The sequence below is a fragment of the Drosophila tropicalis genome, unplaced genomic scaffold (assembly GCF_018151085.1).
Source record: "Drosophila tropicalis isolate 14030-0801.00 unplaced genomic scaffold, ASM1815108v1 contig_952, whole genome shotgun sequence".
Taxonomy (NCBI): Eukaryota; Metazoa; Arthropoda; class Insecta; order Diptera; family Drosophilidae; genus Drosophila; species Drosophila tropicalis.
Window position 1 is genome coordinate 370,891 of NW_027173453.1, and position 217,582 is coordinate 588,472.

The following is a 217,582-nucleotide window of genomic DNA, read 5'->3' on the forward strand; positions in this document are numbered from 1 at the left end:
CAAAGAAGTTTTTGTAGTAATTTGGAATTACAAATCATTGGTATATTCCGGTTTTTGTCGATTGAGATAAAAGCTAAAATAGAGCAAACACTCAAGCGACTTCAAAAGGACATGTCCTTAGACATCATGTTAACGTTATGCTTCAGGTAAGTTTTCGATAAATAAGAAACATCAAGCCCTATTATTATATATTTTTCCACTAAATTACAGTCATTTCATTAGTGTTTAAGCTTAATTTACAAGCCAAACTAATTACGAGACAACTAAGACATTCAAAAGACAAAATTACGAAGAGCAGCTCGATGTTGAAGGACCTTAGAGTGGTAAATAGGGCGATAAAAGAACCTCACAGAACTCATCTTAACTCTATTTCTACACTTTAATATAAAATTTAAAACTAAATAATGAAAACAAAACAATATTTTGGGTTTTTTCTTGGTTTTGTGGTTGACCTCTTCGTGGAAAATCCTATAAAGAACCTTTCATTCAAAAGTGTTCAAACAAATATGTGCCAAAGTTTCCATTATCTTGGTTAATAAAACACTTTGAATACTTTTCTCTTATACATTTAGATCGAGTTCCTTTTTCGCCATTACTTTAGGCAAAACGAAGATATGCAAGGACAAATGTTTTGAAATTCGGCCGACTATTGCTCTTATGACAGGGCCACCTTAACAACCCATCTACCTCATAATAGAGAATATGAAACATATACAACAAGTGACACAGGGATATCTTGCAGTAAGTCGAACAAGAAATCCGTATCGAATTTTATTGTATCTTTCGGCCTCTTCTAGTTTGGCTCTAACTCGTCCCGAGTCCCATGTAGCAAAGTGCCAAAGGGAAAAGTTTCCTCTGAGAGTTTAAAAAGTCATTTGCCGTGGAGGAAAGTAAATTACAAAGCCAATTGAAGGCAGCTGTCACTTTGGTATATGAGAACAAACTATTCGAATAATCAGAGCCCAATCGGAGATCGGTTTGGGCCCTGTGATTCACCCACTGTGTGTGTTTATCTGTGTCTGTTTCGATTGCATTGTTTTTGTTTTGTATTTGTATCGTTGCTGGTTTTTGTTAGGTTTTTTTGTACATGTGCATGGATATATATTTTGGGTTTTTATCGGAACCCATCATCTCTGGGTCCATGCATTTGAAATCGACGACTCTGCCTCAGCCTCTTCCTCGGCATCCGCAACAGACGAACAATTGTTTCGATTACGCAAAACGTGCAGTTCGCATCGTGTTTTTTTATCTTTTTTGAAAACGCCGAATCGATGATTCGAAAAATTTAGCGATCCTTCAGGATAATAGCTCAAGGCTCTATGGCTCTATTGTGTTTTGTGTGTGTGTGTGTGCGTGTGCTTCGAGATCTAATTCTGCTCAAGGCTTGAATAAATAGAAAGCAACACAAAACAAAACACAAATAACAAGAGAAAACCAACCGAAACGAAATGCTGGAAACCAAAAATAGTATTGAAACTGAGCGCCGGCTAAGCAAACATTAAAAGAGAGGGAGAGAGAGAGACAATTGGATTGCCGAATATTATGAGATCCTCAAGAGATGGCCTGGGATAAGAAGAAGGCACCCACCAGGCATTCGAAAAGGTGCACACATCCTTTAAGGCGGAAACAGACAATTGAAAAATGCTTGGCAAAGTGAGTGATAGGCGCACTTAGATTATGCCAAAAAAGGAACGAAAGAAAAGACAGACAGAGAGGCAGACAGACAGGCAGTCAGACAGCAAAAGAGTTGCCTAGTTGCCTCTAGTTGATCAGGATTACACAGATTGAGATACCCGGGATCAATCCCTGTGGCATTGTTGTTGCCTCAAATTGTGCAAGGGTCGAGAGCAAGGTGTTCGTTGAGTGAGGCAAGGCAGCTGCTGCTCCTGCCGTCGCCTGCTATCAAGGAGTCCGAGGAAACTTTACAAAAGCTTCTATGCGGCGCGGCTTTTGAAGTAACCGCCATGACATTAGACCATACCAACAAATATCTACGTATATACATATGTATATATAGGGGGGACGCCTGTCATAACTGCACAATGGGCACACTCATACACACATCGAACTTCCTCTTTGGCTGTCCTGACAGAAGTCTCTGCCATCTCATGGATGTAGTCCTTCCCATTATACATATGTGCATGTGTATGTATGTTTGTATGTATGTATATGTGGGCACGTAAGTAAGTATATGGATTTCATTTCATTTTCTAACTAATTGTTAGCCTGGTAAGCGATATGGATGCTTGTTCTTTTAATTGCTCGAGCTGACGAAAACGATAGGCAATCAGCATCTGAATCAGCAACAACAACAGACGGTCCTCATCATGATAATCACGATGATGCCCATGATGATGATGATGATGACGATGATTCGGCGGCAGCCGTCCAGTTGGCGGTTGGCGCGGCATTTTGATTGTCGGCTTTTGCGGACAACACAAAACTATATCAAATTACACTTCACAATGAAAACAAACATAGCCAAACGAAGCAAAAAAAAACTAAAAACAAAAATTATAACCCAAATGATGGCACTGCAAAACGGACAAAGGACAAACCCATGAAGCCAAAAAGTGGAATGTGAGGCCAAGAGCCACAATTTCACATTTGATGGCATTAAAGTACATACATACAGATTTATCTATCCCTTGGCTTTTGAAAGAGTGAAGAGTCTTTGGAAAAACTAAACGAGTCTATATACTTACAGTGGTGGTCAGCGTGTAAGCCCCTTTTTTTTTTTTTTTTGATTTTAAATTTGATTTTCTCGGCTCCTAAGAAACTTAATGAAGAAATTTTTTCAGTTATTTGTTGGTTATTGTATTTAGAATCTGACACGTAATTATTGTCATTCCAGCATTCGACGTTTTTTTTACAGGTGCGTTTGAAAAAAAAGCTCCCCCAAAATGTTTGACAATAGTTTAGCCCGGTCATTTCAAAATCTTTAATATTATAGTTAGACATGTGTATTCTTTGAAAAAGTTGTAGATCTAGATAATCTAAGATAAACTGCATACCAAAAATTTTCATTTTAGCCCCAATATTTGTTTTGGGACCCATCGAAATTTCGGGATTTTGTATGTAATTCTTGTGGTCTCTTTGTTTGACGACATTTTACGATACCAATTTAAACTTAAGTATTATTTTCTTATTCTAAGTATGAAAGTGAATTGAATTTCCCGTCAAATGATACATGTTTCATAAAAATCCGACAAAAATTAGATTGATTTCATCGCCCATACTTTCAAAAAACTAGGTAAGGAAAATTTCCCATACATGCGTGCAAAGAAAGAGACGGAGAATGTGTGGGAAATTTTGCTAGTTCTAGTCTTTTTTTTTTTTTAAGTATGGGCGATGAAATCAATCTAATTTTTATCGGATTTTTATGAAACATGTATATGGCTAAATGGCGAATCTATTCCAAATTAAAAAGAGTATAAAAAGTTACCACATTCATTTTCCATATTCTTGAATTAAACAAAACGTATTCGATCCGATAAACATCTTCCAACAGCTGATTTATCTTTCAACTATAAAAGTTGTTATCACAAAGTGTCATATCTAGACTCCTACGAACTTGTCCTCATTTTAATGGTTCAGACTTTACTGTGTTTAGATGCTAGCTTAGGGAATGAATTCCATAAGTTCCATGTGATATGAACTTGTCTTCAATGAATCGTGTCTAAATGTTCATTAGCCAAAAATTCATTACCAATTATCTGATCTTCGAATCATTCACCATTCATTTAAGGTTATAGGCAAAGGTTATCACATCATGAAGTTCGCGATTATGTCAAGGAGCGGGAATTGTGGAAAGGGTAATGCCATTAACTAAATGGACGGACACCCATAACCACTTGAAAATTTGTTCCTAACAAAATTGTTTGCATCGTGTAAGTCATTTGAATTGTATTTCTCTAATGTCAAAAGTTGTGAAATGTTTAAGAATTTAAATAATGAATTTCCTTTCGTAGGTCAGTCACCTCTTTCGGCGGGAAAAGAATTTTATATTCTCATATTGTTTACAGGAAAGTGTTTTGCTTCCAGAAGGATATTTAGGATCAATTTCGAGCAAACAGTTTTTCTTATTTTGATAGTAGTTTTCGAGCCAATTGGAAGAATCTCGAAAATTTTGTCTTACTGGATAATTGATAAGGTTTAGTTAGTTAAACACACTAAATCTCTGCCGAGTTAAGCCAGCTAGAAATTGGAAATTTGACAATTTCTATTCGATTCAGTTTTGGAGACTTTAATGCAGAACGAAAAGAATTATTCCAACTTGAAAATAAAGGCATGCAGGTTTCAAGTACTCTCAGAGTTATAGTTGATTGAAGCTTGGTTCATTTGGAATACTTTGCTGTTTCTAATAAATAGGGTGACTAACTTAAATACAACTTTTAAAAATCGATTTATATCTGGCAAAGTTACGAGGTTTTGCGTATTTTTCAGAATATTTTAAACTAATTTTCAGACTGTGATAACTTAAAAAACGAATGATGCAGTTCGATTCGCAGGACTCGAAATAGGTCGAAATCATCGAGTTTTGCCCAGTCCTTCGACTATCACAGTGTAATGAGTCAACTTTTCAATGGTCAAAAATCTTTTCTGAAGCCGCGAGGACAAGGGCATTTGCTAGTCCTGCTTTATATCTTATACGGCACTGATTGTGAGTTAAGTAAAGCAAATAGTTTTTAAAACAAAATTATTGCTTCTTAAGTTTCTTTTTTATATCATATCCAGTTCCATATTAATATCTGAATCTTAATATAAAAAAAAATGTACCGAAATTTAATCAGTGGCCGACTAAGCCAACGCGGGCAATTCATTAAAAAACGATCTTTTCCAAATACTAAGTTTTATTAGTGACAATAAATGTAGAACTTAGAAAACTTAGAAATATCAACTGGCAAACGACATATTCAGAATTTTATTTTTCTTACTCATTATACCATACACCCATAGGGTGAAATGGCATATTAAAGACGCAAAAATGTAACAGGCAGAAGGAAGCATTTGCGACCCCATCAAGTTTAAATGGATGTTCTTCATTACCATCAATCTAGCCTGTCCGTCCATCACCACTAAAAATAGCTCCTTTATTAGTATGAACGTTTATCACTAGTTGGCCCCTGTAGTTAGTTACAATAAGTGAGAAACAAGAACGAAGAAGTTATTCTGAATTTAGTAAAAAAAATAATACTAATACTAATAACCGAATGATTAGAGTCCTTGGGGTCAAAAAACGATCTTAAACCACTTTCAAACTTTAAATGGGCAAAAAGTTAACTTTCCTGATGTGGGGATTCGATATATGTTTTTGTATCGGCCCACTATACCTCCAACTGTCGTTCTCATACGAACAATGAGTCTAAAAGTCATAAAGAACGTCTAAATGACAAACTTTTTTGGTTTTCTACTCTATTGAAACTTGGCAGATAAGTTCTTTATATAAATTTGAAATTTTTTACTTGATTTGGTTCGGACCAAATATGGCTTATATGAAGTAATGTGATAGAAGTTAAGTTCTTATAAAAACCACCTTTTTATTTGTTTTAATCAAACCTTTCGATCCCAATATCATATCCACGCAACAACAACAAACATGTTACTCTTTTTGTTGATGGTTCAGTAAGCGTTTTCTATATCATATTTAATATGTTGAGGATATTACACAAACAAAATCTGCGTTCTTACCAAGCGTTCTTTCTAGCTGGAATTGCGGGGACGGTAAGGGGCGTGGCATAACTTTACATACTACAGTCGAGTCTACATACCAAATTTGATGTCTCTAAAGTCCAAGTGTTCATGTGGACAGACGGATAAAGCTAGGTCGACTCGGCAGTTGATGCTAATTAAGAAAAAATCCGAAAGGATTCTTTGAGGCTCGTTTTTTAAGTTTCTTTTTATTATTTCCCATATGTTCTCGACTGGACTTAGGTCCGGACTATTTAATGGCCAATCTAAAACCCCGATTTCTTTATCCTGCAGCCATTTATCCTGTATAAGATGATGCTCCACCCTGTTTTTTTCATTGATGACAGCAAACTCTCTTCTTGGATGTTTATTTGACCATCCTATGAATAAAGTGCAGTTGGCCTATCCCGTGCAGAGTATGACCATTATGATTGCTGGGAACTTAACTGTTCGTATAAGGCAGTCTTTATTGTAGGCTTCGGGTTGGGCTAAAAGCAGTTTAAAAAGTTGAGTATTTTATATTGAAAGTCCATATGCATACATATGTACATACATACATATTATTATTATTATTATAAGTATAGGATATAGTTGTAAATTATCAACCTAACTATATTTAACAGACACTGGCAACTAAGGCCTTCGGCTTATTGTTAGACGAAAACTATATCCATACACTAGCCTGGAATTCGAACCCGGGTCCTCGTTGTTCAGTTGCCTAAATGACTGGGTCACTTAGACAACTCATCTACCGAGGACTGCACATACATACATATACATATGTATATGTACATACATACTTTATGGAAGTTATACTCACGCTTAACCCTTTTTCGGATTTTGCAGACCATTCTATGCTGAATTCCTGAGACTTTGGCGACGATCAGCCTTCACAATTCTGTCCTCTTTTATCACGAGCTGTTATGGCCGATGTTCCTCTATTTGGGACATTGTTTTGTTTCCTGAAATTGAAAATATTCCTTGAACAGACTTAATTGGTTGGCCATGGCAAATGGTTTTCCACATTTGAAATAATCTAAAACTAAACTTCTTGGCTAACTTTGACTAATCTGAAGCAGAAACACCTGTCCTACATTCCACGTTCCACAAAACTGTTTCTAGATCATGGCTAGATCCTGATTATGTTGCACTGTTTGCCTTTGTTTTGATCTTCTTTCAATCATACGCTAATCTGTCAGCCTATTCGAATAAATACTGGTCAAGTTATTGCTTTTGTTGTTGTTGTTGTTGTTAAAGTATAAAGTATAAAGTATAAAGTATAAAGTATAAAGTATAAAGTATAAAGTATAAAGTATAAAGTATAAAGTATAAAGTATAAAGTATAAAGTATAAAGTATAAAGTATAAAGTTATAAAGTATAAAGTATAAAGTATAAAGTATAAAGTATAAAGTATAAAGTATAAAGTATAAAGTATAAAGTATAAAGTATAAAGTATAAAGTATAAAGTATAAAGTATAAAGTATAAAGTATAAAGTATAAAGTATAAAGTATAAAGTATAAAGTATAAAGTATAAAGTATAAAGTATAAAGTATAAAGTATAAAGTATAAAGTATAAAGTATAAAGTATAAAGTATAAAGTATAAAGTATAAAGTATAAAGTATAAAGTATAAAGTATAAAGTATAAAGTATAAATAAAGTATAAAGTATAAAGTATAAAGTATAAAGTATAAAGTATAAAGTATAAAGTATAAAGTATAAAGTATAAAGTATAAAGTATAAAGTATAAAGTATAAAGTATAAAGTATAAAGTATAAAGTATAAAGTATAAAGTATAAAGTATAAAGTATAAAGATAAAGTATAAAGTATAAAGTATAAAGTATAAAGTATAAAGTATAAAGTATAAAGTATAAAGTATAAAGTATAAAGTATAAAGTATAAAGTATAAAGTATAAAGTATAAAGTATAAAGTATAAAGTATAAAGTATAAAGTATAAAGTATAAAGTATAAAGTATAAAGTATAAAGTATAAAGTATAAAGTATAAAGTATAAAGTATAAAGTATAAAGTATAAAGTATAAAGTATAAAGTATAAAGTATAAAGTATAAAGTATAAAGTATAAAGTATAAAGTATAAAGTATAAAGTATAAAGTATAAAGTATAAAGTATAAAGTATAAAGTATAAAGTATAAAGTATAAAGTATAAAGTGATCTTTCAGAAAGAATATTTGTTTGTCTGCTATCTATTTAATATTCAAAATATCGTGTTTTCAATATTGCATTCGGGAAAAAGGTTTGCCGTACGAATAAATGGTGGTCGGGACTCGAAAACTCAGTTTTATCCATTAGCAAGGAAAAGATCTATGGTTAATTTCTAGCCTCAAATGGTTTCAAAGTCATTTTTCCGATTTTCTATTTTGTTTTTTGACTTTCTCCAATTTTTCACACAACTTTTGTTAGTTTGAAATCCTAAAAGTTCTTTTTATTGTTTGATACTACATAGCTTGATGTCCATTCCATTAATAAGTTCGAAAAGTGGCTTTAAGTCTATCTGTTCATGTCTCTTTTTTATGATTGGGAGTCGTATTGAGTGGCAATGCTTATGGGTTTCTTCCAAGCTTTCCATACCCTTGCAGAGGGTGTTACAAAATTGATCAGATTGATGTTTGTAACGCAGAGAATGAGATGTTTCCGACCCTATAAAGTATCAGAATATAGATAATATCATATAGACACGTCCGTCTGTCCGTCCGCCAATTTACAAGCTAATGCTATTTAGGCTTTTTTTATCCTGGTTGGGATTAAGTATAAAAATAATCCGAATCGTACGTAAAATCGGTAACGGAGTGGAGAAGGAGGAGTTTGCTCGAGATCAGCACACACATACAGGCGCAACGGTATGCATGATCCCATGTTAAGGTGGGGAAGGGCGGGCCAAAGACTGCAAGGCATTTTCACTTCGGCATGGTAAAGGACTCCTTATGCAGCTTGGAGTCCGTTGGATTTGCTAGTCTATATTGCTATATGGCTAATTCGGCTCTGAATTTGTGCTTTTCCCACTTAACTATAGGAGTTCTGCGAAAGTCCTTTTGTTTCATGATTTCAAATTTAGATATTTTCCCTGTTGAAGGGAGCTTTAAAGCTCGTGTGTATCTGAAGGACTTTAAAGGATATTTTGCCATCTGTTGTATTTGCGACAGCAAATGAGCAATTTCAGCTAGATGGTGCCAATGGGCAATGGTGATGCCACATGGTGGGCATATCCTTTACCCTCGTCCAAAAAGGTGGCAACGTCAATTGGCAGAGTCACGTTTTCCTGCTGGCGATTTGTCGTCTCCAAGAAATTACAACAAAGCAAGCAGAAATCCAACTCAATAAATATAATTAGTATCCTGGTGCTGAAGGACTAAAAATCAAGTACGAATCATCGACCATAAACTGATCCACATACATAATCAAGTTACTACTACTAACTTTCAACGACAGCTGGGCAGATAAGAGAAAGGAACAGAAAGAGAGAGGTAGGGAGAACGAGAGAGAGAGCAAAAGCGAGAGAGAGTGTGAAAAAATAGGATAAAAAACAGCCTGTGCCACCGACAACAACAAGCAACAAAAAACAAAAAAGTGCACAAAACAAAGTGATTAATTAACTGACTATGTGGCACATCGAAGGATTATTTTGAGCCTTTAACTTGATTTTACTTCAAACTCAATTGCAAGTTGATAAGAGTCATAGTTCTTGTTGTTGTCGTTGTTGTTATTATTGCTACTGCTGTCCTTGTCCGAGTTTTGCATTGTTGTTATTGAATTATTATGTAAGCATCCTTAATTAAGTTTTATTGTTAAAGGCAAAATGGAAAAAGGTCTCCTCCCTTCGCCCATATCATAAAAAGGAAGAAAAAAACGAAAAGCAAATACATAGACCAAGTGAGAGGAAGAGAGAGAGATAGAGAGAGAGAGAGAGCGAAATAGAGGTAACCCCACCCAATTGCTTTCTTCTTTGTATCCTTCTGCCTACCCCACCAACAACCACTTTGCCTAGGTAGTGCCAACGTGTGTGTGTGTGTGTGTGTGCGCGTCTGTGTGTCTCTGTATGGGTTTTATTGTTGTTGTGGTTTTTAGGTATTCCATTTTGATGACTAATTGACAGTGACAGGCATGTAAGGCACAAGGAGGTGGGTGGTGAAGGGAGGGTTGACATATCGATCGCAGGACATTGTAACTATCGGCAAATCTAGTTCAAGGCTCAAAGCTTATCATGGCGATGGCAGCTTATCAGCTGATCAGCTGATAAAAACAAAAGTTGTTTTCAGACTTTTCTCTCTTTTTCGTAGACATTCTTGAAGATGTTGTCGCTGCCCCCGATGCCGCCGTTGATGGTTTTGCTTTTCATGTTGGGTCTGAACTTGCCGCAGGTCCTGACGCTCACAGAGAATGCGACATTGGCGCCAGCCTCGCCTGTGGCTCCGTTGGCCGTCACGATCAGTCCAAGCACCATATCGTCGCCGCTGACCACGGACTCAGTGAATATCACAACGAGCGATGGCAGCTTGGAACAAAATCCAAGCAGTACCAGCAGCAGCACCAGCGGGAGCAGTAACAGCACAAGCAGCAGTAGCAGTGGCAATAGTTCGATTTCCCTGCCCATTGGCGGGGTGACAAGCACAGCCACTTCTGCCAATTTGGAACAGTTGGAGATGGCCCCATCCGTTCCGGCAGTACACACATCAGTGGGCAATGGCAGCGTTGAGTCGCTGGTGCCGCCGCCACCACCTCATGAGATAATTGGTTCGGCCAGCCCAACAAAAGTGGAGCAAGAGGCGATCTTGCGGGCTCTTGATTGGCTGAAGGAGAAACGTGCCTCCGACTACGGCTGGGGCAATGACACGCATGTGGTTATACTGGCCAAGGAGTTGTCCGGCGGTCGGGATCCGAACGATAGTGCCGATGCCCATATGCAGGTTATCCAGGAACTGGAGGATACGCTATCGGTCAAGGAAATGGAAATCGAGATACTTTCCATGCTCGATCGTCATCATACTCTCCCAAAACCCCTCAACCTGGACAAACTGGCCCGCTATGTCTTGGCCTTGGGTTCGTTGTGCAAGGATCCCAAGCATTTTCATGGACACGATCTGGTGGCCACACTGCAACACCACGAGCCAGTGCAGGACATTGAGTTTGCCCTTACAACGCTCTCGGCCTGCAGCTCGGCGGCCCACGTACGCAAGCGTCAAATCCGCCGTCTGCTCGATATTGCCAGCGGAGTGACAGATCAGAGTGTAGATGCCATCGCCATGGTCATTTTGGCACTGCGTTGCATTGTCACCGATCATCGTCATCGCCATCTGCAGCACTTTGTGCGCCGTCCAGCCAGAGGACTGGCCAGCCTGCAGGATCAACGCGGCAGCTTTGGCTCCCTGCGTAGCACGGCATTAGCCATGCAGGCTCTTCAGGACTTGGAATACGACCCTGCCGGACATTGGAATCGCACAGCAGCCTCTCGGTACATACTTAGTCGGCAGCGTGCCGATGGCGGTTGGAGTGAAGAGCCCCTGCAAGATGGCCAGGAGCCTGATATTGGTGTGGGTCTGACGGCCGACATTGTTCTGGCTCTGGGCTGGAAGGGCCTTGGTGCTGTGCGTGCTCTGCAATGCGACCACGTGATTCGGGAGAGCAGTGACCCAACGGGTGAGTGACCAAATCGAAAGTCCTAATTCCTCCGAAACTCATTCCTGCTCCAATTGGTATTCAATCTTTAGAGAATGGCGAACCCAAACTGGCTGTGCCGTTTGGCCTGAGCTCATCGGCTGAGGAATCGGACGCCAAGAACATATCCTACACATACACCTTGTGGGTCGGATCCAATGTCACTGAGGACATCTCTCTGTCACTTGTATCGCCCAAGAACACGAGTTTCTTCAAGGCCATGACACAAGCAGCCGAAATGGATCCCAGGTGAGTAGATACTTAGCGGAAACGGGATCAAGTTTCGATTTTCCATGTCTCTAAAGCATTTGCAATGCGTGTGCAAAGTCGAATTTCAATTTCCACCCAAATGTAATAACTGCCTAAAAGTATGCCACAAAAATTTTAACTTGCAACCTCACCTGCTTTCCCCATATTCAGATTCATTTTTGAGGCTCGTGAGTGGCCAAATGGTCACTATGTACACACACTCTACGGCAAAAAAGAGGAGCCACAAAGGTAAGTGGTATGAACAACATATTTTTAAATGTATTTATGAATTTGTTTTGGAATAGGTACCATTATTGGCTGCTCTATCGGTTGCCTGAATTACCCGATGCCAACAACACGCCCGGAAATCAACTTATTGCGCCAGTTGGTAAGTTGAAAAGGATATTCTTTCTTGTCATTTCATTGAGAAAGGATGCCATAAGAGATTTGAGCCCTCTCTCATTTCATCAATATACTTCTAGGTGTCGATGAGCTGATGGTCGAAGATGGTGAACATTATCTCTACTGGTATAAGAAACTCTAAGCACATGGCAGCGTAACCTAATACGGGCCTTAGTTAAAAGAAACAACAAAAACCAAACAAAACAAAAGAAAGGAAACACAAAACACATACACTAAAGTAAACCCACTAAGCAAAATGCTATCGCTAGGGCCACCTACTAGCTACTAACTAAGACAAAAACAAAAACAAAAAAACCAGCATGCATACATATACTATATAAATATACATATATACATACATGCTATATATGTGTGCTATACTTATATAAATGTGTGTGTATATACCGTGAAAAATAATCAAAAAGCAAAGGAGAAGAAACAAAAGTACATGAAAACACCGACACACACACACACACACACACACACACATAAATTGCACGCAATAGCGCAAAGGACGATATAACCGAAAATCGGAATATAGGAATGATAGAACTATAAAATTTAAAAGAAGCATCGAACATCAAATCGAATCCGGGGGCATTTCAAGATGAGATTTCGAGCTCTCAAAGAGCCAGAAATTTTCACAATGGAAATTTGTGTTTTCTTTTTTGTTTTTCCTTTTGGGTTGTTATGTTAAATTAGGTTCGATTTTTGAAAAGACGTAAAAGCAAACTCCGTCCGTTTTTCGGCCCGTTCTACTTACATACGTGAAAGGATAAACAACAGCAAAAACAAAAGAGTCAAAAATTTCGAATGCAGAAGGAGTAATAAGCTGCTAAATCAAGAAATGCTTTATATGTTACTGTACCATAAATAACTAAGTATGTGGGAAAACCTAAGAATAATAATAACAACAAAAAACAAAACAAATATGAATTAAGAGAATTGATAATTGAATTGAAATGATAAAGAAGGGAGAGCGTTCAGTCCAAGCAAAGTGAAGCTAACTAACGGGAGAGCATGTTATACCAAACACCGTACGTAACAATAAGTGATTGAAAATCATCCTTAGACATACATACATTAAACGAAAAACCAAAAACCAAAAAAACAAAGAAATATATATACATACAGAAAATCGATATATACATATGTACATGCATATTATATATACATATATACAGCAACTAGTTTTATATGAAGTTAAAAACAAAACAAAAAAACCAAAAACCAAAAAAAAGGGGGATAAACCAAATCGAAGGCCGTGGCGTATTATACATGATGCATTAATCGATAAAAACAAAAAAAAAAAAGTGACACAAAACTGTATGCCTACTTACATATACACTCAATACATACATACATACATTCATACCTAAGTACGGCTAATACTACTCTTACTACTATTACTACTACTATTCACTACTCACACTACTCATTACGGCACTATCCACTATTCTATTATCCATTCACACAGCTCATAACGATCCCCAACTTAACTAACTGCTAACTGTACTATCTAGCTAATCATCATACTTACACAAGATCGCCTGATCGAGTCACGCTCCGTTCACTCCACTCCACTCCACTCACTTTCATCCTTTGCACTTTCATTTTCATATTCATTTGTTATGCTTAACTTAATGTAAACCTAACCTTACCTAACCTAACCACTTACCACTTACTTAGAATGAAACAAGAACAACCACAACAACAAAAACAACAAGAAAAAACCTAGCGATCTACCAAATACTAAAATGGTCTATGTGATAAGCATACCAAAAATTGAGCTTTTTAATTGTGCAAAAACTATGATAAATTAGAACCGACAAGGATACACCACCCACACGGAGACACACACACACACACACACACTGACAAATTTATGTATGTGCCCTTCTCTACTCTCTTGTCTTTTGTTCGGGAAATTGCAAAAAACAGTTTAAAAATTTAGCTGAAAATTATATTTAAACTTTACATTTTTTTTCTCTCTGTTTTGTGAGTGAAGAAGTAAGCAAACGAGGAACAAACAAAAAAAAAAAACCAAAAACAAAAGCGTGAATAAACATCAAACTAATGCAAATACATAAAACTAGTATTCAACTAAATTCTGTTAATCACAAACTTGTCAAAGTAAGTATTTCCAGTTGGATTGATTTAAATATCCTTGAAGAAGAACAGAGATCATTATACATAGATTTTAAAACTTATACAATTTGATTTTTATTTGTTTAGCATTAGCATTGGCTCGCATAATTTTAGTTAGTTCTCTTAAAAAGAGCACAATAAATATAATTAAATTGCATTTTACGTTTAACAATAATTGCGCAAAAACATTTAGTTCTGTGTGTTTATTTAATTATCTTTGTTATCTTCTTATTTTGAGTTCGAGTCTGTTGAAAACATTTAAATAGTCGTATTGGTTTATAAGTATAACATTTATTAGCTTAATTCGGTTGGCTGGACAAAATACATCGAAAATTGTTAGAATTGTTGATTTATTTAGAGCTTGTCACAGGTTTCAGTTAATGCGATTAAGAAGAGAGCTATGCTCTCTCCCATAGCTTTATACTTATGTGTAAGTATGTGTATTAACAAAAGCAGTAAAATCAAACAAGCAAGGATAAGCATTTTGTATATATAAAGGACAAAGTTTGTTTCCTGTTTGCTAAAAAGCCATTTTCGATGAACCGAAACTATTAACTAAACAATCCTGCAGATGAATACAAAATAAAAGATCTGACAATCTGATTCTTTCAATTTGAGAATTTAGACATTCAATGGATATATATATGGAATAACGATTATCATTTACATGACAAATGCAGACTTTACATTAACTAGATCATTATTTTCCTGTATTTGGATAAAACCTTTTCCAAATATAACTAAGTGATTTACATTTGTTTATTAACTTTCAGTTGCTTTTGGTTTTATATTAATTAGGTAATTTTAACTTGGTTAAAGATTATTTTTCTGCAAGAATATTTAGGCATTAACATATATGTATGTATGTATGTATGTATGTGTGTAGTAGTAGTAGTGTATGTATGTATAAGTATTTTAAAGTAAACATTTCTGGGTTTATCATTTTTTAACAATGTTTTTGTTTTTTGTGTTTAGAGCCAACTTTATATATACATATGTATGTATGTAGTATGAATATAGATATTTTGCTTATTATTTTGTTGTTTTTGTTTTTTTGTTCATTTCTTGTTTATGTGAAGAAGGCCGCATAGAGCACAAAGGCAACAGATTTACAACATCAAACACTTTACAAATTTACTCACGATTATTACAAATTCTATAGATAAAGTAGACACACACACACACACTCACACAGACACAGAATTGCACTCGCTCACACAAACACACAGGCATACTATATATATAGATATAGAAGCAAAAGTTATTTCTTAAAATGCATTTAAATATTTGTTTAACAAAAGAATTTCCATTTGATTCGATGAGAGATTGGCGTAATTTAAAAGAGAAAGAGTCAGCGAGAGAGACAGAGTGTGTGTGAGAGAGGAAACCATATTACACAGCAATAGATATTGAAACTATATATTATATATATGTATGTTATAAATTGTAAATATGTATGTAAATATGTGTACGTATGTACGTCATCTCGCACCCAATCTCATGCTGCTCACATGGAGAAGCTCAACTGAAGAGCATTACGTAATTCATTGAGCACCATGGAACCGATAACCATCTTCTCGCAATTGACCAACAGGGTGAGGGCCTCATCGGACTGCCATTGGAGAGTGAGCAGGACGAGACTCTTGGAACTTAATGTCTGGCCGGCAAAGCAATGCAACTGCCCTGTGGTAGAGCTGTGCGTATGGGCCACATTGAGGCACTCGAAGATCTTCTGTTTGAGTGAAGTGACATCAATTAAGTCCCGTCTCAGGCCACGCAATTCGCACTGATGCTCATTCATGCCCCTCAGCTTTGCCCGTTCGTCGCGATGGTGGCTCTCGGGTATTTGGATGGCCCGAACCAGCTCGCCCACTGGTGGCTTCAATTGGACTCGCGAGTTGCCTGCACTGGACACCAGTTCTAGGTCAATGGCATGGGTGGAGTCATTGAAATCAATGCCCAGCACTCCACTGGCCAGTTGCTGCGGCTGCAGTTGGGCAACAGGTGAAAATTCGTTCAGTTGCATCCCGGCTGGCAGTGTCCTTTGGCCCAAGTGGATGTTGGTGATCTCGTTGGGACCACAGTTCTGGAATTGTAGCTCAATGGAACACATGCTGGAAGAGTAGAGGTGTGGGGCGCGGGTGAAGCGATAGGCCAGCTGGAGACCATGCCCGCTGACTTTATTGAGGAGCTGCTTGTGCTTGAATTCAATGTACGATGGTCCCACTAGTTCAAGTCCACCAGTCGCTTGACCGGCCTGGGTTTGGGCCACTAGGGGAGTGCCTGGCGTAAGGAAGCCTCCTAAGGAGGGTGTCATCACAGGGCCAATGGGCGGAATATCGTCTAGATCAAGTAAAAGATCGAGGTTGCTTTTAGCTGTTGGTGTTGGCTTGGCGGCCACCGGTTTCTCCGTTTGTTTCTTTGCTTCTTGCTGCTGTTCCTCTGGCTCATCGCTGCTGCTGCTGCTACTGCTGCCACTATATTCAGATGACTCCTCGCTATCGGATGTTCCAGATTCGTTTCCATCTCTGGATTGATTGTTGACTGCAACTGCCTTTTCGACGACGTCATTGTCGTTAATCAGTTTTGGCGTTGATTCTTTAGGTTTCGGCTTCTGTCTCGCAACCTCAACAGGATTGTCCTCATTGCTGCTCTCGTCAGTGCTGTTCGAATCGGAGCTGGTGCTGGAACTGCTACTGCTAGACTCGGAGTAGGCCGACGATTTGTCGTCCTCGTCGTCGGACAGGAAATTTCTCTCCTTTTACGCTGCTCCTTAGAACTGGAGTTCTCGCCACTACCAGCACCTGTCGCACCTGCTCCAGTACCACTGCCCTTCAGAGGACTCTCGCTGTTGATGGACAGCTTCTCCTGCATGAAGCCTGGTATATTTCTGACAGTCGGATCCGGGGCTACAGCTGGGAATGTGGGCAATTCTTTGTAGCCAGTTGCCGGCATGTTCAGATAATGCGAGAGGGAGCCCAATTGAAAGTTGTTGCTATCCCTGTATTTGCTTTCCGGCAACGGAGCCGGCTTGGTGGCCAGAAACACCTGCCGGGCATGCTGACTCAACATCGTCTGTCCGCCGCCGTTTGATGGAAAGATGAACTGACGCAAGAATCGCGCCCGATCCCTGACATCGTAGTTACAGTCATATCGGGCCAAGGTAAACACATATTGGCAAAGCAGCGAAGTCTGCTGAGGATTGGTCAAATAGAGTTTAACGCCAAGATTTAGCACCTGCAGCTTAACCACATCCTGCTCGTCCACAAACGATTTGGCCATCTTCCGAAGGACATCTGGTGCTATTAGCGGCACTTTTTCATTGTATTCACCAATTAGCCAAATGATGGCCGCCCGAGCAGCTGGCACATTGATGAAATCAATCAGCTTGGCCATTTGCGTAATAATCTCGTAGTGCTCGGCTGCCTTGGTCTGGAATAGCTTTTTAATAACCACAACACTTTCGGCCACCACATGCTCTGCAATGGAGGAAAAAGTATCGTAATGAAAACAGTGTTCAGTCGCCACACAACTCATACATACCATCATGATTGGATAGAAGATGGACAAGACCACTAAGACAGGTCTCGGTGACCTCTTTGATGCTTGCCGCGCACCGCCCAATTGCCTGAATGGTGGCAGCTACAAAGGAACGATCATTGCTGGAAATGTAGGTCTGGAATTCACGCAGGATTAGCGAGATACTTGAGGCCGAGGCCAAATTGGTTAGTATGTTCAGTTTGAGAAGCTTCAGATGCGTCGGATCACTGGTCCGTACAAAGAAAGACTTTAGATGGGGCTCAAAAATGGTTTTGCGCTTGGTTGACATCGAGGCAATGCAATTGAGGACAACACTCTGGACTTCTTTGTGGGAGCGCAGCAGCCGAATCAAGGCCTTGGCTATCAGTTGCACCTCGTGCCGAGGAGCCACATGGTGATACAGTTGGGCAACGGCCATTACGACGCTGGCATTGCGGGATTGGAGAAGCGGCTTCGTCTGCCGCAGCAAGAGGCGATGATCCACATCGATGTGATAGCTAGTCGATGGGGAATTGGATGTAACGCCATTGTTTTGCACCGACTCATGCGATTTTTCATCATCTTCATCCTTCTCATGGTCTTGCTGGTCATCGGCCTCGTCGGGTGACGACTCATCATAGAAACGCTCGTGATTGGCTCCTCCCTGAGAGCCCGCATCCGCAGCCATATCGGCATCCTCGTCACCATTGGGATTTACGAACTGAGTGCGAGCATAGCGTGTTAACATATTTATGATAATCACTTGACCCCATTCATCTACATCCACCAGCAGATTGCACAGTTTGCGATAGTTTTTATGGATGAGATCCACTCGTTCGGGGCACACCTCATCGAAGGCCATCACCGCGGAGCCCACCACCAATGTGGTTCTATCAGACAGAAGCTTTTCAATGACCATAACAAGTTCATCTTTTTGCTCGGCATCCAACGAATACAACTTTGGTATCGCATGGGCAGCCGTTTTGCGTACATACGCACTTAGATCCGCCGAACTGTCCCGAATGGCCAACATCACAATGGGCACAATCATATTAACCCGTATGGAAGACAGCACTCTCAGCGCCGAGGCGCGAATCAGCTGGTTTGGATCTTTCAGGGCTCGCTGGAATGTTGATATCGATAGCAGGGCCAAATCCTGCTGTTCCTCTGCATAACGCACCAAATACACATAGACCAGCTTTTTGACCTCAATGTTCTTCGAAACAACATTCTTGACAACAGCTGGAAAGAGGTCACTAGCATCTCGGCCTCGGGCTATCATACCAATTATTCGCTTCATGGCCTCCAGTTTGAGCCCATCCTTGTTGCTATCAAGCATCTGCTTGAGGTCATCATGCTTGCGCCCATCACTTTGGAAGAATGCCGCTCCGCTGGCAGGATCCGAGCCGAACTCAACATCGAGGCCCATTTGGGGGCGATCCCCATATGCGGCCACCATTGAGAATGGATTACTGGCAGCGTTCTGTTGCATCTCGCTCGCTCGCCCACTCGCTCTCTTACCGTATGTATATATATCTATCTCTCTGTTTCTCGCTCTCTTTGTGTTACTATTGGGAGAAAGTGTCGTGGTAGCGAACTTCTTATATGTTTTTAGTTCGGTGAAACCACTATGTTTAGCTACGGCTTAGTTTCTCTGTCTAATGCTTAGCTGGCACTTGTGTAAGTTAGAATTTAAGCTTAGTATGAGAATTTGTTAGTGCAAAAAATCTGGCTAAAAAACTAAATGGCGTTGCCACACCCATCGGGTTTTAGTGTTGCAAAACGCTGGTAATGACGTTGCCAGAATACATAAATACTGGGTGCCGAAACAAATAGTGGCGCCAAATACTGACCGACGAAAAAATAGTGACAATAAATACTGGGAGCCGGATAAAATCGATGCTGTTATCGACCGTATTGTCAGCTCTATTTTCTACCTCTGACCAGCACTAGCAAGGAAGCACGGAAGCAAATTCTCTAGGCAAAATGTTCAAGAAGTATGTAGGCAAAATGTAAGAGTAATGCTAAATCAAACCAACTTATATTTCTGGCCACCAGATTCGAGGAGAAAGACAGTATCTCATCGATACAGCAGCTCAAATCGTCCGTACAAAAAGGCATACGTGCAAAACTTCTTGATGCCTATCCCAAGCTGGAGACACACATTGATCTGATACTGCCAAAAAAGGATTCGTATCGCATTGCCAAGTGGTAAGTGTGCTGTCATCAAAATGGTATGCACGCTCATCACGGTTTTCTTCTTGTCTTCTATTGCCAGCCATGACCACATTGAGCTGCTGCTGAACGGAGCCGGCGAGCAGGTTTTCTTCCGGCATCGCGACGGCCCTTGGATGCCCACACTGCGTCTGTTGCACAAATTCCCCTATTTTGTGACCATGCAGCAGGTGGACAAGGGTGCCATTCGCTTTGTGCTGAGTGGGGCCAATGTCATGTGCCCAGGTTTGACATCGCCGGGTGCCTGTATGACGCCGTCCGAGAAAAATACAGTGGTGGCCATTATGGCCGAAGGCAAGCAGCATGCTCTGGCCATTGGTCTGCTTACCCTCTCCACAGATGATATGTAAGTGGCGTTTAGCAGTTTCCACCACCGACAATTATTCAACTAATTAAATCACTTTTCATTTCATATCGTTGCAGTCTGAAAGTAAATAAGGGCATTGGCATTGAGACTTATCATTTTCTCAACGATGGCCTATGGAAATCGAAACCTGTCAAGTAGACAGATCTCTTTAGTCTGCAGAACCTCGCTTTCTCTTAGTCTTCTTCACAATTTAGTAATGAGAGCAAAGAATGGATTTTCTATACGCAAAAGTCCCAAATTTGCGAATTTATCTAAACTTAAATAATATTCCCGATTTCCTCGTTTTTTTATTTATACTTTTTTTATTTTAATTGTCAGTTTCACTATTTTAAAGTAATCGAAATATAAACAATGGCATTTAAAATCAACTCCTGCGCACTTGTCAATGCACGAGAGAAACCACCTGTGGAGAGATTCAGTTAAACTAAACCTTCCAAAAGAGCGTTTTCCCAAAACCAAGCTGTGTGTGTTTATACTTAGCTTAAGAACTGGTGATAAATAAATTCGTTGTGGAATTCTATCTATTGCATTTGCATATCTTTGACAAATTGATTATAAACAGAGTTGCTGAACTGGCATAGAAATTGAGGCATCAATATCCGTGGAATCCGTGCTGAAACAAATTCAAAATGTATGCACAATATAAGAACTGTTATACTGCTTTTGTTTCAATATTAAAAAAGTTAAAGGGTTTCATTTGAGCCCGTGTGAATCTACCATTGAGGACAGTTCGTTTATAAAGGATACGATTTCAAAGTCCATACATAGTATATGCATAAACTACGAAGATTATACATGTTTTTCTCTTCATATGTTGTTTTGAACTTGGGGGAAACGAAAAATTCAAGTCAATGATAGTAACAACTTCAAATTGTATGTATGTATATAGAAACTGAAGCACTTTCTATTTCTGTTTTCGTTTATTTTGAAACATTTTCGACCAATGCAGATGAAAGGACTAGTTAATTTTTGTTTCATTCATGCAGCGGAAGAGCAGTTTCTTTGGGACTTTGAAAGGTAGATCATAAATTTGTTAACTATAAAAGCCGCAAAGTCACACATATTTTTAGATTTAAGAATTTAACACTGCTTATCCTTAATGCCATGTGTTTGAGAAGGAAGTTTTCATTTCCATTACAAAATATTATCGATAAGATTTTTGTTTGGCTATATGTATGTATTATGGTTCGGTGTATTGTGGCGCATACATTTATAATTTGCAACAGCTGTGCTCTGGGCATGCGCTTCAGCCGTATCGATAGACCACGGTTAACCTGCCTTATACATCAATGGAAAATCTTTAGTTTAGTTGTTGCCAGCATTTGTCGGATCCGAAACGGCAATTTGCTGCTTTGATTCAACAGCCATCATTCAATCAGGCAGGCAGGCAGGCGAAGGCACCAACTAAAACCCAAAAGGCAGAGATAGTAGATAAAGTGATGAAAACCACAAGTGTCAGTGCGTTTCAAAATATGAGATATTGAAATAAATCAACGAATTCGCAAATTAATGTAAATCTATTTTAAAATAGAGGAAAAAAAAGCATAAAAATTAAACATGGTAATAATATAAAGCATACTTATAAGGGCAATTCCCTTGGCATATGGGGAACCTGATTGCAAAAGGATTGAAAATATTTAAAAATTTACCGTTGCAATGACTAGTGCAATTGTATTGGTGGTGTGTGTGAGTGTGCGCTGGTACGTGTTAAAAAAAGTTTTCAAAAGGAAAACGGATACACACTGTTTAAACTTTGTTGAAGGTACAACGAAAATGCATGGAAGAAAAAATGAAAATGAAAAAAACAAAGAGGAACTTTAACCAGAGTGCAAAACAGTGACATGTTGAGCGGGAAGGAGGGAAGAAGGTTACACCGAGTCTGGTCGGTTTGTGATGTGTGTGCGTGTCGGCTAGTAGTCAACAGCAACACCTCCACCTCCAGCTCCAGCTGCACCTCCTACTTCTTCTTCTTCCCTGGCAAGCACCTTAACATACATAAACAATATGTCACGCATTGGACTCCAACTTGAACTCTAGAACTATGTATGCAAAGCATCTGTTTCATTCTTTATTGATTTTACTCCAAAAAGATGAAATAAAACAATATTTTTTGTTCCTTTTTAATGATCTTTTTTTGTTGTTTTGGACAGGCAACTTCTGTGTTGGCGCTAATTGAGTTGTTATTGATGGCATGCCAGGTTAAAGAGCTTGAGCTCTAGCAAACCAATTCCTATCCAACATCTCTTCACACACACACACACACGAATTGGAACCCAACAAGAACAAAGAACAACAATAACGCCAAGAAGTCAACCTAGCCTAAAGAGAGAGAGAGATAGAGAGAGAGAGGGAGAGTGGCGGACAGCAATTCAATTGCCGCACAGTAAAAAAAGGAAAAAAAAGAAGGCGTGCAATATGGAAGACCTATTTCTACTGATTATCAAGGAGTCAACGGGCACCAAGCACAATGCTCTGCGTCAAACGGCTCAAATTGCTTACGGTACGTAGTTTAACCAGTTGAAAGTGTACATACATACATACATATGTATGTATATATTGCATGTATGTATGTATGTAGCACATTGAAAACATGCAAGAGCGCAATTTCCTTCCTTCCGTCCGTCCATTCGCCCTTCCTTCCTTCCTTCCTACGCTTCATTCTTCTTCGCTTTTTGGCTTCCTTGTCCTTGTCTTTTGTTGTTGCGCTTCGACTATAACAAGTATCGAGCGTTTATTGTATGTAAGTATACGCCCCCAGTATATCCGGTGGTATTTCCTTTGAGTATACTCTCTGAACATCTTGTGAAGTTATTCAACACTCATGCTGCATTTGCTAGCTGTTTGGGTGAAAGAGTAATGCAAAGTCGGCCAGGCATCAAGAGAGTGACTCTCTTCAAATGAAAGGACTTCTTTCTGCGTTCTTAATTTTCCAGACATTGTTGTCACTTTGTTTCACAACGCATTGTATCCTGTATCACTTCCGACCCAGCCTATACACCGACCGACCAGCCGACCAAGCAAGCTATCTCCCATCGCTTAATTGTCTTATGCCTTATGGCCTTATCCGGGCAATTTCATTGTTTTTGCTTTTTGCGTTTTTATGACAATGGGATTTAACGTTAATTCCGAGAGATTCTCTCTCTTTTTCTGTCTCTCTCTCTCTTTCTCTCTTTTTGGTTGTCGTTTGCAGATAAACTATATCGACAACATGGCATACATCGGGATCCATCGCACGAATTGCGCTCCGTTTGTTTCACGGCACTGCAAATGGCCTTGGACACGAAGCGGCCAAAGTTCATCACAATGGGCCTAAACGGTCTGCATGTAAGTGGTGGGGAAGGGCTCTAGCTAATTGCTAACCCCATTTTATATTCCATTTTGTGGGAATAATAATTATCTTTCGTTTCCATCTGCAAATTTTTTTGTTTTTCTTTTTGTTTTCCTCGATTTCCTTGAACGGAGTGCAGCGCGTTATCAAGGACGAACGTTTCTATATTGGCCTCGAACCGGAAGATGATTCCGTGTGGCTACCCTCGCAGCTGTTACGTGCCACCAATGGCATCCTGCCATCATCGAGCAGCGAGGACACAGTGGTGAATGTGCTCCGACTGTTCCTGGCCATGGCCTGCTCCCCGGCCTGCACTCTGAATGGCCGTCTGCTCATTGAGATACTATCGCGTTGCGGGGAGTGCTGGGAAATGGGTTCGAGGGCAACAAAGGCCGCTTCTCTGGCGGCAGCCTCCCAATGTCTCCGCACCTTTTGCGCCTTTCTCATCGAGGAGGCCGAGGAGGTTAAGAAGACGGCACCAGCCGGTCTGATGACACAAACCCAGGCATCGGCGGTCTACAATGAGGTGATACCGGTGATGCAATGGCTCTGCAGTCGCCTGGTCGAGCCCAATGTGAACGCCTCACCCAATAAGAAGAGCGAGAATCCCAGTTCGCTCTATCTAACAGAGTGCATACTGACCCTGAGCTCGGCCTTGCCCAGGAACGTTCATGCCAATCCGCATTTCACATCGTTTTTGTGGCAAAAGTTCTGTCCCACATTGGCAGCTGCCTTAGGATCGCCAGGCAGAATCAATTTGGACAAGAAGTTCACCTACAAGTGAGTGAAGTCACTTCCTTGAGAATACCATCTACTACGTCTCTAACTTTCGATTTGATTTCAGAGATGCCCTCCACATGATTGAAAACGAGGCGAGGGGGTTTTTCACAGGTCCAGGCCTGGATGGGCCGCAGGCGCGTTGTGTCTACTTGACGGCAATTCAACTGCTGCGCATTGCCGGAGCTCATGGATCATTGCGACCAATGCTGGAGGCTTTATTCCATCGAATGCTTCTACTTCCAGCACCACAGAATCGCACAGAGCCGCTGAAGTGCGTGCGCGAGATTTTCAAGAGTCCAGAACGACTGATAGATCTCGCCGTCATCCTCTATGTGGACAAGAACACAGCTCAGGGATGCAGCGATGAGATGGCCCTGTTTCGCCTGTAAGTACTTTGAGACTTGCGTCTTTGCTTCGTTTAGCTGTCATCCTCTCTGCCTTTGTCTTTCCCTAGCCTGGTGGATGCTATGGAGGAGTGTGCCTATGGAGCCAGCGCTGGCAGTGCCACCGAGGCGAGCCTTCAAGCGAGTGTAGAGTGCATGGTTGCTTTGCTGGATAGTCTACAGGTTCTTTGCAGCGGCGAACTGACAGAGTCAATGATAAGTGATCAGATTGTCCAGGTGGTGAATGGGCGTCATGATCTGCTCAAGGATGCCGATTATTCGGGTCCCCTGACCTATCAGAGTATGGCCCGTTTGCCGGCACCCTATCGGGATGCCATTGTGGAGTTCAGGCAAAATGTATTCGAGACTTCCTCGGGTTCGGAAAGTGAAGGTGAGCCGCCGCATGAGCAGGATGTAGCCTCAAATGGATCAGGCGACACAGAGGGTCCCGAGGACGATGATCCCAGCAGCTCAAGCGATGAAACTTCGCGGGTGGAAAACCGTTGGCCCTACTCCCATCTGGAGGCGCCCGTGATGCCCATTCGGACGGACAGCGACAATGATCGCCAGCATGCCAGGGATTTCGCCAGGGCTTTGCGTCAGGATCTGGTGCCCAAGCTGCTCCGACTGCGCAGTTGTGTGGAGTTGGACGAGGCCATGCAGGAGTTCGCCTCGGCCGTGTGCCAGGAGAACAGCATGAATTTCTCAGATTTCGACTACAATCTGACGGCCATCAATGCGGATGGCATCTATTTGGCCATTTACTCCTCGCTGCTGCTCAGTCTGCAGCTCATGAAGGCCGGCTACTACGAAGAAGCCCTGTCCAATAAGGATATTCTAGTGCCCATGTCGGAGCAGCAATTTGTCACCTCGGTACAGAACACTGGAGTGCTCGTCTACCTGTCATCGCCCTGGCTCTGTGAGCTCTATCAATCGGTGATCGTTTACAACATCCTCGAGTCGATGACGCGGGCCCAACTGGAAGGCACAGGTCCGCGTTGTGCCCTGGTGGACATGCTCTGCGATGCCGGGGGTCTGGGTGCTACCCAAATGCTGTCCGAGTGGCAGCGACTCCAGACGGCGACGGTCAAGCACAGCGACGAGCTTAACGACAAGAGACGCGAAGCGGCCAAGAAACTGTGTCGAAGATTGCTCACCTGCTGCTGGGACTCCATGGTGATTGTCCTGAGCTCTGGCTTGGGCGATCTACAGACAACAGCCTCAAACAAACTGGTGGCCCTCTCCAAACGTACTCTGAGAGTCAAGGCCAAGTCAAACAAATCGAATGGTGAAGCCTTGTATGCCATGTGTCTCGACGGATTGCATTCGGTGAGTATTTACCCCATTGTGCGTGAACTATCCAATAGGTAACCTCTTTCTTTTCCTCCCCTGTTGGTGCAGGCCGCCACCCTGAGCAATAGTTTGAATCTGCAACATTTGGCTGGAAAGATATTGAATCTGCTGGCCTCCAATGTGTGCCAGACAACCGGGCCACGCATCTCGGCCAGTCAAGCCATGTCGATGGATGTCGTCCTCACCGGTGGCCTCAACTTGGGTAGTTACAGCGCCGACTGCTGGCAGAGTATCTTTGCCGTCTGTCGTCATGTTAGCCAGTTGGAGCATGAGATCTTCAGCATGCAAAATCCACCAATATCCGCCTCACCCGGTAGCAGTCGTCGCGATCTTGAGACGGGAGAGAAGCTAAGCAATGGCAATAATGCCCAGGATAAGCTAAATCTATCTTCCATACCCATAGATGATGATGAGACTTGGTAAGTGGTTTAAACCCAACTCATTTATGCCCCTTTGACTTAAAACCTTCCCGTTTTCTGCTTCCTCTACTTCTTCTAGTGTGGATGTCTACAGCTTCCTGCAGGCTCCCATGCAGAGTCCCAATACGAATATCACTTCCATTCTGAAAGTCTATTCAGGGACCAATGAGACGGTGCTATTGAGTCAGTGCGATACTTCCAAAGTCTTGTGTGCGTTGTCCCATCAGGCAGAGAATCTGTTCAGTGATGCCGCCGAACGTCTGAGTTTGCCCTCACTGTGTCAGTTCCTCAAGCATCTGTGCCGCGCCTCCAGAGAGCAATTGTACAAAAAGTCAGGTGGCCCGCAAAGGCGGGCGCATCTGGTGGCCTAGCAAGGGATGGAAGAAACTGGATTCGTTGCCCATGTCGCTACTGCTACATAGGATCGGAGACGTCACCCTGAAAGTATTTCGCAGTTCCAGGCCCTTGCTGCATGTGCTCAAGGTGTGGGCCATTACAGGGCCCCACCTGATGGATGTGAGTTGGTTTTTCCACTTTGGCTTTTCTCCATCTTATCTGATCTGTCTCTCCTTAGGCTGCCTGCCATCGGGACCGGATGATATCAAAACGAGCCATTGAGTATATTCACGACATCATCACCGCTCTGCTGGTGGAGCAATCGGAGTTACCGTATTTCCATTTCAACGAAGCATTACTAAAGCCCTTCGAGAATCTGCTAAGCATGGACACCGATGTCGACGTCCAGGATCAGATTGTCGCCTGCCTTTATGAGGTTGTGGAGGCGCATCGCACCGAAATTCGTTCTGGTTGGAGGCCCCTCTTCGGCACGTTGCGCAATGCCCGAAGTCGCATGTTAAATATGAGCAACATCATTGACATCTTCCGGGTATTCCTTGATTCGGACAATACGCTGGTATTCGCCAATGCCGGCCTGGATTGCATATTGTGCCTGTTATCGTACCTAGAGATTTCAGGCGGAGCCCTTAGTAATAATAATAACAATGCCTGCGGCGGCGGCGGGGGCGGTAGCGATAATCCGCCAGAGAGTGCTCCAGACAATGCAGCTTTTCGTCCTACAGACTTCCTGCACGAGACGTTGCGCTTCCTGGAACGCTGCTCGAGCATCCTTGGGTTCATGTACAGCATGCCCAAGTGTCCCAATTTCCATTCGACCTACAAGATCAAGGGCATCTCCTACACGCATATCATTGACGCCAATATACCCAGCTCCATGGAGAACTTCACCTATTTTGGCAACGACTATCTGCAGACCAAGAACGAGCAATATATGATATCGTATCGATCGCTGCACATCGACAAGGACACAATTGTGAAGATCGATGAGATGGACAAGCCATCGGGAGTGCTGAAAGTGTGGTTCCTGCTCCTCGATGGACTGACCAATTCCCTAATCGTCTGCCCCTATTCGCATCAGGCGCCCATTTTGCAAACCATATTCAAGCTGTTCAAGAATCTTCTGTCCACGCCGGGCATAGATTTCGGATTCTACTGCATTAACCATCTCCTGATACCCATGATTCAGGATTGGTTGCGCTACATCAACAAAACGGGAGCCTCCTGGCAGCTAATCGAAAAGAATTTCAAACATTGCTGCTGCATGACCACGGATCTAGTCGTGGAGTTTATTGAGAAATCCGTGCCAGAGCAGCGAAGATTGGGGGCCATTACAAAAACGCGTTTGACACAGATAGTTCATCCCGCCGATAATCTAATCTACTCCAAGTTAAAGTTCGTCACCGAGAGAATAGAGCAACCCCAGCAGAAGGCTTCGGAGGGTGGTTTTACCAATCATCAGTATGACAGCAGTTCCAGTTCAGCCAGTGATGAGCAGGCCACAGGATTGGGCAATGCAGGGGCGGCAACGGGCACAGGGGCATGTCCAGGGTCAGGTGGTAATCTAGGTATTGAATCACCAACCAAAATCTCGGGATCAGCCACATTGGCTCTCAAGCAATTGCTTCTTGTGCTTATTGAATGCGCTGCCCAATCTCAGGAGGCGATAGCCCGCATTTCGGTATCTTGTCTGAAGCACGTCATACTGTCCACGGGCATGCTCTTCAATGAGTCCCAATGGATGATTGCCTGTTCGGCAATCCATCGAGCCTGCACGGTGACCATTGCCCCGCTGCGTCAACTGTCGTTCGCTTTCCACGAGAAGTCAAATAGCTTCTATGGCGACTGTGCCAATGTCAAGGTGGCCGCTCGTCGAGATAGCACTCTGGAGGAATTGGCCCGCATCTATTCTCTGGCCCAGCAGGTCTTCCTTTCGGACAATCAACGCGAACCAATGCAAGGACAGAGTCAGGTTCAGGGCCAGAGTATGAGCTCAACCACAGCCAAGACTGCATCTGGCCAATTGTCGGACGATAGGAGCTATTCCTTTTTGCTATACCCCCTGAACAATGGCTTCAATTCCAATCTGGATAACTTTGTGATCAGAATTCCGTTCAAGAATCTTGTCGTTGGACTTCTCGCCAATCAAATGCTGCTCCAGTTGGTGGCCAAGCTGCTGCTCTCGCGTCTTAAGTGTGTGCCCCAGGCGGTGTCCACCTGCATCTTTGATAACTACGCCTCCTCAGCGGCCACGCCCACTCATGACTACGATCTGGACTTTCGCTCCAAGGAGATTCTCCTGCGTTGTGTGAAGCAATATCTCATGTCCGCTCTAGAGTTCGACTCGCGCCCGGGCCTGAAGTTTCTCATGCAAAAGGTTTCGAATATCGAGTATGCGGCGAATCTGTACAAACAGATGACCTCATCCTGGATGATCTACTACATAGCCCTGGTGGACTCGCATCTCAACGACATTGTGGTATACAATCTGGGTCCCGAGGACTTGAACTTCATCCTGGAGTCCTGTTCCCGCCTCAACACGACAACCGTCAAGAAGAAGGAGAACTTTGTGCGTTACTTGTTCTGCCTTCAGGATGCCTGGAATCTGGTGTGTGAGCTCTATCTAAGCAACTCGGCTCTCCATGACATTGAAAACGGAAAATTGCGCAATTGCCCGGATCAGGGTAGAGCAGGGCAGAAGTTGCCATTGCATTCCAAGCACATGGGAATGTGCATTGGCATGTCTCTCAACGGCAACGGACCGCCCACTGGAGATGCGGGCAGCAATGGATCTAGCACGGACTCAAACACCTCGCCATCGCCCACCAAGTGTGTGCAACTGGAGGAGGAAAATGTGACCATGACCACACTGATTAGTGAATTCCAGCCCAAGTGTCGCAATAATCCGTTTGACACAAACCGACAGGCCAAATCGGAGGCGGAATCAATTTCACCGGAAATCGAACAACAGCGAGCTAGCAGCATTCTTAAGGATTCCAACTACAAGAGAGCTGCTTTGGCCCAACTGGTGGTCGCCTCGATGGAGCTGCTGCGCTCTTTGCCCACCGAGGCTGAGGAGAATTTGAAGTTACTGATGACACCAACCATACGGGAGGCGTTTCGTCTGGTCCAGTTGCAGGGAAATGAACTAAAGGTTAATCAATTTTAGGCTATGCTTGTTGAGTTTTATTTTGATCTGTAGGTGCATCACCAACAGGCTCCTACTCCAAATCCAATTACTACTCCCTACCTCCCTACCTCCCCCTCTCTCTCTCTCTCTCTCTCTCTGTCTTTGACTTTCTATCTACTCTTCACATGCACATTCCCTCACTACCTCCCTCTGTCTCTGTCTCTCTAATTATATTTTTCTCTCTGTGTGTGTCCTTGTCGTCCTCGGCCCGCCAGGCAATACCATTTCAAAGTAAAAGCTCAACATGTTCAGCACAAAGTAAAACTGAAAGTACAAGCGAATCTCTCGATGAAGATTTCAAAAAGAATTAGCCCTGTACATTATTGAATTAGTAGATACTTTGTCCTAGCTCCATTCCGCACTCAAACACCCACCCACTCACTCAGCCAGTCACCTATTGAGACAATTGTAAATCAAAATCAAATTAAATCGCAATAATGTGTGTTGTGCCTCTCTCTTTCCACTCTCTCTCTCTCTCTCTCTATCTCAATAGATAAAGTAAAACTAGGAACTAGAAACGAGAAAAGTTTGGCCACATATGTAACTAGGAGAAGAAGAAGGAAAATGAGAAAATATATGATAGAAGATATTTATTTTTGATGGCATTTAAACGAGTTCTAGCAGCAAGGAGTAGCACCTTGGGATCCCATAGATCTCATAGTCCAGAGAGAATTAACTCTGATGGGAATTTTAATATAGTTTTGTAGTGTGTGGCCCACATTCTCCTCAAAGTAGACTATACTTAATTAAATCGTAAAGAAACTTCCCCATTTCGCTTTTCTTCTTGGTTTTTCTCATTTGCAATCTAAAGGAAAGTATAATCGACATATCTTAAACGCTTTACCCCATCTTTCCACAATTTCTTATGATTTTCTCAGTAAATGGGTAAAGGGGTTTCAGCTCCAGTTTAAGTATCCGCCCCCGAACTAAGTTCGGCTGTGCCGAAATTTTTTTACCCTCCATTGGACCTTTCTCTTGAGTTAGTTATACCTACGTATATATATGAAGGCATCCATAATTAACGAACAATAGTTCCTATGGGAGCTATATAATATATAGTCGTCCGTTATGCATATGAACTCAGTTCATTAGGCTGGTCAAAAAATGTATATTTACATATATTTATTGGATATATACCCTTCTAGCAAGGGTTTTATGGAAATACTGTATTAAAGATGCTAAAGAAACTCTTCTCCTTTGGCTCAATGTTATGTAAACAAAGGCGGAACTAAGAATGTGAAATTAATGAAATTGCCCCCTAAAGTATGCAATCCAAAAATGCTCCATAAACAATGTGTACAATGGGCATCATTCCAAAGATCAAAATTTTAACTACTTAAACATACTTTAAGGGGCCAATTGGCCCCGTTTCATATCCTTGGATCCGACACTATATGTGAACAAAATATAAACTGTATTATAGTTATTAATTTGGCATAATTATTATTATATATATATATATATATAAATATATACATACATACAATACCAATACATATACATATATATATTGCAAATGTTAACTAACACAAAATCATTGCCGCCCATTAATCCACGATTACCACCATTAACGTTTAGACACTCACACACTAGACATACCCACAGATACACACACACACACACACACACACGCACACACAAATACAAGTCAGATACATTTATGTATAAAGCCTAAGCCAAAGTAGTCCCGCGCTGCCTTTACAAAAACAAAAACAAAAACAAAAAAAAAGAAAGAAACTAGCTTACTTTTGTACCAATATGCGTACCTAAAGATACAAAACAAAAAGAAAAACAAAAATAAACCATAATCAAAGTTGCAAAACTTTATCCACAATTTGCACTTTGCTTACTTTTTGGAGAAATCCTATCAGAAAATCCACTGCATCACGCCCCTCGAAGCCCCGACCCCCTTGCCGACAACTTGCCCCCTCACATAGTCACAAATACTTACATACAAATTAGTAATATGCCTATATACATACATTTATATATATATACCTATATATAAAAGAGCTAAAGAGTTATACATACATATATATATATAAAACAAAAAAAGATATACATTTATATTGGAAATATTTCTTCTTATACAAATTGAAGCTATCACACATACATACAGAGGGTTCCAGCTTCGGTCCCTTCGCTTCGCTATGTTTGATAGAACCAATCTATGTATTTAACTGTACTTATGTGTATTATAGTAACCATTTTGGTATATATTCTATTTGCTATACATATTCATCTACGAGGATTGATTGATCATTAAAAACACACAAACTAACTAAATCATAAACTCGATTCACTTATTTGGTGGCACAAAGGATGGCTCATGGAAGATAGAACTAAGTTTGGCCACATCTCATAGCGGTCTACTGCCTAAGGCTCGCTCTATTGAGAATTCTTTTTCCCTATACCAATATTTTTGATGAAGCCTTTCCATCGATGACTGTTACCATGGACGGATCCAGGGAGAGACCGACGGCTCTGTACCAAAACACAAAGCAAACATCTTCGCAATGGTTCCTTGGAATTTGTTTTGTTTGAAAACTTCATTGAAGTGAATGATTTGCGAGTTTTATTGACTGCTTGGATAATCCCATTTAAGCCCTCGAAGTCCACTTGCCAGTCCGTGTCCATTGTGGTGCTGGTTCCCACAAGTTATTCCTTAAAGGGTTTATCATTTCAATCACGTGACTCGTCTGGCGTAGACCACAACTTATCAAGCACAGATTGCGACTTCTTCCGGATGCTAGACTCTACATGTAGTTGCTGGGTCTCAGCTTCATACCTGCAGATTCCATAAAAAATTAAAAAACAGAAAAATAATAAACAAGAATTTGTCAAGGATTTGATAATAATGCGTTAGCATCGATCGTGCTCACTTGTCGTATGAGCAATGCCGCGACAAGTGCTACACATAAAATTGAGGTCTGACTTATTTATGTAACATACTTTTGCGCGCTTTTTCTCAATTTACTTCGAATGCAGACCTCATCGCAGCAACTTGATGCGAGCACTAGAAAAATAGATCTAAAATAAATAAATTTATATTTTATTAATTATATTACCATAATCCGTACCCAAATGGACACGTTCCACTGTGGGCGATTTTGACGATCTAGCGTAACTAAATTTACATTTTCAATGTCTTAAAAGTTCCAAAATTATGCTTCCCGCCGATTACTGAAACCTTGTTTAGTATATTAATATTATTATACATATATTATTTATATTATGATCTTGTACTTATATGTCGTAGAAATTAACCATCATGGTAATTGAGTTTGTGTAACTTAATGTGAATTTCTGTAGGCTCGGATCAAAATTTCATTCCAGTGTTAAAATGTTTCGTCCTCATTTTGAATTAAGCAAACTTTGCTGCTCCGAAGTGCTCCTGCTCATAATATTTGACTTTTTAGGCACCATGTCGGTACGCAAACGTACTCTGTTTGATGTATGGCACAAGGAAAACAAACCTTCGCAGAAAGTTAAAGCAGTCAACAACTTTGTTTTTTCAAATATAGTAGATAGGTCCAAACTTTCAAAACTTTCAGTACAACGCTACATTAAATAGGCTGAAAAATTTTTGCAAAAAAGTGGCAAAAAAATGGCGAGAATGTTATAGGGGTTATGAGCGATTTGAACAGAAAAACCAGAGGGCCGGGGCTAACTTCGACCGCGTCAAAGTTTGTACACCCTTGCAACTTTTTTGGTAACTCTTTCCTTACCTATTAGCCATCAATGTGGAAGAACGTTTTATATAAAAAGGCTTATGTTTGCGAAAGAATGGCCTACAATCATAGGAAATAACGAAGATATTGATCAAAGTCACTGTTTTCCACCGATCGTTCCTATTGGAGCTATGATATAGTCACGCGCTCTTTATCAAATTCGGCACAGTCATTAACAGATATATGTATTATTTTTTTTACATTGCTCAAGTGTGATTAATAATTTTGAATGGATTCCAAATGTGTGGGGTAGTAAAATGAAAATTACACAATTACATACATAATTTACATTAAATAATTTCAAAAGAAAAGAAAAATAATAATGATGATGATGGCTTCTGGTAAATTCTTAATAGAAACGTTTGATCTTCTTCGTCAATTTTATTTTGGGGTAAGTAGCCTCACGAACCATGACTGGAATACGCGAGTTCTGATCGTCGCTGGAGTTGCTCGACTTGCCCTTCGCATCAAAGAAATCAAAATCAGTCTTCATTTTAGCAAAGGTCGGCTTGGTTGTGGGATCCGACAAAGTCTCCCATTCGGTGTCGTCCAGCTGCTCCTCCGACTGTGGAGCATCGTTGTGGACGCACATGGAAAAGTGCTTCTCCTTCAATGAGACTGAAGTCTGGACCGAAATCGTGCGTTGATTTCCGGCCGATACGGCATCCTGGTTCTGGTCAAGTTCCACTACGGACATACGGTTCATCTGGAACCAGAAGCTCCTCCTTATGTTGATTTGCTTCCCTGTCTGCAACAAATAGGAAATTTGTGTCATCCCTCTTGTCTCTCTCGCTCGCTCTCTCTCTCTCTCTCTTTGCACTTACCCACTGCTTATATATCTCAAAGACGATCCAGGCAAATACGAATCCGAGTACGAAAATGTATCCGAATACATACCGAGTCGTCTCGCTATCACAGTGTGCTAGTTTGAACCAGCATTTCTCCAGGATATCCTCAGCTTCTTCAATAAAGGACTGCCACCGCGGTTTCGGTTCTGAGTCCACAGCGCTTTGAAAAACTGAGAAAAGGTTAAACATTTTATAAAATATATATTTTAGTTTGTGTTTTTCAGATTTTTCTCTGCTGGTTCCTTGACTATGAATGAATATTTTTCTGGCATGCCTTGGGTACACTTTTTGGTCATAAACCAGCCTACTTGGATGATGTTTGGTTTTTTATCGGTTTTAGAATTGTTTTTCCCTCTAGTCATCCGCCTACTTGAAATCCGATGGAACAAAATTATACAGAGTTGGTCTTATGATCCATGAGGTGGTCCATGCAGGGAAGGGCAACTCCTGGCCCAATCCTGTCTATTAAGGGTTGAATCCGTATGTACTTATTGGACAAGATGAATAATCGCACCAAAGATAACTGAGAAAAATCAAAAATATCGACAGACAAACACATCGTTTAATAATTTACTTAGCTTTGCTTTTGTTTATATTATATATATTAATATATTAATTTTGGTCAGAAGTGTGCAACGCATAGAAGGAAGCATTCCCGACCACATAAAGTATATATATTCTTGATCAGAGTCACCGTTTTTCGCCGTAATCCTATGGGTGCTATAAGATATTGTCACCCAATCTTGATCAAATTTGGCACAGTCGTTTATAGGCGTAATAAACTGTATAATATTAAGTTTCACAATAATAGCACAGAAACTGACGAAGTTATTGAGAAAAGTCACTGTTTGTGACTTTGGCGTTTGTATGGGAGCTATATGATATAGTCGTCCGATCCGGCCGAATCCGAGATATACAACCCCTGCAGTATATACAAGCCTACATACAAAATTTCAGCTCTGCAGCTTTGCGGTCTAGAAGAAGTTTGCGATGATCCAGACGAAAGGACGGATAAAGAACGCACAGACGGACGGACAGACAAGACTATATGAACTCGTCGCGTATTGCTGATAAATATATACTTTTACACTTCAATTCGTTGCACATTTCTGATCAAAATTAATATATTCATTTCGATACGGCAAAAAACGGTCAGATGCGTGTCTTAAGGGATGCTGGTGTTTTAAAGCTCCGCCCCCTTTCAAATTAGTATTGAATGTGCCTCTGGTTTTCCGTTAGAACAATAGTATCAATTACCAATCGCTGTATCGGTTGCCAAATTATTTACAATTTACTTGTGTTTAAGTGCGACAGTAAGAAGTGAAAGAAAAAATAATGGGTCGTAAGCGTGAAAGTGTCGCAAGAAATTTGTTCGAATTTTCTGTGGATGGCAAGAGTTCGAAGTGTAAAATAAGGTCAAAATAAGCGATATCACTTCAATCAAATCTGTCGCTCACACTTTGCAGTTGGCGGTTAACGACTTCCTCAAGCAACTTGCTTGCAAAAAAACAATTGACAGGGCTCGTAAGTTGGCGAAGTCCTTAAGAACGACAGCATTCAGGTATGTAATCATAGGTTAACCATTTGTCAATTTGGAGAAAATAACAAAAAATTATATTTGTTTTTCCTGTAGACATTTAATAAAAGCAGAGAGTCTAGTTGTACCAGAACTAGATGTTCCAACCCGATGGAGTTCGACTTACTCAATGTTGACCCAACTCTTAAGCCTAACAGACTTTATTGAAGTGCACTTTTAAAACGCAGACGCACTTACGCATGAAGAGTGGAGTACAGTTTAGACCTTGAAGAAGACTCTGGAACCTGCTTTTGTGGCAACAAAAAAAGTTGGAGCAGCTTTATTCGGTCGATTTTTACAAACTCTTTGATATATTTTTTACATAAAATTAATATTTAATTAATTAATCGGAGTCAGAGCTGGAGTCTGTTTTCAATTTTTTCTAAAAGAAGAGCTTTTACCTCCTTATCTACCCTACCGTATATTTTTTTATGAATTGTGTTGAGCTTCTACATAAAGTACTTATTAAAGGATTCGAGGATATTAATAACGTGTTCATTAGGTCCTGCATTGAATTTGTTCTTGAGTTTTGGCGTGTATGCTTCAGTCGAAAGTTTCTAAAATCCTTATTTTTTGCTTCCAAGGCTTCTTCCGACATCATACCAATTGAAAGAGGTACAGCATTTATAATGTCGGCTCCATGAATTCAAATTTTATGAACTGAGTTATGCATATAAAACCAGGGATATTCTTCAATAAAAATCTTTGCCGTGTCCAAGGCAAACTCACGGAAATCGGCTCACGTTTAGGGCATATCCTGATGCCATAGAACGTAAAATGTTTCCAAGATTTTTTATAAGGATTCCATTAACCACAGTTATTTGAGCAGAAAGGTCGTGGTACTCGAAAAATCTTCTAGCGGTATTGCCACTATTTGTATTTCCTGTTCCCTGCATTGGAATATCAACCAATAAAGCCATCTCCTTCATAAATTTATTTTGAATTTTGCTTTTCCTTTGTTCTACAATGCGTTTGTCTAGTCCGTAATCACGCTAAAGACTTTGCCGTCAATCATAATCAATTGCAATAAATTGTTGAGCCCTTAACATACATATAAAGACTAGTGGGCCTAATGTTTGAAATTTGTAATTTAATATTTTCGATTTCGTCTCGAATTAATTCCACAGATTCTTTTGCAAACATAATTTTTAGGGGTCTGCAATATCGGATTGATGATGGCCATGGATTTTTCCATAGTATCCTGCTCTCGAATTGCATTTGTAAAGATATGTTGAATGTCCCGAGCTTCCATCGCATCCCCACTTATAAAATACTGATACATCAATTTATTCATCAGCCTTAACGAACACAGAACTAAGAACCTCTGGGTGTGATCCAACATTTCTTGTAACGGAATTTCAGCACAGAATTCGCTGACTATTATGTCATCTGGTTAACATCTTCTAGCGGAGCGAAATACATCATATGTTGGATAAATGTTAGCATTTATTGCTTTTGCACCAGCTTGCTTTAGTTTATATGTTTTTTTTTGTGAAGTCGCCATCAATATACAGGGTTAACGCTTCGTCTGGAGTGTATTTTTTAATAATTTGATCAGGTTGAGGATTTTTATACCCTTGCAAAAAGGGTATATTAATTTTGGTCAGAAGTGTGCAACGCATAGAACGAAGCATCTCCGACCATACAAAGTATATAAATTAAACACTTCCTTCACTCACGGTATAAAAAAATACAATTTTTATTTAAAGTCACTTTACAATTACAACTTAATGATAACTGAAAGATTCTGACTGAGTGAATTCCGCGGAGCTAAAGCGAAGTTTTACCGGATGGTTTCGACTAAGGCTTAAGACTGATTTTCTATGATTTGATTATGTTGGATGAAGGCTTGGATAATTGACGTCGTCGCAGGCGGCGGCGTTGGCTGAGTCCAATAGTCCACTAAGAGCGTGGGACCATTCTTTGTTTACACAAGTGTTCAGGACCATTCTTTGTTTATTGCCGAAATTTGTGGGGTGATTCTGGGTATCAGGTTTGTTGTTTATCCTAACGATCGGACTGTTGCTGGGGATAGGCGATCATGCGACAAATTGGCATCTGACGATTGAGTGGGGTGACTTGTTGTTTATCCTAGCTATCGGACTGTTATTTGCGACAAATGGGCATGTGACGACTGGGTGGGGTTGACCAATGGGAATTGCTTGTGATGATGAAATAGGATCGGCCAATGGGCATGTGTTGACGGACTTGGGTTTTATGGTATAAGTACTTGACTCCTTGTTATGATAGAAGTGCTTAACTCCTCCCCCTTTAAGTGCGGACGTCCTCGGTCGCAACAACATATTGAACTGGCGCGATTGAGACTTCCATTGGTGGACCATGGTTGCCTGTTTCGTGGCTGCAGAATTTTTTGATGATGTAATATGTTATCACTGCGGCTGCCAGAAGGGTTCGAATAATCCAGCTTGACGAAGACATAATCAAGTTGTTTCTTTGGATTCTCTCCAGATTATTAGTATTATTGATGTGTAGTTCCTTGATCATTTCCTGAGATAACCTTTCACCTCTTTGCTGCTTATTTGATAGTAATTGCAACAGCGGCGGTTGAACCTCGACTTCAAAGCGTGTCTTCACAATATACCAGGAGTCTTCTATGACGACTGTCGCGTTTTCCGCTTGAATTATGAAGGTGCCTTCTAGGGTAATATTTTCTCCATTGATGTTGATGTCTCCTTGAAATTGGTTCAGCAGCAAGGTACCGGGCATTATTTCCGAATGGGATTTTACGTGCTGGTTGTTGATGACCTTACATTGTGGATTCCTTCTTTGCAAGTAGGCTCCTACACATTTACTGTTTTCTAAATTAGTCAGATCTTCCAGTTTACAGATTGTCTTACCATTATGAATATTACATTTACTCTTATTGATTAACCCGAAGTATTTCTTGTTACATTTCATGATATTCTCATAGTCTATTTCTTCTATAAATTTTTGATATTTAATTGGTATTGCAAGGATTTGTTTACAAATTTCATTAATTACTCTGGGTAGGCTAACAATATAAAGGAGTGATTTACCGTCTGAGGCTATGCTGACCTCGGCAAACTCTATTAGTTCTTCAATGTTTACAAATGTTAGACTCTCTTCTTTAATTGTGTCAATAAAATCTATTTCATCAGAGGACAGTATTAATGAGTTTACGGTATTGGCCTTAGCCCAATCAATTGCGTAAATAATATTTGTTATTTCTTCTCTTAAAAGACTCAATTTAAATTTGGTTATTTCGATTTCTTCTGTCTTATTATTATATTCGGGTTTACCTCTAATTAATATGGTATTAGTTATCTTAATTAAATCGTTTATTTTATTTTCTATTAGATTATTAATAATGACCTGCCGATTATTGTTTTCCAATTGTTCATTGATCTTATCTACCACAATCTTATGATCCTCGTGATCAGGTGTGCCCGCTAACCATTTCCAAGCCGTGCCAAGTATATCAAGCGATCTTTTGTTTCTGAATTTCATCGGCTGAAGCCTCCTTAATTCGTTCTGTATCCGAGTTATCTCGTAGGCCAAAAAAGGTTGATACGGACTAAGGTTTGATGAATTCTTAACGACTTCTTTTAGAACGGATATGGCCATTTGATATTTTTCTAATTCGATGACGTGAATGATTTTAAACGTTCCGTTCTGGCGCGCGGCTAACCCGGTTTCCAACATGACCACTCTTGACTTAGTATAGTCTAATATGGTTGTGTGACCCCAGCAAAGTGGTAACATGAGCAATCTGTCGGAAGAGGATGTTTATCAATACTTCAAGTGGTTTTTATGAACTATCCTTCCTGACCTGGTTTTAATCTTGGTATTAAGATCTTCGGCTACTATTTCTTTTTTATATCTAGACGTTAGTTTCGAGCCTAGCCGTTTATTAATCCTAACGTAGATGATTTCACCTGGATCGTAGATTTTGACGGGTTTTTTTGTTTTATTATGGTACTCTAGGTCCTTATTTTGCTTCTTTAAAATGGTTTCTGCAATCTTTTCCCTTTCAAGTGCTAATTTTTCTGGATTATGGATTAAATTTGTTACAAAAAATGCTTCTATTGGCTTTTTGTTGGTGGTACTATGGATGGTTTTATTGTATTCGTCAACGGCTTTGAATATTAGATCCTCAAATTCCATTTCGGGGTGCTCTAGCTTCAAGCATCTCATTATTTCTGTATATGTTGAATGAAATCTTTCTACTTGGCCGTTGCTAGACGAGGTATATGGTGGAGTAGTGTGGACTTGTATACCTAACTGATTATTCAAAAGAAATTTTATTGATGCAGAATTTAAAGCCTTTTCGTTATCCATCACCACGGTTTTTGTCATACCGAAGGCTATTAACAACTCACGTAAGGGTACTTTAAGATGTTCTGCTGCTTTTGAGTTTACGAGTTTAACTTGCGCGTATTTAGAAAATTTGTCTATTGCGGTTAAAATAATCTTATTTTGGGTGGAATATAAATCTATATGAATAATTTCACCTGGATATTTCGGAATAGGGGTTGGTTGTATTTCTTGGTTCGGAGGGTGTCTTTGGTATTTAGAGAGTTTGCACGTTTGGCAAGAGTTTACTATTGCTTCTATCTTTTTCTTCATACCGGGGAAAAAAATATTCAGATAAAATTTGTTTTTTATTTTCAACGGAATTTCTATGTGCTCTGAGGTGTTCTTTTATTATGATATCTTGTTGTTGGATCTGATCATGGACATCTATAGTTTGAATATGCGTGAACCTTGCCTTGTAATTCCTAAAATGCTCTGGAAATATTTCTTGGATTTTTCCCATGATACTTTCAGAAGTAAAAATACCATTAACTATTCTAGGATCCATTTTTTCTTTCAAGATGGTTACAAGATCTTCTTCGGAATAATTGCTTCTCACTATTGTATGTCTATGATATGTAGGGAACGGTATTTCAAAAGTAGTGGATTCGTTATCACCAGTGAGGATAAACAATTGGTTTTTAAAGACATTGATGGGAACTTCCATTGCTGGAATGAGTTCATGACCTGAGCTTTCATCACTATGGGCTGTAGCTGACGTACTGCTAGCATTTATGCTGGTAGGGTTTCTAGAGAGTGCGTCTGCTACCACATTTGAGCTACCCGGCTTATATTTCAACTCGTAGTTATATTCCTCCAGGTAACTTTTCCATTTCTTCAGCTTTGTGTTGTTATTTTTCGGGCTGAGAGCATAAGTGAGAGTCTGGTGGTCAGTGTAAATGATCACTTTGGATTTGCCGTATACATACATCCTTAACTTATCCAATGCCCATACTATTGCTAGCATTTCTCTTTCATTTGTAGCATAATTTTCTTCGGCCTTGGATAACGCACGGGAAAGGAATGTAATGGGTCTACCGTTCTGTTCTAGAGAAGCTCCTAATGCAAAGTTTGAAGCATCAGTGGTTAGATGGAACTCTTGTTTAAAATCAGGGTATGCTAACATCACATCTTGTGATACTAGTGCATTTTTTACTTTCTCAAAGGCATCGAGTTCGGCTTCACCGAATCGGATTTCAATCTTGCTTGAGACATTCTTTTTAGCTCTGCCATGTTCTCCTCTCAATAACGCCGTCAAGGGTCTAGCTAACTTAGCAAAATCTTTGATAAATCTTCTGTAATAACTAGCTAATCCCAGGAAGGACCTTAGTTGTTTTAGGTTCTTTGGTATGGGGAACTTTTTAATGGCTTGAATTTTCTCTGGATTGGTTTTAACTCCTTCCCTTGAGATAACTACGCCTAGGAAGTCAACACTGTGTCTTAGGAATTTGCATTTATCTACTTGGACCTTCATATTCGCTTTGGACAAGGTAGAAAATACTAGAGCTAGATGTCGGAAATGCTCTTCCTCAGATTTACTGAATATTATAATATCATCAATGTAGACATAGCAAATTTTTCCGATGAGGTCTCTCAAGATGTCATCGAGAGCTCTTTGGAATATTGATGGGGAATTTTTTAGACCAAAGGGGAGTCTTGTGAACTCATATTTCCCTCCATTTACAGAAAATGCTGTTTTTTCAATATCAGATTCCTTAAGGGAAATCTGATGAAATCCGCTCTTTAGATCAAGAACAGAGAAATACTTATTGTTGCCCAACTGCGCAACCATTTCTCCGATTTCAGGGATAGGATACTTATCCGAAACTGTAACTGCATTGAGCTTTCTGTAATCAATGACCATCCTATATTTCTTATTCCCACGGCTATCGCTCTTTTTAGGGACTATCCATACAGGGGAATTATAGGGCGACCGTGAGGGTCGTATTATACCATCTCGTAGTAATTCTTGTAGCTGGTCTTCTACTACTTCTTTGAGAGAAGCTGGGTACGGATAATGTTTGGTGTAGACTGGAGTGTCTGTTGTCGTTCGGATTTCTCCTTGGACATTAGTAGCATAAGTCAACTTCTTATTTGGGTCTGCGAAAAGCGATTCGTACTCCTCTTGGAGTGCCTTTAACCCTAGTTTCTGCTGATTGGTGAGCTCCTCTGATTCGATCGTATGGACCTGATGAGCTCGCATCTGCTTTACTTTAACAACGTGAGAGTTGTTGACAAATAATAGATCTTTCCCTATATCAATAATGGCGTTTAATTCTCTTAGTGTGTCATTACCTAGAATCCCATGGAACGGATTCAAATTAGGTAATAAGAAGAAAGTTATAGGTTTGTTGGGCTCGTTAAATAAACCCAAATGGATATGGCTGGTGATTAGAATGCTACCACTTACGGTGTTCGCGTAAAACTTGTGTTCATTTGTTTTGACGTTTTTGGCTATTTCTGGTTGGACATAGTTTTTGTTGGAGCCGGTGTCTATTAAGAAATTGTATGCGGTTCCGTCTTTGTCCCGGACAACAAAGTACGGCAAAGAGGAACACTTTAACCTAAAAAATTAACGGTGTCCTCAATTTGTGGCTGTTGAGATTCCTGTGATTGTGATTTGGTTTCCTCTTTATTCTGCGGGACTAACTCTGAGTTGTCACCTTGTGAGGTAAAATATTCCTCCTGCTGTTGATATTCACGAACCTCAGAATATGGGACTAATTCGTAAAGGTCTTCTTGGCCTTGGTAAGCAGACTGATAATCGGACATATCGGAGTAATGCTCTTCTTGAGGCGGTATGGTGATATATTGTTCACCTGACATACCGGTTTCGATATGGAATTGCCTCTGAACTTTATTTCCGGTGGACTGGTTGACTCTTTTGAGAGCAAATTGTTGTGGTGAATTAGCGTTTGGCTTGTTCATGTAGTCAACTTTTTTTGTTAGAATAGAGCCGTCGACATCCATAGGAGTTGGTGCCGGCTGAGGCTTCGGAGCAAATGGCCTCGGTGGTGCATTGAAAAACATGGGGTTTTTCGTTTGAGGAAATTTATTTTGGGGAATGAACACGTTTTGCATTGGTTTTTGATTATAAAAGTTGTTGTTATTATAAGGTTTTGGTGGAATTGCCGGTATGTATGATTGTTGAGGTTGCAAGTAATTTTTTGCATAATGCGGGGGTTTTGGTCCTACTGGTGGACGAGTGTCACGATGGCTGATATTGTTCCTAGCCCTTTTATTGTCCAACATCTCGCACAGTTGCAATGCATGCCTCAGATCTCTGGGTTGAGCTAAGCTCATTCTGTCTGATAGATCTCCGTTAAGACCTCTGATGAAGGTATCTAGAGCCCTATCTCTGACCTGTTTTGCCATGGCTTCCATAGTCTCGGGAGTGTAACCCAGTGTTTCGATTTGGTCTAGTATTAAAGACATCTGTTGGTAAACGGCGAAGTAAAATTGATGAATGGATGCGCCTTTCTGGGTCATGGTGAATAGCTGATATTCTAGAGTGCTTAAATCCCGTTTGTCTGAGTACTCAGATAACAGACATTGAGAGATTGCACCCCAATGTAAAGCAGTGCGATATACTTTCAACAGTGTCTTCGCATGGCCTGTAATTTTGCCTCGAATGGTTACCAGAATTGCAAAGTATTTGGGTGTTCCCTGAATGGGAGCATACAATTCCATCAAACGTGTGGCGGAAGCAAACCATGTTGAGAATTCTTCACGACTACCTGAGAATTTGTCAAGATTTTTTACGATATCTGGCACTTTGTCTAATTCATGCCAGTTATCCTGGACGCTAGCTGTCTGGTCCCTAAAGGGAATGTGTCCTGGCTGGGAAAAATTTAATTGTTTCACTATTTCCTGTAGCTGAGATGACAAAATTGTTTGGATAGCTACATCTAATCCTTGTATCGACAGTGCCTCTATTCTATTTACGGCTGCTGCACCTGAGGTGGATGCTGTCGGAGCATCGGAAGCTGCTGCCTGACTACCACCCTGCTGGAGGACTGCTGCTTTAACCCAGTTGTCATTAGTCATTTTGGAAAAAATATTTCGAACCAGGTTTCTTTCAAGGAAATAAGTGTTACGATATCGCGAATATTATGACGTCACGAACGATATAATGCCGCGAAAATTGGATTTTAGTTTATATTGACAAAGGTATAGCGGTATGTCCGCTAATCTTGGTGGAAATGGTTTTTTTTTTGTTTGGTACTTAAATACTTAGTTTGTGGTATTATGCAAATTTTTCAATATTAGATGATTATTCTCTTTTTTTTCAAAATTATTTCTTAAATCTTAATTTGTGGTATTATGCAAAATTTTTCAATATTAAATGATTATTCTCTTTTTTTCCAAAATTATTTCTTAAATCTTAATTTGTGGTATTATGCAAAATTTTTCAACATTAAATGATTATTCTCTTTTTTTACAAAAAAAAATTTTTTTTTAAATTTTGAATTATTTCTTTCCCTTTTTTTTTGGGATTACTTATTACTAGTTTCTTTTTCAATTTTTGATTCTTTTTTTCTTGAGTGAGAAAAAAATTTAATTAAGGATTTTATAAATATTTTAGCTTGTGTTTTTCTTTTTTTCTTTTTAAATTTAAACTTTTGGTTTTGGTTCACAAAATTTTTTCTCACTGTGTTTACACAAATTCTTTTTTCTTTTCTTGATTTTCTTTCACTTAGAATTATTTTGCTTAACTTACATTATTAATAACATCTTCGGTGCTTGTACTGATCGGCTTGTAGGAGGGCTCGATTTTCCAACGTTGAAGGTACTAACGCTCCTGGTCAAACACGTTTGGGTTATCAGTTTTCCTCTGAACGGATCTTGGAGGAAATTGCAGCGATAAATTTGACCCTGTCTGATTCTTAGTGTAGTTCAATATAGTGTTTTTATTTCGTTGACACTTTAAGGCATTTAACGCGTTTTCTCGGTCACGACCACTGATATCTTTCACTAACACTCGATCAAGTTTTATTTAGCAGGGTCCCTGCTCGGGCGCCAATTAAACACTTCCTTCACTCACGGTATAAAAAAATACAATTTTTATTTAAAGTCACTTTACAATTACAACTTAATGATAACTGAAAGATTCTGACTGAGTGAATTCCGCGGAGCTAAAGCGAAGTTTTACCGGATGGTTTCGACTAAGGCTTAAGACTGATTTTCTATGATTTGATTATGTTGGATGAAGGCTTGGATAATTGACGTCGTCGCAGGCGGCGGCGTTGGCTGAGTCCAATAGTCCACTAAGAGCGTGGGACCATTCTTTGTTTACACAAGTGTTCAGGACCATTCTTTGTTTATTGCCGAAATTTGTGGGGTGATTCTGGGTATCAGGTTTGTTGTTTATCCTAACGATCGGACTGTTGCTGGGGATAGGCGATCATGCGACAAATTGGCATCTGACGATTGAGTGGGGTGACTTGTTGTTTATCCTAGCTATCGGACTGTTATTTGAGACAGGCGATCATGCGACAAATGGGCATGTGACGACTGGGTGGGGTTGACCAATGGGAATTGCTTGTGATGATGAAATAGGATCGGCCAATGGGCATGTGTTGACGGACTTGGGTTTTATGGTATAAGTACTTGACTCCTTGTTATGATAGAAGTGCTTAACTTATATAAGACCAACTCTGTATAATTTTGTTCCTTCGGATTTCAAGTAGGCAGATGACTAGAGGGAAAAATAATTTTAAAACCGAAAAAAAAACCAAACATCATCCAAGTAGGCTGGTGTATGACCAAAAAGTGTTTACCCCAAGGCATGCCAGAAAAAAATATTAATTTAAAGTCAAGGAACCAGCAGAGAAAAATCTGAAAAACACAAACTAAAATATATATTTTCTAAAATGTTTAACCTTTTCTCAGTTTTCCGAAGCGCTGTGGAGTCAGAACCGAAACCGCGGTGGGAGTCCTTTATTGAAAAAGCTGAGGATATCCTGGAGAAATGCTGGTTCAAACTAGCACATTTTGATGGCGAGACGACTCGGTACGTATTCGGATACATATTCGTATTCGGATTCGTATTTGCCTGGATCGTCTTTGAGATATATAAGCAGTGGGTAAGTGCAAAGAGAGAGAGAGCGAGCGAGAGAGACAAGAGGGATGACACAAATTTGTTATTTGTTGCAGACAGGGAAACAAATCAACATAAGGAGGAGCTTCTGGTTCCAGATGAACCGTATGTCCGTAGTAGAACTTGACCAGAACCAGGATGCCGTATCGGCCGGAAATCAACGCACGATTTCGGCCCAGACTTCAGTGTCATTGAAGGAGAAGCACTTTTCAATGTGCGTCCACAACGATGCGCCACAGTCGGAGGAGCAGCTGGACGACACCGAATGGGAGACTTTGTCGGATCCCACAACCAAGCCGACCTTTGCTAAAATGAAGACTGATTTTGATTTCTTTGATGCGAAGGGCAAGTCGAGCAACTCCAACGACGATCAGAACTCGCGTATTCCAGTCATGGTTCGTGAGGCTACTTGCCCCAAAATAAAATTGACGAAGAAGATTAAACGTCGTTTCTATTAAGAATTCACCAGAAGCCATCATCAACATTATTATTATACCATACACCCATAGGGTGAAATGGTATATTAAAGTCGCCAAAATGTATGTAACAGGCAGAAGGAAGCTTCTCCGACCCTATAAAGTATATATATTCTTGATCAGGATGAACAGCCGAGTCGATCTAGCCATGTCCGTCTGTCCGTCCGTCCGTCCGTCCGTCCGTCCGTCCGTATGAACACGCAGATCTCGGAGACTATAAGAGCTAGAGCCACCAAATTTGGTATGTATACTCGTGTATTATGCACGCGTACAGAGTTAATTGGAATTTCGGCCACGCCCCCTTACGCCCCCAGGAATCACATAAAACTATTTTTCTTAAAAAGTATAACAGCTAGAGACATCAAATTTATTTTGTATACCCGTTTAGTTAGCGCGCAAAAACTGATTGTTCAAACTTTTTGCCACGCCCCCTTACGCCCCCAGGAATCACATAAAACTGTTTTTCTTAAAAAGTATAACAGCTAGAGACATCAAATTTGGTATGCAGATTAGCTTGATAGACGCGCAGATATTGGCTATTTAAAAATTTTGCCACGCCCACTTCCGCCCCCGCAAATTAAACAAAACTGATTTTCTCAAAAACTAACAAAGCTAAAGTCACCAAATTTAGTATGTACACTGGCTTAGTATGCGCGCAGGGTACATCTATTTTCATATTTTGCCACGCCCACTTCCGCCTCCATATTTAAGAAAAAACCGATTTTCTCCTGTAGATTTTTGACTATCGCATTCAAATTCGGCAGACTAATTATTCTTATCTATTTCTACAAAACTACCGAATTTTATTGAAATCGGACTAGAAACATGCAAAATATGCGTATGAACGTATTTTACAAAGCAGTCCACAAGGCCAGAATTGGCCGTTGGCTAGTGGCGGCGCTAGAGTGCTCGTATGTTCGTAGAGTGAGCGAGATAGCACATACTATGAAACATGTAAAAACAATTTAATAGACATACATTTGGTTTTCGAAATTTGAAATATTTGTTTCGCCTGGTGTATGGTATACCCAAGTCGACGAGTCGACTTACTTGCTTCATTTTTCTTTTCTTTTGAAATTATTTAACGTAAATTATGTATGTAATTGTGTAATTTTCATTTTACTACCCCACACATTTGGAATCCATTCAAAATTATTAATCACACTTAAGCAATGTAAAAAAATCGTAAAAAAAAAAAATGGTTAACTGAAATTAACTTGACTAACTTCAGATTTGGGTCGGAAGGAGAGAGGAGTGTGTCTACGATCGTAAGGAGTTTGATTTACTCCGAGATGACTCGAAAGATGCTCACTTCTAAGGGTTAATGTAAACAAAGGCGAAGCTAAGTAAATTATTAATCGATGTGTTAGTCTGTCGATATTTTTATACCCTTGCAAAAAGGGTATATTAATTTTGGTCAGAAGTGTGCAACGCTTGATCAGCACGACGAGACGAGTTCATATAGCCATGTCCGTCCGTCCTTTCGTCTGAATCATCGCAAACTCCCTTTAGACCGCAAGAGCTACAGAGCTGAAATTTTGTATGTGAACTTCTATATTCCCAAAAACTTAGCTATTATCATAGATAATAAGCTTAACAAAGCTGAAAAAAAAAACATAACTCCAATAGATTTGATCAAAATTGGATTACTATATCAAAAGCGATCATAAACCAACTTACGCTCATAATAATCTAAAATTCTGACAATTCTGTTAAAAAACTGGAAAAATAGCATGCTAAATGTCCCGCACTGTTGTAGCTTAAATTTAAAGGACGTTTTTTTAATGGTAACTCGACTTTTTAGTTAAATTTTTTTTTCGTTTTGACGCCTGTTTGTAAGGTAAGATTATAAGGGTATACAAACTTCGGCACGGCCGAAGTAAGCCCAGGCCGAAGTTGTTTGCTGCATTAATTGAAACACAACTGTAACATGTTTACTCAAATATATTGGTTTGTTCTCAAGCTAAAAACGGAAAACATTTGGAATTGGAAATTTTAAAATTTTTTTTCAGATTGGATGTGTATTTTTGCAAAAAAAAAAATATTAATAATTCAAATTGAGTCAGCAATAATTTTTATTTTTGAGAAAAAAAAAAAAAAAAAACGTAAGTTTTAAAATTGGCGCTCTCTGGGTAAGCCGCACTTCAGAAATAGGGGGTGAGAAATACTGGGCTAATCTTACTCTTCCCTTAGGACTATTACTCGCACCCTTAGGACTATTACTCGCACCCTTAGGACTATTACTCGCACCCTTAGGACTATTACTCGCACCCTTAGGACTATTACTCGCACCCTAAATCAGCCTTTGAAAAAAGCTAGAAATAGCTAGAAATGTTTCTTCGTAACATTTTTTTTTGTTTATTTCTCCGTGTAAACACTTTGATTGGAACCAACCATAACACTTGCGTTGTCCGTGCCGATTCCGATAAAATTCGCAAGATTTAATTTAAAGTTGTTAAGTTCATCGCAGAGGCTTTTCACGATCGTTTTTGAGTCGCCTGCCTCGAGCGGGACTAAGGATAAAAATGTGGAAACCATGACGCTGCCGATGTCTTCGCTCAGTAGCTCTATGAAGTGGGGAGGTAAAACGTGTTTGATTATGCTCGTGCACTTTGTCCTATGGAGCTTTAAAAGATTGGCATCCTGAATCTTCTCTTTGCACAGCAATCCTAAATGGTCCACAGGTTTGATCGAACAATGTGTTGCAATATACAAACACAGTCCTGCTTCTTGATCGCAAGTTTTCAATGAGATTGAAGAAACAAATGGTAGTTTGTTAGGCTGTGCAAAAGCCGCTGAAGTTGACTTGTGTTTAGCAGTCTTGGCATGTGCGTCTGAAAGTCTGAAAGCTTGGCATTAATGCTGGATTTGCAGTATTTGCAATAACATTTGCACTCATCAGCTGCATCTAAAGTCAACCAATCTTGAATAGCAGGATCTTGCAGCCATACAACACGCGGTTTTTGCTTATAAATTTTTGGCATTATTAACTTCCGCTCGCGCTTTAAAACATGTAAAATACCCTCTTAGTGATGGCATAAAACACGATTCGGTAAACTTCACACACATCGATAAGTTTGAATGCTCGTTTGGCTTATCGATGTTTTTTGCCATTCAAATGAAAAAATACTATTCCTATGAAAATGTGGCATCATAGAATAAAAATACACCAAGTTACCAGATGTTTCAAAAATATAAAGTAAAGCTAGTTTTTCTTGAAAAATAGCTATAATTCCCGCTAGCCGCTATTTCACAATTTATCCCGCATTTCCTTGTTGCAACTAGCTAAATTGGCAGCACTGCTAACGGCTTGTTTTTAATTCGTTGTTGGAGTTCAAAACTTGCGGTCGGTTGCTACGCTTCGCTACTGCTGCATAGCAAAAAAAAAAAAAAACATCAAGAATAACAAACTAAAAAAGAATAAAAAGCAAGCAAAAAAACGCTTAGCCGGCTAATACTAGTTAAATTCTTGCTTCAATTTTTTTTCTCTCTTGTGTGTGTTTGTGTGCAAGGAAAGTGCTGAAAATGTTTTAATTGCAAATTGCACCTGTGTTGCGGTATTTCGGTAACTTTTTTTTGTTTTGTTTCTTGTTGCGATGTGCAGTGAGGCCTGAAGCTAAAAAAGCCAAGCCAGAAAAGTGTAAAGTGCAAGCGACAGCAGAGCCAACGGCAAGAATTTCGCGATTTTTTTTTTTTTTCTCGTTTTTTGTTTATGTTTTTCTTTTTTATTTGACTGCCGCGCTCCAATTGCAAAATTTGTAAAACTTCTTCATTTTGGACTAACAATCCGACGAACATCGCCCGCTAAGACCGCCTCCACACCACAAATGAGGTAAAGAAAACAATAAAAGAAGGAAAACACAAAAATACATACCTACGTATGTATGTATGTGTGTATGTACATATACATATATGTTTGTGCATTATTACAAAAAAAGTCGAGAATGTAATTCGATGCTTTTGTTTAGTTATTTGTAACCAGAAGTTGCCCCTGACAGCCCCCCAAACAAAAAATGAAGTAAGTAAGTCGACTTGCCGACTTGGGTATACCATACCACCAGGTGAAACAAATATTTCAAATTTCGAAAATTAAATGTAAACAAGTATATAAACCAAATTTGATGTCTTTACCTGTTATACTTTTTAAGAAAAACAGCTTTATGTAAAATTCCAATTAACTCTATATATGTATTTACATAATACAGGAGTATACATACCAAATTTGGTGGCTCTAGCTCTTATAGCCTCCGAGATCTGCGTGTTCATACAGACGGACGGACGGACAGACGGACATGGCTAGATCGACTCGGCTGTTGATCCTGATCAAGAATAGATATACTTTATAGGGTCGGAAAAGCTTCCTTCTGCTTGTTACATACATTTTAGCGACTTTAATATACCATTTTACCCTATGGGTGTATGGTATAAAAACTAAGCCGCTTAACGGGCGACACAAATTTGAAAATTCGAAATTGAATCGATATTTTCAAAATAACGCCGTTAATTGCGGCCTTCACGTAAAGAAAAAAATTAAATGGGTTGTCATCATGTCAGAGGAGAGCGAGAGAGGGGGTTCTGTTTAGCTGTGGGTTAATAAGTTCAGCAAAAGGAATTTATCAAATCTGAAATCACTTGGAGAACGATTATTGGAAAGTATCTCAGTCTCAATCACCCACCCAGAAGAAAGTTCTGTCAGACAGCAGCAGCCGCCAGATGAGAGTCGCTTGCATACTTTCCCCACAACTGACTGATCAACTGATTGATTGACTGATTGATCAGCGAACAAAACGGGAACGGGACATCTCATAGATGAGAAAGGGGAAAGAGAAGTGAAGAGAAGGCTTATGCAATCCCAGCTATGCCAACATTCCCCACAAGCAATTTGGACATTCGAGATACTCACACACCTGGCCAGCGGCTGCAGCAACAGCAGCAAACGGAGACTTTCGAATACGGCTGCTTGGCTTGGGTAGGCTTGTGGGCCAATCGGTTAATTGCATTTCCTGGCCAAAAGACCAGGCCAAGCCAAGCCAGCCAATCCAGCCTCGTCATTGTCATTATAATCATCAGTATTATCGTCATCATCATCATCATTGCCAGCATCTTTTTGGCGTTAATTGTGTTTTAATTACCTTTGGACAGTAACAACAACAACAAATGCACATGCAAATTGCAAATTACGATTGGCGAATTGCAAAATGCAAAATGCCAATTCACCTAGCGCGTATCTCGTAGATACACAAAAATTGAATTTATAAGACTGCCCCCTGAGGCTCATAGGCATAGGCTCCGGCACAGTCACAGACACGGGCACTGGTTCCTTTTTATTGTTGTTGTTGTTGTTGTTCTTTTTTTTTTTTTTTTTTTTTTTTTTTACTTGCTGTAATTCAAAACGGTCGAAGCTAAAGTCGAGTTACTTCGCCACCTCAGATGGCATTTTTATTTGCATCTCTCTTCCACTCATCAGACGGAGACTGGTTGGCATTTGTAGGGAATAAACGAACCGAACCGATCGACCGACCAAACAACCAACCAGCGAGCTAGTTTTCATGCAACAACAACAAACGATATTTGCCGCCAAACGACTAGGCAAATTAAAATATAGGATATCAATTTGGGTAGCATCAGCCATCCAATCCTTTGATCCATTCAAGATGTGTGGAGACACGGCATGAATGAAATCTCATCGAATGCAGAACGCATCAAGGCAGATAAGTAAATTATGTATTTAGAAATGTGAGCTCAATCAATCTGTGTAAAAATTGTACAGGGTATACACTCGATTCGTTGTTTTTTGATTAGTGCTTTGTTTACTTTTGATTTTTAGTTTTTTGATCTAGAATTAAGAAATCGCATTTCGTAGGATTCGAGTGATTCAAACTTGCAGACTGTCTCTTCTTTTTCTTTTCCGTGTCGGAGGGGGATGGAAGAGTCAGGAGGATAGTTGCAGATGAGAAGGATGTGTATAACTTTCGCTGTATAAGAAGCGAACGAATAAAAGAAGATTTCTCATGTTGCAGCTGGTCACCGACCGCGCCCAAGCAGCAACAGCAACGGCAACGGCAATCCAGTTTGGTCATGCGCAGCCATTGTGCGCCCCAGACCGCGTGCCACCAACTCTCCGCTTTGCCACAAGTTGCAAGTTGCAAGTTGCCAGTTGGTTGCCTGCGGTATGGCAGCTGCGCCGCCAGCTGTGCCAGCTGCTAATGCTAATGTTGTTGTTGCTGCTGGAGCTTGGGGACAAGGCAAAAGACTTAAGCAAGAAACTTACACTTGGCCATTGCCGCATATAATGGGGAATTGAAGGGTTTTTTCAGGTTGGTTTGGTTTTCGGTTATGGGAGTGCAGGGCACTTCAATTAAAAAACTAACAGCAAACATCAATTTATGCAAAACAATTCAATTCGGTCATTTACCTTGCTGGGCCAAAACCAACAGCAACAACAACAGACAGAAACAAAAAAAATTGTTTTGTGTCACGCCTCGAATCCAGCAACAGCAACCACAATAAAAATCGTTGAGCGTTTCACACGGCACTGCGGCAAACTATGCGGCATGCCGCAGTGCTTTGTTGGCGGGTGGAAGCAGCAGCAGCATCATCATCATCAGCAGCAGCAGCAGCTGCTTCAGCAGGTGTGTGGGAATCTTTTGCAAATAGCAAAAGTTCAATAGCAGCCACACAGTAGTGTGGCAAGTATCTAAAGTATTGAGAAAATACTAGAAAGAAACGAATTCATATTACTATAAATTATACGACAAAGACTTCTAACGTATCTTCTTGAACACATATTGTTATTATTACTTGCTGGAGCACTGAGAGTGGGCGGCAGTGACTGTGTTTATGTCTTTGTTGCTGTCAATTTGGATAACTTACGCAATCTGCGGGCAACCATCAGCCGTCATCATGTGTGCTCAGAGGAGCATCTTCCCCATTTCATCTCATTTGATTGCATAAGTCAGCAACTCTAATTGGATGGGAAGGTGAAAGCGACGTTATCCATCCAACCAACCAACATTCACATCCCCAGGCTTCTCAATTGCAGTCGCAGGCTCATCCTTTGACCAAACATTGTTAATGTTCTGCAATTAAAATGAGGCAGAAGTAAAAGTGCAGACGATGCCACCGCCACCGCAGCATCAGCTTTCTCCAGACAGACAAGGAAAGGAGCAGCCAGCTGCAGCCGCATCTTCTCTCTTCCTTGCGACAGGCGACAGCCAACATCGTTGGGCGCTTTGGCTCATTGGCATTTGGTATTTTATGGAGTTTGCCTGCACATAATCGTGATGTGCTTTGCTGTGAGCGCGCATCCTCCTCTATCTATCTGTACAATGTTGCCAATGCCGTTACCGATGCCGATGCCTCTGTCTGGGCTGCTGTCTAGTAGTGGTGCTGCTGGTGGTGGCATAACCCACGTTGACATTGAATGCAAGGAAAAAAAAAAAAACAAATACAGACAGCAGACAGTAGAAATTTCACCAGAAAAATGCTTTTTGCCGGCAAAGATTATCGACAATTTGTCACGTTAGTTTGCCTGTCTGCCTGCCAGTTGGATCGGTTCGACTGGATCGTTTCGCTGGTTGCCATTGCTTACCGTTTGCCGTTTGCCAGGCCATTCAACGGAAGTAAGCGCATCATTTTCAGTTTGCAGGTGCGGATCCTCGTGGCCACGTGTCTCCTTCAGCAACGCCACCACCCGCCACCCCCACGCCAATCTCCGACTTATACCCACTCCACTACAATCCACTCCATCCCATTTCATTGCATTTGGCAAATTTTCTCTTTTCTCATTCACTTATTTATTGTAATTTCCTTTACATGCACAGATGAAATTCAAATATTTAAATTAACCAACAATACGTGCAAATATTTCATGTTCAGTTGTGCTTGTTGTTGTTGTTGCTGCTGCTGCTGATGTTTGTATTTAATGTCTTTACACGTGAGCTGCTTGTTTCGCTTCTTCTTTGTCGTCTGTTGTTTTTTTGTTACTCATAATTAAAACAAGAAATCGCATTAAAACTGGGCTAAGAGGCGAAGGCAAGGGACTGAGGCAGGAGGATCAGCAAATGAAAAACAAAAGACTTAGGCAACGAACTGGCAAACTGACTCTGCAGCTTGGATAGATGGTATATATACAACGTATATAAACATACAAATCTAAACTGCGAAAAAGAATTAAAAATAATACCACGGCAAATAATTTAGATTTTTAATATTTTTCCTTAGTTCTTATTTCTATTATTAGATCCGGCTGAGAAGGTAAAGATTCCGATATAAGCTTTTCAGTTTCGAATGCAGTTACCAAGTACAATTCTTTAAATAAAAGGAAAACGGACTTATTAAACGGACTTTACAAGACTTCAACTTGATTCATTTCTGTGCGATTTCAAAGCGAGAAATCTTGATTTCATGCCTGAGAATTTTTACACCCAGAATGTATATTTTTCAAAGCTTTTTTAGCATTTTGAAATATGACAAATTGTGTAAATTTACTCAAATATTGCAGAATGGTTATCCCCCAACGTTTGATGGCAATTTTGTCCGGGTCCTTCTTTTAAGACATATATGCTGAATAGTTATTTCTCAAGCGACAACAAAGAGTGAGGACAATTCAAATTGCATTAATTATAATTGATAATTATCAATAATTAATCATTGATCGATTGCATAAAAGTTACACATATTGGCACTTAATTAAAAAGAACCATAAATAAAGAGATTCGTAATAAATTCAATGCAATGTGGATATAAATTCAATTATGAGTACTTATTGTTAGATAAGAGCCTGAAAGGATTCCTTGGGGGAGTCCGACTTTTTAGCTCTATTTAGAAAGTCTTCGAAATTTGATAGATCCAATCTCTGATTGACAGCAAAGTTATACAGTCGACACTCGTTAATTCGAAATTCAAGAAAATTATCGAGTGTTTTCATAATTTGAATTAATGAATCTTTGAAAGGAATTCATTTATACGGGCTTGTTTTCAGTAACTTTTAGGCTAAAGTGCCTGAAATTGTGTTTCATTAGTTTCATTTTGTAGCCAAAGACTTGGTAAGTTAGGTTTTTGTTACCTTAAATGTCCTGACATATCGTAATCTTTATCGTTGCTCTTTCCATTCGTATCTGATCCTGAATACTTGAATATGGTCAGAAAAGCTAACACAGCTAATGTCGATTACTAGCAACATTAATGGTTCTTCATCAACCAAAATTATTTGCGAATTGTCCTCATCGATTTGGTTCGTCTTCAAAATTTAAACAGAGAGTCGACTGCACTTTGATGCAGCCCCTCCAATAAATATTTATGCCTCACTACGTCCATGTCCAACAGCGACAAACTCCTTCATCATCCATCATGGGCATTAGCTGTATCACGATGAAGGACACAGAAAGCAATTACAAAATCAAATGATAGATGATGTCTGATCTATCTGTATGAGTGAGTGTATTTCACTCGCCATGTGTGTGTGTGTGTGTGTGACTACTTTCTTCTTAGACCAGTTAATAATAACAATAACAATAATCATGATAATTCGGGTTTTTCTTTTATACTTTGGCAGTTACAATTAAGTTTCGAAAACACAAAAATAAAAGATACCCGCAAAACGAAAGCCAAAATCTTTGACGGCCTTTCACCTGCAACAGCCACAACTGCTCTCCATTGCGGCCTGACCCGGCAATTAGTTCTAATGAGTTGACTGTGGCAGAGTTACTTCCTGTCACGCCCAGTTTCCTCCTCCTCCCGCCTCCCCCCGTTTACAAATCACTCTTCTTGCTGTTGACACTTCGGTTGGTCGGTTTCCGTTTGGACTCGACTCAAAAGCTGCTTGCGCACTCTTTTAATTGAAAAAAGCACACACACACAGTGGGAAGAATAGACTTGGAGCATACCCAGTGAATTGGCTTAACTGCATGGCCAACTTGTTTCTCGCTTTCGACCAAATCATGGGTACATATATGCCCAACTTCAAAACCATGTTCGTCCAAGGGGTAACAACAATTGCTGCTGCCGCTGGACTTGGATTTGCCTTGGCCTAGCCATGGCTGATGATTTTAATTTACATCTACAACAAACAAACCAAAACAACAACAACAGCAACGAAATTTCCATAGAAGTCGTTAAAAACAATTTGGCAAAAAAAAACACACACACACAACAGAAAGAAATTGCAAGAAGAAAACCAACAAGAAAAAAACACAGTGGAAAAATGTTGTTCAAGAAGAGTATCTTAAAGATGGAACTCTCGAGTATGACTAGAGGAAGTCTCCACAATAATTCTCAACCTAAAGCACAGATTGTCTATAGAGTATCAGCTTAGTCGGTTTCAACAATTTTAACTACTATCTTCTTACTGCAAGTGTTGGTCATCTTAGACTTTCTCTGACTGTTGCTGCGTATGATAATTTTTATTTGTCTGTTTGAATCTTGTCCAGCATCATCAGACATCCAGTTCAATCCCCCCTCCTCACACCTCCCACTACCACCACTTTTTTTCGTATGCAGCGAGATTATGTTTACAAGCATCAATCAACAAGATCACGTAGCTTTTTTATACATACATGTAGATGTATATATATATTTTTTTGTTTCTTTTCTGTCTGTTGTTTCACTACTACTTCATGTGCGTGACATGAGCATTAAGTGTATACATATTAACACCGATTCTGTTGCTGTTTCTTAAGCTTTAAATTGATAAGCACGCAGCATTTTGTATTTCTGGGTTGGGCCAAGAAGTTTCACTTACATTGAACTGGTCATGTCTGTCTATATGCATGTGGGTAGGTAGAAATTAGATCAACATCGCGGCGAAAGTACACATTAACGAAACGAATTTCAAGAAACTTCCTAATCTAATTAAAGACATCTGCTCCAAGAAATCTCATTCTAAAGACATCTTAGGAAATTAATTTAAAAGTGTGTTTTGTTTTGGCATTGAGGATACTGTCTAGAGCTTGCATATCGTCTTGTCTATTCATTTGGCTCGTAACGAAATCACCTCCCAAGTTTCCCCTCTCAAATGCTAAGCTCTTTGAATGGATGCTGTGATGGGTAAGGACCTCAAGGACTCGCCAGCAATCATTACCAACAAAAAGACGCATACATATTGGGCGAAAGCTCTACAGAAAGTGTAAAACTGTTGCTGACAGTGCACTCTGACAGATTTTACAATAAAGACTGACTTAGTATATATGATCGTGGTATGATAGACAGAAAATATTTGCTTTTTTTTTTGCGATCCATCCTAAAAGGACTATAAGCAAAGAAGACTCTGGTCTAAATGACAGGTCAAGTGGGTGACTTCTTTTCAGACGTCCGTTTCTAGCCTGGAGAGGTACCAGTCGGAACATCTCCGGATCTCGCACTTAATTGCCGGGATGTTAAGGTCTCTGTGGATAACTGAGTTGTATGCCATAAGTCCATACAGAATGGACTTGTAGAGCAGAAATTTGTTCCACGTGCTGAGCTTAGATCTCCTGCAGAGTAACCACTGCATTTTGTGGACTTTTAAGTTTAGCTGACTTCTCTTGACCTTGATGTGAGCTTTCCAAGTTAGGCGCCTGTCAAGGGTAAGGCCTAGGTATATACTTTACCTTATCCACAATCAGGAGAAGCGTAAGGCTGACGGATATATGCTGCGCTGCGACCTTTCCGTATTGACTAAGACATTCCATCTGAGTGTAACCAAAACAAATCCCTTTTTGAAGGACAAAACAAGTTTTATTTGAGTTCTCATATGTTCAAACTTAACGCATTGAATTGATTATATTTTTGAATATTCAGAATATAAATTTGAATCTAATGCATGTTTAGGGTATTCCAAGTGATTTCATTCCAATTCCATTTCGATTGCAAAATAATTCTTATAAGTTGATGTTTGGACTGATATTATCCACTAATAAATGGAATTCTTCGTAACACATTACAGATTAATACAAAAATATTAAACAGCCGCAAATTGGAAATTACATTTGATTACACAAAATCAAAGGCAAATAGAGAAATGGTGTCAAATCCGAAAACGAAAATTTGAAATCGGAAACGAGAACAAGTCTAAAACACAAAAATCTATTTGATGTTTTCGTTAACTATGTAGTACCTTATTTTGAGTATATTTATCTTTAAAAACATTTAATATTTAGTCGGAATTGGTTCAATGTTTGAATTGCTTGATATGTTATAAATATGATGAGAAGACATTATTGAACTAGGTAAGCAGATTTTTACTAAATTCATGCGCACTGTAATAATATTTATTATAGAATTTATATTTTTGGACTTTTCGAATGTACCCCGAAACTCTAAAACGAGCTTCAGTGAGGTTCTCTTGTGCACCTCCCTTCCTCACCGACCGAAGCTCATGTCATTTTTTTGTTTGTCATATTCCGCATCGTTTGATTATAAATGATGCTTTTGATTATGGATTAATCAAATGGATAAATCATTTCCAATTCTTTCGCCATCATTCGCTCAATCAGTTAGTCGGTTAGTCAATCTTTTGCAATCTGAACTCCAACACAAAAAAAGGTAATTGCTACCTTTTTGTTTTGGGGCAGACACAAATTACATGAATGCCCCATGTTCGCTTATATCTTTCCATTTTGTGACCCAAAAGTCATGTTGAACTTTTCTCTTCTGCCCTTCCTCTCTCTCTCTCTCTCTCACTCTTCGCGAACGCAAAGAAAAACAAAAACAAATTATGAAATATTTTCGTTTTAATCTTTTTTTATTTTTTTGCTATTGCCGCTGTCAATTGGCCCCGCTTTTGGGGCCAATTCAAATACAATAAATGATTTATGCGGCAACATGAACAGTTAATAATAAATTGATGTTGGCTCAGCTAGTTGAATCAAAGTGCATAATGAGCATGCAGATAGATGTTGGGCTTTGAAAAGCAAAACGAAGAAAAAAAACATAATTTCAATAATAAATTTCTATAATTAACTTCTTTTGCTGTTTTGTTGTTGTTGTTGTTGTTGTTACTGTTAGTGTTGTTGCTGCTGGTGCAAGTGAAGCGTAGAATTACGTGAAAAAGTGAAATTATGCGGCATCAAGAGTAACAATTTGATGTTGCAGGTTGCCAGTTGATCGCTGATTGCTGCTGCTGTTGTTTTTGTTGTTGGTTGTTGTTGGCTGATGGCTGGCAGTGGTGCGTGAAAGCAGCAAAAAGCGACAACGAAGACGATAGCAACAACTGTTGCTGGTAGGCAATGCGTGTGACCCAATTTCAAAATTCAATTGCAAGTTCAAGTTGGGCTTTTGTTTTTGTTTTCGTTTTCGATTTCGATTTCTTCCATGAATTCTTTCACAGACTGACACGCCCCTTGGCTGACTACAGTTCGAAAGTGGACACTTATGAATCATTTTCTTCTTTTCAGTCTCGCCTGAACTGTTCCCTGGCCATCTTCATTATGATGATGATGATGATGACGACAGCAACAACTTCGGCATCCGCATCTCAAATGGCATCAGGGCACTTGACCGACTGCAGCAGCATGCAGGGCTCGAGCACAAGCTCGGCATCCAGCGATGTAATGACCCTGACCACAACAGCGGCCTCCTCTTGGTGTGCCATTCCAGCCAGCTCTCGTCTGCGGGTGCTGCGCCTGGTGCGTCCGCATCAACGGCGATTGCTGGTGGTCCCGGAGCATAATGCCACCTTTGGCTTTGCTGTACGCGGCGGAAAAGAGCACGGCACTGGATTCTTTGTCTCTCATGTGGAGCATGGAGGCGAAGCTCAATTGAAAGGTCTAAGGGTAAGAGGCTAAGTGCATTATGTGCTGGAAAAACGGAGTTAAAAAGGTTTTCCTTTCCTTTACCAGATTGGCGATCAAATTCTGCGCATCAATGGCTTTCGACTTGATGATGCCGTCCATAAGGAGTTTATTCAATTGGTTGCCAGTCAGGATCGCGTCACATTGAAAGTGCGAGGTGTGGGAATGCTGCCAGTCAAAGAGTAAGTAAAACCCCATTCCCACCTGAATTCCATTCCAACGAATACGAATCCTAATTTTTTCAAAAGTCAACCTGAGGAGCGGCTATCGTGGAGCGTGGTCAAGTTGGGCAGCGTTAGTGGAACGCCCTCGGAAAGCTCCTTTAAAACGGAACGACGCACAGCGAGCCGAGACATCAGTGTAGTCCTCCATGTGGCTCCGCGAACAAAACTTGGCCTGGGCATTTGCAAGGGTCCCGAATGGAAGCCGGGCATCTTTGTCCAGTTCACCAAAGAGCGAAGTGTGGCCCGAGAGGCTGGCCTCAGGCCAGGCGATCAGATCCTCAGCGTGAACAGCATAGATTTCTCCGATGTGCTCTTTAGCGAGGCGGTGGCCGTAATGAAGAGTTCCAGCAAGTTGGATATGGTTGTAAGGACAGCGGCTGGCTGTGATCTATTTCCAGGCGAGTCGAGTGGTTACAACAGTTCGGCCAGCTCAGTTACAGGAGATCAGAGCCCATGCTGGGCGGATGCCAAGTCGAAGCGTCTAACAGCCGTGCACGAGGAACCCACACACACCGGCTCTTCTCGGCACTGGGCGGCGTCCAATAACAACAACAACAGCAACAACAAAGGCGTTGAGGTGCACAAGCAAATGAACAAGACGATTATCAAATTGTCGGAGAATGGAACGTCCATCAACAACACCTACATAGCCAGCTCCAAAGCGAACTCAATAGTCGAACAATCGGCCCCATCGTCAAGAAGTGGTGGCCCAACGAAATGCCATCAGCAGAAGCTAGGGGCTCCTCCACCAGCACCACCTCCAGCAATGTATAAAACCGAGGCCGAGTCATCTTCAATGGGAGGTGGTGCTGATGGTGGTTGTGGTGCTGGTGGTGGTGTCGGAAGCAGCAGCAGCCTTTCTAGTGCCATAAACGAAGAGCTCAAGAAACGCAAAGAGGTAAGAAAAGAAAAGAACACACGCACACACTACTAATTGGCCTCTCTTACAGAAGCAACAATATCAGCAACAACATCTGCGCAATCGAGATGAAGATCGTCAGCAACAGCAGAGACCGCAACCGCACAATGGTAACCACCGGAGCAATGGCAACAGCAACGCGGCTAGTATTGCTCAAGTGTCGCCCAAGCAGAGAACGACAATTGCTGGCGTCGCTACCAACAATTCCACTGGCAGCGAACGCATCAGCAATGGACCAATCGGTGGCGGTGGAGGCGGGGGGTGGGGATCAGCATAGCGCTCTGATGGATGAATTCAAGCGAGCACACCAGCGTATGTTCAGGAACGGGTTCCATGAGAGCGAGCACAAGGTGAGCAGCCAGCAATTGTTGCATCTAAAGTTGCAACACTTCAACAGCAACGGCAGCAACAACACAAACAACAACAACTTGTCCGTCTCGACGGCTACTTGCAAAGGTCAAGAGAGTTGTTGTGGACTACACTTGTTGTTGCTGCCGTCGATGTCGTTGTCGTTGTCGATGTCGATGTTGTTACTTAACGAACTCTAGAGTGCCTTATGGTCACATATTAGAGAGGGAAACCCATTCGATATCGGCGCCTTTTGCAGTCCCTATCTTGAGAGAGAATTGCACGAGATAAGCCATTAATTATTATTAGTATAATTCGCAAGAAATTAATCTGTTAGTGTTTGTTTTTTTTTTTGTCTTGAACCCTAATTTCCGAGAATCGCATCGTATAGTCAAAAGAGTAGAACTAATCGTAGATCCCCTGATAGCCAGCCAGCAGATGGAAATATCCGTCTCGCTATTGGGCAATCTTATGCGATGACTCACTCATTCACTCTCCACTTTAACATTTCTAGTCCAGAACATAGAAGGCGGGGAGAGAATTGACAAAAAACAATAGCATTAACCGGAGCGGGGGGAAATTCATATAATAATAAAAGTAAAGCAAATAGAGGCGAGTGCGAATACAAGTACGACGCGTACTCCTCAATGGCCCTTATCTAATCACTGTGCAGCGGGCGAATTGTGTGCGACCGACAAACCGAGAGTGTGTTGAGTGGCGTCCAGTCTTGTTAGCAGCCTGCCTTTGAACAGATTGATTTGATTTTGGGTGTGAACTCACGGGGAAACGTTATGAGTTTGCTGCGTACCAAGAATGGACATGATATGCCCACCATGCGACCAGTTACCATTGGTCGTCCATTGGTGACCATGTCCACATATGAGGTATCGACGAGGACACTTCTCACAGCGATGATTGAATACTAATCTCCCTCTCTCTCTCCCTCTCTTTCACTTGTATAGGAGCGTGGGGAGACACTAAAGCGGACCTCAATTATGCCTGATGATACCTGCTATCGGAATAGCACCAACAATGGCACCACAAACAATAACAATGGCAACAATAATCGCATATCGCTGATGAATGGTGGCAACAGCAACAACAACAACAGCAACAAGAAAAATGCAATTGAAATTGGAAATGGTATCAATGGAAGCAATATCAATGGAACGCCAGAGCTACCACCACCGGTAAGCAAACAATGATTGGATGAACTAATCAACATTGCTTACGGATCGGAAATTAATCCACACAACTATGTAAAATCTATAAATTTGATGGAGCACTCATCCAACTCCCACACGCACCCCCCAAAAGAATGCACAATTTATTAAAAGTATTTATTTTCGTATATTTATTTGCAGCCGCCACAATTTGCCAATCCCCAGCAGTCATTATATAAGCAATTACCTACACAAAAGCAGCAGCAGCCGCAGCAGCAGCAACAGCAACAGAAACAGCTGCAACTCAAACTAAATGGTAACATCGCCGCCGCCTCCAACACTTCTACAAGTGGCCAGCCCACAAAAATTAAACAGCCATCCTCGCCCATGCGTAGTGCTAGCATAAATGTTGGTGGTTTTCGACCTCCAGCAACGCCTCAGCCCGACTACGATGCCGTGCAACTGCGTGGCAACACAAATCAGCCTCAACATCAGCAGCAGCAGCAACAACGTCGCACCCTTCGACTGGGCACAGTTACCATTGGAGAATATGGAGATCAGCGTGCCAAGCGCAACACTCTTCGTAAAATGAACTCCATCAATGGGAATAGTTCAAATGCCACCACGCCCACAAGTCCATCTGCCTCAGCATCAGCCTCAGCCTCATCGAATGGCATATTAAAGAATGGGAATCGTAGCAGTGCCAGCTTTAGCAGCACTCGTCAACCGCATACAGAAAAATCCATCAAGTTTGGCAACTGAGAAAAGAATCAAAAATAAAATCCTTGTGCAATAAGAGGGGACCTGCTGCAGGAGCAGAATCAGGTGGTGCAGATCGATGCCTCCCACTTCTGATAGTTAGTACAAAACGCGGGCAGCAGCAGATTCACACATACATACATATTTTCACTCTCTTCCTCCACTTGTTTCTGTTTTCCCCTTTTTTTTGTGTTTTTTTTTTTTTGTTTCTGCAAATTTATTAATTCATTAGTTGCTATTATTTAATATATATATTATATAATTGTATACTGTAAATTACTTTATTACATAAATATACATACAAATACATATACAAACAAACGAGCCAACATACTTGTCTATGTACCTACTTCTATCTACTTATATCTATGTTCTTGTATGGCAAATATCTGAGCAACACACTAATAAAAACAAACCAAAAAAAACGAAAATACAAAAAAAGCGAAAACAAAAGGCAGCTAACATCATCAACTGATAAGGCCAAATAAATGAAAAATATTTAGCCGCTTGCGTCAGCTGCCTTTGCCTTTGCCATTTCCGATGCCTTTTGCTTTTGCCTTTGTCTATGCCTTTTACCCACAATTAGTTAGACAGGCCGCAAATCCCAATTACATTTCAACCATAAAGATATCACTCACACGTGTATCTCTGTGTGTGTGTGTGCCTTATATTGATATTGATTGATCTTTTTTTATAAAAACAGAATCTATAAATTTTAAGCAAATTTGCGACAGTTTTAATTAGACGCAAACGCCTAGCCAAGAATCGTAAATCTATACAAATCACTTTCAATGAATGAATGGATGGGCGGGCGGGTGCCTCGGTGGGTGAGCGTACTAGTGGACGTGGGTGTGGTTAGTATTTGAGTAATTATATCAACTAGAGGGTCAGTCATGTCTACACCAGGACACAAACATACATTGCTCGTACTCATTATCTGTTTTTTAGTAGGTACATATTATATCTAAGCAAATATATATTAATGGCTAATTGAGACATCAAAATTGAGTAATATACCCATTTTAGAACCGATAAGCCATATTATTTGCAGTGATATTTTCTTTAACTTTGCCCTGTGAGAGTACTTAACATTTCAAATATCAAATATGCGAGGTGTATTCGAAAAGCTTTTGAATTTAAAAAACCCAGAAACCTGTTTTACCAATCTGAGTGTGTTATTTTAGTAACAAGTGAGAGTAACTAGCCTTCTAAATTTTTCACTAATAAACTACAATTCTTATTCGGATTCAGGACCTTTGGGTTATTCGAAAAGGGCTCTACTAGTTTTGGGCATAACATTTGGCTTTAGAGGATTTTAAGGATATTCTAAATATCCGATTGCGACCAAATACAGCTTAGCTTTTTTGGAAATTTTAACAAGTCAAAGAACTATTTTACAAATTTCTTGTCAAAGATTGGCAGAATTACAGATTAACTAACTTTTTGAGAATTTATAAGAATTCTTTAAAATAATCTCTGCTTATTTTATGTTGATTCTTGCTACCTTATTTCAAAATGTTATTTCTCAGTTGAATCGCATTTAGCACATTTTGAAACAAGATCAAAGGGCTAACTTCGACCGCGTCAAACTTGCAACTTTTTTGGTAACTCTTTCCTTACCTATTAGCCATCAATGTGGAAGAACGTTTTATCTAAAAAGGCTTATGTTTGCGAAAGAGTGGCCTACAATCTTAGCGTAGAAAATAATAAAGATATATATCAAAGTCCCTGTTTTCCACCGATCGTTCCTATGGGAGCTATATGATATAGTCACGCGCTCTTTATCAAATTCGGCACAGTCGTTTATAGGCGTAAGAAACTGTATAATAGCACAGATAATAACGAAGTTATTGAGGAAAGTCACTGTTCGTGACTTTGGCGTTTGTATGGGAGCTATATGATATAGTCGTCCGATCCGGCTGAATCCGAGATACACAAGCTTACATGCAAAATTTCAGCTCTGTAGCTCTTAGGGTCTAGGAGGAGTTTGCGTTGATCCAGACGGACGGACAGACATGGCTATTTGAACTCGTCTCGTCGTGCTGATCAAGCGTTGCACACTTGTGACCAAAATTAATATACCCTTTTTGCAAAGGTATAAAAATATCGACAGACTAACACATCGATTAATAATTTACTTAGCTTTGCTTTTGTTTTTATAAATATACATATATTTTCATACCCTTGCAAAAAGGGTATATTAATTTTGGTCAGAAATGTGCAACGCATAGAAGAAAGCATTTCCGACCATACAAAGTATATATATTCTTGATCAGAGTCACCGTTTTTCGCCGTAATCCTATGGGTGCTATAAGATATAGTCACCCAATCTTGATCAAATTTGGCACAGTCGTTTATAGGCGTAATAAACTGTATAATATTAAGTTTCACGATAATAGCACAGAAAATAACAAAGTTATTGAGGAAAGTCACTGTTCGTGACTTTGGCGTTTGTATGGGAGCTATATGATATAGTCGTCCGATCCGATACAAGCCTACGTGCAAAATTTCAGCTCTGTAGCTCTTACGGTCTAGGAGGAGTTTGCGTTGATCCAGATGGACGGACGGACGGACATTGCTATTTGAATTCGTCTCATCGTCCTGATCAAGAATATATATACTTTGTTTGGTCGGAGATGCTTCGTTCTATGCGTTGCACACTTCTGACCAAAATTAATATACAATTTTTGCAAGGGTATAAAAATATGAAGCCGGTTTTTGGAAAAATTAACAAGCATATACGAAAGTAAGACACGCATTTTAAACCTTTTTTTAATAAGGCAAGACTAAGAATTCAGAAAGTTAAGCGGTTCAAAGGATATATTGACAAATTCAAGAGTATAACCGACTTTAGGAAAAAGGTGAACTTTGTAAGGAATGAAAATGTATTTTGATGGTTCTATATTTTAGCCTAATTGTAAGACTGTATTCCTGCAAATATTCTTCCGACTTCAACATTTTTGAAACATTTGAACTTTATTTCAAGTTGACCTTAATTGAGATTTGAATGCAAGCTATAAGCCCCCATTTCAATAAATAAGGTAAAACATGAATTTCGAAGACTTTATGTTATAGACTTAGATATTGTCATAATTTTTCTAGATAATTGTTTATGTATTTAAACATTTGAACATTTCTTTAAAAGCTTGATTCACACGCTTATTTTTTGAAAAATGATTTCAGATATATTTTCACATCAGCTAACAAGGCGATTTGGTCAGTAGATTTTCAATGGATTTTTAGTGTTTTCTGGTTGATTTGACTGGCGAAATAGTTGACAATTTGTGTTTTTTGGAATAGTATTATTGCAGTAGGCTCTTTTTCCAGCATTCAAAAATTTAAAAATACTCTACTGATTTGAAATCCTAGTTAGCTGCGACTTTTATTTCACTCATCAAAGATTTGCCCTTCAAGCAATCGACTAAAACTTCTCATAAGATTTCTAGCAGTTGCCGGAGAAAGATCCTAGTGAGACAAAAATAAATAAAAATTATTTAACAAGAAAAAAAAAAAGGAAACTAAAACCAAACCCGGAAAACTGTAAAGAAAGTTGAAAATGAGCAATCGTATTGTTAATGTGGTCAATCTGTCTCTAGGTAAGTAAGAACAAATGGTAAGAAACTCTTCCACACATGATTTGACCGATAATGCATCGCAGACGAATATTACGAGCGCCATGTAAGACCGATGAACAAACGCAGGAGGGCTGGACATGGACCCTATCCCACGCATGAACAATTGGTTCGTCACTATCATCGAACGCATTTTTTCGGAGCTGCTTATCCGGAGCAGCGCCAGCGTCTGCTGAATCAGCGGGCTCTGGTGGGCATGGACAACTGGTACGAACATGCTGAGCCGCTAGAGGAGCAACGGGCCAAGTTGATCAAGCTGGAGGAGCGCAAAAGGAAGTTCGCTAAGTTCGAGGAAGACCAGAAGGCCAAGGTGATGAAGAGTGAGAAGAAGCAGACGACCGTAAAGCCAAAAGACGTCCAAGCCAAGGAACGGTTGGTCATTCGCACCTGTGAGATGAAGAGAAACGATCAGTTCAGACCTAAGTCCAAGGAGACGGCCCGCGAGAAGGAGCCGATAACTAACGATGGCAAGGCGACGGACACTAAAGCCGAAGTTCCCGAACCCTTAATTTTAAAAATCGGAGATGAAATTCTCTACGACGAAGCCTACAAGAATGATCCTCTGTGGATGCAGCATGTCGATTTCAATTATACCTATTAAAAAGGCAGTTGATTTTATAATCCAACACTAACAACAACAATAACAAACAGAGGAATTAATTATTGGAGTGCAAAAGTAAAAGTGGGCGGCGTTGGCGGCGGCTAAGCTAAAAGATTGCACAATCTTCGCTGGTCGCTAAGAGAGGGGGAGTTATGGAGTGTGTGGGGTAAATGAGGTGCATGGAGTGGGGAGTTAGGGAAGTTCAAAACAAGCAAATCTTGTTGGGAATTGACCAACTGACTGAGTAAACTGAGTACACACACACACACACACACAACAGGCAGACAAACGGGTGATGTCAGAGACATCTGATTTTGGTTTCCTTCCTCATTGTTGCGACAGCTGTCGCGATGGCAACATTTGTTGAGAGCAACAAGTTGCCAAGACACTGAGATAGCTAACGGCATTTGTCATGGTAAGTGGTAACAGAAGATACATAGGCCCAAGCAAAGTTAATGCTGTTGCACATATGTATGTACATATGTATGTATTTGGCAGGCATCGCATTGCTGACGTCACGGGGGTATGCTCACCCGAATGGTATCTTTTTGCTATTGTGCCATGCCTTACATATTATCTGCCAATACTTATGACGTTGAAGTTGGCCCAAGGGGGTGGCGGAATTAATAGGAATGGACCCCTGTCCATATGCGGTAAGGGGCTGGTGTAGTGGGTCAGGTTTGGGAAACTGGCTGATTGCGTTTTTCTCTCTTGTTGTTCTTGTTGTTGTTATTGTCATTAATGAATGTGCGAGTGTGTGTGTGTGTGTGTGTGAGTGTGTGGCTATGTGCAATGCATATTAGAGGAGAAGGCACTGGCAAATTGTCGGCAACTTAAAATACATACATACATATATGAGGTTAGGTTAGTTAACTTAACTACATATATTCATTTCGTTAATTGTCACATTTGAGTGACAAACGAAATTTAGGTTGAAAGATTAGGTTAGGGCCTTTTCAACTAAAACAAATAATGAAAATCAGTTGAAATACTTTTATTTGTTTCCCACCTAAACTAATTTTAGCCAGCTCTAGGCAGAGCATTCGTCCGTCGTTTTCAGTTGCCAAATAAATACATAAATACATATGTATGCACATACCTACATATGTATACCACACCGTGGCTAAGTAATGGCAAAAATAAAACATACAACGAATACACGCTCCATAGTCCATATAACCAAAACCCCAAACCTTTTCCCCGTCTGCGGTCTCGAGTCTCCAGGCCAAGCACTGGCAGTGAGAGTATGTGTCAATGGCCACAATGGCGAGCTGACGGGTTAAACCAATAAAATCGTTGCGCAGACGCGGCATTCAGTTGAAATTCGGACTTGGTAGCGCACAGACTAGTTCGGACCTAGTTGGTAGGAGTCAGTCAGAGAGTCAGACACTGGTAAAAAGTTTGGTTTCATAAGCGGCAATCAAGATCAAGATGATGATGATGATGAGCATTTGCCCCGGCTTTCTGCTAATGTTGCTGATGCAGTCCTCGGGCATTGGAGGCCTGCCCATAGCACCCACAACCCTTGATGGAGCCACTCCCATCGATGCCCAGGTATCGGCTGCCGATTTTGGAGCACTCGACGCATTTGCCGAAGATGCTGCTGAAAGTGAATCGGCATCACAAACGGAAACAGCTGCCGCCAGTCAATCTGGCTTCAAGGTGACAAAAAACAATCAAAACAAGTAATCGAACGGAGTGAAAATAATCATAAGTTTAACCACTTTGTAGATCTCTTTGTTGCCCGCCCCGGACAAGACGGCGGAATCGGTGAATCTGGAACATGAGGCCATACCCTCCAAAGTGCTTAGTCTCTATGATAATAGCCAGAAGAAGTTGACGGATGTTGTGCAAGTGAGTTCTCTTTGTTTCCCCATCCAATTAATGTTGCTCATTCGATTGTCCGTATCCGTTCCGTTTTTCGTGCCGGAAACTAAAGCCGGCTCCCATTTTGGATAGCATCAGTGAGCATGAGAAATATGGCAACAATGGCGACATGTTCGATGGCATTTCCCGTACAATTGTCAATGGTTACGAGGCATTTTCCAATATTCTCAACACATTCATACAGGTGAGTTGCAAGAGCTTCGATATGAGCTAGACACTTGGTAAACTCACCCATACCAGACGGTTGTGCTCATCTTGAGTTTTGTGTAATTGTTGTTCGATCCAAAGTCAATATTTTGGCTTTTATTGCACCATTAAGCCAAGTTTTGTTACCTTGCGATGAGGTGACAATTAAAATCTCTCTCTTATGCAATTTGCCGTGTCTCTCGGCAAGGTCGATCTCCAATTTAAACATCTCTCGCTCTCTCCTCATTACTTGCTCTCTATTTCTCTCTTCATTTCTCTCTTTCTCTACCCTCTTTCTCTCTCTCTCTCTCTCTCTCTCTCTCTCTCTGGTTGGCAGAAACCCAAAGAGTTGGCTCGCAGCTTTTCGAAGGGCATTACGGCCCAATTGGACATTATAGGCGGCAAACTGGTGGGGCTTTAAATGTGGCAACATGAAATAACGGTATTTGTGTTCGCTTTTTTGTTTACTTTTCCGTCTTCTTTTTTCTCTCACTCTCTGTCCCTTTGTAATCATTTTTTATTGTTTTCTTTTCTATTTCATTTGTATTTTTAATAAATAATTTAATTTATTGTTTGTAACTTAAAACGAAATGTTTTGTAATTTGTTTATTTTCTTGTTGCTGTTTAGGAATGTGATAAGTTAGCAATAAAATAATAATAATAATAATAATTATAATAATAATGATAATATTTTTAACTACATCTTCTCTTTTTGCTTTGCGGGCAGTTGCTGTTATAATTTTTGTTTTTTGAATACTAAATTGCAGACATATAAATAAATATAGTAAATATATCTTATATAATAGATAGATAATATTATGTCTGAGTTACATGAAAGAGAACTCGATGCTTCAGAAGGAGCGGTGACATATGGGAGAACGTTGACCTTTCACGTTGTTTTCTATATCCTTGCAGGGGATATCAATATCGATGGACCCATTGTCCGTCTGTTTAAATCAGTTCCATGAACTCGGTTTAAGAGTAATTGGAATCAAACCTTGTATTTGTGCTATTTATTATCATAGATAGGTTGAGTTTTCGAATTAGCCCGATCATACGACTATAACATACAGTTGCCAGTAGAACAATCGATAGACAAAGTGTTCTGGGTTGCGTTTTCATAGCAAACTTCGTGCAGATTGGACTACATACAGAAAGAGAACATTAATTTTAAATGAGAATACTAAAATCATCAATGTCAAGACATAAAACCACAATCTGGTTGGTTGAGAACTGCATGGATATAGAATCTTTGGCATAGCCAAAGTTTGTCTGATTATTTGTTTTCTCTTTCGATATAAATATATATTTGTAATTGATTCTTCAAGGCCCCCCAAACCCATTCACACGGGTTAATTGAGTATTATTTTGGGTGGTGGGAAAGAGGGCGGGGGCCTTCTCTAGTCACTAATAGGAGCACATCACAATATGGACAATACACCACTAACTAAGAGTTTAGCCTTAGGTTAGCCTCCGTTCGTTTCTGAAGCTGACCTAAGTTTTTGTATATGTTTTTTAGATATTTTTTTCTTAATTTTCCTCCTACCACAAACAAATAAACAAAACACAAAAAAAAAAAAAAAAAATTAAATATTTTCCATTAAATTAATTTTTGGCACATTTCGCAGAGACAGAGAAAGAAAGGCGGAAGACCCGGGTAAACAATTGTTTTTGTTTTTGTGGTTGCTTTGAGATTCCTGAGATCTCTAGAGTCTCGTTCAGTCCTCCCAACTGCTGGTACGTGTCTGCGGATCAATTGATGGCGAATACGATTTGTATGTATCGGAGGCTCGTTTATGCTTCACCGTGCAGAAGAGCAGCATGGAGGTGATTAGTCCGAAAAGCTGTACAAATGCAATACCAAGGCCAATGGCTCCGACCACATTCAGTTGACCGTTAAACCAGTTTTGCAACGAATGGGCACATCCCTTGTCCCACCACAACGATGGATTCTCCGATCTATAGATGGAAAGTACCATTTAAGAGAGAGGGAGAGTAAAAGAGCTCAAAGAGATTCAAGAGCTTACCTGCCACAGTCCATACGCAACAGACCATCGCCTGAGCCTTCGGTCAAGAGCTGACGCTGATCGTACAATGTGCGGCAACACGATTCGGGCACCCAACGTTTGCCACTCCACGATTGTATGTCATACCAGTCCTCATAGGAGGAGACACCACAGCACTCGAACTGATTTTTCCAAAAAACATGCAGAGATGATAGAAGGTACACACAGATTTGGTGCAATCCGCAATTTCACTTACCGACTGCTGAACGTTATCCCAAATCGCTGCCACTGAGGGTGCCACCAGCGAGCCACGATCACTGGCATTGTAATGCCTCTCAATGCCAAAGCGCAGCTCATTGGCCAAAGTGCGTCCCAAGCCGCCGCGGAAGAGAAAGGCAATGGAACCAACGAGAAACTCGCTCATGAATAGCATCACAATCAGCATAAAGTACTGCAGAAGAAGAAAAAGAGAGTCGGGGACAGTAACGGTAACGGGGACGGTGGGATGTAAGTAGACAGGAAACTCCATCATCCATCAGAGTACACTTACCAACACAAGCAGGCAACGAGATTGAACCCAGGCGCCACAGCAACCAAAGAAACTCACCACAAAGCCAATGCCGCCGATGCACATGAAAATCGTGTCCGCACTGAGGCCGGCATGTTGGGGCAGGAGTGTGGCATAGCCCTCGTAGCTAAGGCGCAGCCAGAGACCGGCTCCAAGGAAGGCGCAGCTGCACAGCTGTGGAATGAGAAGCAGAGTTATCCCACGTGTCAAAATCTCTCCACCAATTCAAATATATTCACAACTGCTAGAAAATTGACCCCGAAATTCGACTGTCAGCATGTAAAATGATGAAAAAAATACTCCTAAAAGTATGCTATTCATTTTTTCAGCCTTTACTGATTGTGAAGTAGGTGAAAATTTTGCAGATCGTACCTTGCTTCTGTCCTTAAGTCTAGTGTGGGGCATTTCACAGACGAATTTAAGGTCGTTTTGTTAGCTTACTTGGTTCATGAATAATTCAAGCTACTCTAACATCATTCTGTCCTGACCAGGCGACGAAGCAACAGCAACAACAGCAATGGCAAAAGGGTTCCAGGGGAAAACGGAGAATGGAGTATGGAGGAAATGACAATGGGTTAGTGTTGGGATGCGTTGTCATTGCTTGTTGCTTCCGCTGCAGACAGAGGAGATGGGAATGGAGACGAGGGTGGAGACGAAGACAAAGCGACAAAAGTCTGTCGGCAAAGTTCTTGATGTTTGCATTGATTGGCTGTTGCTGCATATCCGCCGTTGGTTTGGTATCTGAGATCCAGGTATCTTCAGTCTCCCTTCCCTAACCCACCGCTTCTCCGTTTTGGTGGCAACTTACCCAGAGTATAATGTTGAGCCAGCAAAAGGTGCGACGTATGCATGTATAGCCGGCGTTGCCCATTTCGTATTTTGTGTTTGGTGGTGTCCGTCCGTAAGGGGTCCGTATCGGGTGGAGGGAGGGGTGGCGTAGTAGGTTGAGCTGCAAAGAAATGGGAAACAGACTGAGCATAAATCAAGAGCACGCAGCGCTGCATTCATTAGATACATTTGTATCTATTAAATGAGCGACCTCATTGTGTGTGTGTGTGTGTGTGTGTGTGTGTGAATTTGTATATGAATAAAACTAAAAATTCATAAATTTTTAACATAAATTTCGCTGTTCCATTTGGCATTTCCCTTTTGTAACTAAAGTGCCCATCCATCCATCCATCCATCCACCCACTCAATGGATACCCCAGCAGGGGTTGTTTTTGTTTGTTTGATATCTGTATATATATATGTATATGTATATATGCAAAGCAATTGCAGCTGTTGCATATAATATCATATATACGATATATGTACATACATACATATCTGCAAATTATATAGAAACAAACAAACCATCTAGTAATGAAATGTAAAATTGTATTACATATTGTGAAATTCCCTTGCCACTCAAATTACACAAATAGCATCAATTTGGCAAATGTTTCTCTTGATCCAGTTTCAGCTGGTATAGGTCTGACAATGAGTGTGCGAGTGTGTGTGTATATATCTTGGTAGGTCATTCTAAAATGACCTTACTTGGCCTGTCAGAAAACAAGATTGAAATTTATAATGGTAGCAAGAGGAAAAACTCTCTTCTTAAGACCAACAAGTCTTGAACAATCTTATGAAACTTGTGAAATTTACATACACAACTTTCATAGCACATAACTGAGTACCCACATAACTGATGTATGTACATACACATGTATATACATACATAAAAAGAGTATATATATGTATATGCTAATTATGACATGTTGTCTAAACAATCAACATCAACAGGTTTTTCCATCCATGCTGCATCCCATACAATACAATTTTTGTTGTTGTTTTTTTCGGATGGGAACATATTTTATGGTCATACGAATACGAAAAGTCAAACAATACTCTGAGCTCAGTCAGACAAAAGAACAGATTTCAATATATTATTTATGAGGAAACCTAAGACGTCAAAACGTAGCGTAACGTAAGCCCAGACTTCAAATGATATAAGTTTGGACAAGTCCAACGTTAGACGTAAATATCAATGCAGACGAACATACGACTTTCAATGCCTAATAAGCCTGATATCTAGGACTTGAAGATCCTTGAGATTAAATAGGTTGCAAGTTCTATCTTGATTTCGATCGAGATTCCTCGATTTCAAACTCAGTTTCCTTAGAGATTAGGGGAATAGAAGAACTAGAAGTGAACTTGAGAATCCACGCGACAAACACATGCTGGAACATCATCTTGACGATCCTCTCATAATCCAAGCCGTAGTTCATTTAGTCAGCATATTAAATCTCATTTTGTAGGAATGTGGAAAGAGTTAAATTGAAAAAAAAGCAAAACTATTATAATGAAATAGTGCAAATAATAAGCGAGCTTAGCTCTTGGGCATGGGGGTGAATGGGGGCATATTCTGGGCCACCATAAGGGGGAGGCACTTGCTCGGCACTCGCTCGCGTTGCCGTCGCGATCGTTCCAAGTGCGAACAATTGCAAAGTACAGCAAAGCGTAGCAAGCGCAACTATAGTCCGCTTATTTTCCAATTTAACTCAATAACGCGGCTGGGCTTAATGCCATTTGACGCTGCAAATTTTGCGATTAACCCCCCCCCGTGTGCCCCCCACCCCAGGCATCAGGCATCACCACATACATATGTATGTATGTATGTAGATATACTCCCTTTCCCTGCTGGGCATTTATCATAATTCGAGTCACTGGGCTCTGACTTTGCTGTTGGGCCTGGGCGGATGTTTGGCGAGAGTGATTTATGCCATGGAAATTGTCCACATTTTTTTCATTTCGTCTGTTTTTATGGCATTCCCATTTCATAATGGAGCTCTGGCTCCGGAGATCATTTTACAGCAGAAAAACAAATCCAACTACAACAAAAAAGATAAGTACTAATGGCAGAGGCAGAAGAAAAGATATCAAAACAATTTTCATTGCCACATTTTGCGGACCAGCAAACCAGCTCCAACTCCAGCTTGAGTCCGGCTTTGCCAAGTCGACGACATTTGGCCAAAAACAAAACACAAAAAACTGCTTCAAAGATTTTCACTATCGACTCTCGAGTAGAAGAGATGGCAACGTGAAAATGATGGTGAAAATAAAACTACAGATAAACTAGGCTCTAAAACGGGTTCTTAGAATGTAATCAAGATTCGGCCAACAAGTTCCTCTCAACTAGCAAGAGTTTTTCGATCCTTTTAAGAATGATAAAAGTATACATAAAATACATAGAGTTAAATTTCATGTGTTCATTTGTTTGATGAAACCTCTAATTAATACTAATTAATCGGATCTTTTCGAATAGTTCGAATAGGTTGCCTAGGTCAAAAAGTGCTATAAATCAGAGTTGCCAGATTGTGGAAATCGAAAGTTTCCGGGAATCTTCCATTATCCTCTTATTCAGTTAAAGGAAACTAGGTTTAGTTGTTTGTTTTCGATAATAACTGTGCAAGTTCTGGGTTTAGTTAGTTACGTGAATAAATTCAAACGATATTTGGTCAATCATTTGGTTCGTGACTCACGTTCTCATACAATTGGAATAGTTGATATTGAGACTCTTTACCATTTGACTAGCCAACCTCTTAAGTTTATTTGCTGAAAACTGTCCAAAGTTTTTCTCTTTTTTTTTCATTGTTGGCTTTTCCTTTGCCTCCCCACAGGCCCCCCTCCTAGCCAAAAGGTGCAACAGACTCGAGCCAATCTGTAATCTGTGGTGTTCCCCGTTGGTGTTCCTTTCGTGGCCCATTGCCGTCTTGTCGTTTTTGTTTGCGAATTACTTTGGATTGTTTGTTGTTGTTGTTGGATCTTAGAATAGGACTTTGTTTAGTTTTTCAATATTTACTTTTGCTGGTATTTGATCTCGTTAAATCTCACTCAATCCGCACTCTTTACTGGACTGGACACGGTCAAACAAAAACAAAACAAAAACAAATCAGAGGATATAGTTTCGTAATGCCGCCTATAGATATCTATAGGTTTCGATATGAACACTACACCACATATGTATGTCTGTGCATATGTACATACATACATATGTTTGGGTGTATATATTTTATTTAATTTTTCTTTTTTGTGGTTTTCCACATTTATTTTTACAACAAATTGGTTGGTTGGTTTTTTCTTCAGTTCAGTTCGTTCGGTTTTTATTTGTTTTCTGGTGTGTGCTTGATTCTAATTTCTAATTTATTGTCTCGTCGCGTGATTCTATGCGCTCGTTGCGGCTGTTCAAAATCAACTGACAATTCTTCGCACTGCCGTTTTAAAAATAGTCAAGAAGACGCGACGCGGGAGCCAGCGCCAATCCGAACGAAGCCCCAAAAAACCCGAACTACCAAACGAACGCACTCACGAAGAGCTTTGTGGGGTAAATGCAATGGAACTGAACGGTTGTTCAGTGGCCATAGACTAAGTCGGTGTGTGGGGAGGGTGGAGGATGTTGGTTGGGGGGGGAACGGAGGTTCTGAAGACGAAATGGTGACAATTGCAACCTCCATTCCTCTCTCTCTCCCTGTTTCCATCGCTCACTCTGCTTCATGAATGAGATTTATATGTTTAGATTTCAGTGTCACGTTTTGATCCACATTTAACACAACAAGAAAAAAATAAATAAAACGAAAAGTCTAAAAGAATAAATAACAACAACAAGAACAACACGATCAGCTGGCTGCTTGTCTGGAATGGGGGGAAAAATGAACGTGTATAAAAACCATCACTCATACGCAATGTTGTCTGCAATGTCACACACACACACACACAGTCTATCTGCATTAAATTGCACTAAAGGTGGCTCAATGATAAATGTTTAAATAAATAAACAGTTTCTTATAGTCAATGGTGGCTTGAAGGCTCCATGTCCTTCAAAGGTCCAAAAGCTAATAATTTCTTGACCATTTTAGTAAATCTTCTGAAATTCACATTATCCTTTAAGTCATATATTTCTAAACATCGTGCACAACTACCAACAACTAACTGATTCGACAGAAGATTGGTATTAACATCTTAAACAATTGTGAATTTGTTCATTGATTTTCCACACCGATCATCAACCTTTTAAATAATTGGCCTTAAGATGACTGCTCCGACTGTTCTTCCGGCATGTCTTCAGCAATTTTCTTCTTTCCAAATGATTTCTTGCATTTTCGTACAGGCAGAAAAACCGACCCCATACAATATGTCTATGGGCAATTCCGGGGTCACTCACACGACTTTTGCAAACAGAACATATAGTTTTGTTTGTGAAATAAATCGAAGAAAATCGAAATCTTTCCAGTTCATCACAAATAACTTTTTAAAGTATTTTTAGAGAACTAGCTATCGGAAAAACAAATTTAGGGCCTCCTGTTTTCTGTTATCTTCACAAAAGATCTTTAGACATGGCTTCAGACATCATCAGCAAACTCTGCAAATCCATATGGGCCTTATCCTTTTTTTAAAAAGGATTCTTCTGGGTCCACGTAAGCTTCCATATGTCAAGTTCTCGCGTTGAGTTGGTCATTCTATTGAGATGATGTACAGTAAATATGGTGGGCATCTGTAACGGTTAAGTATATATGTATGTACATATGTTCTCTATCGGCACGACGAGATAAGTTCAAATAGCCATGTTTGTCTGTCCGTCCATCCGACCGTCCGTAAAGCTAAAGGGTTGAAATTTTGCATGAAGGCTTGTATATACTGCACAGTTTATATATCTCGGTTCAGCCGGATCGGATTACTGTATCATATAGATCCCAACTGTGACTTTTCTCAATAACTTTGTTAATTTCTGAGGCATTTTCATAGCAATTGATGTTTGTTTTTTCGTATCCCTATTAGGATATAACTAAATCATTTGGCTCCCATAGGATCGATCGGTCGAAAACAGTGACTTTTATTAATAACTGATTGTATACCTTTGTATTGTAAGAAAAAGTTTTAGGTCTACTAAAACTAAGATAAACTGTATACTACAAATTTTCGCCACAGGATCCAATTTTGAATCGAACAACTTAATTTTGTATGTATTTTTTGTTCTTCCTGGTTGGCCTTTTTCGACGATTTTCGTCGTTATATCCGAAAGACGTACTAATCGGAGGCCCTTTCATATAAGTTTGCATTGGGACCAATCAATCACTCTTTGAACTTTAGTCACTATAACCGGACGGACGTTATAAGCGGAGTCGCTATGGCCGGATTCAAGTGTATATCCATATTGTAAAATCTATTTATCAAGTGTTTTGTTTGAATTCATCTATTACACAGGCCGACATGATTTTTGCTGACGTTAACTTGAGAGGTGTTTCTAACTAATTCAGGTGCATTCGGTGCATACTTGGTTTTTGTTCATCACGTCCAGATTTTGTGAAATCTGAAGATCTGAGGTTGGAAAATAGGCATTAAACAAAAATTTTCTACTTTCTTAACAGATTTTAAAATCTGTGTAAGAAAACTAGTTCTTGTTTGCACATATAACTAATAAACAATATGTTACACGCAACAGAGTTTCATAATTCTAAAATTAAAAAGCAGACAATACTTGGAATCCCTATAGCATACTTTTTGGTTGAAATTTTACTCATTATAGAACTATATCCAGAGTGTAAGATATTATCCATTATAACAATGAATTAACTCTTTGATATTTTGTAAATTTCTGTTAATTCAAGCCTAATATATTAATAGGATAAAATAATAATGTTTTTAGTACAATATTATGCCTATATCATGCAATAATATATTGCAAATCCTGACGTGATGGAGAAAAACTAAGTACAGGGCCGTGATCAGCACCCCCCAATTACTATTACCTATTGAACTTCAAACACTTTTTCATGACCTCAAAAATGGCTTGTGTTATTATCTCCCCCTTCTTACCTTTCGGGTTCAACATCTCTATTGGGGATTTTATGCATTACAAAGCTCGAGATTTCGTTTTTTTATCGAAACCAATGCAAATAATTGAGTCATCAAAAATGAAAGCGATTTAACATTGACGAATTTGTACTGGAAACAACAAGTGCAAAAGAATTGATCCCGATTGTATGCGGGAATCATGAAAAAGTAACCCGCCTGGAAATTGTGATTCAACTGTAAGCCACACAAATGTATAGGAAATGAGAATGGGAGAGAATGGGAGAATAGCTTTTCTTTCACTCCTTTGGATACATTGCTTGATCTCGTCTAGACTCTAGAGTTGTGAGTGCTGTTCGCATGCAGAGCTTCATAATGGATAGTCATTGGAGAGTCAGCGGAGAGCTCATGTCTTACTCAGCCATAATTTGTCGCATGTCGTTGCATAAAAGAAAGTGAAAACCAGGTAAAAGAGTCGTTGCCCTTTGACTACTTTTATATTAAAGAAAAAAAAAATCCATTTCTTTATTTAACTTAAAACAAACTATAAAAAACACAAACATACATACATATGAATGCAAAGCGAAAAGAAAAAACAGAAGAGAGGTAGCGACTTAATCACTAATATCATTCGATATAATGCAAATGATATCGAACTTAGTCTGCATCAGTTTCATTTCTCCTTACGCAACTTCTGGCTAGACAATTCGATGGCATCCAGCCAGAGTTTTAGCTCGGTGGGCATCTCTGGCATTTGCTTGGCCTCTGGATACTTATTAAGAATATCGAGGACATTGCAATTGGTGATCGATTGCTTTGACATGGCGATGGCGCGCACGAAACCATCCGAGAGGGTAACAAATTGTTGTTCCAAATAGATGGCCTTTTCGTCCCACCAAATGAGCTTCGTCTGAATCTTATACGGATGGAAAATGGGTATGGTGCGACGGTACCGGACACTGCTGGCCCCTTGGACGGCACCTCCGCGTTGCTCCCGTATACGCTCATAGAGACCGGTCAGAGCGTAGAAGTGGAAACGGGCAAAGTCCAGTTCACGCAAGTAGCGGGCATTGTTCATATGCCGGATGAATATGTCCACATCCTGGGAAGTGCACAGGCCATAGATGGTGGTGGTGTCGGTGACTTTGCGTTTTCGCTGAAACAGCTTGCCGGCAAACACGGTGAATACACAGCGAATGAAGTAGTTTACATCCCAGATCACATAGAGGATCAGTAAAAGCACCAGCCACGACATTATCTCACTGCTCTCTCTTCCTCGCTCGCTCTGTCTGTCTCTCTAGCAAGTCTGTAATGATTAGTTACTACATATGTTAACTGTGTGTCTGAGGTGAAAAAGAAAGACTCTTCGCGCATAGAGAAAGTCGATGTTTCATGATTTATGAACCATGATCACTCCCCATGAGTGCCAAGTCCAATCTTAAGTTTTGGATGTCAATATATGCATTGAACCCGGCTGCTTAGCCCCCACCAGACTATACAACTTTAGTGATACTTACTTCAGTATTGGGATTCTGATGAAGCACTCTACGCAGTGGGAGCAACCGATCGCCAGGCCGGACAAGTTACAACTGAAACAAAGGCCGATACCGAAAGAAAGCTGCAGCCACTTTTGAAACTCACCAGACAACAACAGCGCGAGAGCGAGAGCGAGAGAGTGAAAAGTGAGATAGAGAGAGGGAGTGCGATCGAGAGCGATTATCCACATTCGATTTCGATTTCGTTTGCTATTCGTTTTCGTTAATTATTAACAAATTCCCCTATTTCGCACCATTACCTTTTGTAATATAAGTTTGCCTCTTGCCAAACAAATATTAGTAACTAAAACAAAACAAAGACTACAGTATAAAGGTAGGCAAATTGATTTGAGCTCTGATCCAGTCATAAAAACTGCAATCATACGCTTAAAATTCTATTGAATGGCATCAAAGTCGTCAGGGGTCACATACATGTGAATTCAGCAGACAGAAAGAGGTAGAGAATGAGAGAGAGGGTTGAGACTGACGGAAGTGCCAACAGATTTGTAGGCAAATTTTCCCAGCAGCTGGCAAATGGCCCAAGTCCGAATCGCCGTTGTAGAGTGCAATTATTAGAACATGACAATGGAATTTTTAATAAGACGAAGTCTAAATGAAAAATATTCTTATCAAGTAAAAGGGTAAGCCAATTAAACAGAGCTCCTATCTAAAGTGATTACCATAGATTCTAAAAATAACCAATTAGAGCAAAATTGATACCATATTGGTGGTCATAAGCCCCTTAAAGTATGCAATGTGAATTAAACTTTTTTAAATCAATAAACAAATTTTTGGAAAGCCCATAAAATGTGTATACATTATTTTCAATCTAATGGATATTTCAAAACTTATTGTGCTAAAAAAAGGTCATTGATTGTCTATTGCATATTTTAGGGGGCAAATTTCACCCATTTTACATTCACTTGAGTACTGATTAGATTTTATCAAACGACCGAATAAATAAATATTCTAACGAATGCATAGCATACTTTTAGGCACCTGCCCGCCCTTAATTGTAAATTCAAACACATTTCCATTGATCATCATTGCCATTTTCTATACATACAGAAGACTAAGCACAAGTTTTTATCTTTTTTGTTTTTAGTATTATGACTAAGCTTCTTGTAATCCTATATACACAAACATTGGACTACCATATGACGGGGAATGTGAAAGGATCTGGGGAAGGGGGTTTGGAGGGCTGACGAGTAGACGAGGAACTTGGAACTTGCCTAGGGCCATTTTACATACATAGGTAGATATCTTACAGTTAGTTAAACACTTGACACAGACACACACACTTACACACAGATAAACAACTTTGCACATTTCACACACACAGACTCACACAAAAACTGAAATGAGTAAGAAATAGTAACAAAAATATCAAGAGTAGGATTAAGTGGTGGGTCCCCAGGTCAGCAGCCGCTGCGTAGATTCTTGCTGGACATATCATTGTATTCAATCCACTTGCCCAGCTCTGGAGGCAGTGGCGGCTTCAGCTTTACTGTGGAAAAGACCTGTTGCGGCTGTTGCAGCTGCTGACTGTGGGCATGACCATTTTCGGCATGAGAGGGTTCCATGGCGGGATTAGTAATCCCACCTGGCTGTTGACTAGTCGGTGAACTTAAAGGCACCGGCAGAGGCGTTGTTACTGATGCCCGAGAGGATGTAGCAGCATTCAAGAGGGCGGACATGACCGTCTCCATGGAGACGTCGATTACACGTTGCCGGCAAATGGCTATGCAATGGACAAACTTATCCGAGGGCCGAACAAAACGATGTTCCATGAACAGGGACTGCTCGTCCCAGTAGATAATCTACGGAAGTAGAGAAGTAATTAGCTAAATAACTGGGCATGGCAGGATATTATGATGACTCACTCTCGATACTATATTGAACCGATGAAAGGGTCGTATGAAGCGACGATATCGTATCGTTGCTGCTCCCTGAAACACTGAGCCACCCAATCCTGTAATGGTTCTATACAATTTGGTTCGCTCATAGAAATCCACACGGGCGAAGTCCAGCTCACGAAAGTAACGGGCATTGTTCATGTGATAGAGCAATGTGTCCACATCGTTGCTGAGGCACAAACCTAGAGCGAAACCAAAACAGAAAACACAAAAAGGTGGTTAATTGGGCGGGAGGAGGGTTAGGCCTGGTTGGGCTTAGCGGCGACTTGCACAATCAACATCACCTTGTCCAGGGCTAGGGCTAGGGCTAGGGCCAGGGTCTCAATTGGAACCCGGCCAAGTTGAAGGTAAAGCTTTACGTAACTTCTTGACCATATTGACCAAATTCTCTTACCATTCACCGTGGTGGAGTCCAGTATGTGGCAGCGTCGCTTCACAAAACGTGCCAGGACCACACAAAGGCACATGCGCAGGAAGTAGTGCAACTCCAGGAGTCCATAGAGCACCACTATAACCAGCAGGCAACTGAGTACGACATAGCACAATTCTTCCATACTCGCAAGGAATACAATATACAATTTTGTATTTCGGGTTAGCTAGGGGTGGCGGAGGCGGGGGGTGGGGGCTGGGATACCACCTAGGAAGCCAGTCAAGTGCCTCTTGTCTTATCTATCTATATATGTATCTATGGATTGTGCGGCGGGGAGTGCTAGTTGTCGCGGGTGGGTGGGTTACTTCGTTACGTTTCGTTTGCGATTTGCTTTTGACTTGTTATCCTGACCTAAGCCTTGATGCTGCTGTTGCTGTCGCTGTAGCTGTCGCCTTTGCTTCTTATGGAAATTAGGTCATACTCCTGACATATTCTGGCACTCTAGTCACCCACACACACCCATCAGGTGATTTTATTGACAAATTGAAATGGAATTGTCAAATGTTTGATAATTACGCCTATCAAGGGCTCCTGGCCGAGGATATAGTATGTATGTACGAGTTGCGCGTGTGTGTGTTCCTGGACGCACAGACACGGACGCTTCTCTAGCTTCAATGTGAACCGAAAACTTTAGTTAGTTCGTTTTATTTTCGTAGGCTTATTTTTTTTCGTTAACAGGAAAAACAACTCAAATTTTTCACTTGACAAAATACAAAAACAAAACAAAACAAATCAACTAAAAAACCGAAAAACAACAACCGAAAGGAAAAGTGAGTGTTTAATATTTTATTATTATTTATTTATTATTTTTTTGGTTTTTGAATATACGACGCGCCTACCGCAGCGACAAACAGCGCACTGAGAAACGTATTTTTTTGGCCACAGCCAAAACCAAATGCTGCTGCGGGTTCGGTTTGGCATGGCCTGGCCTAGCATTGGCGTCTCCGACGCCTTCGTTCGTCTCCGTTTTCCGTTCTCCGTCCTCCATTCGCCATTCGCCATCATCATCATCATCATCATCATCATCATCATCATCATCATCATCATCATCATCATCATCATCATCATCATCATCAGCAGCAACAACAACAACGTGCGACATCGGTCTCGGTCTTGGCCAATGTGCCTGCGCACTGAGCGAAGTTCGACGGTCGATGTGCTCTTGGTCTTGCTCTTCTCCACAGCTGACGTCCTCTTGGACGGCGGTTAAGCTCACGTGTATGGGGTGAAGATTGGATTTTGTTTAGTTTTTGAGCTTTTTAAGGGTTGATTGAGAACCTAACCTGTTGCCATAAGCTCAGAGAGAAGAAAAAGCTTGTTAACCCACTACCATTTCCTGTTTCCTGATTTCAATAATATACATATAGTAGATGGAAATTGCATCAGTTTCTCTCCCTCTCTGTCTCTCTCTCTCTCTCTTTATCGCTCTTGTTCTCTGTTCGTAACAATACTTAACAAATAAATGCAAAGTTCGTTCAATTGTTCTCTGAACTAGACTTTTTCCATCATACTCTAGAGTCTAGACACAAGTGAGACCCTAATGAGTAAATTAATCTGCAGAATTTCTTTATCTTTATCGCTTGTTGATCAGAGATAAATGTTCGGTGGTTAAATCTTTAAAGGATATCCCCAAATAAATCTTATGCATATATTTTTTTATGGAATGTGGCTCATTGGTCATTTACATTTCTAGGAATGATGCCGGAGATGAAGGATGAAGGATGAATGTTATAGCCACAGCTAAGCCAGCTTCAAATTTTATCTACTAGAAATCCAGGTGGAAAATCATATGAAAATAATTTTAAGAGATTTAATAATCTAAAGCTTTTTTATTCAAGGACTTGGCTGGACTAGTTTCAAACGATTCATTTGATTCCAACAAATTTGAAATGAACGAAATTCTTAAAACAAATTGAAATTGGGTGGATTTAAGCCATCTTTTAACTTATTCTTACTTAATAGCTACTAAATCGCAACCTGCTCTTAAAAATCATATATTTCTTCATTATCATTCATTTCAGATTGATTGATCGGATGAACTTGGGCTACAGAAACTATTGCCTAGTATGGCCGTAGTTGTGAGCTTATGGATCGAGCCTGTTTGTCCTTTCTTCCACCTTATTTCAACAACGTGTGGACACCTCATGAAGTATCCATAAATAAATGGATAGTGCAATTCCTTTGCCCACGATCTTGCCAAGAAAGCTCCTGCAGTGCAGGTCAATAAATCGATGGAGGAGAGCATCAATCCATCGGCTAACAATCGCCGGATCGATAAAGTCGTTGACAAGTTACTATTGTAACTACAGTTCCGAATAGGAACGAGTACCAACAATTAGCAGCACTACCAGAGCACTACACGCTGTGCAAATATGGGAAGTTTGCACTTACAGAGAAGAGTTAAAAAAGGAAAATGACATTTATGACATTCCTCCCTCCACGCAGTGGTAAACAATGGGTTTTTTTATATTTTGTTTTTTTTTTATTATTGTTTTCTTTGTTTAGCTTAAACAAATTGAATAGTCCAAGCTTGTATGTGTGTGTGTGTGTGTTAATCTTTAAACTCTAAGCTGTTAGGTTGGTTATTGTTTTTGTTGTTTTCGATAGAACACAAAACATAAGTAGGTATGTTTATACTATATAGAAATTAATTACATTTTAAGTGCTTCATCTATACAGGAAAAATAACAATGTTGTATATGTATATCGGTGTGTATATTTTATGTACATTTAGTTAATTATTAAATATATTTTGTGTTTCCTTCCATTTTGACTATTTCTTGCGGTTTAATGTCTGACTTATTCACATAAATAAATTCATAAGCGCATTCAAAAGTGTATGTGTGTGTGTGTGTGTTGGGGGGGGAGACCTTCTCTAATCATGCAGCTATATATATTTCACTATCACTATGCTAGAAAACACCGCCAACTAAAAAGAAAATACAAAATAAAATGAAAATTGGCAATTAACAAAAATTAGCTCCATCACATATAAATAGAGCGAAACAAAAGGACGGCTGTAATGGTTCAGCTATGGATCAGGAATATACATATATGCTTTACATACAGCAGGCATATAAAAAAGAATCATAATTCATGTTTTTGGAATTTGCAAAGGGTATTTTTTCTATATCGTAAATATACGTAGAAAGATAGATAGATAGATATGGAGCATAATATTGTATAAGTATTTTTCTTAGTTTTTGTTTCTCTTCGTTTTTCGTTTGTTTCATTTAATATTATAACACAAGTTAGCACAACGTAGATTTACCATTTTAATGTTAGTTTTCGGGAATTTGTTTAGTTTATCGTTTTGTAATTGCAACTATATAATTTTTTACACAAGTTTCGAATGGCGAAAAGTGTTTAATGTAGTTAGAAGAATATATATATATATGTATGTATAATATGTACACAAAAGGGAGATGTATGCTCGTTTGCCCGTTAAACAAATACAAAAGTAAATTCAAAGTCGTCTTGCCGACTTCGTTATACCATGCACTAAGCAAAACAAATTCACAAATTCAAATTACAAATTCACACGCCATACAATAAACACTGGCAATGTCACTCACTCTTAGCCGACTTCGCCCTCGAGTCTTAAACCAAACCAATTGATTAATGTCCGGCCAAAGTTTATAAATTCTTGAAAGTTTTTGTATTAAGCATTCTTTACCCATGGGGATTGAGATTAATTTCCCAATTTAAGACACATTCAAATTTACTAGGAGCCATCTATCTCTTGTATGAGATATAGTCAACCTATCTGGGAACCTATTGAAAAAAATCATTCTTTCGGCCGATCTAAGTCCCAGATATACAATGCATGTAGCATACAATCTTCTACAATCTAAAAGGAGATTGCTTTAATCGCGACAACACATTTAGAGCATGAATGTGAACATGAAAATTGAAAACAGACATATACGAGTCTTCGTAAATATACGGATGGACAAAATTAGCTATGGCTATATCGAATCGGTTCAATTTGTGAGATCGGAATGCATGTTACATAAGTTTCGATGACTAAAATGTTCACTTTATGTGTGCATGGTGTAAAAGAAAACTTTCGATTTTAAATTAAACGAATAATTAAGAAAAAAAATTGATATAATATAGCAGCGGTTCAAAAGATCGATTGATAGGATTATCGTATAAGGCTAGAAGTACGTGGTACAAGTATATGTAGGATAATAGACAAGAAATAACTTTAAAAACATTCGCTCGTTCTCTTTCTTTCTGTTTGTCGGTCTGTCTCTTTCTTGTTCGTTCTTGGTATTTGTCTAATTTGATTTAAACCCGCCCATAGTTCTCTTATAGTTGGATGGTCCACATGATTTTCGATTATGTTAAGGCTTACAAACGATTTTTAACTCTCAATTACACATAAATTACCCGATATCACGTTTCTCGGGGGCGGCACATATCTCCTCTCTTTTCGTTATCTTTCTCCTCTCTCGCTTCTCTCCTACTCCTCAATAGCTTATTTCCTAGTCAGCATTTTAACTTTTCACTTCAATTAAAGATATATAAAACAACAAAAAAAAAAGAACAATAATAATAATAATAAAAAAAAAAGAATAATATATCCAACACATTTCCACGAATCCCTGGCCATATGTTAAGTTTCACACATAGACTTCTTTTGCAGTAGTATTGTATTCAGCAGTGAATGGCAAAAGCGAAGCAGCAGCAGCTGCAGCAACAACAGCGACAGCGACGGACGACAGGAGGATCATCTCCTTCAATTGGCATTTTCATTGACTTGACAGAGAGTGTCAAAGTCACAGTTCTCTATGCTCTCCCTAAACAGGCGACGCAACGTTCTAAGGGGACACAGATCATTATCCTGTGGACAGCCAGGCAGGCGTACAACCTGCTCCTGATGCAGCACGAGGACATGGGGTCCCTTCTCACAACTGCAAAGAAAAATGAATTGAAGATATTGGTTTTTCATTTAATCACGATTTGGACTCACTCAAAGCGCAGAAAGGCTAAGTTTGTTGCAAAAGCATCAATTCGACTTGTGCGCCATCGACGCGCATAATCAAAATGCTTGTGCGTCAGTATCTCCTCATCCTTAGCCAAACCGAGGTGGGCCAGCAGCTTAAGCAATGTGCCCGAATGTGTGAAATAGAAAGTGGCATTGGCTTTAGCCGTTGGTGTACTAAAAGGAAAACCAAAAACATGAATATCATAAAATGCATGCTGGGGAGGCGGGGGAGCATTGCCTACTTACTCAATGGCCTCAAACATATCCGCTATTGCCGGACAGGCAATGCGATGTGACAACTTATAGCCATAGCCATCGTTCCAATAATACTCCAAATCTTCGACAAATTCCAGTGCGTTCAGTGCGTCCACATTGAAGAAACTACACCACACCGATGGCCGGAAATGTCCAAGTGGTCGTTGCCATGCTGTCTCAAAGGCACATACCGTATACATGAGTTGAACGTCCTCCGGCTGCAAGTCCTCCAGCTGCGTCCTGCTCCGCACATAATCCACTGCTGATTGCATCTGTGGCTCTGCATAGAATCTACGTGCATTAACCAATGTTTCGGGATTCTTTTTTAACATCAATTTTCCAACGGCCGCAGAGTTTATAAAACTGCAAGAGAAACAAACAATTAAAATTGAACGAAATCAGAGGAGGAATAATCCTAGTCTATCCACAATTATCAATGTAAGCCCCCGTTCTAACAGCTTCGTCTCATACCTGGCGTGGGACTGTAGACCGCGACCGTGTTGTCCACGAATCCCACTGCCAATTGCATTTTGTACGCATGAAACGAAAGGCAGGTGGGATGACCGATTTTGGAGCCCATGAATCCCTCGTTGCTGCGCAGGACACTTTGCTGTTTGCCATTTAGCGAATAAATGGAAATTTTTGCAGCATTGCCACAGGCAACAGCATCGGCCAGTTGATGGCACGCCATGGCCGTGACATCTCCGCCAGCATCCCATTGATGGAGACGGGAACGCCCATTGCCTCGAACACGTAGATCCAGGACACAAATACGACCCGCTGTGCAGCCAGTAACCAGAGTCGTCTCATTAGCTCTCAGGCAGGCATGAAGTATGGGCGATGCATGTTCACGATAGTCATGGATTCGAGCCTCCTGGGGAGCGAGACGTTTGTCAAAAAGTCGAACACTTCCATCGGCACACCCGGCCACAATAAGATCACATCGCACGTTGCTGGCGAAGGGGGAGAGGACACGGACACTAGCCTCACTGCGTCCAAGGGGCAGATCGTTCAGTCGCAGTTCCCGCTCCACATCCCAAATCCGGAGGAAGCGGCAAGAGCCACCGCCAACAATTAACTGTTGACTATATTGTTGCCAGGCTGTGACAATGCCCGTGCTGGAGCTCATAAGCTGATCTGTGGTAGATCTGCCAAGGCCTCCGCGATGACGGAGTGTCGAGGTGCCCCAGTTTGGCTGCGACACATGTGGCAGAGCATCCCAGGCTGTGACTAGGCGGGTTCCATTCGATGGCTCCTCCACAAATGAGGAAGACAGCGAGGAGGATGCCAATGAAGAGGCAAGTGAGTTGATGGCATCACCACCCGACGGCGGCTGTGTGGACTGCCAAACACGTATGACCCCATCCTCATGGGCGACTAGCTCCAAGCCCACATCGTGGGCATTGATAAACTCAATGCTGCTCACCCGAGCGAATGCGGCAAACGACGAAGAAGACGACGACGACGAGGATGAAGAGCCGCCGGACGCTCCCAATCCCGTTTTGCGCGGTGTATTACCATTCAGCGATGTAGAGCTTCCACTGACAGTTCCACTGCCACCGCCACTGCCATTGCCAGCAATTGAATCTGAACCATAGGCACGCACGGCATTTCTTTGAAAGTCATAGACAAGCACCCTTTCCTTGTAGGCCACGGCAATTTGCTGCTCGTACGGCAATAGTTTCACTATCGATGGCGTAAACTGTGTCTTTCGCATCCATGTGTGGGCATCCATTCGCTGGTGGTAATAACACATCTTTTTTGCCTCCCTGCGGATAGATTCGTTGCGATGATAGCGATAATTTCTAATGCGTAGCTCTGTGGAATTGCGGTCAATGGGCCAACGTTGCTGGCCCTCCTCTCCGCTGCCCTCGGATGAACTGTATCGCTCTTTTCCGGGTCGCGTGAAATATGACATGGCCCAGGGTATAAACTGTGTCTTCACAATGGGCTGACGCGGCTGACCCATCTTTCCCGAGTCGGGATAGTGATTGCTCTCGCTGCCACTGCTTCTGGCCGAATGGCAACCTTCAGCTGAACTAACCGGAGGCACTGGAGCCGATGCTGGACCGCTGTCCGTGTCATCGTTGGTGGAACTAGTACGAAGTTTGCGATGCAATGTCAACTGTGGATCTCCACCAGCGCCAGTGGAACTGCCGGAGAGGCGAAGCTTGTGTGCCCAATGGCTGCCACCTGCATTGGCTGCTGCTGCTCCTCCTGCCGCCGTTGTTGTGGAGCTGCCCACCGGTGAGGAAGCTTCACCTGCTGCCGATGCAATGCCAACAGCATTACCTCCACCAGGGCCGCCGCCGCCAAGATAGTTGATCCTGGTATTCGGACTGGGTGGTAGACTGACGCTCAGACTGCTACATTTCTCTGTGACCGTATTGATGGTTACCTCCTTAGCGGTAATCGGATAGAGAGCTGCATCGCGTACATGATTGATTATCTTTTGGGCTGTCGCCGCTACCTGGGGAAACGGATCCTGGCCAAGATTGTAGATGCCGAGCCAAAGTTTTGTGAAGATCGACTGAAAGGGTATGGCATTCGATCCAGTGCCCGGCGCCGTTGACGAGGCTCCGCTCATATTTGAAATTGAGCTCGAACTAACGCCACGTCGCATTGTCACATGCCTCTCCAGGCTATGGGTGGACGAGGTTGTTGAAGCTGGTGGAGCACCAGGCATACCATGGGTAATGCTGGCGCTACGCTCACCGCTAGAAACAAGAGCATCGGTGTGGGCATTCAGGTGTTCCAGCATATAGACCGTGACAAACTGCGACTCGAAGAGCAGCACCATCCATTGGAGGGCAGCAGCCAATTCCATGCGCACCAGCGGCGACATATCTTCGCCCACCGTCTCCAGCAGAGTGATGGCTATGATGCGATCAATGTTGTTGGCTTGCTGCTGGCGACGATCCGTCACAGAGCTGATGAAGGTGCCCAAAGCAAAAACGGCTGCTGCCCTTACCTCGGGAATGGCATCCCGTAGAAGCACATAGAGCTTTTCGTGGGCTAAATCGCGGGCACCCGACCATCGGGCATTCTCAAAGTTCTGCCACAACATGCCCAAACAAATGGCTAGCCATTGGCGGAGTAGCCAACTTCCATCATTAAGCTGCTCTAGGCATATAGAAAGCAGGGGACCCTGCAAGGCGCTCGTCTGGCCGAGTAGGAAATTATGTACAATCGACGATAGGACAAAGGCGGAGAGTGTTCGGTGTTCCTTTGACACCGTGGTATCCTGCAGCACGGAGAGAAAGTATTTGTACTCTTTCACCAGATCCACCTGACAACTGGGGTCTACTGCGAGAATTTTAGCCCATATGAAGACCAATACGGGACGCAACTCTCTCGTCGAACTCTGCAGCAATTTGAGCACATAGGGAAAGATGCCGACTCCTAGAGCCAGATTGACAGCCCAGGGTCCCAAATCAAGGAATCGGGCCAGTAGCTCCAAAGCCCTCAGGCGATGCACCTGGGAGAGCAACACCTGCAGCACAATGGGCAGCTGCTCCGGCGGGGTCCGTGATTCCGATTCACTATCCAGTCGCACCTGGAACGCGGTCAGCTGATGCTCGAAGAATGGCAATTGTTTGTATGGAGCATTATATTCCAGAATGTCCGGTAATTGTTGTAAAGCCAAATCCACAACCAGGTCCCATGCCTTCCACATCGGATGACGATGGCAAGGCGGCAGAGCCGGCAACGATACGGGCGTACAGTCGTGACTCTTCAATATGCGTTCGGCCAGTAGAAAATTCCGAAACAAACTGGCCACTAGGAGATCTTGGCGAAACAGACGTTGAAAGAGCTCGCGGGGCAATGTATTCCACGCTATCGTGTCGGTAATAGCTGTAAATATCCAATTTAGTTCACCCATCATTGTGCGTCGATCGTTGACTTTGCCTGCAAATGAAAAACAAGGATGATATAACAATGACGAAGAAATCAGAGGGACCTCAGTGCCCCCTCTCCCTCTCTCTCTCACTTACCTGGAATCTTATCAATCAGCTCACTTTGTATGCGCGGCACCATTCCCAACTTTTCCTGCATTGCATACCATTTCAAGGCTATATTAATGGGTGTGGTTAGGCAGCTGGAAAATAGATCGGCCGGTAGTTGGGAATTCATTGGAAGTATCTCGTTTGCGGCGCAGGCAGCCAAATGAATACAGTTTTTGTAGCTAATTTGATTTGGTAACATGCCCGGTCCTGCCATAGATCCCATGCCTCTTTGCTGGGCAGCAGCAATGGCCTTTTCGCGTTCATGCTCATGCTGCTCCGCATAGGGTTGGAAGGAATTGATAATGATGCCGGCATTGGAGCAGTCGTACACATAAATGGAGGGAGCAGCCATCCAAGTTATTAGCTCGAATATGCTAAGCGGGATATACTGTGTGAATGTCTTGTTAAAGACCCAAATTTCACCATTGGCCGTCGGCTTGGGTACACCGTGGCCATTGTAGTGGAAGAGAATGCGCTCTCCCTTGGCATTACGTCGCAGGGAAGTGCAGAGTTTCTTTACATCCTCGACTGTGGGATCGTGGCATTTCTTATATCGGGCACGGGGCTGCCAGCGTTCGTACTGCATTTGCAGATTGTTGCCAATCATTTCCATTGCCTTTGGCGCAGACACCGAGCTAGGATCGATCCAGCATTCTAGACGTGAACAAGGTTGGATTTTCACCACATCTGGCGGGTCGACGCCAATGTTGAGACACAGCACCAGGGCCACGCTGGCCGTCTTCATGCGTTCTCTGATCCGCCAGGCACGCCGTTCGTATGCCATTGCCTCAATGGCTTCCTGGTGGCGTTTAGCAGCAAACGAGAGCGGACATTGATGATCGCCGAAAGTGCGATTGGAAAAATCCTGTGTCAGATCCAAAAGAAGTTCCTCGGCCCGATCTACACCGCCGCCAGCCGCATCTCGCAACTCGATCCAGGCGTCTTTGTGGGCATTTAATGAGGAATCTAAACTGGTCATCATTATATTGACAGTGCTGCCATTACTGCTGCTGCTGTTACTGTTGCTGCTGTTATTGCTACTGTCTCCGACGACAACGGCGGCTGCCGCAGCAGCAGCGGCCTCATTGTAATGCGATTCTAGCATCGCTGGGTAGATGGAAGTAGTTTATTTCGATTCTTAATTTGAATATTTAGATATTTAGTGATCCATTGCCCAGATTGGTTCAGATTCCTTCCCTTCAGATTGCTGGCAACATAACCAAACACTTTTTACACACCACACTTTTCCTCTTTCCACCCACTTTTTGTCGTCTGTCCGTCGCCGTCGCTGTCGCCGTCAGCTCGCACGTTTTTTTGCGTTGTAGGTTGTAGGCGAATGCTCTATTTGTTGTTGCTGCTGACGTTGTATGTAGAGTGATATATGTAGCTATTTTGCACCCGGATCAGACAATTGAGTTCTTCACTTTGCTTTTTGTTTTTGGACCACAATGAGAACAAAATATTATATATTATAGACAAAATACGCATTTACGGTTTTGATCTAGGGATGGGCGATATTTCGATACGCCCAGTAGCAACGGTGCACAGGTTGCGAAAACCGCTATCTTTGAATACCACTATTTGAGCAATTGCGCGGTTTATTTGAATCAATATATGCATCAACATCAATAATATAAATAATTATCCAAAACCCAAAACGAAGTCGTACATATGTATTATAGATAGCCAGATGAGCATTATCAATTATGAGTAATGAGGACACTGACAATAATGGGAAAAATCCTTTCAATCAACGTTTGTTAATTAAGGTTTGTTATATAGATCCATTTATTCTTAATATTGTAGATATTGTAATCGTATATATTAGAAATATTTAAATACTTTAGCACTATGAATGATGGTCTACTCACTCTTAGTATGGGATCTCTATGCAAAGGTCGTGGATAGTTCACCGTGTGTATCCGATGTCGTCCAAACAGCCCCGTGGCAAAGCTCTGTGCGCTTTTCAATGTTCGTTGCGTAGCCGTGTATTTCATATAATACCAGTCCGGGTCATAGGGATCGGGCAGTAATGAGGGGAATCGCAGTTGCATACGCTCTGCTAGCTCGATTAACTCATTTTCTCCCTCCGCCATCAACAGTTTCTCATCATCTTCCGGATTGAAATGCTGCCAGCTCCACTTCCGCAATTGTTCTAGCTCCTTGGCACACAAATTTGGTTTTGCTTGCTGGAGCAGCATATCCTGTATAAGTGTCAAACGTTTTTGGGCGCGGGCTATCACAGATTTGCTCGGCATCCGAGTGCCATGACGTATCGTCGCCCAGATACGCGTGGGTACGCAACCTTCCAAAACCGAAAAAAATAAAGTAAGAAAAATAATAGAAATTTTATGTCCTCACCTGGGTAATGTGGTTGGGTCTCATTGTAATTGGCTATGGTGCGATATGGTGACTTCGTGGACAAGCGAGTCTCGATGTCCAACCGCGATAGAGCACAGCATGTTTCATTGTTGGAATCCAAATCAGCTGTTGTTGTGTTCCACAGCAGTATGAGAGACAAAAGTAGAAACCAAATGTATGGCATTTTTCCACAAGAGGGAAAAACTTGTCAGTATAGAAAATTTAAACTTAAACAATAGCACAAACGAACTTAAAATTGAAACATTGGAAAGACGCGGACACGAAGCCAACTTAGACTTGCCGTAGTTTATGTCAAATTGTCGATTATCAAGAAGTAATAGAGATGGTCATGGGCCGCTATTTTGAAGCACGACAAGGCACGATTCAGTAGAAATATTTTGAAATATGTATATTATTAGTTTAATTTTGTTTCACAAATAAACATTTTAAATTCGCTCGAGGCCGAACTTCCGTGAATGTGCAAAATATTTCTGGATAATTCTAAAGAAGTTTTAGCAGAATAATATTTTCACATACGCACGACTTTAATTCCCACCCTCATCTCTAATAAAAATGTTTGTTGTGGAATATCGATAGCTTTGATTCGATAATGTCAATAACGAAAAAGCGACTTCGATAATGCCGATAACGATACTTTTGCTCCGATAACGCCGATGACTTTACTCCGACGATGTCGATACCGATAACCTTTCTCCGATAACGTCGATAATAAGCACCTAAAATTATGCTACAGATTTGATCGTTGCCTTCTTTTTCAATAAAAACGTTTAATTCCAAAAACAGACTTTGCTTACCCAATGACATTTCTAATTATCGTGCAAAATACCTTTCTAGATTATTTAATCTTTTTATGATTTTATAATTGTAATAGTGTGAGCCACCTAAAAAAACATTCGCGTAGTTTTACTCAAAAGTACATATTTCGATTCATATGAATATAGGAATAATTCATTTTAAACAGTTTTCAAAGATTCGAACTTGTACCTAAGTTACTAGCGGCAATACTTCGTTGCATGCTACTTTGAATACATTTTTTCTTTTCCGTTTTTTAGCGATAACTTGGAACCTAAGACGATCTTATAATTTTTTATTTTCGTATTCGATGCGTTATAAATTAAAGATTAGTATTACTTAAACTTTTTATAATCACATCCACAACACAGAAATATTTTGTTTTTTGGAATATCAGATAAGACTACAGAAAAAAAATATTTTTGGATATTGGCCTAATAAACAACCAGGCTAAGAAAAATTCTAGATAAAAGCAGCGAGTAAAAAGAAAAATAAGAGTTCAAAGTAGCATGCAACGAAGTATTGCAAGTTCGAGTCTTTGAAAACTGTTCAAAATGAATTTTTCCTATATTTATATGAATTGAAATATTCTCTTTTGAGTAAAAATACGCGAATGTTTCTTTAGGTGGCTCACTTGGGAGACTATCACGCAATGGTAAATTTTAAGATAAAAATAAATTACTACTACAACTCGCCATTAATAGGTACTGATTTGTAAAACATGGTTTTAATTGAAACATCCTTAAAGCTTCAAAAGTCCCTTTTGCTGAAGTTCGGGAGAATCAATCAAAAATAAAAAAAGTTTTAGATAATTTATATAGCGTTACAGTTAAGTTCAATTCTAATCGGCATGTCAGTTATGTTTGGCCATGACCAGGCTCTAATAACACAGGCCGACATGACTTTTGCTGACGTTAACTTGAGATAGTAATTCTGATTCTGACTGCACACTTGGTTTTTGTCCATCACGTCCCGATTTTGAGAAATCTGGAGATCTGGGGTTGGAAAATATGCACCCAAAAGTATACTATAGAAAGTTTCAAAAAATGTTTCAACTTTTTTAACAAATCTTAGCATATTCTATCTAAGAAAATTAGTTCTTGTTTGCACATATAACTAATAAACAATTTGTTAGACGCAGCAGAATCCCATAATTCTTTTAAATTAAAAAGCAGACAATTCTTGGAATCCCTATAGCATACTTTTTGGTTCAAATTTTACTCATTATAGAACCATATCCAAAGTGTATGATATTATGCCTTATAACAAAGGAATAACTTGATATTTTGTTAATTTCTTTTGAATCAAGCCTAATATATTAATAGGATAAAATAATAATGTTTTTTTACAATATTATGCTTATGTCATGGAATAATATATTGCAAATGAGGTCATTTTCAATCATTCCATCCTGACGTGATGGAGAAAAACTCTGTAAAGGGGAGACCTATTGAACCTAAAACACTTTTTAATGACCTTAAAAATGTCGGCCTGTGTAATTATAATGTCTTCTACATTTGAGGCATTTTAAGTGCATTATCATAAGGAGTATACTTTATTCCATGTGCCAGATTCAGTTCTGCAGTGTTGGAAATGGCAGCTGGCCGAGTTAGGCGTTTCTCACTTAAGTAACGGTTATTTGAACTCGATTTCTAGTTAGCTGCATTACTTGCTTATTATTGTTATCATCTAAGACAACAGAAAAACCTTGTATCATTAAAGATAACACTGACTGACCACTGCTCAGTCACATATGTACATACATATCACAATGATGCATGATATGTACTTGTAAATTTGTTAACTTATCTTTCATTAAATACTTGCTATTTAGACCCCAATTAAATACGGTTTGTTTACTTAAGGGATCGGCACGAGGCACATTTTCGCATGGTTCGGCTGATGGAATGTGACCAATGAGTCTGGCCGGCAGGCGCTATACATATGTGACTGGGTACATTTAAACCCCCCAAACTCTCCAACCTCAACACGACATTCGTTGTCGAAGACATATTTGAAAGATGTTTGTGTGTGTTGTATACATATACTTTCTTTGTTTTTTCTTTTTGTGTTTTAGCATGTCCAACAAGTGAGCTTTTGTTTTTGGCCCCATCAAACAACAACAAAAAGCTTCAGCCGGCCGGCCACGGCCCTGGCTTAACGTCGAGCATTTTACTGTGATTAACTTTTTGTACTAAAGACTGAAGGAACAAATTTCTATTTAGTCACCCATAGAGTTGCCCAAAAGGCAGTTGTTGGCCGGTTGGAATACGAAAAGAACGACAAACAAACACATTAGAATACGGTAGAAAAGAAACGAAAAAAAAAACATAAAACGGTGGAAAAAAAAAATCAAGACAAGACCAAGCAATTAATTTCGCTTTTTGTGTGTTAACAACATTATATCCCCCCACTCATCGAATTTGGGACTAGTATTCCCTCTTGGCCAAACATATGGCGACATCCATCGGTGTCACTGCCGTGCACGTGCCACTGCGATTTTTGCGCCAAAATTAATCCATATTTGCTGGTGCTGCTCCTGCTCCTGCCACTGGTGCGAGCGGACGATGTCGTTGTCCTGACTTTAATTTTTTTCAGGGCTTTCTTTTCCCTTGCCTTTTTATATTATTATTATTATTAGGTTTCTTTTTGTTTGTTTAGGTCTGTTGTTGTTTCATACCCTTGCAAAAGTTGTTATAACATTTTTCAGAAGTTTGTAACGCAGAGAAGAGGCCCCATAAGCGTGTGTATATCATATAAAGCTGAGTTGATATAGCCAAATTCGTCTTTCTGTTCCAATTTACGGACTACTTTTTGTGATCTGATCGGATTTCTTCTAGTTTGAATCTTTATTTAATCATATCCCCAAATTTCAAAAGTATTTAAACAAATATATCACAAGTTGTATCCATTATAAATCGACTCTCTTTAAACGCTGCGGACAGGACATGGTAATCGTCCACCAGAATCGAATTCCAAGGTACACATTTTCACCAAGAAACTCCTTTGTGCATTGTGCGTACAAAGACGGCAAGGGTATATAAACTTCGTTGCAGCCGAAGGTAGCTTCTTTGATGTTTCTATGTGATTTGTTGCAACATTGCACGCAACGGCAACTCAGACGCGTTATTATAGGAATCATATGGCTTAGTTTGATCCGACACATTACTATATACATAGTAATGTTGGCTTTATATAATCGGAGACCAACAGGTTGCCAGAGCTCAAGACCTAAGAATAGGTCGACTTCGGTATACCAAGCATTTTTCCTTTAACCTGGCCAACTCTGTCCGCTTTGGTATATCCAAATCCAATTCCAAATACATAGTTCTATATAGTCTGCTTATACAGTCAGTCTAGGTAAAATTACTCTTAGCATTTGCCAAATTCTCAATCCCATGAAACAACACTATTCATTCGTATCACAAGTGGCGTAATTAAGAATAAATAAACAATTGTTGGACAGGTGGGAAATTTAAAGACATATGTACATATATACATACGTATGTATATGGCGAATAGGGTAGTGGGACTGGGGATGAGAACCGGAGGGGGTGAACGGTGGTGACATAATTAATCTCTGACTACCACCTAGCCACCTATGTATTTGACCAACTTATCGGCCAGGGCGAGTAATTAGTTTTTTGTGTTCCACCACCACCCGAAAGACACTCGCACACCAAAAACATCGGACACCACAATGGTAAACTGACAACGACAAGACGATCACGCACTGATAATGCCAATGCCGATGGCCACAACAGAAACAAAAAAGGGCGAAGTGTTTGCGTGTGGGCGTGGTGAGTGTATCTTTGGGTGTGTGGAAGGGGGTTGCCTCCGTGTGGTTCGATTAAACGTTCAATATGTGTAGAACGTGCCAAATCGTGCCACCAATATGCGGCTTAAACAGTTCCTACTGTAAACATTCGGTCGACAATAACTGTGTGCCTGTGTCTTACCTGTACCTTTCTTTGACAGGAGACCCACAAACACACACACACACACTCACATAGACAAACAGTGAAGGCAAGGGAAAACAGGTGAAAGTTCATTTAAGGCAACGGTTCGACAATTCAATACCATGGGAATTAGTTCAACAAAATAACAATAAAAAGTATGCTACAAAAAAAGTGATTCAACTCCAAAGCAAACAATTAATATTGTTGGCAACCAATAAATACCTCGACATATGTATATGTGTTAGAGATAAGGAGACAGGAGGAACTGATAGTAATCAGTTGGTGTTAAGTGTGGACTATGCAGTTCGGATGGAGCAGCGTGAGCAAATCCCTTGCTGCATTCCTTTTCATCAAGAGACCATTGTCTCTCTAAGAGAGGAGTAAAACGAGGTAATTACCTTTAAAATTACAGAAGATTTCGAACAATGTATATAATATCAAATCAAAAACAAAGCAGGATCTGGGACCATCAAATGCTCCTTAGGGTATGCAATCGACTGGAAAATAATTCATTAATGTCAACAAATTTAGAATAAACCATTACTTAAAAATTGATTAACAATAAAGCAGATGTCCAATACGTGATTAAGTACTTAAAAAAATTCAAAATAATTGGCTTCTAATGTAAAAGGTCTCGTCTTAAGGTTCCCAACAAATACCATATTTCGAGCGCCAAAAAGTATGCCATGACTTGCTAACAAAAATTATCCAGCCCCAAGCCTAAACTTAATACCAAAAAACCCCATCCCCAAGCCTTTTTGTTTGTAAGTAACTTCCTCTTACCACCTTCTTACTTGGAGCTCATTCCATTTCAATAGGTATAAAAAAAGAGCTTTTTAATATTGTGTGTGTGCGTGTGTGTGTGTGTGTGTGTGTGTGTGTGTGTGCGACTAACTATGCCGGCGCCGTCGCTGGCTGCTTAAAAGCTAAGGACACGCGTTCAGAATGCTCAGTTCGCAACGTGAAGTCGTTTCGCGCGCGTCGTTGAAACAGAACAGAAACCAAAACAAAAACGAAAGAAATATAAAAGAAATATAAAATAATAATAATATTGCCCAATTAATTACAACAACACCAACAACAACAATTCATACTGAACAAAATATATCAAAATTCAAAAAAAAAGCACACACACACACACACACTTAATAAACGGGTGAAAGCCATATGCTACAACAACAACAACAATAATAATAACAACAAACATTAAACGAAACGTCCCCGGCAACGGTCGCAACAACAACAACAAATTAAAATAAAGTTGAACGAGTTCTTGAAAAAGAAAACAAAAAAACAAAAACAAAGCCAACAGCAACAACAACAAGAAACAAAGTAATGCACAAAAAACAAAAACATTTAGCAAATCTTTTTGTTTAAACAATTTTCAAGTTGATAGTTGGCGAAACAACAACAACAAACATAAAACATAGAATCCACATATAGTATATATATGTATGTATGTACATATGTACAAAAACTTGTTATACAATGCAAAATTAATGAACGAACGAATGCCTTAATTAATTTGTTTTTTTTTTCGGTTTTGTTTTAAACATTTGATTTTTACGATCGAACACACAAAATATTCATGAAGGTGTCACGAGATCCAAGTCGATCCAATTGGTTACGAACCGTGATCTATGATCTGGGAACACCGAAACAGCGAGAGACCTTCTTCCCATTTCCCTAACGCCCCTTTTTCTTGAACATAAGGCGGGGCTCACGGGCACATCTGGCTCGCCCACTTAATTTTAGTTAGTTTTGTCAACTGGTTGGAACTTGTTTGCAATATATCTACATATGTATGTACATATGTACATATATACAACATCTCTCTAAAATATATGGATATATTATATACTTGTTGTTGTTTTAGCCAACTTTTTGCCGGCTGCGTTTGCGCGCAACACGTTGGCCCTGATTCCCCCAATTCCCCCTATTCATTCCACTTTACCCATCTGCTTGGAATGAATCTTTAGTTAAAAACTATTTGAGTAATCGAAATTAAAAATAGATGAAACTCTTCTGCATAAAACAAAATAATATACATATAAACAAAACCGTGAAATATACAAATGACAAACAGATGCACACACACACACACACACACATGCACTTGTTCGAATGCATTATATTGCATCATGAGATCTGGTTAGATCTAGTTGGGCCTGAAGCTTCAGTTGAATAGTATCGAGTGACATCTATTAGAGCATCGGAGCCACAGAGAGACAGTAAATAACCATTAAGTGGAAAGTGGTCTAACCAATCAATTTTTAGTTTCGAATTAGTCAATTTCGCAATTTCAAGAGCAGTCCTGTTGAGAATAGTTTCAACTTCATGGCTCTATCCTTGCAGATGAAGGAGACGTATATTCTTGATTTAGCCATGTCTAAATCAGTTGAAGACCAAAATGAAATTGTTTGGAACCCTTTGATGATGGATCATGGCCTTTAATGTCTCATGGCTATGTGTCTTGAGGCTCAAGTGCAATCTCTTCTAGAGATTAGGTTGAAGTTCGAGACCTTTTTCAGTGTTTTATGAAAAGAAAGTACTGTCTCATAAATGCATTCCCAAACATCCAACATTAGACGTGTTTTTAAAGTCTAGAAAGAATTTAGGGACAGGTCGTCCCTTTTGACGGGCATCATCAATAAAAAAACAACAAAAGATTCCTTGTGCAAACAATTTCCAAACTTATCCTAACTGAGATAGAAAAGTTTTGATTTTTCTAAACATTTTTTAGACTTTTAAAAGTTTTAGCCGGGCTGAGTTCAATGAATCTTACTAATTTATAAGATTTTTAATCATAGGCAGGTCGAAAGATGAGCAAGTTGCCTCTACAGCTATTTCAAGAACCACCAGACTTTGCTTAAGAATCCAGAGTTGTAATGGCTATCCCATATCCTTGGCGCTAAACGTAGCTGTATCCATACATCTAAGGAATTTCGAATTAATTGGCCAATTGGAATTTCAGATTTATGACAGTAATGTCTGAGATTCGCAGAGTTATCTCTTTATATTCGCGAAAGGGTTGACTTTCAAATAAATTTGAATACTAGATTGTTTGTCATGTAGATGATTTTACCGTATGTGTGTGTGTGAGTGTGTGTGTGTGTGCTTTGTGGTAGACAACCCCGTGACCATGTCAATCATTCTGTAGAATGGGTATTATCAATATCTCATCATGTTTCCCTATCTATCTCTATCTCTCCCATAGAGGGAGAGCCCTATCTACTGCTACTACTAACTATCGGTGGTTCCAGTGTCGAACCGGGGTATCGAAGCAATTGTCGCCGCCGTCCGCGACGACGACGACGACGTCGACGACTTTGCCCGCCGAACTCAACTGAACTGAACGGAACAGAACAGAACTGAGCTATTGAGGCAAAAGCAAAGCCCCCGCTGTGGACAGCTGCTGCTCATCATCATCATTATAGATTATTATTTATAAGCAGGCGAGAAGCCGAAGACCATAAATCAATCAATAACTGGTCAGACCTAGAACGGAATTAGATAGAGTGGAGTAAAGCAAACAAAAAAAAAAAAAAAGGAAAAAAAGAAAAGCCAGACCGAAAGCCTAAAGAGCCCAAAGAGCCGGGCAAGTTGCCCGTGTCGTGGAGGGAAACATGTTGGCAACACCGAGAGGCGGCGGCAATGGTGGCTCAGCATCCACAGCAAACACATCCACATCCACATGCACATCCTCGCCGCCAAGTAATGAGAAACCATTAAATAATGGTTATCTACAAGCGAATGCTCTCGATGAGCTAAACGCCACAGTGGTCTCGCCCCTGATAAGTGGGAGTGGAGGAGGTGGAGGAGGGGCAGGCCAAATGCAATCCCAAACGCAATCACAGCAACAGCAGCCGAATAAACTACCCACCGTGGTCTATCTTAGTCCGGATGGCAGTGCTGTGGGTAGTGCTTTGCAAAGGAATGCCCCTGCCCTTTCACCATCCTCGAATGCCTCATCGTCACAGCGTCCCAGCGATTGGCTAATCAAGGAATCCCAACAGCGTCGTCGCCTTTTAGTCCTGGCCATTGCATTCACAGTCCTGGGAGCAGCCATTGGGGCATTGGCCATTTATTTTGCCAGCTTGCATCAGCGCTGTCAACTTTATCAGCGCAATCTCGAAACGGAGGCGGATGCAGTTCCAGGTGAGTCCATATCCTGACACAAACTACAACAAAATGAAAACTGAAAACATTGGAAAACCCAATTTCCTTTAAAAAAAAAAAAAAAAAAAACAATCACAAGCAACAGGCACAACTGTCGTATTGTGAGTGTCCTCCAGGAGCAGGAGCGGTGGGGATGGGGGGATGTGTTTTGTAATCTGCGTCTTCAACCCTCCTTTTAAACTTCTTTTTAGCACTGTTTGAAATTCAATTACTGAATATGTCATCAAACAACAAAAACGAACGAACAGCAGAAGCAGGAGCACAACAATAAGAACCGAACGGAGGGCCAAAACGGAGAGCTTCCTCTTGCCGGGTGTGTTTTGTGGTCCATTTCATTGGCAGCAATTCGATACAATCGTACAATGGGCCAATTCATCTCAGTCTCGATTCTAAAAGAACTACTTTCGGTCAAGGAAAAAAAACTGAGTTTTTCCCTAGAGATGGCAACGGCTACGAAAATTTTAGGGCTCTGTCTCTTCATTTTCCAAAATGTTCAATATATTTTCTCCTTAGAACAAACTTCAAATCTAAAAAATTCCAAAAAAATTGAACATTTTAATGCAGTTTCGTCCATTTGTGCCCAATTGCGCCCCGAAACATGTCCATTCGTGTCCAATTGAGACATGAAGCTCCATCTCGTTCGCGTCCATCTCTATCTCTCACACTAAGCCAAATGACAGTTTTTTTTTTTATCTTTCAATTTATGAACCACTGTTCACACCGTTATTTTTTTGTTGTTCACCCTGTATTCATTCACATCTCTCACCCCACACACACACACACATGAGCAGTTAATGGGATTCAAAGCAAACTGAAATATTCAAGAGGTTCTTCTTCTTTTTAATGGCAATTCCTACATATTTGTTTTTTTAAAGGATGTCTGCCTGTTCCCTTTTGGGTGGTGGCGGTCCTGAGCATAATTTTCCTCTCATGTTTTCCTCCAAAAACCAATCAATCGGGCCCCAGCACCTCCGTCTATGAATTTTTTAACGGCCGTTCAATCGATCGGCAGCAGCAACATCAACTCCTCAGGAGATGAACCCATCCTTATCCATCAGCCTAATTGAATATGTAACCCTCCCCCCTTCCCATCCCCCACTCACACCCCCGTCCACTATGCTCCCCTTTGGCTCTCTCTGTGTGTGTGTGTTTATGTATATTTGCGTTATAAAAACGTGTTTTTAATGTTTTTGCGCCAAAATTCATTCATAGACGGCCGAACCATCAAAGCCTCTTTGATAACGGGACTCTCTGTCGGTCTCTGGACCCGATACTGTAGACTCGAATCGCATGTATCGTTTGCTTTTTATAACTAGTTAAAAATATATTGATGCCAGATCCTATAAATACATCGTTATTATGCCGTTGGACTTGAACTCTGTCGCTGTCTCTGTCTCCCTCTCTCTCCTCTGTTGCTTTTTCTGTTAGGATAGGCACGTCCTTGATTGCTGTATGATTGTCCTGTTGGATCACCACAATATATGATATATAATTGAATTGATGGATACCCTTAACTGAAAATGGGAGGACATTCAGTACATGTGCACGCATATATGTATAGTAAGCTGCTGTTGTCCTGGCATCCAGCCTTTCTTCATGCCATCACAGTTGAATACCCTTAACATGGAATTCTCAACTCGTTGACCATTTGAATCTATTAGCACCGCAGCAAATGTTATTAGTTGCCTAAGACCAAAGTGGCAATCGTTTTAATTAATAACGAAAGTGAGAGGAAGGGGCAGAGACAGAGAAAGAGAGCGCGAGAGGTAGGCACGCCCACCCCCTACTGGTATATGTACAAATATTGACAGCTACAGGGGCAGCCACGACGACAACATGCAACATGTGTCCAAACAGGAATCGATGAATGGACAAGCAGTTGGAAGGACATGCGGACGAGTGAGGGGAGACTTGTGTTTGGGTGTTGGCAGAGGGTGGAGGGCAACATTACGTTATTTTAATTCAATAAAGGCTGTGTTCTGATGAACGAGCAGCGAAGGACCTAGCCATTACGTCTCGGCTTGTCCCTTTTCCATACCCTGTACATAGCCGTCGCATGCGAAGGGTATTCTAGACACAGAAAGTGTCTTAAGTTCTCTCTCCTTCATTATCCTTTGGTCTACTATGATGGAGTTACCAGATCTTACAGCTGAAATTCCTTCATTAACCTAACAAATGCCAGAATTTCAGCTTCAGAAACATTTGGGGGAGGGGGGTATCCATGAGTCGACTTTGTCTCAATGGCTCCAACGACATTTTCTCTTTTGATTATCATTCGGGTACGGCTAGAGGAGAAGAGAAAAGAAGAAATCCTTTAATGAAATATTCAAATTCAATTTACTTGAGTGTTTTTCATGTGTGTGTGTGTGTGTGTGAGAGAGTATTTTTTATATATTTTTTTTTAAATTGTCTATCCATAAAACTTAACCACTACAAAGAAATCGCAGAACCTTGCCTTGCCACATATCCTTTTGCTCACTCTTTCTATCTTTCGCTCTAATTACAGACGAGAATGACAGGCGAGGCACAAGACTGGGACCAAGTATGGGAGCGGGAGCGGGAGTGGGAGTGGGTAAGGAACAACCAAAGGGACAGGGACACAGCCAGGACAACATCTGCATGACACAGGAATGCGTGCGAACAGGTGAGTGATGTGCAATGAAGGCGTGCCCAAGAAATTCCTTTATCCCTCACAACACACATCCACATATCCTTCAGTTGACAACAATCCTGATAAAATGGTAATGGCACTAAGTCAATCAAAGAACCAGCACGAGCTCATGTTACGTTTCTGTGTCCTGGCCTCGTAAAATGTACGACACATATACAAATATATGTAAATGGCGTTGGCTTTCAATTATTTATTTATTTGCAATTAACATAGATGTACATAGTTTAGGTCCTTTTCCTACATACATATGTACATCAATACCATCCCAGCCAAGAAGTAAACGCTTAACGACCCTTCTTTTATGGGACCCAAAACATCTGCCCAGTATATGTACATATATCCAAATGGGTTGAATTTGACATGGACATTTGTGTGCATTGTGAATTTCTGTGTGTGAATGCATTATGCATTATGGTAACCCCATTCGATGTTGTTGGGAATCGAAGGAGTTTCTATGACAAAACATTCCTAATGATGATTAGTTTTAAATGGGTTTGATTCTTGAGGTATCCGGGAGACTGTACGTTTATTAATTATTGCCCCATTTTGTAATTTATGGCTTGAACTGTTATGAAAATCATTATGTCCTTATCTCGCTTACACCAGCCCATGCCAGGTCCAGGCCGTCCAGTCCGTCCCCGACCCCTTCATTCGTGGCAAGTGACTATTGTTCCAACTCGATTGGCGGGGGAATAAAAGTTTTGCATTCAACCAACTTTAAACGTAAATTATTCCCACATGCAAAAAAGCCGCGAGCTGGGTCGCTGTTGGCTTTGGATGGGGGAGTTATCATAAAAGTTTTACGCAAATGATTTGTTGGCCAAGTTGGACATGTTGGAGCCGGGCATCGGCTCATGTGTGTGATCGTTTGGGACAAAATATATGACATTAATTAAATGCCATTGGCATGGTTTCCCACAATAAATGAGGCCATAATTCAAAACTGAGTTTTCGTTTTTGGTTTGTTTTTCGTTTCGATACGTTTTTGTTTTTGGTCTTGTTCTTCAGCGGCATCGTTACTCTCTGCCATGGACTTGACGGCCGATCCGTGTGAGGATTTCTTTCAATATGCTTGTGGCACATGGAACAAAGTGCATCCCATACCCGAGGATCGTAGCTCGATTAGCACATTCGAAGTGCTATCGGATCAGCAGCAGGTCATCCTAAGGGGTGTCTTGGAGGAGCCCATCGATGAGCGTGACAATGAGGCGACAGTCAAGGCGAAAACATTTTTCAAGAGTTGCATGGACATACGTAAGAATTTCAAATTTCGGATTTTGCTTTACAGGATTTGTGTAATTCTCAATGCTATGTCCTCTGTGCACAGCCCAGATCCGCAAGATCGGCGCTGGACGCCTGAAGGAGGTCCTCAAGCAACTGGGCGGTTGGCCAGTTATCGAACGCAATTGGCAGCCCCCGCCAATCTTTCCATTGAGAAGCTAATGGGTCAGCTGCGTTTAATCTATAGCGAATCCGTTCTGATTGAACTCTATGTGGGGGCCGATGACAAGAACAGCTCCGTGAACATTCTGCAAATGGATCAGCTGCAATATGCCCTGCCTTCGAGGGATTACTATCTGAAACCGAGTAGTGCGAATGATCGAAGGGCGTATCATAAGTATATGACCCAGATATCTTTGCTGTTGGGCGCTGATCCGGCCACAGCGGCAGGCGAATTGGAAAAGGTGGTGCATTTCGAGACACAATTGGTGAATGTCTCGCTGGCGGAGGCGGATCGCCATGACACGAGTGCGGTGTATCGGAAAATGGAGCTACCGGAGCTGCAGCGTCTGGTACCACAGCTGAATTGGACCGAATATCTGCAGACGGCACTGGGTGAGAGCATTTCGCTGCAGGCGGACGAACCGCTGGTCACTTATGGTCTGCAATATCTCACTGAAATGGGTAAGATTCTTAGGGCGACCGATCCCCAGGTGGTTCACAATTATATGCTATGGCGGCTGGTTATGTCCCTGATGACGCACATGATCGATGAGTATCAGCGGGAGCGAGTGGAGTTCCGTAAAATCCTGCTGGGCATTCAGTCGGAGCGAACACGCTGGTCCAAGTGCGTCGAATGGACCAATAAAAAGCTGGGCGTGGCTGTTGGAGCACTGTTCATACGCGACAATTTCAATCAGGAGAGCAAAGAGGTTGCTCTGGAGATGATTCACACCATACGGGAGGCGTTCAATGAGCTACTGGCCGAGAATCATTGGATGGACGATGAGACGCGAGCAGTGGCCAAAGAGAAAGCCGATTCGATGAATGAGCGCATCGGATACCCCGAGATCTTGACCAATGCCACCGAACTGGAGGAGGAATATGTCAATGTAAGTGGTATCTTGTCTCTAGGATTCCGTAGCCAACTAATTTCGGATTTCAATCAAGCTGACCATTGTGTCGGATAACCTGATGGACAATGTGCTGAGCATACTTCAATGGGAGTCACAGAAGATGCTGCACTTGCTCCGCCAGCCGGTTGACAAGGAGAAATGGACCACCGAGCCAGCTGTGGTGAATGCGTTCTACAACCCCAACAAGAATGACATCGGTAATTACGAATATAGAAGAACAATCATTATACTCTCTATATCTTCCACTTTTTCTGTTCCTCTAGTGTTTCCCGCTGGGATACTTCAGCCTCTGTTTTATAGTCAACACTTTCCGAAATCCCTTAATTATGGCGGCATTGGTGTTGTCATTGGTCATGAGATCACGCATGGATTCGACGACAAGGGACGGCAATTCGACAAGGAGGGCAACATGATGCAATGGTGGAATAATGCCACCATTGAGGCATTTCGTGAGCGGACGCAGTGCGTCATTGATCAGTACTCGCGATACAAGATCAACGAGGTAAACATGTTCATGGATGGACGTATGACCCAGGGTGAAAATATAGCCGACAATGGTGGGCTAAAGCAGGCCTTCAGGGTAAGTCAGCAATCGAGTCGAACCGAATCTAATCTCCTGTAGCTCTAATGCATCACCCCCACCCCCAGGCCTACAAGAAATGGGAGCAGCTACACGGCCGAGAGCTGCAGCTGCCCGGCCTCAATATGACACACGATCAGTTGTTCTTTCTCAACTATGCCCAAATTTGGTGCGGATCTATGCGTCCCGAGGATGCCCTAACCAAAATACGTTCCTCGGTCCATTCACCCGGCTTCGTTCGTGTCCTGGGACCGCTCTCGAATTCGCGTGACTTTGCGCATGCCTACACCTGCGGCGTGGGGACCACGATGAATCCGGCGGAAAAGTGCAGTGTGTGGTAGAACGGATGAAACAAATGGAGGGATATCTAGTGAAGAAGTTGGCATAAGTTTATTTTTTTATACACATACATACACATATATATATATAGTTATATATACCGCATACTATACTTACTACTACCTACATATATATATACATATATACTGCATAGAGAAATGCAGCCAGAAAGCGGCATCTATTATTCCCACCACCCACCACATTTTTTTTTGTTATAGCAATTTTTTATTATAGTGCGATAGTTCGAACCTAGTATAGTACACTATACTATATAGACATACATATAAAATCATATATATACATATTACTATGTTTGTATTTACATATATGTTACATATACATACATATATAGCGAGTCATATCAAAGAAATTCACCGATCCCCCACTCCCCGCCGCTGTCACAAAGTTCACAAACAGTTCCCCGGAACCCCCTTAAAAAACAACAACAAAAAACCAAACACCGGAATGAAAAAAACCATTCCACAGACCCCGTAATATTCGTAAATAAAGAAAAATCTTATTGAAAACCAAAACAAACAAATTTAAATAATGGTCTTATCAACCTTAGTGAAAATAATCCATTCAGATCTGCTCTTTTATGCCCTTGAACAACTTTGTTAAGGATCTTGATTCAAATCTTAATCCTAGAGGTGAGTTTAATTCCCCTCCTCCACTTGGTGACTTAAGCCGATAGGTGCGCCATAGTTTTTGAAAGAACGAGAAGTAGAAACTTAATCATACCAAGCTATCTAAAGGTTGTAATGGTATATTAAGGAAGGAAGCTATTCCGACCCCAAAAAAGATTTATATTCTTGATTAACATCAACAGCCGAGTCGAACTGGCCATGTCCGTCTGTATCAAAACCTAGATCTCAGAGATGACAAGAGCTAGAGTCACCAAATTTGTTACTTAGACTCCTGTTATAACTACAGTGCTAAAGTTTATTTCAAATGTATACCACGCCCATTTACGCCCCCCAAATTAGATAAAGCCAAAAACTAACAAAACTAAAACCCCCAAATTTGGTGCGTAGATTTGTTTTTTTACCGTTTTTGCCACGCCCACTTTCGCCTCCTTAATCTAGAACAACCCGATTGCCTTTAACTATTATTCGACCAAATTTAGCACACTTATTAGCCTTAAGGTTCATTAAAATCGAAATAGAAACTTACAAAATGTGCGTCTGAACGTAAGGGCGGAGTTGGCCGTAGGGTAAAAACAATTGTTCACTTGGTGCATGGTATACCAAAGTCGGCGAGACGGCTTACTTACTTAATTTCCACTGACACTGAAACTACTTGATATAGGGTATATAAAAGGTCGGCACAACGACTTATTTTAACGCATTGATCAAGAGTTTGTTTTCTATTACTATACGGCGTATTTTATATGTCGATTTCGTTTTAAATATTATTATTATTGAAATATTAATTCGAGCATAAAGCAAATTTTTTTGTGATAAACGGTTATCACATTTTTATACCCTTGCAAAAAGGGTATATTAATTTTGGTCAGAAGTGTGCAACGCATAGAACGAAGCATCTCCGACCATACAAAGTATATATATTCTTGATCAGCACGACGAGACGAGTTCAAATAGCCATGTCCGTCCGTCTGGATCAACGCAAACTCCTCCTAGACCGTAAGAGCTACAGAGCTGAAATTTTGCACCTAGGCTTGTATATACTGCAGGCGTTGTATATCTCGGATTCAGCCGGATCGGACCACTATATCATATAGCTCCCATACAAACCCCAAAGTCACGAACAGTGACTTTTCTCAATAACTTCGTTATTTTCTGAGCTATTGTCGTGAAACTTAATATTAGAGAGTTTATTACGCTTATAAACGACTGTGCCAAATTTGATCAAGATCGGATGACTATATCATATAGCTCCCATAGGAACGATCGGTCGAAAACAGTGACTTTTGTAAATAACTTCGTTACATAAGCCTTTTTAGATAAAATGTTCTTCCACATTGATGGCTAATAGGTAAGGAAAGAGTTACCAAAAAAGTTGCAAGGGTATACAAACTTTGACGCGGTCAAAGTTAGCCCCGGCCCTCTGGTTTATTTTAATGTGTATAAACATTAGGGTGGACCTAAAAACACGAAATTTTTAATATTAAGTCGGTTTGGGATAATAAAAAAAAATTGGGAATTTAAATTTTTAATTTTCGATTCATTTTGAAATTTGAGTTTTACTAATTACACAGGCCGACATTTTTGAGGTCATGAAAAAGTGTTTGAAGTTCAATAGGTCTCCTATAGTAATTGGGGGCTGCTAATCACGGCCCTGTACTTAGTTTTTCTCCATCACGTCAGGATTTCGAAAAAAATGCGTTCAAATTATTCAAAATGACCTAATTTGCAATATATTTTTCCATGATATAAGCATAATATTGTACCAAAAACATTATTATTTTATCCTATTAATATATTAGGCTTGATTCAAAAGAAATTAACAAAATATCAAGTTATTCCTTTGTTATAAGGCATAATATCATACACTTTGGATATGGTTCTATAATGAGTAAAATTTGAACCAAAAAGTATGCTATAGGGATTTCAAGAATTGTCTGCTTTTAAATTTTAAAGAATTGTGGGAATTTGCTGCGTCTTACAAATTGTATATTAGTTATATGTGCAAACAAGAACTAATTTTCTTACACTAAATATTCTAAAATCCGTAAAAAAAGTTGAAAATTTTTGTTTAAACTTTCTATAGTATACTTTTGGGTGCCTATTTTTCAACCCCAGATCTCCAGATTTCACAAAATCTAGATGTGATGGACAAAAACCAAGTATGCGGTTAGAATCAGCGTACCCGAATTAGTTAAGAACACCTCTCAAGTTAACGTCAGCAAAAATCATGCCGGCCTGTGTTATTTGCAATTGGTATCTTAGTGTGTACACCCTGCGTATACGTTATAGCACTACTTTGTTGATAACTCGCCGAAGTAACATTGCTCTATATATGTAAGGAAATTAATCCAAATGATCGATGTGCAGAAAATCGAACTTAAATCATTTCTTTAAATTTTTTTTAACTGACTTAATTTTTGACCAATTTTAGAAACTATTTTCAACCGATTTGTAATGAGTTTTCGATGAATTATCGTGAAATTTTATAGGTAGGATCAAGATATCTGCATAGGATATACCTACAGTCTAAAGTATCTAAAATATGGTGCTGATGTTTCTCCAATCGGAAGGCGATTTGGAATCGGTCTCAAGATATGGGCCACCCTAATGTAGGTACTTTCTTAAATGTACTTTCAACATTGTATATATAATGAAGTTTTTTAGTTTCCGGATTAATGGCACACAATATTTGATGGCCTTCATTAGGTAATGAGTCATACATATGTAGTTGATTTCCACAAATCGAAATTTAAAATGAGATTGGAAACAAAGAACGCCCCTTCGAATGGAGTGAGAAATAACTGTATGTGGGGCGATATGTTTTTTTGTGCTTTTTCCTTTTATTCGTATACATATGCATTGAATACATATAATATCCAAATATATAATCTAAACTTATACAAATCGGCAGTAGGTCTCAGGTGGAGAATTTACTGCACGCTTAAGGTACTAAGTTTGCTCTTTGATATACATATTTAACGGTTTTAATACTTAGCAGTAAATATATACATATATATATATTTCCATTTGTATATAATTTTATGAATGTTTTTGTATATATATATGTATATATACATATCTATGTGTAAATATTCGTGGAGCTAAAAAACATAGTTATCCACAGGAATTGGTATCCAAAATAGGAAAGAAAAAAGTAAATCAAACTGGAGAAAGGCCCAGAAAACAACAAATTGTCCATGTTAACTGTGAAGATACATATAGGATCGTTGTAGAGGCCTCCACCACCTCCAGGAATACTGCGTCCGAAGGAAAATGATCAAACCGTAGATATATATGTATATCTATATATATGTATATGTATGTATATAATAGTTATTTATCACACATGCTTATCCTCTAAGTGTATAACATTATTTGGTCTTAGTTAGGTGCGCACTGACCGCCGCCGACGCCGCCGCCGGACACCGGTCGAGATGGGCAGGGACCAGCTCTGCTCCTCGGCGCTGGCAAACATCAGATATATGAAATTGCCAGCTATACTAAAACCAGCGGCCAGCCAGAAGACAATGTGCCATTGGGTTAAAGTCTCACGATGATTGATAATCAGGCCAACCACATAGGGGGCCAGGAAGCCACAGATATTTGCCGCCGAGTTGGTTATGCCGTACATGGTACCAGCATAGCGTGGACTAAGGGCAATGTGATTCATTTGGTTGCCAGCATAGACGGCTCCGCCAAAGGAGCCGACTCCAGCCAACATAAATGTAACCCAGACCCAATCGCAGCCCACATAGATGATGCCAATAAGACCAAGCGAGGGCACCACCGATGCCACAGTGTTCCACAACTTGTAAGAATTAATTTGGGTGATATACCGCTTGGCCAGCATCCAATCAGCGAGCGCGGAACAGGCAATGCCCACGAACCAGGCCGTTAGAGGGGGCACAGCGTTCAAAATGGCATTGGATTGGATGTCAAAATGCAGTATGTTGGCCATATAGGTGGGAAGCTCTGTGAGCTGGGTATAAAAGGCCCAACTCTGGCCACATTGGGTAAGAAGAATGGCCCACAGTGGCACCGATGTGAACAGCGAAAGCCAGGGCACATTATTTGTTGATGCACTTGCATCATCTTGTTGTCTCTCCTCATGCTCCTCTTCTGACGACGATTCCCCATCCTCCTCCTCTTCCGCCTCATGGTCGAGCGGCGCTTCAATAGCATTGGTGCGTCGATTACATTGCATACGCAAACTTCGCTTAATGTATTCTCTCTCCGACTGCGAGATGCGTGGATGGACACTTGGACTGTCATAGACCAAATACATCCAGCACACAAACCAAAGCATTCCCAGCAATCCAAATATGTAGAAGGCCGATGGCCAACCGCCCAGAAAGTCCAACGAGCACAGCCATCCAGCCAGGGGCATCGAGATAACAGTCCCAATATTGGACCCCGCATAGACAATGGCAGCGAACTTGTTGCGCTCCAGCGGCGGTATCCAATGGGCTAGCATGGCGTGCATGGCCGGATAAGTGACGCCTTCGCCCATTCCTTCGAGTATGCGTACCAGCACCAGCAACGGCAAATCCCAACGAGCCGCCAGCGGCGTAAGCATTGTGAATATTGCCGTAATGAGGACACCATAGCCATAGATCAGTTTGCCACCAACCACTTCGGCCATACGGCCACCAGGTACCTGGGTTAGAACATATCCGTAAAAGAAGCTACCAAGCACCAGACCCTGTGTGGCCTCATCCCAAATGAATTCGCCCTCTGGCGGCGGTTTAGAGCTACTATTCTGTGGCGGAGGTGGTATTGGGCAGGTATCGTTATCCATCACAGAGTTATTCGTATGAGGAATGGCTGTCTGATTGACCATTGCCACTATGGCCACCGATAGATTCACTCGCATGGCATAGACCACAGCAAATCCAAGAAAACCCATTAAACCAAAAACGTGACGCGTCTGCGGGAAATCTACAGGCAGAGAGAGAGAGAGAGAGAGAGAGAGAGCGGGATAAAGGTTAATAGTTACAGATAATGGATAAATAAAGTTATCTACATACATATACGGTTATTGTACTCACCCTCATTAGTCGCTGCAGTGCCTCGAATTAGTGGCCTATCGCCAGCACAAAACGCCTCCTGTTCATCATCCGCCTCCTCGTTGTCGTCATCATTGTCTGTCGAGGACCCGGCGGTACGACCAAGTGTATCCTCATCGTAGTAACAGGAGGCATCGCGCGATTCATCTGTCCACTTGTGTGGTGGCATTTCTCACTGCTGCTGCTGATGATGATGTTCTGCTACTGGGTAGGTGGTTTAGTTGGATGGGGCAGTTTGTAGGGATTTATAATGTTTTTGTTTTGTGGGGGGGTGGGGTGAAGATGGGAAGGGATTTCCCAGATAGTTTTAGATTTTTGCTGCTTCTCGTTTAGTCTTAAGCAACTGTCAGCACATTTTCTCTTTAGTTTTTCTTTTTGTTGTGTTATTATTAATTTGTTGTCGTTTGTGTCTTTGGCAGCAAACTAAACAGAGCAGAGGACAAATGCGGGGCCTTGGAACTCCTCACCAACAGATGGAACGGCAGCGACTGCCAGCAAGCAACAAAACAAAATCTAAACAAAAGTAACCGAACAAAATATAAAAACAACAAAAAAAAAAGCACACACATCAGTATGAAGAAACCAGTCATTGTGTCTCTCTCTCTCTCTCTCTGTCTCTTGCTCATTGGCCCTCTCTCGTTCTGTCTATCTCTCTCAGCGTTTCTAATGCCATTCAAACACTCTCTTTTTGCCCCAACAGTGTGAAAGTAGAGCGTCAAAATGAGCAAATGGACTGCGTCATTCAACGGCAAAGTCAGAGCCAAGCAGCGCGAATTTGTAAAGTACAAATACAACTTTATAGTTACAATTTACTTCCCACACACACACACACCTTAGTACATTCACACACACACACCTTAGGTTAAAGCAGACCTAAGATATGGCAAATGTTTTTCCTATAGACACACAGATACCACAACCTATCAGTCATTATTAACGTTTCTGCACAAAGCTCTTATAAGATAAGTTTTAAATTAAACAACGCCGAATATTACATACTCTTTAGCCACTTGCTAACTCATAATACATACATACATACATATGTACATATGTATTTTGATATTCGGCATGTCGTATAAGTTATATCATTAAAAAAGCTTAAGAAAAGTCCTCCTAGTTCAGAATCTATAACATTTACTACTCGGATCACAAAGTGCATAGACTCTTGCCTCTAAAAGTTATGCAGCATCTACGCATGCCTTAAATTAGATGCGGATAAAGAAAGAAGCAATAAGAGACCAAAACTCTCCTGTTGAATGTGTGTCGTGGCATTCCTGACCTCAAATCTGCAGATTTATTCGCTTATTCACTTTAAATAGGTTGGAATCTGCCAAACAAATGGCTCTCTCGAATTTCTCGCTTCCATTTCGCTCCTTCTCTCTCCCTCTCTCTATTTCTCTTAGTTGTTCTTTACACATGCAACATGTATTCAAAAAATGTATATAAAAAGAAAAACAGAGTTTTGTATAAAAAGAAAAAACACGTATGTATATAAAAAATCTAGCTACTTTAAGCACCTTAATTAGTTGCATCTCCTGTTCCTGTTCCAGTATCAGTTTCCATTAGTTTCAGTTCAATAATCTCTGTCAATTAGCAAAGATAGTGCCCACGGGGAAGACTATAATCCGACGCTTTGAATTCAGCACAATGCTTTCATAGTGGTAACTCTTGACCAGGCACACATCATTGCGATTGCTATCGAAGGCTTCTTGAATCGGTTGCAGATCTACTTTGAAACAATTTATCTGGCATATCTCAGGCTTGAGGAGAGAAACTAGCTCAAAGGAGCAGGCTAATTTCTCATTCCAAACGCTGACAGCGGAATATGACAGGGTCTCAGTGCCAATGATTTGGACAACCTCTTTGGGTGTGCGGAAAGTATGAAGTGTTATCACTCCAGTTGGTCCGTCGCCCAAATAGTTTTGAATAAAATCATACACCAAAACTGGCGACACATTAGCCGGAACCTTCTCCTTATCGGCGGCCGTCACTACTTTGGCCTTCAGTTCTTTGATCTTGGCCAATGTTCGTATATAATTTGGATGTTTAGACACCTTTGAAGGCAATTCCTTAAAATGCTCCGCCACACGACCCACAAACTGATCTAAAACACTCTCTTGGATTACTAGTGTGGCCACAGATCCCTCCTCGAACGGATTGTGCAGCGAGTCCAGCAGATGATGCATGGCTGAGTTGATATCCCCATCTTCAAATATGATCATCAGATTTGGTGACTTCCACTTCAATGTAGAAGCATCATTGGCATTATCCATTGTCGTCTGAAATATATGGACATGAAAAACTGGGGCCTCAAGGTTATGTTGATTTCTTTATCTTGTGAACTTCACCTTGAAATCAAGATTGGACTGCGGGTCCTTAACCATGTTGCAAGTGATCACTGGTTTCTGGCTTAATTCTTTAATTCCCGTTGAATTTTGAGCCATGCCGTGTTGTTTACACAGAGGAATATCTTTTCCAATCGAAAAACGGGCCAACAAAAATTGTTTTTAACGCCTTAACCTGATCGTGTTATCAGCAGCTCACACGCACGTAAACACACACACGCACACACAAAACCGGCCGATCGCCCATGTAGATAAAGATTAACACGTGTAAAATTACATATTTTACTCTGCTCAGTGGCGACAATTTAGCCCCGTTGGAAGTTGCGTTTAACTTTTAGCTCGAAAATTGGTGCAACTAGCTGTTTAAATGTAACCACATTAGCCTAATATTAAACTTGTACTATTAGTTTATTGTACTTATGATTAGTAAAAGACGTTTTGGTAAATATTTTCATTTTATTTTAAACTTCTTGCGATTTTTTTTGAGTTTGCTTCCAATTGGGTATGTTTTCGTTACACGTAGATAGCATGTAGATGCAAATTGTAGGCTGGGTACCCTGATACCCGTTGCCGCTCACTCTCTCTCTTTCTCAACGGCCACCTCCCGCAAACACAAACAACACCAACAATAACAAATGGAAAAAAAACAACTAACTAAGGCATTACGCCACCGCTTGGGGTCTTTTGGCGCTGCCCCATGCACAGTTTGATTTAGATTTAAATTGAAAACGTTCGTGTGCTGTTCGTTCGCTGTTGCTCCTCGGCTCTTATTGCCACTTTTGCATTATACTATATAACTACATTTTTTTGTTCGTATTGTTAAAATTATTAAACCATTTTACATACATACATACATACATATATATCCACACAAGTGTGTATTTTAAAATTGTGCTATTGTCCATTGTTGCTTATATATTTTATAAATTTATTGAAACATTTCAAATAATTTACCTCCCGGGAAAACCAACAAGTGCGCTTTTAACACACAGTTACATATTGCATCTCTATTTCTCCCTGTGTGTGCGTGCGTGAGTGCGTTTGTGTGTGCATGCCTAGAGTACGTTCAACTAATTGAAAGTGAATTGCAAACAAACACATACATAAGTGAAAATAGAATTAACAAAAACAACAATTTGGCAACAAGAAAAAGTAGAACACAAAAATTTATTCGTCGTTTTTCGCAGTCAAATACATAACCCACATACACACGAAATTAATAATACCGTGAAAACAGCTGGTCGGACTGCAAGAGCGTGTAACAGGTTCTTTGTATCTCTGTGTGTGTGTGTACATCTGAGTATTTGGCTGTGTCTGTGTGTGGGCGACCGAACATCATCCAACTTTATCCAAAATGACCGATCTCAATGAGCTGATGGGTTCACCATTTGTCCGCGTTAAGGTGAGAATTAACTGCATACAAAACCGCCCACCATGCCCGCGCCCTGTCACGCCCACGTCACGAAGCTGGGGCGCGGTCGCTAATCCGCCAGGTCGATTAGCATTTGTTTTAGCCATCCCAAAATCTTGTTAACTGGTTACCCCATCGACCATCGACAGACGGCAACCGCAATAATGGCATACGATATCTTTGCATAATAATTTGCAACTTCCAGACTTGAGTTATGTTACACTGTGGCGACACTATGGGATGTGAATGGGGTGTAAGGGTGGATGCGTGGGGGGGTCCGGTACCTTCGTGGGGCTTCATTTGATACTCTGGTCGTCTGTCAGGCCGATTTTCGATCCGCTTAAAAACCCATAAGCTCCTTTTGAAATAAATCAAGACTCCCAAGTGCATTGACTCCTAACTATTGATCGTTGTGTCTATCTTTCTTTCTTCTTTCTTGCAGCTAGTTGCCTTTGTGCACTATTTCTTCATCACGAATGCCATGTTAGGCAACTGGGGACATGGAGGCTATGAGTTCTCCAATTTCCTATTTATGATTGCCTTGTTTTGGACAATGCACAGCAAGGATTCAATTGAATCTGTGCAAACGGTGAGTTCGAAGTTGAAAGGATACAAAATGCTCATTCAGATGTAGTTACTCATAGTTCATTAAACTTAAGGGCTTTCAAATCAGCTGAGCCGCCTAGTTTCCATGCATTCCGTTGAACTTACTCTTGAGATCGTCTAAGTGACATTGAGACAGCTTAACAAGGAGGCACAACAAGTGGCACAACAATGAATAGCGCAGCTTTTTGAATAGATTTATTACAGCGACTGTTCTGACTCACTGTTCCCGGCCAATCAAAGTCTTCCACACACGCTCACACATAAGTACTGACAATGTTACTGATAAGTAACATACTTATACGTATGTATATATATACAGTATTTACATACAGATCTACCCACAATTCACTTCAAATTCTTCTATAATTTTTGTATTTTAATTCTTTGGGGACTTGCACTTGTTTATCGCAAGCCAAAAAAAAAAAAAAAAAATAAGAACCCAAAACAATGTATTTTGGATAATCCACATCGACTGGTAGATACTCTACACTTAACCATCAAAAATGTGGCTTTGTGATAGGAACTTTCAATGATGGAAATACTTCTTCCACCATTTGCATACTTTAAGGACCAAATCACAGCCCTAAATCTGCCTTTGCTGATATAAATATACCCTTTTAAGTAGCCTACAGGGTATAAAACTGCTGACACCGCCGTCAAAGTTACTAAAAACAAAACCGGTTCTATCGAATGTCTCAAATTCAAATTATCATATAAATAAACATATTCTCACTGCCCAAACAAACGAATAACAAAAACACCTTGTGATTATTAACTATGTATTTCCTCGTGGACTGGATCAAATACCCAGTCACTTGCATCTTCTCGCGTAGAACTAATAATAATAAATAAAGAGATTCAGCCTGTGTTAATTTGCCACTGACGGATTGCGAAACATACAATTGGGATAAGATTAGATACATTGTAGGTACGCAAGCCAAATCAGTGTTCAAATATATAGGTAGGTATGCATATATTTCTCAATCAAGTTGCCATTTTGGAACAAGTTTTTGAAACCCATTTGACCAAAAGTTCTTAAGAACTCTACCAGCACGTGGAGGCATGCTAATAAAAAGTTACTTTTGGCTTCAGTTTCGACCATTCATCTACACTATATAGTGTATAGTGTGCTCGTATATGTACACATAACATAGATATACTATATACGTAACTGTTTGCTTGCCATTAAAAGTTATTACTTATGTATGTGTATGGCCTCCGTGCGTGTGTTCATAGATGATTTAGGTGTAGTTAGTTAGAAAGCCAGTTACTGGCATTTTCAACTTTGACATTACCCCGAAAAGCCGTCGAAATAGCCGAAAAAATACACAAGAAAGGGACCACTGACCAAATGCAGACTTCAGAGCAGTCGGAACTCACGCGACGAGCCAAACGAACCATCAAAGTGGCCCACTTTCGGTCACTCACACACATGGCACGGGTTACATAGGACCCTGGGACTTGGGGAAAACGAGAATTGGTTAGAGTTGTAGTGGAAGCCTTTTGTTTCCTTGAAAGCCATTAGCAACGCCTTTTAATCAACTTAACTATGCAAAGTGAAACGTTCTTGTTGCCTTCTAATAAAATTCGATGTGTGTTTGTGTGTGTAGACAGGTCAGGTCACCGAATTCAGGCAATAAAACTACAAAATATATATATATATATATATACATAAATACAATGATTGTATAGAAAAATCGATAAAACTAATTCTTTATTAAATATCCAAAAGGAACGAATAAGAGAAGCGCCAGAAATAAGTCTCTCGGTTAAAATCTAACCAAACATCTATTTATGACTGCCTCCAAAAAATATTCAACGATTGCCTATAAGTATGCTATATATTTTTGCAGCCCAACTGTTCCAGTGATATGGAACGAGCAATCTAATGAGATATGCTTTCAAATTACCATTACCAGACCCATTTAATTAAAACAGTGAGGGAAAATTGCAAAATTTTGAAACTTTTACCTTTAATAATAACCATTATTAACTGATAATGTTTCTTAAACAAAAATCATTACAATTATGGAGTTGTTAGGGAAGTTTGCTGCTTAGGGAACTTTGTGGACATGAAAACCTTTTAAAATTACATGACGTTCGGCTCGATTTTTGGTAGTTTTAAATATTATAAATTAACAATAGTTATATATACATATTTTACGGCCAATCATTAAGTTTAATTGAAGTTCATTCGTCGTGATTCTTTACATTTTTCCAGAAACTTACTTCGTCAAGGGAAGTTACAGTTTTTTTGGGAGACATGAAGTTATTGATTGATATGGATATATCATTTTCTCATTTCAAAAAGAATACAAGTAATTTGGAATAACGTTTAATAATTGAATTATACTTTCGGCATTAAGTTGACTCCAAAATTTAGTGTTAAGTCGATGCAAACCTGTTTAAAAGTATAAATTTGATTAGTTAATTATGATTATTTAAATAGATTGATTTTCTGAGAAGCTCTATGATAGAGCCCCAACTTGCCCTTTAATTGAAAGCTTACTCCACCTTAGTTCATCTCTGCTATTATTCCAAGCATTATCACGTTTATCATCCATATTATCTATATCTTTTTGCAGGCGCTCGTCATTGACGCATCTTGCATATTCTTTGATCTGGTGTTCATTATTGTTTATTTCAGTTCGATGAGTAAGTAGCTTATGGCTTGATCATCGCATGGCCGACGTGCTAGTCCATTGATCAATTAATTAAGTTAATCAATTAGCTTGCCAAATTTCTCAGTTTCCAATTTATTTTAATCAACACTTTCTTTCCATTTCACTTTCATTCTTTTAATAGATGGCTGGGCCATTACGTTTAGCATCATAAATCTGATTTTACGACCCGTTAGCGTGGCCTTGTTGTATCGAGAGTTCAACACACGCGGCGGCACCCTGCAAACGGGTTCGGTCTTCCCCACAACTCAGCAGCGCAGCTATCAGGACATCGATCGGCCCACACAGCCGACACCGACCAACAATTCACAGCCCGGGCCGAATGTGGCCAGCATTTTCTAGGCCAAGAAGTAACCAAAATAAAACCAAATTGACTTATAGATACATATATTTTAACAACCAACAACCCTTCCAAGTACCTTCAAATCACAAAAGACGCCCAAATAAAAGTTCTTTTTTTTTTTTCACATCTTACATCTGTTTTGCATTGTGATCCCTTAACAAAAGTCAAAAATGTATGTCAAAATAATTGTGAAACCTATTCTTATTATTTTCTTATGGGTTATTGTCTTTTTTTTATCAATTGTACAATTAAGCTTAAGCAAAACAGACTAATCAAAACAGGGGCGAAAAAGTCAAAAAAAATGGCACAGGAATGGGTTGTTTCCCCAATTCCCGATATGTTCTCGAAACAATTTAAATCTCCAGGAGTGGCAGATGGGACGAAATTTGGTTGGAATCGAGAACAGCCTTGATTATCGAAATCGGAATTTGTACTTGTTAGTAAAGATGGAACCAGAAAAGAATGGAAGAAAAAACAAAGTTAAATAACAGCTAATCAAATTTTTTTTTAATATACATATATAAATACATATATATATATTTATTTATAACAAAAGGAAAAACTACTTTATATTTATATACATGTATGCATATATGTAAATCTATATTGCATATTTAAAAATAATACATAAAATAATAAAAAGACATTACAAAAAATGAACGAAAATAAATAATTGAAAACATCTTGGCCTTGGCACTAGTCTTGGCCATCTTCATTTTAGTTTTTCGCCTGGTCTATGTACAAAAACCCGCCCCACCCCATAAATAAATCCGCCCCCCGACCACCAGTATATCCAATAGCAGCATGCCTAGAATCCTTCCTTAGCCGCACGGAACTTGTATTGATTACTTCGCCCATCCAGACACGGGACTTGCACCAGATTAAAGTAGATGGAGCCCATTAGCTGTGAGGCCGAGGTGTTGGTCATCTTGAGGCATGAGAACAACATATCATCGCAGATGCAATGTGATCTACACAAAAACGAATGGAATGCAAGTGAATTTTCTGCGTCTGTGTGTGTGTGTTTAAACAATTACTTGGTATAGAGCGAGTCATTCATTAGCTCGTATTTCTTTTGATAGGCTCGTATCTTCACCGGACACAGATCGTGCTGGCGACAACAGCGATCCATGGTCATCTCACTGCCCAGATCACTGTAGGTTTCAGCTATATCGCCAGTGCCACACCATTTAGTTCCTGTACATTGTATATATACACAAGATCTTAGCTGTTTTCAATAAACTATGGATCTTGCATCCGTACCTGGTATAATGCCACTCAGCAGGGAGAAGGGACTGCGTGGAAATATATTTGAGGCCAATTTGAGGGCCCCATCATTGGATGAAGTGGAGGAGCTGGAGCTGGAGCTGGTGCTGGTCCCGGAGCTGCCACTACTACTTCTCTCGTTACCATTTTCCGCTTTGCCACGATGCTGGGATGCATAGGTTAGTTTATCCACTTGCTCACATTGATTCATTAGCTTGAGCATTTCATTGAATTTGATCTCAAGCGGCCGATTGTAGTGGGAGAGACCTTCGAGTAGCATTTTACCCTCCTTGTCATTGCTGAAGTCAAGAATGAAATAAAATCAAGTCAACGAAATGACCAATATATTGGACAATATAGATATTTTCTTTGTCTCTTAGAATTGCTTTACAAATAACCTAGCAATTGATTCTTGTAGATTCCGGAATTCCGAGTACGTGAGTACGTGCCAAGAAAAAAATACGCCAGGAGACTCCTAAGTACTCGAGTGTGAATGGTTTGTTTGAGGAAATATGTCAGAACGATGCAATAAATGTACACTTGGGTGTACCCGGCCTTCCTCTATATCTTTGGTTTTGATGATCCATTGTTTGAAAATTAAATCGCATCAAGTTATAGCTTCCGCAAAACCTTGATATACCTTCTATAGATAGATGGATATGTATATTGAAAAAGGTATACTCACTAGATTTCGATGAGTTCGCAGCCCAGTAGCAGCTTCTGGGGCCCCAGCTCTGTGACAGCTATTGTCAGATCGTGATAGTATATCATAATGAGTGAATCGTTGCTCACACGCTTCCCACTGGCCAGATGGAGAGAGGGCAAACAGAGAGTGGGTGTTAGACCATTATTGGCACAGGGCCAGTCAATTCACCAGCCACTAAAACTTTGCATGTACGTGATGTCCATGGCAATGCTCAGTGAAACTAACTGAATGGAATTTGAATGCGGACGAGAGATGCCTACCAAGTGGTCCGGCTAAAGTTTACCCTGGGACTCACCTGTATGTCTTCATTTGCCTCACGCTACGCTGTTCGATGATTTGCTGTGTAAAGGATTGTATTGAGGGGAATCCCTGTAGTCCCTGGGGCAGGCTAAACGATAGCGTCGGCTTGGCCACGGCCGCTGAGGTAAGGTAGCCAAGTAGGGCGCAGAGCAGCATCGATGCGAGTAACTGCAGCCGCCTTTTGAGCCAAAGATTGTGACGCATTGTGGTTGAGCCGCCTTGGATTTCGAATTGGAGTAAATAATATGTGGGTGTGTGTGTATGGGTGTGTGTGTTTGTGTGTGGTTATGGCATCACTGGGGAACTGTAAACTGGACACTGGCGATGGCAACGGATTGGCTGCGACTCGCCTGATTGCCTGCTTGCCTGCCTGCCTGTTCGCCTACCTGCCGATAGAAGGATTCGGAGAAAGTTTCTTGGTTAATTAATCAGCCAACCGGCACGCTCATTCATTCGGTGAGACCGGGTCGAGTCGGGTCAGGTCGGTGCTGAACTAAAAGCACTAGTGACTGCGTGTTTAAAGCTGTAGGCGTCGATACCATTGACCCAACCCCTTTTGTTTGAGCACACATTCGCCATTACTTATTCATTTTCATTTATTTGCTTTCAGCTGCTAAAATCCGAGAAGGCTCGTCGCACCAGTAACCAACAGGCGAATCACCTGTCAGTATTCCCATTGTCTTGTGTATGTTCGTGCTCGTGCCCGTGACCGGGAATGGGGCCAAAAACCGCACTGCCAAATAGCCTTCTAGTCCAAACAATGGCTAAATTGACCACTTAACTAGCAAAACTGCCTCCCCCTGGCCCCACCACACTTCTCCCCACACACTAAGCTGCAATCTGTAGTGCAACTGTCTATTAACTAACGAAAACCAAAATTACATCAAGTATACGCAATGTGGTCAGAGATTGAAAAGGCGAGTTTACCCACTAGGCCTTAATTGGTCGTCTTTGATCTTTCGAAATAATTACATCGTGTGAAAGGCCTTTGCATATTATTGCAGTTACTGATCTGGCAACGCCACAAAGAACCATATGGTATTCAGGAGACCCTCATCATGACAACCAATATGGGAGAAAGGACTTGGCAAACATTCGGCACACTCTCCTTTTGCTTGGGAATACATATGTACATATGTGTGTATAGTCTCAACTCTTCTGATCGGATCAGTTTCTATGTATCTAAAAAGCATATTTTAAAATTTAAAAAATTGTTTTAACTAATTGGCCTAACCTTTAAGTCCTGCTTTCATGCTCTCTTTTTTTCTTCTTCTTGCTCAATCTCTCTCCCTTTCTCCATTAACTCAATTAAATTCGAAATGGAATAGTCGACACGCACGAACATGTTAATAAAGTTGTGGTACGTGAGTTGGCGCCTTACAAAAAGGAAAAAACATGATTATTTATTATAATAAACACATACAAACATACTTATATGTACATATATGTATGTATACATATATATACATATATATTATGGTATGTAGTATTTGTTTTTTTTGTCGCCGTTACGTTTTTATTATTATTTTTTTTTTTTTATTATTTTCATGGCTCATATTTTGAAACAACCCACAAGAGTTTACGCAAGAAAATATGGTGAGTCGGTCAAACCGGAGCAACCGGGGGAACAAACGATACCCACCTACCTACATATGTACATACATCATACATACATATGTACATATCTAGGTAGGTACGTAGGTGCCCACTGTGGTTGGTCGACTACAGTGAAAGTGTTTTCATTGTGCTTATTGTTGTTTTAGCCGAATTTATGGAAACTGTGAGCAAACATGCAAGTGTTGATAATACAGACGACAATGACAACATGATGAGTAAGATATGTATGTTTCGCAATAAGCCTTCGGACCCAACCCTAATATGTTGACTCTACTCATCCGTCTGATCTCTTGAAATAATACAGGTAAAAGCTCACTACTCGATAAAAACATTCCTTCACACGCTAGATCTAAGTCAATCTGGCAACACTTTCTCAATCAATCCTCACCTCAGTGAGATCTCATATGTATTGAGTATTCTTAGCAGTATTCGAAATAGAATTCAGGGACAAAATGTATTGTGAAAAAGAACCCTAAAAGTATTATTCGAAATCTCAGACATTTCTGCCAAGGGAGAATGAAATACACGGCTACAATTAATCTAGACTTAAAACTGTATTTTTTTAATATAATTTCGGTAAAAAAGATCTTTTTCTAAACAACGCAAAAGTTGTAAAGATCGAACTGCTATATCTGTTACATATAGGGTCCCTTTAAAATGGGATTCATTTTGTGTCCAGAGATGTCACAGTTGGGATGTCATACATGATGGGATGTGGGATGTTTGGACCATTGTATTCCACATTAGCATTATCTCCATGTAGTTGAATGAAGATAGACCTAAAACCGAAACGGAATGCATTGTACTTCAGCTTTGGTTGTGAATCGAACCATGAATCTATTGTTCAGCTAGTCTTAATGGGTTATTCAATCAGTTTCAACCACTAGATTTGTGTCAATTCATCGACAAAACACCCAACAACGTCGACGAGTGAAATGTATTTACTCTCGAAATTTCTAAACGTTTTCATCGCTGATAGCATTGGCAATTAATGAGGATGACGACGATAATAATAATGATGATGACGATGCTGCTGCTCCTAAGATTGTCAGATTATTGCTATCAAGAGTCATTAAGAAGACAGACGACTTCCTTATTGCTCTAACTTTAACTACGCCACCAACGATAAAAAAAAAAAAGAAAGAAACTAAACGAAAAGCAATGGAAAACGAAACTTGGCTCATTTGAACTTCACCTATGTTGGTCTGTAACATGGAACTGGGTCTGGGTCTGGGTCTTGGTCTTGGGCATGGCTTTCTCAATGCTGCCAAGTTCAAAGAGTGCAAAAACAAAAAGGGGAAAGAAACCAAATGTTATCTGTGGCCTAGGTCAGTGAAGCGTTTAGACAACACAAGAAACAACACAAATTAAGTGAGCTCTTCTTCTTCTGTTTTTGCTTGATGGCCAATATATACATATGTACATACATACATACTTATGTATGTACATATGTGTGCAGTAAAAGTGCTGGCTACTCCAAATGAAACCGCCACAAAATCAACGGCAACAGCAACAACAGCAGCAGCAGCGAACAACTAACTGGTTTCCAAGTTCGCGTTTTAACTTTCACATTGGGCGCCTAATTGTGGGCTTAATCTTGGTTAATTTGCTCCAGTTTTGATCCCCACCTGATGATGGTGATTAAAGAAAGAAGCAGCAGCAGCAGCGGCACGTTGCAGATGCCTCCCCCCTTCCCGAATGGCGTGTGGACACCTCGAGAGTCTAGACTCTAGACTCTGGAGTAGTGAAGCTCTCGCCCTGATCATGATCACTCAACGCCAAAACGAGCGCCACAGAAAGACGAGGAGAAGACGTACAATTTTTCACATGCTATCGCTAATAATAATGGGAAGAAGCAACATTTAGTTAAGAGAAGTCTGTTGACAAAAGTTGCATCTCTCCGTGCCAGTTGGTAGTTGGTAGTTGGCATGGAATCCAACTTAAAGTGGGTTGTGTTGTCCATAAAAGGGCAAAACTTCATTTCGAAATCCATTTGATGTGAACTTTTGAACTTGCGCGCCACATTTCATTTTCATCTTGTTGTTTTTCTTAACCAATTATAAATATTTAAACATTTACTGCCATTTACTTTTTCACAACAAACACACACACACACACAAACGACTCGAAAAACTTGCAAAAGTGCTGGAGGTCAGTTTCACTTTTTAGCTTCAAAAAAAAAAAAACAAAACCAAAACAGAAAAACAAAATTATCACTAACCACAAACAACAACAAAAAAACATTAACTAAATATATATATATATGTATATGTATGTATGTACATATATTTAGTCGTGGTAGTCGACGTCGAAACGGATGGCGCGTCTGCGCATTCGCAAAACTGTTCGCTGCCGCCGTAAGTTAGCAACTGATCGATCAAAGCAAAAACAAAACCCCTCTAAGCCAGGCCAAGAGACACACACAACACACAGCACACAGCAAACAGAGCCAACGCTAGAGCCGGGCCCAGAAGCAAACCGACGACAACAGAGAGTCGCGTCGCGAGTCGGCAAATCGGCCAACGCTGCGGCACGCCGTGACGAAGAACGACGAAAACCTGTGAAAAGGTTGAAAACTTTATCGCTCGATCATGCGGAACCGACCAAGTTAATACCTTACCTTTAACTGTATCCAAATTATGAGAAACGATCCATCTCGATGGTGGACGGATCATGGACGGATCCATAGGGGAGTCTGGGGATAGACAACCCCAATCTTTTTTATCTTATTATTTCCCGAACTAGTGAATCTTCCAAGTGATCGCACAATTTCGATTAATGCGTTATCTATCTATCAAAAGGCATATGTAGTTTCACAATATTTCGGTTCCTGTGAATCGAACTGCATCATTAGTTTCTAAAACACTCGCAGAACTTAAGAAGAATTCTCGACCCAAAAGCTCTCAAACGAATGGCCTTGATTCCCCCAATTGAGCCAAAACAATTGATAAAGGAATATATGGGTCACTAGACACAGTCTACTATTTGGCCAAAACTGGGTCACGATAGTCCAGCGTAGTCCTTAACTATCTTCTTTTCTTCATAACAGTAATAAGAGTTTATGTGTCTAATATTCATTAGATTTCCAAAACAAAAAAAAACCCCCGCTGCATTCCATGGGAATTTAAACTCTATTCTAATGTATTTGAAATGGAATTGTAATTTAACTTTAATTAGTCATATACTTAAAACAACGCCAAGAAATGCATCTTGGTGGATTTAATAAAGGTGAACAAATTGGAATATTTGAGGTTTAGGTTTTAAGAAAAAAGGTTGATGTCCCAAATGAACAGTGGTGGTCATGAATTTAGGACGTTTATATGTTTGGACTTGAAAGTTTTGAAGAAATTGTAGATACATATATCGAAAAAGCTCCAACCCACAATTACACTAATACACTAAAGTTAGATAGTATGCATCTTTCTGGTGTTGCCTTTCATCTAGGTATGTACAATGTACATATGTACATACATGTGTGCACTCATATACCCGTTGCAGTGAAGTTTATAGGGTACGTCAGCCAGCATTGCAACTTTTGGACAGCTTTACTTGGGCATCATCTCTGTCGCGCTAAAAGAGTGTGTTCGAATGTGTGTGTGTGTGTGTGTTTGTGCTCGTGTGTGTGGGGGCGGTCTGTATTGAGCAATGGAAAAGCTGGCTTTTTGGCCTGACCCATTTATTTTGAAGTTAAGTTGCATTCAGCGCAATTGCTCAGCGGCCAACTTGTTTTGTCTTTGACTTCTCGTTTTTTGTTTCTTGCTTTTTCTGGGGAAGCGAACTGTCCATTTAAGTGAAAACAAAACCAATCAACTTTTCCAATGTCGCCCTGGCGCAACCAAAAACAAAAAAAAAAAAACTAAATGACAAATAAAAAAGTGAAAACTTTCAAACAAAGCAGATAAAAAACAAATGTATAAAAAATACAATTAAAAGTAGTTAGACTTACCGGCACCAAAAAGGCCAGACAAGCAACTGGCCAACAGACGTTAGGGCTACTAAAGTGATGGCGGACAAAAGTCACCGACTTATATAAACGATCCCAAATCATCACGGAAGCCAAACAGAACTCGACGAAGTTTCTGCACCCTGAAGCTGAAATTTTGCACGTAGGCTTGTATTTTGCAGGGGTTGTACATCTCGGATTCAGCCGGATCGGACCACTATATCATATAGCTCCCATACAAACCCCAAAGTCACGAACAGTGATTTTTCTCAATAACAATAACTATTTATTACGCCTATAAACGACTGTGCCAAATTTGATCAAGATTGGGTGACTATATCTTATAGCACCCATAGGATTACGGCGAAAAACGGTGACTCTGATCAAGAAATGCTTTCTTCTATGCGTTGCACACTTCTGACCAAAATTAATATATTAATATATATAATATAAACAAAAGCAAAGCTAAGTAAATTATTAAACGATGTGTTTGTCTGTCGATATTTTTGATTTTTCTCAGTTATCTTTGGTGCGATTATTCATCTTGTCCAATAAGTACATACGGATTCAACCCTTAATAGACAGGATTGGGCCAGGAGTTGCCCTTCCCTGCATGGACCACCTCATGGATCATAAGACCAACTCTGTATAATTTTGTTCCTTCGGATTTCAAGTATGCGGATGACTAGAGGGAAAAACAATTTTAAGGCCGAAAAAAAACCAAACATCATCCAAGTAGGCTGGTTTATGACCAAAAAGTGTTTACCCCAAGGCATGCCAGAAAAAAATATTCATTCATAGTCAAGGAACCAGCAGAGAAAAATCTGAAAAACACAAACTAAAATATATATTTTCTAAAATGTTTAACCCTTTTCTCAGTTTTTCAAAGCGCTGTGGAGTCAGAACCGAAACCGCGGTGGCAGTCCTTTATTGAAGAAGCTGAGGATATCCTGGAGAAATGCTGGTTCAAACTAGCACACTTTGATGGCGAGACGACTCGGTACGTATTCGGATACATATTCGTATTCGGATTCGTATTTGCCTGGATCGTCTTTGAGATATATAAGCAGTGGGTAAGTGCAAAGAGAGAGAGAGAGCGAGAGAGACAGAGAGGAATGACACAAATTTGCTATTTGTTGCAGACAGGGAAACAAATCAACATAAGGAGGAGCTTCTGGTTCCAGATGAACCGTATGTCCGTAGTAGAACTTGACCAGAACCAGGATGCCGTATCGGCCGGAAATCAACGCACGATTTCGGCCCAGACTTCAGTCTCATTGAAGGAGAAGCACTTTTCCATGTGCGTCCACAACGATGCTCCACAGTCGGAGGAGCAGCTGGACGACACCGAATGGGAGACTTTGTCGGATCCCACAACCAAGCCGACCTTTGCTAAAATGAAGACTGATTTTGATTTCTTTGATGCGAAGGGCAAGTCGAGCAGCTCCAACGACGATCAGAACTCGCGTATTCCAGTCATGGTTCGTGAGGCTACGTACCCCAAAATAAAATTGACGAAGAAGATCAAACGTTTCTATTAAGAATTTACCAGAAACCATCATCATCGTTATTATCTTTGTTTTCTTTTGAAATTATGTAATGTAAATTATGTATGTAATTTTCATTTTACTACCCCACACATTTGGAATCCATTCAAAATTATTAATCACACTTGAGCAATGTAAAAAAATCGTAAAAAAAAAAATTTTAACTGAAACTAACTTGACTAACTTCAGATTTGGGTCGGAAGGGGAGAGAGTTTGTCTACGATCGTAAGGAGTTTGATTTACTCCGAGATGACTCGAAAGGTGCTCACTTCTAATGGTTAATATAAACAAAGGCAAAGCTAAGTAAATTATTAATAGATGGAATTTTGGTCAGAAGTGTGCAACGCTAGATCAGCACGACGAGACGAGTTCAAATAGCCATGTCCGTCCGTCCGTCCGTCTGGATCAACGCAAACTCCTCCAAATTAATCCTTTCAAATTAAACATTTCTTAATTTAATATATCTGTTAATGACTGTGCCGAATTTGATAAAGATCGGGTGACTATATCATATAGCTCCCATAGGAACGATCGGTGAAAAACAGTGACTATGATCAATATCTTCGTTATTTCCTATGACTGTAGGCCTTTCTTTTGCAAGCATAAGCCTTTTTTAGATAAAACGTTCTTCCACATTGATGGCTAATAGGTAAGGAAAGAGTTACCAAAAAAGTTGCAAGGGTATATAAACTTTGACGCGGTCGAAGTTAGCCCCGGCCCTCTGGTTTGCATTAAACTTGAGAAAATTTTACTAATAGTGAAATCATATCACATCGAACAAAAACGATGCAGAAAATGTTGTGTTATTTTTCGGAATATTAAGACATAGATTCTTGGTAAATGTGGCTTTTTTTAAACTTTAAGCACTTGGATATTTTAAAAAAATTAATTTTTAAAAGAAATCTTGATGATTCATGATTTTCTACAAAAATTGGCAAACAATTGCTGACATTATTCTAACTTGAAAATATATTCATGAGTTTAAAAAAAAAATTACTGATTAAATGCTTATCCCAAAATCAAATTCAAAAACATATAAATAAGTTAAAGAAAGGCAAAGCTGACAATTTCCCAAAGTTAGAAGTTTTTAAGAATTTTGCAAAATTTTCAAATCAAATATTTGTCAATTTCTGACTGATTGACTTCAGATTTACAATGGCGCATTAAAAATTTGTATTAATTATAATCAATCATTTAAAATTTTTACCAAAATTAGGCTATATTCAAACTATTGTTTGTTTGTTTTTGTTTTTTAACTTGTGTTGCATTTTAGCAAGGAAACTGAAAAGAATTTTTTGTTTACCAAAACAGCCAAAGTCTCTTACTTTTAAATGTCATATTGAAAAAAAAGACGTTTGTCAACAAAATTGAGATCAAAACAGACAAAATATTTGTCGACATAATCTTTTTGTACCTAAGGGTTAAAAGTTAAAAAATAATTTGTTTTTTGACTGTTAACAGAAAAAACATTGCAAAAATGTCCGAAATTGCTTGTGACTTTGTTCGTTTTATGTCGTTAATATTGGACTAGAGCTATATATTTGAAATACAGAATCATTGTAAAGAGCATTTCAATACCTTTTGCTTTATGTGACCAAGAGTACAGTCCACGCGATGTATGCGAGTTATTTTTGATTTGTGTTTGATTTAGAACGAACGAACGCGAAATTTGATGCCCAAAATAATACGTAATAATACAAACAACTCGCATATCTGTAAAAATATCTAAACCAATCCAAGGATCAATTATTCCAAACGACTTACTTTCTGCAAAAGGAAGTAATAGAAATAAAATTGTAAGCAAATGCTTGCCTACTTTTTAGGCTCCAACGCAAATGTAACTCGTAACTAGAATTGATTGTAATTTTATTTAGTTATTACTAATTGTAAGTTTTCTAATCTAAATCTTGCTAATTAATGTCGAAAATTGTAAATGGACATTTGAGGGATAAATTGTATAAATTGTTCTGCACTTTATTTTATTTGTTTTCGTGTTTTGCAATGCATATACATATGTGATATATAGAAATTGAATAGATTGTTGTTTAATTTAGCTGAAAGTTAGCCGTTAGCTCATAATAATCAATAAGCCAATAACCGATGCTGATCTTGATGGGACTATTTTCGGGTGCAATATATTCTCGTATGTATGTACATTATTAATCTTCCTGAAGGAAAGGTTTCTATTTAGCTATGATCGAACTCAAAACAACTGCTGCAAATACATTTTACGTATATGTCTATTCATTTATGAATATGTATGTATGTGGTATGTTTATCTATATATATATATGTATGTATATCATATCATATAATTAGAATGATAATCGTATGTTTTCTTGGGCCATGCAATAAAACTTTACATTTTTGTAATTCATTGTGCTACAATAGTGTATGTATGTATGTGTGTGATTCATGAGGGTGACAAAAAAATTTAATAAGATTTTTATCCGCAGAAATACAATGCGAATTTTGTTTTTGTTTTTTTTTTTTTTCTTTTCGCTTTGACAGATTCATGTGTCTTTCAACTTACAAATCACATAAATACAACTCTCATTCGCAAGAGGGAGGGTCGATGAGGAGGAAAAAAATTAAAGAAACTGAACTTAAGCTGTCCTTTATGTACATGGTAATTCAACTAATCTAAGAGATTGAACACACAGCATTACTAATTTGTATCGATCAAGGATTAACAATGTAATAACAAAATATGACAGATTCGCATTATCTTTTGTAAGTGATTCGATATTCTTAACCCTAAGAGCAAAACAAGCATAATATATAGTTGGGGGGAAGGGGGGGCTCTCTCTAAAAGCGATTCCATTGATGCCTTTGACAATAATGGTTGTTGGACGAATTCGATGTGGATGGGATGGGGTTAATAAATGTAACTAATGATGTTGGTGCTAAAACTGCTGGGAGGGAAAGCCGTTTAAAGAATGTATTACATTCCGTCTCCCAGGTAGAGTTTAGTTTAAATAGTTTTATATACTTTTGCGCTTATTACTTTTTGTTTGTTTGTTTGTTTGTTTGTTTGTTTGTTTCTATTGTTTTTTAACATACAATGTTGAACTGAAAACGCTAAACTAAGTCACTCAATTCCTAGTGCCAGACGCTGCTGACGATGATGATGAGGATTCCGCGGATGTGGAATTAGAAGTGCTGTTGCTACTACTGCTACTGCAATTATTACTGGAACTGCTCATGCTAAAGAACTTGTTTTTCACTTCTTCAATGGAAAAGTCCGACTCGATGGCAGGATAACTGGTTTTCTATTAGATAAAAATTTTATAATTATATATGTATATAGGAAATTCTTATTTTGGGTTACTTACATTCTGTGTGATGTTCTGTCCTCGTAATATTTGCCAATTTTCCAATGTATGCGCATACTGTAAATACTTTTCAAACTCATGTAACGTTTCATAGACATGACACAGACCCAAATAGTCATACTCCAAGCCAGAGTACGAGTGTCCAAATAGACGAAGACCTGCCAAAACCCAATAGAATTTTTACAAATTTGTTAAAGAGACAGAGAAGGAGAGAGAGAGACGGTGATGGAGAGGGACTTACTTATGTCGATGCTGCGTAAATATAATTTTTCCGCTTCTTTATACTTTTTCATTTGATAGTTGTAAAGGGAAGCCAAATGACCAATTGACAAACCGACTTCATAATCAAAAGCTCCAAGTAAATCGGTTTTAATCTTAATCGCCTTCTGATGCATACGCTCAGCTTCATCAAAACGATTCATTGTTTGATACAAACGCCCCAGATTTCCATAGTGTTTCGCTGTCTGCACATTCACCTCACCGAATACTTCTAATGAGAGCAGCAGAGCGAAATGATGCAATTGCTCGGATTGCAATAGCAGTTCCTCTTCATCCATACCATCGGCCATTTTATCGAGCGCAATCTCCTCGAGAAGCAGGGCTTTAACCCGTTTTGCCGATGCCAACATTAAATGATTGCTGGGCACCAGATTCTTCATTATATTGACAGCCTTATCGACATGATCCTGGGCACAACTAAAATCACCGGTGCTATACTCGTGCACATAATAGGCATATGACAAATCCTCATGGGCAATCGCCACATGGAAATTCATTTTGCCAAATATTCCCTGACGCACGGCCAGTGCTTCCTTATACACATTCACAGATTGATACACAGAGTCGACATTTAGCAGAAAGAATCCATAATCAAGAAGCGCATCGCCGTATTTCTGATGTTTGGGTCCAAAATGATCACTGAGAAGAGAACAAGAAGAAGGAGTAGAGAAGCAGCCTGATTGACTGATTGATCTGTCGGACATACCGCGCTCGCCGCATCGCCTGACAGATTAGAAGATTGGCCCGTGCAAAGTCCCTTTTGACGACACAGGCCTTGGCTGCCTGACGCAGTACATCAATGATTACGCTGCGATTAGAAGAAATTAGCTTTGAGGAAATATTTGAAGGAATTTAAAGATAAGAGAACCTACCGCGCCGGTGCCGATGTCTTAAGTTGACGCATTGCCGAACCGCTCCATGTGTGACTGTTGTTGTACTCATTGCGGGCAAAGTACATGGCCGAGATTTGTGTATATGTCATGGCAATTAGCTGAGACGGCACTGCCTCACTAAAGGAACTATTCAGCTCCATCAGCTCATCGAATGTCTGTTGGGCCAGCTTGAAATTGCAGTGCGCCGATTCGGCGTACAGGAGACTAAGCAAAAATAAAAAAGAAGGCCTTTTTGTGAAAGGGAAATCTATTGAGAAGGATCTATCCATGGTCACTTACCGCTGCAGGCAATCGACACGCATTACCAATAAGTTTTTCAAAGGCTGCATACACTTCAATCTTTCGTTGAGGCATGCCAGCACCGAGATGCTCTCCTGCATCCAACCGGCTTCGGATAGAAACGAGCCAAGACGCAGTCCCAAATCAATTGCATGCAAATCATCAACATCTGGCTGTGCATTAGGCATGTAGTCATTTTCAACAGGAATGAACACCGAAGACGAATTGATCACATTATGTTTGAATTGTTCGTTGTTGTCATTAATCTGCTGTTGCGACTCCTTGGCATCGCCAGCAGCACCACCAACTGCCCATCCTCCCATGCCTATACCATTCGAATGTCCAGACACAACTCCATAGCGACCGACATAGACCTCGCTGAGGCGATTTGCCAGCATTTTCTTGCTGGCCATTAGGGAAGCCAATATGCGTAAGAGTTGGCTACGTCCCGGAGAATAGCGTACCAATCGTGTGAACACATCCAGGCGGGATAATTCCTCCAATAGCGTGTCTTTCATTGACTCGCGCTGGGACATCTGCGAGTAAAAGTAAAACAAACAAGGTGAAAATCTTTGCCCATTATCAATCTTCAGCAATCTTGAGTCGATCGGGTCAACAAAATGGCATGGGGACTAAAAAGCTGGTTAACAAGTTCAATGCCTTGAAGACCCCTTTTCACAGAGAGACACAAAGGGAGGAGAGAGCAGAATGTGTCTCTGGTTGACATTGAGTTGCAAACAGGACAGGACAATCTCAACGGGGTGAGAGATGTAGTGGGTTTGGGGCTTGTGTGTATCCGTACACACACACACACATTTATAGGAAGCAAAGCGATGACTCTATTTTTAGATGGGGCCCACCATCCAAGCCTGTCTTATTGTTGTCGCAGTGCTGCCTTCTGCCTATAATTTATATTGTAATTGCTCGCTTATTATGAGAGATTGTCATGACTACTATCTACACATATGTATATTCGGGCTATATTATATAGCAGTATATATCAGCACTATGTATGTACTAGAGTTGGGTAAATTGTATTCCAATTGCATTAGGTTTTTGATCTACTATTAGTTTTATGCTATCCCGAATTTTATTCAGATATTTTTGGAGCTCTTTCCATAAATGGGATAACATATTTTCACCTGATCTAAACCAAAATTTGATAATTCTAAATAGCATAATGTAAATAACTAGCAATATGACTAATGATGATCAAGAATATGGCATATTTGTATAAATATGTACATAGAAAACTTAAACCCAGAACCAAAAACAAACAATTCGAAGAATTTTCGCATTACTCCCACCAAGTTAGTTTATGATACTCAATATTGCTAAACCGATAAAACAGAAGTTATAGAAGTTTCCAGTTTCATTAAAGGGAATACACAAGTTTTCTGACAGATTCCACATGGAATAATACTTGTTTTTCGTTGGAATATCTGTCATACCAATCGACACGACGTACTGCAGTTATCTTAATGATAATAGGTAAATGATCTTGAATTAGATGATAATGTAGGAATATCTAGATAGACAAATCATCCCACCATGCTCGAAATTCAGGCGCCAACAGGTCGGAACTGACTTCATTGTTGGGACAAATTTTTAATTGTAGATTTGGCCAAATCAAACAAATGTATTATTATGAACAAATTGTAAAGTTTATCTTTATAGAAAGAGATACAGAGAAAGAGAAAGGAAAATTGGGAGGTAGAAAGATAAATGTAGGACTACTTACCATTTCGTAGACATCGATGAGCAAATTGCGAGGCAATTCTGGTAGCCTATGGATACAATCTAAGGCAGGCACTGCGGTGCTATCGAGACTATTGACCAAGGCATTCAATGAGAAGTGGTAAAGATCTTGGGGGCTGGGGCACCTATTATTATTGTGACCCGTGCTGCTGGCGGGCAATACTAGAGCGAATATCTGTTGCCCAGCCATCTCGTTCTGTTCGCCAGGGGTGGAGTGTGTGAGGTGGCGTGGGGTGGGATACTCTTCCTGTAGATGCAAATAGGAAGCCCCTATGCTTCTCCTACTGCAGGTGCTTCTGTTGATAACTGTTGTTTAGATTCTGCAACAAGTTTCACATAGAATTAACAAAACTTTTATACGGACACGCACACCCACATCCACAGTATGTCGTTGGCAATATTTACACGTGCTAAACGAAAAAAAAAAAATGAACCGAAGTGTCTAAGAAATTAAAACAGTTTGAAATGTGTACATAAAGGTTAACTTCATGTGCAAGTTTCAACAATTCTATCTCTTTCGCTCGCTGGCTGTCTCTCTGGCACAAACAACTTCGCGGGGTCTCACTTCCACTTTCTTTTGAGATGTTGTTCTTCGGTTTTCCTTTCTTTTTCGTGCCAATAGCAACAGCAGCTCCAGCTCAGCTCTCACTGCTTCTTTGTGTTATTGTTTTTTTTCTTTGCCTTTTGCTTTTTACTTCACTTTTTGTCTGTTTTTCTAGATGTTTTTGTCTCTGGTACGCACAAGAGGTTTGTAATATGGTAACTTACACAATATCGTACATTTATTCGCAGCTTTATCTGCTTGCAAGCTGAATGAGAGAGTACATTAGATTATTTGGCTGCCTTTGCTATTTTCTCGATTTTAACGTTTTTATTTCAACTTTTGTGTGTTCCTGTGTTACTGTGTCTGTGTCTGTGTATGTCTGTCTGTGTTTTTGCTTCACCATAGCCCCATTTCACCACTGCCAAATTTATCGACGTTATCGGAGCAACGTCGTCGTTATTTGTGTTATCGGAACAAAGTTATCGTCATCGACATTGTCGAAGCAATGTTATCGTTATCGGAGTTAATGAAATAACTAGTTCCGTTTCTTTTGGTGCGTATTTTCAAAATGCTTGACCAGAAACTGAATTTCACATTGGCTAGGATTAAAAAGAAATTAATAAATGAACTATATATCGGCAATCCTCTACTGTCCAACATGACATTCGTACGCATTCAAATTAAAAAAAAAACATATGTCAAAAAACTTTTTAATTTTGAATAAGAGAAAAACTTAAACTTAAAAAACAGTCAAAAGCTGCAAAACGACTTTTGCGGGTCATTGTCTAAATACAATCCTTAACAAGCTACTGAATAAATGTTTTCATTTAATAACTCGGGAAAATCAAATACAAAGTTAAAAATAACAAAGAAGCTTAAATACAGTCCTTGGCAATAATAATTTTACATGTTCAAAACTTGTTTTCTGCAACCCAATTCATCAATATACATTTTACAAATTTAGTATTCTTTAGCATTTCAACGCAAGTAGACAGGCAAGTATTTTTTTTTAAATAGATAGAAGTGTATTTTATCTGGAACGGGGCATCCGTGAGTTGGCTAGGTACGTAATATTCACTAAATTTTTTCAGCAGTACATTCTTTAGACTTGTAGTAGAAACCACATTTGGGTTTTAAAATATACAGTCTGTCAAGAAATACTTTACACAGTGGAAATAACCTCAATTTTTTTACTTTATGTACAAAAATAAATAATGGGTATTTTCAAATTATAAACAAAAGAAACAAAAACAATGAGGGTGAAACATAAAAAACAACAAAAACTTGGATTACTCATATTTGACACTGTCAAGAAACTCTTTACACACTTCATATAAATATATTGTTGTAAACTTAAAATGTAAAACTAATTATAGCTAATTTTGAAAAACTTAGTATTTAGTATGGCCATAATGCTAAGGGGCATTATGTACATGTTGGAGTCTTCTTTTCACGGAGTTGACCAAGTTTTGAATATATTCCAGGGGTATCTTCTGGCACTCTTCTATTATGAAAGCTTTTAGCTGTCCACGGTTGGTTGGATTCCTTTTTTCTTCAAATAGGACCACGCATGTTCGATTGGGTTGAGATCTTGGCTTTGGGGTGGTGTATTCAAGACCTTTCCGCAGTTGTAAAGCAGCCAATTGCGTACATTAAACTCGTTATGTTTTCGATCGTTGTCCTGATAAAATTTAAAAGTTGGCCGATTTTCGGTTATAAAGCCAAATTTGGTTGCACTTTCGTGTAAATTTGACTTCAAAATTTGAAGATATTGCTCGGCATTCATTGTGTTTTCAATGAATACCGGTTCACCGACTCCTTGGCTGGATATGCAGGATATGTGTAAAGTGTGACAGACTGTATCTCTATTATTAAATGATCCTAGGTCTCCGTCATCCCACCACTATGGAATCTGTAGGTCAGTAAATTCACTTTTGTCATGGCCTCCTTTTCCGCATCCTCCAAAACCCACCTTTCACAACTGAAATTGCGCTTCGCTTTCAAAGAAGTCGGTGTATTGCATAGCAGTTTCCACTTTGCTGGCGTCAGTGGGTCATTGCAGCCGAACGCAGAGGTTGGAGTTGAGTATAACTCTGCCTGCTGCCCCACTGTCTGCTGCTCCACTGTCTGCTGCTCCACTGCCTGCCCATGGTTCTCCTGATTTCTCCAGATTTGTGATGTAGCGTGGGGACCTAAAACTGCACTAAAACATTTTAATTTAATTTATTTTTTTGTTTGAGCAACTAATAGCAAATTGAAACTTCGCAAAATGCAACTCTGATTATGCACCGTTATATTTTAAGTGATTCTACTATCGAATCCGAATTTTGTATACTTTTATATTTGTATACCTTTGCAGAGGGTATAATAAAATTGGTCAAATGTTTGTAACGCACAGCAGGAGACATTTCCGACCCCATAAAGAATATATATTCTTGATCAGCATGAGAAGCTGAGTCGATATAGCCATGTCCGTCTGTGCAAATCAACTTCACGCCGTCATCTTAAGAGCTATCAAGATGAAACTTGGTATTTGAGCTTCTTGTATCCCGGAGCAGATAAAGTATGAAAATTGTCAAGATCGGACCACTATATCATATAGCTCTAAAAGAAACATTTTCATGAAAATTGCAGTATCCACATGAAATTTACTACGATGATAGTATTGGATATAAAAACTCAGATTCCAAAATTTGAATCTGATCGGATAAATAGAACACAATTTACAGTCAATATAAATCGGTTCAACCGCTGCCAGCGCTGCCTACTACGTCATTATCAAAACAAAAGAGTACATGCATACACACACAGACGCAACGCTACATGAACTGTATGTGTATGCGTGTTGTGCGTTGCTTAGGGAAAGATGGAAAAGGAAGAAAAAATTTTAGTAAAAAGAGGGTAAATGTTTACTATTACTACTCGGGCCCAAAACGCGCTTAAACTACATAATTTTGGTATCAAACGAAAGAGAAAAATTGCACGAGCACGACCTCAGGTGCGCCTTGGCGATTTATTTCGTAGTTTTTGAGTAATTAACAAAAGAAAATTAATATTTTTAGCGGGACTATAGCTAAAAGTAGCTTTTTCCGGCTAAAAAAAAGCTGTTCAATTTTGAGATGGTGTTGCCAAATGCCGAATTTAGGATACTCGAATACGCGGGCTTTTTGAATCTTTTGTTCGCACTATTCTCAACAAACGAAAATATTGTTGAGTTTACAATATTTCTTGATTTTATAGAACAAATATAGTTTAGAATACAATATTCGGCTGCCAGAGCAGCCGAATATTCCTCGACTTTTGAGTTTAGATTAAAATATTTGGCTACCAGGTCAGTCAAACAGCGCGCCAAATAAAAAATAGCGATTGACAACACTGAAATCTAGCTTTACCCGATTTTTCCACTTTTCAACACTGAAATCTCGAGTAGTAATAGTAAACATTTACCCCCAAAATTACTTTTTCAGCTACAGTTCTAGAAAAACTTACAATTAAGCCCTTTTTTAGAGTAGTTTTTGAAGTATTTTTAATTTATAACTATTTTTCGATAGAACAATATCAAGATTAATTTAAAACAACAAATATATTTTGAAATATGGAAAATTAGAAAAGAGTTCTTTTTGGTTGTGGTTCATTTCCTTTATCAAGATCAAAGAAGGCCAATTCGTCAGTGGAGAACTCCATTCCGTCGCGTTCATCTTTCTGCACTTCTTCATTCGATTTTCATCTTCTTCGAATTGAAATATTTGCTTAGTCCACCAACATATTTCGGCCAGTATAGCATCTGGAGCTTTTTCAAGTGTTCCTGGCGATTTCGATACGCTGTGACTCTTGTATCTGTTGCTAATAAGTTATGGGATTTTAAAAAAGATGCAAACATTTCTGATTTTCTCTGCGTTAGCTCTAATTTTGCAAACATTTGATCCAATTTGCTTTGTGTTATAAGAACTGGGTGATTTGATACTGATGGTTCGGGGATATACTCGGAGTAATCATCAAATACAGTCGCATCGGGGTAAGGACTAACATTGTCTGTGGATATTTTGGTACTGGAATATTTTCGGTATGGTCCATGGGCAGTTGCACACTCGGAACGGAGACGTAGACTGTGTTTTTCGCCTATCTTTTGTTAAGTCCAGTCACATTGTTGGCACAATCATACAAATTTTTTGGGTCACGTTCTCCTGGATTGTACCATATCATTGGTACACCAAATGGCATTTATTTTTTGTCTTTTATGCATCCAGTTAACTAACCCGACATAACAAGCTCTGCAAACTGTATGTCACATTTAAAGTTATGTCGAAATGCCGTAACCAAATTTTCCCTAACTGATCCGTGCTTATTACTCGCCGGGGTGAAACGTCCACAAATTTTGACACGCCCACTTCCCTCCTCGAAAATGAAATAAAACAGATTTTCTCGAAAACTAACAAAGCTAAAGTCACTAAATTTAAAATGTAGATTTTTTTTAGTTTGCCCGCAGGATTTGTACACTTTAATATTTTGCCACGCCCATTTCCGTCTCCATAATTTAGATAAAATCGATTGCCAACTAAAATTTTTTGACTATCGCAACCAAATTCTGCAGACCAATTAATCTTATATATTTTTACCAAACTACCAACTCGGAAATCGGACTAGAAACTTGCAAAATATGCGTATGCGTATGCCCTTATGCGATCCATAAGGGCAGAATTGGCCGTTGGCTAGTGGCGAAACGGATTACTTTGATCTTGATAAAGGAAATGAACCACAACCAAAAAGAACTCGTTTCTAATTTTCCATATTTCAAAATATATTTGTTGTTTTAAATTAATCTTGATACTGTTCTATCGAAAAATAGTTATAAATTAAAAATACTTCAAAAACTACTCTAAATGAAGCAAGTAAGTCGACTCGTCGACTTGGGTATACCATACACCAGGTGAAACAAATATTTCAAATTTCGAAAACCAAATGTTTGTCTATTAAATTGTTTTTACATGTTTCATACTATGTGCTATCTCGCTCACTCTACGAACACACGAGCACTCTAGCGCCGCCACTAGCCAACGGCCAATTCTGGCCATGTGGAAATAGATAAGAATAATAAGTCTGCCAAATTTGAATGCGATAGTCAAAAAAATACAGGAGGAAATCGGTTTTTTCTAAATTATGGAGGCGGAAGTGGGCGTGGCAAAATGTGAAAATATATACATAAATTCTCCGCGCATACTATGCCAGTATACATACATACTAAATTTGGTGACTTTAGCTTTGTTAGTTTTTGATAAAATCAGTTCTGTTTAATTTGCGGGGGCGGAAGTGGGCGTGGCAAAATGTTTAAATAGCCAATATCTGCGCGTCTATTAAGCTAGTCTACATACCAAATTTAATGTCGGTAGCTATCATAGTTTTTAAGAAAATCAGTTTTATGTAAATTCCGGAAGCGTGGCAAAAAGTTTAAACAATTAGTTTCTGCGCGCTAACTAAACGAGCATATAAACCAAATTTGATGTGTACCTATTATACTTTTTAAGAAAAACAGTTTTGTGTGATTCCAGGGGGCGTGCCAAAAAGTTTGAAGAATTAATTTCTGCGCGCTAACTAATCGGGTATACAAACTAAATTTGATGTCTCTAGCTTTCATACTTTTTAAGAAAAACAGTTTTATGTGATTCCTGGGGGCTTAGGGGGCGTGGCCGAAATTCCAATTAACTCTGTACATGTGCATAATACACGAGTATACATACCAAATTTAGTGGCTCTAGCTCTTATAGTCTCCGAGATCTGCGTGTTCATACGGACGGACGGACAGACGGACATGGTTAGATCGACTCGGCTGTTGATCATGATCAAGAATATATATACTTTATAGGGTCGGAGAAGCTTCCTTCTGCCTGTTACATACATTTTGGCGACTTTAATATACCATTTCACCCTATGGGTGTATGGTATAAAAAGGGCTTAATTGTAAGTTTTTCTAGAACTGTAGCTGAAAAAGTAATTTTGGGTTATATAACATTCATAAAATGAATTTATTTAACCATTAACAATATCGATATATAAGCTCATATGACAAACTAAAAAATACAACAAAATGAAAAATTTCAACATGCTATAAAAAAAAAACCAGCTGTGTATCTTTGAAAAACCCAAATAGGGTTTTGCTATTCAATACATGAACTTTCAGAACAAAAGGTACGGTGCGGTTTGATTTTACAAACCTTCATTTTGTTGCATAGTGATATAGACGAACCTCATAATTACAACCTGCCGTATGTGCGTATGTTAGATTTGATGCCAGATCCAATTTGGTCGCTATTGTTAGTGATCGTGCTCGCCTGGATTGGAAGTCGTTGGCTGATCTGTCGTACACATTGGGGTGTACCTTGCCCACAGTAGCAACTCGACATGCCTTACTGTGAAAGTGTCATCCAATTAATGAGCACAGATTTCATGAAAGAGACCTTCTTGGAGCAGGTATCAATGCTCCAATGCCATTCCAAAGATAGAAAAAATCTCCACATCTTTTGGGAATTGTGTGCTGCGGTCGAGTCTGTCTCGAATCTCAAAAATTATAATCTTGAGATTTGTTGCAAAGCGGCAATAAAGCAGCTGCCAATTTGGGCATGCATTTCTGCAATGAGGGAGCAGGGCTGATGCTCCTACTGGCCAATGAACCCCGGCGCGCACAAATATCAAATAAATTATCGGAGCAGGCGATTAATGATCGTCATCGATGTTGTCGGAGCAGTGTTATCGTTATCGACATGGTCGGAGCAAATGTCGTTTTATTATCGGTTATCGGAGCAAAGTTGTCCTCACACAATCGACTCTTCGTCCAGCTCTAGCACTACATAATAAAATTTTTCGTCGTACTTTCGGAACAACAAAGGTATGTTAACAGCTGGAAAAAAAGCGTAGAATCAAATTTAATAAAGTAAAGAAACGCAACTAAATAATAAATGCATTCGCAAAAAAACAAAACCGTAAGCCTGGGTGTTCAAACCCAACAAAGTCACACACATGATCAATTGTCATACACATACACATTAACACGCACACACACATGCATTGCCATCACTGCACAAGAAAAAGAAAAATCGAAAAAATAGAATTACATAAGTTTTAATTTAATATAATTGTATATACCTATTAGTTTGAGGTATGAATAATTAACTTACATTTTAATTATCATCCGCCTGAGTAAGTTACGGTTATATGCGAACATCTTAAGTTTTATATTCGAGTTACATAAGTTCTAAGTGTGCAAAAAAAAATCAAACAAAAAGTTAAGTCCTAATCCCACCCCAGCCCCTGCCCTCCACCCAACCCAAAATCCAAGTCTTAGTATATATGTATCCCTTATATATATCTAACCACAAAAGAAACAAAAAAAAAAGAACAAATCAAGTAGAAAATAAAAAAAAAAAAAAAAAAAGACAAAATCAATTCAATCAGCACAACGTTTTGGTCGAAGTAACGTTTTGTATTCATGCGTTCAAGTCATTTTTCCATGCAGGACAAATATCCTCCGATACGATTTCAGAGTCAGAGTAAAACAAGCAAGCACAAATCTCCTCATCCTCACACACAAGCAGTAGGCGCAAGCAAGAGCACGCCGCACCGTCGCTGCCGCTGCCGACCAAGCAACCAACAAATCGTAACATCCCGTAACACCCGGCAAAAGGAGGAGAAATCGAAACTACGTCTACTTCGCCGCGACCTCTTCGTCGTTGTCATCCATCAGCCATTTGCATCAGTGGACAAACCTCATCAGCGGTATAACAAGTAAATTTTGAATATTCTTCCTTATTACAAAACAAAAAGAAAACAAAAACAAATTGCATAAGAATTTATGTTTTGTGTGAAAGAGAGAGAGAGAGAGAAAAAGACTAAGAAAGAGAAAGGAAGTGCGGTAAAGATAGTGCAAAATTGAATTTAAACCGGCTCGAGGTCAATCTTACAAAAGAAGATTATTTCAAAGGTAACACACAAAAAGGTGAGCAGGTTGTCTGTATAGCTATTTCAAGAACTACCAAGTTCTATCATCAGCAGACTTTGCTAAAGAACTCCAGAATTGCAATAGCCATACCATGTCTTCAACGCTACTGTGGAGCACAACTATAAGCGCACCCCCCTTTTTAGTGTAGCGTTTAAAATAGACGGAATAGCGGAAAAGTGTAAATGAGGAATTAAAGATAATTGAAAATAGATTTATTTGAGATCAAAACAAAAACAGCAATAATAACTGTACTTTTGTTTTCTTCAAAAATGCTGTTTTTAGACTGGTGCATAACTATAAGCGCACTTAGAAAAAGTTAGAATTAAGTCTTATACTTATTACTAACTAATTAGATCTACTTTTTTTGTGGTTTAATAATGAGTATACCCTCCATTATTTTGGATTAGTTCGAACAAGCGATTGGGCATACTAGAAATTAAATTTTCAAGGGTGTTTGTTGGAATTAGTTCCCAAGTCCTTATAACAGCGGCCTTCAGCTCTCGTATTGTGTCGTATTGCTTGTGTTTGTCGTAGATAGACCGCACTAGGATACCCCATAGGTTCTCCATTGGATTTAGGTCGGGGGAGCACGATGGCCATATTAAAACTTCAATTTTCTTTGTCGCCAACCACTGCAATGTTTCCCGGCTTCGATGCACAGCGGCATTATCCTGCTGAAATACCCACTTCCTTGCTCCTCTTCTGTTTATCACCGGCGCCAAGTTCATTTGCAACACTTCAACATACTCCGTAGAGTTCATTCGGGTGCTGGGAAATGCTAATTCCAAGCAGCCATTAATAGAAAATGCACCCCAGATCATAAGAGAACCGCCTCCGAAGTCTCTCTTTGAGAAATATCGTGGATCCTTTCGCAAATCCCTCCAATTTCCATTCCAGCCATCGGGACCATCCAAATTAAACTTTTTTTCATCAGAAAAAATAGTCTGTAAAAATAAAATAGTTAAAATTCCAAAACCGACGTACCAAAAATATATTCTTTGTTTTTAGTACATTTTTCCAATCCCTTGCCATATTTATCCTGGCAAATTCCAGGCGTCCAGCAATATGTCGGTCTAGCAACCGAGGTGCTGGTTGAAGCTTTTGTCTTTTTATCACATTTGACTTCTTCAGGACCCTGTGAATTGTCCAGCGGGACACACTTTGCCCACACTCTTTGGCGATTTCACGCGCCGTCTTCATCGAGTTGCTGGCAGAACTTATGATCCGTCGCTGTGATCGATCCGAAATTTTTGATTTTGGGCCTCCTGTTTTATTTTTTCCATAATTTGCTGTATCCTTCAAAAAATTTCTCACAGCACAATCGGAACGACCAATCCGTCGAGCAATCTCCCTTTTGGATAGTCCTTCATCAAAAAGGGCTAGGATTCTCCCTTTCTCTATTTCAGTTAAGTATGCACCACGTGGCATTCTCAAATTTAAGCTTTTAAAAAATTCTCCAACTTTAATTGATGCGCGCAAGTCGAAAACGAACGAAATAATGAAAGAGTAATAGGTGCGCTTATAGTTATGCACCAGTCCAAAAACAGCATTTTTGAAGAAAACAAAAGTACCGTTATTATTGCTGTTTTTGTTTTGATCTCAAATAAATCTATTTTCAATTATCTTTAATTCCTCATTTACACTTTTCCGCTATTCCGTCTATTTTAAACGCTACACTAAAAAAGGGGGTGCGCTTATAGTTGTGCTCCACAGTAGCGTTGAAGACATGGTATGGCTATTGCAATTCTGGAGTTCTTTAGCAAAGTCTGCTGATGATAGAACTTGGTAGTTCTTGAAATAGCTATACAGACAACCTGCTTTATTTGAAATAAAGTTTCTACTTTTTTCGGTTCGCCCTTGCTTTGTTTTATACATCTGTATACATATGTAACTAAATTCTATCTAAGGCGAATCAACTTGAAAACAAGAAACGTACAAGTTGAATCTGTTTCGGTTAAAAAAAACAAAAACGGTGCTTATTGTAATAGGCAGAAGAATCGATGAGTTCAAAGGAAACCGTTATAATTGTAGTAAAGATAAAATGGTTTCGCGTTAGTTAGTTTTACTCTCTCTTCCCACCACTCTTCTCTGGCCTTAAATTTAATCCAGAAGGCAGCGTCAACCAAGTCAAAAAACACACTTAAATTTAAAAAAAAAAAGGGATGAAACACAATTTAAGCGGAGAGAGAAAGACCAAAACTTAAGCCAATTGTGTTTGTGCATATAGGTATAAAAGCAAAAACCGAAACCTTTCTGCAATTAAAATATGCTTTTAACGCGGCATAGTTTCGAATTGCAGATCGACATGTCGGCGGCTCGTTTGCCCTACTACCAGCAGGATCAAGAGGATCAGCAGCGACGTGGTGGCGGCAACAGCGGACGTTCAAGCCACCAGCAACATCGGGGCTCATATAGACGTGAGCGGGATCGCGAACGCAGTCGAAGCCGCAGCCGCAGTCAATCTCCAGACCGTAGAGACCAGCAGCACCGTCGACGCCGCAGTCGCAGCCGCAGTCGTAGCCGTTCTTGGGAGCGACAACAGCGTCGTAGACGCCAGCAACAGCAGCAGCAAACACAGCGTCGAACTCATCATAATAAAGACAGAGATTCCAGGGAACGCTCCAAGGATAGGGAACGCGAAAATGAGAGAGAATCTGGTCGTCGGTCCTCTTACCGTCGTCGTTCATCGGACTCGCCGGAGCGCCGTCATCATTCTCATCATCATCATCAGGCGTCATCATCCTCGACTAGTTCCTCTTCGTCGTCATTGCAGCAATCCGCCGTCAGATCCCCCTCTGGACGAGACAATTATAAGCAGCAACAACAACATTCTAGCAAAAACAATGCCATGTCCGCTGTAGGTGCTTACTACAATCTGGACATCGATGAGCCATTTGATAAGGAGCGCATTCACCGCGAAATGGAAGAAAAACTTCGTGAAGCCTTGGCCCGTGAGGGTAAAGTGTATCCACCACCAAAGCCAGAGCCCCCCTCGCATCCAGTTTTTGCCAATGATGGTTCTTTTATGGAGTTATTTAAGAAAATGCAAGAACAGCAGCAGGCAACAAAATCCCAGACAGAAATGGCCGAAAATAGTCATAATCGAGAGCAATTATCAGAATTGGGCATGAAAGTAGCCGGATCATCCACATCTACATCATCAATATCGTCATCCCCATCATCGTCATTAGCAGCAGTTGCACTAGCTGGAGCAGTGGCACCATTGCCAAATGGATCTCTGCTGCCAGCTATTGCTGTCGGTGCGGCAACTAGTGCAGCTGCCCCATATATAGCTGCCACAGCGGCTGGTAAATCGGCACCACCTCCACCCATGGTGGGTCGTCGTCGTGGTGGAAAAATACTTAAAACTGGTGTTGTGGCCAAGCTAAAGACACCGAATGATCGGGATGTGGATCCCAAGGATTTTTGGTCGCTCTATTTGGCCGAAGTGAATAAATATAAAAGCAATGCCTGCGATACAGATAATGGCAAGAGGCCGTTGGTTAAGTAGGGAGAAATTGAACTTGAACGCAAGAAATGGCATAAATGTTTCTACCACACCAAAAAAAAAAATAATAATAATAACAAACACACAAATACCACCCACACACACACACACTCACAATCGACACTATATTCTACCCTATTCCCCTAATCTGAATGATTTTGTGTAATTTCCATTGGACTCTTACAGAGAGCTGATGCCTCGTTAGCCACTAAGTCGTAGATTGTACAGATTTATACCTACATATATAAAACCAAACAAACACTTATAAAAATTATATCTATTTGCATATACATATATGTATGTAATGTGTATTCACTACATATATATGTATAATATGTCTAAAACGCTCATCTAAGCATCGACAACAATTTAATGAAAACTAATGTATATGATATTATATATCTGTCTGTCTCTTTTTCTCCATCTATTTATATTTTCTTGGGCACTGAAATTTGCTTCGATTCTACTATCTTTCATTTTGATTATTATTTCATTAAACCTTTTTCCTCCCATTATTTCCCATTCATCATTCATTCCGCTCTATAATGCGTTTACACATTTATAATTTCTTTGCGTTTCTTTATGATATATATACATAATTTTTTTTTGTTGTTTGTCTTTTTGTTTTGTGCGAGTTGTTTTCCTTTCGTTTTTTTCTTTTTTTAACTAAAAGTGTCTATATGCAATTTTTCATGTCTAAAAACAAAAACAGCGACAAGAGCAACAGCAGCGACATGTCCGCCTACAAGCTGGAGACCGCCCCCTTCGATCCACGTTTCCCCAATCAGAACGTGACCCGTTATTGCTATCAATCCTACATTGATTTCCATCGTTGCCAGAAGAAGCGCGGCGAGAACTTTGCGCCTTGCAACTACTTCCAGAAGGTCTACAAAACGATGTGTCCCAATGCCTGGGTGGAGAAGTGGGACGATCAGCGCGAAAGCGGCACATTCCCGGGTCGTATCTAAGCGCCCTCTCCCCAGCCACATATGCTCTACCTTCTGCAGCGATAACAACATCAACAACAACAACAACAGCAGTAGATAATGGGGCAAATGGAGACAAATTAGTAGTGAATACGAAAACCAACAAACACCCACAGACACACACTCACACAAACAAGCAAACACCGAAAGGCAGACACACACACCCGTCGGTCGGTCACCCGGGTTCAACTGTTAGAAAAGTGTATTTCAATCCAATAAACTAAATTGAAAACCAAACTAAAAAACCAATCTCTTTATGAAATTTCAGGTGAGGGTGATGATTTGGTCCAGGTTTGTATATGTGGAGATAGACACTCCTTAATGGCATCAACGGATCTAGCATAACTAAGAAAGCCATTCGAGTTGACGTAAATCTACATCCGCCAAAAAGAATCCGGAATCTACAGGGAGTTTTAAATCAAAGGCTTCGGTAGTTAAAAAGTTTTGTTGTTTTTGTTTTTATATATTTCTTCTTTGAGTTTATAAACGTTTGGTTTTTTTTTTGAAATGCGTGTGTTTAGCCTCTAAATAGTAATCTATATTTATATATAGATTTATCTGTAAGATTTCCACTACTTTAGTATGCAAATTTTATTATTATTGGTAGTTAAATTTGTTTTGTTTTTAAATGCTTTTTCCATTTCTCCTTTTTTTTTTCTTTGTGTTTGCTTAAGCTAAAAGTTATGTTTCAATCAAATGCCACAGAGTTTTATATATGTATATCAACTTATACGATTAGACAACATTACCACCAAACGGCAAATTATATATGTAAGTATTATATTACGACGGTATATAATGTAAGTATGTATGTATATAAGTGTATAGCCTAAACACGATAAGTAACAAAATGAAACGTTTTACAATTGCGGACGGCAGCAATTATATGACAACTAAAAGGAAAATCCTGATCGAAATTCGGGGTAATGTCTAATCTGTAGATTGATTGGAGAGATATCACTGTATGTATATCCATTATGCACATACCGACATCAATTCATACCTATATGTAGATACATATGTATGTATGTTTGCTTCGCTTTTTGAAACTGAATGTATTGGGAGTTGAATTTGAATTTGTACCAGCAGTTTGCATTGTATCTAGAAAATTTGTTTTTTCAAGTATTTGTTTTTCTTGTGTGTGTGTGTGTGTGTGTGTGTGAGACGGTTCAATCGATCGAATTACAAATATTTTGGTAATTTGTTTCTTGTCTTTCAATATCTATTAAACATTTTGCTTACATTTTGCTTTTGCTTAAACAACAAGTTGTTAAAATTTCAATTTTGCAAGAATGTAGTACGTATGTATGTAAGTATGTATTTGTTATGTATAATTACTTAATTATTGTACTTGTAATAGGTTCTTGTTGTTGTCTATTAGGTGTATAGAATGATTTTGAGCTGTGTGTGTGTTTCAGCTTTTTATTGTAGTGTTTTTGTGTGTATATATATGTTGAAGGAAACTTGAATACATATTTGTAGGAATACGCAAGTAATTACTCTAAGAGATAAACACATATGTATGTATATAGGTAGATATTGAATGATTCATCACCTGTGAAAATCAACTTATAGTAGTATTCTGTATCATCTAATGTCTGTTTGTAGTGTATCATTAAATTTTTTGAACAAAGGTTACCCATCCATATCCAGGACGTTCGGTTATAAAATTTAACAAAATTTGTAACAATTTCCCCAGTTTGCTGTAGCTAAATTATAGTTCTAGCCATGCTAGTTATACCAAGTATGTATGTACATATCTATATAGGGAGATTCTTGGTTGGGGTGCGAAAATTGATAAAGAGTTTTGATTCTTAAATTAATTGAGTGCTTAGACAGTAGCTTTTAAGTGAGTGAATCAAGTTTCACATCTCATGTGATATATATTCTACGACCATCCTACTTATCCTATAAACGAACTCCTTAGAATTTCATAGAGAAAGAGTTCCGAAGAGACAAATATATGTAGATGTTGTGTTTTGGTGTAATCCTACTGGAATGTTGATATTTAGAAACGGAAACCATAAAGTTTAAAGTTGGTTTTTCTTTATATTTTCATTCTGCTCTATTACTAACTTAAAGAGAACTTTGCTTGAAAATTTCATGTTCAAAAAACGATGCAAACGACGTTTCATCTGATAGTTTTATAGATTTTTGCAATGATCAAATAACGACAACATGTCGGGTTACAACAATCCTTACTTAAAACTAGAATGTGTACTCATTAGAGTTTCCTTTGGCTTTCAATTAGATTAGTTTTGGGTTCCATTAAAATGTGTTAATTTCCATAATATATATATATATATGTATGTATACATATATGTATATATATCCAAGCTACATCATATAGTAGGTACTATATACGAGCATGTAAGTGTGTGTTTATGTGTATGTGTATGTATTATCCATTGATATTTAAAGCTTCCCAATAAATCATTTCCCGCATCTGTATTCTATCAATCAATCTGGTTTAAATCTATCTGTGTGAGTGTGAGTGTGTATGTGTGTGGGGCACTTTGTGCCCATACAAATTAATAGCTTGAACATGTAACCGTTTGCCAACTAATCCCTAACCACTTCTCTCTACAATATCTCAGAATTAGAATCCCTACCCCCGACCTATGTATGTACATATGTACCCATACACCTAAGCATTTTGTTTTCCCCCCTTACGGATATAGTTACATGTAGCTATTGCTTGTTTGTTATCCAATGTCACGCACAATCTCAATCTTGTCGCACAACTCGGAATCGGGATCGTGTATGGTGGTGAAGTGGGTGCGATCACTCCGGAATGTATTACGTTCATTCGAACTGGTTTTAATCGATCGCTCCGATGGTGTCTCTGTGCCGCTCAGCTGAATGCGTTTCTGCAGAGCGGATACAAAGTTCTGCAAAAGCAAGAAACACACATTCAATGATGAAGATTCGAAACCATTTCCATCATTTGGTTCGGTTTAAACACACCTGAGAAATAATATCGCCGCGCGCCGTTCGCACCTGATATAAGTATCGAAACTTTCGCTGTCTGGCCTCTTCGCGCGTTTCTCGTGTGCGCGATTGGGATCGTCTCATTGGAGCACCATGACCGCCTCCATTCGAACCGCTGCCAACGCCTCCGCCGCTACCGCCGCCAGGCATAACTTGTTGTTGATTGTGGCCATGTGAGGGCATGTGACCGGAATGATGATGTCCTGGATTGTGGTGATTATGATGTCGCATATAGAGGCGCTTGCGATGGTCCACCCGCCAGGCCGTAATAAAGCATTGCACCATAATGCTAATGACAATTATTACGGGCCAAGCGGCTATCAATACGCCGCCATAGCAGGGAGGCGGCATAGGATGCGGCCTCATGGTTAAAATCTGTAACAATGCAGGCAGAGATTAGGTACATGGGTCACGAAATCCGTCCAAACACATACCCAATTAATTGTCTCAAGGCCGTGTATGAAGAAATCAATGGCACACAGGATCATGGCGGTGCCCACAATGCTGGATGTCAAAATGGTGACATATTTGACACAGCAGAGAGTCAGAACCGAACAGATGACGGCGCCACCAACCACAGCCACATATATCTCACGATACTGAATGGGACAGATACAAAAAAGCGATTGAAGAGGAAAGATCGAGAAGGTAAACTCAAACTGCTACGACTTACCCCAAATTCATTATCCGGCATTGTGGCCACACACACGGCCATGGCTGCTCCGGACAGCAATGCTCCAGCGAATGCACTTATCAGAACCGAAGCCACAGGATAGGTGGAGCCCAGGACAGCACCCAAGAGTCCGGCAACAATGGCCAATGCCGAGTCCGCCGGTTTCCCTAGGAATGTTATCTGAAAGTCCTGCAATATAAAGATGCCATTGGCGCCCACCATCAAACCGCTCAGGAAGCCAACGGCGCGCAAACATCGATAGCCAAGTAGAGCGTAGACAATACCAAACACGGCGACTATGGCCCAAAGGAGAGCGGCCACGGTATCCGGTGTGCTGAGCGCACATGTCTGGCTTTGTAATATGCCCTGCAATGTAAGCGGAAAAGAAAAAGAAGGCAACGAATAATTAGCAAGGGTAAGTAATTGGAGATGGAGTTAGGGTTACACTTCTGCCGAGCAGGTCAGGTCAAGTCAGGTTAGGTCAGGATTTGGTTCAGCTTCACTGAAATTCGATCAAGGACAAGTAATGTGCAGACGAGCACACACACATATATGTATGTATGTACATACAAACATGCATATGTGCGTAAAACAGAACCGACACAAAGAGCTGCCATACATTAAAAAAATTGTTTTGTTTTTTTTTTAACAGAAACTCAGGAAATGGGTGGGGGATGACAATTTAAGCACCAAACCATTATTATTCTTTACTTAAACTTTATAAATTTACAAAAAAAAGTATAAAAGGAAATTTTGGAAAAAGTCGCGCCAGACTAAATTTCTACATAATGTAATACATACAATACAATACAAATGTAAATTTTTTATGCAAGGTATTTACATACATATGTACATACATAAATACATACATATGTATGTATGCAAATCCCTTGAGTAGTGTTTCAACATAACCTCAATATGAGAAAAAATAAGGCGCATATGCTTCACTCCATACCACTTACCTTGATGAGAAACGGCCAGTCCATTTGGGAAATACCCTTGGCTACATCGTCATGCCCATAATCCTGGCCATCATATACCACATCATCATCCGTTCTCATGCTCCCTGTTGCAGGACTCTTTAATTAACAATCACAAATGTTTTATACGTTTGTTTGTTGTTGTTGCTGTATATTTTTTGTTTTCATCCCAAATACATTCCGTCGCACATGCCACACATCCTCCCCATGGGCTATATCCTTGTACTATTTTTTCTCTTTTTCCAAAATAGGGCGGAGCTTTTTAGTGGCAGGCCGCACAATTTTTGTTATTATTCGTTAACCTACGTTTGTTATTTTATTTTCTTGAAGACTTGGGCAAAAGTCTAAAACTTTTAGTTCTTATTAGCCATTTTATTTAAAATTTTATTTACTTTTATTGTGTACACGTACACCCAGTTTTGTAATGATGGTAACGGATGGACTGGGCGTATGTTACAATAGGGGCCAAGACGAATTTGCTTGTGGTACCCCAAACCCAAAACAACAAACCCCAACATAAATGGACAACATGCTTAACGAAATCCTTGCACATCCTTGTCAGTGGAGCAAGCAGGGCAGATGTATACATAATGTGAGCAATGGTTAGCCATTTTACACGTGAGAAAGCGGGATGACCTCAACTGGGCCGGAATGCAAACAGCGCATGTTTTATCCTTTCTTCTTATGGTTTATAAATTCGGTAAATGTTTACTATTACTACTCGGGCCCAAAACGCGCTTAAACTACTTAATTTTGGTATCAAACGAAAGAGAAAAATTCCACGAGCACGACCTCAGGTGCGCCTTGGCGATTTGTTTCGTAGTTTTTGAGTAATTAACAAGAGAAAATTAATATTTTTAGCGGGACTATAGCTAAAAGTAGCTTTTTCCGGCTAAAAAAAGCTGTTCAATTTTAAGATGGTGTTGCCAAATGCCGAATTTTGGATACTCGAATACGCGGGCTTTTTGAATCTTTTGTTCGCACTATTCTCAACAAACGAAAATATTGTTGAGTTTACAATATTTCTTAATTTTATGGAACAAATATAGTTTAGAATACAATATTTGGCTGCCAGAGCAGCCAAATATTCCTCGACTTTAGAAATTAGATTAAAATATTTGGCTACCAGGGCGGTCAAACAGCGCGCCAAATAAAAAATAGCGTTTGACAACACTGAAATCTAGCTTTACCATATTTTTCCACTTTTCAACACTGAAATCTCGAGTAGTAATAGTAAACATTTACCATAAATTCTTCTTGTTCTTCTCTGTCACATAACATAACCGGTTAACATAAGCAGGTTAACAGATTATATATGTAAAAACGGGTGCTTCCGTTAAGTTTTGAAAAAATTGGAAAACGATGCTTACGAATTTCGGCAGGAATTTAATCCCTTAATGCATCATGGCATTCTATATTACTGTTGGGAACATCCCAGCTACAACTTTTGGTCAATTTAATCATAGTTTCGCCTTGCGAAATGTTGGAAATGAATTTTTCAAAAACAATGAAGTAAGTCGTCCCGCCGACTTCGGTTTATCATGCACCAGGTAAGGAAATATTTTGAATTTCGAACACCAAATGCATAGCATACATACATACGTGCACTCTACCGCTGCCACTAGCCTACGGCCAACTACGCCTTTAAACTCGTTTATACATATATTTTCAATGTTTCTAGTCCGATTAATCCAATTTGGTAGGTCGGTACATATTAATAGAGCTAGCTAGTGTGCTGAATTTGGGTTAGATAGTCAAAAAATGGCGACAGACAGTTGGTTTTTTCCATATTATGAAAGCGAAAGTGGGTGTGGCAAAAAATTTCAATATTATTTATCTGCACACCTACCAAATATGGTGGTTATAGTTTTGTTAGTTTTCGAGGAAAACAGTTTTATTTAATCTGCGGAGGTGTTGAAAAAAGCTAAATCCGCGCGTGTTAGTACATATTCCAAATTTGATGTCTTAGGTAGTCTTTGAGAAAATCGGTTATATCTAATTTCCGGGGATGTGGCAAAAATTTGAAATAAATTTGAACACTGTAGGTATTACAGCGGTCTAATTACCAAATTTGGTGACTCTAGTTCTTATAGTCTCCGAGACCTAGGTGTTCATAGATCGACTCGGCTGATGATCCTTATGAAGAATATATATACTTTATGGGGTCGGAAATAATAGGTGCGGAGACAAAAATTAAAAACATGTTAGCTTGGATATTTTTGTTTTCTTCGTCAAAAAGGATGAAAATCTTGTCAGCTTCTTCAGATAGATATAGTGAGCAGTTGCAATGTAACACAGTCGAAAAACTATAAAATGTGTAATCTCAGCACCTCCTACAACAGTCGGAATGTCCCTTTTGAGGTCTCGTTTGCCTTTCATATTGGAAAGTGACTTTTGAATCACTATTTTTTTTTTTTTTTAAATTTCAAGTAATTAATACCAGCATCTTAATATTAAATAGCAAATTCTCTATGATCCTAAAAAAAGATAAATCGACTCAGTAATTCTACCAAACACATTTTGGGTCCCCGCAGATGCCGTAGAAGAACCCCAGCAAATTTTGCACAATTTTAGTTGCTCATGGGCTTCTATGGTGATCTGTCCTAGGTATGTATAGCTCCTACCGAAATTCCCAGTAATAGTGAAGAAGATATATTAACGATCGCTAGAATCGCGGTAGGCGTATGTCGTTCTAGCCAAGAAAATTATCATCTACGTCAAGTAAGAATATTTAAATATATGTATGTATAGGTTTATTTTATATATTTGTGTTTTAAGTCATTAATTTGTTGCATGATTTATTAGGGAGGAGTCAACAGGATTCTTGAGTTTTTGGAATGCGATGATACATTTTGCTATCGATTGAATCGTTTTTTATAGTTGTTTTTTAATTGTTATAACGGTATTAAGCGAATAGCATTCAAATGAACCGAATCTAAAGATTGCATTTGAATGCATATTCTTTCTTCTTTTCATTTTCATTCTTTGGGGTTTGCATTCCATTGAAATGAACATTTTAATTGTTGTATATCTCTGTATATATAGTAGATATTATATATATATGTAATGTATTGTTAAGTGCATAAATACGCAATTTCTCTGCAAATACATAATGCAATTTATAATAATAGTCGATAATAATTAATGTAATAATAATAATTTGTTACAACGACGACATTTAAGGGCCCGGAACGAGAAAACATTTGCATAACAATTCATTGACAAATCTGAATAATAGGATAACGTTTTACAGGTTAATGAGAATCTAATTAAATTTAAAACTGAAAATTAACTTTTGGGTTTTATGGAGTGGAATTTGTCTACTATTTTGAGATTTGAAACACACTATATATATATGAATAGGTTGAACCCTCGTTTCCGTTTCCATTGCCAATCCTTGTTCAGTAAATTTATATTTTGAGCGCTTAAGGCGAACGTATTATGGCCTCGTAGGCGGCAAATATGATATTGGCCACCTCCACTGATCGGGATTTGAGGCTGAGGGTGGCATCCGGATTGCCCGGCTGCAATTTAAGCTCCAATAGGACCCAAATGTTATTTGTAAGCTTAAGCGATTGATAGAGCATATCCTGACCCTCCACATTCCGCTTGGCAATGGTGAAAATATTGTTGGTAGTCATTTTGGAGGCAATGCCATCGGTGGTACCAATGACGCCGCTTAGGCTATACTGCAACTCATTGGCAGCGGGAATCTCCTTCCAAGTATTGAGGAAGACGCGCTTATCGAGCTGCCCATCTTCGGCAAACAGAACATTGCCATGAACAAGACAGGCGAAGTAGAAGATGTCGATGTTGTTCTTTACTGCCACCTGCAGATTATTAAGCGGTTCCATACGCTGAATGGGTCCAGTGGTACCCAGTGCCAGACTGACCTCGGTGCTCTGGTTGGGTGGCAAAGGAGTAGCCTGCAATGGCGCCGATGGCGACAAGCCGAAACTGTTCTTGTTGAGTTGAATGGCAAAGTTGGTCATGGGTTGCATGGCTTTGTTGGTTAGGGTCATGTCCATGAAGATTTCGCCATTGCGACGAGAGAATGTACCCTGAATCTCAAGACCTTTGCCCTTTTCAGCTGGGAGCCAAGTGACCTTGGGAATCTGAACACCCACCGACAGCGAGTTGCCAGTTAGACCAAAAATGTCACCCAAGAGACTGCTGGCGCCACCGCCGGCGGCAGGAGCTGCCGCATCATTGGCAGGTCCACCCAAGAGTATATCCAAGCCACCACCCAGCAAATCCACATTGCTTGTGGTTGTAGGAGCAGCAGGCATGGCAGGCGTATTAATGTCCATAGACAGCAGATCACCAATGAGCGATTCCTGATTGGGTATGACCATGGCCTCGGAACCAGCGCCTGGTTCGGTTTGGTCGTTGTTGCTGCCGGCACCACTGCCAGCAGAGCGATTAGGCAGCGACTTGCGTACTCCAGCGCCACGACCCTCTACAAAGGCAGTGGGTGGCTTGTGATAGACACTGGCCAGTGAGCTAATATGACAAATGAGCTCATCCAGCAGCGTGGGCTCCAACAGATCGGTCTCCTCGGAAATGAGTGGCTTATCGGCCAACACAACCTCTTTGGCAGCGGCTGGATCTGTAGACAAAAGTCGCCAGTAGATAAAACCACGATCACGCAAATCAGGATTATCCGAATCCTGAGTGGCCAGGGACAACACATGCTGGACCAGCTCCTGCGTATCCGATGGACGCTTCAGAAATAGCTTCACCACAGCTGTCAGCAACTGCAACTGTACTTGGGCATTCTCATCCTGAAAGTCAAAAATTACAGAAATGAAGTCATGAACAAGTAATGAGAGCAGAGCACTTACCTGGAATCCCTCGAGGAAACTGTCGAGCAGCTCATCGGCATTATCAATACGCTCTGCGTACTCGCCAATGATCCAAACCATTGAAGCTCTTGCTTCCGGTTCGTCCAATGTATCCAAATTCTCGCACAGAGTACTGATGATGCTCTCATACTTGTTTGGATACTTGCGGAAGATATCTTTAATGACCACAATTGCCTCCTGCACGACATAGTTGACCTTGGTCTGGATTAGATCAAGCAGTGTGGATACACAGCGCTCCGCCGAAGGCTCCACCTTGATTGCACAACGTCCAATGGCACGCACGGCCTTACGCACAAAGTCCACATCGACCTCGGTGGCATATTCCTTTAGCTCGCTGAGCACTTGGGCGATGTTGCTCTGGTTGGCCAGACGAATCATTATGTCAAGCTTTTCGAGTTTGACATAAATTGGATCATTGTATTTGACGAAAAAGACTTTCATCTCATGCTTTAGAATGTCCGGTCGTTTTTGCACAATTAGGTTGATGTTACGTAGAGCGACATATTGAACCTCCGGCTCCGACGATAATAGTGTGACCAATGGAGGAGCCAGCTTCTTGGTGAGCGTGGCACAGAAGTCACTGTCACTGGATAGCATTTCCAGCAGCTTCATTAAAACCTTGACAGCACTAAGGACAACTGCGGCATTGGCATGAGCAAGTCTTGGGGTGATACGCTCGCAAATAGATTGCGCTTCGCGCTCATCCTTGGGACTGTAATTAGCCAGTGAGTCCAAAATGAAAACCTGACCCCATTCGGTGCATTCGTTGAGAGCCGTTAGCAGCTTGTTAATTGTCACCGAATTCATCTCAACCAAAGGCTGACCCGACTGACTAGCCTCATTGATTTCACTGAGAGCGGCCACTGCATTAGCCACCACCATGGGATTCGAGTCGGAAAGCAGATCCTTCAGCTGATCGAGAAAACCCTGGTCCTCCACCATGGTGGCAGAGATATCATATAATTTGGCCACACAAACAGCTGCCGTCTTGCGTACATAAGGATCCTCATCCTTCAGGCACTTGCGCAACGGCTCGCACAGATATTCGGTGATCTTGTCGACCCGAATACAGCCCATGGTACGTACAGCCAGGGCACGAATAAGTGGATTCGAGTCCTCGCAATCCTTAACGAACGTATTTACCGCCATAATGGCCATATCCGGCTGTGACTTGGCATAATTCATCAGGTATAAGTAAACCAGCTTCTTAAGTTCCAAATTATCAGTCTGCATGCAGTTGACCACATCAGGAAACAGAGCCGATACATCCTTGCCCACAGTCATGCTGGCAATCACCTTCTTTACCGCCTCCTTCTTCTTCTCCTTCTTATCATTGTTGAGCTCCGACTTAAGCTCGAAGATTTCACCCTTCTTGGTAGTGGTGAAATATTTGGAATCGGTCATCTTCGCAAAGATTCGTGTTGCGTTTGGCCTATGAACAGTGCGAGTGGAGAGATATTTAAAATTAATTTATCAATATTAGAGTTTCCCCACTCTAGGGGCGTAGCAAGCCTGCACACCCACAGACACCCACACAGACACACATACCGAATTACTCGATATCTCAATTTATGAACACGTCTTAAAAAAATCAAATAAGAAAACAAACTAATTTCGTTACTCAAAATTATAATAGACCTGTGAGCGTTATACTGCTGATTCCAATAATATGAAATAGTGGAAATGTAATTAATTCACTGTATTACCTTTTAAATTACAATTATTTTTTCTATTCTGCACCACAAGCGAAAAATGACTAAGTGTTGCCAGAAGTAAATTCGATAACACGTTAGGTATAACGACAATCGATAACAGTTGCCATATAGTTAGCGAAACTGGTGGCAGCCCTTTTTTAAATTTAACAAAACGGTTGCCAGAAAACCAAGAAAAAAATTCAACATTCTTTAATAAAATACAAAAAACAAAAAAAAAAACTAAGCTTTATTCTAGTTTATGCTGTTTCGAGCTCGTCTAGCTAAACATTTATTAAAGTAACTACCATTTCTTGTAACATCTGTAAATACCGTTAAAACTAATACTTCCTAAGGAACAACTTGCGGTGAAAAGTTTATTAATATATCTCCATCCCTACAGATTTGAAATCACTGATCCAGATACGAAAAAAGAGTCTGGAAAATAGTGATATGCTCATAATAGGTCCTTTGAAATGGTCAAAAACGGTCTTTACTGCAAGGAAATATCAACTTCTGAGTAATCGAACTTAGCTTTTTATACCCTTGCAAAAAGGGTATATTAATTTTGGTCAGAAGTGTGCAACGCATAGAACAAAGCATCTCCGACCATACAAAGTGTATATATTCTTGATCAGCACGACGAGACGAGTTCAAATAGTCATGTCCGTCCGTCCGTCCGTCTGGATCAACGCAAACTCCTTCTAGACCGTAACAGCTACAGAGCTTTGCATGTAGGCTTCAGCCGGATCGGACCACTATATCATATAGCTCCCATACAAACCCCAAAGTCACGAACAGTGACTTTTCTCAATAACTTCGTTAATTTCTGTGCTTTTACGGTGAAACTTAATATTAGAGAGTTTATTATAAACTATAAATAAACTATAAAATAATCCTATAAACTACTGTGCCAAATTTGATCAAGATCGGGTGACTATATCATATAGCTCCCATAGGAACGATCGGTCGAAAACAGTGACTTTTGTAAATAACTTCGTTACTTTTAACGCGATTGCTTTCAAATTAAACATTTGTTAGTTTAATATATCTGTTAATGACTGTGCCGAATTTGATAAAGATCGGGTGACTATATCATATAGCTCCCATAGGAACGATCGGTGGAAAACAGTGACTATGATCAATATCTTCGTTATTTCCTATGATTGTAGGCCATTCTTTCGCAAACATAAGCCTTTTTAAATAAAACGTTCTTCCACATTGATGGCTAATAGGTAAGGAAAGAGTTACCAAAAAAGTTGCAAGGGTATACAAACTTTGACGCGGTCGAAGTTAGCCCCGGCCCTCTGGTTTTCATTTCTTTTTATCCCAATTTATATACCATACACCCATAGGGTAAAATGGTATATTAAAGTCGCCAAAATGTATGTAACAGGCAGAACGAAGCTTCTCCGACCCTATAAAGTATATATATTCTTGATCAGGATGAACAGCCGAGTCGATCTAGCCATGTCCGTCTGTCCGCCCGTCCGTCTGTATGAACACGCAGATCTCGGAGGCTATAAGAGCTAGAGCCACCAAGTTTGGTATGTATACTCGTGTAGTATGTAAATGTATAGAGTTAATTGGAATTTCGGCCACGCCCCCTTACGCTTCCAGGAATCACATAAAACTGTTTTTCTTAAAAAGTATAACAGCTAGAGACATCAAATTTGGTTTATATACTCGTTTAGTTAGCGCGCAGAAACTAATTGCTTATACTTTTTGCCACGCCCCCTTCCGCCCCCGGAATTTACATAAAACTGATTTTCTTAAAAACTAGGATAGCTACCGACATTTAATAGACGCGCAGATATTGGCTATTTAAAAATTTTGCCACGCCCACTTCCGCACCCGCAAATTAAGCAAAACTGATTTTATCAGAAACTAACAAAGCTAAAGTCACCAAATTTATTATGTACACTGGCTTAGTATGCGCCTCCATAATTTAGAATAAACCGGTTTCCTCTTGTAGTTTTTTGACTATGGCAATCAAATTCGGCAGTCTAATTAATCCTATCTATTGAAATCGGACTTGAAACATGCAAAATGTGAGTATGGTGTATGGTATACCCAAGTCGACGAGTCGACTTACTTCATAAAACATATTTACTTATTACCAAAACATTTTGGGTCGGTACCAATTGGTGTACTTACCAACTGCACATATCAGTTATTAAATAGTCATCGATATATTTTATTTTTTGAATATCCTAACAATTTTTATTGGTTTTTTTTTTTTTTTTTTTTTTTTGTTTTTAATATTCTCAAGAAATATTTCATTTAATAAGTTGTTAACACATAAAACAAATCAAGAGTAGTATGTGAATAAAAAATGTTTTTTTTTTCTTACAATGTAACATCATTTTGTTTAATTTCTTTCACTTTGGTTTGTGGTTTTTTGTTCAGTTTTTGCTGTGGTTTTTGTTGTCTTTATCGATCCATTGAAATATATATATATATATATTTATTCTTTTTTTCATATATATTTTATATTAATAGTTTTGTTTCTTTTATTTTGTCAACTCTCTTCATCCTTATTTGGTATTTTTTTTATTTAAACATTTTTTTTCTTGTTTGTTGCTTTTCAATAAATAAGTTCAGAATAATTTCAAAAATTTTGATGATTTTTTGTTTTTGCATTTAGTAAAAGTTGTAAAGTTTGCGTATTATGCGCTTAATTTATATACACATTTTAATTTTTTTTTTTTTTGTTTTTCTTGTCTTTTTGTTTATATTTATTTGTTTTTTTTTTTTTTTTTTTTTGGTTTAATAAATCATATTTTCAGTAATTCAGTCTTATGAAATAAATAAAAACTTAGGTACATTTCATTACATTCAGCAATAAAAATCAATTAATTACTTTAATAATATCATTATTTGAGTGAAATAGGAAAACTATAGAATATAAATATATGTATAGTATGTATCCCTCTTGTCTTAGCAGTTGTTGTATGCAAATTCATTGTTACTATTGCCGATCTGAACCGATTTGAAGTTAATCTTCTTCTTGTCGAGATGAGTTAAAACAAGAACAGAAAAATGCAATCGGAAGCTTTATAGTTTTTCACCTTCTTCTGCTTCTCCCCCTTATTTATGTATTTTTATTTTTGTTTCTTTTGAATTCTGAAATTGTAGATAATGGTTTTTCTTTCTCTCTTTGGTAGTAACCGAAAAATCTGGTGGAAGAAGACAAACATTGTTAATCGTTTGTTGTTGTAAGATATGTTATTCTTTAACTTATTTTCCTGTCCTTTGAAAACAAAAATTAAACCAAAGAATGCACTGCAAATCTAGGAATTTGATGAAATGCGATAAAATTCATCCAATTCGAATTATAAAGAAAAAGTTCTATAAAACCAAAAAAGAGCTTATGAAATTTCCTAAATTTCCTCAAGTGTTTGCAATTAGGGAAATTTTTAGTAACGGGTTACTTGAAAGGCTCTTTAAGAGTAAGTTATCGAACTGCCTATTGCATACTTTAGGGAGAATAAAGAATGAATTTGAAAAAAAAACTGTTTGTTTGTCAGGGATGTGGGGGATCACTAAGCAGCAAACACTTAATTAATAGTAATTACTATTGGTCCAGAAAACTCTACAAAAAGAGAACACACATTTAACTTTGGAAAAACAAAAATATAAATGTTTTTGTATGTGTGTGTGTGTGTGTCTGAGTAAGTGTGTCTTTTGGCACTGAAATTGAAATGAAATTATATATGATAATGTATACATTATAAATATAAAGTTTATCTTCTCATAGCATAGTATTGAGAGTTTTTGTTTTTGCTTAAGCAGGAATGATGCAACTGGAATTTCAGGGTATATTAGAAATCAAAAAAAAAAAAAAAAAAACAATTGCAAAGATCCTTTCTTTAGACTGCTTTCAAAAATTTGACTATTACTTAAATTTAAAATGAATAAATTTACATACATATATCGTTAACGAGTCAGAGGTTAAAGATTACCAAAAATTTTGAATGCAATGATGTGGGTCTTTGTTGTTGTTTCCATTCCAGGGATCATTCCCATAATCATAGTTATTGTATTCTTACTATTATTATGTTGAACAGTTTTATAGATTATGTGTATTTAAGTTTGATTTGATTTTGTTTTTGTTTGTTTTTTTTTTAGTTTTGTTTCGTTTTGTTTTTGTTTGTTTTTTTGGTTTTTCATTTTCGTATTTGTTAACAATAGGAATACATAATAATAATAATATAATAATGTTAAGTAAGTAAATAACAACGGCATTATGTATTTTTAGTTAGTTTAGTTTTCATAATGTTCATAGTATTATTTGGTTTTAGTCGAGGTACATGTACTTTTTGCATAGGTAATTAGCATTATTCCACATATGTTTATATTATAACTATTATTATTATTAATGTCATAATATTAATATTATTATGGTATTGTGTGTGTGTGTGGGCGTATGTGTGTGTTGTGGGTTTCAAAGGGGGCGTGGGCGGGGCCAAACAACTGTCAGTGTTATTCAGATTCAAATTTTTGGTATTTAGTTCTAGTATTATCTGTAATATGTTTTATTTTCTGAGGGGGCGGGGCCTTTCGTCTATGTATGTATATATATATGTATATATATATAAATATGTATGTATGTATATATGATGTTTTTATTTATGTAGTATACGCCTTTTTTCAATTCTCTTTTGTTAGCCATTTAGTTAGTGCCTTTTTTGTGTAAGTTTAGAAAATGGCAAATAAAAAAAAAATATATACATATGTATGTATATAACATGTAATCTTTTTTTTGTTTCCTTTTTTTTTTTTTTGGTTGTTGTCATTTAAAAATAGTTAGTTAGTTATAGTAAATGTATAAATATAAAGTGGAAAAGTGTTTTGTCTATGCAATCTTCATAGTTATCCTTTTTGTTTTATACATTTAGCTAGTGTTTGTGTGTGTGTCTGTGTGTGTGTGTGCGTGGGTGTGGGTGGGTATGTTGACTCATTTTCTTTGTTTTAAGTGGAATAGTTTGATTAGGTAAAATATTGATTTTGCATATTTTTGTATATGTAGATGTATTTAATGAATTGTTTATTGAAATTACAACAAATGCGTATCAAATGCCGCTTTAAAAATAACTTTTTTCTTTCTTTTCTTAAACTTTTTATTTATTACTTTTTTGTTTTTTTTTTTTTTGCAAATTTGAAAGCTTAGCGCGAGCCGTTTTAGAAATAGAAACAAATGATTATTTTTTTTTTTTTAGTTTTTGTGAGGATTTTTTGTTTATATATGTATATGTATGTATATATATATGATATATAAGTAAATTCATGAAATGCATAAAGAACGAGTATAATATGTAGAAGAATAGATGGTATGCGTGTATGTGTGAGATCGTGTGTGTGTCTGTGTGTATAAAAGATCCTTAAAGGTTTTGTAAAGAGTTTCTTTGGGGTTGAAGAAGCTTTCAGGATCATTGCTATACACCTAGTTCCGTGTGTTATGTCGGTGTGCGTGTGTCTTGTGTGTGTGTGTGTATGTGTGCGTGTGTGTGTATATATATAGAATAGGTGTATATAATGTACAATTGCATACACATAACACACACAAACACTCACACACATCAACTTAAAAGCTCCTCCCCCAAATAAAATATATGTTGTATTCAATTGCCGATCTGTACTATATAGTTCGATTGATTAACGTCACCCAAAAACGTCTGTCAATCGAATATGCATATATAGCTCGATTCGGTAATGGGTTGTGGGTTTCACATCATATATATATATATGTATATATATATACATGTATATATTTGTTATATATATATATATATATATATGTTTATGTCGTTAATTTTAACAGTAAAGTGTATACAATACAGTAGAGTCCCAAAAATATTACAATTGGGGCTCCACTGTATTTCTGAAGGATGTATTTATATATGTATGTATCTATGTATGTATATATATACATATATGCGCTTATATACATGCATATATGTATGTATATATGTATAGAGTCGTGTAAATATCGTTATTAAACTTAACATTTCTATTATTTACAAGGTTGACTGACTTGACCGAGTGAGTAGATAGACAGATAGATACGAGGATAGAAGAGGAGAGGAGACTATGTGGTGGCTAGATAAGCCTTGACATTCCATTTTCCATTTTATTGTTTATTCCTGATTTCTTTCATCGAGTTGGGGGCAATGAGTTGTATGTAGTTATGGAACTGGCATGGGGTGGGGGTGGGCAATTTAATCTTCCCACGTTGGAAACTGATTCTCGTCGACAAACATGGAAAACTGTCCAGTGTATTGATGGTCCTGTTGTTGGTGCGGCTGCTGTGGCTGCTGCTGCTCCGTTGTTGTAGGGTGGACACCAGCTTTCCGGCTAGGTAAGCCTGGCGGCTGCACTGGTCGTCCTCCGCTTGCAGCATTCGCTGACGGCCGACTTCCGCTCCTTGCCGTGCCACTAGCAGAGCTCGTTTTCGTGCTGGATCCCGTGAAGCGTTGCTCTGCAGATGATCAGGGTAAACATGTTTGATGCCGCTTTGGTGTTTCATTTAGGGCTACTCACTTGATGGTTGCTTAACATCTTTGCTGCTGGCCCAAACGGGCTCGTGGGTCTGGTTATATGACTGTTGATCCCAGACAGCCTTCTCCTCAACGCTTTTGCTCTGCGCAAGGTGATCAAAATAGTTTTAACTTGGCGTTGGAAAGGGGAAAAGGGCGTTTATATGTATGGTACTCACATAGTCCTTGTCCACATGCAATTCCAGCTCGTCGCTGGCCTGCTCCAGGCTGCTATGCGTGATGCCATAGTAGAAGTACATGATGAAGCCAAGCGACATCCAGACGGTGAATCTTACTAAAGTCAATATGCTTAGCTTAAATATTAGATAGATATTAACAGTAATTGCGATAGCCGGTATAAATGGAAGTCCGGGCGTGAGGAATGCCAGAGCATATCTGCGATAAAAGTGAGAGGACAATGGATTAATGATGATCAACTGATGGGCCTACAGACGGATAGACAGACGGTCAGACAGACAGTCAAGTGATACAGATAGACAAGATAGACAGACAGAAAGATAGATAGATAGATAGACAGATATACATACATAGATAGAGATAGAGATACATACATAGTAAGTGGAAGGAAGGAAAAAGTATTAAGGGAGAAAATTTGATTAGATTTGCTTTACCTATTCTGTGGTTGTCTCGATATAATCAATAATATCACAAATATGCCGATAAACAAAATGAAATAAATGAATGCGGCTAGGCCACCGGACCAACCGATGGCCGCGAACAAATCCAAGAAGAATATGAGACCAAACATGATTCCAACTAGTTTCGTGACATACATGCCTTTGGTTAGGATTGGTTTTTTGTTTTTCGTTTTTTGTTTGTTTGTTTTGGTTTGAGGAGGAAAAGCAAATACAAATACAAAAGCAAAAGAGTCAATTTCAATCAATCAATCAATCTCTATAAAAATTCATTTCATAATGTTCGATGGAATCGCATTTATTGTTCTTTGGAATCCATTCATTCCATACATACCACTCTCCGCAGTGGCCTGGCCGGGATTGATCCACGGAAAGAAGCCGGGGCACAGGTACGCATAGTCATGAATTTTGCGCGTGATGAAATTGAGGCCCATGGTATCGAATGCTGTCGCCTGACCAGTTGGTCCAGTTGGTGCTCCGTGTACACTGCCATAGAATTTGTTTTCAGAGCGGTCTGACACCAGGAATTGATCGTCGCGTCCCCCCAAATAGCCTTCGGGACTGTCGTCGATGAACGAGTCATCCGAATCGGACATGCCGCGAGTTACACGTTTAATTGTCAGTTTGTTCGGCTCCAGGACCTCGGCAGGCGTTGCATGCGGATCATGGGCAGCAGTGCCCGGTGCCACGGGGGTTCTCAATTGGGCGGGCAACAGCTCGACCAGCGAAGTGCTGTGCGGCTGATAGCGGAGCACTAAAACACAGGTGGAGACCAAAGTGTACGCCAACAGTGTGCCAATGGACATCATTTCCACGAGAATCTCTAGGCGAATGGTGAGGGCCACAAGGGCAGCAGCCAGACCACTGCCAATGGTGGCTATTCCGGGGACATTGGTCCTCTGCCACAATTGCGACAGTTGTCTGCAAATAGAATAGGAAGAAGATCAGTCATTGGCAATCCCAAGGAACCATTCGTTACTCACCTGAAAATCAAACCATCCGAGGCCATGGCATAAATCACACGCGGCATCGGAAACATGGATCCAAACATGGCAACCGATAGACCAGCTGTGGCTCCAATGGCTACCACAGCTCGACACTTGGGCGCATTCACATATGACCACATTTGGACTAAAGCTGCTCCAGTATTGATATGATCATAGGGCACTGGAACAACAAACGAAATGATAATTAGTCGTACCATTCTACTCCAAAGAGATGCGCCACTTACCGACTAAAGTTAGCACCAGACTAACACTGACATAGGCGATTAGAACAACAATAAGTGAACCCACAATTGCCTTTGGTATGCTCTTTTGTGGATTGTGAGCCTCCTCGCCAGTGGTTGCGATAATGTCGAAACCAATAAATGCATAGAAACATGTGGCAGCTCCAGAGAACACCTAAACAGGAGCAAGAGAAAGAAAGAGCCAGAGAGAGAGAGAGATAGATAGAGGGAGATTCAGCTATCTGGTAGGCATGAGGTATGTACTTACACCACTCCAGCCGTAGGGTAAAAAACCCTGATGCTCCGACCACGTTTTCGTATCCACATAGAAGAGACCGGCAGCCATTACAAACACCCACGTCGCAAGGTTAATGGCATTTAGGGAGTGATTAAAAATAACAGATTTACTGGCGCCCATGGCCAATATGCAGGTCATGATGAGCGTTATGCCAAAGGCTATAAAATCAGGTGGTTTGCCTGTGAGGATAGAAACCAACCAAAAGAAAAGCCACTTATTAATGTGGCTAAAAATAATCTTCCCATCCCCATCCCCCATACCATCCCATACTATATCCACCATTCTTGTTCCCATTATGCATGTGTATAGCTTACCAAATATTGTACCAATGGACTCGCTCATCGTTCGGGCAATGGCATTGCCAGTGAGGGAATCAAAACTAGAACTTAACGCACAGGCACAGGCACTTGTTCCTTCGCACAGAAAAAACAAAACAAAAAAACAGGAAATTCGGTTGAGAATGCGACAAATCATCATCATCCTTATTTCTATTTACCTATTAGATATTCCAATATCATGTTCCAACCAATTATAAAAGCTACAAATTCTCCAACTGCCACATATGAATACATATAGGCCGAGCCGGATGTGTGTGGCACACGAACGCCAAATTCCGCATAGCAAGCGCCTAATAGAGATTGAAACGATAATCGATCGATCTTAGGAACTTGTCAAATATTACCTGAGAAAATACTCGCAATAGCGGCTATAATAAAACTAATTATCACGCCGGGTCCAGCTATCTTTTGGGCTACCATCCCAGCAACGAGATACATGCCAGTGCCACAGCAGGAGCCAATGCCCAATGATGTTAGATCCAAGGTATTCAGGCATTTCTATTTAAAGATATCATTAGAGAGAGAGAACGAGAGGAGGAGACTGGACTTACCGTTAGCTTGGGCTTTTGTGGCTGTGCATTGCCATCCTGCAGCTGCTTCACATCCTTGGTACGTATAAGCTTCGGTAGAAGCGTAGTGGAGCTAACACCAGGCGGCAATGGCACCCTGAACTTGACCTGCAATGCAAAATATGAGTAAGAGTGAGGAGAGAAGGTAGAGAGAGAGAGAGAGTGAAAGAGTGAGAGTTGAAAGTTCAGTTCACAGATGGAAACGACAACGAATGAATTAATATATAAATGGAAAGGATGGGAGGAGCGGGGGAAGCAATTTTAATTGGAAAGCCCATGGCAAATGGCCTGGAAGGCATCTCTGCAAATGAAAGATGAGTGGCACATTCAATGAAAGAGATAGGATACGAGTAGAGCGACCCATGCCATGCCCATTCCCCATTCCCCATAGAATTTATTAAAAGTCGAGTACTCTTTGACAAGAGAGAAAAAATGAGAAGGCTCTGGGCCCAACAACGGGCAGGACTTTTCCCAATCGATAGTTTGCAACAAGTTTTTTGTTTTTGCGGCCTACGCAGCCAACCCATTGGGATTGCGGGGATAAGTGTCAGGTCTAGCTAGTCCGATTCCTTCAAATAACTTTGACGCAATTAAAGCGACAGTCGGTGGGTCGGTGGATTGATCGGTCAGTCGGTTGGTCTGTGGCTCACATGTCCCAGTCATAGCTCTTCCCCTCCGACAAGTTGTGAGCAGTTGGCGACAATTGTTGCCGTTTTTCAGTAACCACTTCTGTCCTCCCTTTTTTGCGGTTTAAACTTTCTCTTCCTCAACCATTTTTTCTTCGTATGCCTTTTTTTATACCCTTGCAAAAAGGGTATATTAATTTTGGTCAGAAGTGTGCAACGCATAGAACGAAGCATCTCCGACCATACAAAGTATATATATTCTTGATCAGCACGACGAGACGAGTTCAAATAGCCATGTCCGTCCGTCCGTCCGTCCGTCCGTCTGGATCAACGCAAACTCCTCCTAGACCGTAAGAGCTACAGAGCTGAAATTTTGCACCTAGGCTTGTATATACTGCAGGCGTTGTATATCTCGGATTCAGCCGGATCGGACCACTATATCATATAGCTCCCATACAAACCCCAAAGTCACGAACAGTGACTTTACTCAATAACTTCGTTATTTTCTATGTTATTATCGTGAAACTTAAGATTAGAGAGTTTATTACGCTTATAAACGACTGTGCCAAATTTGATCAAGATCGGATGACTATATCATATAGCTCCCATAGGAACGATCGGTCGAAAACAGTGACTTTTGTAAATAACTTCGTTACTTTTACCGCGATTGCTTTCAAATTAAACATTTGTTAGTTTAGTATATCTGTTAATGACTGTGCCGAATTTGATAAAGATCGGGTGACTATATCATATAGCTCCCATAGGAACGATCGGGCGAAAACAGTGACTTTTGTAAATAACTTCGTTACTTTTAACGTGATTGTTTTCAAATTAAACATTTCTTAATTAAATATATCTGTTAATGACTGTGTCGAATTTGATAAAGATCGGGTGACTATATCATATAGCTCCCATAGGAACGATCGGTGGAAAACTGTGACTTTGGTCAATATCTTCGTTATTTCCTATTATTGTAGGCCATTCTTTCGCAAACATAAGCCTTTTTAGATAAAACGTTCTTCCACATTGATGGCTAATAGGTAAGGAAAGAGTTACCAAAAAAGTTGCAAGGGTATACAAGCTTTGACGCGGTCAAAGTTAGCCCCGGCCCTCTGGTTTTTTTTTTGTTTTTCTGAGTGAGTTGACGTTATTAATGGCTCAAAAGTATGTACTAGTCCGACCAGCTAGCAACTAGAGCAAAAGGTCACCATCACCCAGCACCCAAACCGCCTCTTTAGCCTGCTCCACCCACCACCCTCAAGGGGACACCTAACGTTTTGTTTGTTTTTGCTCTTACAATGATGAGGACGATGGCTGGTTGGTTGCTTGGTGTTGGCAGCAGGAAGCATTCATTCAATTGAAGTGCTTGGAGAGATCCTTAAATGTTTTGTGCCACGAAAATGAAATGGCGGCTAGAGAATTTAATTGAGGAAGCATTTTACAAATTGATCGAATTTCTTTTGTTACACAAAGTTGTCAGTCTCCACTTACTGACAGAATATATACATAAATTAAAAAAGTAAACATGAAATAGAAAGGGAAAGAGAGAGAGGGGGGCGGAAACCAACTTAAAGTAATCGACACAGCGTCTTCTCACTGCCTACTTTCACACAAATTTATCCCTGATTGTGCTTTAAAAAAAAACACCGTATATTATTACAAATTCACTCATACGACATGTTGTCTATCATAACAAATTCACTCATACGACATGTTGTCCAACAGGTTTTTTGCTACCTTTACAAAAGAAAAGGTTTTCAAAATAATTAGCAAAAAGTCTTTAGTCTTTATTTGAATATCCAATACAGGATTTGAACACCAATAATCAAAACATTAATTTGGTTTTGAAATCTAAAAAGTTATTTGTGAGCGGAATGTTTCAAGTGACTAAAAGAGCCAAAAAGTGAAAAGTGAATGCCTCAGAGCTGGGAAAAACAGAGAAACCAGGAATCTCTTCGAAAGTTTCTGAAATGGCAATAGAATCTGGTCTAAAAGTATCTAGAAAAAAACTGCTGATCGAATGCGTTCTCGTTCTTTCTTTACTTCTCGTTTTCTCTCTTGAGCTGTTCGTGCACAGAGATTCAAGTGAAGATCGCACAAAGGGACTTATTAAAAGAACCGATTGACTGGAAAAATCAACGCAAAACGGTCTTTTTAATATTTTCCAAAACCCAGTAAACCGTAAAACCGAAATTTAACATACACACATTCATACATACGAATCGGCAAAGAGTTATTTGTCCTTTTTCATTTGATCTTCGCCTTGTGTTCTTTTCATTTCGTAAGGTTCCTGTTTTGTAACAGCCACGTGATAGTGGGCCGTAATCCTTTTATGGCCCTGCCAATGCGTTATAAAAGCCACAATTAGTCTTCTGATTTAATATATCATTTTTATTAGGTAATTTCATATCGCTTTTTGGCTAACATTTTCGATTTTGATATAATATTCGATTCCGTGGGATTGTTTACAACTTCTTTCACAAGAACGTAATTGAGATGTCAACATGTCGTATGAGTTATATTTTAGGGTCTGTAATCTGATGAAAGTCGCGTATGTATTAGTTTCAAGCTAAACTTAGATTTTAAGCATTTAATATGCTACATATGTACATATGTATGCATGTACATATGTATTTAGGTAGACCATGGCCAAACATACATACTTGCATATGGAATAGTTTTCATTTGGGACTTGAATGAAATAAACAATACATATACACATACATATGTATGTACATATGTTGGCACATAAGCACATTTGTATGTACATATATATATATATATATATACAGATACGGAAAAATGGACAAGCTTGCGACTTGGGGGACTTGGGAATTGAATTTTAGTTAGTTTGTTTTCGTTTCATTTTTCTTGTTCTTTGTGCCTTTGTTGTTGTTTTTTGTTTGGTTAGACTAACTTCTTTTGGCTCGTACTACTATTTCTGTTACTATTTCTACTCCCAATCCTAATCCAGTTGCCGTTTCAGGCTGTAAAGGGGCAACCAAAAGCAACAGAAGTGGCAATAAAGATAACCCAAAGCCGAAATGTAACCAACAGTCGTCGTCGTCGTCGTCGTCGACATCGTCGTCCTTGTCCTCGTCCTAGTCGTTGTCGTCGTCGTCGCTTGTGGTCGTGTTCGTCGTTGACGTTGTCTCCCTACCCAAAAGGTTTCCTTTTTTTCTTTTTTGGTTTTTTTTTTTTTGTTTTTACGCTTCGGCATTGAAGCGCTTTCTTGTTGCTGCTGCTGTTGTAGTTGGTATTGTAGAAATGTACTTGCCACGTCTATGGGTGGCTTGTCTCTGTATACGTGTGTGTGTGTGTGTGTGTGTGTATTGAGTATTACGAGTTTCTGCTTGCCTTTGCCTTCATTTACTCTCTGACTTGACTCTGCCAAATAGATTTGCATAAGTCCACCTACACACACACACACACACACACACATGTATATGTACATATTTAGATGCACACATACATAGATTTACTCATACAGACGCAAAGCCTGTGTCTGTGTCTGCGTCGGCGTTGAGTATCATAATGACCTTTTTACGGCATAGCATTACAAAGAGAGAGCCCCCGTATTGGCCTTCTTACCGAGGAAAAAAAACCGTTGCTTCATTCACACACATTGACACGCATACATACACACATACACATGCAGAGTCATGATGGGGCACTCCATTTTTAGCAAGAATAGAAAAGGACAGCATATACATATGTATGTACATACTTACATACAGTATGTACATATGTATGTACATATGTGCATGTGTATGTAGTCTCTCCTTTGCAGCTTTAATAACTTATCTTATACTAAGCTAACTGTTCTTTGTTCCAACAGCACTTACCTTTTCTAGCACAAACAACAGATCCGAAGGCTTCATGGCTGCGACTTTTTAACCGTTATCAAATTTAATAAACAGCAAAATAAAGAAGAAACTGAATCAAAAACTGATTCTCTGTCTGTTTGTGTGTGTGTGTGTGTGCTTGTGTGTGTTTGTGTGCTTGCTGCTGTGTGACAATTGGTGAATGCTTTTGATTAAGTTCCTCTTTTGTTGCGCCTTGCTGTTATTGCTGTTGCTGTTGTTGTTGTCGCCTTATCTCTGTATCTGTGTGTGTGACAGAGATTTGCGTTTGTTGTTGTTGTTGTTGTTGATGTTATGGTGGTAATTGTTGTTGTTGTTGCTGCTGCTGTTGCTTTTTTTGTATTTTACATTGATTTTTGTTTGCAACGTCGTCATTCTACATTTATAAGTATATTCAACAGTTTACAGTTGAAGGATTCACACGTATAACACACTCTAATTTTAACAAGAACAAGAAAGAAAAAAAGGAACGAAACAAATAGATGGAGAGGGAGAATAAATAAGAGAAAGAAGAAAAATTTAACAAAATTCACTTTCACTTTCTCTACCTTGGCTTGGCCCGTTATATTGTGCGCGCCTTTGCCTTCTTCACGTGGCTATCACACAGACACAGACACAGGCACACACACGCATCCAATATTTTGCCAAATAACTGTTAAATTTCACTTGTAACCATCAACAAAAATACACGAAAACACAGTTAATTTTCTGTTTCTAAACAATTTTTGTGTATTCCACCAAACGCGTTTGTTTTTTTTTCTACATTTTATGAAATTCTTTTTTTTTGGTATACAAAATTTTATTTAGAATTACTTAGGCTTAGTGTTTTCTTCGGTATTCGGCGAATGAATGGTTGCAATTTTTCCGTGTGTATAACTTTTTTTTTTTTTTTTGCTTTTCTTTTTTGAAGAATGAAAGTGGCGAAACACACGAAAACTGAAAATGATGAAAAACGATTTTCGAGTCGACGAGGCTGCCTTTTGGTATTTGGCCTTTTGAAAAGAGCTTTTGTCTCTTACAGCATTACATGCGTGCGTGCGTGTGTATATGTGAGCGTGAGTGTGTGTGAGTGTGAAGGCGCATTGGCGTTGCCAGTCTAAAGCCTGTGTAATCTGGCAACCTTTGACTTGGCAGCAATGTGAACAACTTCCTGTATCTATAACAGAGTTAAATTCTCTTCCTTTTTTTTGTGTTTTTTGTTTTTTGCGCAAAAGCTACAAGTTTGTCAACGAAAAGTCTGACCAGAGCTCTCTCATACACACAGACACACACCGCTCTCTCACTTGCGTGCTCTCTCTGGCAAAAGCCCTCGAAAGTAGGCAATATGAATTACAACACACTAGAGCGCAGACGCGCAAACTTTCAACGGACAAGAATTTTCGACTTTCCTTGTTTGGATATATAGATACATGTGTTTTGCATGCTTATGTATGTATATGTATGCATGTATCTACTTTCGCTTTTTGTTCAACCTTTTCAACAAGCGTTTTTCTTTTTTCAGCTGCTCACCCTCAAGGATACACACAGACACATATTTACATATGTATGTATGTATGTATGTACATACATGTATATTCCCCTGAGCCATTGTTGCTTGGCTTAGGCAAGAGCTCTTGAACGTATGTATGCGCACCTGTTACCTGTGTGTTACCTGTTATCACATGCACACGAGCACCTCGAGTACTTGTTATCCAATTGCCATAAGTTGGAATTTGAATATCAAGATACATGCACTTACTTGGGCAGAAAAACATTCTTCTTCTGCCAACTGTGTTCCTTTGGATAAGAGAAGCGTTTTAGCCGTTGTTAAGTAGGAATTCATTAGGTTTTTTCTCGCATATTGTGAACTTAATTTTTTAAAGTCTACTTCTAGGAGCACTATGGAATAATGTAATGGGGACATTGAAGTTTTTATCAAACATACATATTGTCGCATATGAGCACTAATGCTTACCTAAACGACAGATAAATCCACCTATGAGAAGTTCAATAACCCTCCGATTTCCATCTCCCTTCCCTACAGCATGTTGCTTCGCATCTGACATCATCTGGTGAAGATCACAGAAATCTAACGCTCGTAATGCCATCGGAAAACCGTCTGTGAGAGCAAGAGCAAGAGCAAGACACACCACACACAAACAAACATGCATTCATCCATACATACATATGTACATATGTATGTATGTATTAAATGTACATCCCTACGGTTGTTAATACGGTGATGGCGTTTTAAAAATAGCAACTATAAATCTTATTCGTATACACTCGTCGTTTTGGGCATACAACGTTTGCCCCATCGGGCGGACGTTTGCTCTTTCTGTTTCTCTTTCTCTCTCTCTGTCGGTCTGTCGGTCTGTCTGTCTCGATATGTCTCTACCGCATCGCATCGCAGAGTATGCGCGCCCATGTAAATCCGCCACATGCACTCACTCAATCTGTCCATCTGTCAACCTGTCCATACACACTTACACACATAGATGTTTCTTCGTCTGTATATGAAACTAATGTTACTTAAGTTGCTGGGGAGGAAAATTCATATAATCTAACGAAAACGGGAAAAAAAAAAGAATCGACCAAGAAGAAGAAATCATCGGTCTCCCCCCGCTCCCCCAAAAAAAAAGAAAATACAGATACGGCATACAGCTACAGACCACGATCATGACGAAGAACGGCAACGACGTCAACAACAACAACAACGAAAGCAACAACAGCAACAACGTACGGCAAACGGAGCGTAAGCAATGTTAACGAGTAACAGAATAAAAAAAAAAAACATCTAGAAATTTTAGTTCTAAAAATAACAGCTGTACTCATTTTCATTTTCAAAACGGAAAGCAAACCAAACGCAATATGAAACAATTAACTAAAACAAAAACAAAAAACCAATAGCTAACCAAAACAGAGATCTTTACTTCTAAGCTTTTAAAGGATCTAACCTTTAGGTTTTCGAATCTTTCTAACGGTAATTGAGAGCTCTGTTATTGATTTTTCGTTGGTCTGACCTGCTCTTCATAATATAGGACTAAGAACTTGCATAAATCATCATCAATATCTCTCCGTAAGAACACCTGGATTTCAGATACGATAAGAGGTTTATTGCAAACTCCAGGAAAAATGATTTTCCCGAAAGCTAAAGATATCAAATTTATTTAAATTTGACGAGAAATAGTCAAATTACACGTACATATTAACTTGACCAGTAGCGAGCGAGATAACAATCTCATATTGTCGGGGAGATGATGATGAAAGTAACTCTGCTTCATTTATGCAAAAGTCATTAAAAAGCTTTGGCCACGTCCTTTGCTATGTACATATGGATGTAGGAGCTGGAGATAGATGATGTCGATTCAGGAATCCTTCAAGTGATATGTATCAATGAGGTAACCCCGGTAAATGCAATTTCATTCGGATTGCTTACAGAAAATGAGAGACAAAGTATGGGCACTCCGATTTGATGTATGTACATGTATGTATGTGTTCTGAGTGTGTGTATGTATGTATTTCAAATATTCTCCGATAGAGGGGAAACGCGGCTAATATGAATAACGAAAAAGCATTTACAACGTGCCAAAGTGCTACTCGGGCTGCTCCAGCGTTGGCAATCCCAATTCTGATTTTGATTCCAATCCCAATCCCAAACACCACCAGAATATGATCAGTTCAGGCAGCTGCCTGCTTTGCCTGTACCAAAATGGAAAACGGAAAATGAAAAACGAATATAACACAAAAATAAGTAAGAGAGTACCGCCACATAGTGTTTTACCGATACAGAGATACATACACTTGTTCTTCTTTTTCTTTCATTTTGGATTACAAATAGAATACGATCGTTGCCAGTCATCAGTCTACATGTATGCGTTCATACTCGTATATGTACATATGTATACACTCTGTCTGTACATACATATGCATGTACGATCTACATATATACATACATATATGACTCGTCGTCTCTATGTGTGAATTCAAAAATACCGGTGGGGCCACCGTGAGTAAATGTTAAAAATTCAACACAAAAAAAGCAACAAAAATTCGTATCGTATCGCTTTCGAAAATGATTATATATGTACCTACATAGTGACAAATCTTTTCGATCGATTCGACAACGATCGATCGACAATCGTGTATGGCGACACGTGATTTTAGCGATAACCATCCCGAAAAGTCCCCACACACTAACTAATCAATGAAAATTTCAAGCCGGGAACAAAAAGATACACACATACAGACAGACAGACGTTGATATGTATGTGTGTGTGCGTTTGTATATTGGGTACATAGGGTACACTGGGTAGTGGGGTATGTATGTATGTGGTACATTAGCCGGTTAAAGGTGTAACGGCCGAGTGCAGGGTCGTCGGTTGTCAAAAGCATTCTATGCATATATCTGCATATTGCGCAAAACGAAATTTGAATATTCACCGCCCTGGTTAGCCTAGAATATACATAGGAAATAGACTAAAACTAACGTACGGAAATGAAGGGAAATTTTGAAGCTAAGGTAAGAGATTCAAACTTTAATCCCAAACAACAAATGATGTCAATTTTAGGTAGTTCTTTGTCGACATGGATTAGTTAGTTTAGTTTGTAATTCGATCGATCGGTCCTAGGGCGCTACTAGAGTTTGTTGGATCGGTTATAGAGCCTGACAAAATCATTGGCAACTACTTGGGGTGCCGGTGACGCTGCAATGTGGGCACATACAGATCTGTGTGTGCGTGTGTGCTTGTGTGTATGTAGATATTTGGATCTATTTTTATGCTACGATTTTTCCCACTCCAATTCATAAAATTGAATCCCTATGCCACGACCATTCCAGTACCACCAACAACTAACCAACTAAGAGGGTGCGATTATTGCTCTTTTTCAAGAAGATCTAGATCTACATATACATAAATACATGCACACATGTGCATTTACATATACATACACATATGTACATATGTGTATATGTGTCTCGTCATCTTTCCTGTGTGTGTGTGTGTTGGATTCCTGAAGTAGGAATCGCAATGGAAGTAACTGTTTCGCTGTTGCTCTTATGGTTTGCTGCTGCTTCAGATTCTGCTTGAAAGACAACCGACCGATCGACCAACCGATTCTATAAGTAGACATACATATGTATTTATGTATATTTATACATACACACAAACGCTCGCACACACACTCAGACATAAACGCTTGAAGATGGCAACACATGTGAGACAGAGAAAGAGCGAGGCAGAGAGATGGAGACAGAGAAAGAGTAAGGGCGAAGGCGAAGGCGAGGGCGAGGATGAGGGCGAGGGCGAGGGTGTGAGAGCAGTCGCAATCTACTAAGTTAAAGCACAACACCAACACCAAAAACCAGGGACCCGAGTCGACGCCTGAGGAGCTACTACTAGCTACATACATACATACTTAGCTAGCTGTCGGCGAGCAAACGTTCTACGAATTTTTCGTCGTTTTTGAAATCAAAAAAAAAAAAAAAACAAAAATCCGAGCAAGCACATTCTGTTCGGAATCCGTACGGGCCTAACGATCGTAGCAATAGCTCACTATATAGCCACAGCAACAGCATGAGTGTTTTTGAATGTAAGCACTTGTGTGTGTGTGTGTGTGTGTATCTGTGTGGCGTTCTTATGTATGTATTGGTGACTGCCGTTAGTATCGCCAACAGAGAATCGCGCGCTGCGGAAAAAGTTCAGTTTCAGTTTCGTTGTTGTTTGGTTTAGTTGGTTAGTTTTTCTTCTTAGTTGGTTTAATTGTATATCGGAGAAAAACGGAAAAGAAAACGACGATCGATACCAAAACAAATACAACGGATACAAGAGAGCAAAAGAGAGAGCAGGAGAGACCATTTGTAGTAGTAGTAGTAGTAGTAGTATTTGTATTTGTATTTGTAATAGTAGAGAGGGCAATAAAATTGGCAATATCAACGACAAACAAAAGGAAAAGCTGCAGCAGCATCCCAAATAACTGTCAAATTCGTTAGCCGCAAGAACAACAACGTGCATAAGATACAGACAGTGTGAGAGAGAAAATGATCGCAAGAGAGAGGGACAAGTAAACAACGCGAAATAACTGTAAATGCAGCTTAATGCCATTGCATGCAAGCGTGCATGAGTGTGAGCGTGAGTGTGTGAGGACGAAAAAAACATCCGTGCGTGAGAGTTAAGTGAGATAAAGGATGAAATTAGCGCGAAATCGTTAGAGATCCATTATATTGCATTTGTATAATCAAATTTCTGGTGTGTGTGTGTGTGTGTGTGTGTGTGTGAATGTGATGTGATTTCTTTTCGTGCTTTTTGTTTCTTCTATTTCGTTATTATTGTATTGCCGTAGCCGATGAGCCGCCGTCTAAGGCTAAAAGGTTAACTTCTAAATATTAATAGTCGTTCGTTCTTCTTACTCTTCTTGTTTTTGTTGTTGTTGTAGTGAGTGTATGTAGTTTTGTTCTTGTTGTTATTATTTTTTGGTTTTTTTTGTTGTCAACAACAAAGTACATACATACATACATATGTACATGTATATGTACAACCAAGAACAAAAATCGTATTCGTTCATTTTGCTTCACATCCAGAGAGCATGAGTGAGCGGGATAGAAACACATTTTACATACATACATACATACATACATATGTGCATACAAAGTGCGTTATTTTTAAACGGTTTTTGTTGTTGTTGTTTTTTTTTTATTCCTTTTTGTGAAACGCTAACACCGCCAGCAGTCAGCAGATTCATCAACAGCAGCAGAATCACAGAATCCAACAATAATAACAAGAGCATCAACAACAACAGCAACAGCAGCAACGGTAGTTGCAGCAGGAGACGCCGCATTTAGTCTCATTGTGGGGAGCAGACGCCAAGCTATAACGGCGTACCAGCAGCAGAGAGTTCGCAGAAGAGAGCGCAGCAGCTAAATAGAAGGAGAGACAACGAGAGCGATCTTAACGCTACGTTACGCCTCCCCGACAGAAACGGTTAGGAGGAGTGGCAGCAGCAGGAAGTGCAGTAGGAGGAACAGCAGCAGCAGGAGGTGGAGGAGGAGGAAACTGATTTAAAAAGCTGCTGACTTTAACAAAATTTTCAAATGGTAAGTGTGCAAACACATACACACAATGCTAGGAAGAATGTATGTATGTATGTACATACATACATGCATGCATGCATATGCTGCAAATGCAGTTAGATCAAAATCCAAAATGCATTACATATATGTATGTATTTATATACATAGACACACACATACATATGTATGTATGTACATACATGTGTATGTCAATGAATCCCCCTGTTTATAACACGTAGAGATTTTCTTGGGAATAAACACATATATGTATATGTATGAATGTATGCACATACATTCATATCCCGGCTCCAATTTTCAATGGAAAATCCATTGATCACCCTTAGATTCAGTAATTTCTGCAATACTCTCAATTTGTTCAGAGTACAAAATATTAAAACTATACGGATACTTGTTGTTGGTAGTAACTGTTTCTCTCGAATTTCTCGAATATCTGCCTAGGATAAAGACAAATAAACTTTTATAAGGGGTGGCAAATATCAAGAATTCATTAAATGTATACAAAATGGTTTATAGGGTCTCATCAGTGGCATAAGATACCCTTGCAAAAATGATTTAAGGACTTTCTCAATAACTTTCATAAGTGTGCCGAATTTAATCAAAATCGGACAACAAGCTACATATATAATAGCTGTCAAATAAACTTATGACTTATGTTCCAGCCTAAGATTGTAGGCTGTTCAATAACAATTGTAAAAGAAAAACCTTTAAAAACGGTTTACTCAAAAACGCATAAAACTATTGACTGAACTTAGTAAAAGTTACGGATTCCGAGCTTCTATTGTAAATGCCATCAGTAGAACCTGGTCTGCGAACGCCTCCAATCAGCAAACCTTCGAATAGCCGAGCCGTTTTTAGTCAAAAAGAACATTTTAATGCAAAACACGTCACTAGAGTTTGGTGAAGATACAAAAGATAATTTTTATAAATAGTTGGAACAGAATCAAACGACATAAATATTGATTACAAAAGATGTTTTGACTTAAAGTACAGAATGGAAAGATGAGAAGTTCTTAAAGGACCCTTTAGTAAAGTGTCGTCCCGTGTTGCAAGTTTCAAAAAGATTGGTTTAAGACCATCTACGTAAAAACGTGTTCCATAAACGAGAACATCTTTTAATTGAATGAACATTATTCATAGCAAAGATAGAAAGAAAGAGAGTGAGAGAGATCTTGCAATAAGAATCCCTTTAATGAAGAGGGAGGATCGAAAAAAAAGTGCAGGACTGCAACATCAAACACGGGCGATAGTTCTAGGCAATAGTTGGCAGGATAATAGTTGTTTTTTTTTTTCAAATTAAAACCTTGACTCTATGTGTCACTTATTGGATCTGATTATTACACATTTCAAAAATTGATTCTTATAGCATGGAAACGAATTAATTCCCTTTTTCTGCCAAACTTTCAATGTCTCTAAACTAATCCGAATTTTGTTCCCACACAACATTGGAATCTCAATATAAGACGGATATTCTTGGTTGGGAGTATAGGAGATACGAGGGCTGTTCAAAAGTTATCGATCCCCAAGAGCATGCTGCTGGCGGCAAGGATAACCCTAACATTTAAGTTTAATCCGGTGTTGGACTAAGTATAGATGAAATTGTGGTTCTGACCTACCTTAGAATTTTCTAATTTTCTTTTCTTTTCAATGTTCTGAATGAGGTCAGACCCAAAATGATGGAAATTCTCGGTCTATTGCACTCTGTTTCAAAGAAATCGGTTCAGAATTAGGAACGCGTTTCCAAAGAACCCAATATTCAATATTCTCAATACTGAAAAGAATAGTGTAAGATACAAAAAAAGTGTTCCAACCCCTTTCCGAGCTCTTCCTCCTGAGTCCTGCACATGGCCCTGTTTTATTGATTATGATAGCTAATCGTAGATTTTTAAACTGCCATCAAATTCTATAATTTGTATGTATTTTTATTCCTTTTCGACTAGGAGACGAAAACGCCACCGCCAGTGAATGCCAGCTATCATCATCAGCGCGCTCCGCGGACGCCGGAAAGTTATTTTAATGTTCCTGAATCTGTGGCCCTGTTGAATATTGTGAAATCGGAGCGTATCCAGAGTGCCTTCCAATCGAATCGGAAGAATCATGCCAGCGTATGGGAAATGGTTGCGGAGGTCCTTAATCGGTTCAGCGCCCGCAAGAGGACGGCAAAACAGTGTTGCAATCGCTATGAGAATCTGAAAAAGATCTATACACAACTGAAAAAGAATCCGGAACGACATGTGCGCCGCAACTGGCCGTATATGTTCCTCTTTAAGGAGATTGAGGAGCAACGCGGCGAATGCTGGGGCTCGAATGGTAAACGTCTCGCCCTGATCTCAAAGAATCACAATGAACTCTCCTACTACCAGCGGCGCAGGCAAGCAGCCGAGCTAGGTGTCCTGCTCAACAAGGATAATCTGACGCCGCATCAACACAGTCTGCTTCAGAGCCTATCCGCCCAGAGTCATGCCCACTCGACAGACTCGTCCCAGAGCGGGGCCAGCAAACTGGAACGCTTTTTGCCCAATCATTTTGTTGAGACTCAGCTGGGTGGGGGAGGGGGGTTGCCGACACCAATGGCAATGGCTTGGCCGTGGGCCTGCCCGCGGGAGTCTACGATGATAGCCCTCTACAGTTGCAGGTGGCCGGCGCTGTGGCAGCAGCAGCCGCTGCCGTTGTGGCACAAAAGCGAGCACATGAACTGCAGCTGAACAACGGTGGCGGATCGGCGTGTGGACCAGGAGGAGGTGTTGGTGGAGGAAATGGTGGTGTTGGTGGTATTGGCGGTGGCAGCAACAGCGGTATCGGTGGCTGTGGCATTCAAGTGCCCGACGACGAGGATGAAGAGGAGGGGCACAGGTCTACATTTAAGGATCATCATGGACATGGCCATGGTCTGGGGCATGGCATCGATGAGCCACCCGAAGCTGCAGACTACGAGAAGGATTGCAATGGAGCACTTAATTTGCACCATCATCATCATCACCAGAACAGCAGCAACAACGACAACAACATATCCATGAAGTAAGTAATCCTGAAAAGTCATCGGCATTTTGGCCACGTTAATCATTACCACTTGATTTCAGATCAGAACCACTCTCTGAAGGTGAATTTAATCCTGATGACATACAACTGATGCAGACCAATTACAATGGGTAAGTTGGACTCGATTCCTTTAAATTCCTGCTCTAGTAACGCATTTTTCCCTGCAATTTGTGTTTCCCCTTTCAGCACACAGAACTTTTATTCGTCCAGCATAGATCAAAACATATTGCATCCAGATGTCATAGTGGACACAGATAATCTGTCCGACTGCAGTTCAAATGCCTCCATAAAGAGCGCTGTTGGTGGAGGGGGAGCCAAAAAGGAAACTGTCCACCTCGACCGATGGCGATAGCACCAATTATGAGTTAATTGAGTATCTAAAGCGAAGGGAGAAACGGGACGAAGAGCTGCTCAAGCGTATGGATGCACGTGAGGAACGTTTTATGAATCTCCTGGAGCGCACTGTCATTGCCATTGAGACATTGGCCGCTGGCAGATCAGAGCCAACCTCATCATCAGTATCAGCAGCAGCAACTAAAGTTCCCCCGATAACTGCAACGGCAACAACAACAACAACATCAGCGCCAGTTACACCGACAACTCCACCACAAGCAACAACAACAGCCGAGTCATCAGATACAACAAGTCAAGAGACTAATAACCAAACAAGGGCATCATCTTCACCTCTATGCTTAGCCACGTCAACAACTCCTCCACCCGCCGAGCAATCCAACGTCAGTCCTTGCAGTCCTCGTAGTCCTAGTCCCGTAACTGCCACCAGTGAGGACGTGATTGTCCTGGTTCCCGACGAACAGGAGGCGTAGAAGGAAAGTCCTCTTTCTCTCTATCTCTCCGCCCTCCCCCACAAAGAATGCAGTGCCAAAGACGAGCTACGTCTCGAATTTTAATTGAGATTTTGCCACGTTTACTTAAAGAAACAAACAGAAAAAAGCCAAAAACCCAAGTGCTTATACAATTGGACTACTCGAATAGTTGAGGAATATTGGCCATCGCAATGTTTGCGTCAATAATAATTTTATTTAGATTTAAGTTATTTTTTTATTATTGTATTTTAATTACTTTCCCTCTCCCTCTCTCTCTCTCTCGCCTTCTCTGTTTTTTTTGCTACACGTTTTTTTTCCTTCTTGTAATTTAATTTGGATCCGCCTGCTCAGGCGAATCTGGGCTAGTCTTTTGGAATCCAACAAAACCTTTTTACATGTTAATTTTAATTAGAGCTAAAATGGGGCTCAAAATGCATTTGTGCAGGAACCAAAATATATCTCTATTTACACCAAATCGAAATCAAGACTTTCAATATCGATCCAAATGATCTACTCAAAAACTTATACAGGCCTATTCTCGTACAATTGTTTTTAAGTGCAAATTAGTTTTATTTATGTTTATTTAAATATGTATGAATAGTGCAAACGATTTCCAACATTATTTGGAAACGACAAAATCAATTCACAATCGAAAACGAGAACAGACCTAATAAACATTTAGTTTTTTTTTTTTTTTTTTGGTTTGTACCTTTCTTCAATTTATTTACATTTAATTTGCTTGGTATTTTTTTTTATGCCTGTTCTTCATCATGTCTTTGGCAGGCTGGTTCTTTTTAGTTTTTGCAATTTTGTTAGTGATTAAAAGCTTCAGACGATTCTTAACCTGATCGTAATCAGCGTGAGCCATAACCTCCGCTTTGGACACCTTAAAGAACTTGGCTCCCTCTGAAAAGAGAAACAGAAAGAAAATAAATGCGCATGAGAGATTATAATTGATTTTTGGAGATGGTGATGCTTTGCACATACCCTTGAGCCTTGGATCATTTTTTGGTATAAAGAATGATTCCATTTGAATTTTATTCGTCTTTTTCTTAGACTGTTTAGTTGCATTTGCTGGTGCCTCATTTTCATTGACCTCTATTTGTGGCTGCTTTGCAGATTCTTCATCGTTTTCACTGTCCGACGAATCGTAACTAAAGGGATTGATGGAGGCCACCAGATCCAGTTTGTGTGCATTTGATTTATTAACCAAAACCGTCTCGTTGTTTAGTTTTTCCAATTGCCCTTGTCGTTTGGCCAATTCCTCGTCATGGGCACTGCCAAACATGTCCAATAAACTGAAGCCTTCGCCACGCAAATTTAATGACTCCTTTAGTGTATCTGTGACCATGTAGAACGCAGACTTGGATACTACAGCTGGAGCTGGAGTAGGAGCAGAGGCAGATCTTTCATTATTGTCCTTCTTATCCTCTGGGTGCTCTTTTGTAGTTGACTTCTTGCGCATAAGCTTCTGGTGGTCCTCTTTGGCCGGATCAAAGCGAAGCATTTTTTTTTTTTTTTACTTTCACCCTTACTTCCAGATTCGTTTGTTAGCTTGTGTCCAACCACTTGTTCTAGGATGCCCATTTGCCAATTGCGTTCATTTTCCTGCGGCTGGGATCTATCTTCGTCATCATTTTCGGCCTCATCTTCTTCGTCATCGACAAAATTTCCCGTTATACGGAATCGAGGATCCAAACTCTGTTTACTTTGCAATTCGACTAGACGTTCTCCCTTTTTACCCGCATATTGAGGCAATAGAACGTTCTCATCCTCTTCCTCGTCATCGTCCTGGTCAGCAGCAAAGATATCTCTTTTGGGATTTTTTGCCGACTTTTTTCTCTGTCTCTTCCTCTTCTTCGGCATCGCTGAATTTGATACGTTTTGATTGAATTCCCTCAGACGAGAGCGCCATTTGTATGGCCGATTTCTTTTGCTGATGTTCTTGCCTCATTTTGTTTTGCGACTCCTTGCGTTTCTGTTCCGCTTTGCTTACAATTGCATCCTTTGAAGTGCGCTTGTCGGACTTCTTGTAATTTTCAATCACATGCAGAGGCTTCACATCGTGCTCCTGCTGAATAACAATTTTGCCGTTATGGATGGAGTGTGAGGCACGTTTCTTGGTGATTAGCAGTTCGGGGGCAATCTCATCATCACCGATTTCTTCATCTTCGCCAAAAACTCGTCGTTTATTTTGCGTATTTTGCTTGAGCAGCTGGGAACTGTTTTCATTATACTGTGTGTAATCCGACTGCTGTTGGTCCTTCTGTTCTTTCTGCTGATTCTCTTCCCGCTCACGCTTGAGCCGATCCAAGAAGGACTCTTTAGCCAGAGAAACTTTCAACTTAGCGCCATGTAGTTTTTGCCAGTTCAGCTCATTGACACCTATCAGACATAAGATGTATTTTTTGTTTCGGAAATCGGATGTCATTACTTACAATATTGGGCGTCATCCGTCTGAACAGTGACAAAAGCTATCACCTTGGCCGCCTGTGTTTCGTCTTCATCCTTCCTCTTCAGATCCACATGTTGCACTTGGCCATAATCCTGGAAAAGGCTTATTAGGTCGGATTCGTTTGTTCTGGAGGGCAAGTCTGTCAAAAAGAAACGTGTGCTGCCCATTCTGAATTATACAGATGGAAACAAAAATATATTCTTGACTCCAAGTGCACGTGTATAAATATATCAAGCAACCAAAACACAACAATAACAATAATAGTGATGGCAGTTAGAATGGCACTCAGTGTTGCAAAGCGAATTCACGACAGCTACTAAAAAGCTAAATTAATCATATAATTTGGGTTTTAAATAATTTCTTACTTATATTAATTGAATTTCAATAAAACAGCGATCACAATGGGTACATATTTTTAAGAAATTTATGCATATATATTTAACCATATAAATTACCAAGCCAAAATGACATCACTATCGCATCTCATCATTGCAGTGCTGCAAATCGAGCAATAATTGTTAATTGCAGTGACATTGTCGCACACTGCGCATATTTACACTTACAGACGTCACATAGTGACACCAAATTTTTATTTTTGTTTTTTTCTGGCTAAACAAATTGTTTTTCAAAAGTACATTCGGCCATTGCAAAAGGAATCAATCAAGAAGCCATGGAAGGCGCCGCCGATAAAAGAGGAAAGTCCATATCGGCACCGACAACTGCAACATCTGCAACTACAGCTACAACAACAACAACGGCGAGTACTATAGCAGAGAAATGGGGCTTTCCGCTCCAGGAGTTGTATCGAATGGCCTTCACTTTCTACAAACGTATGTTAAGGAACCACAAACGATAACAGCATCGTAGAGATCATTCGATAATATCATCTTTAATTTTCCCTTTTAGAGAATTCGGGCAAAGCCATACATCTGTCTTACGAGGACAATTTGAAGTTGATCGCATTTAAGCAGCAGGCATCACTTGGACCCTTCAATACCACTCATGCCCCGGCTTTAGGTGTGCTTGATGTAATTGGGCGGGATCGTCAGCAGCATTGGCAGCTACTTGGCGACATAAGTCGTGAACAGGCAATGGAGGGATTCATTGATCTGCTTGACACCATGTGCAGTGCATTTCGTCCGTATATCGAGGCAGTGCGTCAAAATCGTGATGCCACACTAAAGGCAGACCTGAAGCGCATGGAGCAGGAAAAAGAAGAGCGTATGAAACGGGAACGTGAACAGAAGGAGCTACTCGAAGAGGGCTACAAAGAAGAATTGCAACGTCGCCAATTGCAGGACGCACTTAACAAACAGACGTATCAACAATTCAAGGTATTGTCAATCAATAAAGTCGTTGCTAAGAGAGTAGGAGGTAGAGAGTGCGTGCACCTGTTGTCTAGCCCCGGCCAATGGCCAATAAATAATTCATGTGAATGGTCGTGACCTAATTTCCAATTTAATTGTTTCTCTGTCGGTCTATTTCGCTTTAGCTTTATGCAGAGAAACAGTTCCCCGGGAATCCAGAACAGCAGGCTGTCCTCATTCATCAGTTGCAGCGTGAACATTACCATCAATATATGCAACAATTGCATATGCATAATCAAAACCAGGAGAGAGAAAAGGAGAAAGACAAAGAATGCGTACAGGGACACATCCAGAGTCAGAGTCAAGTTCAAAGTCAGGGTCAAGGACAGAGTCGAGGCAATAACAATAATAATCCAAGCGATTTAACCAGTGCAATGGAAAATTTACAACTTCATGAGTTTGAAGCACAGCAACACGGTCAGGGGCAGCTACAGTTGCAGGAGGCGCCCATTCAGTTGCTAGAGAATGATCATGTAGCAGGCGATGATTATGATGACTATGTTATGATTCGACCGGCTAAAATCTGGACGCGACCCGACATTGAACAGTTTAAGACTGAAGTATCCGCTGGTGATGGCGATGGAGTTATTACCATTGGACACGGCGACACAGTTACGGTAGGATTGTTATATCAATCAATCTTAAATTATCATCTGTTGTCAATATTACTATCTCCCATTCTCACTCCGCCCCATGTACAATATAGGTTCGCGTGCCCACCAATTTGAATGGTAAATGCATTTTCTGGGAATTCGCCACGGACAACTATGACATTGGTTTTGGCATATATTTCGAATGGGCTAAACCAGTGACCAATGAAGTCACTGTCCATGTCAGCGACAGTGATGAGGATGAAGATTGTGTCGATGAGGATTATCTATCCACCACTGAGGATCTGGAATCGGGTGGCTCGTTATCGCAACAGCAGGATCGTCATGCTCTCAATAATCCAAATGTAGCAGCAACCAAGGCACCCATTTCCATTATTGTCCCCATCTATCGCAGGGAATGCTACAATGAGGTCTATGTCGGGTCACATTCCTATCCAGGCGAGGGTGTTTATTTGCTGAAATTCGATAATAGCTATAGTATTTGGCGTTCCAAAACACTTTACTATCGTGTTTACTACGAGCGCTAATCCAAGAGAGGCCAAACCCGGAGGAAACCGTTGAAAAAAAGTAATAGGAAAACATTAAAACTGAGGATGAAAAAACCCCCAGAAACACTTCTCGTAGAAATTTATTAAAACCGACAACTTCAATATGTCTGTATGTGTATGTGTTTACCGTCTGCGTCTGTATCTATGTGCATGTAAAAACATCAATTCCTTTTTTATTGAATGGATTTTATAATTTATTAATTAGTTTTAACAAAATTTCAAAATTCGAAATTTTAAAATAAACCGAAGTATATATCGATAGCATTATATCGATAGCAGCTGACTGACAGCAGCGCTGCCAGATGTAGCCAAATCGCCAAAATTCGAAATTGTTTTGCTTTGATTATGTATGCGGCGACCACATCCCGGAGAGTCTTTCCCCATCTTTGCAATTTGCGTCACCGAATAAGCTATGTGGCTGGCATTGAAACCTCATGTGATGACACTGGCATAGCCATTGTTGACTCCGATGGCCGAGTGCGAGCAAATGTATTAGAATCTCAGCAAGAGTTCCACACGCGGTGAGTGCCAATAGACGACGACATGAAGCATATTGCAACCTCATCCACTTGCAGCTATGGTGGTATCATACCTCCACGTGCCCAAGATTTACATCGTTTACGCATTAAGGATGCATTTGAACGTTGCCTGCAGGAGGCCGGTCTTGCGATGGAAGACTTAACAGCGATTGCTGTGACCACTCGACCCGGCCTACCATTGAGTCTTCTTATCGGCCTACGATTTGCCCGCCACTTGGCTCGAAAATATAACAAACCTTTGTTGCCCGTTCACCATATGGAAGCTCATGCTATTCAGGCGCGTATGGAACACATTGCCGACATTGAGTATCCCTTCCTCTGCCTGCTCATCAGCGGTGGGCACTGTCAACTGGCCGTTGTGAGGGGTCCGGGCCGCCTAACCCTGCTTGGTGAGACTCTCGACGATGCCCCTGGCGAAGCGTTCGATAAAATAGCTCGGCGTTTACGTCTGTATGTGCTGCCACAGTATCGCCTATGGAACGGTGGTCGTGCCATTGAACATGCCGCAAAGTCTGCTCAAGATCCCCTAGCCTATGATTTCCCACTGCCATTGGCTCAACAAAGGAATTGCAATTTCAGTTTTGCTGGCATCAAGAATAACTCATTTCGGGCCATCCGAGCACGTGAGTTGGCCGAACGAACTCCTCCGGATGGTGTCATCAGTAACTATGCGGATTTTTGTGCCGGCTTATTGCAAGCTGTTAGTCGCCATCTAATGCATCGTACCCAGCGCGCTCTCGAATATTGTTTGGACCCGAAAAACAATTCTTTCGGCGACGCCAACCATCCCACATTAGTTGTCTCAGGGGGCGTGGCCAACAACGATGCCATCTTTGCCAATATCGAGCATGTGGCTAAGGCATACAACTGCCGATGCTATCGTCCATCGAAGAAATACTGCTCAGACAATGGTGTAATGATAGCCTGGCATGGAATAGAGCAATTACTATACGACAGCGCCAAAAATCTGAGATACGATTTAGACAGCATCGATATACAAGGACAAGCTGGCTTCCTGAACACATCTGTGGAGAATGTGACCAGCGCGGCAATAAAATGCAAGTGGGTGCAGCCACTCGGTCTAGTACCATCTGTTGCCCATACCTGTCATAGTAATGCTTAAATAGTTTCGCCCAAATTGGACTTTTTTTTTGTAAATAAACGTATAGTATAAACTAACTAAAATGAGTTTTTGTAAATAGAAATCGCTTTCTATACACAAAGGAAGTCTTCTAAAGTGTAATTTTCTACCATCTTTATCTTGATTGATTTAAATTCTTCGAATTCTTAAATATTGTATTCCTGTCCTATTAAATGATGAATCCTTCTTACGTGTAGGACATATGTATAAAATCATTGATTTTGTTGTTTGTTTTTATTATATTTTTGAAATCAATAATGTCAATGTCTAAAATCTAAAAAAAAAAAACATGTAAAAATTGATAATGTATACATATAAAAATATTAAAAAATGCATTAGTTCATAATTGTTTTCATCTTTTTTCATGTTGTTGTTGTTGTTGAACTGCAATACAATTTTTTTCTTGTTGCTGTTGTGTTGCTTTATTGTTATACTTTTCGGATTATTTATATATATATATATATATATATATATATATATATCGATTGTAGATTTCAATTGTGGTAAACTGCAACATCGTGTTTATGCTTTTGGGTATCTTTCTGTGTTTTTATTTTATCCCGTTTTTCTTTTTGCTCATAATTTCAATACTCATACGCACTCTTATACATAATTGATGTTTTTTGTTTTATTTTTTGTTGTTTATTTCATATATTTTTTTTTATAGCAATTTTTCTTTTTTGTTATTGTTGGTTTTGCTAATTTATATAATATTATATCAATTATAATATATATATATATATATATATACATAAATATATATATATATATATATATATATTTGCTTGGATTGTTCTCTGGACTCTTTTATTTAATTTAATTTTGTTTCGTATGAAAGTAGCTTTTATGTTTTTTTTCTTCTTTACTTATATATAAATGTGTATATATATGTATGTATAGCTACATTTTTATATATATTTGTTGTTATTTTCTTGGTTTTTTTTGTTTTTTTTTTCCTTTTCGCTATAAATTGTTTTTTTATATTTTTATTATTGTTGTTACTGTTTGTTTTCTCTGTTTACTTTAAAATACAAAAGGTCGAGGAAAATGTTAAGCTTAATTTTGAATTAAGAATACGATTTGTGTGTTTTGATTGATTGAAACGATTGAACGAGAAACAGATATTGAGACACAATATATATATGTATACATACATATGTATATAGATATATAGTTGTTAGATCGATAGGGACAGGGAGGATCATGTTATGGTGTTGATACTGATGACTGGGCTGGACAGAGTTCCGAAAACGAGTGCAACTTTTGGGCAATAAGTAAGCAAGTACGAATATATATATTTTTTTATATATATATTGTATATATACATATATATATATGTGTGTGTGTGTTGTGTTGTGGTATAGGATAGGGGGTTTGCGTAGGGGAGGGGGGGACTACATTTGCTTTTGTTTAAGCAAAATTATAAGAACTTGCATCTCCTTTTCTTGGATGGCTCTGGTGGCTCGAGTGCAGCTAAAATCGCTTCATCGAAAACGTTTTTTAGACCTTTTTGTGTCAGAGCCGAGCATTCGACATATTTAACGGCCTTCAGCTCTTTGGCCAATTTTTCACCCTGCTCCATAGTGATTGGTTTCTGCTTATTCTTGGCCAACTTCTCTAATGTGCTCGTCTCGTCACGTAAATCGATCTGTGTGCCCACCAGCAAAAATGGCGTCTTCTGACAATGATGAGTTATCTCCGGTACCCACTGCAAAAAAAGGCGAAGATATATTGAGAAATAGAACCCATATGCGTGATTACAAATCGCACTTACCTTTTCCTTGACATTCTCAAAGGAACTGGGACTCACTACAGAGAAGCAGACAAGGAATACATCCGTTTGGGGATACGACAATGGACGCAATCTATCGTAATCCTCCTGTCCGGCCGTATCGAATAGACCCAATGTGTAGGGCTCACCGCCAATCATAACCGTTACGGCATAATTATCAAATACAGTTGGCACATATTCCGATGGAAATTTGTTGGTTGTGTAGGAAATCAGTAAACATGTTTTACCCACAGCTCCATCGCCAACGACGACACATTTGATGGTTTGCATCTTGCTCCTGCTCCTGCTGCTGTGTTGGAAAACTCCTGCAAGGGGAAAAAGAAAAAATGCATTTGATTAACTGGTTCTCATATATATTTCGGCCCCTCTTCTGCACTTAAGCAACGTGACACGGTTTAACCCTTTCTATATGGCAATTCACCATTCAGCACAAAGAAATTCATACACCTCCCTTTCAAGCACATACACCGCCCCCAGCACCGCCACACACACATACAATCAGTGGAGAATTTATATCTTAATTACTTTCCCATTTACCAGGAGCGAAATGTGTGCGAAACTTACGGCCAATAGGAATGACCTCTTGAATATAGTAATCTTTCAAAAATGCAATCGATTTATACATATAAATTTGAAATAAGGACGAACCTTCTATCTTTTAATATCCAAAATAGCTATATAGAAAAAAAAAAAAAAAAATTAAATGTATTCATTTAAATACTTTAAAGTTTACAAATGTATTTAGTAGAACGAGTTAGTCACTAGGCCTACTAGTTACTCGTTTGTCTGTTATTATTTTCACTGTTAAATGGAATTCTGAATTTAAATAGTCACTTCTGTTGCAACACCGAAACGTCTTGAGACATCAAATGATTGGTAAATAAAAAATTCGTTTTGAATTTGTTATCTATCGCTTTGATTCCGCTCCTGTATGCACTTTGTGGAAGGGCGGGCTCTGTGGTCAGCAGGGTATGAGAGATAGGTGTGGGTGCGGTTTTTGTCCTTGGCCCTTAAGAATATGGTTGTGCAGAGGAGAGGAGGGAAGCCGGGATCAATTAAGGGTTGGGCTTGCCCATTCTCCTCCTCCCCCTCACATTGTCCTTTGTTTTCCCTCAATTCTATTCCCCCATCTTAGCCACACATGAAAGACAGAGAAGAAAAAAAAAAGCCTTATCTATGGGTAGGAGAATTGATATTTGTATCTGAGGCCAGACCAAACCGTCGCCAACGACCACCGCCACCGCTGCTGCCGCTGTCGCCGTCAAGCCGTTGAATGATGATGACTCAAACGCAGAACAAGCAGAAAAGCAGAAAAAAAAAAAGGAAAAGATAAGCAGCAAAAAATTCTAATACAAAACTCGCACACACACGCACACATACATACATGGAACACTAAGGGGAATTACTTTAATAGTGTCCGTGTTCTTGTGTGTGTAGCGTGTGGGTTGGTTGACGCCGACTGCAGCAGCACTGCAACGGCCAATATGCTAATTTATGTTGACATACACACACACATATATTATGGCAATGTGTATTTGTTTTGCCCATTATAACTGTCTATATAATAATGATTTGGAAATCAAAATATACAAAATATTTGATGAGATTTCAATTGGCCTTAGGCAAGAATAAAATTTGGAACCGAAAAAATAAAAAGAAAAAAATCATTTGTCACGCTCACGCTCACTAGCACTCACACAGACGCAAACGCACACACTCCGCCACAGACAAAAATGTTTCGTTTCGAGTTCGCATTCGTATTCGTTGTGTTCGTCACTTTTCACTTTAGAATTTTCTCCTCTTTCTTTGTCATTATTACTATTTCCGGCTTTTAGCTAATGACCGGCCGCAAAATTGGTTCACACTTCATTTTACTTACAATTAATCAGTTGCAAATTTGTGTCTTTTTTAATAGGTTTGAATTTGCGTTTCTCTCTCTTTTCTTAACTTTTTTTTTTTTTTTGGGTTGGGCTCGAGATGTTTTTTTGAAAACTAATTTTCTTTTGTGTGTGTTCGTGTGTGGTGAAAAGTTGTGGTGAATAGCAGTCGCTATCGACGTTATCGGAGCAAAGTTATCGTTATCGGACCACACTCATCGTTATCGAGAATATCGGAACAAACCTATCGTTATCGACATACTGAAAATACTAAATATTTGTCAGATGTTTTAGCTGTTTCACACTAACGCGTTTTTAGATCCCCCTATCCCCAGGTTCCCCCTCCTTTATAAGTAGAACAGAACATTTCTTTTTTTTGTATTTGCATTTGTTTTAACTTGTATTTAAAGTAATAATTGCGTAGACTTAATAAAAACGAGGCAATTCAATTAAAGAAATTGCCTGAGCGTTGAGACAAGCGTTCACAGCATGGCTGGATTTGTGAAGACCAGGTGAAGAAGGAATTTGTCCATTGACTAAATAATTACTACGACTTAACGGCTGCACACGCAGAAATACATATGCATTTTTTTTAAATAATAGGAAAAAATTGTGTAAAAGAGTTTTTTCTCCGCTGAATCTGAATATAATTTCGACATGATCCTTATCCTTGATACAGAAAGCGAAGCCGTGAAGATGAACTGCCATGTGATTCAACGCCCTTGTCGAAGCGTATTAACAATTTACATTTAAACTATGACGAGGGTAATAGCAGCAGCAGCAGTAATTGCAGTTTACCATCACTAGCCAATAGCAGCAGCAACAATGACAACAATAATTATATAGTGCCCGTATTTTCGGCTCTGGCAGGAAATGGATTAACTTCATCAAGAGTGGATGAACATAATTCCAATACAGATGGAGGACCAGGACCAGTTTATGGCTACAATCCGGAATTAAGTGTTGAACAGAATCCCTATTATTATGCTAAAAATAAAATGTTATACGATTTGCATGTGGAGCGTGTAAAGCGTAACACTCAATAGCTTTAAATTCCTATATAATTTTCTAATAATATAAATAGATATACATATAAACAATACAACACACACAGAGAGAGAGAAAACCATGTGTAGTACGTAATACTCTCTATCGAGATTTGTAATAAGAATAACTTTACAACAAATATTTTACCAAATGTAATTTAATCACTATGTGAATTGCTGTTAGTGCCAATGTCAATGGAATCTCTGATTGGCATGCGTCCAAAAAAATGTTCATTCTTTTTAAGCTTTATTTAGTACAACGATTTGCTCACCGATTTTGGTCCATGTTTTGTGTTTGTTGTATGTTTCCAAATGTTGCCTGAAGTAAATATAAATCATAAGTATTAAGCCACAATTACGAGTAATAATTAGCAATAGTAATATCTAATAATAATAGACCAAAAGCAAATTTTGAAAACAAAATATACATATGTATATATATACATATATACATACCGCTTGTGATTCTAAAAAACAGCCTACAACAACATACAAATTCAACTAATCACATACAATTCTAAGCTTTTTTAAAGAAAAACAGCAACAACAACAGCCTGGCCTGCATGCACATTAGAACATAATATATTTATAAAGTTAAATACGATTTTTCCTCATTATAAATATATATATACACTTACATTGATAAGCCATATGTGTTTAAGGGAATATACTATTAAAGAAAACCGTATTTATTCATTTTTAAATCTGTTGCAGTTGTCCGCTGAATCTAAGCTCGATATTTTGAACCGATGATGGAGATTTTCGATAACCGGGGCTAACTTCGACCGCCCCGAAGTTTATATACTCTTGCAAGTTTATTTTGTTAATCTTTCCCCACCTAAAACGCACTATCTAAAAAGTCTAATGTTTGCGTAACAACGTCCTACTAACTTACCATAGGAAATAACGAAATTATTAATAAAATTCACAGTTTTCGACCGAAACTCTTACGGTCTACAGACATGAATTCGAATTTTAACAATGTTTTTGCGACCAAAACTGTTAATATACATATGTACATATGTGAATTTGATGGTTCAAAAATGTTACATGTCTTTTTAATTTTAATCCAATAACATCTGCATCACATACCTGATATTTATTATCTTATGCCAATTACTCGTCTGTACAAAACCCTAAGATACTGAAATTTAAAGTTTGTTTAAAGGTTGTTTAAAAAAATAAATTTCACCATCGTAGTGCTCCAGGCTATTGTAATAATTTTCCGTGTAAGGTAGTGTAAAATAACAACGGTGTGCATCGATAACTGGGCAATGTAGCACTCTACAAGTGGCCATCGATGGAACTCCCATCTCTACTTCATTCATTCCGCTCTTCGTTGTTGTTCGCTCCGTTTTGGTTCTATTTTGTTTTTGTATTATAATTTATCCCGGTCCCGGCCAAGTGGCGGCCCAATTGGCGAATTAATTTTGTAAATCTTTAACGCGTTTCAAACAAAAAGACTATATTGTATATTTTTTTTCGATTTTTTTTATTGATTTGAGTTTTTTGTCGAAAAAAAATGTTCAAAAGAAAGTTTATAATCAATTAACACTTGAAATCATAAATAACCAAATCCTACTTTAAAGTTTCGCATATAATTTGTTTGTGTGTTGTGTGAATTTCTAAGAATTGTGAATTAAAGTAAGGTGCCAGTACAAGTACAGTACAGCATGCCTGTGAAGACCAGCGTCAGTCGGCAACAAAGCCAAACACCCGCCCAGCAGCTGCAGCAACAGCAACAGCGAGACATTGAAAATGGACTCTATCCCAATCTGCCGTCGGAGCGTCGCACACCGCCTACAAGGCCGCAGACATTGCGCCAGGATACAATTGATATGGAGGAGATACCATTGAATCAGCTCAACACACAGGAGCCAGAGGATCGACGCAAAATGCGTGAGATATTTGATAAGGTACACAACATATTCAGTTGTGTGTTTGTATGTGTTCATTATATGAAGTGGACACTGTAAATGCAATCGTGTGCGTGAATGAATGAATTTACTTTTTTCGTTTGTTTTCTGCGGTGGCTCTTGGGGAAAGTTGAGAACTAACGGTGAATCATACATATCTGGCTGGATCTGTTACTCCCGCCAGCCCATCTCTCTTCACTGTGAAATCTGCCCATTCCCTAATCTCCGAATGTCACTTGGGCCAAATGTCTGCCATTCAATTTTGCACCTTTAACGCAAACGTATTTCTTGTATGTTTTTTGTTTTTCTGCGTTTTTTTTGACATAAAATGATATGGGGAAAAAAAAGAATTATAAATCTTATCGCGTCCGTGTAAGCAAAAAAGACAGCAACAACAATAAGAACAAAAAATACAACAAAAAAAAAACCGGTTATAATTTATTGTTACCTTACGGCGGACAAGCATTGGCAAGGCGTTAGTCACTTAACCCCCAACGCCTCACTGCTCCCCTTGCTACTGTTACCGCAAATGTTAATGTTGTTGTTTCATTTTCATTATCAAGAGCAAGCATGTCATATTTAGACCCTCTCTCCCCACGCTCACTGTACCTTCTTGCATTATTTACTCTCTTTTTCGCCCACATGGCAACAATCACAGGAATTGAAAGTAAAAAAGGAGTAGCAGCAAAATAACGGCTAATATGCTGGAAATTCTTAAAATCCAAATTTAATGGCTAACGAAATAGCCTAGTTGATAAGACAAAAATTCGAGATTCGATTTCAGAATGGTTACTTAAACCAGAAACCTGTTTTGTTTTTTCATTTTAAAATTAGAATTGGAAATACCTTATCGTATGCAATTAGCATACAAGGAAAAAATAGAGTTAGTTTGATTCGATAGTCAATCTCTCCAGGCATCTCTCTCACTCTCTACCTGTCGCTTATGGCGCATTCCATAGTTAAGAGAAATAGTTCTCTTATTGTTAGAACAACCAACAAATATTGAACTAATCTTATCAAGTTCTGGTCAAACATTTATTTTTCAAGGGAATGACAGTGGTGGAGTGGGAGGAGTGGGTGATATAATAACCAACCCAACACTTTGAGATACATATATGTATTTGAATTACACATATTACCACAATCCAAACACACATAAATAAATTCATTTGTATATTTGTACATATACATACATATGTATTTAAGTATTATCAAATCAGGCCTAAGTTCCTATATTATTATGTCTTGTTAGTCATATTTCAAACTGTTTCGCGATCATAAAGTTAAGGTGTACATACATTTGTGTTTACCCCTTTGTTCTAGCCATGGAAATAGTGAAACAAAAAATAAAGAAATTTGTCATGCCTACATAAATAAAAATAGAATAAAAACGACATCCTACAAATTAGGTCCACATAATATTACTGCGCTGAAATTCTAGTAGCTTACAGAGCCTGCGAACGCCAGGGGCTCCAGCACCTATTAATTTATTATGATTCTCACTGGGAACCTTGTACGAAGGGCCCTAGGGCCTAAAAACTGCTACTTTAGTACATGGAATTTCATCTCGTCAATACTGAAATTTCAAAAGTTTCAAGAGGCCCTTTAACGTTCGAAGTTATTGCATATAATTTCATACGTATCATCCATCCCTCCAGTCTGGGCCTGTACATATGTACATATGTATGTGAACCACCTAGACAAAAGTACATACCTGGTTCGCTTCATATGAATAAGGGAACCGTTTTCGAAGATTCGAACCTGTACCAAAGTTATTATCAGCAAGACTTTGTTGCACGGGACTCCTAACACTTTTCTTGGTTTTGCAAACAATCTTAATAAACGTTTTTTTTTTCCTTTTGTGTGAACCAGGTAGTTTAAAAAGATATTAACTAAACCAAATATTTAAATATGAACATAATCAAATTATCTGTTCCAATCAAGAACGAAGTTATCGCTAAAGGACGAATATTATTAATCGACTGGTTGCGTTTTTGCTTAAAATTTGATAATTTGATAAAGGTCGACAATCACAATTGAGCTAAAAGGTTACTATGTTTAGAAATAAATCAGACCTAAATCAAAACAAATCCTACTTCAATGGACTTTTGCTTCAATGTTTTTGTAGTTGGCTTTTTGCTCACACATGTCTGGATATACATACACACATACATATGTACATTCATTCATAATATACCTACATACATTTATTAAGGTCTCTCTCACCTGTGTATTCCTTTTCCTATTACAGTCAGAAAATACTATTCAGACTTGTTTAGCATTATGTTTGTTTAACTTGGAAACTTTACTTTGCACACCTGAATCTATTCAGATCCGTGAATTTTCCATACATTTCTATGCCATCGCATTGCAGGTGCAGGTTCCCACTGCTCTCATTCGATTTGAAAACATAAAACTACATAAAAAACGAGAAAACAAAGCAGATGTCCAAGAAATAAAGAAACCTGGACAAAGCTAGGAAGTGAAAGAGATGGGAGATACATATGTATAAAGTATCCTTTCAATTTGAATCCAATTGACAGTAGCTTCAAAACGTTTTCCAGGACCTCTAAAGTATTAAATTTTAGAAAGCTAAGAAACACAGTGCCCAAAGTTTTAACACTCTGCCTTCCAGACTTTATTGGTCGGCCAATCTAATCCGTATTTGTTTACTTTTAAGCTTTCGATGTTTATAATTGCATGAAACACAAATACCGTTATAGCAAATAGATCAATAGAGTTAGCCTGCCTGCATGAGGTCTCGGTTAGCAGAGGTTTACATAATTTCGACGAATTATTTATAACAGATCTAAGATATATTCGCATTATTTTAATAAACTTTATTTTAGAATAGTTGTGCGGCTGATAAAGATTACTGGGTTGGAGAATGTCTTCTTGAAGAAATTCCATGTCAATGCCATCAAGAGGTTTATGCTCCCGACAGGTGGTATGGGGGAGGGGGAATTTTTAACCAGTTGTTATTTCGAAAAGTTTTGTTTTTGCCATTAGAGTTAGCCTCGATCCTTATATGGCCATCTTGGTTGGTTGGCTAGTTGATTATATGTCCACCGGTTTTGACTTGATTTGGTGACAATTGCCAATCGCTCTACCCTTCCCTCTCACACTCCCCCCACTCAACGCTTGTGACGCAAACTTACAATTTAATTTATAATTGAAAATTTTGAAAAATGACAAAAGGGGTCAAATTTGACCGCGGCGGGTGTTCATCTAGTCCGTGTCTACAACCAAATCGAAGAAGGTATCATTACTCCTATGCCTAAATTGTGATGTATCGATGTCATCATTGTCATCATCGGTTGTTGTTATGAGATCATGCCATGGACGACTTTCGATCTCCTCATCAGTTATGGATAGAAGCTCCGTCAGGCTGAGCAGTTGTTCTGGAGAATTACGACGTTCTCGTTGTCCTTGCCGTTGCTGTCGTGTTATCCTTGCCGTGGATTTCTGCCGTGGCCGAGCCTTGGAACCATCAGTAAAGAGATTGGTACAAATAAAAAATCCGGTCATGCTTAGGGATATTAATGCAGCCGTCAGTATGCCAGCTGATTCCTGACGATTGTCGTCCAGCTCATCAAAATCTAGATCACAATTTGTGGAGCCTTCAATCCAGCTAGTTAACCACGAACGAACAAACCAACTTGTCCATTGTCGTACCATTTCCATGATGGTAAGAGATTGTGGAAGGGGCAGAGGGAGGAGATACGGGGTTAGGGTTCCGTCCTAGTCAAGTGTAAGGGATTGAATGAATGAGTGACTTGCGAAACTAGAGAATTAAGAACTCAAGGCCTACTTATTTTTCATTTTTCCGTTACCAGCACGATTCTGATGGCGATGGTCACATCAATGTCCATGAACTGAAGGAACTCATTTCGGATGGCTATTGTCGGGACATTCCGGCCTATATAGCCGAACAGATACTGCGACGCGGCGATGCCGACAACAATGGCCAATTGGACTTTGAGGAATTCTATGAAATGTCCTTGCATCACAAATTGATGGTGCGTAATCTTCTAGCCCGCTACTGCCGCTATGTTGTGCCGCCACCCAAACCACTGGAGGGCGATGAGCCCGATGGAGCCTATGAGAAGCAAATGTCCATCTGTCCGCCACCATTGACCATGGTCATATTCTCGATTATTGAGATTATTATGTTTCTGGTTGATGTCATTTATTTTCAGTGAGTATTTAGTGGGAGTGTTTGAACTTCCTCATCATTGTCTATCTAATTCTAGGGACGATCCCAATCATACGGACCGCTTGGGCGAGAGCACCAATGGACCGGCAGCAACTCTGTTCATTTACAATCCTTACAAGCGTTATGAAGCCTGGCGCTTCCTTAGCTACATGTTCGTCCATGTCGGGATTATGCATCTGATGATGAATTTGATTATACAAATCTTTTTGGGCATTGCCTTGGAGCTAGTACATCATTGGTGGCGTGTGGCATTGGTCTATTTGGCTGGTGTACTGGCTGGTTCCATGGGCACATCCCTGACCAGTCCTCGCATTTTTCTTGCCGGAGCCTCTGGTGGTGTCTATGCCCTAATTACGGCCCATATTGCGACCATTATAATGGTGAGTAGGTGAACATATTTGTGTTTAACAAATCCATCTAATAATTTGAGATTTTCTTCTGCAGAACTACTCGGAAATGGAATATGCAATTGTACAGCTGCTGGCCTTCCTTGTCTTCTGTTTCACGGATCTGGGCACTTCGGTGTATCGCCATCTAACAGATCAGCATGATCAAATCGGCTATATAGCACATTTATCGGGCGCTGTGGCTGGTCTCCTCGTTGGCATTGGTGTGTTGCGCAATCTTGAAGTTAGGCGCTGGGAACGCATCCTTTGGTGGGTGGCTGTTATCTTTTATTTTGCCCTAATGACAACTGGCATCATCATACACGTCTTTGTGCCCGACTATTTCCCCAAGCCCGAGTACAACTAACAGGCATGGACCACAGAGAAAAAAAAAATTAACAAAAATTTAGTTATAACTTTAAATCACTTAGCCTTTAGCCCTTAGGTTGATTATTCAAGTCCAAAGTGCACTTTGCTATTATTTAACGAAAAGTTGTTGTTGTTATAACAACGCGTACAACTTTGTTTGGGCATAAGCATACAAACATACATATATTTATACATACAAATCTACATACAATCTATACTCGTATACATATAATTTATTTTCAAAAAACAAACAAATATTTATCTATGTGTGTTTACCCCTAATGTATATGTACATATATATATTTTTGATACCCTTAATATATAATTGGGATATACCATCCATATTTTGACCACTACACACATCTATTATCGTTCGTCATGACACAAAAACGGTATACAAATATATAAGATATATACATACATATATAGTATTGTACTTAACCATAATCTTGATCTGCACAATTTTTCATATTATTGCCATTCTTACATCTTTATATATTATTTGCCACACCCACAAATGTTCATAAAAATATTTTGCTACGATGATGTTTTTTTTTTTTACGAACTAGAATAAATAAGGAATTTAGTTATATATGTATATATATATATATACGTGAATGATCTATTAAAGAAAGAAATCTTTTAAATTAAACGCAGAAAAACTGGTCTACCAATTTCGGTTTCTAAATAGAAATTTTATTGATGATTCATTTCATAACATTGCAAAAAAATTGTTAAACACAAATTTCGGATTATACATATACAGCTAGATGAATGATCGATCCTAGCTCTCTCCCTATTTAGCCACTTTGCAGCTAACAAGGAAGAACACAAATATAAAATGTCTCTTCAGTTAATACTTTTTTGTTGTTGTGGTTTGTTTGTTTTGTGTGTGGTGTGTGTGTGTGTGTATGGGGAGGTCTCTTTTTTTTCATTGTGATGGCTCTCGAAGACTCAGTCTTGATATTCTCTGGGGGATTACAAGAGGTATAAACGAAATAGTATATATATCGAAGGATAGATGGTGAATAGTGGAGAAGTGAGGGGCGAGAGAGATCGAGAGGAAAGTTATCCAAACGAAAATTGGATTCAAGGAGCTGTTGGTTTTGGTTCTTTGAGCATCTGATCTTGATCTAGTTGATGCTGCTGTGCCCGGGTCATTGGTTTGCCGACATCTGGCCGATTCAAGAATTGAAGCTTTGTTGTGTCACGCATGGCTATTTTGGCTACACTTAGCCAGGCCTGCGGCATCATGTGATGCAAAATAGACTCGAGCCGTTCCATTGGTAAATATGCCACACACTGACCATGATCAGTTTCATAGCAATCGTCGGAGCAGAAATTCAAGTGATCGTTGGCAGGAATGCCTGGAACGGGTCGACGCACTGGCACTACATCTTTGCCCTTGCACAAATAATTTGTGGCGCTTAGTAGCTGAGCCGCGAGGCCCATTCGCAAAACCCTTAACTGATCAGCATTATCGCTGACCGCTTGCATCACAGCATTGGTCATATTGGCTGTATTATGCATACATTTAGGCATTAACAGGAGTTCCTCCAAGTTTTTGCATTTGGCCATTAGATGGCCGAAATCTTCATCCACATCCACATTGACCAATTCCAAACGTTTGATCTGACCAGCAGCAGCCAAGCCCTGCATTATGTCGTGTATGGGAAAAACATCCATCAGCTTGTGTTCGTTCTCCAATCGAAAATGTCTAAGATTCGTAAGAGCTGGCAATACCTCCTGGCCCAATTGCACCCGATCCACATCCAAGCAAGAACCCAACACGAGAGTCTCCAGTTTGGTCAATGCTTTCAGCTGACCAATCTCCATTTCATCCAGATTTGTAGCTCCACGCACACACAGCTCAGTCAAGTTGGTAAGTTGGCCGATCGCGCTCAATGAATTGATTTTCGCTGTGGGATCAATCATATGCAGTCGCAGTACCTTCAGTCCGTGCATGGCCTCCAGATTCGACAGATTGAGCAAATTGCTGGTGCAAATGGAACGCAGTTCCAGCAGATGTGTTAGATGCTTAAATACCAAATGCAAAAACTCCGCATCACTGGGATCTGTGCGTAACACTCTCAGAGATTTTAATATACGCAAATCACCGGTCAATCGCAATTCCGGCTTAGCCAATATCATGCCCATCATGTCCAAATTCCTAGTACGATGACGAGCCAACTCTCGCAAGCAAAAAATCCAGCTACTAATATAAGTATCCCTTAGAGTGACGGATCTCCAGACACTTCTATCCCGGCTGACCATGGCCCAGGTTTTGCACACATGTGACATATTGGCACGTTCCTTAGAGGAAGGGGGAGATGGAGGGAGAGAGAGAAAGAGATTAAATAAGTGAAATTAAATGATGGTGGTCACTTACCTTTAGGGTCATAGTTTTCATAATGCCCATTAGAACTTGACAGCCATTATGTGCATTGCCCAAACTCTCTAATATTGCGTTCTGATTCAATTTTTTGGGTCCTGCTATGCGCTTGTTATAAAGTTGATCGTATCTACTATTCCAGCCATCTATTACCGATTGGGGAACTCTAGAAAATGAGGGGGAAACATAAAGTTTGCTTTAACAATCTTAAAAGATTACAGAGTGAGGGTAATGCGGGTGTGATTGGGGATGCGGGTGAGCAGATATTACACTAAATTCTTTGCGACTCTGTGGTTGAGTAGGATGGTGGACTCACACGGGAGAGGAACGACGAGTTGGAATCCTTGGCGGATTGTCCAAAATTGCAATTGCTTTACGGCCACCAATGACCACAATCTCCTGCCAGCGAGGCGTGTCTGGACTTAGAACGTTATCGCTAAGCAATTGGGCAGGAGGCAATTGGCCCGGTTGTTCCATTTGTTCGCTAATCTCGAGCATACTAGCACCACTGCCATTGCCATCTTCATCCTCCACTTCAGCCTCGTTGTCGGCGTCATTATCAAATGATGAATCCTGACTCTGACCCTGTGTTGAGAGTTTTAATTGTGCTGCTGCTGGAGGAGGTGGTTGCTGTTTCGCTGCCGTGTGCTTGCTGGATGTTTGCGCACTGCAAAAAAGAGAAGCATCAGAAGAGATGCTGGCAGAAGATTGAACAAAACATACGACCTTACCTACGCTTGCGCGAAGAGCTTACACTAGTTGCTCCGGATTGAGTATGGGTCACACTACAACTATTTGACCCATTGGTGGACGCCGCCGCCGCTATTGCGCGGGCATTGCCTTTAACGGCCATGGTAGGTGTCCATCCTTCAGGCGGTGGACTAGCTCCCTTAGGTACCTTTGGCTTGGGCACCCGTTTTCCGGACACTGCCGGCGTGGAGGAGAAGAAACTGGGCTGCGATCTCGCATTGACCGGCACAGCACGACGCACTAGCTCAAACTCTGGACCCACCTCTTGCGATACACGTTGAAAGCAAAAATGATCAATTGTCAGATCGCCTTTAAGTTGGGGTATAATGTCTTCACGTGACCGAAACTTGCGACCCTCTGGCGAGATGAAGAACACATCGCCAGACCGTCGATGGGTATCAGTGCTTGGCAAGACCAGTTCACGTTTCCAGCCATGGGCAAAAGGAAGCCGGTAATGTTCATCGGTTGGCTTTAATTTCGGTGTGGGCGGACGACGCGTCTGCTGAGCCGACAGTCGTTCGGACCTTTTAACTGTGGCCGACGTCTCTTCCGCCTTGGTTTTAGACAAACCACTAGGTGGTGCGTGTGGTTCATCGGCATTTTTATCTGCTTGGGGGTGGAGGGGTTTTTTCTCCTGCTCCTGTTGTTGCTGCTCTTCCGCCTCCGCCTCCTCCTCCTCCTTGTGTACTACTTGTTGTTCCTGCTCCACTTTCTGTGTTTTATTCACAAAATTAACATTGTCTATTAATGACACATTTGCCTCACTCAGAGATCGCTGTCTACTCGTATCCGAGTCTCGTTCTGGGCTACTCGCGACACTGAATGATTTAGAGCGTCCACTTAGTCGGCATCCTGATGGCAATGTTGATATTTTTGTACGCTTAGCTTGTAAATGCTGTTTGTCCTGTTCCGGTTCTTCATCTCCAACTACATCTTCATTGCCTTCCACCTCTGCGCTCTGGATCATGCCACCAGAAGCACAACGTTTACGTACACGTAAAACATCTTTATCCCTTTCATGATCTTCTCGTGGTGTCGCTTCCTCCATAGGCTCTCCCATTTCCGTCTTTGGAATAACATTTTCCTAATATAGGAGAGAGATATGGAAATTGGGGAAAACATTTAGTTAGGTTAATAGGTTCGATTGAGGTAAGATTTAACCTTCTGGTGCTCTTGGTCTGGTTCACTGGTGGGTGGTAGATTAATTTGGTCTTCTACTTCTGGTTTAGGTTCTAGTTCCTCTACTTTTGCCGCGGAATATGCAATTGCACTTGGAGTGATCTTAGTTGTCGATATCAGATTTATGCAACTTGATGTTGCTGTTGTTTCTGTTGTTAGAGTTGCTTGTTCATCTGATGGGGATGCTGGCCTTGGTGTAGGGATTGAAATTGGTTGTTGCATGGGTGTTGGAGTAGTGGCATTTGAATTTGGATCAGAGATTGTTGAGGATGCCGATGGAGAGTCAAAATGCTTCTGCTGCTGCTCCGCCAGTTCTGTCTCATAACGTTCTGGTGGAAAAATGCCCAGGCCGCTAGCACCAATTGTCCTAAGATCGCCAGGAGACGGCTGCAATGTAGAGATGTTAGCGCTGATCAGAGAGAGTCAAAAAAATATTCTTTTTACCTGTCTCTCCGATTCCGAATCGATGCTTTGGGTTGAGGATAAATTTGGAAAACTTCCCGAAAATCCAATTAAAACTGAATCTCTGGAATTGCGACGATCCTTGGATTTTTTGGTTTTCTTTTTCTTAGGTTTTCGTATGGCTAGTGAATGGGAGGGTAAATATGTGAGTTAATGATGAGCGGGATGGATGTACTGGGCTTACCACCAGGTTTAGGTTCACTGGATGGTGTGGGCGACGACGAGCCACTGCTGCTGCTGCTGGAGGAGCCGCTGGTGGTAGCGGTGCTACTGCTACTGCCATTAGTGGTGGTAGTGCTATCGCTTAAATCTCCAGTAGACACCGACAAGGCCCGTTCCACAGCATTCGCATTGGCCAGCAAGACACGGTCCCGTAGGCTGGCCGGACTACGATGATGTAGTAGATTGTGCTTCCTATCCGGAGAGGGAGATGTGAATTTTGAGGATTTACTTAAGCGAGACTTCGAACGCTTGTATTTCTTGGCATAGTCGGTGGTTTTCGCAGCAGCCGCTGTCGCTGACGAAGACGTACCAGGAATATCATCATCCGCTGAGCTCATGTTGCTCTCTCTAGAAAACAAACAAAAGTAATCAATCAAGCACTATAAAATACCTAGAAGGGATTATGTGATGAACGGATCTTTGTGTTTTTCTTTGTCATACATCCTACATACAGCTGCCTTTATTGTTTTAAAAAAAAGTTTGAAACAAAACGCGGTAACGGTGAAAATAGCAAGATATGTTTGTTTTTTTTTCCTGCATAAAGCTTACTTGCGTACACACAGACACACACTCAAAATTGGTTTACATTGGCAAACATTTAAACCGTTTCTTAGCGGTACTTCAAAGGATAAAAACAATGCATCAATGTGCAAGTTTTTGAAGACACTAACGGTTGTTTACACAAACATACAAACACATATCAAATTTTACGCACAAGTCTAATTGTCTGCTTTGGATGTTTGTGCATATGTACATATATATGTATGTAGGTGTGTGCGTATTCGAGATACAGAACCTAGTGCAGCCCTTTTTGATTTAATTAAGAATGTCACTTCATTGATTCCAATTTCCTACTTATTGGTACACCTCAACTACAAAACACGTACGTACTTTCACAATAAACAGCAATCAAAAGATACTTCAAACAAAAGTAAAATTTGCAAACCGCGTTCAATGCAAACTAGAGATGGCAAAATCATTGGGCACTATTTCGTGTTTGTCAACACTAGCGCTAGTATTGTGTGTTATCTGTCACTTTTCGATAACATACCAAAAACTATATTTAATTAATTGTAAAAAAAAGGAAGAAAATTTAAGCAGTAAGTTTGTTTGTTTTTCCTTTTAATTTTAGCAAATAAATTTTGTTAATAAACCGAAAATCTCTTTCCCTTAGCCAGTTGACAAAATGGTGTGTGTGCCTTGCTTCATTATACCTTTGCTACTCTACATTTGGCACAAATTCATTCAGCCCATAATTCTACGTTACTGGAACCCCTGGGAGAAGAAGGATGCCCAGGGAAATATAATAAAAGCAGGACCCGATTTCCCATTCGAGTGCAAAGGTGGCGTGTGTCCTTTTGTGCCCGGTAGCAAGAATAAAGATCAAGCAGTAAATACTGACAACGAAACCCGGGAAGCAACCATAACATCGACCACGACAGCTGACTCAAGGTCAACCGCTGAGCCCGTCTCCACCTCGGAAACGAAGAAGCAAATCTAGTCCTAACATTGATCTGAATTCCATCTACACATATGTATTTGTAGATGTAGATGAATATTATACATACATGTACATGTACATACATATATTATTTTTTGTTTTGGTAGCAATTAAGTTTTAACTAAAAACGCACACACATTCACCGAGCAGCGTATTTCCAGCACCCTATGACCATGGTGGGTTTAATTCTTTAGTTGTTTATTATATATATTGTTTATTCTACCAATATATTCCATAACAAATATAAATTCCTACACGTTTAATGGCAATGTCACATTAAGATTTTGATGATTGGTCTCAACTCAATTGCTTAATGAATCCCTATTAAGCAATTGAGTTGAGACCTCATTTAACTTCTTAATTTTAAGTAAGTTCTTGTAAAATCCACTGAACAAAAGTCAAAAGTAGCTCTGTAGAAATTGCTGAGTGGGTAACAGTCATAGCTCGCAAATAACTGTTGACACTTTTCCATTGTCTGCAAATAAGTGTCTTTGACTGACACAATAATAAAGACTCAGACAGAAACTGTTCTTGTCGCGACTGACTTAGCTCTGTTACTAACAGTTCTTCTCAATAGAGTAAATCTTATAGGATCAAATTAGGTTTCTAACTTTATCCAGTGAAGAGCGTGGGAGAATCATGGCACTGCGTGATGTGGGGATGTCCATTCGCAAAATTGCAGAAAATATTGGAAGGAATAAAAACACAGTGGAAAAGTTACTGAAAGACCCGGAAAATTATGGAAAAAAGCCCCGTTCTGGTCGGCCACCATTGATAGGCAGCGAAGACAAAAGGCAAATAAAAAATATTGCGGTGAAAGAAAATATCAGCGCATCCCAAATAAGGGATAAATTGTCTCTACCGAGACGTGTGCAGCAAATCCTGCAAAGCTGCGAGAATGTTTCATGTGAAAAAAACTCTTTAAACCAGAACTACTGCCTAAGAATAAAACTGCTAAATGAATTCAGAAAATTATGTCCAGTTGTTGGAGACTGGCGAGGATTGGATTTTTCAGGCTTAAAGTTTGTTCAGTTAGTTTTTGTTTTGTTTCAAGACAGATAATGAATTTGTCCCAATTATTTTTTTTCGCTTGAACACTTTTTGTTTTACTTTTTTCTAATATCCTAATTATAAATAGGTTATACAATATAGTTTATAGAAAAATTTGTTTTGTAAATATAGTATTCGGTTCAGTTGTTGAAACTAACAACACATTGTCCCATTTACTCATTGCGCGCACCTTATTACACTACGTATAACACTAGTGTATACAGCCGTTTAGGTGCAAGGTTATCATTTTATATGTATGTAACAGGCAGAAGGAAGCTTCTCCGACCCTATAAAGTATAAATATTCTTGATCAGGATGAACAGCCGAGTCGATCTAGCCATGTCCGTCTGTCCGTCCGTCCGTCCGTCCGTATGAACACGCAGATCTCGGAGACTATAAGAGCTAGAGCCACCAAATTTGGTATGTATACTCGTGTATTATGTACATATATAGAGTTAATTGGAATTTCGGCCACGCCTCCTTACGCCCCCAGGAATCACATAAAACTATTTTTCTTAAAAAGTATAACAGCTAGAGACATCAAATTTAGTTTGTATACCCGCTTAGTTAGCGCGCAGAAATTAATTCTTCAAACTTTTTGCCACGCCCCCTTACGCCCCCAGGAATCACATAAAACTGTTTTTCTTAAAAAGTATAATAGCTAGAGACATCTAATTTGGTATGCAGACTAGTTTAATAGACGCGCAGAAACTGGCTATTTAAAAATTTTGCCACGCCCACTTCCTCCCCCGCAAATTAATCAAAACTGATTTTATCAGAAACAAACAAAGCTAAAGTCACAAAATTTAGTATGTATAATGGCTTAGTATGCGCGCAGGGTATATATATTTTCATATTTTGCCACACCCACTTCCATAATTAAGAAAAAACCGATTTCCTCCTGTATTTTTTTGACTATCGCATTCAAATTCGGCAGACTAATTAATCTTATCTATTTCTACAAAACTACCAAATTTTGAAATCGGACTAGAAACATGCAAAATATGCGTATGAACGTATTTTACTAAGCGGTCCACAAGGCCAGAATTGGCCGTTGGCTAGTAGCGGCGCACAGTTGGGCCTCTGCTCGGATAGCGTTGCAAAAATACGTTTTTTCATGATCGCGTTTGGCAAAAATGATATACGCAATCGATAGGAAATACTTCAGAGATTATGAATCCGAAAAATTTTTGAAATCGGTTGAGATTCATGGTTGCTAGAGGCGCATAAAGTTGAGACATTTTTAGTGAAAAGGAAAAAATGATAATTTTTTAAAAAAATCGCAACTTTAAAACTGAATATTGGGCGATTTCAACAATCGATCTTGGATATTTTTATCTGAAAAGTATGTTCTTTATTAATAGCATGTTTCATAAATTTTAATAATTACTTAAATAGTTATTGAACTAGAAGCGTTTAAAAAATGTACTAAATATTGGCATTTTTTGAACTTTGATGGAATAAAACTAGCAAGACTCAACGAGTATCAATACCGGACTACATACACTAGGTAGGTGAAATATTTACCTATCAGATGTATATAGTCCCAATATGTGGAGACCTGCGACAGCGATGCGTAAGCCATAAAACTAAGGCAACCTCGCCTAAAAAATGCGCTGCAGGTATAAGGAAGAAGAAGAGCGCATGCATATTGGCCTGTAGCTTCTTTGTATTTAAATGATAACATTGCGTAATGCTGTTTTGCAAATACTACCTGTTTACCTTTCTACAATGATAAATTGTTAATTAATTAATTCCTCGGTCAGGAGAAACAAAAACGGATAAAACATCTCGTGAGGATATTCAGAGCAGGAAGGAGATTATACAAGCTGAATTCTCTCGCAAGCTGGGACTGAAAGTTGACTGCCCAAAGTACGGATACGGAAATACGAATGTTGGAAATACTTCAAGAAGATTTTTTGAAAATGATGAAGTGACATCTTTTATAACAGGTGTTAGTCAAGGGATCATTAAAAGGTTGGCTGTTATCTTGAATATTATAAATTGCAAGGAAACGGTAAATGGTGAAAAATTTGCCGAATATACTTCAAAGACTCATCTTTTGAGTAAATTGTATCCGCAAAAAAAGCTTACCCCAACGGTACATAGGATTTTGGCTCACGGAAAGGATTTAATAGAATATCAGTGTTTACCACTTGGAGAGCTATCCGAAGAAGCACAGGAATGTAAAAACAAGGACTACAAAAGGTTCAGATACACTAATACATTAAAAACTTATCGTGTTAGACAAAATGAACATGCTAGCAGCCTCTTCGGACCCACTTATTGCATCACTGAGACACGTGCGATCACGAAAGTATTTGGAAAATAGCAACTATAGTCCCGAAATGTTGAGTTTATTAGATACTGATGTAAATATTGAAACTTATTTTGAAAAAAATCAGCCATCAATAGCAAATTTTCAAAATTAACCTAAAAAAAAAAAAAAAAAAAAATTTTTTTTTCTTTTTGTAATTATGTTAAAAAATCAAATTAAAACATAAAAAAATGTTACATAGTCGTCTAAAACAATGAAAAAATCCATTTGTGATTGAAAAAAACCGGGTTTCGATCCATTTTTAAAGGAAAAACATGCTTGGAAATATTTTCTGACTTTGACCTTGAATATTACAGCACCACGAACACCTAGCACTTTTGACAAACATTCATTTTGAAGCTTAAGGTATTCTTTATTATATGCTTTTTAAAATTTTGAAATCGCTTAATTGGTTTACACGCTATGATTTTTGCAATGCTAAATGCCAGAAGGCCCCACTGTGCGGCGCTAGAGTGCTCGTGTGTTCGTAGAGTGAGCGAGATAGCACATACTATGAAACATGTAAAAACAATTTAATAGACATACATTTGGTTTTCGAAATTTGAAATATTTGTTTCACCTGGTGTATGGTATACCCAAGTCGACGAGTCGACTTACTTGCTTCATTTTAATAAGCTCTTGTTTTTGAGATATGTATGTAGTGTGTATTTAGGAAAATCGAGGCCTCAAATCTCAGATTTCTAATATG

At 39.7% G+C, this 217,582-nt stretch overlaps 32 protein-coding genes and 3 long non-coding RNA genes across 55 annotated transcripts; 19 read left to right on the forward strand and 16 right to left on the reverse strand.

The window, feature by feature from the left end:
- Positions 1 to 8,945: 8,945 nt before the first annotated feature.
- Positions 8,946 to 14,100, forward strand: LOC137586201 (uncharacterized protein CG3556). 5 transcript variants are annotated; one of them, XM_068302184.1, is made up of 6 exons: positions 8,946 to 9,071; positions 9,968 to 11,345; positions 11,417 to 11,612; positions 11,784 to 11,861; positions 11,918 to 12,000; positions 12,095 to 14,100. In XM_068302184.1, exons 2-6 carry the CDS (start codon positions 10,001 to 10,003, stop codon positions 12,154 to 12,156), a joined length of 1,764 nt encoding a protein of 587 aa, XP_068158285.1. In that variant the 5' UTR covers positions 8,946 to 9,071; positions 9,968 to 10,000; the 3' UTR covers positions 12,157 to 14,100. The 5 variants fall into 5 exon arrangements, with proteins under 5 accessions (XP_068158285.1, XP_068158284.1, XP_068158283.1 ...); XM_068302183.1 differs by having other exon boundaries at positions 9,989 to 11,345; XM_068302182.1 differs by having other exon boundaries at positions 8,949 to 9,175; positions 9,989 to 11,345.
- Positions 14,101 to 14,433: 333 nt separating this feature from the next.
- On the reverse strand, positions 14,434 to 19,429 carry rb (adaptor related protein complex 3 subunit ruby). The gene is given in 3 exon segments (XM_068302177.1): positions 14,434 to 16,923; positions 16,926 to 17,641; positions 17,706 to 19,429. Coding segments are annotated over 3 exon segments (3,438 nt in total). The 5' UTR covers positions 19,174 to 19,429; the 3' UTR covers positions 14,434 to 15,669.
- A 124-nt stretch (positions 19,430 to 19,553) lies between these two features.
- Positions 19,554 to 20,803, forward strand: MCTS1 (malignant T-cell-amplified sequence 1 homolog). Its single transcript, XM_068302178.1, has 4 exons — positions 19,554 to 19,678; positions 19,740 to 19,892; positions 19,960 to 20,262; positions 20,340 to 20,803. The coding sequence occupies exons 1-4, from the start codon at positions 19,668 to 19,670 to the stop codon at positions 20,419 to 20,421; spliced, it is 549 nt and encodes a 182-aa protein (XP_068158279.1). The 5' UTR covers positions 19,554 to 19,667; the 3' UTR covers positions 20,422 to 20,803.
- An 818-nt stretch (positions 20,804 to 21,621) lies between these two features.
- On the forward strand, positions 21,622 to 32,366 carry LOC137586243 (brefeldin A-inhibited guanine nucleotide-exchange protein 3). The gene is given in 10 exon segments (XM_068302251.1): positions 21,622 to 21,843; positions 22,434 to 22,783; positions 23,474 to 23,607; positions 23,751 to 24,391; positions 24,456 to 24,776; positions 24,846 to 26,103; positions 26,176 to 26,546; positions 26,626 to 26,872; positions 26,874 to 27,062; positions 27,121 to 32,366. Coding segments are annotated over 9 exon segments (6,195 nt in total). The 5' UTR covers positions 21,622 to 21,843; positions 22,434 to 22,698; the 3' UTR covers positions 30,070 to 32,366.
- Positions 32,367 to 50,652: 18,286 nt separating this feature from the next.
- LOC137586200 (probable basic-leucine zipper transcription factor N) lies at positions 50,653 to 64,667 on the forward strand. Its single transcript, XM_068302180.1, is given in 8 exon segments — positions 50,653 to 50,988; positions 60,530 to 60,907; positions 60,974 to 61,107; positions 61,174 to 62,047; positions 62,100 to 62,326; positions 62,328 to 62,418; positions 63,379 to 63,606; positions 63,781 to 64,667. Coding segments are annotated over 7 exon segments (2,460 nt in total). The 5' UTR covers positions 50,653 to 50,988; positions 60,530 to 60,562; the 3' UTR covers positions 64,342 to 64,667.
- A 3,124-nt stretch (positions 64,668 to 67,791) lies between these two features.
- Positions 67,792 to 68,591, forward strand: LOC137586259 (uncharacterized). Its single transcript, XM_068302267.1, has 2 exons — positions 67,792 to 67,934; positions 67,997 to 68,591. The coding sequence occupies exons 1-2, from the start codon at positions 67,895 to 67,897 to the stop codon at positions 68,569 to 68,571; spliced, it is 615 nt and encodes a 204-aa protein (XP_068158368.1). The 5' UTR covers positions 67,792 to 67,894; the 3' UTR covers positions 68,572 to 68,591.
- A 1,411-nt stretch (positions 68,592 to 70,002) lies between these two features.
- LOC137586265 (uncharacterized) lies at positions 70,003 to 71,065 on the forward strand. Its single transcript, XM_068302280.1, has 4 exons — positions 70,003 to 70,233; positions 70,303 to 70,425; positions 70,511 to 70,642; positions 70,982 to 71,065. Exons 1-4 carry the CDS (start codon positions 70,003 to 70,005, stop codon positions 71,063 to 71,065), a joined length of 570 nt encoding a protein of 189 aa, XP_068158381.1.
- A 180-nt stretch (positions 71,066 to 71,245) lies between these two features.
- Tsp5D (Tetraspanin 5D) lies at positions 71,246 to 77,458 on the reverse strand. 3 transcript variants are annotated; one of them, XM_068302208.1, is made up of 7 exons: positions 77,249 to 77,458; positions 77,060 to 77,113; positions 74,027 to 74,167; positions 73,201 to 73,392; positions 72,907 to 73,101; positions 72,672 to 72,832; positions 71,246 to 72,603 (listed from the first exon to the last, which is right to left on the reverse strand). In XM_068302208.1, exons 3-7 carry the CDS (start codon positions 74,087 to 74,089, stop codon positions 72,363 to 72,365), a joined length of 852 nt encoding a protein of 283 aa, XP_068158309.1. In that variant the 5' UTR covers positions 74,090 to 74,167; positions 77,060 to 77,113; positions 77,249 to 77,458; the 3' UTR covers positions 71,246 to 72,362. The 3 variants fall into 3 exon arrangements, with proteins under 3 accessions (XP_068158309.1, XP_068158307.1, XP_068158310.1); XM_068302206.1 differs by having other exon boundaries at positions 77,245 to 77,458; XM_068302209.1 differs by having other exon boundaries at positions 77,314 to 77,450.
- Positions 77,459 to 80,539: 3,081 nt separating this feature from the next.
- LOC137586221 (protein THEM6) lies at positions 80,540 to 81,671 on the reverse strand. The gene is made up of 2 exons (XM_068302224.1): positions 81,564 to 81,671; positions 80,540 to 81,352 (listed from the first exon to the last, which is right to left on the reverse strand). Exon 2 carries the CDS (start codon positions 81,299 to 81,301, stop codon positions 80,720 to 80,722), a length of 582 nt encoding a protein of 193 aa, XP_068158325.1. The 5' UTR covers positions 81,302 to 81,352; positions 81,564 to 81,671; the 3' UTR covers positions 80,540 to 80,719.
- Positions 81,672 to 82,617: 946 nt separating this feature from the next.
- LOC137586218 (protein THEM6) lies at positions 82,618 to 84,795 on the reverse strand. Its single transcript, XM_068302222.1, has 3 exons — positions 83,892 to 84,795; positions 83,465 to 83,679; positions 82,618 to 83,401 (listed from the first exon to the last, which is right to left on the reverse strand). The coding sequence occupies exons 1-3, from the start codon at positions 84,049 to 84,051 to the stop codon at positions 83,000 to 83,002; spliced, it is 777 nt and encodes a 258-aa protein (XP_068158323.1). The 5' UTR covers positions 84,052 to 84,795; the 3' UTR covers positions 82,618 to 82,999.
- Positions 84,496 to 85,850, forward strand: LOC137586219 (uncharacterized). Its single transcript, XR_011033731.1, has 3 exons — positions 84,496 to 84,697; positions 85,621 to 85,704; positions 85,766 to 85,850. It is a non-coding gene; the product is annotated as an uncharacterized lncRNA (long non-coding RNA).
- Positions 85,851 to 86,618: 768 nt separating this feature from the next.
- Positions 86,619 to 95,849, reverse strand: Mipp2 (Multiple inositol polyphosphate phosphatase 2). Its single transcript, XM_068302265.1, is given in 6 exon segments — positions 86,619 to 88,846; positions 88,906 to 89,094; positions 89,167 to 89,501; positions 89,503 to 89,538; positions 95,054 to 95,487; positions 95,544 to 95,849. Coding segments are annotated over 6 exon segments (1,353 nt in total). The 5' UTR covers positions 95,728 to 95,849; the 3' UTR covers positions 86,619 to 88,671.
- On the reverse strand, positions 89,398 to 94,707 carry raptor (regulatory associated protein of MTOR complex 1). The gene is made up of 3 exons (XM_068302263.1): positions 93,171 to 94,707; positions 89,647 to 93,084; positions 89,398 to 89,538 (listed from the first exon to the last, which is right to left on the reverse strand). Exons 1-3 carry the CDS (start codon positions 94,285 to 94,287, stop codon positions 89,531 to 89,533), a joined length of 4,563 nt encoding a protein of 1,520 aa, XP_068158364.1. The 5' UTR covers positions 94,288 to 94,707; the 3' UTR covers positions 89,398 to 89,530.
- Positions 95,850 to 101,281: 5,432 nt separating the features above from the next.
- On the forward strand, positions 101,282 to 110,982 carry Nep1 (Neprilysin 1). The gene is given in 9 exon segments (XM_068302264.1): positions 101,282 to 101,647; positions 103,533 to 104,473; positions 107,001 to 107,138; positions 108,174 to 108,419; positions 108,493 to 108,582; positions 108,585 to 109,498; positions 109,557 to 109,719; positions 109,786 to 110,102; positions 110,171 to 110,982. Coding segments are annotated over 8 exon segments (2,673 nt in total). The 5' UTR covers positions 101,282 to 101,647; positions 103,533 to 103,941; the 3' UTR covers positions 110,444 to 110,982.
- A 3,415-nt stretch (positions 110,983 to 114,397) lies between these two features.
- Positions 114,398 to 117,732, reverse strand: MFS10 (major facilitator superfamily transporter 10). The gene is made up of 3 exons (XM_068302248.1): positions 117,672 to 117,732; positions 116,137 to 116,667; positions 114,398 to 116,026 (listed from the first exon to the last, which is right to left on the reverse strand). The coding sequence occupies exons 2-3, from the start codon at positions 116,321 to 116,323 to the stop codon at positions 114,474 to 114,476; spliced, it is 1,740 nt and encodes a 579-aa protein (XP_068158349.1). The 5' UTR covers positions 116,324 to 116,667; positions 117,672 to 117,732; the 3' UTR covers positions 114,398 to 114,473.
- Positions 117,615 to 118,715, reverse strand: LOC137586241 (uncharacterized). The gene is made up of 2 exons (XM_068302249.1): positions 118,503 to 118,715; positions 117,615 to 118,433 (listed from the first exon to the last, which is right to left on the reverse strand). Exons 1-2 carry the CDS (start codon positions 118,596 to 118,598, stop codon positions 117,741 to 117,743), a joined length of 789 nt encoding a protein of 262 aa, XP_068158350.1. The 5' UTR covers positions 118,599 to 118,715; the 3' UTR covers positions 117,615 to 117,740.
- Positions 118,716 to 119,167: 452 nt separating this feature from the next.
- LOC137586226 (type-1 angiotensin II receptor-associated protein) lies at positions 119,168 to 123,734 on the forward strand. Of its 2 annotated transcripts, XM_068302230.1 has the most exons (4): positions 119,205 to 119,901; positions 120,353 to 120,499; positions 123,102 to 123,171; positions 123,322 to 123,734. In XM_068302230.1, exons 1-4 carry the CDS (start codon positions 119,854 to 119,856, stop codon positions 123,537 to 123,539), a joined length of 483 nt encoding a protein of 160 aa, XP_068158331.1. In that variant the 5' UTR covers positions 119,205 to 119,853; the 3' UTR covers positions 123,540 to 123,734. The 2 variants fall into 2 exon arrangements, with proteins under 2 accessions (XP_068158332.1, XP_068158331.1); XM_068302231.1 differs by lacking the exons at positions 123,102 to 123,171; positions 123,322 to 123,734 and adding an exon at positions 122,738 to 122,863 and having other exon boundaries at positions 119,168 to 119,901.
- A 529-nt stretch (positions 123,735 to 124,263) lies between these two features.
- LOC137586225 (uncharacterized) lies at positions 124,264 to 129,785 on the reverse strand. 2 transcript variants are annotated; one of them, XM_068302227.1, is made up of 6 exons: positions 129,651 to 129,785; positions 125,808 to 126,198; positions 125,492 to 125,608; positions 124,804 to 125,105; positions 124,578 to 124,737; positions 124,264 to 124,511 (listed from the first exon to the last, which is right to left on the reverse strand). In XM_068302227.1, the coding sequence occupies exons 2-6, from the start codon at positions 126,014 to 126,016 to the stop codon at positions 124,349 to 124,351; spliced, it is 951 nt and encodes a 316-aa protein (XP_068158328.1). In that variant the 5' UTR covers positions 126,017 to 126,198; positions 129,651 to 129,785; the 3' UTR covers positions 124,264 to 124,348. The 2 variants fall into 2 exon arrangements, with proteins under 2 accessions (XP_068158328.1, XP_068158330.1); XM_068302229.1 differs by having other exon boundaries at positions 129,713 to 129,737.
- LOC137586227 (uncharacterized) lies at positions 126,275 to 127,144 on the forward strand. Its single transcript, XR_011033732.1, has 3 exons — positions 126,275 to 126,337; positions 126,423 to 126,729; positions 126,817 to 127,144. It is a non-coding gene; the product is annotated as an uncharacterized lncRNA (long non-coding RNA).
- On the forward strand, positions 127,141 to 132,601 carry LOC137586228 (uncharacterized). The gene is made up of 3 exons (XR_011033733.1): positions 127,141 to 127,172; positions 131,893 to 132,445; positions 132,515 to 132,601. It is a non-coding gene; the product is annotated as an uncharacterized lncRNA (long non-coding RNA).
- Positions 132,602 to 135,026: 2,425 nt separating this feature from the next.
- On the reverse strand, positions 135,027 to 140,397 carry Pat1 (Protein interacting with APP tail-1). 3 transcript variants are annotated; one of them, XM_068302238.1, is made up of 9 exons: positions 140,232 to 140,397; positions 139,840 to 139,873; positions 139,447 to 139,783; positions 137,706 to 138,241; positions 137,406 to 137,630; positions 137,240 to 137,341; positions 136,496 to 137,172; positions 136,255 to 136,412; positions 135,027 to 136,191 (listed from the first exon to the last, which is right to left on the reverse strand). In XM_068302238.1, the coding sequence occupies exons 3-9, from the start codon at positions 139,651 to 139,653 to the stop codon at positions 136,015 to 136,017; spliced, it is 2,082 nt and encodes a 693-aa protein (XP_068158339.1). In that variant the 5' UTR covers positions 139,654 to 139,783; positions 139,840 to 139,873; positions 140,232 to 140,397; the 3' UTR covers positions 135,027 to 136,014. The 3 variants fall into 3 exon arrangements, with proteins under 3 accessions (XP_068158339.1, XP_068158338.1, XP_068158340.1); XM_068302237.1 differs by lacking the exon at positions 139,840 to 139,873; XM_068302239.1 differs by lacking the exon at positions 139,840 to 139,873 and having other exon boundaries at positions 140,244 to 140,383.
- Positions 140,398 to 146,789: 6,392 nt separating this feature from the next.
- On the forward strand, positions 146,790 to 152,736 carry COX6B (Cytochrome c oxidase subunit 6B). Of its 2 annotated transcripts, none has more exons than XM_068302278.1 (2): positions 146,790 to 146,887; positions 152,218 to 152,736. In XM_068302278.1, the coding sequence occupies exon 2, from the start codon at positions 152,240 to 152,242 to the stop codon at positions 152,471 to 152,473; it is 234 nt and encodes a 77-aa protein (XP_068158379.1). In that variant the 5' UTR covers positions 146,790 to 146,887; positions 152,218 to 152,239; the 3' UTR covers positions 152,474 to 152,736. The 2 variants fall into 2 exon arrangements, with proteins under 2 accessions (XP_068158379.1, XP_068158378.1); XM_068302277.1 differs by having other exon boundaries at positions 146,841 to 146,887; positions 152,179 to 152,736.
- Positions 146,812 to 151,904, forward strand: LOC137586261 (serine/threonine-protein kinase fray2). 6 transcript variants are annotated; one of them, XM_068302274.1, is made up of 3 exons: positions 146,812 to 146,887; positions 147,515 to 147,783; positions 150,284 to 151,904. In XM_068302274.1, exon 3 carries the CDS (start codon positions 150,303 to 150,305, stop codon positions 151,506 to 151,508), a length of 1,206 nt encoding a protein of 401 aa, XP_068158375.1. In that variant the 5' UTR covers positions 146,812 to 146,887; positions 147,515 to 147,783; positions 150,284 to 150,302; the 3' UTR covers positions 151,509 to 151,904. The 6 variants fall into 6 exon arrangements, with proteins under 6 accessions (XP_068158375.1, XP_068158370.1, XP_068158371.1 ...); XM_068302269.1 differs by lacking the exon at positions 146,812 to 146,887 and having other exon boundaries at positions 147,499 to 147,783; XM_068302270.1 differs by lacking the exon at positions 146,812 to 146,887 and having other exon boundaries at positions 147,642 to 147,783; positions 150,297 to 151,904.
- A 1,163-nt stretch (positions 152,737 to 153,899) lies between the features above and the next one.
- Positions 153,900 to 157,848, reverse strand: LOC137586262 (transmembrane protein 198). The gene is made up of 5 exons (XM_068302276.1): positions 157,118 to 157,848; positions 156,156 to 156,521; positions 155,917 to 156,081; positions 155,459 to 155,857; positions 153,900 to 155,382 (listed from the first exon to the last, which is right to left on the reverse strand). Exons 1-5 carry the CDS (start codon positions 157,214 to 157,216, stop codon positions 155,197 to 155,199), a joined length of 1,215 nt encoding a protein of 404 aa, XP_068158377.1. The 5' UTR covers positions 157,217 to 157,848; the 3' UTR covers positions 153,900 to 155,196.
- Positions 157,849 to 159,873: 2,025 nt separating this feature from the next.
- Positions 159,874 to 163,793, reverse strand: AP-1-2beta (adaptor protein complex 1/2, beta subunit). The gene is made up of 3 exons (XM_068302225.1): positions 163,707 to 163,793; positions 161,980 to 163,432; positions 159,874 to 161,919 (listed from the first exon to the last, which is right to left on the reverse strand). The coding sequence occupies exons 2-3, from the start codon at positions 163,402 to 163,404 to the stop codon at positions 160,561 to 160,563; spliced, it is 2,784 nt and encodes a 927-aa protein (XP_068158326.1). The 5' UTR covers positions 163,405 to 163,432; positions 163,707 to 163,793; the 3' UTR covers positions 159,874 to 160,560.
- A 2,277-nt stretch (positions 163,794 to 166,070) lies between these two features.
- LOC137586236 (solute carrier family 7 member 14) lies at positions 166,071 to 179,020 on the reverse strand. 3 transcript variants are annotated; one of them, XM_068302242.1, is made up of 14 exons: positions 178,622 to 179,015; positions 177,791 to 178,243; positions 173,302 to 173,427; positions 173,095 to 173,248; positions 172,909 to 173,040; positions 172,727 to 172,825; positions 172,383 to 172,591; positions 172,118 to 172,289; positions 171,870 to 172,053; positions 171,221 to 171,807; positions 170,863 to 171,028; positions 170,410 to 170,626; positions 170,235 to 170,334; positions 166,071 to 170,172 (listed from the first exon to the last, which is right to left on the reverse strand). In XM_068302242.1, the coding sequence occupies exons 2-14, from the start codon at positions 177,824 to 177,826 to the stop codon at positions 169,913 to 169,915; spliced, it is 2,442 nt and encodes an 813-aa protein (XP_068158343.1). In that variant the 5' UTR covers positions 177,827 to 178,243; positions 178,622 to 179,015; the 3' UTR covers positions 166,071 to 169,912. The 3 variants fall into 3 exon arrangements, with proteins under 3 accessions (XP_068158343.1, XP_068158344.1, XP_068158345.1); XM_068302243.1 differs by having other exon boundaries at positions 178,357 to 179,015; XM_068302244.1 differs by lacking the exons at positions 166,071 to 170,172; positions 170,235 to 170,334; positions 170,863 to 171,028 and having other exon boundaries at positions 170,426 to 170,626; positions 178,622 to 179,020.
- Positions 179,021 to 184,072: 5,052 nt separating this feature from the next.
- meso18E lies at positions 184,073 to 189,218 on the forward strand. Its single transcript, XM_068302232.1, is given in 7 exon segments — positions 184,073 to 184,157; positions 184,516 to 184,880; positions 186,815 to 187,421; positions 187,424 to 187,892; positions 187,955 to 188,023; positions 188,100 to 188,208; positions 188,210 to 189,218. Coding segments are annotated over 6 exon segments (1,785 nt in total). The 5' UTR covers positions 184,073 to 184,157; positions 184,516 to 184,877; the 3' UTR covers positions 188,738 to 189,218.
- LOC137586230 (probable RNA-binding protein CG14230) lies at positions 189,046 to 191,440 on the reverse strand. The gene is given in 5 exon segments (XM_068302233.1): positions 189,046 to 189,643; positions 189,725 to 190,258; positions 190,261 to 190,574; positions 190,576 to 191,122; positions 191,176 to 191,440. Coding segments are annotated over 5 exon segments (1,755 nt in total). The 5' UTR covers positions 191,360 to 191,440; the 3' UTR covers positions 189,046 to 189,467.
- A 290-nt stretch (positions 191,441 to 191,730) lies between these two features.
- LOC137586192 (Golgi resident protein GCP60) lies at positions 191,731 to 194,040 on the forward strand. Its single transcript, XM_068302172.1, has 4 exons — positions 191,731 to 192,022; positions 192,099 to 192,526; positions 192,685 to 193,176; positions 193,266 to 194,040. Exons 1-4 carry the CDS (start codon positions 191,863 to 191,865, stop codon positions 193,695 to 193,697), a joined length of 1,512 nt encoding a protein of 503 aa, XP_068158273.1. The 5' UTR covers positions 191,731 to 191,862; the 3' UTR covers positions 193,698 to 194,040.
- Tcs4 (Threonyl-carbamoyl synthesis 4) lies at positions 194,040 to 195,613 on the forward strand. Its single transcript, XM_068302173.1, has 2 exons — positions 194,040 to 194,239; positions 194,294 to 195,613. Exons 1-2 carry the CDS (start codon positions 194,064 to 194,066, stop codon positions 195,378 to 195,380), a joined length of 1,263 nt encoding a protein of 420 aa, XP_068158274.1. The 5' UTR covers positions 194,040 to 194,063; the 3' UTR covers positions 195,381 to 195,613.
- A 4-nt stretch (positions 195,614 to 195,617) lies between these two features.
- Cdc42 (Cell division cycle 42) lies at positions 195,618 to 199,227 on the reverse strand. Of its 2 annotated transcripts, none has more exons than XM_068302175.1 (3): positions 199,070 to 199,227; positions 197,173 to 197,495; positions 195,618 to 197,106 (listed from the first exon to the last, which is right to left on the reverse strand). In XM_068302175.1, exons 2-3 carry the CDS (start codon positions 197,458 to 197,460, stop codon positions 196,819 to 196,821), a joined length of 576 nt encoding a protein of 191 aa, XP_068158276.1. In that variant the 5' UTR covers positions 197,461 to 197,495; positions 199,070 to 199,227; the 3' UTR covers positions 195,618 to 196,818. The 2 variants fall into 2 exon arrangements, with proteins under 2 accessions (XP_068158276.1, XP_068158275.1); XM_068302174.1 differs by lacking the exon at positions 199,070 to 199,227 and adding an exon at positions 197,755 to 197,877.
- A 136-nt stretch (positions 199,228 to 199,363) lies between these two features.
- Positions 199,364 to 200,801, forward strand: LOC137586195 (uncharacterized). Its single transcript, XM_068302176.1, has 2 exons — positions 199,364 to 199,579; positions 199,747 to 200,801. The coding sequence occupies exons 1-2, from the start codon at positions 199,557 to 199,559 to the stop codon at positions 200,111 to 200,113; spliced, it is 390 nt and encodes a 129-aa protein (XP_068158277.1). The 5' UTR covers positions 199,364 to 199,556; the 3' UTR covers positions 200,114 to 200,801.
- A 656-nt stretch (positions 200,802 to 201,457) lies between these two features.
- On the forward strand, positions 201,458 to 207,538 carry rho-4 (rhomboid-4). Its single transcript, XM_068302198.1, has 4 exons — positions 201,458 to 202,029; positions 205,866 to 206,227; positions 206,283 to 206,625; positions 206,690 to 207,538. Exons 1-4 carry the CDS (start codon positions 201,787 to 201,789, stop codon positions 206,996 to 206,998), a joined length of 1,257 nt encoding a protein of 418 aa, XP_068158299.1. The 5' UTR covers positions 201,458 to 201,786; the 3' UTR covers positions 206,999 to 207,538.
- A 136-nt stretch (positions 207,539 to 207,674) lies between these two features.
- LOC137586209 (serine-rich adhesin for platelets) lies at positions 207,675 to 212,909 on the reverse strand. Its single transcript, XM_068302199.1, has 8 exons — positions 212,893 to 212,909; positions 211,968 to 212,353; positions 211,766 to 211,905; positions 211,304 to 211,708; positions 210,124 to 211,226; positions 209,709 to 210,059; positions 209,390 to 209,558; positions 207,675 to 209,313 (listed from the first exon to the last, which is right to left on the reverse strand). The coding sequence occupies exons 2-8, from the start codon at positions 212,341 to 212,343 to the stop codon at positions 208,090 to 208,092; spliced, it is 3,768 nt and encodes a 1,255-aa protein (XP_068158300.1). The 5' UTR covers positions 212,344 to 212,353; positions 212,893 to 212,909; the 3' UTR covers positions 207,675 to 208,089.
- Positions 212,910 to 212,960: 51 nt separating this feature from the next.
- On the forward strand, positions 212,961 to 213,769 carry LOC137586210 (UPF0729 protein GD16342). 2 transcript variants are annotated; one of them, XM_068302201.1, is made up of 2 exons: positions 212,961 to 213,105; positions 213,180 to 213,769. In XM_068302201.1, the coding sequence occupies exon 2, from the start codon at positions 213,192 to 213,194 to the stop codon at positions 213,504 to 213,506; it is 315 nt and encodes a 104-aa protein (XP_068158302.1). In that variant the 5' UTR covers positions 212,961 to 213,105; positions 213,180 to 213,191; the 3' UTR covers positions 213,507 to 213,769. The 2 variants fall into 2 exon arrangements, with proteins under 2 accessions (XP_068158302.1, XP_068158301.1); XM_068302200.1 differs by having other exon boundaries at positions 213,054 to 213,105; positions 213,184 to 213,769.
- Positions 213,770 to 217,582: the final 3,813 nt, after the last annotated feature.

Excerpts from the sequence above, each read along its gene's own strand:
- LOC137586201 (XM_068302184.1), top strand. The coding sequence starts at position 10,001 with ATGTTGTCGCTGCCCCCGATGCCGCCGTTGATGGTTTTGCTTTTCATG. Across the intron at positions 11,613-11,783 it reads GCAGCCGAAATGGATCCCAG|ATTCATTTTTGAGGCTCGTG; the intron begins GTGAGTAGATAC and ends CCCCATATTCAG. Across the intron at positions 11,862-11,917 it reads AAAAAAGAGGAGCCACAAAG|GTACCATTATTGGCTGCTCT; the intron begins GTAAGTGGTATG and ends GTTTTGGAATAG.
- MCTS1 (XM_068302178.1), top strand. Across the intron at positions 19,893-19,959 it reads TCGTATCGCATTGCCAAGTG|CCATGACCACATTGAGCTGC; the intron begins GTAAGTGTGCTG and ends TTCTATTGCCAG. Across the intron at positions 20,263-20,339 it reads ACCCTCTCCACAGATGATAT|TCTGAAAGTAAATAAGGGCA; the intron begins GTAAGTGGCGTT and ends ATATCGTTGCAG.
- LOC137586259 (XM_068302267.1), top strand. The coding sequence starts at position 67,895 with ATGAGCAATCGTATTGTTAATGTGGTCAATCTGTCTCTAG. Across the intron at positions 67,935-67,996 it reads TGTGGTCAATCTGTCTCTAG|ACGAATATTACGAGCGCCAT; the intron begins GTAAGTAAGAAC and ends AATGCATCGCAG.
- LOC137586265 (XM_068302280.1), top strand. The coding sequence starts at position 70,003 with ATGATGATGATGATGAGCATTTGCCCCGGCTTTCTGCTAATGTTGCTG. Across the intron at positions 70,234-70,302 it reads CCAGTCAATCTGGCTTCAAG|ATCTCTTTGTTGCCCGCCCC; the intron begins GTGACAAAAAAC and ends ACCACTTTGTAG. Across the intron at positions 70,426-70,510 it reads AGTTGACGGATGTTGTGCAA|CCGGCTCCCATTTTGGATAG; the intron begins GTGAGTTCTCTT and ends CGGAAACTAAAG.
- Tsp5D (XM_068302208.1), bottom strand. The coding sequence starts at position 74,089 with ATGGGCAACGCCGGCTATACATGCATACGTCGCACCTTTTGCTGGCTC. Across the intron at positions 73,393-74,026 it reads GGCTCAACATTATACTCTGG|CTGTGCAGCTGCGCCTTCCT; the intron begins GTAAGTTGCCAC and ends CTCATTCCACAG. Across the intron at positions 72,833-72,906 it reads GGGATAACGTTCAGCAGTCG|TTCGAGTGCTGTGGTGTCTC; the intron begins GTAAGTGAAATT and ends TGGAAAAATCAG.
- LOC137586221 (XM_068302224.1), bottom strand. The coding sequence starts at position 81,301 with ATGTCGTGGCTGGTGCTTTTACTGATCCTCTATGTGATCTGGGATGTA.
- LOC137586218 (XM_068302222.1), bottom strand. The coding sequence starts at position 84,051 with ATGGAAGAATTGTGCTATGTCGTACTCAGTTGCCTGCTGGTTATAGTG. Across the intron at positions 83,680-83,891 it reads GGACTCCACCACGGTGAATG|GTTTGTGCCTCAGCAACGAT; the intron begins GTAAGAGAATTT and ends GTTTCGCTCTAG. Across the intron at positions 83,402-83,464 it reads GGTTCAATATAGTATCGAGA|ATTATCTACTGGGACGAGCA; the intron begins GTGAGTCATCAT and ends CTACTTCCGTAG.
- raptor (XM_068302263.1), bottom strand. The coding sequence starts at position 94,287 with ATGCTAGAATCGCATTACAATGAGGCCGCTGCTGCTGCGGCAGCCGCC. Across the intron at positions 93,085-93,170 it reads GCTGATTGATAAGATTCCAG|GCAAAGTCAACGATCGACGC; the intron begins GTAAGTGAGAGA and ends TTTCATTTGCAG.
- MFS10 (XM_068302248.1), bottom strand. The coding sequence starts at position 116,323 with ATGCCACCACACAAGTGGACAGATGAATCGCGCGATGCCTCCTGTTAC. Across the intron at positions 116,027-116,136 it reads CACTGCAGCGACTAATGAGG|ATTTCCCGCAGACGCGTCAC; the intron begins GTGAGTACAATA and ends CTCTGCCTGTAG.
- LOC137586241 (XM_068302249.1), bottom strand. The coding sequence starts at position 118,598 with ATGGCTCAAAATTCAACGGGAATTAAAGAATTAAGCCAGAAACCAGTG. Across the intron at positions 118,434-118,502 it reads AGTCCAATCTTGATTTCAAG|ACGACAATGGATAATGCCAA; the intron begins GTGAAGTTCACA and ends CATATATTTCAG.
- LOC137586226 (XM_068302230.1), top strand. The coding sequence starts at position 119,854 with ATGACCGATCTCAATGAGCTGATGGGTTCACCATTTGTCCGCGTTAAG. Across the intron at positions 120,500-123,101 it reads CAATTGAATCTGTGCAAACG|GCGCTCGTCATTGACGCATC; the intron begins GTGAGTTCGAAG and ends ATCTTTTTGCAG. Across the intron at positions 123,172-123,321 it reads TGTTTATTTCAGTTCGATGA|ATGGCTGGGCCATTACGTTT; the intron begins GTAAGTAGCTTA and ends TTCTTTTAATAG.
- LOC137586225 (XM_068302227.1), bottom strand. The coding sequence starts at position 126,016 with ATGCGTCACAATCTTTGGCTCAAAAGGCGGCTGCAGTTACTCGCATCG. Across the intron at positions 125,106-125,491 it reads TGCGAACTCATCGAAATCTA|CAATGACAAGGAGGGTAAAA; the intron begins GTGAGTATACCT and ends TCTTGACTTCAG. Across the intron at positions 124,738-124,803 it reads GCTGAGTGGCATTATACCAG|GAACTAAATGGTGTGGCACT; the intron begins GTACGGATGCAA and ends TACAATGTACAG.
- Pat1 (XM_068302237.1), bottom strand. The coding sequence starts at position 139,653 with ATGGCTGGGCAACAGATATTCGCTCTAGTATTGCCCGCCAGCAGCACG. Across the intron at positions 137,631-137,705 it reads CGTGTCGATTGCCTGCAGCG|TCTCCTGTACGCCGAATCGG; the intron begins GTAAGTGACCAT and ends ATTTTTGCTTAG. Across the intron at positions 137,342-137,405 it reads AAGACATCGGCACCGGCGCG|CGTAATCATTGATGTACTGC; the intron begins GTAGGTTCTCTT and ends TTCTAATCGCAG.
- LOC137586261 (XM_068302269.1), top strand. The coding sequence starts at position 147,509 with ATGCAGGACAAATATCCTCCGATACGATTTCAGAGTCAGAGTAAAACA. Across the intron at positions 147,784-150,283 it reads CCTCATCAGCGGTATAACAA|TTTCGAATTGCAGATCGACA; the intron begins GTAAATTTTGAA and ends AACGCGGCATAG.
- COX6B (XM_068302277.1), top strand. The coding sequence starts at position 152,186 with ATGCAATTTTTCATGTCTAAAAACAAAAACAGCGACAAGAGCAACAGC.
- LOC137586262 (XM_068302276.1), bottom strand. The coding sequence starts at position 157,216 with ATGAGAACGGATGATGATGTGGTATATGATGGCCAGGATTATGGGCAT. Across the intron at positions 156,522-157,117 it reads ACTGGCCGTTTCTCATCAAG|GGCATATTACAAAGCCAGAC; the intron begins GTAAGTGGTATG and ends CTTACATTGCAG. Across the intron at positions 155,858-155,916 it reads GCCTTGAGACAATTAATTGG|ATTTTAACCATGAGGCCGCA; the intron begins GTATGTGTTTGG and ends GCATTGTTACAG.
- AP-1-2beta (XM_068302225.1), bottom strand. The coding sequence starts at position 163,404 with ATGACCGATTCCAAATATTTCACCACTACCAAGAAGGGTGAAATCTTC. Across the intron at positions 161,920-161,979 it reads GTTTCCTCGAGGGATTCCAG|GATGAGAATGCCCAAGTACA; the intron begins GTAAGTGCTCTG and ends TTTGACTTTCAG.
- LOC137586236 (XM_068302242.1), bottom strand. The coding sequence starts at position 177,826 with ATGAAGCCTTCGGATCTGTTGTTTGTGCTAGAAAAG. Across the intron at positions 171,808-171,869 it reads TCGGATGGTTTGATTTTCAG|ACAACTGTCGCAATTGTGGC; the intron begins GTGAGTAACGAA and ends TTCTATTTGCAG. Across the intron at positions 170,173-170,234 it reads AGATGTTAAGCAACCATCAA|AGCAACGCTTCACGGGATCC; the intron begins GTGAGTAGCCCT and ends GATCATCTGCAG.
- LOC137586192 (XM_068302172.1), top strand. The coding sequence starts at position 191,863 with ATGGAAGGCGCCGCCGATAAAAGAGGAAAGTCCATATCGGCACCGACA. Across the intron at positions 192,023-192,098 it reads GGCCTTCACTTTCTACAAAC|AGAATTCGGGCAAAGCCATA; the intron begins GTATGTTAAGGA and ends TTTCCCTTTTAG. Across the intron at positions 192,527-192,684 it reads AGACGTATCAACAATTCAAG|CTTTATGCAGAGAAACAGTT; the intron begins GTATTGTCAATC and ends ATTTCGCTTTAG.
- Tcs4 (XM_068302173.1), top strand. The coding sequence starts at position 194,064 with ATGTATGCGGCGACCACATCCCGGAGAGTCTTTCCCCATCTTTGCAAT. Across the intron at positions 194,240-194,293 it reads CAGCAAGAGTTCCACACGCG|CTATGGTGGTATCATACCTC; the intron begins GTGAGTGCCAAT and ends ATCCACTTGCAG.
- Cdc42 (XM_068302174.1), bottom strand. The coding sequence starts at position 197,815 with ATGTATAAATCGATTGCATTTTTGAAAGATTACTATATTCAAGAGGTC. Across the intron at positions 197,496-197,754 it reads AGAGGTCATTCCTATTGGCC|GAGTTTTCCAACACAGCAGC; the intron begins GTAAGTTTCGCA and ends TTCCCCTTGCAG. Across the intron at positions 197,107-197,172 it reads TTGAGAATGTCAAGGAAAAG|TGGGTACCGGAGATAACTCA; the intron begins GTAAGTGCGATT and ends CTTTTTTTGCAG.
- LOC137586195 (XM_068302176.1), top strand. The coding sequence starts at position 199,557 with ATGGCTGGATTTGTGAAGACCAG. Across the intron at positions 199,580-199,746 it reads GCTGGATTTGTGAAGACCAG|AAAGCGAAGCCGTGAAGATG; the intron begins GTGAAGAAGGAA and ends TCCTTGATACAG.
- rho-4 (XM_068302198.1), top strand. The coding sequence starts at position 201,787 with ATGCCTGTGAAGACCAGCGTCAGTCGGCAACAAAGCCAAACACCCGCC. Across the intron at positions 206,228-206,282 it reads GTTGATGTCATTTATTTTCA|GGACGATCCCAATCATACGG; the intron begins GTGAGTATTTAG and ends ATCTAATTCTAG. Across the intron at positions 206,626-206,689 it reads ATATTGCGACCATTATAATG|AACTACTCGGAAATGGAATA; the intron begins GTGAGTAGGTGA and ends TTTCTTCTGCAG.
- LOC137586209 (XM_068302199.1), bottom strand. The coding sequence starts at position 212,343 with ATGAGCTCAGCGGATGATGATATTCCTGGTACGTCTTCGTCAGCGACA. Across the intron at positions 211,906-211,967 it reads CAGTGAACCTAAACCTGGTG|CCATACGAAAACCTAAGAAA; the intron begins GTAAGCCCAGTA and ends CCCATTCACTAG. Across the intron at positions 211,227-211,303 it reads CAGACCAAGAGCACCAGAAG|GAAAATGTTATTCCAAAGAC; the intron begins GTTAAATCTTAC and ends CTCCTATATTAG.
- LOC137586210 (XM_068302201.1), top strand. The coding sequence starts at position 213,192 with ATGGTGTGTGTGCCTTGCTTCATTATACCTTTGCTACTCTACATTTGG.